This window comes from Oryctolagus cuniculus, chromosome X (assembly GCF_964237555.1).
Source record: "Oryctolagus cuniculus chromosome X, mOryCun1.1, whole genome shotgun sequence".
Lineage (NCBI taxonomy): Eukaryota > Metazoa > Chordata > Mammalia > Lagomorpha > Leporidae > Oryctolagus > Oryctolagus cuniculus.
Genome location: NC_091453.1, coordinates 26,487,861 through 26,753,364, shown reverse-complemented (window position 1 = coordinate 26,753,364; position 265,504 = coordinate 26,487,861). Strand labels below are relative to the sequence as shown.

The 265,504-nt window shown below is 44.2% G+C and overlaps 3 protein-coding genes, 2 long non-coding RNA genes and 3 pseudogenes across 21 annotated transcripts; 6 read left to right on the top strand and 2 right to left on the bottom strand.

The window, feature by feature from the left end:
* The first annotated feature begins 17,938 nt into the window (after positions 1 to 17,938).
* Positions 17,939 to 19,409, top strand: LOC138847747 (uncharacterized). Its single transcript, XR_011385705.1, has 2 exons — positions 17,939 to 18,228; positions 18,418 to 19,409. It is a non-coding gene; the product is annotated as an uncharacterized lncRNA (long non-coding RNA).
* A 3,953-nt stretch (positions 19,410 to 23,362) lies between these two features.
* Positions 23,363 to 24,013, top strand: LOC127484934 (m-AAA protease-interacting protein 1, mitochondrial pseudogene; annotated as a pseudogene).
* A 25,315-nt stretch (positions 24,014 to 49,328) lies between these two features.
* LOC108178726 (uncharacterized) lies at positions 49,329 to 153,869 on the bottom strand. Of its 2 annotated transcripts, none has more exons than XR_011385704.1 (5): positions 153,320 to 153,740; positions 149,694 to 149,761; positions 148,013 to 148,079; positions 70,443 to 70,531; positions 49,329 to 49,553 (listed from the first exon to the last, which is right to left on the bottom strand). It is a non-coding gene; the product is annotated as an uncharacterized lncRNA (long non-coding RNA). The 2 variants fall into 2 exon arrangements; XR_011385703.1 differs by lacking the exon at positions 49,329 to 49,553 and adding an exon at positions 66,778 to 68,495 and having other exon boundaries at positions 153,320 to 153,869.
* Positions 75,257 to 77,586, top strand: LOC100342833 (alanine--tRNA ligase, cytoplasmic pseudogene; annotated as a pseudogene).
* On the top strand, positions 88,183 to 88,560 carry LOC108178725 (small ribosomal subunit protein eS27-like pseudogene; annotated as a pseudogene).
* Positions 153,716 to 226,833, top strand: MED14 (mediator complex subunit 14). 6 transcript variants are annotated; one of them, XM_070067488.1, is made up of 32 exons: positions 154,129 to 154,480; positions 157,224 to 157,250; positions 159,448 to 159,553; positions 159,873 to 159,911; positions 163,718 to 163,891; positions 164,632 to 164,761; positions 165,218 to 165,346; positions 165,649 to 165,756; positions 166,303 to 166,435; positions 167,065 to 167,215; positions 167,974 to 168,085; positions 174,642 to 174,767; positions 177,001 to 177,079; positions 180,800 to 180,959; positions 184,693 to 184,887; positions 185,270 to 185,404; positions 188,710 to 188,786; positions 194,483 to 194,643; positions 194,730 to 194,876; positions 196,516 to 196,607; positions 197,255 to 197,407; positions 197,710 to 197,979; positions 202,310 to 202,450; positions 206,229 to 206,340; positions 210,142 to 210,273; positions 212,731 to 212,913; positions 214,301 to 214,536; positions 216,861 to 217,040; positions 217,139 to 217,246; positions 221,315 to 221,440; positions 221,834 to 222,026; positions 224,526 to 226,833. In XM_070067488.1, exons 1-32 carry the CDS (start codon positions 154,266 to 154,268, stop codon positions 224,597 to 224,599), a joined length of 4,404 nt encoding a protein of 1,467 aa, XP_069923589.1. In that variant the 5' UTR covers positions 154,129 to 154,265; the 3' UTR covers positions 224,600 to 226,833. The 6 variants fall into 6 exon arrangements, with proteins under 6 accessions (XP_069923590.1, XP_069923592.1, XP_069923594.1 ...); XM_070067489.1 differs by lacking the exon at positions 159,873 to 159,911 and having other exon boundaries at positions 153,716 to 154,480; XM_070067492.1 differs by lacking the exon at positions 197,710 to 197,979.
* A 1,958-nt stretch (positions 226,834 to 228,791) lies between these two features.
* On the top strand, positions 228,792 to 249,926 carry CXHXorf38 (chromosome X CXorf38 homolog). 11 transcript variants are annotated; one of them, XR_011385698.1, is made up of 9 exons: positions 228,792 to 229,066; positions 229,176 to 229,310; positions 237,344 to 237,463; positions 239,939 to 240,088; positions 240,378 to 240,557; positions 246,007 to 246,169; positions 246,595 to 246,654; positions 246,889 to 247,034; positions 248,371 to 249,926. XR_011385698.1 is itself a non-coding variant. In XM_051827689.2 (8 exons), exons 1-7 carry the CDS (start codon positions 228,851 to 228,853, stop codon positions 246,627 to 246,629), a joined length of 999 nt encoding a protein of 332 aa, XP_051683649.1. In that variant the 5' UTR covers positions 228,808 to 228,850; the 3' UTR covers positions 246,630 to 246,654; positions 246,889 to 249,926. The 11 variants fall into 11 exon arrangements, 5 of the variants coding, with proteins under 5 accessions (XP_051683649.1, XP_051683650.1, XP_051683652.1 ...); XR_007912145.2 differs by having other exon boundaries at positions 246,595 to 247,034; XR_011385702.1 differs by lacking the exon at positions 229,176 to 229,310 and having other exon boundaries at positions 228,808 to 229,066.
* Positions 249,927 to 252,896: 2,970 nt separating this feature from the next.
* On the bottom strand, positions 252,897 to 253,567 carry MPC1L (mitochondrial pyruvate carrier 1 like). The gene has a single exon (XM_002719832.5). It carries the CDS (start codon positions 253,466 to 253,468, stop codon positions 253,031 to 253,033), a length of 438 nt encoding a protein of 145 aa, XP_002719878.2. The 5' UTR covers positions 253,469 to 253,567; the 3' UTR covers positions 252,897 to 253,030.
* Positions 253,568 to 265,504: the final 11,937 nt, after the last annotated feature.

The following is a 265,504-nucleotide window of genomic DNA, read 5'->3' as shown; positions in this document are numbered from 1 at the left end:
GGAGACCCGGAAGAAGCTCCCGGATCTGGATCGGCCCAGCTCTGGCCATTGTGGCCAATTGGAGAGTGAACCAGCGGGTGGAAGATCTCTCTCTCTCTGCCTCTCCTTCTCTGTGTGTAATGCTGACTTTCAAATTAAAAAAAGAAAAAAAAAAAAAAAGAGCAAGAACTCCCAGACAAGGACTTCCCCCACCCTCAGCCCGTCCTCACGACAGCAAGCAGCCCTTGGAAATGCGTTGTAATTTCTGGTTGTGGCTGCCCCCACTCTCAGGGAAGATGTCGAATTTGCGTTTTCATTCTCCTTGGCGTCTGTAATAGTTCACAGAGAGAACACAAAGGCGGTCATGAAGAGTGGGGCGCTCTCTGGAGCAAGGCACACTGCTCTCTGACTCTAGGCTCTCACACTCATCAGTGATGCGATCTTAGACAACTTACGAAACCACTTCAGTCTTCGCCAAAATGTTGCCGGCAGAACAAAATGATCTAAATCCCAGTGCCAAGTTCAATGTTGGTTACATAGCAAGCCTTCCCTAAATGTTTTATTTTTCTGTTATTATTAATCCTATAACTGTTAAAGAAACTAAATTTACAATTAATATCTTCCTGAAAGCAAACTTTCAGCTCTAGATAATTTCACTGGCAAGTTCTACCAAATGTTTAAATAAATAATAGTAATTCTACACAATCTCTTCCAGAAAGTTGAACCCCCCCCCTTTTTTTAATGAGGGCCGTGGTACCAGGATACCACCACCAGATACAGACATTATAAGAAAATAAAATGAAAAAGATTAATATAGGGTAAGCAACCCTAACCCAAACATCTGAAATCCAAAATGTTTGAAAATCTAAAACTTTGAGCATCTATATGATACCACAAGTGTTAGATTCTACACCTGACCCTGTATAACGCATCACAGTCAAAACTCAGGTGCACTGGGGCTGGTGCTATGGCGTACGCTGCAGGTCAAGCCGCAGCCTGCAGTGCCGGTATCCCATACGGGTGCTGGCTGTTCCACTTCTAATCCAGCTCTCTGCTATGGCCTGGGAAAGCAGTAGAAGATGGCCCAAGTCCTTGGACCCCTGCACCCACGTGGGAGAGCCCGAAGAAGCTCCTGGCTCCTGGCTTTGGATCAGCTCAGCTCCAGCCATTGCAGCCATCTGGAGAGTGAACCAGCGGATGGAAGGCTTCTTTCTCTCCCTCTGCCTCTTCCTCTCAAATAAATAAAGAAATCTTAATTTAAAAAAAAAAAAAAAAAAAAAACTCAGGGGCACTCAAAATCATGCATAAAATTACCTTCAAGCTATGCATCTAAGGTGCATATGAAATATAAGTGAATTTTGTGTTTAGACTTGGGCTTCATCTGCAAGATATCTCAGTATATATGCACAAATATTCCAAGATCCAAAATACTTGTGGTCCCCAAGTGTGTCAGAAAAGGCATACTCAACATGGATCCCTTTTAACCACAGATAAACACAAGCATTAGGAAATCAATCCAGCAATATGTAACGATAATAATACCCTGTAAGCAAGTGGGCTTATCCCAGAAATTGATTCAATGTGTGAAGAGATCAGTGCAATCCATCATGTCAACCCACATGCTCATATCCAACCACATGATCGTTTCTAACAAGGCAGAAGAAGCATTTGGCAAAAATCAACATCTACTTGCAGAAAAAAAAAAGCTCTCAGCAAACTGAGCATAGAAAGACACTTTCTGTACTTAATAAAGAACATCTATTTAATGAAATCCGAGCTAACATCATTGCTAATGATGAAAGATGGAATACTTTCCATCTAATACTGGAAACAAGGCAAGGAAACACTCTCATCACTTCTATTCCATTTCATATGGACGTCCTAGCCAGTGCAGACAGGAAGGAAAAATAGAAAGTGTGCATATTGTCCTTATTCACAGACAACATAATTGTCCACGGAGAAAAATCCCAAGAAATCTACAAATAAATACTTATACATGTGAGTATGAATATATATATATATATATATTAGAACTCATAAGGAAGTTCAGCATAGCCTCAGGATACATAGTCAGCACACAATATTTCTGCACACAGAACCTCTTCAATTTATGCTGGGGTTTGTTCTAGTGAGCAGTCTCAGTTGAAAATATCACAGTTCAAAAATGCATTTAGTGGGGCTGGTGCTGTGGCGCAGCGGGTTAACGCCCTGGCCTGAAGCGCCGGCATCCCATATGGGCACTGGTTCGAGACCCGACTGCTCCACTTCCGATCCAGCTCTCTGCTATGGCCTGGCATAGCAGTAGAAGATGGCCCAAGTCCTTGGGCCCCTGCACCCACGTGGGTGACCTGGAAGAAGCTCCTGGTTCTTAGCTTCGGATTGGTGCAGCTGTTGCGGTCAGTTGGGGAGTGAACCCGCGGATGGAAGATCTCTCTCTCTGTCTCTCCTCTCTCTGTGTAACTCTGACTTTCAAATAAATAAATAAATCTTTTTAAAAAATGCACTTAGCACCCCCCCCCCCCCCCCCCCGCCCATGGATCAGCCTCACAATAGCCTGTGCAGCCTCATTTGCTTGCCCTGGGGACCGTGGAGCTGCTGCCCCCACATCGGGAGACAGGAACCTGCCAGTACCACTGGCCCAGGAAAATCTCAAAATTCACAACTGAAATACGCTTTCTACTGAACATGTCACGCTTTCACGCCATCCTAAAGTCAGAAATAGCTAAGTCGAACAACTGTATGTTGGAGACTGTCAGTATTAACAATTTGGCAATCCAATCGCGTAGGCACTAGCAAATTTGGACATCAACATTTTTAAAAATGGCATTTCTATAGCTCCAAGCAATGAAACATCTAGGTATACATGAAACCAAGTATAGGAAGATGAGGGAGATGCCATTTGGGAGGCCAGCATTGTGGTATAGCAGGTGAGGCGCCGCCTGTGAGGCGGGCACCCCATGTAGGCACAAGTTTGTGTCCTGGCTGCTCCATTTCCAATCCAGTTCCCTGCTGATGGCCTGAGAAAAGCAGCAGAAGATGGCCCAGGTGCTTGGGCCCCCTGCACTTACGTGGGAAACCCCGTAAATGCTCCTGGCTCCTGGCTTTGGGCCTGGCCCTGCTCTGGCCATTGCAGCTACTTGGGGAGTGAATCAGCAGACTAAAGAACTCTCTCTCTTTTTCCATTCCCTTCTCTCTGTAACTCTGTTAAATAGATAAATTTTAAAAATAATAAAAACAATGCCATTTGGGATGCCCACATCCCCTATTGGAGCACCTGAGGTCAAGTCCCGACTCCGCTCTCCACCCCAGCTTCCTGCTAATGTGGACCCTGAGAGGCAGCAGGTGATGGCTCAAGTAGTTGGGTCCCCGCAGAGGACACCCAGCTTGAGTTCCTGGCTCCTTGCTTTGTCCTCATGTTGCAGGTGAGACAGTGGCGGAGAAAGACGAACTCGGTTCTTTGCCTCATGTGAAAGAATGTCCACGCAGACAAGGTAGAGAAAAGCAAGATGTATTTAAGGCAGAAACCAACACTCTGGCTTCTCCTTACGTCGTATACACCTTTCGCCTTTTAGGTCAGAGGCTGGTGGAAGGGGGGTTTTAAGTACAATTTTGGGGAAAACTGGCAATAAACTAACCAGCAGTTAGAAGGCGGGCACACAACCCATCAAAAAGGCCAGATTTGTAATCTTGTTTGCCAAGTCCAGCTAGCTCCGGATAAAACAAAAGAGCCGTGGGCAGAGCTGGATAGGTAACTTCTTTCTATTCTCATGATAAAGCTCCAAACTCAGAGGGGCGGGCTGGGTGCTTTTGTCTTGCTAAAGGCAGCTTTAGGGGAGAAGCTGTGCACTCTCTTCTCCTGAGGAGAACATTTTGGGGAGACACAAGCATTTTGCACCTTCTCAAAGATTTTTCCCTTTCCTCATTTCCATCGGGACCCTGGCCTTGACCCAGGCTTGGCTGTTGCGGGCATTTGGATAATGAACCAGCTAATGGGAGGTCTTTTTTCAGTCTCTTTTGAATAAATTTAAAAAACACAGATAGTATTGATATGCTCGAAATGATAAAAAGCTGAAGGAAGAAGTCCAACACGTAATTAAATGGAGATACATACTGCTTTCATGAATTAGGGGACTCAACATAGACAAGTCGCCAGTTCCACTAAAACGGTCTCTAGATGTAACCCAATTCCTATCTAAATCCCAGCAGAACGATTTTTTAGCTATACATAAGCTGATTCTAAAATCTATATGGAAAGGAACCAGAATAGATTCGGAAATTCAGAAATAACTGAGAAGGGGGGATAAAGCTGGAGGAACCACACTATTGGACTTTAACCCACGACTTCTCGCCGGTGACATAGACAGGGAAACAGACACAGTGCGTACATCAAAGAAACAAAAAACAGAAAAGCCAGTTAATAGACCCCCACGAATGTAGACAACCGACCTTCGACCAAGGTACAAAAGCAAGTCCATGGAGGAAAGGCTGCCCTTCCAATATGATGCTAGGGTAAAAAAAAAAATACAAGCCAAACCTCACATCTCACATCAAAATTAATTCAAAAGGGAATATGAACTTAACTGTAAAACAAACTACAACACATTTACAAAAAAAAAAAAGGAGAAAATCGCCAGGACCAAGGGTTTAGGAAATAATTCTTAGACTTTGCAACAGAAACACAATCTATTAAATGACAAATTGACACACTGGACCTCACCAAAATTTTAAAAACTTCTTCTCCATCAAGGAGCTTGTTAGCAGGGTAAAAGGACCAGGAGAAAGGACCTGGGAGAAAACATTTGCAAGCCACATATCTGATAAAGCATTCATTTCTAGAATATATGAAGAATTCTCAAAAGTCAACAAGAAAAATAGAAAATGGACAAAAAAAAAACAGACTTTCACCAAAGAAGACATTTTAATGGCAAATAAGCACGTGAGGGAAATGCAAAAACAAAATTCCAATGAGATACTTCCACACACTTGTTAGAAGGGCTACAGTCAAAAAGAAAAACAAAAAAAAAAAAAGCAAACACAATATCAAATGCTGTCAAGCAAGAATACAGAGCAATTGGAATTCTCACACGCGCTACTGGTAAAAAATACAAACTGGTAGAGCCACTCTAGAAACCTGCGCAGTTTCTTACAAAGCTAATAACGCCACTTCCAGGTACTTACCCTGGAGCAAGAGAGATCAGCAAACTGAGATAAGCCAGATAACATGGAAGATCTGCTCTCCTGGGGCCCAAGGCTAAGAAGCCGCAGACTTTTTAAAGAGTTGCTTTAAAAAAAAAAAAAAAAAAAAAACATGTGACAGAGACAATACGTGACCCACAAGGCCTGAGATACTTACTCTTTGAATGAGTATGCCGGTGTCTGTCTAGAGACGTGAAAGTGTTCACCTGCAAACTGGACGTGAGTTTTTTGCTCCCTTTTTAGCTTTTGCCCCAAACTGAAAGCAACCCAAATGTTCTCTAATTGGTGAAGGGATTAACTGGGAGGGATATATCCATAATAAGGACTTCTACTCACCGATGAAAAGGAATTAACTCTCGCTTTGCATAACAACTTGGATGGATGTCACAGGACATTCCCCAAAATAAAAAACTTGTCAAGCCAGAAACACATCTATGGAGTTTGGGGGTGGCTGGGTTTGAGTACAAAGGGGTAGCCTGAGAGAGTTTTTGTGGTCCTGGAACTGTTCAATATTGTCTTTGCACGGGTGGTCACACAAGTAGGGGTACTTCAAAAAGTTTGTGGAAATGAATTTCAAAGGTAAACTTATTTAGGTGGCCTCCAAAAACAAAAACCGTGCCTACTCATATATGGTGTCAAATTCATCTACCAAAGAAAATCCATTTTGGTGTAAGACAATTTTTTAAAATATTTATTTATTTATTTGGGAGGCAGAGTTAGACAGAGAGAGGGAAAGACAGTGAGAGGGAGAGAGAGAGAGAGAGAGAGTCTTCCATATATTGGCTCACTCCCCAAGTGGCCAGCAATGGCTGAAACTGCGCCAATCTGAAGCCTGAAGCCAGGAGCCAGCAGCTTCTTCCGAGTCTTCCACTGGGGTGCAGGGGCCCAAGCACCTGAGTCATCTTCCACTGCTTTTCCAGGCACACTAGCAGAGAGCTGGATCAGGAATGGAGCAGCCGGGACTTGAACCGGCACCCACATGGAATGTTGGTGTTGCAGGCAGAGGCCTAATCTACTATGCCACAGCACCAGCTCCTGTGTGATTTTTAAAGTAAAATAATAACAAAGGATTTGAAGTAGCCAAATAATTGCCAAAGTACAGCTCATTTTTAAAGTGGCCCAAGAAAGACGATGAGATTTTAAAATGAACTAACAGTGGTAATAACAGCAAAACAAAGGCAAGAAAATCCGGGAGCCATTTCAGGGAAAGCTTGAGCTGTCACGTTGCCACCCATTACTGTGGAGATTATATTATAGAGTGTCACTTTCACCTGCACCAGGAGCTGCTGCAGCAGTTAAGTGGAGAATGTCACGGATCTGGGGGCAGATGGAAGATCACGTGACATGCCACTAATAGCCCTCTTCTGTAACATCAGTGCCTCTTGAATGGCATTACTCATTAAGCCATTTTGATCTTCATGGAGAATTCGGCACAAGTTAGATCAAAGGGATGTAAGTCACTCCCAGAGGGGACACACAATATTTTCCGTTTTCATAACCAATGCCTAAGAAGTGTCACTTCAGAACAATAAGAGGCTCAGCGTTGGTGGGCAGGTGCCATGCAGAGTTTCTCTTGGGTGAGCCCGTCCTGGGCCTCAGAAGCTCAGGTGCTTGTGTTCACGGAGCCCTGTGGCAATGAATGCTCTAATGTTACCTCCAGATGGTGGTGGCGGGGACAGCCACTCTAATCCCTCCCAGTCACGTCTGGTGAAGCAACAAGATAATGTTTGCCATTACCAGCTAAGGGCCTCTCTCTCCACCTACTCTCTCGGAGGATATCTGAGAAAGTTAACTGAAATGTTGTCGCTTCTAGAGGGGAGAACCAAGAAAAAGGAAGCACGGATCATACATCTCAGAGTTCACCACAGGAGGCAACTTCAAAAAGGTTGTGGAAATTGGGAATTAAAACTTAACTTTATTTTGGGGCAAAAAAGGGTGGGGGGTAAAATCCATGCAGGGGTGCTCAAAAGGATTGTAGAAGATGTATATTATGAAAAAAAAAAGAAAATGTATATTATGAAAAACCTCTGTATGGACTTCAAAAATGTTGCACCAATGTAAATTTATCTGGGAGGGCATTTGGTGCAGGGATGGAAACACCTCATGCGAAGCCAGCATCCTATACTGGAGCACCTGGGTTTAAGCCCCAGCTTCTGATTCCAGCTTCCTGCTTAATGCACACCCTGGGAGGCAGCCGGGATGGTGCAAGGGGTTGGGTCCTTGTCACTCACATGGGAGACTCAGGTCCCTTGCTTCAGCCTGACCCAGCCCTGGCCATTGTGGGCATCTGAAGAGTAAGCGAGCAGATGGAGTATCTCTTCCTTCAAGTAAATAAACAAATAATTATGTTTTTAAAAATAAACTTATTTTTTAATTCCATCTTGACACAAACCTTTTTTTTTTTTAAAGATTTATTTTACTTAAAAGGCAGAGAGAGAGAAAATTTTGCATCTACTAGTTCATTCCCCAAATGGCTACAATGACCTAGGCTGGGCCAGACTGAAACTAGGAGCCAGGAGCTTCCTCTAGGTCTCCCATGTGGGTACAAGGGCCCAAGAACTTGGGCCATCCTCTGCTGCTTTCCTAGGTGCATTAGCAGGGAGCTGGATTGGAAGTAGAGCAGCTGGGACTCTTACATCACAGAAGGTGGTGTGACCTGCTATTCTACAGTGCAGGCCCCAGCCATGAACATTTTGAAGTACCTTAGTAAACTATTTCCAACACGCTTAAATCACTACAAGTACCAAAAGAAGAAAATAAATGCATTTTTTGGGATCATCACCTCACCGCAAGGGAGGCTGGGAAATGTAGTCTCAACGTTCACAGGAAGAAGAGGTTTGGTGGACAGCCAGCTAGTCTTTGCCACAAATAAATTGGTGGTGATAGAGGATGAATTGGACAGAAACCAAACCATTTTTCCCAAAGGGGGTTCCAACATCTGTCTAGAATGACAGCTGTGAGGCAGAACCACTAGAGTTGGATCTCAGTCCTGCGTGGTACACCTTCCAGGCAGCAGATGCCAAGGCAACACTGGGAGATGAGAGGCTTATTGGTAGTTAATGCCTATGAAAGACAAAGGGGACAGAATGCAGGCTGGGCAGGGCCAGCTTCAGACTGCAAGAGATTTGACAAGGTCTCGGTCAATGCAATGGGAAACTCCGGAGTAGAGACTGCTCAGGAGAGGAGCGTCACGTCGGGCAGGAATGGCGAGCGCATAGGACACACTTGATGCTCGGTCGCTGTGTGCAGATACTGAGCAAGAGCATGGCCTGGGTTCAAAAGCTGAGACGGAGTGATGTCAGCAACATGGCAGAATAGGACCTCCCAGACTCTTCCCATAGGGGCAGCAATTCAAGAATATACGGGACCAGTTCTCTTTGTGAGAAATCCAGAAAGCAGGGAAGAGGCTCCTGCATCTCGGGTGAGTGGCAAAGCAAGCACACGGCAGGCAGGAGGGAAATCCACAGCAGCCTCTTGCTATATCCCTGCACAGCGCCACGTGAAGGTAAGAACACTGGCCCACTCCTGGCCTCACCCTGGAGAGGGAAAGCCAGGATCGGACTTTTTTTGGAGGGAAGGAGGTGGCTGCCTGAGGGCCTGGCTTCTGTCTTGCCTGTCTCTGAGCACTGACAGGACCAAGCAGGCCCTGCAGAGAACATCACCCCAGTACAGCAAAGGCTGGTAAAGCTTGTCGGTCTCTCCCTCGGGGGATGACAAGGGTGCTCCCTCGGGGAATGACAAGGGTACACAGTGTATATGTTATGGTTTTTCAGGGACTGTTGCTGGAGGGGACTGGTTTCTGTCTGGCCTGTCTTGGAACATTGACAGAACACAGCACATTCTAGATGCCTGGGAGCTACTGAGAACAGAAAACAGCAGTGGGGCATGCTGCTGCACCAGAGGGCCACCTAGGAGCTGAGAGTGAAAGGACAGACAGAGACAGTCCAGGCGAATGATTACCCACAGGGCTCAGGGGCAGGCCTACTTACAGCAGTCAAAATGAAGCCAAAAGCTGTCAGAAGAGACAAAGGAGGACATTATAGAATGATAAGAATATCAATTCACCAGGAAGATATAACAATCATAAATATATGTGCAGCCCATCACAAAGCACCTAAGGATACAAAGCAAATATTGATGTAACTCAAGGGGGAAGCTGAGAGCCAGGCAATAACAGCAGATGTCAATGTCCCACTTTCAATAATGGATAGAATATACAGACAGATCAATGAGGACAGAGAGGATCTGAAACACTATAGGCCAAGTGCACCTAACACACATAGACTGAGCATTCCACCCAACGGCACTGTAACACGCATCCCAGGTCACATGCTAGACCAACAAAACAAGTCTTTACAACTTTAAGAAGATTAAAATCATACCAAGTACCTTTTTTGACTGCAGGGGGCTAAAACTACAAGTCAATACCAGAAAGCAAACTGGAAAATTCACAAAGGTGTGGAAATTAAACAGCATATTCTTGAATAACCAGTGATGTCAAACCAGAAATCAAAAGGGAAATGAGGAAATATCTTGAGACAGGCAAAAATGAAAACACAAAAATACCCAAATTCATGGGATGCAGCAAAAGCACTTCTAGGAAGGAAGTTTCTAGTGACAAAGGCCTATCATAAATAAAAGAAAGGTCCCAAATAAACAACCTAACTCTATGCCTCAAGAAACTAGAAACAGAACAAACTAAGCCCAGAGATAGCAGAAGGAAGGAAATAATAAAGATTACAGCAGAAATAAACCAGAGAACAGAAAAAGCAATGGAGCTCTTCCTCTTGTTGTCCCAGGTGCTTTGGGAGCTGTGGGTTATTGGTGCAGACGTGGTCAAGTCCAAGAACCACACCACCCATGAGTCCCCAGAATGGCACAGAAATGACATCACGAAACCCCGGTCACAAAATATGACTTGCTTAAGGGGGTAAGACCCAATGCCAGAGGAACACGCCTTTTGCCAAAGAGGTACAAGAAGGGCCTAGAGAAGACGCTGGCCAACAATGCCATGGCTGCGAGTGCACCTGCTGAGGGTGTCAAGGCTCTTGTCAGACCCAAGCAAGTTAAGCCCAGGATGCAAAAGGGTGTCAGCTGCAAGCTCAATGGGGTCTTTGGCTGTCTCAGCCCAGGGCAAAAGCCAATGTTGAAATGAAGCCCCAGGCTCAGGCCCAGCCTACAGTCGCAGCTAAGGATCCCCAAGATGCCTGGGCTCCTAAAGGTGGCCAGGACCCTATGTAGGGCTCCATGCTGACGGCCTCTGCCAATATGAGGGCAGCAGGATGGCTGTGGTCCCTGGGCTGCCATCTGCAGGACACTGGTGTCTCCTGTGCTGTTTGTAGAAACCCGAGGCAGGGTCTCTTAAAAATGAAATGAAATGAAAAACAATAGGAAAAAAAAATCAACAAAACAGAGGGTTGGTTTTTTGAAACAAACAAAAAAATCAACAGAAATGACAACCCTTTAAACTAAGAAAAAAAAAATCAGAGACGACTCAAATAAATAAAATCAGAAAGGAGGAGGCATAAATAAAATAAAAAGGAATGTAGATACCTAGCAGAAATGGATCCATTCCAAGAGAAATATAACCTACCAACCAGATCGTGAAGAAATAGAAAATCTGAACAGACCCATAACTATTAAGGAGGCTGAATCAGTAGTGAAAACCTCCCAACAAAGAAAATCAGGAACAGATGGCTCCTCTGGGGGATTCTACCAAACACTAAAAGAAGAATTAACACTAAACTTTCCCCCAACATGGAAGAGTCAGGAGCACTTCCAAATTCATTTTATGAGGCAAATGCTACTCTGGCATCGAAGCCATGAAAAGAAGCTACAAGAAAAGAAAAGTAGGGCAGGCATTTGGCCTGGCAGTCAGGATGCCAGTTTAGATACCCACAGCCCATATCAGAGTGTCTAGGTTTGGAGTCCCAGGTCCACTCCCAATTCTACCCTCCTGTGAGTACACAGTCTGGGAGGTAGCAGGTGATTGCGCACAAGTGGTTGGGTCCCTGCCACCCATGTGGGAAACCTGGATGGAGTTACCTGTTCCCAACTTCAGCCTGGCCCAGCCCTGGCCATTGCAGGCATTTAGGGAGTAAGCCGGCAGATGGGAGCTCCCTCTGTTTATCTATCTGTATGTGTGTATATCAGTCTCTTAAACAAAAACTGTTTTCAAGAGAGAGAGAGAGAAAAAAAAAACACATTGAAGCAAAAATTCTCAAAAAATGTTAGCAAACCAAATTCAACAGCATATTAAAATGATCATACACCATGACCAAGTGGGATTTATCTGTGGGATGCAAGGATGGCTTGACATACACAAACCAGCGAATGTGATACACCGCATTAACACCACAAAGGACAACATCCCATGAACATTTTAATAGATGCAGAAAAGGACTTGACAACTTTAACACCCTTTCATGATAAGAAACACTCAAACTAGGACTAGAAGGAAATTGCTTCCACATAATAAAGGCTTTTTTGAAAAGCCCACAGCCCATACTCAACAGTAAAAAATGGAATGCTTTTGCTATAAGATCAGAAATAAAATTATCTCTGCAGATAACATGATCTTATATACAGAAAACCCTAAAGATTACGCAAACACACACCAAAAAAAACCTGTTAGAATTAGTAAACAAGTATAGTAACACTACAGGATATAAAATCATCATACAAAAATCAGTTGTGTTTCTACACGATAAGAGTGAACAATCCTAAAAAAAACTTAAGACAACTGTCAAATTGATAATATAGCAACAAAAAATTAAATACTTAGGAACAAACTTAACCAAGGAGGGAAAAGACTTGTACCTCTTAACCAGCACACCAAACACCCATTCCTGAAAGAAATTAAAGACACACACAAGAAAGGGGCAGGCATTTGGCATGGTAGTTAAGGTACCACTTAGCATGCCTGCATGTCGTATCAAGGTGCCTGGGTTTAAGTCCATGTTTTGCTTCAGACCAGCTTCCTGCTGATGTAAACTCTGGGTGTCAGCAGGTGATGGCTCAAATACTTGGGTCCCTGCTCTCCACATGGGAGACTCCTACTGAGTCGCAGGCTCCTGGCTTTGGCCTGGCTCAGCCCTGGTTGTTGTGGGCATTTAGAGAGTAAACCAGAGGATGGAAGAGCTCTCCCTCTCCCTCTCTCTCTCTGTGTATATGTGACTCTGCCTTTCAAATAAATGAAAATAATTTTTTAAATTTTAAATAATATTAAATAAAAGAATACACATGGAGAAAGGACAGTCATTTCAACAAGTGACATTGGGAAAATCGGATACCTACATATAAGATTAAATCTGCCATTTATCTTACATCATATACAAACATCAACACAAAAGACATTAATTCAGAAGGAGCAAAGGACTTGAATAGGCATTCCTCCAAAGAAGATGTACAAATAGCTTACAGCTATAATCAGGGAAATGCAAGTCAAAATCACAGTGACATACTACTTCACAGTGTCAGGATGTGCTGATGTGTTAACAACAGTGTACTGTACACTCAAAAATTTAAGAGTGTATGGGATGATGAGTTGTACTATGAGAATTAACTGTAAAACTTGTTTTTAAATAGTTCTTTATACTTTGTGTGTCTGTGTGGGTGCAAATTGCGGAAATCTTAGTATAGAGCTGGTCTTCTGTATATAAAGATAATTAAAAATGAATCTTAATGAAGAATGGGATGGGAGAGGGAATCGGAGGTGGGACGGGAATGCAGGGATAGGGGAAAAACACTATATTCCTAAAATTGTACCTATGAAATTTGTATTCATTAAATAAAAGCTTTCTTTCCTTTTTCTTTTTTTAATAAAAGCTTTCTTAGAAAAGAAAAAGGAGTGTGTGGGATGGACATTTGGCACAGCAGTTAGGTCTCTAGTTTTCAAAGTTTGATTATACATGTCTTGACTGGAGTTTCTTTGGGTTTATCTTGGTTGGGGTTCACTCAGCCTCTTGAATCCACAGTTTCTTTTGTGTGTGTATGTGTGTGTGAGTGCAAAATTTAGGACTTTTTTTCCAGCCATTATTTCTTTGAGTACTTCTTAGCTGTACCCTCTTTACCCTCTCTTTTTGGGACTTTAATGATACCAATGCTAGATCTTTAAAAATATAAATGTATTTTTATTGACATGATATTTGTACATATGATGGGGTACAATAATACTTATATACAATGTTTAATTATTAAATCAAAGTACCAGCCCCTCAGATATTCATCATTTCTATGTGTTGGGAAACTTGGGGCTCTTCTACAGTCATCTCAAAATACATCGCTGTAGCTCATAGTTAAAGAACACCCGAACGAATTCCTCCTATGGAACTTAACTTTGCTATCCCTTATTTAGCCTCTCTCTGCCCTCCATTTCCCTTCTCCACCCAGTCTCTGGTGACCACTATTTCACTCTCTTCTATGAGATGCATTTTTTCCAGCTTCCACAAATAATTGAGAACATAGGGTATCCATCCTTCTCTGCCTGGATTATTCCACTTAACATGGTATCCTCCAGTTCCAACCACATTAAACTAAATGACAGACTCTCATTCTTTTTTGTGGTTGAATAATATCCCATTGTATATGTATACTGCATTTTCTTTATCCATCATTCAGTGATGGACAGTTTGCTTAATTCTCTATCTTGTGAGTCATGCTACAATAAACATGGGAGTGAAGCTATTCTGTGATATAATGACTTCATTTCTTTTAGATATACACTCAGTAGTGGCATGGCAGGATCATATGCTAGTTCTACTTTCAGTTTTTTGAGGGATCAATAGTCTAGACTGCAGATGTTGATGGAAGTGGTGGTGCGACTTTCCAGTGGCTTCCAGAGGTGTCCATGGAGTTGAGTATGGACAATACTGTGGCCTCTGGCCATGGCGCTGCTGGTGGTGAAGGAAGCTGTCCTCAGGCCTTTGGAGATGAGCACCAGTTGTGATGGGGCTTGTGGTGCTGGCATCTTCCCAGGGCCCACAAAGTGAGCCTCATCAGTGGTCCTGGAGCTGCAAGACACAGGGGTGCCTTTCTTTAGGCTCTGGAAGATGCATGCCAGCCCCAGGGCTTCTTGGTGATGGTTGTGATACCGGAGCCACCTACTGACTCCTGGGGCAGGATGAACTCCAGTAGTCACTCTATTCTGAAGGTGATGCTGTGCTGTAGCAACTTGAGTTCTAGATATTGGGGGCGGGGCCTAATGTGGGCTCCTTCTCTGGTGCACAACAGTTATGCAACTCCCCAGCAGCTCCCCAAACTCTGTATCTTTTGCTAAAGTTCTACACATCCCTGGGGTTCTATTTTTTTTCCAGTCTTTCTTTTTTTGTTTCAGTTGGGTAATTTCTACTGTTCTGTCTTCCAGTTCACTGATTTCTTTCCTTTGTTTCTTCCATTTTGATATTGAGCCCTTTCGTTGAATTGTTTATTTGACCACTGTATTTTTCTAATTTAAATTTTCCATTTGACTCCCCTTTCAGATTTCCTTGTTGAGATTCTCTATTTCTCTTTTGCAAGCATATGTATAATTGCTTATTTGGTGATTTTTATGATGGCTGCTTTAAAATCATTGTCATATAATTTTACATATGTTTTCTGTGAGTGTTGGCATCCATGGGGTAACTTTTTTGATTCAGAATGAGATCATTCTTGTTTCTCGTATGATGACTGATTCTTTTTGATGGAAACTTTTGAGTGTTATTTTATAATCCTGTACCTAATTTAAACCTTCTGTTTTTGTTGGATTTTTTTCTTTTAAACGCTACTCCAGCAGGGGAGGGGACAGGATGTGCCCCCATTACTGCTAGGTCACCTGTAGAAGTCCCATCAGCCTTTGTTGACACTTCGAGGGACTCTTTATTACTTCTGGGTGGGTGGGAGAGGGTGGTCTCAATGCTGCTGAGCAATGGTAAAAATCCTGCCTCTCCACCGGCTTCCTCTGATACCACCAAAACACGAAGGCGCGGGATAGAGGTACAGGTTCCTCTTGTGGTTTCCTTATTAGCACCCAGCAAGGATGAAAGTGCTGGATCCATACTTGGTATCCTCTGATGCTGCCCCAGTGGGTGGTTCGGGGACCTTGTTATAGCCTGGCAAGGGTGGAATTCTGGGCTCCTCACTTGGTCCATGGTTTTTTTCTGTATTGTTCAGCTGGAATATAGCAGTTACTATCTAGAAGTTTTCTCTCTTCGTATATGCTGTTCCTTTCCTTGTCCTTTGGCTGGAAAGAGCAGGCTTTTCTTGTCTGCACCTGTTGGCATTTCTAGGTTCCAGCTTCTTCATGTACAAATCTGAGGTGTGCGAATAAAAAAGAGAACTTGGAGAACTCACCTCCACGTCACTCCTTTTGGGCACTGAGGCTTTGGGCAGGCCTTTCTTCTCTCCCCTTTCAAAGTCATCTTATGTTTGTTTCATATATAATACACAAAATTTTAAGTTGCACTTAGTGGGAGGAGTAAGGAAAAGTATGTCTACTCCATTGTCATGGACACAGAAATCACCAAGCTTTAGAAACGTGCTATTGGCAGTAGTAGTGGAGGGAGCATTTGGCACAGCAGTGAAGGTGCAAGCTGGGACAGCCGCATCCTACACTGGAATGCCTGGGCTTGAGTCAAGGCCCTGCTCCCAATTCCAGTCTCTTGCTAATGTGTACCCCGGGCAGCAACACGTGATGGGTCAAGTACTAGGTTACCTGTCACCCACACGGAGACCTGGATTGGGTTCTGGGCTCCTGGCTTCAGCCTGGCCCATTCTTGGTTGTTGTGGGTATTTGGGGGGAGTGAATCAGTGGATGAGAACTCTCTCTCTCTCTCTTTCTCCCTCCCTCCCTCCCTCCCTCTCCCTTTCAAATAAATTAGGAAAAATGAAATGAAATCATTACATACAGAAAGTACACATTTGTTAAGTATACAGGACAATGAATCTTACTAACAATATGCCTAGGTGACTACAGCTCAGATCAGGAGCTGAGTGCAACCAACACCCCTCAGAAGCCCCCTCCTGAGCCCCGAGCATGGGCCCCACCTGCAAAGTTAACCATCTCCCAACTGCAGGCAGCACAGATCAGTGTGGCCTGTCCTTGCGCCCTGAAGCATATCCACACTCTTGGGAGGTTAATGTCTTAAGATGTCATTGACCAACACACCTTACAAAGAATTCGTTTATCATAAGTTTATGTTTAATAATACATTCATTCATGGTAACATAGCAAAACACCTTAGGGTTTATAATAACCTTTCCCATGCTTTGTGTTACTTGATGCTTACAAGTCCCTGAGACTCAGAGAAGTGGAGTAGTTTACCCAAGGTCACCCAGCTAGTAGCAAGGAAGGGTGAGCAGGGCTGGAAGAAAGGGGCTCCATCTTGGGCCCTCTGTTCATGTATCAATTTTAGAGAAGGTTCTCATTGCTTCTGCTTTTGTCACGTGACCACCAAATGACTGTCAAGGAGTGGGGTAGGGCTCTGCGACTGCTGCGCCCTCTAGGCTCAGCTAGAGCCAGGAGGGGCTCTCCCGTGACGCAGAAGAAGGAATGAGAAACCCAGTGAGACAGACAAAACGTCAGTTAGCAGAGTCCTCACTGGGGACGAAACCAATTCCTCCTATTTCTCGATTTTTATGGAAATGCCAAAATCATCAACAGCTCCCTGTCTGTGTATCCACATTTGTGTGACTCATTTAAACCATTCAGACTCATATTTTTTAATATTTATGTTCATCTACTCAAAAGGCAGAGAGGGCGAGCGAGCAAGCGAGCATAAGAGCACAGACTTCCATCTGCTGGTTCACTCCCCAAATGCCAGCGATAGCCAGCATTCGGGCTGGGCCAGACGGAAGCCAGGAGCTTAGAACTCCCTCCAGGTCTCCCATGTGGGTGGCAGGGGCCGAAGTACTTGGGCCCAGGGTCTTTTGAGGCAGAAAATTCCTTCTGAAGAAAGGGGAAATCTGTTCTTAGATGGGCCCCATACTAACAGGCTAGCAAGACAGTCCTTCCCCGAAAGCGCTCAAGTTCAGGTTTCGCTCCAGGCACCTGCGGTAACCCTGGGCTCTGCCCTGGGCTCCAGTACCTTGGCCTGGAACAGCAGGGGTCCTGGGACTCTGTCACTAGGCCATCCAGGTCTCGGCAGGAAACAGATGGCGCCCTGGCGTTGGGTAACTTGAGGAGGGTTTAATAAAGAGACTGTTCACAAAGGCATATCAGGGTGCAGGGAACCGCAGGCCGGAAGGAGCTTTTGGTCCAGGGCTCACGCCTGCCGCCCTCCGCGAGGCAGCTGGGGGAAGCAACACCCTCTCTCCTCACACCCCGTGTGCTCCCGGCGGCCAAGGTGAACCTCAAGGAACAAGGCATAGCAGCTCTTTGATGGGGCCCCTCGAGGCCACGTCTTGGGGCGCAGAGTGGGGGCGGAAGCAGCTCAGGTGGAAAAGACCGTGCTGGGGTCCTGGGGGGAGGCTTGTGGCGACGGGCACTCCCCGGGGGCGAGGGAGGGTGCGGGGGTGTTGGGGCAGCCCCCTCCCTGAGTATTTCCAGCAGCCTACCTGCTTCTCTTCTGTCTGCATTTTGAGCTCTTGGATTTTCTCTCTGTTCATCCCCCAGTGTCAGTTAAACGCAGGAGGACGTCTGCTCTGGGCCCCTGGGTGGGGGGAGGGGGCAGCTTCCTGTATCCATCCTGTCAGCCCCAACATGCCCTGAGCAGCTAGCTGCCTCTGCAAGTGGGCTGCCAGACACCCCCGCCGCCGCGCCGCGCCGCCCCGCCCCCCAAGCCTGGTTCCCTTCCGGCATGGCTATCTGCCGAAGTCGGACGCACTTCCTCGGTGTCTGTGACTTGCCCTGGACCGTCTGCCGACCTGGAGTGCCCACCTGTGGACCCTTCATGCCTCTGGCTCGCTCAGTCTCCCTTTCTTCCTAGCCTGCGCCGTGAGATCTGCTGTAGGCAAATACTTCACTTCCTTTCGTAAAATGCAACCAGTTTCTAACGTAGTAAGCCACGCTGATCATTTATAAGAAGAAATCTAACAACACTGGATTCATTAGCTGCTTTACTGGAACTTTCTCTCCATGTAAGACAGCAGGAAAATGAAAGGGAGATTGGGGGGTTGGGGTGGATGAGGTTTTTTTTTTTTCTTTTGTTCTCTATATCCTTTTTTTTTTTTTTTTAAAGGGAAAGGTTTATCATTGGGTGTGGGAAGCCTGACGGGCTATATCCACTTTTACTAAAGTTCATCTATTACTCTTAACGTTTGTAAAAGTATTAAAAAGAATGGGAGTTCATCGTAACCAGTGAGTAAGGGGCAGAGTACCAGCGTCACCGTACAAATTGCAGACACCTATCACAAAAATTATGAGATAAGGGCAAGGTCGCTGAAGACGGACTTCAAATTTCTGCTGGAGGTAGCCCTTGCTTCGGTACAAATGGCCCCTGCACAGGCCCCTTGTTGCATGGCCCGAGTTAACTGCCATGCTGTGCTTCATTTACTCCCGAAATACTGTTCAGCTGGCATGCACCACCTGGCTGCTGGCGTGTCCTCACCACCTGCCGGGAGAGCCCGCTGGCACGCTGTCGCTTCTGTGTTGAATGGAATAATTGGTGTTGCAGACTAAACAGGCAGAGGAGTTGTTATTTACACTTAAGGGTCCTTTAAATATTTGTGAAGCACTAGGTCTTTCTTAACCAAACCTCAGAGACAGGTTGTTTGATTCTGCTGCTCTTCCACCTTCATTTTCTGTCCCACCCATGGGGGCGGTCGCTCTTGGGGACAGTGGGGGACACCATTATAAGCAACCATAGCCTATGCTATGCTAAGGGCTTCTACAGAAACTCGCTTCTTCCTTCTGCTCTTCTAGCCAATCCTCCTAGCCAATCACTTGCTGAAGCTCTGACTACCAGCCTGCCAAGCTGAGCTCTATGAGTGCTGGGTGAAACTTGAACTTGACGGGCTTCCTGAGCTATTAAGGTGCCAAAGGGATTTAACTGTTAACTAGGGATCTCCTCTGATTTGTGTGGAGACCAATAGCTCAATGGCACGGTGATGGCTGCTGATAAAGTTTTGAAAACAAGACCAGTAATGCCCCATTGGTGTCTTGCCCTGATGGACATTAAAATTCATGCTAAAGCTAGTGTAATAAAAAATATAGGACACTGGTACAAGAACAGACAAATCAATGGAATGGAATTGAGAGGAAAGAAATTGGTTTTATGGGGATATAATACAATGTATAATAAAGGTGGCATTTCAACTCAGTGATGGCTTATTTAATAAATGGTGCTAGAATAATGGCCTATCATGTGAAAAATATAAAGATAGACCTATAATTCATCCATGTTTAATTACAGATGGATTAAAGATGCAAATATAAAGCCAACACACACCAGAAATAAATTTAGGGAAATATATAATAGGTAGAAAGGACTTATTAAATAATAAGAAACTCAAAAGGCATAAAGGAAATAAAATAGATTTGATAAAATAGACAATTTCAGTGGTAGACGACACCATAAAAAGTCAAAGGACTGGGCCGGCGCTGTGGTGTAGTAGGTTAAACCTCCACTTGTGGTGCTGGCATCCCATATGGGTGCCGGTTCGAGTCCCAGCTGCTCCTCTTCCAATCCAGCTCTCTGCTATGGCCTGGGAAAGCAGTAGAAGATGGCCCAAGTCCTTGGGCCCCTGCACCCATATGAGAGACCAGGAAGAAGCTCCTGGCTCCTGGCTTCTGGTGGGTGCAGCTTCAGCCATTGCGGCCATTTGGGGAGTGAACCAATGGAAGGAAGACCATTCTCTCTGTCTCTCCCTCTCACTGCCTGTAACTCTACCTCTCAAATAAATAAATAAAATCTTTAAAATAAATAAATCTTTAAAAAAAGTCAAAGGGCAACTAATACGCTGTGAGAAAATAGTTGCAATTGAAGGCAGACTACAGGACTAACATCTATAATACTACGATTAATATAATATTAGCTGGAACTGTATGAAATTATTGATAATCAACTGTTTTTGAACCCCAAAATATCAATTTTGACATAAAACATAAGGCTCCTATATATTAATAAGAAAAAGACACACAACCCAAAAGAAAAGACGTTAAAGAGCATAAACTATCAACAATTTTTAGAAAATAAAATGCAAATAGCTGACACATAAATACATGATTATAAGTATATGAATATATATGTTAAATGAATAGGAAGCTGCTGGCTGTTTAAAAAACGAAAAATAACGAGTGTTGGCAAGGATGTGGAGAACTTGGGACTCTTGTGCACTGTTGGTGGGACCCTAACATGATGCGTCTGCTATGGAAAACATGTAAGTTGGTACCTAAAAAATGACAAATGATCCAGTAATTCCACTTCTGGGTATATACTCAAAAGAGCTGAAAGCAGGATCTCCCATGTTCAGTGTGGCATTATTTATAATAGCCCAAAGCGGAAGCAACCCATGTGTGTGTACTGACAGATGAATGGATTGTTAAAAAATAAAAAGGTATATACACAGGGAATACTATTCTGCCTTAAAGAGGAAATACCACATGGATGAACCTCAAGGACATTATGGGAAATGAAGTCCATCACACAATGGCAATTACTATACGACTCCATGTACATGAGGCACATAGAACAGTCAGATTCATACAGACAGTAGGCTGGTGGTTTCCAGAGGCTGGGGGCAGGGAGGAGTGGAGGAAGTGCTATGTAATGGGTATAAAGTTTCCGTTTTACAAGATGAAGAGAGTTCTAGAGCTTAATTGCAGAACAAGGTGAATATACCACTGACGAACTATGCACTTCCAAATGGCCAAGATGGTAAACTTAGTGTTTTGGATATTCTACAACAACTTAAAACATTTAAAAAGCATGCACCTACAAACAGCAACATAATATTCTTCACCCATCAGGTGACATCTGGAGCCAATTTTGACAGCGAGGTGGGGAAATGTGCACTTTCATTCTTGGTTGGAAGAATTGCTGTAGCATTTTTAAAACGTTACTTGGCAGGGGTAGGCGTTGGGGTGTAGTGGCTAAGGGACTGCTTGACAGGTCTGCAGTCCCTATCAGAGTGCCTGGGTTTCAGTCCGGGCTCTGCCTCCAATTCAGCTTCCTGCTAATTCACACCCTGGGAGGCAGCAGGTGATGGCTTAAGCACGTGGGTCCCTGCCACCCACATGGGAGGTCCACAATGAGTTCCAGGCTCCTGGCCCCAGCCTGGCCCAACCCTGCCTGTTGTTGCAGGTATTTGGGGGAGTGAACTAGTGGATGGAAGATCTCTCTGTATCTGTCTCTCTGCCTCTCAAATAAAATAAATAATTTTTAAAGAAAGTAATTGAAGGGGGATGGCACTGTGGCCTAGAGGGGAAGGCCTTAGCCTGCAGTGCTGGCATCCCATATGGGTGCAGTTTGAGTCCCAGCTGCTCCACTTCTGATCCAGCTCTCTGCTATGGCCTGGGAAAGCAGCAGATGTCCTTGGGCCCTTGCACCCCCATGAGAAACCCGGAAGAAGCTCCTGGTTCCTGGCTTTGGATAGGCGCAGCTCCAGCCATTGCGGCCATTTGGGGAGTGAGCCAGTGGATGGAAAACCTCTCTCTCACTGCCTCTGCCTCTCTGTAACTCTGCCTTTCAAATAAATAAATAAATCTTTTTTTAAAAAAAAAATAATTGGGGCTGACATTGTGGTACAGCAGGTTAAGCTGCTACTTGCGACACTGGCATCCCATTTGAGTGCCAGTTCAAGTCCTTGCTGCTCTGCTTCCAATACAGGTCCCTATTAAGGTGCCTGGGGAAGCAGCAACAGATGGCCCAAGTCCTCGGGCTCCTGCCACCCACATGGGAGACCTGGATGGAGTTGCTGGCTGCTGGCTTCAGCCTGGCCTAGCCCTGACCATTGCAACCATTTGAGGAGTGAACCAGAGGATGGATGATCTTTCTCCCTCCCTCCCTTCCTTGTCTTTCTCTCTCTCTCTCTTTCTCTCTCTCTCTCTCTCTCTGTCACAATGCCTTTCAAATAATCAAGGTTTTTCTTTTTTTAAAGAGAAAGTAATTTAGTGAGAGCTATTAAAAATCAAAGATGACACATACTCTTTGACACAATAATCTCATGTTTGGGCCTCTGGTTTAAGGAAATAAATGCACCAGGAGTGAGCGCTGTGGTACAGTGGGTTAAGTCAACACCTGGAACACCTATATCCCATATCCGAGTGACTGCGATTGATTTCTTTCTTTTTTTTCCTAAGATTTATTTATTTATTTGAAAGTCAGAGTTACAGAGAGGCAGAGAGAGAGAGAGGTCTTCCATCCACTGGTTTACTCCCCAGATGGCCACAATGGCGGGAGCTGCGCCGATCCGAAGCCAGGAGTTTCCTCCGGGTCTCCCACATGGGTGTAGGGGCCCAAGGACTTGGGCCATCTTCTACTGCTTTCCCAGGCCACAGCAGAGAGCTGGGTCAGAAGTGGAACAGCCGGGACTCGAGCTGGTGCCCATATGGGATGCCAGTGTGCTGCAGGTTTACGCGCTACGCCACAGCGCTGACCTCTCCGATCCCGTTTCTAATCCACTTCCCTACTAACATCCCTGGGAAGGCAGAAGTAGATGCCCCAAGTCCTTGGGCCCCTGCCAGCCACATGGGAGACCTGGATGGAGCTCCTGGCTCCTGGTTTCAGCCTGGACCAGTACTTGTCCTTAAGGCCGTTTGGGGAATGAACCAGAAGATGAAAGATCTGTCTCTCTGCCTTTCAAACAAATAAATAAATCTTTTTTAAAAAATGCCCTAGTACATAAGTATAGTTTTTTTTTTTTTTGGTCATAACTGGAAATAACCCCCCAAAGGGAAAATGGTTTAACCTTACATGGTTATTTAAAAGAATGAGTAATTTATATATAAATACATATTTATATATGTTAAATTTACATATAAAATAAAACATATTAAATATATATGTATATATAAATAAAATGATTGACCTGGAGAGATTGGTATGAGATTTTGTTAACGACAGTATACTTAGTATAATACACAAGTTGCACAGCAAAGCACATGGTATGATTCTACATGTATAAAAGCAAAGAAAAAATGTCTGTAATACTGTGATACTGTGATAGCTAATTTTATGTATCCACTTGGCTAGGCTGTGGTGGCAGCTTGCCCAAACACCAGTCCACAGATTGCTGTAAACTATTTTGAAGAGAGAGGTGAAAGGTTATAAAGATGGCGCTGGCCACCCTCTTGCTATCCTACTTGCTGGTCTCTTGGTCGCTGCCCGGCTTGGCCACCAGACCCCCGACTCCCTGTGCGCCGAGATGAGGTTGCCATTGGCCAGACTGTGCTGCTGCTGCCGCCACCAGCTCAGCAGGGCCCAGGGCCTTGGTGGCCTCCGCCCTGCACAACCAGGGCCTCTAGCAGCCTCTGCTCAGCTCCTCGGGACTCCCTGCAGCCCTCGCTTCTTCCCCTGCCCATGCAGAGCAAAGCTACAGCACCCAGCAGCAGCCACAGCCACACCAGACAACCGGGATGATCATTCTGGGGTTCTGCAACCCAATCAGGGGTTCCGATTAGAATTTCCCCTTCCCTTATCTGGGCCTGTTTTGACAAAGAGTTCAGCACATCAGACTTGTCTGTAGGCAGGGAAGCAGACTTTTGCTCATGAATTCAAGTTGCTGTCACAATGTAAATTTGATCTATTGGAAGAATTTGTGGCCAAAGAGGTGCTACCTACATGTATTGAAAGAAAAGGTTACTTGTCTACCTGATAACCATAAAAATGCCTGTGCTGCTGACAGAGACGAAACTGTATATGCACCAACAGGAGCCATCTCCATTTACTATGATTTAACTGCAAAGGCCATCTCGTTCAGCTGAGGAGCACCCGCGAGCAGCTTCGAGTCAGAGGTGTGTGTCCCAGCCCAGGTAAGAGCAGTGTGTGGGGCTGTTCAACACAACCACCGTGGTGCATTTTTTTGTGAATGAGAGTTGGCATGTCAAATGCACCCTCTAGAAAGAAAGTAGAGTGACAGTCTTAACGTTTGGTTTTGAAAGTTGATACTGTGGGTTGCTTTTGTGAACAGCCTGATGTTGGGATATTCTCAAAATAAGCAAGTCTTTATTAAACCGGCGTGGGGGAAGGAAAGAATTTTTAAGACATGCCTAACATTTAAACCAGCAGACTCTGAATAAAGCAGGTGACCTTCCAAAATGTGGGTGGGCCTCATGCAATCAGTTGAAGGCCTCAAGAATAATGGTTGAGGCTCCCTGTAGTGGGAGGAGTTTACCCAGTTTCTAGATTGCACCCTAGAAACTCTGCACCGGTTTCCAGCTGGTCTGGGCTTGCCACGTGGAATTTTGACTTAAGACCAAGGTCAACTCTGACCTAAATTCAGATTTCAGACTTTCCAGCCCCTACAATCTTTTGAGCCAAGTTCCTTAAAATAAACCACTTTGGTTCGAAACTCAGAGCATTCTAATCATGGAGAAGGCAAGGATGCCCCTCCCCGGCTCCTGCTTTTCAATGTCATAGTTAAGTCCTAGCTAATGCAGTAAGAAAGAAAATAGAAGGTATACATGTGAGGAAGGAAGAAATAAAACTGGCTTTGTTTACAGAGGACATGACCGTCTGTGTGGAAAATTCTAAAGAATCTATACAAAAACTCCTCAAATTACTGATCACAACAAGATAGGAGATACAAAGTTAATATATGAAAGCCAATTGCTTTCCTATATACCAATAACAAAGAAGTGGGATTTGAAGTTAAAAATACAATACCATGTATATTAACATGCCCTCAAATGAAACACTTTGGTATAAATCTAACAAGATATGTACCAGATACATATATGATGAGAGGTATCAAGGAAGAACTAAATAAATGGAGAGATGGTCCATGTTTATGGATAGGAAGACTCAATATTGTCAAGCTGTCAGTTCTTCTCCACTTGATCTATGTATTCAGTTCAATCCATTCAAAATCCCAGCAAGTTATTTTGTAGATACTGTAAACTAATTCCCAAGTTTATGTTCAGAAGCAAATGACCCAGAATAGCCAACAGAATACTGACAGAGAAAAACAAAGTTAGGGAACTGACACTATCCCACTTCAAGATTTACTATAAAGCTACGACAAGCATGGGGTATTGGTGAAAGAAGACACAAATAGATCAATGGAACAACAAGCCCAGAAATAGAGCCATGTAAATACAGCAAACTGATCCTTTGACAAAGGAGCAAAAGCACTATAATGGAGAAAAGATAGTCATTTCAACAAATGGTGCGGGAGCAACTGGACATCCACCTGTAAAAACATGAATCTAGACACAGACTGTAGACTCTTCACAAAAATTGACTCAAAATAGATCACAAACCTGCATGTGAAGTTATAGAATTCCTAGAAGATAACCCTAAAAGATCTAGATGACCTTGGGTTTGGTAATGACTTTAGATGCAACATAAAAGGGATGGTGCATGAAAGAAAGAATTGATAAGCCAGACTTCATGAATTAGGAATTTCTGCTCTGCAAAAGACACTGTCCACAGAATGAAAGACAGACCAAGGACTAGGAGAAAACACTTGCAAAAAAGCACGTCTTGGAGAAGGACCTGTATGTAAAATACACAAAGAATTCTTAAGGTTCAACAATAAGAAAGCAAAGAGCTAGATTTAAAACCAGGGGTAGGCATTTGACTTATTGATCGAGAGACCATCTAAGAAGTCTGCATCGTATATGGCAGTGCTTGGGATTTGATTCCCGAATCCGGCTCCCAACTCCAGCTTCCTGCTAATGTAGACCCTGGTAGGCAAGAAGTGATAGCTCAAGTAGCCAGATCCCTGACACCTATGTGGGAGATCTGGGTTGAGTTCCCAGCTCCTGGCTTTAGCCTAGCCTAGCCCTGGACATTGTAAGCATTTGGGAAGTGAACTAATGGGTGGAAACTCTGTCTCTTTGCCCCTTAAAGAAAGAAAGGGGTGGGGGAAGCCAAAGACCTTAACAGATATACAGGTGGCAAATGAGCATATGAAAAGATGTTCCACATCATATATCATCAGAAATTGCAAATTAAAACAACCATGAGATACTACTACATACCTATTACAATGGCCCAAATCCAGAAAATTAACAACATCGAATCCTGGTGGGGATGTGAAGCAACAGGAACCCTCTTCCATTGCTGGTTGGAATGCAAAATGGTACAGAGACTCAGAGAGGGAGGGAGGGAGGGAGGGAGAGAGAGAGAGAGAGAGAGAGAGGGAGGATGGTTTCTTACAAAACTAAATATACTCTTACCATACAATCCAGCTATCATACTCTTTGGTATATACCCAGAGGAGTTGAAAATGTATGCCCACATGAAAACTCATACATAGATCAGAATGGCAGTTTTATTCAGAATTGCCAAAGCTTGGAAGCAACCAAGATGTCCTTGGTACATCTGAATAGTGGACAATTACTCAGCAATAAAAAGAAATGAGCTATAAAGTCATGAAAAGATATGGAGGAACTTAAATGCATATTAGTAAGTGAAAGAAGTCCATCCAGAAAGGCTACATCCTATGTGATTCCAACTATATGATATCTTGGGAAAGGCAAAACTATGGAGAGAGTAAGAAGGTCAGGGGTTGCCAGGGGTTGGGGGATGGAGGGATAAATGGGCAGAGCACAGAGGACTTTTAGGGCGCTGAAACTACTTTGCAGGATACTGGGACCATGAATCCAGATGATTATACATTTATCTAAGCCCATGGGATATACAATACCAGGAATAGACTGTAATGTAAACAATAGCCTCTCTGAAATATTGCTGTGTCAGTGTAGGTTCATCAGTTGTAACACATGTACCTCTGTGGTGGCGGGTGTTGATGGAGAAGGTTGTGCATATGTGTGGGGGCAGAGGGCTTATGGGCAATCTGTGTTCCTTCTGCACGTTCTTGCTGTGAACCTAAAACTGCTCTTAAAAATAATCTATTAGAAAATCCATTTGTATCTGCTTCTCTCCTATTGGTTCTGTTTCTCAAGAGAACCCTAATCTTTGTGCATTTGTATGTTTTTGTATGAACATGAAGAATGGCATGCAAGAACAGTCAACCAAACACTGATGGTCGCAGGGTGAGATTAGAGTGCGGACCCATAGGTTTTTCAGAATGATCTGATCTTTAACCAGTTATACAACAAAAGAAGTCCCTGTGTAACTCATTGATGCGAAGTGAGAAAAGCAGCCATCCCAAGCCATGCTGATTATGATGCCACATCATGGAAGGCAACATTGAACCGGCTCCCAGGGCCTAGTTCTCATTTATTAACAAATGTTTATTAAGCACCTGCTGTTTGTCAAGGACCAAACAAGACTGGAAACAGGAAGGCCCACAAACCATGACCTGTGTTCTTGGAGAGTTCAGGAATGTGCAAGAATAGGTACAACTGACATGGCTGCACTTGTGGACTATGTTTGCAGTGCGTGTGTGTTAAATCAATTATACCTGCTGGGCTCTGACTGGGCTCTGAAACGTCATCCAGCATCCTGGTTGGTCCTGAGAAGCCAGCTGAGAACTGTGCCAACGTAAACACAGAAGCAGTTAGAGCAATCACAGCACTAATCATGTTTTGAAGGAAGTTAGCTGAGTTTCTCACTCCAAGTTAATCAAGCACAATTTTCTGACACCCAGACGGAGCACAGTTGGGGGTTAGATGAGTTTTCTATTTGAGGCTGTCTTTGGAATGCACTTCCTAACTGCAGACGCTGAAGAAGGAGAGTAGAACACCCTATAGAACGAGCCATCAAGGAAATCCCACGTGTGGAACCAGAGTTGAACCCTGCGGTGAGCGGCTGGGGGGGCTTGTTGGACCATTCAGGCCTGCGTTACTTACATCAGCTCCTAAGAGGCTATGTTATTTCCTGCTACGTGGTTATGCTTTCAAATCACCTGGGGTCTTTTAAAAATAAAACCTCCAGGCCCCTCCCCTGGAGATTCTGGTCCAGTAGGCCGGGGTGAGGCTAGAAATTTCTACTTCTGAAAAGCTGTGCAGGTGACTCTGACACATGCTCTTGGTTAAAAACCAGAAGGGAGCTTTGGGATCAGCCTGGGTTTGGGTTTTATCTCCTCTCTATCCTGCATGTGGTACAACAGGCAGCTTTCCCCAGGTGTAACAGGAAGTGAACAGTGACCTTGGAGGGCAGGGAAAGGTGAATGTCATTTGGAAAAGCCCTGGTGAAGGGTCCAGGAGGACTCCGGGAGTCCTCCCTTTAGCCACGGAGAATAATTTCCAAGGCCTTCTTCAGATGCCAGAAATCACAGCTAGAAACAAATCCCGTGTATACTATGTTTTTCCTATAAATCCATAGGATAAAGTTTAATTTAGATATTAGGTCCAGGAAGAGATTAACAATCATAATAAAGTAGAACAATTCTAACAATGTACTGTAATACGGTACGCCAATACAGCCTCTTTCTTGCTCTCTCCAAATATCTTATTGTACTTTCCATTTTTCACTTAAAGGAAACACTTTATAGCTTCTTTTTGGCATATCTGAATTGCCAGCATCACTACTTGTGCTTTGGGGCCATTAAGTAAAATAAGGGTAACCAGAACACAAACGCTGAGATGTCACGATGTTCAATCAACCTGATAACCAAGATGGCTAAGTGACCAATGTGTGGGTAGTGTATACAGTGTAGATACATTGCACAAGGGAGCAGTCACAGCCTGAGCAGGTGCATGGGAAATGCTCCATATGTGTTTGTTAGTTCCTTACTTCTACATCCTATCTCTTCCCCCCCCCCCTCTCCTCTTTTAGTTTCCATGAGAACCCATCTCTCAAATCTCTAACTGCTAGAAATGTCGTTGACCTTGGGCCCTACTTGCTGCCTCTGAAATCCACCACCACATTGAGGAAACAGCTTCCCTCTGATGTGCCCGCCCTTCCTGGTCCTCCTTACTTCACAACTCAGTTATCTGCCGTCTTGATCTTCTGAGTCATGAGCCTGGAGTCCGTCCCATCCCACCAGGCTGAGGATGGGCGTGGGCAGAGCACAGGCTGGGCTTGGCTGGATGTGGGCATGCTAGAGCTAGGGGCCTGGCCTGGGATGGGGAATGCGTCCTCTCTGCTGGGGGATCCACTGACGGAAGCGGAAGGGAGATGTTTTAGTAGGGAATGGGGTACAGAGTGGGGGGGGAGGGCAAGTCGGGAACGTGTGGTCTGCAGTGCTCTCAGGCAGGTCCAGGACCCAGAGCCGCAGCTTGGTCTGCTCGTGTGCACTAGGAAGACCAGCGGCCACTGGACATGACAGTAACGATGGCCCAAGATGAGTACGTAGAACAAGAAGTGAGGGGAGCACCAGCGTTCAATGTACAGGCACAGAAAGAAAAGGCTTCAGACAGTAAGAAGGGCTCCTGATACGTTAAGAAGAAAAGAAAGGAAGGAAATATTATCACAACTAAACTAACACCGAGTCCTCGCTGTGCCAGGCACCAGTGGAAATTCTTGAAATGTGATAATGAAGTCCTTCCAGAAATCCTCTGTGGAAACCTGGAAGAAACGCTCTTAGTGCTCCATCCATAGGCCCTAAGGCTCTACCACTTGGCCTGTCTCTACTGCCTTTATCTGATCTGCTTGAGGGCTGGGAAAGTCAAGGATTTGCCAGTCCCACAAGCAGCACCTCACCCAATGACCATGGTTTGTTGGGCGATAAATACCCCAGCTCCCTCACTCCTAATGCAGATGACTCTGAAGTTCAAGTTCTACACTGTTCCCCCCTCCCCCCGAGGTCTCCAATGGGATGAAGTTCCAGAGGTCCACACCTGTATCTTGCTGGATAACCCACCTTCTAATCCCTCCCTTTCATGGACTGATTTCCCAGTTTCCCTACTGGTGCTTTCCTATGCCTCTCAAATAAACTTCTTGCACGGAGGAATCCAAACTAAGATATAGATGAAAGACCATAGAAGACCTGAGAACGACTGCAAGACTATGAACATCTAAGTGTAAATGAGAAATCATCACCGGGTTGCCATGGTTATTAACTCTCCAAGTTTGAGAAGAATTTGTATATGAACTCACACTAAATCTTTTAACAGAGGCAAAAACACTTCCAAGATCATAAGCACAACTCAGATTTCTCACCTTTACTAGGTATCAAAACCTCCTTTCTGGGGCTGGCGCTGTGGCATAGTGGGAAAAGCCGCCACGTGCAGTGCAGGCATCCCATATGGGTGCCAGTTCGAGTCCTGGCTGCTCCATTTCTGATCTAGCTCTCTGCTATGGCCTGGGAAAGCAGGGGAAGATGGCCCAAGTCCTTGGGCCCCCTGCACCCATGTGGGAGACCCAGAAGAAGCTCCTGGCTCCTGGCTTTGGAACAGCGCAGCTCTGGCCGTTGCAACCAATTGGGGAGTGAACCAAATGTCTACTTAAAAAATACTATCTTTGGGAGAGGTGTTTGGCCTAGTGGTTAAGATGACCACGTCCCTTGGTGGAGTACCTGGCTTTGATCTCTGGCTCCTGACTCCGGCTTCTTGCCCATATAGACTCTAGGAGGCAGTGGTTGTGGCTCAAGTGGTTGGGTTCCTGCCGCCCATGTTGGAATCCTTTATTGTGATCCTGGCTCCTGGCTTCTGGCTCTTGCAGGCATTTGGAGAGTAAACCAGTGGTGGGGAGTTCTCATGCATGTTCTGTTTCTATTATGTTGTCTCTTTACCTTTCAAGAAATTTTTTTTTAAATTAGCTTAGTAATAATAATAACAAAAGCCCAACTTTGCTTTCCTAAATCCTCTGCCCTCAAACCTGAACACGTCTGTTACCTGATTTTAGAGGGATCCCAGCTCCTTCCATTTGCAAACCTGAGCTCACCAGAAAATTAGATTTTATAAATCACATTTTAAGGGAACATAATAGGCCGGCGCCACGGCTCAATAGGCTAATCCTCCGCCTGCGGCGCCGGCACACAGGGTTCTAGTCCCTGTCGTGGCGCCGGATTCTGTCCCGGTCGCTCCTCTTCCTGTCCAGCTCTCTGCTGTGGCCTGGGAGTGCAGTGGAGGATGGCGCAGGTGCTTGGGCCCTGCACCCCATGGGAGACCAGGAGAAGCACTTGATTCCTGGCTTTGGATCAGCGTGGTGCACCGGCCGCAGCGGCCATTGGAGGGTGAACCAAGAGTAAAGGAAAACCTTTCTCTCTCTCTCACTGTCCACTCTGCCTGTCAAAAAAAAAGGCGGGGGGGGGGGGGACATAATAAAGACAAAAGTATATTTTAGGGGCCAGCATTGTGGTGCAGTGGGTTAAGCTACTGCCTGCAATGCCAGCATCCCATATGAGTGCTACTTTGAGTCCTGGCTGTTCCGCTTCTCATCCAGCTCCGTGCTGACACACCTGGGAAAGCAGTGGAGGCTGGCCCAAGTCCTTGGGCCCCTGTCTCCCATTAGGAGACCAGGATGGAGTTCCAGGCTCCTGGCTTCAGCTTGGCTCAGCCCCTGCCATTGCAGCCAACTGGGGAGTGAACCAGTAGCTGAAAGATCTCTAACTCTGCCTTTCAAATAAATAAATACAACATATTTGAAATGGTCTCTCTCTCTCTGTATATACTCTCTCAATTTACTAAGCTGCTTTTCTAAACACTGGAGGATAGACATCCTAGCAATATGGTTTTTGTTGATTGTGTTAATCAAAATTTAATGAAACTCTTGCTGCGTTGCAATGTCACTAATCAGGAAAGTAATGTCAAATAAAAGACCAGGTACTGAATTGTAAAAATTGAGGTAATATAGCAGGAGGAAGAATGAAGATGGAGGGAATATTAGTGGAATGACTAATTGAAGCTTCGTTGGCCCTCCTCATCTCCACTGACTTGCTTAAAAGGACTTTTATGACTCACAAGTATGATTACGCTTCATCCAGGCTTGCATTTTGTCCACAGGAACCTGTAAGGGATGTTGTGAACTTCACTGAGCCAACAACTGCTCTTGAGAATAGACGAACCCTTGCATTTGCTCGTTGCCACCACCTGATAAGAGGAGAGTGTGCAGTGCAAGACACCCGGGAGGACTGTTTTTAAACATCTCTCAGGAAGCTGCCCCCTGCCGCCCCGCATCAAAATGTGGGTGCTCAGGGAAGAAGCCATTGGAAGTCGTGGAGTTTGTGAAAGCCCTCTGTGGGACTGATTCTTGCCTTAGTCTTGAGTCACGGCTGTGCCACACAGACGATATCACTTATTTGAGGCCAGCTGGTACTGGAAGTTTGAGCACTTACTTCAGTATTTCACTTCCACTCAATTCAACAAACTTCAGCACTTAGAGTCCTGCTTTTAGAAATAGTCCCCATAAACTCATTTCATAGCTAAATGGGAAAGGTCCTTTTCATGCCTTTGGGCTCACATATACCCCATATGCAGGAAAACAATGCGCTAAAACATGCAAGGAGAATGAGAAAGCAAGCACAAGGGCCAACATTTACTCCTTGCTGACTATGTGGCAAGCATTCGTCATGCGCATTAGCTCATTTTTGCCTTATAGCAACTCTACAGGGGAAGTCTCACTACTGTCCTAATTTTGGATGAGGAAATGGAAGCATAGAGAGTTAAAGAACTCACCCCAAGGCAAACCAGTAGGGTGGCAAAGCAGGACTGGAACCCAGCATCCTTGGTGGTAGTTTGTATTCAGCCATGACTGAGCCAGCAGGAATCAGTTGTTTATAATAACTAATGAGACCAAACCAAGGTTTGTTTCTGTTCTTGCCAAGTTCTTCTTTTGGAGCTAAAACCATGTATTACAATGGAAAATGTGCAAATGATACATTCTTAATTTAGTTCTATATTTGCATTAAAACAAAAGGTGTACATCACAGTGGAATCACCATCCTAATAGAAACCTATGAAAGGCACATGCTGTCTATGATCCCAAACTGAAAGACGAACCCTGATCAGATCATTACACATTATACACGTGTATTGAAATATCCCCCCCGAAAACATCCCACTGTACCTTGTAAACACAACTGCTATGTGTCAAAAATAAAAACAATATTTTAAAAAAATTGAAAATGAAAATTACGTACCCAAAGATTCTTAAGCTATTCCAACTCTATTTCCGATTCCAGCTTCCTGCTAATGTATACCTTGGATAGTGGGGGAGCTACTGGTGACACCTCAAATAGTTGGGTCCCTGCCACCCCTCAGAGAGCCCTGGCTTAAATTCTGGGCTCCTGGCTTTGACCTGGCCCAGCCCTGGCCATTGTGGGCATTTGGGGAGTGAACCAGATATAAGATCTGTCTCTCAGTCTTTCAAATGACAATTTTAATGAATGAAAAAAAAAAAAAAAGATCTTTTGTGTATGACGACTATTTCTAGGAGTTGTTTTCCCCCAGCTGTATTAAGGTATAACTGACAATTAAAATTTTTTATCTATGTAGGGTATATGATGTTATGTTTTGGTTTACGTATCCATTAGGAAGTGATGAACATATTCAAGCAAATTAGCATGGCCGTCACTGCCCAGCAGCGAGGCGGCATGGCAAGGTATGAGCGCACAGTTCCACCTTACAGGCTTGAGGTCTTCACCATCCCAAAGATTCTCTGAGCTCCCAGACCCTGCTGCAGTTCCTTCCCTTTATATTTAACTGAACCAGATGTAGTTTGCAACAAGGAGCCTACCTGTCCCTCCTCCTGCGTTGGCTGCGTCAGGCAGAAGACGGACCTGGGGTGAGGTCTGTGGGATGCAGTCATCCTGATGTTAGGTAGGAAGTCAGAAACGAGCTTATGTGTGTGTGACAAAGGCCTAAGGAGTTGACATCTAGGTCCAGCATCCTCATCTCAAAGTCATCCCGATAACCTTCCAGGTGCAGCCCAGTATCTGCACTTCAAACATCCTACCAATCTTCCAGGTGGGTCCTGCCCATCCTTCCTCTAACTGGGGCGACGCCAGTCAGGCTTCCCCCTGTCTGATAACTTCAGGGGGAAAACTCAGATAGGAATTTTTTGTATTTACATCCAAAAAGTCCTCTGTTCCAGGAGGAGCAGAGGTAGGGAGGCAAGACTGATCCCCTTAAAAACCCCTGGCCTCAACCGGACTGCACGATCAGCCCTCTGCCTCTCTGCTGAGCCGCCCGCCTGGCCTGGCCAGGTGTACTCTCTCCACTCAACCATGTAACCTCGCTCTCCCCCAGTCCGAGCGACTGGGCGCGCTCTCTCAGGTTCTGTCTGGAGAGGTGCCCATTCGTTCTTAGGGACGTCCCTGCCCTAATAAACCTTGCTGTGTTACTTTCCACTACTCTCTGTCTCACGCCTGAATTCTTTCCTGCGCGAAGGCAAGAACCCTAGCTTCTCCCGTAACACTGATGTGTAATTTTTTCTTTCCCCAAAGAAACCTTTTATTTAATGAGTACAAATTTCCTAATGAGTACAACTTTAGGAAGATAGTGATTCTTCCCATCATAACCGGTCTCCCACCCTCACTCCCACCCCATCTCTTCCTCCCTCTCTCCTTCCCAGTCCCATTCTCCATTAAGACTCATTTTCAATTAATTTTATGCACAAGAGATATGTACTTTTTTAAAAAAAATTTATTTGAAAGAGCTACACAGAGAAGAAGAGGCAGAGAGAGAGAGAGAGAGAGAGAGAGAGGTCGTCTGTCTGCTGGTTCACTCCCTAGATGGCTGCAATAGCCAGAGCTGTGTAGATCCAAAGCCAGGAGCTTCTTCCAGGTCTCCCAGAAGAGTGCTGGGGTCCAAGGACTTGGGCCATCTTCTACTGCTTTCCCAGACCATAGCAGAAAGCTGGATCAGAAGTGGAGCAGCTGGGACTCGAACCAGTGCCGGTATGGGATGCTGGCACTGCCGACTTTACCTGCTATGCCACAGCGCCAGCCCCAAGATATGCACTTCTCTTGTGAGCTACCTTTTGATGGCTTCTCAAGAGGTCAGTGGGAGCTTCCAGCAAACGGGCATCTGGGAATTTCAGAGCAGAGCCAACAACTCTGAAGAGTAAAGAGTTTCAGCCAGGGGCTCAAAAGTACATGTCTTCAGCCGAACTTATCTTTCAGTCCACACAACTCGCCTTTCGGCTGGGTGCCATCTGATGTCATACTCCAGTTGTTTCCCGAGTCCCTAGGGAGACCAACTTGGATAGCACGAGCGCAGCTCCTCCGCCTCTGACTCTCCACAGTGCCTGGCACACAGAGGATGAAGGAATCCTTCCCGCGCGCTTCTTTGCATCCCAGCGCAAGCGGTGGAGAGGCAGCCGGCACCGGTTTATCACCACACTGAAGAAAGAGGATGTGATGGTGCCGGGGAGCCTGTACTGCTCGCTGTGTGTCCATTCTCTGGGGGAATGGTGACATTTTCCTGAGACTGGGCTCTGCGGACACTCCCTCAGATCCCCTTCCACCCTCACATTGTCACACTGGCCAGAATATACCACTGGGTTAAAAAGCTGTTGTGGGCAGAGATGGATGGAACTGGGGGCCATTATGGTGAGTGAAATAAGCCAGGCACAGAAAGACAAATACCCAATGAACTTGAACTTTCTCGTATGTCGAAGCTAAGGGATGAGTGCAAGGGGAAGAGAATGTGTGGGTGTGTTGGGGGCAGGGGAAGATGGGGCTGTAGAGGGAGGTTGTGTAATAGGTAGCAAGACAGTGTGAGAGAGATGTGAGGGGTTCTAGTTCTCTACAGCACGGGGAGTGACCGCTGTCCACAATGACATGTTCCACACTGTATAAGGAACTGGGGAAGGCCAGCTGGCAGGCTCCAACCATGGAGAAGGGTAGGGATGCTGTTGCCTGATTTGACCAGCTTATGCTGTAGATATCTGCCGAAATATTATGTGGTAGCCCATAAGTGTGTACTGCAAGTATAACATGTTAACCAAATCCCTTGTAAAATAAAGAAAAACAGAGCTGTGGCGTAAGCATTAACTTCTGTATTGAGGATTCATTCAGAATTAGCGGTTATGGTCGGAAAGACACAGGAAAAGCACCTATCACCATTTATTCTCAGGATTAAAAACCTGGCACTTGTCATTTAAGAACACCGAAGAACTTGAATGGATGGACATTCTGGTGCGTAGGAACAGCTGGGCTTCCATCGCCATCTGCTATTAAGTTGGTTAGAAATCTGTGGTTCAGTTTCTCATGTTTCTTTCAATGTACATATTTATATACTCATGCAAGTTATATAATATAGTAGGCGTTCCATAAGCATATAGTGTTCCAACTATGTTTAATAAATAGGGTACTGTGAAGATTTAATTTCAACTCACTTCTTTCCTAGATTGAGAGCAAATGATACCTTTTCAACTTATTTCACTCCTCTGGCTCTTGTTTTCCATCTCTCTAACAAAGAGCTGAATGCTTATTCCTATGAGACAGTTTCATTTTTAGATCCAAGGGATTCTGTTAGCATAAGCTCTGAGTCACCTAGCTGGTAGCTGAAGTATCAGCTAATTGCAAATAGGTCTGGATTTCCATGCCATTTCCTACTGTATGGGATGTAATTTTACTCTGGCTTGCTAGTCTTATTGTGATGTTTCCCCAGCCCCCTCCTGAGCAATTACATTCCTTTGTAGGTGATGGCTTCCATAATAAAGCAATCCATCCATCATTCCAACAGAGACTCTGGATTTCTTTCATGATCAGCTGGTGAGTCAAGAACGCGATAGTGCACAGGGTGAACATAGTAAGAGCTGCTTGGGGAACTGTTGACCTGGTAGGGCCTCACACTAGCACAGCACCTCACGGCTCCCGTAGGCCATCTGATACCTAACTGCATCCTCAGAGAACACCACAATCCTTCAACCCCACCCCCCGCCCCCCTTGGCTGGGATATTCGCTTCCCCGCCCCGTCTTCAGCCATCAGCCTATCTCTTGCCATAGTGACATTCAAGCTCCTGAGCCCAATTCACAATTTTAAAAAACTGACCATTTTACATTATATACACACAAATTATAAACCGAACAGAAGCTTCACAAAACCATATTTACTCTCACCACTTGTGACACACGCTGATAATTTCTGCTTTGCTCTGATTAATAGAAGAGTCAACTGAGAGCCATTAAATCAACTTCAAAACTTACAAATGGGCCTTGAATCAGTCAAGACAGTTTTAGAAACTGCTACTCAGTTAGTCAAACAAATAAGCTAAATCTTTGTTTCTTCAACACGTTTGTGCTATTTCTTCTGGGATTTACTTCCATATTTCTATTCTATTTCTTAATTTTTTGTTTTGAGATCACCTATTGACTTCTTGTGGAAAAATGAGGATCTTCCTATTTCTGCATACCTTCTTCAAATACATGTATGTTTTCTCTACCCAGCTCCTAATGCGAGGTTTTGGTTGTCAACACTGTTTATGTGATTATGATTTTGTATACATCAGTCAAAGTCCCAGTAAAACAGATGGCAAACTCAAATTGTGTAATGTGAGAAGAGTTTAATAAAAGCGTAGGCAGGGTTTAGGGAAGCCACTAGGCTCACAGCTGGTAAAATTGTGGGAACTCCGTTACCACTCCTGGGCCCCAAAGAACCAGGAGACAGATTGCTGTGTACAGAGAGCTACCTGGCAGTAGCTGCAACCGTTGGTTAAGGCATGCAGCCAGCCTGAGACGACCTGATGGGACCAGAGCCAGGAAACCATACACCCCCAACCCATCCACCTCTCTCCCTTCCCATCTCCTGCTGGGACTCCCCAGGGGAGCAGGCCCACCTGGAAACCAGAAGGTGGGGGGACGGACCTGGTGGGGTCCACGTCCTGAGCACATAGCAGGTGGGAGCAGGGTAGCCAGCTCTGGGCGGCGAGGCGAACACAGCCAGCGCCTTATGTAATAGCAGTCACAGCTGAGTACACTTAGTGTTCTTTCCTTTCTTGAACAACTTTGATTTTCCTGGGAATAATTGGCTCTGTTTTCCTTTTTGGTTTCTTGTGTTTTAGTTTTTATTTTTACCAAAGTTATTCCGAGTCTGAAACACTCCAACAGCTCTACAAGGCTAATCATGAAAAAGAACGGTCCCCTGCGCCCTCCCCAAGGCAACCAGGTGCCTGTCGCCACTGGCTCTTTTTTTTTTTTTTTTTTTTTTTAAGATTTATTTATTTATTTGAAAGGCAGAGTTACACAGAGGTTTTCCATCCGCTGGTTCGCTCCCCAAGTGGCCACAACAGCCGGAGCTGCCTCAATCCGAAGCCAGGAGCCAGGAGCTTCTTCCGGGTCTCCCACGCGGGTGCAGGGGCCCAAGCACTTGGGCCATCTTCTACTGCTTTCCCAGGCCACAGCAGAGAGCTGGATCGGAAGAGGAGCAGGCGGGACTCGAACCGTGCTGTGCCCATATGGGATGCGGGCACTGCAGGTGGCGGCTTTACCCACTACGCCACAGCATCAGCCCCTCGCCACTGGTTCTTTTGGTATTTCCCTTTGCAGCACGAAACAACACGCCAACTGCGATAATTCTGGCTTTAGCCCAGGGTAGGCCCCAACTATGGATGTCGCAACATGGACAATGAAGAGCCTTGCTCTTTCATGAATTCCCCTTACTTGTTTACCACAAACAGCCGCACTTCCATTCCCTAAGCCTCTCGGTGTAATTGTATCGCGGTCTTGACTACAGCAGCTTTCAACCTTTGTATTATGATTATGTAAACATGATTCATGGCTAAGCTACGTGGTGCCCCATGATCACCCTTTCTTGCTTTTTATGCTTCTTCCTGGTGTTAAAAGGAAAATTCCTTAGACCATCTAAATTTAGTAGCACTTACTTGAGAGAAACAGAACCAGAACAACTCACAAATGGGGCAGCTTCTAGAACCAGAGCAGATTTGGGCACTTCCAACCAGCAACGGGCTCTAACAGTATTTACAGGAAAAACACACACACACACACACACACACACACACACACACAAGAAATAGAAAACAACTTAAATAGCTTCAGCTTAGTCAATTGACCAGCCAGTGGCTTACAGCTTACATAGTTATCCAGCGTGATCACTTAACTGGCTACAGGGCCTTCTGCAAGCAGCTGGTTTGGTCTGTTGGGCCCAGTGCAGGTGCCCAATCCAAACCCATGGCCTCCTTCAAAACATTAACACTGGAATTAATAGGTGTCTGATTTGCTCAGTTGTGTAGTTCCCTCGTATATACGCTAATTCGTCTCCCAAATCCTCTACCACGGCTCAGTTCTTTGAATATGTTCAGATCGCTCAAGCGATCTTGAATCTCTTCCTAGAGCCGGGCCTGTTCGTTGCTCCCTGCTGGTGCTCAGTGACTTCCCAGGAGACAGCTCGCATCTTGGGAGTTCCTGTTACCTCTCTTGGCCTCCTATTTCTTGGTTCCTATGTCTTTCTTTCAAAAAAGAAATTTTTTTTCTTAAATTTATTTGAGAGTGCGCGTGCGAGAGAGAGATCTTCCATCTGCTGGTTCACTCCCCAAGTGCCTGCAACAGCTGGGACTAGTCGAGGCTAAAGCCAGGAGCTTGGGACTCCATCTGGGTCGCCCAAGTGGATGGCAGGGACCCAAACAATTGGGCCATCTTCTGCTGCCTAAAGAGTGCTACAGGTTTCTCTTTCTTGATTCTAGCCCCTCCTCCTTTAAAAAAAAAAGATTGATTTGAAAAGCAGAGCAACAAAGAGAGAGAGAGAGAGAGAGTCTCCCATCCACTGATTTTTAGCCAATAGTTGTAACAGTGAATGTGAGGAGTCGGACTGGTTCACAGGCAGCCAGGCTGGTCCCGGCGGAAATTGAGGGTGCAAAATGCTTGCTTCCCCCAAAAGTTATCTTTAGCAAGGTCAAAAGTGCCTGCCCCACTCCTCGGGAGCTTCCGATTTCACCCTGAGAATAGTAGGGAGTGGAGAATCCATCCTTCTAAGCTCTCAGTTTACTGTAAAAACAAGGCACCTATCCCACCGCGTGGCAAATAAGATTACAGATCGGGTCTTTTGATGGGTTTTGTCCCTGCCTAGTAACTGAATGTCAAGCTGATGACTTTGAGCTTTTTTCTTCCCCAAAATTGTGTTTAAAAACCCCACTACCACCAGCCCCTCTGGGTTTTTTCCTCTCTTGGCCACTCTGTCAGGAGATCTCTGACTTAAATAAATCCTGCTTTTAAATACACCTTGCTTTTCTCTTTGCCTTGTCCACTGGAAATGCTGCTTCCACGTGACACAAAGAACCAAGGTAATCTTTTCTCTGCCGCCATTTCACCTGTCACACCTGGACTGGGGCAAGCTGAAGCCAGGAGCCAGGAACTCTATCCATCTCCCACGTGGGTGGCAGGGGCCCAAATACTCGGGCTGTCTTCCACTGCCTTCCCAGGGCATCAGCAGGGAGCTAAATGAGGATTGGAGCAGCCAGGACTCAGAACTAGCACTCTGATATGGGATGCCAAGGTCACAATTTGTGGCTTAACCTGCTGTGCCACAATGCCAACCCCCTCTCCCTTGTTTTGATTGGTGCAGCTCCAATAACTTCTGAGAATTGGGTGCATGGCGGGTAAGTTTTTCAAGACTGCATAACTAAAAATATTCTTTACCTATTCTCACATTAATTTATGGTTTTGCAGATACAGAATTGTTGCTTGGAATTCATATACCTTGGCATTTTGAAGGCATTGCTCTATTGTCTTCTAGATTTCAAGTGTTGCTGTTGAGAAGTCCAGACCCATTCTAACACATGATGCCACATAGCTATATTTTTTTTTCTGAAACAACAAGAAAAATTTATTCTGACGTAGAAAGAAGTTCAAAAGTAGGGATGTTTCAAGATTGGTTAATTCATCAAGAACCTAGGTTCTTTCTGTCTTTATACTGTTCCAATCCCAGCTTGCAGGTTTCCTATGCTGGCTTCCCTTGTGGTCACAAGATGGCTGCTATAGATCCAGGAATCACAACCAGACTCTACAACATGCAGAGGAATAAAATGGTCATTCTATCTTTTGTATCTTTTCAAGAGAGAGAAAACCTTTTCCAGAAATTCCTCACTGACTTTCCTGACCACATCTTTGGCCAAAGCTGACTCATAAACCTGCCTTTTTTTTTTTTTTTTAAAGATTTACTTATTTATTTGAAAAGCAGAGTTATAGAGGAGAGAGAGAGAGAGAGAGAGAGATCTCCCATCCGCTGGTTCACTCCCCAAATGGCCTCAGCAACTGAGGCTGGGCAAGGCCAAAGCCAGGAGCCAGGAGCTTCTTCCAGGTCTCCCACGTGGGTGCAGGGGTCCAAGCACTTGGGCCACCTTCTACTGCTTTCCCAGGCCATAGCAGAGAGCTGGATTGGAAGTGGAGCAGCTGGGACTCGAACCGGCACCCATATGGGATGCCGGCACTGCAGGTGGCAGCTTTACCTGCTACGCCACAGCGCCGGCCCCTCATCAGCCTGCCTTTAATCCAATCGCTGGCAAAAGAGAAGAGGGTCTCCCTGAATGGCATGGACAGTTATGGTAGAGGTAGGGCCCTTTTCTTGATGTATGGATCCCAGGACAAAATTAGGGTTCTGCCAGCAGGTAGGGGACGAGAGGGCTGCAGGGACAACTATCAGCCTCTGTGTCTGCATGGAATCTGGCACACGGTAAGCATTAAATAGATCTTAGCTATGTTGTTTTGAATTCTTAATAGCTATGTAAACACATTCAAGTCACAAACTTTCTAGGCCTCCAATTTCCCCATCTGTAAAATGGGGCCAGGGCTAGCTGACTTGTAAGTCTTTGGTGCCCAATAAATGATGGCTGTTACAGATATATAATTATTACCAGAGTATTTGGGCAGTGGGTTGAGGTCTCCGACAAATGTTCCTGAGGTTGGCCTCAACCAGGTATACGTAATTTTTTTCTGCATCTCATAGGATCTTTTATTTGTCCCCAGGGTGCTAAGATTTCCTGATTGGGTGCTTTGACACAGATGTTTTTCTCAGGCTCTGGGGAAAGGGCCACCCATTCAGCTGGAGTGAGAGGAGCAATAGTTGCTGAGGCTGGGCATTTGGGTTTAACCTTGCTCCCGACACCAGTACTGCCAGTAACCATGTGTGTTAGCTTTTCATTACTACAGCAAAATACCTAAGAAAACTAACTTTATAAGAAGAAAAGTTTTCGGTAGATCAGAGTTTTGGAGGTTCAAGTCCAAGATCAGGCAACCCCTTTGGTTTGACCTCTGCTGATGAGGGGGCACTGGTGGAACATGGAACTTTGGCCGGAAGGAGGACCATGGTGAGCCCAGGAAGTAGAGAGCGTGACTGGGCCTGACCCAGGCTTTTATAACGACCCTTTTTGGAGAACTATCTTTGGAGGGCAAGCCCTCAACGACCCAAGGATCTCCCAGTAGGCCCACCTCCCAAATACCATGATTGGATGAAGTTGCCCCTCTGTTGGTACCATAATCTTCCGGCTTTGGGCTTTAAACTCCTGCATGCGTTTGGGAGCCACATCTTGAACAAGCCAGAGCGCTGTGTGACTATCTCCTAGCTCTTAGCCCACCTTCTACACTCAGCTTCCTGGCATGGTGGCTGGGAGTTTCCAAAGCACACAGCGGTTTTGCTGGCTGTTCCTTGTTAGGCTCTACCCATAGAGGGCAACAGAGGGAAACTGGAAGGTTGGGGAAATGGGGCGGGACAAGCTCCTGCGGTGAGCCGCGGCTCCTCCTGCAGCAAGAGCTGGAGCCAATCCAAGCTCAGCACAGCCCACACCAGCGGGGCAGCACCCCTCCCAGCCTTTGGGGACCCCTTCTCCAGGCTTCTCAGATTCTGATCCTTCTCTCCTCTGGTTTGGTTTTTTTTTTTTTTTTTTTTTTTGTTATTGTTGTTGCCCCAGCCCTGGGAGCGACAGCTGCTTCCTGCAGTGCCTGACTGTTACCTAGTAAATACTTCTTTATATTAAATTCCTTCTGTTCAAGTCACTGCTCTGGTTTCTGTCTCCTGGCCACATCCTGAAAAATACACCTGCTTGCCATGAAACTTCTCGTGTTCCAGGCCCACTCACACCGGCATGATTGCCTCGGAATCCGGAGGCTCTCTGGAGTTTGACGACAGCGGCCAGCTTGCTCCTGGGTCTCCCTGACCCACTGCAGGATTCAGCTTGTTCTAGTCTGCCGGTCCGTGACTACTTACCCATCTGCTTTCCTGCTTCTAAAATTTTCTTGTTATTTTTTCTTCCAATCTCCTTGTCTCTATAAGGTTTTGATTTTTTTTAAGTCTAGTTTACTGTCATTATCATGAAATTTGATGGAAGGAACCCATTTAAAGAAAAAAAGAGTGAGAAACTTTAATTTTTAAAAGGTGACAACAGGAGCAGGTGTTGGGGTGCAGTGGGGTAAGTCACTGCTTGGGACTCTCACATGCTGTATCAGAATACTGGCTCAGGTCCCGTCTACTCGGTTTTCAATCCAACTTCCTGCTAACGCACCTGACAGGCCCCAGATAATACCTCAAGTACTTGGGTCCCTGCCGCCCATATAGGAGACCTGCATTGAGGTCTGGGCTCCTGACTTTGGCCTGACCCAGCCCGAGCTGTTGCAGGAACCTGGAGAGTGAATCTGAGAATGGAAGATCACTCTCTGTCTTTCTGTCTCTCTGCCTTTCAAACAGAATGAAAATCAAGGCTGTTACCGCGGCTCACTAGGCTAATCCTCTGCCTTGCGGCGCCGGCACACCGGGTTCTAGTCCCTGTCGGGGCGCCGGATTCTGTCCCAGTTGCCCCTCTTCCAGGCCAGCTCTCTGCTGTGGCCCGGGAGGGCAGTGGAGGATGGCCCAAGTGCTTGGGCCCTGCACCCCATGGGAGACCAGGAGAAGCACCTGGCTCCTGCCTTCGGATCAGCGTGGTGCACCGGCCGCAGCGCGCTGGCCGCGGCAGCCATTGGAGGGTGAACCAACGGCAAAGGAAGACCTTTCTCTCTGTCTCTCTCTCTCTCACTGTCCACTCTGCCTGTCCAAAAAATTAAAAAAAAAATAAAAAAGAAAAAAAAAGAAAATCAATCAGCACGAAATGCTTACAAGGGCAGGTGGGTGGCCTAGCGCTTTAAGTCACTGCTGAAGCCGCCTGCATCCCAGATCGGAATGCCGATTGAGTCCTGGCTGTTGTGCTTCCCATCCAGCTTCTTACTAAAACATCCTGGGAGGCAGCAGATGATGACCAAAGCACTTGGGCCCCTGCCACCCACATGGGGGACCCAGATGGAATTTCAGGCTCCTGGCTTCAGTCTGGCTCCTGTAGGCCTTTGGGGTGTGAACCAGCAGATGGATGCTCACTCTCTTCCTCTCTTTCTCTCTTGCTCTGTCTTTTAAGTATATGAAAATAAATGCATGAACATTAGACAATAAGGAAACCACTGTTCATCCAGTTATCTGGTCTGTTATAGAGAAAAAAATTAGACAACCAGATGGATAATTTCAATAATAGTAAGAATTACAGAATACAATTATAAGAAGAGTTAGAGAGACAGAGAGAAAGGTCTTCCTTTTCCATTGGTTCATCCCCCAAATGGCCGCCACAGCCGGCGCTGTGCCGATCTGAAGCCAGGAGCCAGGTGCTTCTCCTGGCCTGCCATGCAGGTGCAGGGCCCAAGCACTCGGGCCATCCTCCACTGCACTCTCGGGCCACAGCAGAGAGCTGGCCTGGAAGAGGGGCAACCGGGACAGAATCCGGCGCCCCGACTGGGACTAGAACCCGGGGTGCTGGCGCCACAGGCGGAGGATTAGCCTAGTGAGCCGCGGTGCCGGCCAACAGTTTTTTCTTTTTTAAATAGTTTATTTATTGTCATCTACTTGAAAGGCAGAGCAGTAGAGAGATCAAGAGAGAGAGAGGGAGAAAGAGGGAGAGAGATCCGTCCATCCAAATGCCCACAACAGCCAGGGCTGGGCCAGGCCAAAGTCAGGTGCCTGGAGCTTCATCTGGATCTCCCACATGAGTGGGAGGGGCCCAAGCACTTGAGTCATCCTCTCCTGCCTCCCAGGAGCATTAACAGGAAGCCGGATCGCAAGTGAACTAGCCGGGACTCAAACCTGGCACTCCAACATGGGAGGCGGGCATCCCAAGCAGTGACTCAACCTGTCCCATCACCACACTCACCCCAAAGCCTTGCGAATTGTTCTTTAACAATTTGGTTTAGTCCAGTTTGATGCAGAGAGTACAACTTCTTTGGAGGAATTCTGATCCATAAAATGCACGTTTGGCTCAGTGTCTGTGGGGAATGTTAGTTCTGTTTCCAATCTGGTGAAGGGAATTCCTCCCATCTCCCATCTTCCTTTTTTGGGCACCTTTTCGCTCTAATTTCTAGGATCTCCTTTGTCTTTTCTTGCAGTGGAACCCTGTGTTCTCTCTTGCCTGATTGGTATCTGTTTGGCTACATTATTTAATAAGTGAGAATTAGTAAAGAGATAAAGAACAAGATGGCACTAACATGTTTGCTGTTTGGGTTAGTCACAAGGTTTGCTTTTTCACTTGCAACAACCGAGGTGCAGCTGGAGGTCATTACATTCAGTGAAATAAACCAGGCACAGAAAGACAAATACTGCATGATCTCATTCAAATATGCAATCTGAAAAGTGGACCTCGTAGAAATTGAGGGTAGAATGGGGGTTAGCAGAGGCTGGGGAGAACGGTGGGGAGAGAGGGTTGGGGGAAGGTTGACTAATGGGCACTAAGTTATAATTAGATGGGAGTAAGGAGTTCTGGAGTTCTGTTGCATATTATGGTGACAATAGATAACGATCATGTATTTTTATACAAAGAAAAAAGCTAGAAGAAAGGATTTTGAATATTTTCACCATAACTAAATGATAAATGTTTGAGAAAATTGATACATATACATTGAATTTGGATATTAACTCAATGTATGCATTCCTGAAACATCACATAATACCCTGTAAATATGTAAAATTTTCATCTGTCAGCTAAAAATGTAAAAAAGTTTTGATTTTGGCTGAAATCAGAGAATATTTCCCTAAAATGTACAGAACATAATATGGGAGTCGGTGATTCCAGAGTTGACTAATTCAGTGTGGTCCCATAGAATCCCCGACACAGGGGTTTTTTCTCTGACCGTTTCCCTATCTCTGGTGTGTGGCGTTTTGTCTTCATGCTTGTGTCTCATCGTCACCAAAGGCTTCAGCACTCCAGGCAACACGTAGTCACAAAGCACACCGAGAGGAGGAGCAACAAGAGGAGGACCCTTTCCTGCCTTGTGTTCCTGTCTAAGGGTGGGAGAACTTCCCCGAGATGCCCCCAGCACACTTCCACTTGGAGTTCATTGGCCAAGTTTGGATCCCAGGCCTGTGCCTAAACTGATCAGCCAAGAGGAAGGAAATCACCCTGACTGTGGGAGTTGAGTTACAGGAGTATCTTCTCTGAGCGCAAGGCCATGGAAGATGGTTCTATAGGGAGAAACAGATAACCAACAGTGCCTGCTATACAGTAGGTCCCCCTCCACCCCATCCATGGAGGATACATTTCTTTTCTTTTCTTTCTTTCTTTTTTTTTGACAGGCAGAGTGGACAGTGAGAGAGAGAGAGAGACAGAGAGAAAGGTCTTCCTTTTGCCGTTGGTTCACCCTCCAATGGCTGCCGCGGCCAGCGCGCTGCAGCCGGTGCACTGCACTGATCCGATGGCAGGAGCCAGGTGCTTCTCCTGGTCTCCCATGGGGTGCAGGGCCCAAGCACTTGGGCCATCCTCCACTGCACTCCCTGGCCACAGCAGAGAGCTGGCCTGGAAGAGGGGCAACCGGGACAGAATCCGGCGCCCCGACCGGGACTAGAACCCGGTGTGCCGGCGCCGCAAGGCGGAGGATTAGCCTAGTGAGCCGCGGCGCCGGCTCGGAGGATACATTTCAAGACCCTTAATGGATGACTGAAACCATGAGTAGTACCAAACCTATATATACTATACTTTTTTCCTATACGTTCATACCTATGATAAACTTTTATTTATAAATTCAGCACAATAAAAGGTGAACAATAATAAGTAGAATAACTAGAACAATTACAGCAGTATACTATCATAAAAGTTAAGTGAAAAATCTCTCTCCCAGGGCCAGCGCTGTGGCGTAGTGGGTAAAGCCGCTGCCTGCAATGCCAGCATCCCATATGGGCGCCGGTTCGAGTCCCGGCTGCTCCACTTCCCATCCAGCTCCCCTGATAATGTGCCTGGGAACGCAGTGGAGGATGGTCCAAGTGCTTGGGCCCCTGGGCTCACATGGGAGACCTGGAAGATGCTCCTGGCTTCGGCCTGCCCCAGCCCCTGACATTGTGGCCATTTGGAGAGTGAACTAGAAGATGCAAGATATCTCTGTCTCTCCCTCTCTCTGTAACATTGCCTTTTAAATAAATGAATAAATAAATCTCTTTCAAAATGTCTTATTTGAGTGCATTCAGCCGTGTTGTGATGCTGTGAGATGATGCCATGCCTGCGTGATGAGAGACACAGTGATGGAGTGTTGGGATACTACAGAAGGACCGCTTGAGCGGAGCACTGGCTGCGCTGTAGGTCAGTCTTGTGTTTGAGACGGCTAACTAAGTGACGAACAGACAGGCAGTGTCGGCAGGCAGCGTGGAGACGCTGGACGCAGGGAGGACGTCTGTTTTTGGGGGGATGGGGGATGAGGAGGGACGGGGGGTGGGGGATGGCACATTTCAGGCTACTTGGAATAGCATGTGATCTAAAACTATGAGTTGTTTCTTCCTGGCATCTTCCACGTAATATTTTCAGAGCACAGTTGACCGTAGGTAACTGAAGCGGGTGATAAGGGAAACAACTACCTCTGCTACTTCTGAACCACGGCAAGCACAAAGAAGCAGCGGAAATGCTTAAAATAAGGTAAAAGTGGGAAGAATCCCTCAGCCGGTTTTCCGAATGCTTTCATAGAACAACTTCCAACTTTTGACATGGAAAGTCTTACGGGCAACTTTAAGTTTTGCTTTCAATTCATCTGCCTCCCTTACTTTTGGACAGCTGGCTACGAGGTCCTTGGACTCTAGCCAGTTTTGCAGTTTGGTTTACATTGTTCATCGTAAATACTGAACAGTGTGTGTCATGAGGGCTACACCTTGCCCGGACTTGATGAGGGGCGGTGCGTCACTGGGATCCCCAGGAGCTGCTCAGAACCCCCTCTTTCCTTACGCCCCGTTGTCCCCCCATTCTCTTCCTAGACCAGAGGACTTTGGGCCAGTGGGGAGGAAAAGCAGTATCCTTTCATCAGCCTGTGCTGACATTATCATCCAAATGCAGTAGATTTGCCTTCCAAAACTCACATCCCGCCTCTTCTCTCTGCCTCCCCGCATCCCCGCCTGGGCGTTCCCTTCCTGGAAGTGGAGGGGAGAATCAGTCTGCAGTCAGAATTCCTCACCGGGGTCCTCCTGTCATCATGTTAGCACCTGTGTGACCTCAGGCAGGGCAGGTTACTTTCCCCTTGCAAGTCTCTTTAAAAAAATAAAATTATTTGAGAGGTGTGTGCATGTGCACACGCAGACACACACACACACACACACACACACACACACACATGGAGACAGAGAGTTTCCATCTGCTAGCCCATTCCCCCAAATGCCCACAATGGGCTGAACTGAGCTGGGGCCAAACCAGGAGCTGGGCATGCAATCCAGGTCTCCCACGTGGCAGGAACCCAACTACTTGAGCTATCACGGCTGCCTCTCAGAGTGTGCGTCAGCAAGGTACTAGATCTGAATTTTCACAACTGCAAACACCATGTGAATGTCACAAGCCATTATTACGTATGGATGTATTATTTAGCTACACAATAAGACATTGAAATGGAAGCTTCCCAATGCTGTTTTGCACTAATACAAGAGATAAATTCCAAAGTGCATGTGGACACAGACTGATGGCTATGCTTTGAGTGCCCCACCAGAATCAGGCTGGGATCGCCATTGTGAGCTATTAAGAGAGCGGACACTTAATTTGACTATGGTCTTTGGAAGTGGGAATGTTTGAGAGGCAATTAAGGTTAAACAAGGCCATAAGGGCGGGGCCCTAATCCAACGGGACCGTGGCTTTTTAAGAAGAGAGACCTTGGCTAGGACACTCAGACCCTCTCACCATGTGACACCCTGCACTGCCTTGGGACACTGCAGAGAGTCCCCACCAGGAGGAAGGGCCTCTCCAGATGTGGCCGCCTGATCTTGAACTTCCCTGAACTGTGAGTTGAATAAATCTCTTTTCCTTATAGATTACCCAGTTCATAGTATGCAGTTACAGCAACAGAAAATGGACTAAGACACAGACTTTATTTTTTTTAAGATTTATTTATTTATTACACACAGAGAGAAGGAGAGGCAGAGAGAGAGAGAGGTCTTCCATCCACTGGTTCACTCCCCAAATGGCCTCAGTGGCTGGAGCTGGGCTGATCTGAAGCCAGGAGCCAGGAGCTTCCTCTGGGTCTCCCACATGGGTGCAGGGGTCCAAAGACTCAGATCATCTTCCACTGCTTTCCCAGGCCATAGCAGAGAGCTGGATCGGAAGTGGAACAGCCGGGTCTTGAACCGGTGCCCATATAGGATGCTGGCACTGCAGGCGGCAGCTTTACCCGCTGCGCCACAGCGCCGGCCCCAAGACACAGACTTTATAAAAGGCATTCTCAAATGCCCTCAAGAATTCTGATTCCAAAAGCACAGGGAGAGGGATGCAGGGGGAAGGGAGAGGAAATGAGGGTTTGGGAAGAAGACTTCAGAGAGGTCTCCGCAGTGCTTTCGGTACCCCTCCACCCCAGGTGGGGGGGGGGGTCAGCTGCCTTCTACCCTCAAACCTTGTGAGAGGGTACATCAAGAGGACCCTTCACAGGAGCTGCTATGCATTCTGTGCGGTGGGGAGCTAGGCTGGAGTCTGAGTTGAGACAGCTGGTGACAGTGGGGGAAAGGGACCACACCAGGATAGCCTAAACTTTTGCAAATGGGAGCCAAGGGAGCACCAGAGCCTGCCTGGAGCCTTCTTTGGTTAACCGTTCTGGAAATCCAGATCCACATCGCAGGGTGCACATCAGGTTCACAGCCTGATGCATTTTCACAAAGTGGACATTCCCCCACATTAATTAGCAGTATCTCAAAGGCCCCTGTATTCCCCGGTCAGTCCCCGCTACCCGTCCGGGTAACCAGTATCTTGACCTCTGATCGCACAGATTGGTTTTGTCTCTTTGTTCCGTATATGAATGGAAGCACACAGTGCGCTCCCTTGAGCGCCTGGCTTCATTTGCACAGCATCGTATTTATGAGAGCCATCCTTATTGTTGTATGTAATTGTGAATAGGTTATTCTCGCTGCTGAAGAACATTGCATTATGCGAATATTCCACCAGTTATTTATCCATTGTACCCTTAATAGATACTTGGGCTGTGCTATGGTTTGAACAAGTCCCCCCAAAGTTCATGTGCTGGAAACTTAATTCCCAATGCAAAGTGCTAGAAAATGGGGTCTAGGAAGCAGTGATTACGTGATGAGGGGTTTGCCTTCCTGAATGGATTAATATTGCTGTTGAGGGAGTAGGTGAGTTATCGCGAGAGGGGCTCATTATAAAAGTGAGTTCAGGCCCTCTCTTGCTATTTTGTGCTCTCTCGCCCTTCTACCTTCCACCATGGGATCATGCAGCATGAGGGTCCTTGTCCAGTACTGTGAGAAAGAAATTTGTTTCCTCTCTAAAAATTACCTAGCCTGCGGCCCTCTGTGAGAGCAGCCCCAAACAGGCCAGGACAAGGTAGTTCCCAATCGGTAGTTTCCAATGAATATTCACGGACATTCTTACACATGCCTTTTGGTAAACATGAATGTGGTTTTCTTATGAATATATTTAGGAGTGGCATTTCAGGGTCATAGAGGTGGTATTTATTAAAAAACAAAACAAAAACCTCTAGCAGAGTTCTAGGTCTTTCCCAAGAGAATTTTTTTGGAGAGAGTATGGGTTCAAGCCCCCACTCGCACCTCTCATTCTCTGCCCAAGAACCAGGGGACAAGCAGGGAGTGGTTGTTAGAGAAACATAAGAGCCGCAGTCAAAGGAATTGCACAAAGGCACCTCCCATGAGCCCCATGGAGGAAGCCACATGCCCAGGAACACGACCCGGCCGACAGAAGCGTTCTCATCTAGCACAGCATCAGTCCGGTCTTGACACCAGGGTGCAGGAGGGCAGCGGCTAGCCTTTGGGCTCTAGTTTTGGACACCTGCTTTGCCTCTAAATCCACGAATTGGCTGAGTGACCTTGGGAAGGTCATTCTTCCTCTGCAGGCCTCACTCTCCCCATCTTTCTGATGTGTGGCTCCTTTCCGTCCTGAACTTGGGTTTCCCTGTGTTCTAACCTCCCTGAGAACAGGAGCCACACAGCCTCTTTCTCCTGTACTCCTAGAGAATACTCCAGAGTCAACACTTACGAGCACAGTAGGCCACTGGACAACAGATGTCTTGTAATTTCATTTTCCAAAGAAAAACTGCTTTTATGAGTCCAGTGATGCATGTAACAAGGATTAAATTGGGGCATGAAAATTAACAACATGGTGTGCGTGTGCCTGTCCAAATACAGATGCTATACTGCATGCCACTTTATGGAAAAATTCATTTCCATTCCAGTCACACACAACTGATCTTCTCCAAAGGAACACAGCAAAGACCATGTGTGCATTATAAATTTATCGTCACCCTCTTATCAAAGGTCATTAGGTAACTAGAAAATCCCAACCTAGATGCACACCCTTCTGTTCATCCGAGAACTTGTTTTAGCATTTCGCTACTACCTTGTTCCTCATACTTAGCATTTAAAGGTTATATATAGAAAAAGAGACGACTCCAGACATTCTGCAGTCACCGTCTGGAACGGCATTATATTTCCACAGGATAGTCTCACTCAGGCAAAGAGAAAGCAGTTTTACTGGGGAAGGAATTATTCCACTGTGCAAGATTAGCCAAGCAACGAGAAATCACACTGTGTGCTCTTTTCACCGGAGTTCGTTAGGACCCTGTTCATGCTTGAAACGCGGGGCTGCGGAGGGAGAAAGGCTGTTTCCCAGGGACGCTTTCGGCAGGCAGGTGAGCCCCGATGTGATTTTGTTTCCCAGGAAATTCTTTCTGGAATTCCCCTGGACTTCCCTGACTTGCTTCACCCACCAGCAAGCTTGGTTCCTTGAATGCATTCCCTTTAGCCAAGAAAAACCGAACTTGCCTTCTCCCCACCCCCAAGGGCCTTAAAGGGAACTGACTACGCCAACTGGGTGTTGTTCCAAAAGTTTGCTGGCAGAGAATTCAGAACAGATTTTCTTCAGTTCCATATGAATGACTTTGGGCCCCCAGCTGGCCACCAGAGCCTTAACGATGGTCAAGAGACTAGTTATTGGGGAGAGTGGTATTCCCTATGATACCCACTCAAAGCAAGCTCGCTCTCTCTCACTCTCTCACTCTCTGTCTCTCTCTCTCTGTTTCTGTCTCTCTCTCTCTCTCTCTCTCTCTCTCTCTCTCGCCTACTCCACCTACTCCACTCTGCTTGTAACTTGTGGGAGTGAAGTGTGCAGGACAGGAAGAGGAGCTGGCAGGCACCCAGAAGGCTCAAAGTGGAGGCTGGGGTTTCCCAGCAGTGACAGGAAGGGGAAGGGGAACAGAGCAGGGATAGGCCCAGCCCTGAAGCAGGGGACCCAGCTGGGAGTGTTTACAGCTTCAGCTGCATTGTGGAGGAAAGTCCCAGAACAGAGGGGTGATTTTGCTCGTGAGACATTGGTGACTTGGGCGGTCACAATTAAGGGACTGTTCCAATCAATATACAAGTGATACCACTGAATCCTAACCTTTCTTTCTGCCTTAAAAAAAATTTCCATGGGCTATTTCAGATATATGGAAGGTATACAGAACAATAGGACACCCAGCTTCAGATACCAAACATCTCAGACGCAATTGGAGCCCTCTACAGACCAATTCTCAGTCTCGTTCTCTCCACCTCTGAGACAACAAGACATTTGGTGTTATTATTTTTATGTGGATTTTTATTCTTGTATTACATATAGATCACACATGTATATATATTATAAGTCTTATGTAAATTACATAGTATCATAAATCATTAGGGATATATATTTATGCAGATTTATAATATTTTGACACGTTAAAAAATTTTCTAGGGGCCAGTGCTGTGCCATAGAGGGTAAAGCCGCCACCTGCAGTGCCAGCATCCCATATGGGGGCAGGTTCAAGTCCTGGCTGCTCCACTTCTGACCCAGCTCTCTGCTATGGCCTGGGAAAGCAGGGGAAGATGGCCCAAGTGCTTGGGACCCTGCACCTGCATGGGAGACCCAGAGGAAGCTCCTGGCTCCTGGATTCAGCCTGGCACAGCCCTGGGTCATTGTGGCCACATGGGGAGTGAACCGGCGGATGGAAGATCTCTCTTCTTTTCTCTCTGTCTTTCCCTCTCTCTGTATAGCTCTGACTTTCAAATAAATAAATCCTTTTTTTTAAAAAAAGCATTCTAAATGGTAGTGCACTGCATGAGAATACTTCAAGAAGTCTGTGGAAACATGAAAATTAAAAGGTTTAAAACAAATTTGAAAGCTGTGCGTAGCTTTTTCATAATATACATGTCCCATGAACTCTTGGAGGACTGCTCATTTGTGTCTTTCTGCCATTTGCTTTTTTTTTTTTTAAGATTAATTAATTTATTTGAAAGGCAGAGTTACAGAGAGGCAGAAGCAGAGAGAGAGAGAGAGAGAGAGAGGTCTTCCATCCACTGGTTCACTTCCCAGATGTCTGCCATTTGCTTTTTCTCTCTGCCACTGGGTTTGAAAAATTGGCCCATGCTAGTCATGTTAACTGCTGTCTAGTACTCCCTTTCTGAACAGGTACTCCTTTCCAGCCAGCCAAACTCAGGGCCCGTCCAGGCAGGCCCTCACTCCTCTTTCCTGCCTCACGCAGGATGTTGGAGTCTTTCTTTTTTCAAAAAAAAATTTTTATTTATGTCTTTCCATTTCATCTTAAGGGCAGAGAAACAGAGAGACAAGACCGAGAGAGATCTTCTTCCCTCTACTGGCTCACTCCTCAAATGCCTGCACCAGCCAGGGACTCCATCCAGGTTCCCCACATGGGTGGCAAGGACTAAAGGTCCACGGAGCCGTCACCTGCTGCCCTGAGGCTGTGACACGTCAGCACGAAGCTGGCCCTCAGGAAGAACCAGGATTCCAACCAGGCAGATGCAGACACCCCAAGTGGGGACTTAGCCACCTCGTCAATGTCCCGCCCCAGATGTTGGATTCTTAATTCATAACACAAAGCATCCACACAGTCCAGGTGCCCCACCCAAGCCCTCCTTCCTGGGCCTCAGGGAAAGCTGCCATTTGAAATGGCCGGTTGCCTGATGAGTACGGGTTCAGAACATTATCCGGCCTTGAGAGAGAACCTGTCCTTGCTGTGGAATAAGGGATGACGAACTGCCTCCAGCCCTGGTGGCTGAGTGAGTCACAGCCCAGGAATCCCCTGCCTCTTCCCCCTGGAGGCAGTGCAGGTCACTCTGTCAAAACGCTCACCCTTTAAAAGGGGAAAGGAATCCTCAGAATGTCAAGTAACAGAATCACAAGATACACGAACTGGAAAAGGACCTTGTCCCTACCTCCTCCCCTGACACCCCAACACCAGCCAGGCCAACCATGTGCGACTTCAGGAGCGCAGGATCTTTGTAGAAGAGGCAGAGGGCGAAGACTTGAAAAGCAGCAGAGGCTGGGCATCACCTTAGTGGTTAATCACTGGTGTGCAGAGCCACCTCTCACTCAGCTCAGCTCAACCCAGCTCAGCTCGCCCGGGCAGGGGACCTCCCGGCACTAGGCTGTGTCCCAAGATTTCTGGCACTCAGTTTTCTGGCCTGTGTCAAGCATTCTTTGAGAATTGCCTGGCCAGTCAAGTGCCAGCACCTGCCCCATTGTTCTTAGCAGGGTCTCTGAAGTTGGAAAAGGGCTCCTTAGCATTCTAACAGACAGCTTTGACCAGTGATGCCCAAAACCAGACACAGCCTCTCTGCCCTCTGCTTCTTGAAGATTACATTAGAGTGAATGATGCTATGAGCAGCTTTAGGAAGGTCAGGGAGGGCTTCCTGGAAGAGGCGAGGCTTGGGCTGCTATGAGAAGCAGAAGTAGGTGTTAACACAGCGAAGAGGGCAAAAGGAGCTTTGCAGAAGCAACAACATACATGAAGGACAGGAAGATGGCCATGTGTCCAAAGCATGGCACACGGACTTGCCGTGGATAGGTACCCAGGCCTTGGCTTCCTCTGGTAGCAGGTCCTAAAGAACAGAGGCCATCAGTGTGGACTGAATGAGAGGCAGAGGAGCAGTCAAAACAGGGGCCCCAGGAAATGACCCATCTGCTTTGTGTTCCTTATTTCCGCTCTCTTTAGCCTTTTCTGCCTTTACAGTCCACCCCCTCTGCCCAGCGCATTAAAGCGCCTTTCTATTTTTGTAAACTGCATGCTGCCTGATTCATAGATTGCTATTAAAAGTCAATTAGAGCTTTAAAAGCTCAATTTGCTGAAATGTTGTTCTTTGACAGGTGCCTCCCAGGCAGGTAAAGCCAGAGCAAGCATCTGCCTTCTTTTGTTTACACGTGTGCCCTTGCACAAGTACTTGTACACCTGCTTCAAGCAAGATCCAACACCTAGGGGCCAGTGTCGTGGCCTAACGGGTTAAGCCTCCACCTGAGACGCCAGCATCCCATATGGGCAGCGGTTTGAGTCCCGGCTGCTCCACTTCCGATCCAGCTCCCTGTTAATGTGCCTGGGAAGCCAGTGGAGGATGGCCCAAGTATGTAGGCCCCTGCACCCACGTGGGAGACCCGGATGAAACTCCTGGCTTCAGACCAGCCCAGCTGCAGCCGTTGTGGCCATTTGGGGGAGTGAGCCAGTAGATGAAAGATTCTCTCTCTCTTTCTCCCTCTTTCTGTAATTCTGCTTTTCAAATCAATAAAAATAAATCTGTAAAAAACAACAGGTTAAGTACCTTGTGATTCCTTTCCCTCTCCCAGGACCATCCTCTGAGATTTCGTTCACCCCCTATGTTAGCCAGCTTCTCATTACTTTAACTAAAATCCTCACGAGACGTCTTTTGGGAAGGAAAAGGTTTATTTTGCCTTACAGTTTAACAGTTCAAAGTTCAGGATCAGTGGCCCCATTAGTCTGTTGCATGGTGGAGGCTCCCCATGGCAGAGCAGGTGCCAAGGCGCGAACCCCTTGGTGAGCCAGGAAGCAGAGAGAGAGAAGCTAAGCCGAGACAGAGCTTAAATAAGCAACTACATCAAGTGCACTATCTCCTGAGGGCAAGCTCCTAGTGACCTTGCACTTGGCCCACCTGTGAGACGCCATAATGAGACCAGGTCTCCACCATTAATCCACCGTCCCTTAACCCTTCAGAGTTGAAACATCTGCGCGAGTTTGAGGACTCAAGTTCTGCTCACCCTTAAATTAGCAGCGGTGCCTGTTGAGTCAGAAAAGCTTTGTAGCAGTGGTCAGAGCTTCTTTGGCCAGTGACCAACCACCCCGGCTTGCCCAGGAGTTTCCTCTTCTAGTTCTGAAAGCCCCGTGTCTTGGGAAATCCCTGAGACTCGGGCAAGGTAGGATGGTTGGTCATTCTGTATCCTGGCTCAGACCTGACATTAGCGCATAGTCCAACCACATTTCGCCACATGGAGCTGTCCGAGAGTTTATTACTGGGAAATCTGGGTTTGTTGGAAAGAACGTCCTTTGATTCGAATGTATGTGAACATCCGGGAAGCACTGCCTCAGAGTGCTTGTTCTCAAACGCCATGCCCAATGGAAGCACCTGGGGAGTTTTTAAACCTACTAATGCCCAGGGGGCGGGTGGGTTCCAGCGCTGTGGCATAGCGGGTAAAAGCCGCCGCCTGCAGTGCCGGCATCCCATATGGGATTGGCTGGTGGGCACCCGGCTGCTCCACTTCTGATACGGCTCTCTGCTGTGGCCTGGGAAAGCAGTAGAAGATGGTCCAAGTCCTTGGGCTCCTGCACCCACATGGGAGACCGGGAAGAAGCTCCTGGCTCCTGGCTTTGGAGAACAGAGCACGTTGAGGCCAGAAGGTGGGGTGTGCTTGGATGACTGTTCACATCTAGCAGTCTGCATTTCCTCCCCTTCTGCTAGTCCTCTTAAAAATGTTAAAAGACGATAAAGTCTAGTACAACACTGGGCCAAATCTTCTTCCCCGATTTGCTCTGATTTTTTTTTTAAAGATTTATTTATTTACTTGAAAGTCAGAGTTACACAGAGAGAGAGAGAGAGAGAGAGAGAGAGATCTTCCATCTGTTGGTTTACTCCCCAATTGGCCGCAATGGCCGAAGCTGTGCCCATCCGAAGCCAGGAGCCAGGAGCCAGGAGCCAGGAGCCAGGAGCTTCTTCCGGGTCTCCCATGCAGGTGCAGGGGCCCAAGGGCTTGGACCATCTTCCACTGCTCTCCCAGGCCACAGCAGAGAGCTGGATGGGAAATGGAGCTGCCGGGACATAAACCGGTGCCCATATGGGATGCCAGCACTGCAGGCAGCACAGGCCCCCGACAAGCTCGGATTTTATGGGGTGCTATACTGTCATGGTCTGCTGAGCCACACCCGGCCCCATTTCTTTTTGGTCACAATAGCGACTGTGCCCTGCCCAAGTCTCATTAGCTCTGTGAACTTCCCCCAGCTCCCTGTGCCTCTGCACTTCGATCCCATTCGTAATTGGTATCAAGCAGCCTAACACTCTATACATGTTGACTTTTACTGTTCTCTATTTTGTTTTTATTCTGCTCATCAGTGCCTCTGCTGTGACAGGGACAGAGGCCCAATCAGCCTGGCTTAAATGAAGAGCCAATGCATGGGCTCTTAGGACAGACAAGAGCAGGCACACTGACTTCGTCCAAGTAGGGTTGGATCCAGGTGTTCCTCTGATGTCATCAGAAAGACACGTTACAGCTCCTTCGCTCAAGGCCGATTTCCTCTGCGCAGGCTTCAATCCTGGGAAAGGCTCTCTGCACTTGGAAGTGCAAATGGCCACGCTAGGTGTGGTAGGTTGAGGATTTCATTTAATTCTCATAGCACTTTGAAATCCCCACCGGATAATTATATGTCACATTATGCCCGGGACCTCAATCAGCCACATTTGAAATGTCGTTGAAAATGCCAGCCACATGTTACAGAAACTCAGCCCCATGCAGAGGCAAAACACAACAGAGAACACAGGCAAGCCCTAGGAACACAAAAGATGGGAACTCAAGCCCTCACTTTGATCTTTTATGAATGCCGGATACCACGCCATGAAGGACTATTCCAAGTCCAGAAGCATCCCACTCACTGGTCAGACATCTACTCACCGCCTACTATGCAGCAGGCACCACGCTGGGGGCTCGGGTGGGGGAGACCTAATCCCCGTCTTCACCATCTCAGAGGGTAGCAGATGAGACGCATCTAACGAGCACACTGCAGTACGGCAAAAACTCCTGTGCAGCTGTGGGCTGAGCAGGTGCCCGGGGGCGCAATATTTAAGCACAACTGTGTTGAGTGTTTTCTAAAGGTGCCCTCCAGCTTCATGTGTCTGCTGTTATTTTTTTCCCCCTCTCTCTCCCTCTCTCTCCTATTATAACAGGAGCATTTAGCCCTGTGGGGATGTGGGTGGACTCCAGCTAAACCCACTTACAGATCACCTTAGGAGTTCTTTTTTTCTAACAGCAAAAGCAATTTCCAGGGCCACCGTATAAAATTACTTCTGTGTGTTCCAGAGGAAAATCACTTGGAATGAAAGAAGCCAAGGCTTGTGATTTGTAGGGAGAATGGAGAGTGAGTGCATTCGATGAGGGTGCTAAAAGGTCTCAGATTTTGGTCAAATGGCCAGAACGGGAAGGAGAAAGGCCTATTACATCAGAAAGTTCATTTGAATAGCCCATATCCAAAATGTAGAGCGCAAATAGATACCAAGAGAAGGAAAGTGCTTTCGTTTCTTTTGTTACTCAAGTGGAACCCAAATGAGCTAACCCTTAGGTATCTTTTTTTTTTTCCTAAAATTTATTTCTTTAAAATGCAGAGAGACACAGAGAAGAGAGAGAGAGAGAGAGGGAGAGAGATTGATCTTCCATCCACTGGTTCACTCCTTAAATAGCCACGATAGCAGGATCTGGGCCAGGCAGAAGCCAGGAGCCTGTAACTCCGTGCAGGTCTCCCACATGGGTGGCAGGGGCGCAAATACTCGGGCCATCTTTTGCTGCCTTCCCATGTGCATTAGCAGGGAGCTGCATTGGAAGCGGAGCCGCTGGGGCTCGTTCCAGCACTCTGACAAGGGATTGCCGTGTTGCAAGCGCTGGCTTAACCTGCTACGTCACAATGCCAGCCTCACCTTTGGTGTCTTAACGCAGCAAAATTAATGAGAATCACCTGGGGCCATTTTTAAACATCAGAGCTGCACGTTGAAATGCTTACATGTTACAATGATAGCATCGGGTTAAAGAAATACTGTTAAACTTTATTTCACCTGTTTCTTGTTACTTTTTAAAATGTGCCAGAAAATTGAAAATTACATATGAGCAGAGTTCAAAAAGTTCATGGACCATGAAATTAAAAGATAAGTTTGGGGCTGGGTTTGTGGGGCAGCGGGTTAAGCCACCGTTTGCAATGCTGGCATCCCAGTGAGTCTTGGCTGCTCCGCTTCTGATCCAGCTCCCTACTAATGCACCTGAGAAGGCAGTGGATAATGGCTCAAGTGCTTTGCTCTTCCTCATCTATCTCTTTATCTGTCAGTCCATCTATCTATCCATGAATCTACCAGCCTATCTACCCATTATCCATCTTCAGATGGGCTCTGGCATCTGAAATCTGTATTGTGTCTTACCTCTGTGCCTCTTATTAGCTCTGTGACTGGAGGCAAATTAGCTCAACTTCTCTGAGTTCCTCCATTCCTACACGATGCAGATGATGCTATTACCTGCCTACCAGTCATCAAATGGGGATTGAGTGAGTCAAGTCTGAGAAATGTGAGGATGGAAAATATACTGGCCCATGTTCAAAGGTCCGTAAATGGTGACCATGGCCATGCCCAGGGACAAGGCCACATACAAGAGATTAAGAAACATAGCCCTTTCCTGGGCTGATCTGCTGTGCCCAGGGTGGTGTTGGCTCTCTATTAAGTTAGAAACCAATATTTGACAAAGGATTGCCATCCAGAATATTTCATTTTCTCTTTTTTTATTCAATTGGAAGGTGGAGAGACAGAGAAATGAGAGACAGATAGATAGAGATCTTCCAACTGCTGGCTCACTCCCCCAAATGCCCACAACCACCAGGGCTGGGCCAGGCCAAAGCCAGGAGCCAGGAGCTTCATCTGGGTCTCCCATGTGGGTGGCAGAGACCCTAAGTATTGGAACCATCGCATGCTGCCTCCCAGGGTGCACAGCAGCAGGAAGCTGGAGTCAGAGGGAAGCCAGGATTCAGACGAAGGCCCTCCGATACAGGATGTAGGCATCCGACATGGCGTCTCACACACTGCGCCAAGTGCCCTTCCCTAGAATATATTTTTTAAACATCTCTCAAAACTCAACAGTAAGAGGACAAACACTCCACTTAGAAAATAGACAAAAGAAGAGACGCTTCACCGAAGAGGACATACAGACAGGAAAGAGGTGCAGGAGGAGAGGCTGAGTGTGATTAACCATTAGAGAAACACAACGGAACATCCCTGTGGACTAGTGCTACACGCGTGCTTGAAGGCCTACACATTGAAAATAGTGACCACACCAAGTGACAGTGAGAAGGCAGCCAAACCGCACCACTCACACATTGCTGGCAGGAATGGGGCAAATAGTCGGTGAGTTTCTTTTTTTTTTTTTTTTTAAAGATTTATTTTATTTATTTGAAAGATGGAGTTACAGAGAGAGGTAGAGACAGAGAGAGAGGTCTTCCATCCGCTGGTTCACTCCCCAGATGGCCACAATGGCTGGAGCTGGGCTGATCCAAAGCCAGGAGCCGGGAGCTTCCTCCAGGTCTCCCACGTGGGTACAGGGTACCAAGGACTTGGGCCATCCTCCACTGCTATCCCAGGCCATAGCAGAGAGCTGGATCAGAAGTGGAACAGCCAGGACTAGAACCGGCACCCATATGGGATGCCAGCACTTCAGGCCAAGACTTTAACCTGCTGCGCCACAGTGCCAGCCCCGAGTTTCTTTAAACATTAAACATATAGCTTCCATACAACCCTGCAATTGCACTCCTGAGCACTGATCCCAGAGAAATGAAAATTCACATCCACACGAAGACCTCGCCACAGATGTTCACTGCAGCTTTATGTGTAATCGTCTAAAACTAGAAGCAGCCCAGCTGTTCGTGACAGATGAATGGTTAAACACACCATGCGATTTCATCCTATGGAATTCCACAGCACCTAGTAGTCTTTTACTACTCAACAATAAAAAGCAATGACCTGTAAGATGCCCACAACACCCTGGATGAATCTCCAGAGAACTATACTGAGTGAAAAAAAAAAAAGAAATCCAGAGGGTCTGTGTGACTCCACTTTTTTGGAAATGACAACATTTTAGAAATGCATGGGGCTGGCACCGTGGCATAGCATCCCATATGGGCGCCAGTTCGAGTCCTGGCTGCTCTACTTCTGATCTAGCTCTCTGCTAAGGCCTGGAAAAGCAGTAGAAGATGGCCCAAATCCTTGAGCCCCTGCACCCACATGGAATACCCAGAAGATTCTCCTGGCTCCTGGCTTTGGATTGGTGCAGCTCCAGCCATTGTAGCCATCTGGAGAGTAAACCAGCAGATGGAAGACCTGTCTGTCTCTCTCTCTGCCACTCCCCCCCAACTCTGCTTTTCAAATAAATAAATAAATCTTTAAAAGAAAAAAAAAAGAAATGCATAAGTTAGTGGTTGCAGGGTGGAGCACAGGGGCAGGCAGGAGATGGGCATGGTTATAAAAGGCCACAGAGGGGGCTGGCGCTGTGGCACAGTGTGTTAACGCCCTGGCCTGAAGCACCAGCATCCCATGTGGGCGCTGGTTCTAATCCCGGCTGCTCCACTTCTGATCTAGCTCTGCTTTGGCCTGGGAAAGCAGTAGAAGATGGCCCCAAGTTAGGCCCCTGCACCCATGTGGGAGACCTGGAAGAAGCTCCTGGCTCCTGGCTGTTGCGGCCAATTGGGGAGTGAACCAGTGGATGGAAGACCTCTCTCTCTCTCTCTCTCTCTCTCTCTGTCTCTCCTCTCTCTGTGTAACTCTGTACAGTACCTCTGGATGCAGAGGCTGGACACCATCCATTCCTAGTCTCCTTCAGCCTCCCAGCCTCCTCCCCTTAGTTTCGAAATTTCTTGCCCTGTTTCTACGATTACAAATCAACATCTTACAAAATTGGCTCTCTGGTGCAGCCCACCGTACAGGGTCTCTGAACACAAGACAAAGATAAGTCATGTATCTCCCCCTACAGATAAGACCTTGATGTTCAGTCTTGTCTTGAGGGAACCTGGAACCTCAGACCCTGAGCAAAAAGTAACCACCACCTGCATGCAGCCCCCAGACCGACTGGAGCCCACGTTGCCATCATCAAAGTCCCCTAAGGGACACGATATCTCCCACCCATCAGAGGAGGGCCAGGAACACTGCAGACCAACCAAGAGCTTGGACATGAGCTGAAGGTGCCCGTGTCAGCCCCAGCTTCCGTCTGGAAGAGGCTTCACCCTCAGGGAGCCCGGGTATTAGGCAATAGCTCCCCTGCTCGCTGCTCTGGGCTCTGCAGTAGACACCTCCTTCCCCCACCACCCTGGTGGCAGTGACCGGCTTGCTGCTCACTGGGCCAGGGGTACAGTTTGAGGGCGTTCTGTAGCAACTCCTCCAGCCGCTTTGGGGGATGTTCTGTAACATTAACATTGAGGGAAACTGGGCAAATTGTACAAGGCTCTTTCTAGTATTTCTTACTACTATGTGTAAAACCCACAATTATCTCAATAAAAACATCTAGAAAAACATGGGGCGAGTGTTGTCGTGCAGCAGGTTGAGCTACTGCCCATGACATTGGTATCCTATGTCAGGGGGCCACAGAACACACCAAATACCAGAATAAGGGGAAGGGTTTATTGGTGGGGAAACCGGACAGACCGGAGGGAAGGGGCGAAGAAGGGAAAGAGGGAGGAGAGTGTAAGAGAAAGATTAAGAGAGAGAGAGAGAGAGACAGAGAGACAGAGAGAGAGAGAGAGAGAGCCACGTGTTCAGGAACAGGTGCTGTTAAACCTTTGGGGGGAAGGGGCCGGCGCCATGGCTTACTTGGTTAATCCTCCGCCTGCGGTGCCGGCATCCCATATGGGCACCGGTTCTAGTCCCGGTTGTTTCCCTTCCAGCCCAGCTCTCTGCGGTGTCCCAGGAAGGCAGTGGAGGATGGCCCAAGTGCTTGGGCCCTGCACCCGCATGGGAGACCAGGAGGAAGCACCTGGCTCCTGGCTTCAGATCAGTGTAGCTCCGGCCATGGTGGCCATTTGGGGGGTGAACCAATGGAAAGAAGACCTTTCTCTCTGTCTCTCTCTCACTAACTCTATCTGTCAAATAAATTTTGGGGCCAGCACTGTGGCGCTGCAAGTTAAAGCCCCAACCTGCAGCGCCGGCATCCCATATGGGCTCCGGTTCGAGTCGCGGTTGCTCCACTTCCAATCCAGATCCCTGCTAGTGTGCCTGGAAAAGCAGCAGATGATAGCCCAGGTCTTTGGGCCCCTGTATCCACGTGGAAAAACTGGAAGAAGCCCCTGGTTCCTGGCTTCAGATCAGCTCAACTGCAGCCATTGCGGCCATTTGGGGAGTGAACCAATGGATAGAAGACATCTCTCTCTCTCTCTCTCTGTCTCTATTTCACCCTGTAACTCTGTCTTTCAAATAAATAAAATATATTAAAAAAAAAAAAACCTTTCCGGGGGGAGGGTGGGCAGGAAAGTAGAATCAGTGAATCCCATTAGGGTGGGGGTGGAGCTGACACCGGTGGTTAGGCCATGTGGTCAGCTGGCTTCCAGCAATGGTTGCGGGGCTAGAGCCTAGGATGGTGTCGGGGTGTAGCTTGCACCCTAGATAAGACTGTGCCATTTTACTAACATCCTATATCAGAATGCTGGTTCAAGTCCCGGCTGCTCCACTTCTGATCCAGCTCCCTGCTAATGTGCCTGGGGAAGTAGCAAAGATGGCCCAAATCCTTGGGTCCCTACCATCCAGGTGAGAGACCTGGATGGCATTCCTGGCTCCTGGCTTTGCAGTCATTTAGGGAGTGAATTAGCAGATAGAAGATCCCTATCTCTCTCTGTAACTGCCTTTCAAATAAATAAACCTTTGCAAACATTTACAAATATATATCTCATGGCTGGCACTGCATCCCATGTGGGCACTGGTTTAAGTCCTGGCTGCTCCACTTCCGATGCATCTCCCTGCTAAGGTGCCTGGAAAAGCAGCAGAAAATGGTCCAAGTGCTTGGGCCCCTGCACCCACGTGGGAGACCTGGAAGAAGCTCCTGGCTCCTGGCTCCTGGCTCCGGTTTGGCCCAAGTCCCGGCCATTGAGGCCATCTGGGGAGTAAAACAGCAGATGGAAGATCTCTCTCTCGCTCTCTCTCTCTCTGTCTCTCCTCCTCTCTCTGTAATTCTCCTTTCAAATAAGCAAAAAATTAAATCTTAAAAAAATAAAAATATGTATTTCTCACAAAGCAAACGGCAAATCTGGAGGCTGTTACCCTGCTCTGCAAGAAACTGCAAAGTCCCATCCCCTACACACGATTCTGTTGTTTGTTCCTGTGCACATCCACTGTGGTGCTTCGTATTTGCAGTCGGTCTCCTGGACCACACTGAGCTGCTTCGAGATTTATTCCTTGTAGCCTTAGTGCCAGCCCCATGTCAGCCTCAATATGCTTCGACTGGATTAAATTATTCAGCTCTATGTACACCAGGGAGTTGGGCATAAAATAAATCTTCAATGCTTTTTTTTTTTTTTTTTTTGCCTTGAACTAGGTTGTCGAGCGGTGCCTGAAATGTCTTTTTGCTTTGTTTCTCAGGCGAGGCAGCATGCTGCTCACCAGGAGAACGGTAATGAGTGTGGAGGCATTTCCGTCGCATGTCGGTCCTCCCTGGAAGAAGCTATGAGTCATTAATTGACTGTCGATTTAATAGTTTTTCAGGGTTGGGGGGAGAAAACCAGCTAGTACATTTGATTTCAGAAATGTTACAAGCCCAGGTCACGGTGCCCCCTTTGACTCCAGGAATGATGGCAGTGAAAGGAAAGGGATGTGGCAGTCTGCAAAGCTGCCTTTTTGTCCCTGGAGACGCTGACTCGTTTCCGGAATTGAATACCGCATTGCAAAAAAAATGAAATTTCCCCAAACACGGGAGGTAACCAGCGGCGAAAGGGACATGTCAGAAACGAGTGAGTGACACGACGCGAATAAGACAAATCTGAAGTATTTTCTTAGCTAATAGTACCCGGTAAAAGCCGTGGCTGGGAGGATTGTGCGTTCCTGCTAGCTGATGCCGCTGACAGCACGCTGTTTGGACAGAATCCCCCGAGCTGCAGCGAGAAGCAGCACAGACAAAAACGTGGGGGAGGGGCGGCGACTCAGCCAGAGCCTGTAACTCCGGCAAATGGAAAGAGAAAATGGCTCTTTCTGTGCGCCTGCGTTCTCTCCCATTGTCTTTCCAGATCCAGGCCTCCTTAGGGACTTTGTTCAAATCTTCCAACGCCGTCCATGTTACTAGCTCGGACCCAAAGAAAATCGCCCCCTCCCATCAGATGATTTGCTAGTTGCTCCCAGAAAGGGCCTCTGGCCCCTTCCAAAAAAACTCACCTCCCGGGCCAGCCACACGTGCCTGACATTCCTCTTTGGCCAAAGGAATTCTCCTTTCCAGTGTTTGCTTTTAAATGCAAGTCATCGCGGAGTGGGGGTGCGACTTCCTGTCAGCTCAGTTTGTCAGAGATAACCCATGGATTCGTGCACGGAGAAATATAACACAAAATGAAAATTGTACGAACAAAGGACCGAAGGAGTTAAGGACTAGCTCAAAATACAACTGGCGTATTGCTTATTTCAAGCTGAAATCACTTGGCGGAGCGGCAGCTTCAGAAAGGGCCAGCCAGCCTGTCTCTTGCTACACGCAGCAAGCCACAAAGATGCTTCTGGCGAGTTGTCCTACACACACCAAGGCTGGAAAACTGCCTTGATCACCAGAGGCTGCTTCCCGGGTCTGCAGTGAACCCGAATTAACAGACTCCTTAGGAACCGCGTGACGGCGCGGCAGGTTAAGCTGGGGCTTGTGATGCCAGCAGCCCCTACCTGACTGCTGGTTCAAGGCCAGCTCCCTGCTAATGCACCAGATGATGGCCTTGGTGCTTGGGTCCCTGCCATCCGTGTGCGAGACCCGGATAGAGTTAATGGCTCCTGGCTTCAGCCATTTGGGGAGTGAACTAGCAAGTAGATCTCTCTCTCTGTCTCTGTCTCTCTCTCTCATCCCCCTTGCTTTTCAAATATATAAATAATTAATGTTTAAAAATCGCAACAAACTCCTTGAAGTAACCCTTATCTTCCCCTAGGTTATCCCCTGGCCCCGTACATCTCCGACTGATGCCCAGGAAGTACCCCAGCCCAGAGATCCATTTGTCCCTCCAGCTGTTCACAACTTTATCGTTCTTTGTCTAAAAACTATGAAAACATCACACTTTTGTCATTTCTGCAGACTGCACATTTTTTAGTTTTTATTTTTTTAAAGATTTATTTTTATTTCTTTGAAAGGCAGAGTGACAGAGAGAGAGAGAGAGCTTGATCTTCCACCCACTGATTTACTCCCCAGATGGCTGCAACGGCCAGTGCTGGACCAGGTCAAAGCTAGGAGCCTGGAACTCCATCCGGGTCTCCCACATGGATGGCAGGGACCCAAGCACTTGGGCCATCTTCCACGCTGCCTTCCCTAGCACATTGGCATGAAGCTGGATCAGAAGTGGAGCAGCTGGACTCGAACCTGTGCTGGGATATGGGATGCTGGCGGCGCGAGCGGTGGCTGCAATACCATGTCAAACCCAGACTTCACTCACTTACGAAGATCCCCATGTGTGTGTAACTTTAATAAAACTCTCCTGTGTTTCTCTTACTAATCAGCCTTGCATGAATTCGGCAATTGGGTTCCTTGGTCTAGCCAAAGAGCCCACTTGCAAACTGAGGGGGTGGGGTACTGGGATCTCTTGCTCCCCTCTGGGACTGCATAAGGGAAGGTGACCTTTACAGACTGGGAATAAAGAATAACTTCCTGTGGATCCGTGTTTTCTGGCATTTGCTGAACAAGGCTGACCAAGTGCAACAATTTTAAGGTGAAGTTCAATTCCGCACCTATTGCCTTTCAGGCACTGGACCAGGGACCCGAGATACAAAGACACAGTTCCTCAGAATAAAGTGCAGGGAATAAAATACACAAAAGACAAGCATAATTTAAATGCTAAGTGCTAGGCTAGTGTTATAGGCATAAGTCTCTCATTTTTTTATTCCAGGGTCTTGCCTCTGCGGAGACAAGAATTGCAAGCAGAGGCGTAAAGGCAGCGCACAAGTGAGAGCAGGATTTACTTCCCAGAGAGAGAGTGAATGCGTACTGACCCCAAGTGTGGGCCACCCGGCTCGGAGAGCTGCCTAGGAGGAGACAGCGTGGGACGGGCCAGAGAGAGCTCCGAAAGCAAGGGCCAGAAGCCAAAAGCAAAAATAGTACCCATGTTTTAGCACCCCCTTTTATGAGGTAGGGGGTGGTGCCCAACTTCAAACAGGGTGGAGTTTAGTGTGCGCAAGGCTTTCTAAAAGTTTCATGGCTCCATGTGGAGTTTAATTTCCACGTGGCCCTAATGATATCTCCTCTTTCTTGATCCCAGATGAGACAGGTGTACTATGCAAAAGCAGGTGTAATGGACAGACAGAAGGGGTGGAGTTACAACACAGGGCTGGCAGAAATTGATTCCAGTTCACCTATCCCTTCCTAATCTTGCTGGCAAGTTCCCCCATGTGTAAAATGGGACATCTAATAGGAACTGAGGCAGGTAGTCAGGGAAGGCTTCCTGTAGGAGATACTAGTAAGCTGAGTCCTGAAAGGTAAGTAGGCATGTCCGGGGGAAAATGGACAGAGAGGTCAGGTATCTAAGGGAGCAGGAACTGCATTAGCAAAGACATGGAAGTAGGGAGAAAATAAGCCTCACGCTATATTTGCGGTAGCCTTGGAGATGTGGTGGCTACTTAGTTCTCCCTTTAAGCCAACTTGCTACAAAGGATGCCTTTGGATGACAACTTCCGGAGACCTCACTTCCAGGATCCGTGATTGCAGGGCCTGCGCTGACATCGTGGGCTGAGCCGCTCTCTGCCTGCAGTGCCGGCATCCCACATGGGCAGCAGTCCGAGTCCCGGCTGCTCCTCTTCCCAGTTGGCTCCCCGCTATGGCCTGGGAAAGCAGTAGAAGATGGCCTGAGTCCTTGGGCCCCTGTACCCACGTGGGAGACCCAGAAGAAGCTCCTGGCTCCTGACTTTGGCCTGGCCCCGCCCCAGCCTTGCGGCCATTTGGGGAGTGAACCAGCGGATGGAATTCGCTCTCTCTGCCTTTCAAATATACACACACACACACACACATACATACATACATAGAGGATCCATGATTGCATTCCGAGCACACTTCTGGTGTCCTCTCTCAGCCAATGAACAAGCAGGAACACTAGAGCCGAGCCCTTTCTTTCTGCTGTGAATTTCCTCAACAAACCACGTTTCCCCTGGGGCACGTGGGCAGGCTGGCCAAGACATTCCTCAGGCCCCTCCTACCCAGGTCTTCTCCCTTCCTGCCTCCTCTCCTTTCATCACCACTTGAAGGCTCTGTCTGCCTTAGCCCGGCTTCCTCTGCCCTTTCTCCTTGGTGGTGTTTTCCTGGATGAATCCCTTCCCCAGCCACTTCTGTCCTGGCCTCTGCTTTTCGGAGGCCCTGAGCCGACACCATGATTAAGGAGCTGCCAGGAATCAGTGTTGCTGGAGGGTAAGTGGGAGAAAGGAGACACAGGAAGAGTGGTCCTTGTATAAATAAGGAGCTGAACAACAATAGGGTCATATTTGTACTTTATAAAGACCTTTGGGACTAGCATTGTGGGGCAGCAGGTAAAGCCACCATCTGCAACACTGGCATTCCACATGAGTTCCAGTTTGAGCCCCCGGTGCTCCACTTCTTTTTTTTTTTTTTTTTTTTTTTTTTTAATAGGCAGAGTTAGATGGTGAGAGAGACAGAGAGAAAGGTCTTCCTTCCGTTGGTTCACTCCCCAAATGGCCGTCACGGCTGGCACACTGCGCCAATCCGAAGCCAGGAGCCAGGTGCTTCTCCTGGTCTCCCGTGCAGGGCCCAAGCACCTGGGCCATCCTCCACTGCACTCCCTGGCCACAGCAGAGAGCTGGACTGGAAGAGGGGCAACCGGGACAGAATCCGGCGCCCCGACCGGGACTAGAACCCGGGGTGCCGGCGCCGCAAGGCGGAGGATTAGCCTAGTGAGTCGCGGCACCGGCCCTCCACTTCTGATCCAGCTCCTTGCTAATGCACCTGGGAAAGCAGCAGAAGATGGTCCAAGTACATGGGTCCCTGCCACCCATGTGGGAGACCCAGATGGAGTTCCTGGCTGCTGGCTTTGGCCTGGCTCAGCCCTGGCCATTGTGGTCATTTGGGGTGTGAACCAACAAAAGAAGACATCTCTTTAACTCTGCGTTTTAAATAAATGAATAAATCTTTAAAAAAAAAATCATGCTACAGTTTGAATGAATATGTCTCCAAAAATTTCATGTGTTAGAAACTTATAACAAATTTTTTAAAAATATTTATTTATTTATTTGAAAGGCAGAGTTAAAGAGATAAAGAGGTAGAGAGAGAGAGAGAGAGAGAGAGAGAGAGAGAGAAAGATCTTCCATCCATTGGTTCACTCCCCAGGTGGCCACAAGGCTGGAGCCGAGCTGATCTGAAGCCAGGAGCCAGGAGCTTCTTCCAGGTCTCCCACATGGGTGCAGGGTCCCAAGGACTTAGGCCATCTTCCACTGCTTTCCCAGGCCATAGCAGAGAGCTGGATCAGAAGTGGAGCAGCTGGGACTCGAACCGGCGGCCAATTGGGGAGTGAACCAGCAGATGGAAGACCTCTTTCTCTCTCTCTGCCTCTGCCTCTCTGTAACTCTGCCTTTCAAATAAATAAAAATCTTTTTAAAAAATAAAAAAAGAAATATGTGAGCAATAAAATGGCAGGGATTGGTGATTAATTGGTTGCAAAATATGAAGGAGAGGAAGTGAAAGACACTGAATTGCAAACATTATGTTAAAAGACAGGCTGCATTCCTCTGCCAGCCACGAAGGAACAACTTGTACCAGACTTACCTTCCCGAAGTCAGCCACTAGAAACCAGACAAAATACTTGAAGCAACTCCTTCCAGACACTGAATGCCAGCAGCAAGGAGCCGTGAGCTCTGAAAGAGAGCAGACAAAGGCAGAGAAACCTACTGAGTAGAGGAAATTTCCAGCCTGCGGTGGAAGACGGGAAATCCCAAGCAGAGCACAGGAGTCTTGCTGGGTGAGGAGACGGAGACTGGAGTTCAGGAAAGCATAGGTCTCTGGGATTGGAGGGGGAGACTCCCCAGAAAGAATGAGCTATGCAGGGAAAACGCTCCAGAAGTCCACAGGGAGTCCTGTTTGGCTGGCCAGAAAACAGCGCATACCCACAAGACGCACGATTCCACCAGGCTGGGCACAGAAGAACTCCCACAGAAGGAACAAGGACCAGGAAGCTCTTAGCTGCACGGGAGGTGTCTGAGTTAGGAGCACTTACAGTGCAGGAACACTTGAGATTCAGTAGCGCCCAGGAAGTTGAAGCCGTAGTAATAGGTCTAATAGCCCTAGTTGGAAGTCTATTCTAGACCTGCCCTAACGGAGCAGAAACACAAGCTTGGAGAGGCTCAGCCTGAGTTACAGGGAACTTAACTGCCTGTCAAAACAAAAGTCAGCACTCCTTTAAGAAGACAGTAACATTCAGGCCTCAACAACAGAACATAATGTTCCCCATCCAACCCAAATTGCTTAACTTGTTCAGATAGGTAAAAATGTGATGCACACGTGGAGAAAAGAACAGGCACTAGAAACAGACCCAGAGGTGAGAGAGAGGAGCGAATTAGCAGACAAGGACTGCAAATAGCTCTTTACTATTCTGATCACTATTATTATGAGAGAGAGAGAGAGAGAGAGAGAGAGAGAGAGAGAAGCTCTTTATCTGCTGGTCCCAAATGCCCACAATGACTGGGCTGGGCTGGGCCAAAGCCAGGAGCTGAACTCAATCACTGCGGTGCAGTGGGTTAAGCCACCACCTGCAATGCCAGCATCCCATATCAGAGTGCTACTTGAGTCCTGGCTGCTCCACTTTGAATCCAGCTTCCTGCTAATGCCCATGGGAAGGCAGCAGAAAATGACTCAAGTGCTTGGGCCCCTGCCACCCACATGGGACACCCAGATGGAGCTCCAGGTTCTGGCTTTGGTCTGGCCCAGCCCCAGTTATTGCAGCCATTTGGGGAGTAAACCAATGGATAGAAAATCAATCTCTCTCTCTCTCTCTCTCTCTCTCTGTAACTCCCTTTCAAGTCAATAAATAAATAAAGTCTGTGTAGAAGGAGGACCACGTGGTGAGGCAGGAAGTCCTTTTATAACCAGCTGTCTCATGAGAACTACTTTCTGAGGACACGCCCCATGACCATGGGCCTCCCACCGGGCCCACCTCCTCAACGCCAGAATTGGATTAAGCTTCCAAACCTATTTTAATTTTTTCTCTTAATTTTTAATTTTACTTGAAAGTCAGAGAGACAGAGGGGGAGATTCAGAAACAGACCAAGAGCCTCTGGTTCACTCCTCAAATGCTTGCAACAGACAGGGCTGGATCAGGCAGAAACCAGGGACCAGGAACTCCACCTAGGCATCCCATGTGGGTGGTAGGGACTCCCAGGGTGCATTAGCAGGGAGCTGCATAGGAAGGGGAGGAGCCAAGACTTGAAAGCAGGCACTCAAACATAGAAGACGGCCTAACTACTGTACCAGATGCCTGCTCTCCACTCTGTTTAATACCATTGAATTATGTCTTTGGGCACCAAACTTCATCTCCAGGACTTTGGGGGGCATTTGCCATTCAAACTCCTATCCTGACCATAGTAAATGACATCTTTAAAACAGGGAAAAAAAGTCGACCTAGAATTCTGTACGCAAAAGAAAAAAAAATGCAGCTAAAATGTGAAGGTGAAATAAAGTCTTTCCCTCACAAACAGCTGAGAGAATTAGTTGCCAGCAGACATGGAATACAGAAATGTTAAAGGAAATTCTTCATACTAAAGGAAAATAACACCAGATGGGAATTGAAATCAATATAAATGAATAAACAACACAGTCTTGGTAAATATGTGCTAAATGTAAAACACTTTTCCCTCATTGTTTTAATTTACTGAAAAAATATTGACTTTTAAAGCAAAAACAATGAAAGTGTATTGTGAGATGTAAACCTATGTAGAAGTGAAACATAAGCTAACAATAGCACAAAGTACAGAAGAAAGTCAGAGTCTATTTTATGACGCATGAAGTGGCACCCGATCATTTGCAGGTGCACTATGTTCTGTTACAGGAGCCTGTTGTACACCTGTAATAACCACCATAAAAGAGATCTACCTAGGAAGATGATAGTTGGAGATAAAATGGAATGCCAAAAAAATACTCAAAACCAGGCATGACAAGAGGAAGGAAGAAAGAAGAGAAAGATAGGGCTGGTGTGTGAAGCAGCAGGCTGTCATCACTTGCGATGCCAGTGTCCTACATCAGAGTGCTGGGTCCAGTCCTGGCTGCTCCGCTTCCAATCTTTCTTCCTGCTAATGCCGCTGGGAAAGGACACGAGAGAACCTGATGCACTTCCAGGCTCCTGGCTCTCGTCTGGCCCAGCCCCAGCTGCTTTTGCAGGCATTTGGGAGTGAACCAGCATAGGAAGAGCTCTCTCTCTTTCTCTCTCACTTTTGCTCTTTCAAATAAATAAATGAGAAAGAAAAAAAAGGACAACTAGGTGCCAGCGTTGTGGCGTAGTGGGTAAAACCACTGTCTGCAGTGCTGGCATCCCATATGGGCACCGGTTCCTGTCCTGACTGCTCCACTTCTGTTCCAGCTCCTTGCTGGTCCACCTGGGAAAGCAGTAGAAGGTGGTCCAAGTGCTTGGGCCCCTGCACCCGCATGGGAGACCCTGAGGAAGCTCCTGGCTCCTGGCTTTGGTCTGGCCCAGCCCCAGTCATTATGGCCATTTGGTGAGTGAACCAGTGCATGGAAGATCTCTCTCTCCCTCTGTAAATCTGACTTTCAAATAAATACATAAATCTTAAACAAAAAAAAGGACAAGTAGAAGAGAAGTAGCAAGATTGCATATTTAAATTCAACTATACTAATAATTAAGTTTCAATGATCTAAACATACCAACTGAAAGGAAGACATTCTCAGAGTAGATTAAAAGAAAGACCTATTTCTCTCCTAATTTTCAATAATGGCATTTAGTACAAATGCATAAATAAGTTGACAGCAAGAGGATGGAACTATATATAGCTAACATAATCACTAATCTTACAAAAATTGGAGTGGTCATATTATTATTACTATTATTATTATTATTAGAGTTTATCATTTTCCCAAGGATAAAGAAAAATATTTCATAATAGTGAATGGGTCAATTCATCAGGAACAATGATCAGTCATAATACGTATGTACCCAACAGCAGAGCTTTAAAATACACAAAACAAAAACTAACAGAATGAAAAGGAGAAATATACAAACCCATACTTATGGTTTTACATTTTAATATTCTCTCAGTAATTAAGAAAACAAATAGACAAATTCAGTAGGAATGGAGGAGACTCAAACATGGCAAAAACCAAAGTGATGAAATTGACTTTTATAGAAGATTCTGTTCAGGCACAGGAAAACAGTTTTTTCTTATAAACTGAGTGTGTGGCTTCACTAACCTAAAAGGATCAGAATCATGGTAAGAATGTTATATGACTACAGTGGAGTTAAATTTTTATAAGTAATCAAAATATCTGGAAAACATCCAAATACTTGTACATTTACAACATGATAAATCACTGATGAATCAAGAGGACATTAGAAAATATTTTTGATTTAATGAAAATCAAAACAATGTTTCCAATTTTTATAAGAGAAGAAAGGCCCTAAATCAATGATTTAAGAATCTACCTTAAGAAGCAATCAAAAGAAGAGCAAACTAAAAATAATGAAAGAAAGAATATAGAGACTAGAAAATAACAACATGTGACACAAAGATACAGAAAATAAAGTATCAGCATATTTTAAAATAAATTGTCAGTTTGGACAAACCTCTACCTAGATTAAGAAAAAAGAGAGAAGGCAAAAATCTCTTTTTTTTTAAGATTTATTTTATTTATTTGAAGGACAGAGTTACAGAAAGTAGTAGTAGTAGTAGTAGAGAGAGAGAGAGAGAGAGAGAGAGGTCTTCCATTCACTGGTTCACTCCCCAAATGGCTGCAATGGCCAGAACTGGGCCAGGAGCTTCTTCTGGGTCTCTCATGTGGGTGCAGGGGCCCAAGCACTTGGGCCATCCTCTGCTGCTTTCCCAGGCACACTAGCAGGGAGCTGGATCAAAAGTACAGCGGCCGGGACTTGAACCAGCGCTCATATGGGATGCCGGTACTGCAGGCCGGGGCTTTAAACTGCTGTGCCACAGCGCCAGCCTGGTGATAGCCCTTTTAACCTAGGAAGAGGTTAACTTTCTTTTAAATAAATATTTGTTTATTTATTTGAAAAGCAGAGTTACAGGACAGAAGGAGACAGACACCCACACATACACACACACACACACACACACACACACACAGAGTGAGAGAGAGAGACAGAGAGATGCTTCATTCGCTGATTCATTTACCAATGGCTGCAACAGCCAAAAGTCTGGAACGCCATCTGGTCTCCCACATGGATGGCAGGGGACCAAGGACTTGGACCATCTTCCTCTGCCTTCCCAAGTGCATTAGCAGGGAGCTGGATCGGAAGTGGAGCAGCAGGGACTCGAACCGGTGCTTATATGGGATGCTGGCATCTCAGGCATCAGCTTAACCCACTGCACCTCAATGCAGCCTCTAGGCTAACTTTCAAGATGAACTCAACCCTAAAAGCAAGTGAAAGCCAGCAGCAATTTATAGAATCCTTCAAGAGAGACAAACACACCTATACTTATCTGCCACTACCCCATTGGACGATCCCACTTTGCTCTTCGCCAGTGTGTAAGCGAACCAGTTCAAACCTAGCTTCCCGAACACCACTGACCCGTCTCCCCCTACAGCACAGCTAAGCAGAGCTGCCAATACCCAGAAATGCATCCGGGCTGCGGGCAAGCCCAATGCCCTAGATGATGTGGGCAAGGATATCTATGAGCACACCTTTGAAATGTTGAGCACTGTCTTTGGGGACACACGTCAAGGAATTGGCATGTAAGACAGCTTTGCAGGTTCTCACCCAATAGTTTGGCATTGCAATGGAAAGACTTGATGTTACTTACTTTGGTGGGCACGAAGTAGCAGGTTTAGAGCCAGATTTGGAGTACAAACAGATATGGCAGAATCTGGGGCGGGGTGACACCAAAATCTTCCCTGACAACATGAAAGCTAACTCCTGTGAGATGGGTGACATGAGCCCTCGTGTTCCCTACAGCGAGATCTATCAGGACATCTTGTCAACCAGGATGACCCCGAGGTGCTAGGGATCTGGAATCTTGTGTTCATCCACTATAGCGGGGAGAATGTTGGTGTTCTGAAACCCATTCCTAAGAAAAACATGGGCCTAGAGTGACTGGTGTCCGTGCTGCAGAATAAGATGTCCAAGTAGGACATTGACCCTTTTGTCTCTTACTTTGAAGCCACTCAGAAAGGCACAGGTACCCAGTCAGACATTAGGGAAGTTTATGTGGCGATACTGGTGGGATTGGCATGGCCTACCAAGTGCTGGCCGACCAGGCTCAGACCATCACCGAGGCCCCAGCTTACGGTGGTAGGCCCGATGACACAGGGAGGGGGTACGTGTTGAGATGGATTCGCCGTTGGGCTGTTCAATACTCCCATGAGAAACTCAATGCCAGCAGAGGTTACTTCAGTACTTTAGTGACAGTTGTCAGCCAGTGCCTGGGGGAGTCTTTCCCTGAGCTAAAGAAGGACCCAGCCATGGTGAAGGTCATTCATCATTAACGAAGAAGAAGTGCAGTTTCTCAAGTCTCTCAGCAGAGGGCGTCGCATCCTGGATAGGAAAATTTCAAAGCTGGGAGACGCTGTTTGGCTCCTCCATGACACCTGCAGGTTCCTGGTGCATCTCACTGGTCTGACTGCTGAAGAGAAGGCCCTGCAAGTACAAGTGGATGGCTTTGAAGAGGAGAGGAAATTGAAATCCCAGGGCAAGGGAGCTGGTGGGAAGGGCCTCATTATGCTGGACATTTGCACTGCTAAAGAGGACCTGGCAAAGGGCGCAGCAGCCACAGAGGAGTCCCTAGAGTTTAGCTGCCACGCAAACTGCAGCGGTAGCTGTGTGTTTGAGAGGCCCGTGGCTACGGGGCTGGGAGATGTTCCTGGATGAGGTAGCACAGGCCAGGAGTGTGAAGTGGTCCTGGACAAAACCTGTTGCTATGCCAAACAAGGAGGGCAGATCTACAGTGAAGGCCACCTGGTAAAGTCTGGTGACAGCAGCAAGGACAAAGCGGAGTTCACAGTGAAGAAAGCTCAGGTGTGAGGAGGGTTTGTGCTGCACCTAGGAACGAGCCACCGTAGCCTGAGAGTGGGGGCCCAGGGCCTGCTGTCTGTCAGTGAGCCCCAGTGGAGACCCGTCATGAGCAACCACACAGCCAAGGGAGCCACGTCCACCCGCAGATAGCTAAGGCAGGCTGAAAAGATGGCTAATGAGATGATCCTTGCCACTCAGCTGGTCTACAGCCACGACTGCCCTCTGGGTAGCTGCAAAAGCCATCCAGGGCCTGTGGGCTGTGTTGGGTGAGACCTGTGTCTGATCCTTTGTGAGTTGTCTCCACTGGGGTCCCAGGGTCCCAGCTCTTGGAGGACCCTCCTGGGCCTTTTGGCTTCCCTCACTTCTGCCGAGTTCTGTGGAGGGAATGCAGGTCATAAGAGAGCTTTTGTGATCGCCACCCAAGGCGCTATTGCCAAGGGTATCCAGAGGATTTGTGCTGTCACAGGTGCCAGAGTCCTGAAGGCTCTCAAGACAGAGGAGAGCTTGAAGAATTTCCTCTCCATCATGGAGGTCAACATGAAGGTCAAGATGGTGCCAAGCAAGGATGCGGAGAGGGAGATCGCTGACCTTGGTGAAGCTCTGGCCACTGCAATCACCCGGCCGCCCAGGCCACAGGCAAGAACACGGGCTTGCCAGCAGGAGGCGCTGCAGCTGGCTGCTTCTCTTGCCCAGCTCCGCCTGGGAGATGTGAAGAACTGACAGAAGGGGCAGCTTCCTCTGGGAAGCGTCTCCCTCTCACCTGTTGGCATCAGTCCAGCCCGGAGCCTGCCACAAGGACTTCTGACTTTCGGGATCTGGCAGACCACTTGTCCTCCTAACCCAGCGGTAACGGGAGCACACCTGGGAGCTATCCTGTGACACAGATATCTTTTTCATGCTCACATCCATACGGACAGTTCTCAGCCAACCCACAACTTTGGGGTCTGTGCATGGGAATTTTTGCTAGGACCATGTGCAACTAAAAAAGAGAGAGTTCGAGAGTTCACATGAAATGCATATTATGAAAAACCCATGCGTGCATTTCAAAATTCTGTGGCACTAAAATCAATTTCTATTTATTCAATAGAGAGAGAGAGTGCACCCCTATCTGTTCATTCACTCCCTAGGTGCCCACAAGAGCTAGGGCTGGGCCAGGCTGAAGCAGGGCTGCCACATGGGTGACAGGAACCCAGCTACTGGAGGCGTCACTGCTGCCTCCCAGGGTGCACATTAGCAGGAAGCTGGTGTCAGGAGTCAGAGCCAGGACTCGTGCAGACATCTTGGGCCTTGGCGACAGGAAGCAGACTAGCTGGTCTGTAGAAAGAGCTGGAATGAAGGCTTCAAGCAGAGATAGGGAACAGAAAGAAATCCATCTACATTACAGAGAGCTTTCTCTTCCTGGAAGCAGCCCTCCCCAGGACTAAACATGATGAATAAGTTAATTTTCGCATCTGTCACAAAAGTTAAAGAAGAAGTACTATGGAGAAAAGTAAAAGGCCAGCAGAGACAGGGGCACTGGGAGAAGGAGCCACAGAAAGGTCAAGGAAGCCTCATTAACAAGGTGAAAGGAGGCTTAAAGGAGGAGAGACAGAGGTCAGCACGCTACTTGGTCTTTTTCATCAGTTAACCTGCTGAGTCAGCATCCTTTGAGTGGGACTCAAACCACCAGACTGCGTTTGAAGTTTACCCTGCAAGCTCTGGCATGCTCTCCACCGTCAGGCTTTGCACATTTAACGAGCATGACAGATGATTTGGCAGATGGAAGGCTCTGGCCAAGTGAGGTAGCTTCCACCCAGAAATGCCCCTTGGGGTTTGGGACCAGTTACCTCCCTAACATGGCTACTGGAAACAAACTCTTTTGAAACGTAGCTATAAGCTTGCTCTGGGCTCTTGTCAAAACTGAACACCTGACTCATGGCGGCTTTGTGACTCCGCAGCCTGGCACTCCCATTTTGGGGCAGGTCCGTTCAACCTCAGTGACTAATAAGGTGGGATGAACCCATTAAGCTTTCCTTGTCGAAAGGAAATGCACTCAAGAAAGCAGCTCATCTGACCCAAGCAGCATCTTGACTTTTTTCATTTTTTTCAATTTATTTGAAAGGCAGACAGACAGGGAGTGAGGGGGAGAGACAGACAGACAGACAGACACACACACACAGAGATCTTCCATCTGCTGGCTCACTCCCCAAATGGTCACAACAAGCAGGGTTAGGCCAGGCTGAAGCCAGGAGTCTGGAATTCCATCCAGGTCTCCCATGTGGGTGCAGGGGCCTAAGCACTTGAGCCACCTCCCACTGCTTTCCCAGGCGCATTAGCAGGGAACTGAATGAGAAGCGGAGTAGTTGGGACATGAACCAGGCACTCCAGTACTGGATATAGGAGTCCATAGCAGCAGTTTAACCTGCTGTGCCATAACACATGCCCCAGCATCTCGACTTTAGGTGGAAAAGTGACAGCTATCCTTTGGGGAATAATTTTCTCCCACTATATTGCTTGAAGTAAAGCCACAAGTTCAAGGGGAACCTTGAGTCATGGACATGCCTCTAGCACACGTGGGGAACCTTTTTTTCTGCCAGCGGCCTTTTGGATATTTACAACACCATATGCAGGTCATACAAGATTACCACCTTACAAAATCAGCCTGCTGTAGATTTACTGAATTTCCAGTCCCGCCCACCGTTGCTCTGGTAGGGCCAGACCAAATGATTTTGCCAGCTTTATATGGCCCACGGACAGGATGGTCCCCACCCCTGCATGCCTGGGCCTGGTTCACTGATGACTCAACTAAACCAAAATCCAATGGAGTCCACTGAGTTGCTGCAGCTATTGAACCTCACCAACACTAAACATGGCTCTACTTAGTGGGCGGAACTTAAGGCTATTCTCATGGTTTTGATCAACACTTCCTTTGAAGAACCTTGCTGAGTTCTCCCTTTTTGACCATTGCCAATGACCTAGTTGTTTGGTTTGGCACATGGAAAGCTATAGACTGACTGATGAATGACATCTCTCTTTAGGGCCACATACTCCGGAAACACATGGTGGCTTTCGATCTAACCATCTGGGTCACGGAGGCAGATGCCCGTGGAGAGGCCCATTCGCTGCTAATCAAGCTTGCACAGTCCAGATTACCAACATGGCTGCCTGCATCAGACCTGGCAAGGCATTTACCCTCTGAGATTAGGCACGAAATAAAGGACTTTATGTTTTTGATGCAGAGGCCACTGCTGCAACCAGACTTGTGACTTCCTACCAAAAGTTAGCCCAAGGGGAGGGTGGTACAGCAGTTAAAGGTGCCACTTGGGAAGCCCACATGCCATATCGGAGTGCCTGGTTGGGAGTCCCAGCTCCACTTCTGATTCCAGCTTTCTGCTAATATGCACCTTGGGAGGCAGCAGGTGGCGGCTCAAGCGGTTTGGTCCCTGTGCCCAGCATGGGAGCCCCAGCTAGAGCTCCCAGATCCTGGCTTCAGCCTGGCCCAAACCTGGATGTTGTGGCCATTTGGGGAGTAAAGCAAACCAGTGGATGGGAGATCTCTGTCTATGTGTCTCTATCTGTGTGACTGCTTGTTTTTCTGCATTTCATATAAATAAAAAGAAAAAAGACAATAACCAATATATCTTTTTTAAAAAGGTTGACACAAGTGCCACATTGCACGGGGCATTGATTCTATCCACTCCAGGAATACTGAGCACACTGGCCCTATGGCCCCCTTTTGGGCCTATCCGTGGGATCTATTTGCTGTTAACAGTTTTAAAGGTTACTGTGTTACTGCTCCAGTCTGATCAGCTGAGTCCAAACAGATGAGTACTGTGACCCTTGAAGTCAATCCGTATCACGTGATGAGCTCCCCAGACCATTTGCAGGCTGGCTAGAATGCTCCTTCTATTGCAAAACACACACAGTGGGCTGATTGTCAGGGTGTTTGGTGATCTTCCATGCTCCCTACCACCCGCAGGCATCTGGCACTGTGGAGTGCAACCAGCCTGCTTCAAAACCACCTTCAAAGGATTTCTGACTCTACTTCCCTCACCTCCACCTGGTCTACACATCTTACTAGGTGCAGCTGGCCATGTCCCCAGAAAAGGATTATCGCTACTCAGTTAATTCCTGAGTGATGATTAGGATGATTAGGGTCTCTAGGCTTGCTGTTTCTTTCTTTACTTTCATGGCACCTTCAAGCCAGCCTGGCTGGTACATTCTCTGGGTGCCAACTCAGCCCAAAAGCGGCCTAGGGTATTGAAACTCAATTCTGCCTTGGTTACCTGGATTCTAAATGACCAATGTCTAGATCATAAGGACCATGGCGACCTGGCCGAGTACACAGTTCATTGAGTCTGCCTACACTGACCCAAATGGGCCAATGTGGAGAGACATTCTGGGTCTCCATAAGTTTTATAAGAATACCCTCTCCCTTCTTGCATCTGACCCTTGTGGACCAATGTTCGGGGTCTGAGTAATGGCTGACTGGGAAAAGGTGAAGTTATAGCTGCTGGAAATGGGCTGCACCAATTTTGTGGAGGTGGAGGGAGAGCAACAAGGCCAGCACAAACACTCATTGGTCCTTTTAGAACCACCTTTCTCATGAAGGAAAACTGCCCTATGTGGCTCTCCATCATAACTGTTTTGCCTGAGCACTTTCCATTCAACTGACTTCTAGGTCGACTGACTGATCTCTGCCACACGGGTCTGATCACAGTCTGATGGCTGTTGTCATTTATCTTGCTGAGAAACGTATCAGAAGCAGCAGAGGAGGGACCCAGCTAACAAACTTTCACCCCAAACACCTGTCGGCACCAACCCCGTTTCCATGGCCATCACTCAGTCATTCTATGAACTGGATACATGTCACCCAAGCTGGTGGTGCGCACAAGTAGAACAGGCTGGGCTGACCCCTCCCAGACAAGCTCTCCAAACTCCTCCTCCTCCTCCTCCTCCTCCTCCTCCTCCTCCAACAGCCATACAGAAGTGAGAATCCTATGGTACACCAGTGTTACTCCACCTAAAATACCGGAGAGGAGCTTCTTTGGGAAAGAAAACGTTTGTCAGAGGTTACGGTTGGAGGTTGCAGGATTGGGTGGCCCCATAGTCTGGCAATTGATAGAGGCTGGCCCTGGCAGAGTGGGTGCAGAGGAACCATCACACGGTGAGCCAAGAAGCAAAGACAGAGAACCTAGGCTGACCTTGAGCTGAAATAATCAAACCTCTCAGGAGAGCCACCCTCCGAGGGCACTCCACTCGTGAATCAAAGCCCTCGCACCAGCCCACCTCTCAGACGCCATCATTAGATGGAGTCTGTACCCACAATCAGTCATTGAGACATCAGGGTTTAAACATCTGCTTGGGTGTGGGGGTTTTGGGTTTTGGGGAGACAAGTCCTACTCAACCCCCAGCTTCCCAGAAGGCCACACTGGAGACACTTTTAGTCTGTTCCCCAACTCATGTAGGTCCTACTGGGAGCTGGGCCACGGGAAGCAACAAATGTCAAGCCTGGATTGACAAGCACCCTCGTCAAGTGGCATTGCTGGTAGATAGAATGACAGGTCATCCTTTCACGGAGGGACCCTTGATCTCTCACCTCTGCCATGTTTCTTGTTTGCTTTTACTCCACCGAAGCCAACACATGAGTGCGAGATTACCACTTGGGGGCCTGCGATGTGGTGCAGCGGGTAAAGCTGCCACCTGTGATGCCGGCATCCCATATGGGCACGGGTTCATGTCCAGGTTGCTCCACTCCCGATCCAGCTCCCTGCTAATGTGCCTGGGAAAGCAGCAGAAGAAAACAGACCAAGTCCTTGGGCCCCCGCACTTGCATGGGAGACCCGGAAGAAGCTCCAGCCATTGCAGCCATCTGGGGAGTGAATCAGCAGATGGAAGACCTCTCTCTCTCTGTGCCTCTGCCTCTCTCTGTAACTCTGCCTTTCAAATAAATAAATCTTTAAAAGAGGGATATCTGTCGTATTTTGTCCAGAATTCCCATGTATTTTAGTTGAAGGTTTTTAAAGATAACTGGCATGAAACAGAAATGCCCTCTGTGATACCCGTTTCCTCTTTTCTGCATAGCTCTTCTCTCACTCTCAACTTCTGCCAGTTCACAGTTTCTGCTCTGTTATGATCTGAGTTTGTTCTGACCTTTAGAGGTCCCCAAAATAATTCATGGTTTCTCTCTCTAGACATATGCTCACCTTCAACTTCCTTTGCTATCTGTTTCATATTTTGCAGTTCAGCTACCCAAGAGAGGTAATATGGTAAAACCAGTTTGGTAGTTCTCTCTCTTTCTTAGAGATTTATCTATCTATTTATTTATTTATTTATTTAAAAAGCAGAGTAAGAGAGAGAGAGAGAGAGACAGAGAGAGAGAGAGACAGAAAGAGAGAAAACTTCCATCCATTGCTTCACCCCCCAAATGGCCACAACAGCCAAAGGTGGGCCAGGCTGAAGCCAAGATTCGGGAATTCCATTCGATTCTCCCACCAGGTAGCACTTAGGCCATCTTTCACTGCTTTCCTAAGCCATCAGCAGGGAGCTAGGTTGGGAGCAGAGCTGCCAGGGCATGAACTGGCACTCTGATATGGGATGCTGGTGTTGCAAGTGGTGGCTTATGCTACTGACCCACAACACCGGCCCCAGGCAGTTTTCTTAACAATAGCTGAAGGTAGAGTAGGGCCCCTTAGAAGGAACTGTCAGTAGACACTGGATATATTTAGAGGTCGCTGTGGGTAGAGCAAATAATTGATGTATCAACCAACTTCTTTGGAACCTGCATCCTCTCTTTCTGGAGGGGTGGGAGCAAGAAAAAAATAGGTTGCTAATGGAAGGTAAAGAAAGAGAGAATATTGAGTACAAACTATTCCAGGGATATAATGTTTTTGCTTGTGACTCCCTTAAAAGTAAATTTAAAAAAAACTATTAATCTTTTCACACATTTGGAAGTTATCTAATTTTTTTTACTAGAAATTTAACCAATTACAAATTATGTGTATTGGTCATGGTGAAAGGTTTTGTTCTACAAAAAAAAAAAAAAAAAAAAAAAAAAGATTTCAAACACTGAAGAGCTTAAAGAATAAGGAAGCTTATTTTTTTTTTTTTTTCATATAATGGTTTCACGTTTCATCTCCAACATGTGGCTTTAAGATCATGCTACTAGTCACTATTCCGGCTAGCAGGGAGAAAGCACAGAATCCCAGGGCCAGGGATTCCAGAGCACGGTTTGTCTGGGGCTGTGAAACTCCAGCTCAGCTCGAGATGTCAGTCCCTGACTCACGCCTGTGGGTGGGGCGTCAGGAAGCTTGCAGACCGTAGTTGATTGCGTCCAACGCCAGCTCAACCCCCAACTTCCCCTTAAGCAAGGGAAGCTGAAGCTCACACGCCATTGAAGAAATCTGTGTCACATGACCATGGCTTTGCCGCACGGGAGTCTAGGAAATGTAGTTCCACGCTGAGCAGCCACGTCCTAGTTACGACTGGATCGTTATGGAGGAAGGAAAAATGGATTTTAGTAAGTGTGACTCCCCAAGGTCTGTAGATCTATAGACTAGAAGACAAGTTGTCTGCCTCTGTCTACCCAGCAGCCAATAGTGATGTGGGAATAGGATAACCATAATGAAAGTCCTTTTTGGAAAAAGGAAAATTTTGAAATGAATAGTCATTGATCCAGAAAGATTGTTAAGCCCATATTGCATGTAATGCAAAGACTCCCAGCTCTGGCTGTAGATTAAGTCACATGTCCAGAATATCTGAATGTCCCTGGTTCTGCGGATGGAGAGAATTCTCTTGTTCATTGTCTTTCTGAGGTCTTGGCTTTGCTCTCTGGATTTTCTTCCTTGTCCATAGTCTCCATGAACACATATGAAGAACAAGTTTGGGAAAAAACCATTTGGGGAGACGGGTGATGTTCACAACCTGGTTCTTGCTGTTGTTATCATCCTCTGTGCCATCTAGAGGGTTGGTAAAGCCGCATTAGTAAGGCTCCGCTATTGCCTCTGCGATTCCCCATGGTCCTGATGCTGACAGTGTCTCGATTCCTCCAGAAAAATGTGAACCCTCACTAATATAAAAGCTACGCCTTACTGCTCTGTACTTTTTTTTTTTTTCAAATACAGTATGTTTTTGCAAACATATGCCTAAGGAAGGTGTAATATTTTTAAAGGCATTTTCAGTAGGTGAGTGGTCTGCCTTCCAAGTTACTAGAGGTCACAACTCTACCGCTTTTCTCAGAATTCCCAGCCCTTCGGGCTCACTATTTCTTCACCACTTGCTGCCTGCCCATTAAGCAAATGCTGCAAAGTGTAGGTTTTTGTTCTAGCAGTGCCTCCCTTTCATGGTACCAATTCCTGTATTAATTAAGGAGGGTCTTGCTGGTTTCACAAAGAAGCCCTTTAAATTATAGAGACTTAAAAAACAAAGACATCTATTTCTGTCATATCACATGCTTTTTAAGAGAACATTTTTTTAAAGATTTATTTATCTGTTTGAAAGACAGAGTGACACACAGAGAGGAGAGAGAGAGAAAGAGATTTTCCAGACTCTGGTTCACTCCTCAAATGGCCACAACAGTCTGGTCTGCCAGGAGCTTGGAACTCCATCTAGGTCTTTGAGATGAGGTGGCAGGGCCCCAGGACTTGGGCCATCATCAGCTGCCTTCCTAGGTACATTAGCAGCATTGGAAGTGGAGTGACTGGGACTTGAACCGGTGCTCTGATATGGGGGACCACAGTTGCAAGCCATGGCTTAACCCGCTGAGCCACAACATAGGCCCCTGTGTTTTAGGTCTCTACCCAGTCAGAAAGGAATCAGGTTACGACAGATCTGCTGCCTTTAACGTGAGATTTCATTTCCACGCTAGCCAGTGGCAGAGGAGAAGGAAGGATCACCCAGGGTCAGAAATGGTCTCTTAAACAATAGACTTGTACTCGTTACTTGTGCTCAAATTCCGCTGATGAGCAATCATGCCTATGGTCACTTCTAGTTTCAAGAGAGACCAAGAAATTTAGCCAAATCTCAGTTACAATGATGGAGAGAATGGATTTTGGTGGGCAGCCAGCAATTTCCAACACAGGAACTAATTTCTTTTTCTTAAAAAGATTTATTTATTTGAAAGACAGAGTTACAGAGACACAGAGACAGAGAGAGAGAGAGAGAGAGAGAGAGAGGTCTTCCATCGGCTGGTTCACTTTCCAGATGGCTGCAATGGCCGGAGCTGCACTGATCCAAAGCCAGGAGCCAAGAGCTTCTTCCGGGTCTCCCACGTGGGTGCAGGGGCCCAAGGACTTGGGCCATCTTCTACTGCTTTCCCAGGCCATAGCAGAGAGCTGGATCGGAAGTGGAGCAGCCAGGACTCGAACCAGTGCCCTTATGTATGCCGGCACTGCAGACGGCGGCTTTACCTGCTATGCCACAGCGCCAGCCCCAGGAACTAATTTCTAACATGTTACTAAAATCAACATTTTAAAGTAAAATGTACACGATTTTATCAAGTGTATCCAATGGATACTAAGTTCAGTAGTAATTTAAAATCCACAATTGTCCATTTTTAAAGAATTTGAACAAGCCCTTCTTTTAACAGCTGGATATATCACATTATTCGTTTCTCTCCTAGAAGTGATAATTCCATTTCTCCTCCCCTCTGAATACTATGCTAATATAATATATTTAATGTTTTTAGGCTGGAAAATCTTATTAATCATCCTATCATATTTCTTTGGAACAAATATATATGTGTACATATATGTATATATATGCATGTTTAAAATTAAAATAAATGTCTAATTTTCTGAGACCAAAAGGCTGTACATGTTAAATAGTTATTCTTATAGATTAAATTATAATTATGATGATTAGAACTGTTCAATTGATCAAAACAACACAAATGTTATATGAATTTAAAAAATTAATTATTAAAACTTTATGTAAAACACATAACTTAATAAATTAAATGGACTTTTAAAAATAGTCCATGTATCCAAAAGTGACTAAAATGAGATATACTTAATATCAATTAGTTCTTATTTTTCATTTTTATAGAGGGAAGCATTGAAAAAATATTCATATCCATAAGTAAATAGCAATGCAAGGAGTACTGATATAGTAAAATTACTTAATTCTTTAAACTCCTTGTCTCAAGGAATGCAAGAGACAGACAACTTTGCTCAAGGTGTCGTCAAGTAGAAGGTGTAACATGAGACACTTTCTACGATGCTAGCACACTACAGGTGGTACTATCATGCTGTCCAACGTATTAGTCAGTTTCCCATTGTTAAAAGGGCTGGGTAACTTTAAGAAAAGAGGTTTTGAAGGCTCAAAGCCCAAACCGCATGGTGCCAGCTCTGGCAGAGACCTCATGGAGAATGGCATCATGGGAGGAACATGTAGAGGATGAAGAGATCACACGGTGATACAGGCGGCCCCACAGTGAGGAGAGAACAACATTGCTCTCCTAGAAAACAACTCACTCTTAGAGGACTACACGGGGGTCCCATGAGAACGACTTAGTCCTGAACCAGGGGGATACCCCTAGTGACCCAATCACCTCCCAGTGGACTCCACCTCTTAATAGCACCACGCTGGGGACCAAGATTCCAGTACATGAACCTCTGGGGGACAAACCACATAAACATCGTAGCAGTCAACCATAGGCGGCACCTTCATTCACACTGTCGTTTATAACACAATCACTGAAATTGTGAATGCTGCCTTGTGGAGTGAAACAGCACGACATCCCACTCAGAGAAGTTATTCCTGGAATGTGCATCGGGGCAGTGGTTAAGATGCCACTTGGGACACCCACATCCCATAGCCAAGTGCCTGGTTCCAATTCCAGCTACTCCACTTGTGACCTAAACCCCTGCTAATATGCACCCTGGGAGGCAGCAGGTGATGGCTCAAGAACTTGATTCCCTGCCATCCTCATGGGAGACCAGACCAAGTTCTGGCCTCCTGGCTTTGGACTGGCCCTGACCCAGCTGTTACAGGCATTTGGGGAGTGAACCAGTGGGTGGAAGATATTTCTCTCTCTCTACCATTCAAATAAAATGAAAGGAAATTTAAAAAAAATTAGAATTCTATTTTAAAAAGTATTCCCTTAATATAAAGGTGAAAAAGAAGTATACTTCAAGTTCAGGAAACATTTAAAAAATAGAATGTTTTCATTTTCTATGGAAAAGTTATAAAAGTTTATTAGGAGATTTTAAAGATCTAACTGAATTGAGGAAATATTACGCTCATGGATTAGAAGAATAATATTGTAAAGATGCCATTTCTGGTCGCTAGGGCAGTAGCCAGAGAAAGTCAGAGGTGCCAGGCTCACGGACTGCCAACATGCTCTTGGCTAGAGATTTACTCCATCCCTCCTTGCAGGAGGAAAAAAAGAAACATTAAAAAAAAAAAAAAAAAGGCTAGTTCAAAGTCCGAATTCTTATTTTATGGATGTAAAATGCTTGGGTTGCTACAAGATCACCATGGTTTTCAGCCATGCTCGGACACTGAGTTTTTGTGTAGGTGGTTCTACAGTTTTGTGCCAGCCTACAGTAGGAAAGGCCCGACTCACAGAAAGCTGTTCCTTTAGAAGCAAACAACACTAGTGCCCCACACAACTTCCTGGATTTGTGTTTTCTCACCGAAAGCCTTATCGTTAAGTTCAGTGATTAGAGTGAATCTACTAAGAGAATGTAATCTCATTTGATTTTATAAGGTATACAAGTTATCTCCTATTTCGATGTCAGTTTTTCAATAAAGTTTTGATTATGGGCAAAAATAAAATGTCATTTCTCCCCCAAGATGATCGAAAGATTTAATGCAAACACAATGAAAACCCCAAGAGACATTTTTGTGAAACTCGAAAAGCTGATTTTACAATTCATACGGGGCTGCAAATGGACAAGAATATTCAAGTTACTCCTGAAGACAAAAAGAAAACTCCAGAACTGCCCTAGCAGATAAGAAGCCAGTGTAACGGTACAGTGATTAATGCAGTATGGCAGTGGACTGGCAACGAAGCGGCCAGGGAACAGAATAGAAAGTCTAGAAGCAGGCTTGCACAACCACGGACATGATCTACAGCAGAGGCGGTGTTCCCGATCAGTGGAAACAGATGCATTTTTCAATAAATTGTCTGAGACAAGCAGATATCTCTGTGTAAAAGGAAAAAATATAACTTGGACTCCTATCTCATGGTACACACAAAAATCAATTCCAGGTAGACAAAAGACACTGCCAAACAAATGCATGCCTTTTTTATTTTTCTCTCTCTCAGGACAAACCAGGGTGGGAAATTTTTGGTTGGACAAGGCATTCAGATCTCTTCCCTTTCATTTATTTCAAAGATCGTGTATGCCAAAGACAGAGAGGGTTGCCTTGGTCACACACTGCTCCAGTCTCTGCATGATCTCGTTGGGTTCTGTGGCCTGTGGTTGAGGCTGGGGCAGCAGCCAGCAGAGAGGGAAAATGACCTCTGCTCTCAATGCCAGAGCAACCACACCTCCTTCTGTTTTCCCTATCCCAGCGTTAGTGAAACCACTGGTTCCACAAAGGCATGTCCAAGATGAGCAGTGTCAGAGAAAGCACTATCTATTATCTGATGAGCAAAACTATGTGGAGATAAGCAGACTGGGTAATTGGTTAACAAATTGCTTGGGATCAGGGCTGGCTTTCTCCACAGCCCGGATTCATTCCATAAATTCCAGCTTTCTCAAGCTCAGACACAGTGAAGGGGGCGGGTAAAGAATACATTCTTGTGGTCTAAATTCCTACACGGTTTGAACCTATGCTCTCAGTAGGTTGGGGTTGTGGTGCTGTATTCCTATTTGTCACTTTTCTCCCCACCTTTTATTTTTTAAAAAATTATTTGTTGGGGCTGGTGCCGTGGCTCACTTGGTTAATCCTCCGCCTGCGGCACCGGCATCCCATATGGGTGCCGGTTCTAGTCCCAGCAGCTCCTCTTCCAGTCCAGCTCTCTGCTGTGGCCCGGGAGGGCAGTGGAGGATGGCCCAAGTGCTTGGGCCCCTGTACCCGCATGGGAGACCAGGAGGAAGCACCTGGCTCCTGGCTTCGGATCGGCGCAGCGCGCCAGCCATAGTAGCCATTTAGGGGGTGAACCTCTGTCTCTCTCTCTCACTGTCTGTAACTCTCAAATAAATTTAAAAATTTTTTAAATTATTTATTTAGTTGAAGGCAGAGAGAAGGAGCAACAAAGAGAGATCTTCCATTCCGCTGGATCGCTTCCCAAATGGCTAGGAGCCAGGAGCTTCATCAGGGTCTCCCATGTGGGTGCAGGGGTCCAAGTATTTGGGCCATCTCTACTGCTTTCCCAGGGACGTCAGCAGGGAGCTGGATCATAAGTGGAGCAGCTGGGACTCGAACCAACCGGCGCTCCGATATGCAATGCCAGCGTCGCAAGCAGTGTCTGCATTTGCTGCACAACACCGGCCTGTCTACCTCTGAGTTGAAATGATGAACCTGTGAGGAAAGAGATGACCACTCCCCTGGACAGTCCCAGGTTCACAAGTGAGGGAGGCTTCACTGAGGACGGATCAGATTACAGCACACTTCCTCTACCTGTTTCTGCTCTTCCGAGGGGGTCGGAACCGACAGCAGCTACACAGTTCCTTCCTCAGACCCTTAGGTGGGACGGCTGCAAAGCTCTGGAATGGAGATTAGCTCCTCCCTGCAGCCCTCTTCCACTGCCTGGGTCAGTGGCCCAATCGTGCACCCCACAGGTGATGGTAGCAATTCCCTTGTGCCTGACTCACACTTGCCCCTTTTACTCCTTTAACCCTCCCAACACCTTTGTAACCAGTTGTCTGGATTAAAATCCCCTCTGCTTGAGATCTCTACTATAGCCCACATGCTTTTTTTTTTTTTTTTTTTTTTTTTTTTAAGATTTACATCAAAGACAGAGAGAAAGGGACAGACCCAGAGAGATCTTCCAAATGGATGCAAGAGTCAGGTTGGGGCCAGGCCGCAGCCAGGAGCCCAGAATGGTTGCATCCAGGTCTCCCATGTGGGTGGCAAAGGCCCAAGTACTTGGGCCATCTTCTGCGGCCTTCCCAGGCCATTAGCAGGGAGCTGGACTGGAAGCGGTGCAGATTCGCACTCTGATATGGGGAACTGGCACTGCAAGTGGTGGTTTAACCTGCTGTGCCACAACGCTGGCCCTTATTTTTAATATTTTCAATGAACGAGTCACGCTTTATAGTGCTTGACAATAACATCCATCACTAGCTTCCTTCTCCTTCCTGTTTCGCTTCTCCCTTCCCCCTACTGGTGTTTCCCAGGATCCTCTCCTAAGTAGACTACTGGCATCTAAAGTCTGGACTCGGGGTCTTCTTGGGTGCTGCACAGATGTTTGTTCACAGTTTCCCACCCCAGCGTCGGCCTGGAAGAGATCGATGCAAGTTTCCACTCGATTAGGTGCGTGGGGTGTGGAGTAGGGGGGCAGGGAAAGTTTGAGGATTTTAACGAAGCGTTGGCAAGGGAAGCTGTGCCCTGCGTAAACCCACCGCTGCCTCCTTCACCTCCTCACCTCCTTTGGATGCCCATTCTCTTCCTTTTCCATTCATTTAATTCCCAAATTGCACATTCATTTAATGACTCTGAAATGGTTTAGACCCCATGGAGAATGGAGTGCAATGATGGATGCAGGATGTGGTACATTATTCTGAACAATGAATTATAGTAATAAACAGTCATCAAATACTGAATAGGGAACACACAAAAATATTTAATTTTAAAAAGCAATCTGGTAATAAGTGCAAATAAAAAAAAGGCAGGGTCAAATTAAAATGCAAAGTAGCAGCTAGGCAAAAACTATGGGGCATGGAGAAGCCAGTAGGGGCCTTAAAGATAGATAGCATGGAATTCGATTCCAAATGCTTTTCTCTCATATGCATAATAATACATGCTATTCATATTCAAGAATTCTGCAAATGGTATATGAGGAGAACATATCAAATTTTAAATAATGATGGTTTCAAAAGTCAGTTGGACTTTTTTAAAAACACAAATTAAAGTGAACCACTGTTTTAGCATGACCTTTTAAATTTTAAAGATCTTTCTCCTCTTACTTGGAAACTCTGCTTTAAAATAAAAGAATAAGATTTACTAATTTATTTATTTGAAAGGCAAAGTATCAGACAAAGAAGGAGAGACAGAGAGAGCTTCCATCCACTGGTTCACTTCCCAAATGGCCTCAACAGCCAGGGTTGGGCCAGGCTGAAGCCAGGAGCCAGGAACTCCATCCTGGTCTCCCACATGGGTGGCAGGGGCCCAGGGACTTGGGCCATCCTCTGCTGCCTGCCCACAGATATTAGCAGGAAGCCAGATCACAAGCAGGGCAGCCAGCATTCAAACCTGCGCTCGGATAACCCACTGCACCACAATACCGGGCCTAGAAACTGCTTCTTCCCTCCTCAACTTCCCAACCCTCTCTGAATTCAAGCCCTACAGCTTTCAAAGGGCTGGCTCAAGTGCCCTCTTCTGCCAGAGATTCTTCACAGCATTTATTATTTCTTTTACTTGTTTTGGTACTGGTGATATCTACCATTTAATGAGCATTTATTATATGCTAAGTCCTGAATGAAAGCTTCCAGGAAAATTGTCTCACAAGAATCCTTAAAGTAGCTACTATCATCATCCCCTTTTACATAAAAGGAAAGGGAGGCTCTGAGAGACCGAGAAATTTGTCCAAGATCCTAGTAGCAGAGTTAGGACTCAAACCCAGATCTTTCTCAATCAGGGACCCATAATACTATAGTGTTCCTGCTCTACATCAAAGAACATTTTCAATTATGCTGTAACTGTGACATGTGGCACCCATCCACTGGGATCGTAAATTTCTTGTGATACAAATTCTTTTTTTAAAAAAAAGATTTGTTTTTATTTGTTTGAAAGGCAGAGTTACAGAGAGAGAGAGAGAGAGAGAGAGAATCTTCTAGCCATTTTTTCACTCCACAAATGGCTGCAATGGCCAGGCCTGAGCCAACTCAAAGCCAGGAGCCAGGAGTTTTTTCCTGGTCTCCCACATGGGTGCAGAGGCCCAGGCACTTGGACCATCTTATGCTGTTTTCCCAGGCACATTAGCAGGGAGCTGGATGGGAAGTAGACTAGCCAGGACTGGAACCAGTGCCCATATGGGATGCTGGCATTGCAGGCCGAGGCTCAACCTGGTGTGCCACAATGCCAACCCATGATAAAAATTCTGAAATACTCCTGCTGGGGATGGCATTATGATTATGTGCCACATTCCACATTGACAGATATTTTAAAGATAAACAATGAGACTCATTTTTTTCCATTTATGAATTTAGGAGTTGACAGTTATGTGAAAAACAATCCATAAGATAGGACTTGAAGGATATTTCCTTAATAAGATTACCCCAAAGTACAACATCTCATGTAATAGGGAGATAATGGAAGCTTTCATTCTAACGTCAGGACCAAGAAAAGGAGGCCCATTGTTTCCACTACTTTCAAACATTATGTGGGAGGTCATGGCCAATGCAATTAGACAAGAAAACTCAGATAGAGACATAACAATGGGAAAGGAAGCTGTAAATCTTATCTCTTTCACAGTTGATATTATTATGTCAGAAAATCCAAAAGATCATGTGGAAAAAGAACCACAAGCAATAAGAAAATTCATTTTAATGTAGAATATCAACCAGCATGCAGAAATCAAAAGCCTTTATATAAAATCCATGGTTAACATCATACTCATTGGTGAAAAGTGGAAAGCCTTTCCCCTAAGACAGGAAGAAGACGAGGATGCCCATACTCACCACTTCTATTCAAAATGGGAATGGAAGTAGTAGCCAGAGCAAACTCACTCAAACCCTCCCCCTCCCCCAAGAGGCATTTCTGTGAAACCTGAGAAGCTGATTTTACAATTCATACGGGGCTGCAAATGGACAAGAATATTCAAGTTACTCCCGAAGACAAAAAGAAAACTCCAGAACTGCCCTAGCAGATAAGAAGCCAGTGTAACGGTACAGTGATTAATGCAGTATGGCAGTGGACTGGCAACGAAGCGGCCAGGGAACAGAATAGAAAGTCTAGAAGCAGGCTTGCACAACCACGGACATGATCTACAGCAGAGGCGGTGTTCCCGATCAGTGGAAACAGATGCATTTTTCAATAAATTGTCTGCGACAAGCAGATATCTCTGTGTAAAAGGAAAAAATATAACTTGGACTCCTATCTCACGGTACACACAAAAATCAATTCCAAGTAGAAAAACAAGTACCTCATGTTTTTCCCTCATATGAAGCTAAAAAAAAAAAAAAAAAAAAAAAAAAAACAGTCGATTTGATTACTATTGAGAAGGGTTGAGGAGGAGGAGGAGGAGGGAGAGAGGGGGTTGGGTATAGCTAGACAGAAGGAAGAAGCTCCCCGTGCAGCACAGCGCAGTGAGGTGACCGCAGCTCACAATAATCTCACATATATTTTCTGCACGAATAGAAGAGAGGAGCTCAAAGACTCCAATCAGAAAGTGATGACAAGGAGAGGGGAATGTTAATTACCCAAATTCAATCAGTACATATTGTATACATTTATTAAAATGTCACCCTGTACCCCATGAATATGTATTATTATTGTTAATTAAACCTTTTTTAATGTTTAAGGAGACGAAATGCTAACTAACCCGATTTGATCTTCACACTGAATGCTGGTATTAACATACTGTACCCCATAAATATGTAAAAAATAGTAAGAAAACCAAGAACTCAATCAAAAAATGGGCAAAGGACTTGAACAGATATTTCTCAAAAGAAGACACAGAAATAGCCAACAAGTGTATCCAAAAAAGGGCTTGAAATCGCTAATAATCAGAGGAATGCGACTTAAAATCACGAGATAGTACCTCATGCCTGTTTAAGAGTTATTATCGAGCCGGCGCCGTGGCTCAATAGGCTAATCCTCCACCTTGTGGCGCCGGCACACCGGGTTCTAGTCCCGGTCGGGGCGCCGGATTCTGTCCCGGTTGCCCCTCTTCCAGGCCAGCTCTCTGCTATGGCCAGGGAGTGCAGTGGAGGATGGCCCAGGTGCTTGGGCCCTGCACCCCATGGGAGACCAGGAAAAGCACCTGGATCCTGGCTCCTGCCATCGGATCAGCGCGGTGCGCCGGCTGCAGCGGCGGCCATTGGAGGGTGAACCAACGGCAAAGGAAGACCTTTCTCTCTCACTGTCCACTCTGCCTGTCAAAAATAAAAAAAAAAAAAAAAAAGAGTTATTATCAAAAAGACAAGAGGTCCCAAGAAGTGGTCATTAAAGAAGGATGTACTGTTCTCTGAAGGGAGGAGACAACTTCCACTTTGATTATGGCCCTGTCTAAATACTGACGGAGTTTGTGAATCCAGAAGTCTTCCATAGCCTAGGCAGCTCATGTCAAGAGCATTGGGTGATCACAGACATCATACATAAGAGTGTTACTTGTTAGATTAACAACAGGAGTCACTGTGCACTTACTTCCCATGCAGGTCCTCTGTCCTCAAAGAGTTGTATTATGAGAGTTAACAGTAAAACTTGTTATACTTTGTTTTAGTGTATTAAATGGAGGACATTCTTAGGTCTCATAAGTTTTAGATAAGCTTGAGTGCCCAGCTCCCTTGCTTGTTTCCTTGGGTGCTTCTTCAGTTAATGATAAAACTTATTCTCGGCCAGCGCCGCGGCTCACTAGGCTAATCCTCCGCCTGTGGCGCCAGCACACCGGGTTCTAGTCCTGGTCGGGGCGCCGGATGCTGTCCCAGTTGCCCTTCTTCCAGGCCAGCTCTCTGCTATGGCCCGGGAGTGCAGTGGAGGATGGCCCAAGTGCTTGGGCCCTGCACCCCATGGGAGACCAGGAGAAGCACCTGGCTCCTGGCTTCTGGCTTCGGATCAGTGCGGTGCGCCAGCCACTGGAGGGTGAACCAACAGCAAAGAAGACCTTTCTCTCTCTCTCTCTCTCTCTCTCTCACTGTCCACTCTGCCTGTCAAAAAAAAAAAAAAAAAAACCTTATTCTCAAAGAAAAAATGTATATTATCACAAGAATTAAAAGAAAAATAAGAAAGGAAGTGGGAGGAATGGTGGGATTGAGGGAGGGAGGCAGGATGGGGTGGGAAGTGTCATTATGTTCTTAAAACTGTACGTATGAGCTACATGAAATTTGTTCCACTTATATGAATAAAATGGTTTAAAAAAAGGCAAGAGGTAACATGCGCTGGAGAAGGTGTGAAGGAAGGGGAACCCTCGTAAATGTTGGTGGAAATATAAATCAGAATCATCGTTATGGAAAATGGCATAGGGGTTCCTTAAAAATTAAAAATAGAACCACCACATTATTCAGTGATCCTACTCCTGGGTTTATACCAAAGGAAATTAAATCATATCAAAGAGACACCTGCACTCCTATGTTTATTGCTGCATTATTCACAACAGCCAAAGTGCAGAGCTGGCGCTGTGGCATAATGGGTTAAGCTGCCGCCTGCAATGCTGGCATCGCATGTGGACACCATTTCAATTCTCCACTTCTGATCCAGCTCCCTGCCAGACCCAGATGAAGCTCCTGGCTTTGGCCTGGCCCAGCCCTGGCTCCTGCAGCCATTTGGGGAGTGAACCAGTGAACAGAAGATCTCTCTCTCTCTCTCTAGTGGTTTCTCTGTCTCTGTCTCTCTGTCTCTCTCTTTCTCTCTCTAAGTCTGCCTTTCAAATAAGTAAAAAAAAAATTTTTTTTTAATCTTTTTAAAAAAGAATCAACCTAAGTGCCCATCAACAAATGAATGAATAAATGAAACGTGGTATATATACACAATGGAATACAATTCAGCTGCAAGAAAGTTAGGAAATCCTGTTACTTGTGTTGAGCTGATGAACCAGGAGAGCAAGAAAGACCAATACTGCATGATCTCTCTTATGTGCGGAACCTAAAGAAGTTGAACTCAAAGTAGAGAGTAGACTGGTGGGTGGGGAGTAGGGGGTGGGGGATGTTGGTGAAATGTTGCTCAAAGGACATAAAATTTGTTAGGAAGACTAATTTTAAGATATCTATTGTACACTTTGGTAACAATATTTTAACAATATAAGAAAATTGCCAGGAAAGTTGATTCTAAGCGTTCTTACCCCCCCAAAAAAAGATCTAAAGTATGTGAGGTAATACACATATTAATTAGCTCAATTTAGCTATTCTGCAATGCACATATTTCAAAATAAATATATACAGTTTTTGTCAAAAATAAAAAAAAAAGTAGGGGTAGGCATTGTCGCACAGCAGGGTAAGCCAGAACTTGAGAGGGCAACATCCCATATGAGACCGCTGGTTCAATTTCCAGCTCATTCCTTTTCTACCCAGCTTCCTGCTAATGTGGTGCTGGGAGGCAGCAGGTGATGGCTCAAGTGGTTGAGTCTCTGTTCACCCACGTGGAGACCCAAATGGAGGTCCTGGCTCCATGCTACAGCCTGGCCAAGCTCTGGCTCTTGTAGGCACTTGGGGAGTGAACGAACCAACAGATGGAAGATTTTTCCCTCTCTCTCTCCGCCTTTCAAATAAGCAAACTTAAATACCTAAATAAATAATTTTTAAAGATTTTATTTATTTATTTGAGAGAGTTAGAGAGAGAGAGAGAGAGAGATCCTCTATCCGCTGGTTCACTATGGGTTTATCACAATTGTGAAGGAAAGAAAAACTTCTAAAATAAGTGGCATTGAAGCAACTGAAAAGCCACCTGGGAAAAGATAAAATCTGATGTATTCCTTACACTGGGATAAATTTGCGCTAGATCAAAATTCTTAATGTGAAACATGAAACTACATGAGTAAAAAGAGAAAATATGAGTGACTTTCCTTAAAGCTTCGGTGTGAGGAAACACCCCTAACTATGATTCAAACTCTAGAAGCAGTAACAGAAACACCGGAGCCAGCGCCGTGGCGCAGTGGGTGAAGCCGCTGCTTGTGGAACTGGCATCCCCCATCAGAGTGCCAGTTCCGGTCCTGGCTGCTCCACTCTGATCCAGCTGGAAGTAAAGCGGCAGATGAAAGATCTCGCTCTCTTTCTGTGACTCTGCCTTTCAAATCAACAAGTCTTTAGAAAATCCGAAAAATGACAGGTAAGTATGGTCCCATAAAAACGAAAAAAGTTTTGCATGATAGAAAGTCTCAAAAGAAAAGTGAAAAGACAAATGAGAAAGTGAGAAAAATATTTGCAACTTGTAATCAAGGAGTAATATAATAAGCTTCTTTAAATTGAGAAGGAAAGACCAGTAATCCAATAGAAAGATCAGCAAGACACAGGTACAGACAATTCACAGAAAAAGAAATGAAAAGGGCCGTTAAACATATGACAAGATGTTGGACCTCACTTTTAGTCAGAGAAATGGAAATTTAAGCTACATTTCTCAATTAGAAGCCTGGCAAAAGTCTGGAGCTGGCCTTGTGGCACAGCAGATAAAGCTGCTGCCTATGATGCTGGCATCCCATGTAAGTGCCAGTTCAAGTCCCGGCTGCTCCACTTCCCATCCAGCTGCCTGCTAATGCGCCTGAGAAAGTAGTAGCAGATGGCCTAAGTCCCTGGGTCCCTGCACCCACGTGGGAGATTCTGATTAAGCTCCTGGATCCTGCCTTTGGCCTGGCCCAGCCTCTGTCATTGTAGCCATTTGGAGAGTGAACCAGTGGATGGAAGATCTCTTTCTCTCTGTCTGTCTGTCTGTCTCTCTCTCTCTCTCTGTAACTCTGCCTTTCAAATAAATAAATCGTTAAAACAAAACAAAAAGATTGGCAAAAACTCAAAAGTTTAGCATCTGCTGTTGGCTGGCTGATCTCCCAGGGCAATAGCCCATGTTGGGGGTTTAGCATTGGTCTCTCCTGCCGGAAGGCTGGAAATTCAGTAATGACAGTAGGTAGATGAGCTATGGGGAAAGAGAATGTAGGCTGTTGGGCCCACAGAAAGTCTCCATCACTGCACCGCCAGCCCTCTGTTCACAGGCACTTGGGTGGCCAAGGAAACAGCACGGCTGGCATCCACAGATGCAGCCACGTGGATGATCTTTGGTGGGTGTTAATGCGAAACACGGAAGTCCACACTCTCTGCGCCCTCTGCTATAGGCTCATCCACACGTTGCTTCCCTAGAGCAGTGTATGGATCGTCAGCAACATTCTCCTAACCTGATGTTTACATTCTCTTCCTCAAGGTTCCTAGTGAGGGACAAAGAGCTCATTCTAGCTACTTTAAGCAGACGGGGATTGGATGTGACTCAGCCAGAAGTAATGTAGCCAGGAAAAATATACAACCATTCCATGGGAAAATTCCAACTGAAACACCAGCGACATTGCAACTGGAGTTAAGCGAGACGGCTCATAGGATCTGCCCGACCAGTTGTCACTACTTCTTTCCCAGGATGAATAAGGAGCATACTTAAGTATATGAACCCCTCCAAACTTTCTAACGTCAATGATCACAGTTACCGACTACCCCTCTAAAATCATACTGCTTTAAATATGATATCCAATGCCAGCATTGTGCCTGGCACTTAACGAACACTTGTTGAATGACTGAATACAGATCCTTGAAGAGAAACAACTTCTTGGAAAAACTTGCCTGGAAACCTCTCCACTGAAATACAGAGGATGGTGATAGAGGTGGGGCCAATTCCTAGGGAGCTGTAAGTCTCCTCCTAGACCCAGTGAGACAGTGCAGTACTATTAGCAGGGTAACCCTGAATCTAACTGAGATCACCAAGGGACTCATTCACAGATTCCGGTACTGTTGACATACATCTTTGAGTGCTCTCCATGTCTCAGGGTAAGGAGGAACTCTAGTGCAGGTAAAAGTTGTGAGTTCTGGCCTTTAGACATAAGGCAGTGTTGTAGAATATCATGTTTCCTTGTGGCTGTCTCCCCAAAGCAGACCTGGAGACAAAGACTTGGAGCAACATAATTTACTAATTTACGTAGGAAGTGAACCAGGAAGCACAAGGAAAGAGCATGGAAGGGAGAGTGTGCAGGCTCAGTTCACAAACCTGGGTCAGTTTAGGCTACATGTTATGCTAACAAGGCTCCCGGTGTGGAGAGCTTACTATTCAAATGAAGCAAAGGATGGCTTTTGGATACTTTTTGACCCATCTGTGCCAGCTTTGCTATTGCAGTCCAGGGTGGCTGGTGATTGCCTGGCTCCCTGGAATGTGGCTGAGAACCTGAAAGACAACTTTGGAGAATGTCAAGTGCATTTAGGGTCTTGAAATAGAAATGAATCACAATAAAGACGTTTGAGCTGCGCAGGGAATTAGCCAATGACATTCTTAGCTTACAGTGTTATTAATAGTGAATGTATTTTATGGAGTGTAATAGTCAGGGTAGGCTGATTACAAGGAGTGAGGTAACATTTGGTGGCCTAATACAACATAAGCTGGTCACAGTCACCCAGGTCCCCAGGCGGTCAGAGGCTTCAACCTCTTGTGTCGGCATTGTCTGCACCACGAAGTCCTTCATTCCCTCAGCAGAGGAAGAGAGAGAGGACAACCACATCAGGGCGGCTCACTGCCTCAGCCCGGAAGTGACCCCTTCCCTCGCCGCACATGGGCCGGAACTAATCGAATGGTCTGCCTCGTTACCAAGGAGCTGTGTAACGCAGGGGAGAATATGGAATATCTGGAGATTACTGGTGCATAAGATTGCTTTTTTTATTAGCTATCTATAGCTGTTCATAGAAATTATGTATTATAAAAAAAACCAGGAGATTTCATTTTTTTTGCATCAAAATAAACTTCTCTTTCAATTTCATTTTCCAGGAACGTTTTGAAATTCTCTTACAGATAGAGAAACTCACTGTGACATTTGGTGCCATGATATCTAATCTGCCAAATTGGTTTTCTCAGAGGTGATTAATAATTTGAAGACAGAATCCACAGAATGAGAGAAGTGACAGTAATATTGCTCACTGCAAGGTCTCATGCAGAGTGAACATTAAGCTACCAGATATCTAGAATATTACCCAGAAAAGCAACGTTTTGTTGTTAGCTGGGTTCCGTGTGTAGGCTGCTTATTAGGAAGTGCCCTTGGGACCAACACCTAATGAAGCAAGCGGGGGTGGGCGGAGAGAGGTTGGACAATGACGCAGGCCTGACAACAGCCTTGGCCAACTCCAAGGGGGGAGCTGCAAAGCTAAATCGTCTCCCTGTGAACGGAGGTGGCCAGGCCTTCATGTCGCTGCATCTATTAGTCACTGCACACGGGAAGGGTGTGACCTCAGTAGCTATTTATAAACTATAAGATGCCTTCAGAAGGTTTGTGGGAAATGCATATTCTGAAAAAACTATGCATGGCTATCAAAAAGGTTTTGTGTCAAAATAAACTCACTTTGAATTTAAAAACATTTATTTATTTGAAAGGCAGAGAGAGTGAGCTCCCATTCACTGGTTCACTCCCCAGTAGCCAGGGCTGAGCCAGTCCGAAGCCAGGAACTGGAAATTCAGTCCAGGTCTCCCATGTGAGTAGCAGGGATGCCACTACTCGGGCCACTCAGCTGCTACATCCCAGGTGTGCACTGGCAGGAAGCTGCAATGGGAAGTGGAGCTGGGACTCAGGTCTAGGCGCTCCAACACGGGATGCGGACTTTCCATGTGGTATCTTAACCTCTATACAAAAGCACCTTTCCTAAACTTATCTCTTAATTACATCTTTCCGCAACCTTTTGAAGTACCCTCATGTACACATCTACTCCTGGCAGCTGGGACAACAGGTCTTTCAGTGACGTGAGATGTAAACAGCACATCACAGTCCCACCACACATGACAAAATCCGTCTTTTAACTCTAGACTAGTCATCCTCTACAAATAGAACCACGGTTGCTGGCACTCTCTTAAGCATAAGCATGATCTTACTTGTAGGAGTATTTACTATTGCTTGATTTCTGACTTTTTTTTTTTTAAGTTGGTAATTCAAAGTTTCCTACAACCCAAAGGCTATCCACCACTTGTAACTTTCTAATATGTTAAAAAGATGACGTGGGGCGGGCATTGTGGCAGAGCAAATTGAGCCACTGCTTGAAATGCTAGCATCCCATATTGAAGTGCCAATGTGAGTTATGGCTACTCCGCTTCAGATCCTGCTTCTTGCCAACGCATCTGAGAAAGCAATGCATGAGAGACCAAGAGCTTGAGTTCTTGCTGCCCATGTGGGAGACCCGGATGGAGTTCCTGGCTCTGGGCTTCAGCCTGGCCAGTCCTGGTTGTTGCAGGCATTTAAGGAATAAACCAGTAGATGGAGGAGCTTTCTCTCTCTTTGTCACTCCATCTTTCTGTGTGACTCTTCCTTTTGAATAAATAGGTAAATAAATATAAATAAGTAAACCTTTAACATAAAAGATATGAAGTTTGAAATATTTATTTTGGCAAATGAAAAACAATATATAGTAGTGCTTGTAATTGCGTGTTCTAAGAGAGCCTAATCAGAGACAGTGATGTGGGTGTTAAGAGGCCCTCAGCCCCAAGATTGATTTACATGAGCTGATTTATCTACGTCAGAAAAGACTTTGAAGAATGTCATTGGTCGATTGGGCTCAGACACAGACCAAGATACCCGAAGGAGAATTGTGAGACAAACATTTAAGACGTGACTGTGAATTCCCGATGAAGGCAACCATCCAGAAGAAGTTTAGTATACATGGAGAGGGCAGTTGGTACAGGTACGGTGTGGTGGCTGCTGCTTGGAGTCCTCCATGCCCAGGTACCGCAATGTACTATGGAGAGAAAGATCGTTCATAGTGTGATGCCAAGGGAGTTGACTACGTTGGAGAAGAAGGCATCTCTGGTATGGCCTTCCTCTAAAAGCCCCTACCACATTCCTTCTAGCGATGCCATATCTTTGCAAGGTTGAGCTTTTGGCAATTGCTGTGAGCCAAGCAAACGGCAGTATGACCAATCAGCATGGACAGGACAAGCGTGTGGTGCTAACCAAACAGATTCCAAGACTTGAGAAACTATGACGTCCCACAGGTACACACATCCCGTCGGCAGCCAACTATGGTTTCATAAGAAGGAAATTAAAATACTGCTTTTTTTCTTTCAATTCATATGTATTTTTTTTCCAAGGGATCGGTATGCTATCAGGACATGAATATCTATTGAGCTGTTTGGATTCAACTACTTAATAAACAGAGCTGTTAGGTATTTATTTTGGCAAAGGGGCCCACGAGAGACTAAGGGTTCCACGAACAGAGAACATTTGGGAAGTTCAAGTTTGTGACGTGCCAACTGGTTTCTCTAACTCATGCGAGGTCATGAGCAGGCAGGAGCGCAGGTCCCCAGGGTGTGAGCTCGGTCTAGGACTGACATTGCTCAGGGAAGAGCTGGGCCACCTTTACGAGGATCCAATGAGACTGAAGGAGCGCTCTGAATTGCTCTAGCTTTCCGTGGGACACCGGCAAGAGTTATAAAGTCCAAAACGAAGCCTAAAACTACCAGACAAGCTCCCTATGGAGATGAGGGTAGGGGGAGCCCCCACTGGGATCCTGGAATATGAAAACAGGATTTGCCCTTGCTATCTAGTCTCCCTGACTACAAACATGCCGGTGCTTCCATGGGAAGATGTAGCAGCCTTTGGCTGATCTTCCTTAAGTGCAGTGATCATAAGCAGAATAAAATCCTTCTTTTTCTTCAGAATGAAAAGACAACCTTTCGAAGGTATCAGAAAGTCAAGATTTCATGGAGGATTTTTAAAAGAGTCTCCAGAATACTTACTTTTGCACATCTCAAACTAGATAGAAAATATAAGTGCAGAGTAAGATTTTGACTTTTGTCCTGCATTAAATAAGCTACAAGTCAACAGAAATGCGAATATGTGTCTGAGTTGGGGAAAACATTTTAACATAATTATCTGTTTTCTAACCCACTTCCCTTTTCAGTACGAATCTGGGTTCCGGAGTTTCAGGAGCGGTTGGAGGGCATAAGTAAGAATGTACTTGAACAAGTTTCTTTGATTTCCCAAAAAAAAAAAAAAGGGTCAAAGGCAATACAATGGATAGTCTTTTCAAGAAATGGTTGCAGCCAACTGGGGAGTTAACCAGTGAATGGAGGACCTTTCTCTCTCTCTCTCTCTCTCTCTGTGCCTCTGCCTCTCTGGAACTCTGACTTTCAAATAAATAAATAGATCTTTAAAAAAAGAAATGGGGCAGCAACAACTACACATCCACACGCCAAAACATTGAATCTAGACACAGATCTTACATTCTCCACAAAATTAACTCAAAATGGCTCACAAACCTAAATGTAAAATGCAAAACTATAAACTCTGGGAAGATAACACAGGAGAAAATCTAGATGACCTTGGGTTTGACCATGACTTTTCAGAAAGGACACTGAAGGTATGATCCATGAAAGAAAGCATTGCTAAGCTGGACTTCATTAAAATTTAACATTTTTGCTCTGCAAAAGACACTGTTGAGGGAATGAAAGGAAAACATTTGTGAAAGACGTATCTGGTAATGGACTGTTATCCAAAATATACAAAGAATTCTTCAAGCTCAACAACAACAATAAAAAAGGGTCAGCGCTGTGGCATAGCGGGTAAAGTCACCGCCTGCAGCACCAGCATCCCATATGGGCGCTGGTTCAAGTCCCAGCTGCTCCACTTCCGATCCTGCTCTTTGCTATGGCCTGGGAAAGCAGTAGAAGATGGCCCAAGTCCTTGGGCCCCTGCACCTGTGTGGGAGACCAGGAAGAAGCTCCTGGCTCCTGGTTTCAGATTAGCCCAGCTCCGGCCACTGAGGCCATTTGGGGAGTGAACCAGTGGATGGAAGACTTCTCTCTCTCTGCCTCTGCCTCTCTGTAACTCTGTCTTTTAAATAAATAATTTAATCTTAAAAAAAATCTCAACAATAAGAAAATGGATAACCCAGATAAGAGAGGGTCAAAGACCTCATAACAGATGACAAACAAGACATTGACCTCAGCAAACGCAGATGAGAACCTGGAGCAACAGGAACTCGCATTCACTGCTGGCGGGAATGCAGAAACAGTTGCTTTGGGAGACAGTTTGGTGATTTCCTATCCAACAGCCACAAACATGTGGTATCTGTCTTTCTGGGCCTGGATTATTTCACTTAACATGATGTCCTCTAGTTCCGTCCACGGGTAGGATGGCAGGCAGAGATAAGATAATGGGCACCAAAATACAATTAGATGACCTCTCTGTAACTCTACCTTTCAAGTAAATAACTAAATAAATACATCTTAAAAAAAAAAAAAAAACCTGGAGCTGTGCTCTGCACGAAAGGGGGTGGGGTTTTGGTGGCGCACGTGGGGCTACAGCACAGATGCTGCAATCCTCAGCTCCTGTTCGCTAGCTTCCTCTCTGCTCACATCAGTACAACAAGCCCATGAAGTCATCCAAGTCTCCAGCTCCTCTTATCTTGCTGCTTTGCCCTTCTTAGCACACAATTTCATCCCACAGTTTGCTCCCTGGTTGTCACACGACCACTGCAATTCCAGCCATCATGTTTGCATTCCAGGCTGGAGGAATAAGCAGCGAGAACAGAAAAAGAGCAGGACACTTGCCAGGTGAGTCAACCCCTTTTAAAAAGAGCTTTCCCAGAATCTCCACCCAAAGCTTCTGCTTACGTTTTTTTCTTACTCAGAACATAGTCACACAGCTTCCTGTATCTGCAAAAGAAGGTCTCAACAAATCAAAGTTCTGGGTAGTTACAAACTTGCAAATACAAGTGCTTACTTATCTTTTCATTTAGACCCTGGTACTTTTTAACTTTACTGTTTCTTTTCACCACCCAATTACCTAAAACAATCATCATCTTACACTTAAAATGCATACTTGTTAAAATTTTGTGTTTAAAGATTTAAAAAATTTTTTATTTGAGGGGCTGGTCCTGTGGCATAGCAGATAAAGCTGACGCCTATGACACTGGCATCCCATAAGGCCGCTGGTTTGAGTCCCTGCTGCTCCACTTCCGATCCAGCTCCCTGCCAATGCACCTGGGAAAGCAGTAGAAGATGGCCTAAGTGCTTGGATCCCTGCACCTATGTGGGAGACCCAGAAGAAGCTCCTGGCTCTGGCTTTGGTCTGGCCCAGCCCTACTTGTTTGAGCCATGACTCAAACCTGTGCTCCAATACAGAATGTCGGCATGGCAAGCAGTGGCTTAACCTGCAGAACCACAACACTGGCCCCAATGCTTGTTAAAATTCTGACCAAGGAGGGATAGTCCAGAAGAAGTATTGAAGAGGAAGACTGAATTAATACTAGGGCAAGCAGAAGGAAATCTCATATAAGTGGCCTCTGCTTTTGTGGCTGCCAACACTCACGGGTATAAAAACGTGTCTCCTCTCCATGTTACAAGTATTAAAGACACACCTTGTTAGCTTAATCTCAAGCACTTGCTTAAAGTGGTGAGCAATGATAGTAGGAGTTACCATTTATTGAATAATTCATTTGTACTTGGTATTGTGCTAAGCACTTTGCATAGTATTGAATATATTCTTAACAACTAATGAAGTGATACTATCCGTCTTATTTTATAAGTGAGGAAATTAAGGTACAGAGTGATTAGCTACCTTGACTGAGACACATGAATAGTGAATGGTAACACTAGAAATTGAACTCCAACCTGGCTCTCTCTGAAGCTTCTGCGGTTTACTATCAGCTTCCTCTCCCACGGAACCATACAGGGGTGGGGAGCATGGGGCCCATGGGCGCATAAGTCCTGCAAAATCATCTGCTCTGGCCCTGCCATGGCAACCGCAGGCAGGACTCGAAATTCAGTAAATCTATCGCAGGTTACTTTTGAAGTTGATAATTTTGTATGGTCCATGAATTATGTTAAAAATATGCAAATGAGCCTTGGCAGAAATAAGGTTCCCCACCCAATTACTGGTGAGTAAGGAATCTTGGGGTATCCTTTCTTCATCCCCCAGGACGTGTTCAGGGGACCTTCCAGTATATACTCAGGTTGAGTTGAAAGGACTTGCAAAGCAATTCACCAAGAGGAGAGAGCACTGGGCTGGGGGCCCCTGACTAACGTCCTGCTTTGACACAGCCTTGACACTGTCTGTCCGAGGTGCTGGTGAGCTCTCCCAGCTAAGCAGCTGGTGCACTCGAGTATCTCTGCCATAGGATTGTTGTACTCCTCGCAGTCATGGAACTATATGGGCAGAGTGCCGTCCCTGAAACTTACATACTGCGATGAGTGCCCGCGTTGGCAGGTGCAGAGTCAGGGCCTGTCTTGGGTCAGATTCCCTAGAAGCCAAACCCAAGAGTAGGGATCAGTGTCCAGGAGTTGTTGAGCCGGTGAATTCAGGGACAGCCTATGAGGAAGGAAATGGAGCCGGACCTGGACGTGGAAAGGCCTAATACCCCCAGCAAGAGTGCAGCCCCAGTCTCAGAACCACAAGAGGGAGGACTCCGGCGTACAAACTTCACTACTGAGGTGCCCTCCTGGGGGCCAAAGAAGTTGGCTTTTTGTGCCTCTCATCATCAGTCACTGGTTGTGAGCCAGCAGGGTTGTGGGGACCAGCTGAGGTGGCCTCAGCCAGTTGCGGGGGGCAGTTCTCCAGAGAATGAGGCAGCGGTGGACACTTACAGAAGCCGGGAGTGGGCAAAGATCTGGGTGGAATGCCGATGGTAACTACTATAAGGTCCCAATAGGGAAGAATGTCACCCTCCCATTACCGTCATTTGAAGAGAGTTGACTTACAGACTTTGCAAAGGGGTGCAGGTGAGGGGTGCAGGGCTGATCGGTAGCCCAAGGTTGTAGCTAGTAGAGCTGAAGTGACAAGAGGAGAGAGTAGCTGCCAGAACTTATAGGGGAAAAGCCATGTAGGGGTGACTGCCTTGAGGGGAGCTCTGACTTTCGGACAAGGGACATGACCAACCAGTGGCAACCACCAAGAGAGAAAGCCAAGAGAATACAGACCCTAACTTCACTCCCAGCCTGTTCTCCAGGTGTTAGGTTTCAGCCTCTAGGTAACAGAGCCCAAGACAGAACCACACGTGGAAGACATTGACTGGGGCACATTTCCGAGAAGGATTAAAGGGAAACAGAGCAAGCAGCAGCTCAGATGGGGGAGCAGACATGACTCCTGTGGGAGGAGAGAAGAAGGAAGTGGGGTGGGGGCAGGGGCAGGGGTGGGTAGGGCAAGCTCAAGATGGCCACACCACTATGAAGAAGTCTTGGCTAGGCCCATGGAGGACCCCGGAGCAAAGACTGCCTGCTAGAGAGGACCCAAGGCAGGCAGGAGTGGCCCAGCTGTGGTCCCCATCGTGTTCAGTGAGAGGGAAGAGCCTGGGGCGAGTGTGGCCTAGGGAAGAATGCTGCCCTCGGATCCTGAAGGGGTGGCAGCGGGAGGCTGGCAGCCAATGACACTTCTCCCAGAACATTCTCCATTGAAGGGAGGTCTGGGTAGTGCCCGCCCACGGCTGCCACACTCCGATCTTCCGCCAGGGAATCCCCATTGGCTGAACCTAACACGAAGCCAGACAGCAGGGGAGGCTGTGGATGCGATTCACACAAAGCAGCCTCCTGAGGCGGAGAGCAGGGTGGAGGCGTGGGCACAAGTCCTAAAATCTGACAAGTTCTAAAATGATCACATTCAGTCCTTCAAAACTGCCTCAGGAATGACACCTAGGAGCTGCCTACTGAATTCATTTCCATTTTGGAATCATTCTCAAGATTGAGCAATGTATATTATAGCTGTATCTGTAAACATGCAGTGTCCTGGGGCCGGTGCTGTGCCATACGCATCCCATATGGGTGCTGCTTTGAGTCACGGCTGCTCCACTTCTGCTCTACCCTCTGCTGCTTTCCCAGGTAATTAGCAGGAAGCTGGATGGGAAGCAGAGCAGCCAGCCCTCCTGGGATCAGAGCTCTGGCATGGGATGCATCACAGGCAGTGGCTTAGCTCGCTGCACCACAACGCGGTGGCCCCAAGTACCCCACACTCACACAGGGCTAGGATTAGTGCTTATTCCCATTAGCCTGACTGAAAAAAAAAAAACTCACAATTCACCTGACAATTATATTCAGAAGGGTCTTGCCTCATTAATGATGAACAATTAGTCCTAAATGGACTAAACATGGATGTGGTGGCTTTTTTGATGTTAACTTGGCCAGGATACAGGCCCCAGTTATCCAGTGCAACACTAACGCGAGTGTTGCTGCAAAGGGATGCTGTTGATATAATTAAAGCTTCTATGGGGAAGGCACTGTGGCACGGAGGGTTAAGCCTCTGTCTGTGACACCAGCATCCCTTACGGGTGCAGGTTCGAGTCCTGGCTGCTCCAGTGCCCATCCAGCTCCCTGCCAAGGGCCTGGGAAAGCAGCAGAGGATGGCCCAAGTGCTTGGGCCCCTGCCACCCACGTGGCAGATCAGGATGGAGTTCCGGGCTCCTGGATCTTGTCTGGCCCAGCCAGGCTCAAGTGCACTCCTGCGCATGCGCTCTCCCTCTCTCTCTCCCTCCCTTTGCTCCCTCCCTCCCTCCTTCTCTCTCTGTACCTCTGCCTTTCAAATAAATAAATGAAATATTAAGAGAAAAAAAAAAAAAAGGCAGGGCTGAGGCTTCCTTGAGAGAGAGAAGAAATGCCAGCTATGAATACAAGCTGCGGTCCACACCTGTATATTTTCACACTGCTTGTGACCTTGCCTTCCAGACTGAATGCCCTGTAGAACAAAGAGAAGGGTAACAGCATGCTTCCCCTCAGGAACAACGCAAGGCAATAATGGAAATACATCTTTAAAGCACTGAAAGGAAAAAAAAAACCTACCTAAAATTCTATACCCACCAAAAAACAAAATAACGGGTTTTGAGACACATACATAGTGAAATAATTCATTGCTAGAAGACAAGTTAAAGGAAATCCTTTAGGCAGAAGGAAAATGGTACCAAAGGAGAGAAGGTTATACACGAAGGAAGCAAGAGCAGTGCAAGCGGCTATCTATGAGTAAACATCTTGGTCCACACGGACTGCTATAACAAAATGCCATCCACCATAAACTAGGTCACTCAGAAACAACAGAAATTTGTGCCTCGCAGTTCCGGAAGCTGAGAAATCCAAGATCAACGCTCTGGCAGATCTGGTGTCTGGTGAGGGCCTGCTTCTTTGAAGACTGTTATCTCCTCCCTGCAGCCTCACCTAGCAGAAGGAATCAGAGATCTCCAGGGCCTCTTTCACTAGGGCACTAATTCCTTTCATGAAGGCACTGCCCTTATGACCCAATGACCCCCCAAAGGCCCCACTGCCCAAAATCATCAACTGGAGGGTTAAGATTTCAACATACGAATTTTACGAGGAAACAAACATTCAGACCATGGTAGTAAATCACTAATACTTTTTCTTGTTCTTTAACCATCTTTAAATTCATTTGACTATATAAGCAGATTAGCATAGCTAATCATTATGAATTTTATAATATACGTAAAAGTAAAATGCATGACAACAATAGCACAAAAGCAAGGGGGGAAAGAAATGGAAATATTCTATTGGGAGGTTTTTAAACTATCCATGAAATGGTCTAACATTACTAGAATGTTGACAGTGAACAAATTAAAGACATATAAACATAAAAGCAATTACTAAAAATAACAATTACAACGAATATGGCAAAAAAAGGAGATAAAATGCAATCATAAAAGGCGCTCCATTTTTTTCTGGCTTTGGTCATTGGTAGCGCTTTCAGCTTGGTTTCTGTGTCACTTTGACCTTCATCTTTTAATTCCGTTTGGAGTACTTCTTTACTTTCTGAGAGTACATGGTTCTCTCTGCCCTGGTCCTAAAATGAGTCATCTCTCTAAGAATTCCTGGTTCCTTTTCGTGGAGAACAGTATTTAGAAATAAGATATGAGTGTTCTTATTGCTATTGGGTATAATTGCTCCTAGGCCTTCTGGGTAGACAGAGCTAGGTAATTCAAGGGTACTTCAAAATCTCTGTGGAAAATGGAATTAAAAACTAAAATATATTTTGGTACAATGTTGAAATCCATGCATAATTTTTTGCAGTATGCATTTTAAGAACAAAATGCCTTGTATGAATGTATTTCAACATTTTTCACACTAAAATAAATTTAACATTTAATCTCATTTTCCACAAAGTTTTTGAAGTACCCTCGTATTCAGCTCCACATAAGTTCACACTAATGTCTCAGACTCTGACATGACAGGGCTCATAGTGTCTTCCTTTCTTGTTTATCTGTAACTCTCCCTCTGATAGTAGGAAATCTGGATGCGCCATCAACCATCCACTTACACGTTTGTTTCACCCAAGTATATATGTAAAGTGACTTGAAAAGTTAAGTCCATACAAAATCCTATATGCAGCTTTATTCTTAATAACTAGCAATAGGGAGCAATAAAGATGTCCTTCATCAGAGGAATGGTAAATCAGCTGTGGTACATCCAAACAATGGAATCCTATGTAGGGATGGAAAGGAATGTACTATTGATTTATTCCTCAACATGGATGAAGCGTAAGTGCATGGTAAGTCAAAGAAGCCAGAGAAGAAAGGCTACATATTGTATGACTCCATTCACGTGATATTCTGAAAAAGGCGAAGCTTTAGGGCCAAAAAACAAATTGTGGTTACCAGGGAATGGGGAGATAGGAACTGTTGGTTACAAATTGGTATGTACTTCAAAGGGCAAAGGAAATGTTGTGTATGGTACTGAGGTGATGGATAGATGATGATAAACATGAACTACATAGAACCCATAGAATATCCTATTTCAAAGAGTAAGCTTTAATGCACACAGATACCCTAGTTGGTAAATGTGCTTCTCTCGGGGTTCTGGGTTAAGAGATGTACTTTAGGGATGGGTGTTTGGCACAGTGGTTAAGCTGCTACTTGGGATACCTGCACTCCACATTCAAGTGCTTGGGTTTGAGTCCAGGCTCCACTTTTGATTTCAGCTTCCTGCTAATGAGCACCCTGGGAGGCAGCAGGTGATGGCTCAAGTAGTTGAATCCCTGCCACCTATGTGGGAAAACCAGACTGAATTCTCAGACCCTGGCTTCAGCCTGAAACAGCACGGGCTGTTGTGAGCACTGGGATATGAACCAGACAATTGTAGACCTCTGTCTGTCTCTCATCCCATACTTCCTCTCCTCCCATAAATAAAATGTTAAATTAGAAAATAAAAACGGGGTGCCGGATTCTTTCCCGGTTGCCCCTCTTCCAGGCCAGCTCTCTGCTGTGGCCCGGGAAGGCAGTGGAGGATGGCCCAAGTCCTTGGGCCCTGCACCCCATGGGAGACCAGGAGAAGCACTTGGCTCCTGCCTTCGGATCAGCGCGGTGCGCTGGCCGCAGCGCACCGGCCGTGGCGGCCATTGGAGGAAGACCTTTCTCTCTGTCTCTCTCTCTCACTGTCCACTCTGCCTGTCAAAAAAAACAAATTAGAAAATAAAATCCCAACTTTCTTTCAAAAAGAAATTTTCTTTAAATATAAACAGAAAGGCTCAGTAACGTCAAATATAAAAGGATATAAAAGGTACCATATTAATACTAATCAAAAGAAAGCTTGAGCAGCTAGATGAATGTCAAAGTAGATTTCAGAGCAGAGAGCACTACCACGGATAATGATGGTCATTTTGTACAGCAAAAGGGTCAATTCATTGGAAAGACACAATACAAAACGTTTATACACCTAAAATCAGAGAGTCAAAAGCTACAGCAAAATCTGAGAACTACAAGAAGAAATAGACAAATCCACAACTATAATTGATTTCAATTCCCCTCTCTAAATAATCAATAGAGTGTGTAGACAGAAAATCAGTAAAACCATAGAAGACTTGGACAACACAATCAACCATTTTCACCTAATTGACCATTATAGAACGTCCCATCCAACAACAGCAGGATACACATTTTTCTCAATTGTATACAGAAATTTACCAAAATAGACCATATTATAAGCCACAACATGAATCTCAAAGAACTGGCATTGTGGCATAGCTGGTTAAATCACTGCCTGCAATGCCGGCCTCCCGTATGGGTGCCAGTTTGAGTGCTGGCTGCTCCACTCTTGATCCAGCACCCTGCTAATGCAGCTGGGAAAGCAGCAGAGAGTGACCCAAGTGCCTGGGTCCCTGAATTCACATAGGAGACCTGGAGGAAATTCCTGGCTTCAGCCTGGCCCAGCCCTGGCCATTGTGGCCATTAGAGGAGTGAACCAACAGATGGAAGTTCTCTCTCTCTCTCTCTCTAACTCTAATAAAAATTTTTTTTGAAAATCTCAAAAAATTTAAAAGGATCCATGTCATATAGACTATGTTCTCTAAGCATAATGAAATTAAACATATCTGAAAAGTCTACAAACATTTGAAAGCTAACTTACACATATCTACATAACCCATGAACAAAAGAAAAAATCAAAAGGAAAATTCAAAAATGTTTTGAACTTAGAGAGCAATAAAATTGATTAGGGGTGGGTGTTCAGCACAGCAGTTAAGATGGGCTTGGGATACCCATATCCCTTAACAGAGAGCCTGGGGTGTGGGTCCCAGCTCCTCTCCTGATTCCGGCTTCCCGCCAGTGCCCTGGCAGGCCGCAGGTGATAGTTCAATTAGGTGAGTCTCTACCACCCATGTGGAAGATCGGGATGGAGTTCCTGGCTCCTGGCCTCAACCTGACCCAGCCCTGGCTGTTGCAGGATTTACAGAGTGACCCAGTGGATGAGGGAGATCGCTGTCTATGTCTGTCTGTCTCTGTCTCTGTTTCTTTGCCTTTCAAACAAAAAGACTGATTTACCTTTAGTCAAACTGATCAGGAATAAAACACAAATTACAATAATAGGGACGAGAGATGTAATATTTCTATAGAATCTACAAATAGTAAAAGGCTAATAAAATACTATGAACAACTTAATGAAAAACAATTTGACAATTTTTTTTATTCAAATTCCTTGAAAAACACAATCTACCAGCATTCACTGAAGAAACAGATGAAGTTTGAAAAGTCCTACTGTCATGGGATGATGAAAGTGATATCAGTTCTCATCTCACATCAAAGAAGAATTTCCACCAGGACAGGGAGAGTGAGCAAAGGAAGATTTACTGTAGTGAGAAGCCTCCCGCCCCAGCAGTCAGGAGGAGGGGATCCCAGGGAGGAGTCGCCCTGGAGAGCCTGCTGGTAGTGGCTTCTTTTATGCACAAAAGTGGCTTCCTATATTTAGCCAATCAGGGAGAAGCAGAATAACAGCTAACAACCAATCAGAGGGCTGGAATAGCAATCAATCAGAGGCAAAGACAAAACCCAATGAGAGGACTGGAATTTCTAATCCTGGCTAGCTTACTCCCATGATAAAACTAAAAACCCATCAGAGGGCTGGGGCTGGTAATCCTGTCAGGCCTGTTTTCCTGATAAAATTAAGTGTTCTTAAAGGCAGCCTCTGGGAGAAGCCAAGCACTTTGTCCACTCTTAAAGGGACTCTGCCCCTTTTCTCATTTTGACAGGAACCTGACCTAACTGCCTATTAGCTTAACTCTTCCCACTATATTAAAAAAATAGCATTTTCTGTTTAAAATCTCCCTACAAAGAAAATGCCAGCCCTAGATGGCTTCAATGGTGAATTCTACAAAATAGTTAAGGAAGAAATAATACCAATTCTTCACAAACTCTTAGAGAAAACCAAAAAGGAAGGAATACCTACCAGTTCACTCTATGAGGCTAGCATTACTTTGATACCACAATCTGACAAAGACATTACAAGAAAAGAAAATTACTGATTAATATCCCTAATGAACCTAGATGCAAAGGTTCTAAACAACATTTTAGCAAAGTGAATCCATTATGTGTTATGCATTATGATGAAATGGGGCCTGGTCCCAGGAATGAAAGTTTGAATCAATATACAAAATTCACTTTTATTTTTATATTCTGGCAATAAACCATCAGAAGTTAAAATTTAAAAATACCATGTAGAGTAGCATAAAAAATAAAATCTTACCAATAAATTTAACAAAGCATGTGAAAGATATATACACTAAAAACTACAAAGCATTGTTGACAGAAATTAAATAAGACCTAAAAAGTGGAGGGAAATAGTGTATTCATGGGTCATAAATCTTGATATTATCAACATACCAATTCTCCCCAAATTGATCTAAATTTTAAATGCAATTCCAATTGTAAAAAACACCAGCAAGATTTTTGGTAGACACTGGCAAAATGATTCTAAATTTCATACAGAAGTGCAGAGGACCTAGAATAGCCAAAATCACTTTGGAAAAGGAACAAAATTGGAAGATTAAAACCACTTGACTTCAAAACCCTATTATAAAGCTACAGTTATCAAGACCATGTGGGACTGATGTCAAAATAGATAATTAGATCAATGCAACCAGCTGGAGTACAGAAACAAACCTACACATACATGGACAACCAGCTTTTTTTTTTTCTTTTTACAAAGCTGCATAACAATTAAGTGGAGAAATAATACTCTTTCAACAAATTGCGCTGGAAAGACTATTCATATGCCAAAAAAAAAAGTGTACTTGGATTCATACCTCACACCATATACAAAAATGGCCTCAAAATAGCTCTAGGACCTAAGTAGCAAAACTAGAACTTCCCAAAGAAAACAAGAGAAATTGTACAGCTTTAAGTTGGGCAAAAATTTTCCTAGAAAGGGCGCCAAAAGCCAAATCCATCAAAGAAAACACATTATTAAGTTGGATTTCATCCAAGTTTAAAAGGTCTCTCTCTGAAAGATACTGGCCAGAGTATAAGAAGACAAGCTATATATGGGAAGCAAATATTTGTAAATCTTATATCTGATAAAGGGCTTGTATTCAGAATATATTTTAAAACCTCATAACTCAATAATAAGAAAGCAAACAGCCAATAAAGTGAACAAAAGATTTTTTCAGATACTTCACTAAAGAAGAGATATGAATGGCAAGTAAACACAGGAAAACACGTTCAACATTACTGGTGATTTGGGAAATGTAAACTAATGCTACAATGAAATACCATCACGCACCATTTAAAAGAGCTCAGCTCAAGGAGACTGAGCACACGAAAGTTGGTGCTCAGATGATTGGAATGTAAAATTGCAACCACTTTGGAAGAAAGTGACCAAAAAAAAAAAAAAAACAGTTGGAAAGGGACAAGGAAACTTGTTCATTATTATTGATTATGGTGATCGTTTAGCGGGTATGCATACACAAATGTTATATACGTATGTATACACTTCTGTATGTGTGTATATATATATATAAATTATCAAATAGTATACTTGATTTTTTTAAAGATTTATTTATTTGAAAGGCAGGAGAGAGTTAGAGAAAAATCTTCTATCTGCTGGTTCATTCCTCAAATGGCCACAATAGCTGCAGCTGAGCTGACTCATAGCCAGGAGCCAGGAGCCAGGAGCTTCTTCTGGGTCTCCCATGTGGTGTAGAGGCCCAAGCACCTAGGCCATCTCCCACTGCTTTCCCAGGCACAATAGTAGGGAGCTGGATTGAAAGTGCAGCAGCTGGGATTTGAAGCAGCTTCCACACGGGATGCAACACTGCAGGCAGCGCCTTTATCAGCTATGCCACAATGCCAGCTCTTCTACCTTTTTTTTTTTTTTTTGAAAAAAACTTATATAGTAACTATTTTTGTAACAATCATACTTCAATAATTCACATACTATACAATTCACCCACTTAAAGCATACAGTTGAATGGCTTTTAGTATATTAACAAAGTTCTGTAACCACCATCACAATAAATTTTGGAACATTTTATCATAGCAAAAAGAAACTTTGTACAAATTAGCAGTCTCTCCTCATTTCACCCTAAACCCACAAGCCCTAGGCAACCACTAATGTATTTTCTGTCTCTAGATAATTCTGGACATTTCATATAAATGGAATCAATATAGTATGAAATCTATGACTAGCTTCTTAACATGTTTACAAGGTTCATCCATGTATCATGTATGTATCAATATTTGTAGCATGTATCAATACTTTATGTCTTTTTTAATGCAAAATAATTGTCCATTGTAGATATGCCATGGTTGCCAATTCAGTGGAGAAAGAGTAGATTATTCAACAAATAGCAATAGCAGAATTGGACATTTATATGCAAAAATGTCATTCTGGATCTTAGCCTCATACTTTATCCAAAAATAACTCAAAACAGATTTGATATCTAAATGAAAAATGTAAAACTGTAAACCTTGTAGAAAGAAACAGGAGAAATTAGTCATCATTGGTGGTTAGGCAAAAACTTCTTTCTTCGACATGACATTAAAAGTACAATCCATTAAAAAAAAAAAAAAAAGGACTTGAATCCAGGGTATATAAAGAAACTTCAATAAGAACACACACTTCCCAGTTTTAAAGATGGGCAGAAATTACTGCCCAGTTTTAAAGACGGGCAGAGATTGGGTGTTTGGCATAGCACTGAAGTCATCAGTTAGCACTCCTGTGTTCCACATCAGAGTGTCTGAGGTCAAGTTCTGGCTCCAGCACTCAATTCTACCTTCCTGCTAGTACTGACCCTAGCAGTACTGACAGCAGTGAGACTCAAGTCGTTGGGTCTTGCCACCCATGTGGGAGATCTGGATTGAATTCCTGGCTCCAGGCTTTGGCCCGGTCCAATCCCAGCCATTGTGGGTATTTGGGGGAGTGAACCAGAAGATGCAAATGCTTGCTTTCTTGCTCTCCCTCTGTCTCTGAAATTTAAAAAGTATATATTAAAAATGGAGAAAATCTTAAAAGTTCAACCCAGCAATCACACTCCTGCATATCTATGCCAGGGAAGTGAAAATTTTTATGTCTACATAAACCTCAATACAAATGATCGCAGCAACTTTATTTACAGTGTCCAAAACCCTGGAAAAACCATAATGGCCCCCAATAGTTGAAAGTTAAATATGCCATGGCACTTCATATCCTGGAATATCTACTCAACAATAAAAAGCAACGGACTATTGATGCATACAACAATGTGGATGGCATGCTGAGTGAAAAAGGCCAATCTCAAAATGTCTCCTACCAAGTGATTCCATTTATGTAATATTGTCAAAGAGACAAAGATATAGTATAAGCAGATTACTGGTTTCCAGGGGTTAGGGATGCTTGGGGGAGGTGTATGCCTGTGACTATAAAGTGGTAGTACAAAGGAGACAATTTTGATGATAAAATAGTTCCATATCTTGCTTGCAGAATTGGTTACACAAAGCTACACGAGTGACAATTTGGTATAGAACTACACGCACACATCATGCTATGGTAATTCCTGGCTTTGATATTATTCTGTAATTATGTAGGGTATAACTATTGGGGAAAACTCTGTGAAGGGTACCTGGGACTTCTCTGCACTGTCTTTGCAACTTGCTGTGAATTTGCAATTATTTCATCAGAAATAGGGTTTTTAAAATGGCAAAAGGCTTGAAGAGACATTTCACCAAAGAGGATTACAGATGGCAAAAAGCACATGAAAACATGTTCAACATCATCAGCCATGAGGGAAATGCAAATTAACATCACAATGAGATACCACTACACATCTATTAGAATGGTTAAAATAAAAATGATCAGCAATGCCAACAATACGCTGTTGGTTGGAATACCAACTGGTACAGATACTCTGAAAAATATTTTGGCAAGTTTTTTATAAAGTTAAATATACACTTACCATATGGATCAGCAATCCCCATTGCAGCATATACCCTAGAGAAGTGAAAACTTAGTTATCTAAAAGCTCTAAACATGAATGTTCACAACAGCTTTATTCATAAATAACAAAAACTGGAAACAAATGTCTCTGACCTGGTGAATGAATGGATAAGCAAACAGTGGCACATCCATACATGGAACTCTACTTAACAATAAAATGGAAAGGAACACTGATACATGCAACATGGATGGATCTCAAAGGCACGGTGGCACAGAAGGTTAAGCTGCTGCTTGGGATGCCTCCATCCCCTATCAGCGTGCCTGGGTTCAAGTCCTGCTTCCTGCTAACATCTGGCATCTGGGGAGTGAGCGAGTGAATGGAAGCTGTCTCTCTCTGTGGCTCTGCTTCAAAAGTAAACTCAGGCCAGCACCGCGGCTCACTAGGCTAGTCCTCTGCCTGCGGTGCTGGTACCCCGGGTTCTAGTCCCGGTTGGGGTGCCAGATTCTGTCCTGGTTACTCCTCTTCCAGTCCAGATCTCTGCTATAGCCTGGGAAGGCAGTGGAGGATGGCCCAAGTGCTTGGGCCCTGCACCTGCATGGGAGACCAGGAGAAGCACCTGGCTCCTGGCTCCGGATCGGCGCAGCGTGCCGGCTGTAGCAGCCATTTGGGGGGTGAACCAACGGAAGGAAGACCTTTCTCTCTGTTTCTTTCCCTCACTGTCTAACTCTGCCTGTCGAAAAAAAAAAAAAAGTAAACTCAAAGACATACTGCTTGAAAGTCTTAAAAGGTTACATACTGTATGATTCCATTTAAATGGCATTTTCTCTGTTTTTAAGATTTATTTATTTGAAAAGCAGTTACAGAGAGAGAGAGAGAGAGAGAAAGGAAGGAGGGAGGGAGAAAGGGAGGGAAGGAGGGAGGGAGGGAGGAAGAGACAGAGAGGTCCTCCATCTACTAGTTCACTCCCCAGATGGCCATCACGGCCAGGACTGGACCAGACTGAAGCCAGGATCCAGGAACTCCATCCGGGTCTCCCATGTGGGTGGCAGTGGCACAAGCAATTGGGCCATTTTTTGCTACTTTCCCAGGTGCATTAGCAGGGAGTTGGATCAGAAGTGGAGCAGCTGGGACTCAAACCAGCACTCTGGTACAGGCTGCCAGTATCGCAGGCAGTGGCTAACCTGTTGCGCCACAATGTTGTCCTCTTATATGACATTTTCTAAAAGGCAAAACTACAGTGACAGATAACAGATCAATGGTTTCTAGGGGTTACAGGGAGAGAACATAGCTCTAAAGCAAATGTCAGCAAATTTGCTCTGCAGAGAGCCAGATAGGATTATAGGCTTTGTAGGCCACATATGGTCTCTGTTGTACACACTTTCTCTTTATGTATTGTTTTTGTTCTTTTTACAACTCCTTAAAAATGAAAACAAAACAAAACAAAACCACTCTTAGTTTTCGGTGCCTAACAAGACAGGCCATGGACCAGATTTGACTCAGGTGGAGTTTGCCAGCTCTTGCTGCAATGACTTAGTTCAAAAGAGTTGGGGAGTGGGAGTATGTGATGACATTGTTTTGTTTTCTGACTGTGGTGTGCTTACAGGAACCGAGAAATGAGCTAAAATTCACAGAAGTGCATGCACACAAAAATGCCAATAATAATGTATGTTCATCAGAAAAACAAAACAGTGTCCTATCAGATAAGTTCATCTGTCATGAGAAAATACAAAGATTAAGAAATCTTTTTAACTGATATGGCTTTTGAGGCCAGCACTGTGGCACTGCAGATTAAGCTGTGGCCTGCGACACCAGCATCCCAGATCAGAGCACCAGTTTGATTCCCAGCTGCTCCAATCCCAATCCAGCTCCCTGCTCCTGCACCTAGGAAAGCAGCAGAAAATGGCCTGACTGCTTGGGCCCCTGCCACCCATGTGGGACACTCAGATGAAGCTCCTGGCTCCTGGCTCTAACCTGGCCCAGATCCAGCTGTTGTGGCCATTTGGGGAGTGAACCAGCTGATGGAAGGTCTCTGTCTCTTTCTCTCTCTGTCTCTCCCTATCTTTGTCACTCTGCCTTTCAAGTAAATAGATATTTTAAATAAATGATATAGCTTCTATTTGATTTATAAAAGTGTTTACTGTAGCAATTCCTTTGATTCAAATGGCAGCACTGTGTGAATGAGATAATGAGTTCAGTCGTAATTTAGGTTATGACTTTGACAACTGTTTTGTTGAGGAGAGGAAAGGCACGTGTTACTGATTCTGTGTTACAAGGAGATAAATGTATTTATTACTTACAATAGAGTCAGTTGATTAGCTGAGCAATGCACATTGGAGCTCAAAGCAGTATGTGTTTCAGCCTTTAAATAGCAATTCAATCTGTATTGCTTTCAAGTAAGTTATCTTTGTAAGCATCAGAAATTACAACTTGTATTATAGAGAATGCACCCTTTGTTAAGTTTTCCAAACTAGAGAAGAGAAGCTGCCATTTAGCTCAGCGCTCTGGATGAGAGGGTCTCTGTGCCGCAGCAGCCCCACTCTCCCCCAGGCCTGGCAGAGGGCACGCTCAGTATACTGCATAAAAAAAATCAAGGTGGGGTGGGCATTTTGGTGCAATGGGTTAACCTGTTCCTGGGCCCCTCACATCCCATATTGGAGTGCCTAGTTCGAGTCCTGGCTATTCATGCTTCTCTCTCTCTCTCTCTCTCTCTCTCTTTTAAGATTTATTTATTTACTTGAAAGATTTACACACAGAGAGAAGGAGAGACACAGAGAGAGAGAGAGAGAGAGAGAGAGAGAGAGAGAGAGGTCTTCCATCTGCTGGTTCACTCCCCAGATGGCCACAACGGTCAGAGCTGTGACAATCCGAAGCCAGGAGCCAGGAGCTTCCTCTAGGTCTCCCACACGGGTGCAGGGGCCCAAGGAATTGAACCGTCTTCTGCTGCTTTCCCAGGCCATAGCAGAGAGCTGGACTGGAAGTGGAGCAGCCAGCACTTGAACCAGCGCCCATATGGGATGCCGGCACCGCAGGGGGTGGCTTTGCCCACTATGCCACAGCACCGGCCCCAACTCCATGCTTCTAACTAGCTTCCTGCTAATGCATCCTGGGAGACAGCAGGTGATGGCTCAGGTACTTTGGTTGCTGCCACCCATGTGGCAGACCCAGATGGGGTCCCTGGCTCCTGGCTTCAGCTTGGCCCAGCCTTAGCTATTGTGGGCATTTGGGGAATGAACCAGAAGATGGACAATTTCTCTCTCTCTCCCCCTCCCTTGCTTGCTTCTTTCCTTTCCTTTTCTCCCTCTCCCTGTTACTCTGCTTTCAAATAAAGAAATCTTAAACAAAAAGGAATTGCTTGATGGTGTTAGTCAGGCAATCACCCATTAACTTTAAGTTGAATTTTCAAGTTATTTGGACATCATCACTCCATAATATTTTTAATTTACTTGAGTAAAGTCTCTAATTAATCATCTCATAATCTTTTTAAATATTTATTTATTTGCCTAAAAGGCAAAGTTATGGAGAGGGAGGGAGGGAGGGAAGAAGGGAGAGAGAGAGAGAGAGAGAGAGAGAGAGAGAGAGAGACATCTTCCATCTGCTGGCTCACTCTCCAGATGGCTGCAATAGCCAGAGCTGGGCCAATCTGAAGCCAGGAGCCAGGAGCTTCCTCCAGGACTCTCATGTGGGTGCAGGGGCCCAAGCACTTGGGCCATCTTCCACTGCTTTCCCAGGCCATAGCAGAGAGCTGGATCAGAAGTGGAGCAGCCAGGATTCGAACTGGCACCCATATGGGATGCTGGCACCACAGGTGACAGCTTTATCCACTAAGCCAGAGCACCAGCCCCAATCTTCTCATAATTTTAAAGCATAAACAACTATTGTGGTGGTTTTTAATTGGAATATACTAGGCAATCAGAAAAATATTTAAAACTAGATTGATTTAAAAATTAATATTTGCTTTCTAATGTATGTATATTTAAAATATTTTGCAATGTGTGTGTTTCCCTCTATATCTTCCCTAAATTAAAGATAATGCCTAGGGGCCAATGATGTCATATAGCGGGTAAAGCTGAGTCCTGCAGTGCCGACATCCCCTATGGGCACTGGTTTGAGTCCCAGCTGCTCCACTCTGATCCAGCTCTCTGCTATGGCCTGGGAAAGCAGCATAAGATGGTCCAAGTCCCTGGGCCCCTCCACCCACATGGGAGACCTGGAAGAAGCTCTTGGCTCCTGGCTTCAGATTGGCCTAGCTCCAGCTGTTGTGGCCATCTGGGGAGGGAACCAGCAGATGGAAGACCCTCCCCCCGCCTCTCTGTATCTCTGTCTTCCAAATAAATAAATAAATCTTAAGAAAAAGAAAAATAAGTGTACCCCCTACCTTTTATTGTGGAGGTTCAGTATTTAAGACATGCTTTTGGTTAATCTTTGCTTATTATTTTTTATTTTTAACTTTTCAAAAATTATTCTCAGCTAATGAACTGGACTTACATTCCCACATTTGGACAGTATTAAATTATATAGTGTACTAGGGATTTATTTTTAAGTTTCAAAATGCATGATTTTAAGTATTTAGGGATTTAAAGACAAAAGCCACAAAGTTAGTTATTTGTGGAGAAATTTAAGATGTTCCATGATGGCTGAAATAAGTCTTGGGATAAGAATAGTGTGTGTGGAGGAGGATTTGAAATATCCAAAGACCAACATTTTTCTTTTAAAAACGGAAATGCCCCATTTTAGTCACTGAAAATTCTAATCATACAGCATGCCAGATTTTAAAATATTTATTTTTAAGATTGACTATATATATTTACCTTCTTATAAATCATCTTATGGTGCAATCAAAGGCACAGTTATTTGGCTTATAATATCCAAACTCTCACTCACTGTGGAACCTAAAAAAGTCCATCTCATAGACATTGAGAATAGCGTGGTGGTTCCCAGGGGCTGAGAGCTGAGGGGAGAGAGGGCTGGGGAAGGCTTGTTCATGGGTACTGATAGTGAGACAGGAGAGAGGAGCTCCGCAGAATGGCTCTAATGATAACATACTGTATACACTCACATCTACCTATATGCTTCATGATGTTAAATATACACACATATATTAAAGTCAGAAGAAATAATTGTTAATGCTTTTGCCAGAAGGACATGATAAATGTTTGAGGAAATAGATGTGTTTACCCTCACCTGAACATCACACAATGTATACATATATAAAAACATCACATGGCATACCATGAATATGTACAATTTTTATGTATTGGTTAAAATTCCACCAAGAACCTCCAGATTACTTCTACTGTTTTCCAATGTGTTAGACTATATTAACTTTTATAAAAAAAACTTTATTTCTTTACTTAGTATATACTAAGCTGATCTTCTGTATATAAAGATAATTAAAAATGAATCTTAATGAAGAATGGAATGGGAGAGGGAAAGGATGGTTCGCGGGTGGGAGGGTGGTTATGGGGGGATAAACCATTATAAACCAAAAGTTGTACTTTTGAAATTTATATTTATTAAATAAAAGTTTAAAAAAAGATTCATTTATTTTGAAAGTCAGAGTTACAGAGAGAGAGAGAGAGATCAATCTTGTATCCACTGGTTCACTCCCTAGATGACCACAATGGCCGGGGCTGGGATGAAGCCAGGAGCCAAAACCAGGAGCTTTGTTCACATCTCCCTCATGGGTAGCTGCTTTCCCAGACCATCAGCAGGGAGCTGGATGAGCAGCCGGGACGGGAGCAGGACCCCATATGGGATGCTGGTGCTGCAGGTGGTGGTTTACCAGCTGCGCCACAAAGCCGGCCCCATTAACTTTTTGAGTAACATTGGTACTTAGGCATGAGGCTTTACTTAGTTGTTAGCTGATGGCAGTTGTGAGCAAAATCCACTTTCAAATTCGTCCTTTTTGAGCAGAAGAAATCTGCTATATTAACAGGTCTCATTATCTCACCTTGATTAAAAACAACAACAACAACAACAACAACAACTACAGGCATCTTTATTTGAAGGATTCAAATCACTTCTGTTGCAACTCCGATGCATCAGCTCACTAACCCCCTGTCTTCCCTACCCATTGCTGCCAGTGTGCAGTATGGTTCCAGGCTTCTTAACATAACTTAATTTTCCAAACTTTTGAAAAAGAAATTAGCAAGTTGAAGTAGCAGAAATGAAGCGGGTCACTTTTCATGTTTACTTTTTGTCCATTCCCAATTAGTTTTGCCATCTGGTTCTCAGATGTGATCCAACAAAAGGAATTATCACATATTCTCTCTCACTCTCTCTCTCTCTCTCCCTCTCTCTCTCTCTCTCTCACACACACACACACCCGTTGTACTCCCAGAAATCGACACGCTTCACTTTTTGTCCTTTGGTTTTCCGTTTTCGTGTTCAACTTACTCCCTTTCTTTCAAAGTAAGGCCTGTCTGTATGACAAAACTAAGGAAATTATACCCCTCAAAGACAAAATAGGAGCAAGTGGGGGCAAACCAGTTACAACAGCTGCGGTAGTGGCATATGCAAAAAGAAGCTGAGGGGAGCAACAGGACCCCCGCACAGACCTCGGAACAACCGGAAGAATCCGCAGGTGTTTACCAAAAGCGCAGAGAACCAAAGTAAGCACGGAGCCTAAAGCTATGGGGTTTACTACTGGAAAGACAATGCACTGCAATAAGGGCTAAGAGGGCCAAACCAGTGTGCGTCATAGAAGTGCACAGGACTAAGTAGCCAAAGCACCCTTCGAGGATAGAGAGCCACACCAAGGAGATCGCTTGACTGATCTAAATTGAACAGGACAGTGACAACAGACAGGAAAGAACAGGCTCAGAAAAGTAGGGATGGGGAAGAGCCCAGACATCTCTGGTATTAAGCCACTTTAAAATAAAAAGATTTATTTATTTATTTGAAAGGCAAGAGTTACAGAGAGGCAGAGGCAGAGAGAGAGAGAGAGAGAGAGAGAGTCTTCCATCCGCTGGTTCACTCCCCAGATGGGTGCAATGGCCGGAGCTGAGCCAATCTGAAGCCAGGAGCCAGGAGCTTCTTTCAGGTTTCCCACGTGGGTGCAGGGGACCAAAGACTTGGGTCATTTCCCACTTCTTTCCCAGGCACATTAGCAGGGAGCTGGATCAGAAATGCAGCTGCGGGGACTAGAGCCAGTGCCAATATGGGATGCTGGTGCTGCAGGCAGCGGCTTTACCTGCTATGCCTCAGTGCCAGCTCTTGCCCCCACCACCTTTTTTTAAACACTTCACAAAAACAACAGCAACGAGGTTTAGCCATAAAGTTATAAAATCCATATCTCCCTTCCAATAGTTCAAGAAAATGAAATGCATTTGAAAATGAACAATAAAATAGAATAAAGGACAAAACCCACATGATCATCTCAATAGATACAGAAAAAGCATTTGATATCCATAACATAAACTCTCAACAAACTTATAATAGAAGGGAACTTCAACTTGATAAAGATAGTTACAAAAAAGCTCCAGTGAACATCATACTTCATAGTGAAAACCTAGATGTTTCTTCCTCAACACTGAAAACAAGGGAGGCAAAGATGACCACTCCCGCCATTTCTATTAAATATTGTAGTGGAGATTCTAGTCAGTGCAATCAGGCAAAAACAGATACATAAAATGCATCTAGATTATAAAGAAGAAAATCTGTCTTTATTTGCAGAAGACATGATCCTGTATGCAGAGAGTCCTAAGGAATTCACACACACACACACACACACACACACAGCTTTTAAAACTAATAAAGAACTTCAACAGTATCACAGGACACAAAGTCAGTGCTATGGCTTGCGTATCGGTCTGAGTGTCCTCCAAAGGGCCGTGGGTTAAAAGGCGCGGTCCCCACAATCTTCTGTTAATGGCACTAAGAAGGCATAAGCAATGCATTTACGATGTTCCGAGCCTTTGCGATGGAATCACGTTTCTAAGGAGAGCCAGAGACTCATGAATTCCCTCTTCCCATATGCGCTCTGCGCCGCCTCAGCCCGCTGCCAGCAAGAACACCATCCCCAGATGTCTAAACAACGGGACCGCCCAACTGCGCACTATTAGCCCAAATCAACCCCCTTTCTTCAGAAGCAGCTTGTCTTGGGTATTTTGTTACAGCTACAAAAAAGCCGATATAGAAAACTGGTACCAAGTAGTGGGATTATTACTGTACCTAAAACTATGGAGCAGTTTTGGAATTGGTTAATGGGCAGATACTGAAAGAGCTTGGAAGACCAGGCTAGAAAGGCCTAGAATGCTCTAAGTGGAGCATTATGGGGGATTCTGGCGAAGGCTCAGAAGAGAAGCAAACAAGGAAAGTGCTGGAACAGCTTAGAGATCAGCTAAGCAGCTGTGACCAGGGCATGCTGATGAGATTCCAAGTGGAAGCAAGGATTCCGCCGGGAATCAGACGGAAGCCATCCTAGCTCTGCTGTGGCAAAGCAGCTGGCCCTCCTGCGTCCTTGCGCTGAGACTGCGGGAGGCCGAGCTCCCAGGCGACGTGCCGCCTCATTTGGCAGAGGAGTTTTCAAGGCCACAAAGCACTCAGGCCGCAGCATGGATATTACCGGCTGCTTTTAGTCAGTTTTCCAGTGAGAATCAGGGGCAGGAAGAAGGAGCAGGGCTGAAATATTTGGAGAATGTGCAGCCTGGCCAGAGGAGTGAAGGAAAAGATGTCCTGGCCAGAGTGCCCTTGAGAAGCCACTTGCCAAAGAGGTGAGTCAGCGCAGGTAAAAAGGAGCCTTGTGCTATTAAGACAACGAGAGGAAGACCCTAAAGGTATCTCAGAGATCCTTGAGGCCACCCCTCCCATCACAGACCCTAAAGAGGCCTGGAAGTGCAAGTTCATTTCAGATTTTTTCCAGGGCAGGATCCTTTCAAGAAAGAGTCCTGAGGTACCCTGCTCACCCAGGGTGAGCTGGACATTCAGGTCTGCACGCAAAGTGCTCTGTGGTTTTTTCTTTAAACGTTTATTTTGTTTATCTGAAAGTCAGAGTTACAGAGAGAAAGGGAGGGAGGGAGGGAGAGAGAGAGAGAGAGAGCGCTTCCATCTGCTGATTCACTCCCCAGATGGCTGTAATGACCAGGGCTGGGCCAGGCCAAAGCCAGGAGCTTCATCCAGGTCTCCCACGTGGGTGGCAGGAGCCCAAACACTTGGACCGTCTTCCGCTGCTGTTCCCAGGCCCATGAGCAGGGAGATGCATTGGATATGGAGCAGCCGGGACTTTCTCTCTCTCTCTCCTCTCTCTGTGTAATGCTTTCAAATAAATAAATAAATCTTTTTAAAAAACTTAAAAATTTAAAAGAAACAGGAGAAAATGTAAGGCTCTTGGTTAGGAAAAGATTTTTAGCTATAACTTCAAAAATATCAGCCATAAATAAAGAAGCTAATAAATCTAACAGCAAGGGCTGGTGTTGTGGTGCAGCAGGTTAAGCCACCGCTTGCCACATCAGTATCCCATATCAGAGTGCCAGTTTCAGTCCTACCTACTCTGTTTCTGATCCAGCTTCCTACTAATGTGCCTGGAAGAGCAGTGGAGAACGGCCTAAATAGTTGGGCCCCTGCCACCCACTTGGGAAACCCGGATGGAGTTCCAGGCTCCTGGCTTTGGCTTGGCTCAGAACTCACTGTTGCGGCCGTTTGGGGAGTGAACCAGCAGATGACAGACCTCTCTCTCTTTCTGTTTCTTCCTCTCTCTGTTGCTCTGCCTTTTAAATAAATAATAAATAAATCTTTTAAAAAATCCAGTATCACTAAAATTTAAACTTTTGAACTTCAAGGACACTACTAAAAAGAAAAAAGCCAGAAACTTGGAGAAAATACTTGCAAATGACATATCTGGAGAGAGGACTTGTATATTCAGAATATACAAAGAGCTCTTACACCTTGATAATAAGAAAACAAACCAATTTGATAAATGCACAAAAGCTTGGACTTGTTCCCTATACCTACACAGGATGACTGTATTCTAATAAAATAGGACCCAGAGTCTCACAACATAATGCCCAAAATATTGGGGATATAATCCAACATGATTTATCGTACCCAAAACATGACAATCACAACAGATATGAACATTAAATGACTCAGATGTTAGACTTCTCTGACAAGGACCTTAAAAGATTAATCAAAAAATTCTTCCATGAGCAATTATGAACATTCTTGAAACAAACAAAAGAAATCTTCAGCAAAGAAACAGAAATTATTTAAAAACAAAAACAAAGGGGCTCGCATTATGGCGCAGCAGGTTAAGCTACCTGATTCGAATGCCCGCTCAAGTCCTCACTGCTCCACTTCAGATCCAGCTCCCTGTCAATGCACCTGCGAAAGCAGCGGAAGATGGCTGAAATATTTGGGCCCCTGTATCCATGTGGGTGACCCAGAAGAAGCTCCTGGATCTGGTTTTGGCCTGGCCCACTCCTGGCTAATATGGCCATCTGGGGAGTCAACCAGCAGATGGAAGACCTCTCTGTCTCTCCCTCTCTCTGTGACTCTGCCTTTCAAATAAATAAATCTTTTTTTTTTTTTTAAAGAGAGATGGATGGCAAATAAATACACATAGAGACGTTTAAGATCATCAGCCATTGGGGAAATGCAAGTTTAAACCACAAGGAGATATCACTATGAAGTTTTCAGAATAGCAAAATAAAACTGAAGAATGATGCCTGATACTGGTGAGAGGATGCAGAAAAGCTGGCTCTCTCATACACTGCTGGTGGGACCCAAAAGTGGTGCGGCCACTCTGGAAAATAGTTTGGCAGCTTATTAGTTTCTTATGGCTTCTCCAACAAATGACCACAGAATTGTTGGCTGAGAAACCAGAAACTTCTTCTCTCACAGTTCCAGAGGCTAGAAGTCCAAAGTCAAGGTGTGTCCGCAGGGCCACTCTCCCTCTGAAGACTCGTAGGGAGGAGCGTCTTACCTCCACCTCCCTCTGGAGGCTCTGAGCAACTCCCTTGTTCTGTGGCGTAGAGCTAGCACCACCGCCACCATTCCAATGACTGCCCCTGTGGGCTCATGGCCTCTTCCTTCTCTGGATTTCAGTATCCAGATGCCCTCTCCTTTCTTTCATAAAGACCCTAGCCATTGGATTTAGCTTCCACCCTAATCTTGTGTGACCTCATTTTAAGTTAACTACATCTACACAAGACCCTGTTTCTAAATAAGGTCACATTCATAGGTTAGGACTTGGACATATTTTGAAGGGATACAATTCAAACCATTACAGGAGACTTCTTGTAAAGCTAACATGCACTTGCCACATGACTCAGCATCACACTTTTGGGCATTGTCTTAACTTTCTATTGCTGTCTGAAAAATTACCACAAACTTAACAGCTTAAAACATCATTTACAGGGTGGACATCGCCCAGTGCAGTGGGTTAAGCTGCCATTCAGGACCCTCCATCCTGTACTGGAGCTCTGATTTGATTCCTGGCTACTCTGCTTCAATCCAACTCCCTGCTAATGCTCCTGGGAAGCAGTAGATGACAGTTCACATACTTGAGTTCCTGTCACCCATGTGGGAGACTCAGATGGAGTTCTGGGCCCTAGCTTTCACCTGGCCCAGCCCTGGCTGTTGTGGGCTGCTCCACTTCCAATCCAGCTCCCTGCTAAAGGCCTGGGAAAGCAATGGAAGATGGCCCAAGTGCTTGGGCCCCTGCACCCATGTGGGAGACCTGGAAAAAGCTCCTGGCTCCCGGTTTCAGATCAGCCCAGCTCCAGCCATTGCAGCCATTTGGGGAGTAAATCAAATGGAAGACCTCTTTGTGTATTTCTATCTCTGTCTATAACTCTGCATCTCAAATAAATAAATCTTTTTTTTTTAAAAAAGGAAGGAAAACATCATTTATTAGCTTACAGTTCTATAGCTCAGCAGTCCAGGCAGGCACACATGGGTTCTCTACTTAGGATTAGAAAGGCTGAAATCACAGTGCTGTTTATTCTGGGCTCTTATTTACAAGCTATGGGGAAGAATCCACTTCCAGGCTCGTTCAGGTTCTCGGCAGAATTTAGTTCCATGCAGCTGTTGGTCTGAGGTCCCTGTTTCCTTGCTGGCTGTCACAGAGGTCACTCTCAGCTCCTAGAGGCCACGGTTCGATCCTTACACACAGCCACACTCATCTTGAAGCCAGCAATAGGAAGTCAAATCTTTCTTGTGCTTTCAATCTCTGACTTTCCTTTTCTGCCACCAGTCAGAGAAAACTCTGCTTATGATTGAATTAGTCCCACCTGGCCATTCTCCCTATCGTAAGGTCATCTGCACCACACGAGGTGACAAAATCACAGGACTGATAGCATATTCACAGGCTCTATCATCTTCATCTTTGGAGAAGAGACATTTTGGGGGCCATTAAAAAATTCTGCCTCTGGGGTCAGCGTTGTGGGGTAGTGGGTGAAGCTGCCACCTGTGACACTGGCATCCCATGTGTGCACCAGTTCACGTCCCTGCTGTTCCACTTCCAATCCAGCTCCCTGCTAATGGCTTGGAAAAAGCAGCAGAAGATGGCCCAAGTGCTTGAGCCCCTGCCACCCACATGGGAGACCTGGATGAAACCCCTGGTCTAGCCCTGGCCTGTCTCTCCCTCTCTCTCTGTTAACTGTCTTTCAAACAAATAAATAAATATTTTTTAAAATTCTGTCTCAGTACTAAATAAATACAAATAGTATATATCAATTAAAAAGAAAAAAGAAAACAAAATTACTGATAGCCAGAACGAAATTGGGACTATCACTAGAGATCCTACATTCAGAGGATAAGAAGAGTATATTATAATCAACTTCATGCAAATAAATTCTAAAAATTCTTACATAAAAAAATCCCGCCCTCTGGCCCCAAATGATTTATTTCTCTCCTAAAAGAAAACTACATTCACCCTCTACCAAATTTCCCAAGGGCCTCATCCCAGTACTGCTTCAACTCATATGAAAACCTCATAGCTCAAAAGTCCAAAATCTCAGCACCAAATCATTTAGATCAGGGCTGGGTGAGACTCTTGGCACAATTCTTTTCCATCTGTGGACGTATGAAACTAAAGAGACAAGTTATCTATCTCCAACACGTAATAATGGAATAGGCACAGGATAAGAACTATAGCCATTCCAGTTCAAAGAGGAGAAAAATGAAGGGTGACAAGCAGTCACAGATCAGCTTTAAAATCTACAGTTAAGGGGGCCAACATTGTGGTGCAGTGGGTTAAGCCGTCACTTGCGACATTCTGATAGCATCTCCTTTCAGAATGCCAGTTGGAGTCCTGGCTGCTCCACTTCTGATCTAGCTCCCTGCTAATGCACTTGGAAGAGCAGCAGAAGATGGCCCTAGTGCTTGGGCCCCTTCCGTCCATGTGGGAGACTGGGATGGAGCTCCTGGCTCCTGGCTTCGGACTGGCCCAGCCCTGGCTGCTGTGGGCATCTGGGATGTGAACCAGCAGATGGAAAATGTCTTGTCTTTCTCTCTCCCTCTCTGTCAGTATAGTCAGTATACCTTTCAAATAATATATATATATTCAAATAATTCAAATATATATTCAAACAATTCAAATACATATTCAAACAATTCAAATACATATTCAAATTTTATATATATAAATATATATTTAAAAATTTATATATATATAAGTATATATATATAAAACTAGCTAAGAAACTCCCTCGGGTTTTATAACTTGGAAATGATCCTAAGTGGCTCTCTGTTCTGCCCTCTAATCTCCTGGTTCTGCTCTCTGGGCTATCAGTTCCTCCCTCTGACTCCCTCTGAGTCCTCCTTTCACATGAAAGTTACAATGTGTTTATAGCTGAGTGGTTTTATCAACCTTCTTCCTTCCAGAAAAATCCTAGGGATTAGACAGTATCCTTTCACTTCAAACTGTTACTTTCAGTCCAAGCTGGCAGAATTTCTGCTGATAGAAATTTCTCAGGAACGTTGCAGGCTCTGAGCGACGGTCCTGGAAATTCACTCTATTCAACAAAAGCCATGTTCACAGATCTGGTTGAGCTCACCCCTTCTTTGTCTTTGGGCCCTGCTGAGACAGCTAAGGGACACCCTTAGACTTCTAGGAAGCTAGTTTGAATAAGATGATCTCTGAGGCACATCCTCAACTTTTTTTTGAAAGCAGTGTCCCAATTTTTAGCATCTTCAGCAAGCTGGATATGCTGTTACCCAACTCCTTTATGTTTCAAATTTTCCTCCCCAACTTGTCTCTCTCTCCTCGCATTTTATTATAATTGGCAAGAAGACTACACCTTCAACATTTTGCATGGAAGCCAGTTTAGCTAAATATCCAAGTTTATTGCTTTCACATTCTACCTTCCCCATGACAGCAGGACACAATTTTGCTAAGCTCTCTGCCAAAACGTCACGAGGATTTCCCTTGCTCCAGTTTCCACTAACATATACCTCACTTCTTCCTGAGCCCTCACCAGCAGTGTTCCCAACAGCCGTATTTCTGTTCACGTGCTCTTCAAGGCAATTTAGCCTTTCTGTATGATGTCCTACAAAATTCCCTTCCAATTTGGCTTCAAAGACCTAGTCCCCATTTTTAAGTGTGTGTTAAAGCAGGATCCTTTCGCTTCAAATTCTGTCACTCTCAGTCTAAGCTGGCAGTATTTCTGTGTATAGAAATTTCTCAAGAACCTTGAGAAAGTAGTACCCTACTTTCATATTTGTTTTCTTCTTGCACAACCAACTACCACAAGCTTAACGTATCCTAGCCTGGGTTCTGTGTTTTGGCATTTCTCTTATCTGGCTTTCTCTTTCTGAGGGTTATTTTGTCTGTACCTCATCTAAACCTTCTATGCCCCATTATGTAGTTTTTTTCATAGAGTCTCTCAAGTCTCCCCTCCTTTGTACCCTGCACCCAGTTTTGCAGTAGGAGGCAGATGGTGGAAAATCTACTGGGATTTAGTTGATGTCTCTGCTTACAGGTAATTGGAACATCATCATATTCTCCCTTAACAAGTACTGCTGAAGGCCTGGGTCACGTGTTGCTTTATTGGTGAGCTTTATTGGAAGGGAGGGAAGTAGAGAGAGTTAAAATGAGGCAGTAGGGCCATTGTCCTCCAAACTCACAAGGCTAGTTCTTCACAGTGGTATAGATTACCAACTCTGAAGGTACTTTCTACATATTCTAGGACTGGGCAGATACATGTTAGTGACCCAGATTTTTTACTGTCAGAAAAAGAGTTACAAATATGGAAAGGGAGATGACTAGAATGAACCTGTGGTGTTAGATTGGCATTTGAGCTGTCAATATGAACTCATGGTGCCATATCTATATGTACATATGGATTTAAAGAGAGAAATGTAGAAATAAAAATTCATTTTCTTTTTTTATTTTTTATTTATTTTTATTTTTTTATTTTTTGACAGGCAGAGTGGACAGTGAGAGAGAGAGACAGAGAGAGAAAGGTCTTCCTTTGCCATTGGTTCACCCTCCAATGGCCGCCGCGGTCGGCGTGCTGCGCTGATCCGATGGCAGGAGCCAGGTGCTTTTTCCTGGTCTCCCATGGGGTGCAGGGCCCAAGCACCTGGGCCATCCTCCACTGCACTCCCTGGCCACAGCAGAGAGCTGGCCTGGAAGAGGGGCAACCGGGACAGAATCTGGCGCCCCGACCGGGACTAGAACCCAGTGTGCCGGCGCCGCAAGGCGGAGGATTAGCCTAGTGAGCCGCGGCGCCGGCCCAATAAAGTAATTTTAAAAAAGAAATGAGGCCGGTTGCCCCTCTTCCAGGCCAGCTCTCTGCTGTGGCCAGGGAGTGCAGTGGAGGATGGCCCAGGTGCTTGGGCCCTGCACCCCATGGGAGACCAGAAAAAAGCACCTGGCTCCTGCCATCGGATCAGCGCGGTGCGCCGGCCGCAGCGCGCCGGCTGTGGCGGCCATTGGAGGGTGAACCAACGGCAAAGGAAGACCTTTCTCTCTCTGTCTCTCTCACTGTCCACTCTGCCTGTCAAAAAAAATTACTTTATTTATTTGAAAGGCAGAGTGACAGAGAGGTCTTCCATCCATTGGTTCACTCCCCAAATGGCTACATAGGCTAGGGCTGGGCCAATCTGAAGCCAGGGACCCAGAACTCCATCCAGGTCTCCCACATGGGTGGTAGGGACGTAAGCACCTGGGCCATCCTCTGCTAGGCACATCAGCAGGGAGCTGAATTGGAAGCGGAGCAGCCAGGACTTGAACTGGCACTTATATGGGATGCCTGTGCCACGGGTGGTGGCTTTGCTTGCTGTGCCACCATGCCCCCGGCCCCTCAACACACTTTCAAGAAGGAGAGAGTTAAAGGAGGTGGCCTGAAATTCATTCAGTCCTTTTGCAAGGGAGATAGCCCTGGTGGAAAGAAAATAATGTATATTTATAGTGATTACTGATGTATTAGTATTGATTTCCACTACCTTAATTTATGCCTTCTGTTTCCCATTCTTCCCTCCCTCCCAATTTCATGCTTATGGACTGACTGCATTTTATCCCTGTCCTCAGCTTGCAAGTCAGATAATCCATGTGCACGCTTATCATTGTTTCTTCTACATTTTTAAAATACTTGGTTTGAAGTCTGAAGTAAATCTATAGCTTTACTGTCCTTCTGACGAATGCATGGGCCTTAAAATCCTCTCCTTCTAATCTTACATGTTATTGCGAGTATTTTAACTCTGCCTTGTTTTTAATACACCCAAATGAATCATTACTGTTGTTGTTTTCATGGTTAATGCCTTTTTGGATTTATCTGCGTGTTGGCCAACTTCTTTCCCACTTGTTTACCAGTTTATTTGCTCAACATTGCTTCTTGCATCCTCCACAGTCCTTCAGGATTCCAAATATTTCCTTTTAAAGTGAAGCCTCCAGAGGTCCTCGGGGTGACAGTCTGGGAGTGATAAGCTGCTTCAGTCAGTGTCTGAAAATGTCTTTATTTGGCCCTTTTTTGAATACAAAATTTAGTCCCCTGGTGTGGCAGCTATGAAAATATGCCACTCAGATCTCTTGCTACAGGAAGCACAATTGACAGATGGCCTCAGCTGCTGCTCTCTGAATCTCCCACCGCGTTAGCATGGAGACCACACTTCACGCAGGCTGCTCTCAGGCAGTGACTACACCTGGCAGAGATAATAAGGCGGGGCCCATTCCTGCAAGGCATTTGGCCCCTTCAACAGGCTGCTTCGACTTGAGGACAGCCCATCGGCCTGGCTGAATCTTAGACCCTCACTGCAGTCTTAGCATCTGCCTATGCAACCCTCCTTTCCCAGGTGTGAGACCTGCAGTGTGTTCGGAAGGCTCTTCCATCTCCTGGGGCTCCCTTCCCTTTTCCCTCCTAATCATTTGCCCCATCAGCCCTTGCACATCCAATTCCATCTTGGTTTCTGCTTCTCAGAGAACCTGGACTAACACACATGGTTCGTAAATTCCATACATATAAAGTGTATACAGTAATAGAAGTCGCAATCCCACTCTTGTCCACACCTATTGATTCCACCTCCACCATATCCAGATAGGTGCACTATTTTTTATAGATTCATTTTTTGTGTACCCTTTGAGTTTGTTATGGAGATATAATATGAATGCATCATCTCATTTTCCTCTTTCTTATACAAAAAAGCAGTGAACTATAAACATCACTCTGTGACTTGTGTATTTTAGCTTCCAGGTCTGTTAAACTTGTTGAAATATTGTTCATATGTCACTGTATGTCACAGCATCCTGGAAAATTTCCCTGAACTCTATTTTACAGTATATTTCTTCTCTTTGTAGCTGTTTCTAATGTGCTTTTTAATGCATCCACTGAACTGCTTTTTAGTGATTATATTTTTATTACTTTTATATTTTTTGATTGTCATAACTGTACATATTTATGGAATACAATGTAATGGTTTGGTTCATGCATATATTAAATGATCAAACTGGGTAATTAGCATATGTGTAACTTTAAAAATGTTATAATTTCTTTATGGTGAGCACACTGAAAATCCGCTCTTCCAGCTATACTATCACCTCTTCCCAGGTTAGAAGGGCTATTACCAGGGCCAGTGCTGTGGTGGAACTGGTTAAAGCCCCAACCTGCAGCACCAGCATCCCATATGGGCTCCAGTTTGAGTCCCAGTTGCTCCACTTCTGATCCAGCTCCCTGATCATGTGCCTGGGAAAGCAGCAGAGGATGGCTCAAATCCTTGGACCCTTGTACCCATGTGGGAGACCCAGAAGAAACTCCTGGCTTCAGATCAGCTCAGCTCTGGCCATAGTGGCCATTTGGAGAGTAAACCAGCGGATGGAAGACCTCTCTCTGTAACTCATTCAAATAAATAAAATAATTTTTTAAAGGCTACTGCCAAAAAGACAAAGAGAAAACCTGGCAAAGATGTGGAGAAAGGGGAACCTGTCATACATTGTTTGTCAGAATATAAATTAATATAGCCATTATGGAAGAGTATGGCAAGCCCTCAAAAGTTGAAAACAGAACTACTGTACAATCCAGCAATCGCACTATGAGGGTACTTTAAGGAGTTTGTAGGAAAGTGGAATTAAAAGATGTTCATCTGGGTGCAAGAAAACTTGAAATCCATATTTTTTTATTTGCATTTTCCATGAACTTTTTGACGACCTCCTGTGTACCCAAAGGAAATGAAATCACTATGTCAAGGAGAGGCTTGCACTCCCAGGCCTGTGCTTTTTTAAAACTATGGTTACTTTTTCATAATTTATGATTTTTCCAAATTGTTGTGTCCTTTTGTTAGCATTTCAATCCGTCTTTCAGATGGCTAATTGTCTAAAATATACTGGTTTTATATTCTCTTTCAAATTTTGTCCAATTATTTTTGGTTTTGATACAGCGAAACGAGGCAGGGAGTTAGGGGTCTGTGAGCTCAAATTTTTTTTTTTTAAGTTTTAAGCTTTTTATTCAGTGAGAGGAATACACAGGAGAGTGAGGGCTTTATTTAGGGGAGAAAGAGAGGTCTAGAAGCTAAGTTGGGTCCATGCCAAGCAGAGAGCAGGCCAGGAGCCACGTGGAACATGCATGCAGGCAGGAAAGCAGAGAGCCACCATGTGCCTGTGGGGGCAACAAGGGCAACAAGGGCAACAAGGGAAGGGCCCACCATGTTCCAGGCCTTTTATTTACTGCCCAAGAGGGAGTGGTTACATAGTCTGATAGGCAGGTGGGTGTACAGGTGGGGTCAGGTAGGGGCATGAGATCACACAGGGAGCATGGTCTTCCAGCTCACAAACCTAATCAAGTTTATCCTATCTGCCTGCCCATGTTATTGCCCTCTCAGAGACTCCAGACCTTATTCTTAAGGGATGATGAAGGATGTAGAATTATCATATATTCTACAGCTGCTTCCTGTTTATGAGGGGCATAGCACAGTCCTGGGTCTGGAAGTCTCTACCTATGTCATCTAACAAATTCACTTTATGAGCTGGAGTAGTCTCAGTCACCACCAGGGGCTGTGTCCCCTGCACAGTCAGTTATTCTCAGAATTTGCTGAGTTCTGAAACATATAAGTTTGTCAATCAGCATAAGCAAAACTGGAACAAAGCCAACTGCGAATGGGGTGCTCCTTCAGATGAAAAGAACGTATCTCACCATCTCCCAGATAGTGGATAGCGATAAGCTACTCTTATGTAGATTATAAAATTGTTTAGCTTGAGTGTAGAGAATGATTCTAGAAGAACCTGTTAAGTTTTTTGTCAATAACAGTTCCCAGAGAGAATCAAAAGAGGCAGGTACAGCATGTCTGCCTTAAGGTGCAGCAGTCTTGATGTGATGAAAGCAAAAGCTTAATTATCTTTTTTTGCCTTTGAAGAGGTGCTTAAGGTCTCGATTGGCTTACAGGAATAATCAGGTATGTCTTTTGAGTTCACCTGTGGAGACTTAGGGGGTGGAAGTTAAATTCTAATTTTACTGAGGTAGTCGTGCTCAGTAGTACCTGCTAAGGTCCCTTCCATTTAAGCTGCAACTAATCTGAAGAGGATCCTATGAATAGCTTGTTCAGGAATTCCTAACATTGGAACTTTTGTTAAAAGCTCTTTCATTCTTTGGAACACCTTTTGTAGTTGTCCTGTCCAGCACAGTGTGTCTGTTGTCAGGGCCTTTTAAAGCTCATACAAAAGCTTGGAATTCAAATCCTGGAATCCATATTCTGCAGAATCCTGTCATTCCCACAAACATCCTTAGCTGCTTTTTAGTCTGTGGTGACTATATATATACACACAGAATAGCTTCCTTTCTGTTGACTGAAAGAGCACACTTTCCTGGGGTTAGAACATATCTCAGGTAATCTACCTCTTGTTTGGAAACCTGAGCTTCTGTTTGGGAAATTCTGTACCCTTACTTTCCAGATTCTGGGTTTAGTGGGATGCAGAAGAAATTCTCCCTTAGGCAAAGGGTTAGCACACAAAAACATGCATTTAAACAACTGTCTCACTATAGTCCTGAGGCCTTGAACCATTCTGTACTCTCCATTTGACCTTGTGTTAAAACATACGAGACAGGAATATATCACAGGGAGACATGCATCCAAGAGTCCAGGTTTGAGACACTTAGTTAACTTTAAAGAAGCACCTAAGAATACAGGCAATGGAGTTTGACACTTAGACATTACTAGAACTTATGATACATAATAATATAACACACTAGAAGAAAGTAAATCTTTGAGAACAAGTTTTACCATTAATTCTTATACTGCAATTCTTTGAGGACAGAGGTCTTGCATGGGAAGTTACTACACAGTGACTCCTGTTGTTAATTTAACAACTAACACTCTTTTATGTATGACATCAGTGATCACCCGAGGCTCTTGACATGAGCTGCCTAGGCTATGGAAGCCTTTTGAATCCACAAACTTGTCAGTATTTGGACAAGGCCATAGGCAAAGTGGAAGTTCTCTCCTCCCCTCGGAGAAAGGTACATCCTTCTTTGAGGACTACCTTTTTTTGTATTTTAAATTTTTATTCACCCTCATACGGTTGCACATATAAAGTGTTGCACAGATGAAACCATTTCTGAAACTTGGTCACTCCTTTGAGCCTGGCTCAGATTATAGGTTTTTAGAGGAAAAAATAGTGGAACAATTTTAATTCTCTAAGGTTAGACTTGATCTGGAGACAGCCAAAAGCCACATTGAGTCTGGTGAAATAAGGTACATAATATCTTGAACATAATTTTTACTGAAATAAACATATAAAAGGATTGGCCTATTTTACTGTTAGAATAAGTATGGATAGCCTCACAACACGTTATATGGTTACTGGCTTTGTCTGGAGCACAAAAATAAGAATATGATTCTATGACAACAGAGGAGAAATGGGTATAGCTAGGGGAAGACTCCAGAATACTCAGCTTCTTTCGAGGCTAGGTAAATAAGGTTTCCCTCTACCTGCTATGATTTCTGAATGGCAAGCAGCTTGTGTATCATGTGTGGGTTGGTAGCCTTGCCTGACTTCAAACAAAGGATCCAGCTGTTGGGAAGCAAGAAAATCGTGCTGGATTACACAGACAACCAAAACTAATACAAACACACACAGGCTTCCTGGAATGTAAATTCTTTTTGAGGTTAGAGATCTCCTTTTACAGAATTTATATAACACATTACAAAAAATCAAAGTTCTTGACTTTCCAGTATTAAACAACTAAATGTGCAAAAGAATCACCATTAAATAGGACATTAAAAGCTGTACACTGTCTATGAAACAACATGGGCACAGATTTTCAAAGCTGTGAAAATGCAATAAAGAGCACAACACATTTTGGTCACTTGATTAAATGACATTAAATAGTTTTAAGTTTCAACTACTAAACAGCATTTTGAGGGATGAAAACACAGATACTATATTGTCATACTTGAATGCTTTTCTTTAAAAACACAATTCCAGTGCTTATATAGATTACCAAACAGCCTTAAAGGAAGAAGTGACATCTTTTCTCCAGTACTTAAGATACTCAATACAGAACTGAAAAGCAGTCTAACAGAAACAAAGGCAAGGTCTTCACAGCTGTATGCTTTCAGCAGCCAAAGCTGGATATACACTGTAACATTACTATACAACTGGGACAAAACATATGCAATATCACAATACTAAGCAAAAAATGCTTTTCACCCAAAGAAATAAAACAGGTTACAAAATGTGGAGAACTCAGCAGGCATTATAAGCAACATTGTAAATCGTCATTTTGAAGCCATTGCAACTATTTAAAACATCGAAAACAAATATAAAAATGAACCTTTTAGTATCTGCTTGATGTGACTTTGTCTTTAAATATTTGTTAAAACTTGATGTTACACACTCAAAGTACATATTATATAGCTAAGATGATGACCACTTCTTTCCACTGGAGTCTCACCCAGGGAGGTCCTCCATGTAGGAGTGTCCTGGCTTTCCATGCCTGAAATGCTCCCGTGGGCTTTTCAGCCAGCCCAGAACGCCTTTAGGGGTGACTCTGAGGTCACTGAGCGTTACTTACGAGCTGGAATTTCTGCCAGCTGTGCATTGTAACTTTACCCTCTCACCTGTCAGTTTGATCTGCCCACCTTCCCATGATGTGCCTGTATCTCACCCGGGACCAGGAAGGAGGAGATGCCATGATGGCCACATAAAAGTTAAATTCCACAGCGAGGCGCCATGAAAATCTCAAAGGGCCTTATGCATGCTAACCCTTCAGCCCCCACATCATAAAAAGACACTGATAACATGGGACGCACCCTCCTTTTCTCTTGAGCATGCTTGGGGAATCTTCTTGGGCCTTCTTTCCTTCTCTCTCCTCACAAGCCTATTCATAACAGGCGTCTCAGTGGGTGGGGTGGCCCACACTCACGTTCGTTGTCTCTCCCCATTTTAAATCCTGCTCTCACTCATGCACTGTATCATGCCTCTGCTTTGAATTCTTATCTCTGGGAGTAAGAACCTGGAATAAAGATTATGATACCTAGGTCTGTAACAGTTTGGGGGCCTCCAAACCTTCCACTATGTCTGCTGATTTCTGCTTGTGGTGGGTTGTTTCTTAGTGAGGTTTTGAAACGTTTCATTGTTAAGTTGAACAGTGGCAGGGTGTTGATTGTTCTATGTGAAGTCAATGCAACTGGGGCTTTTTGCATTTCCTTTTGCCAGGTGTATCAATTAGAGTCCAGTCTGCAGACAGAAACCACACCAGTAATTTGGATATAATTGCTACCAACAATTATTAACTAGTTAAAGGGGATCGCTAAAAGTACAAAAGAAAGCTCTACAGAACAGAGAAATAGCATTGAAGGAGCAGCTTTAGAGTTGAGGGAAAGGATCCAAGGCAGAGAAGAAACCTGAGCACTGCTCCTTCTCCTCGCCCAGGCAGAGAGAGTGCTTGCTGCCCAGGGATGGTGGCAAAGTCCTCTGAGGTACCACAGGTCACAGCTGGTATACAACTGGCAGGCCGAGGCTGCAGATCAAGCAGCTGCTCACCAGGATGTTAGTGAGCAGGGAGCTGCCTGTTTGGATGCCAAGGAAGCTCACTGGAGAGTGCATGCTGCCGGGTCTCCTGAGCACTGCTTGCAAAGGATTCTGGGGAAGACTGCTGAATGATGGGTGCCACGCAGTCTCCTTCACACCACTGGCTGTTGTACCCCAGAGCCAGGAAAAGAAAATACGATGGGCCTGAAGGAGAGGCTCCTGCTCAGCTATGCTTGCACTGTTCCTCCAGCACCCTCACCTGACAAAGCGTGACATTGCGCTATCTGGCAAGAGAAATGTTTACAAGGTCCGGTATCACAAAGCACGGGGAATTTGCAGTTTTGCAACAAGAACTAGATCACAGTTCTCAAGGAAGTATCGCTGAACCAGAGCCCATTTTTCATGTTGCTTTTACAATTTTAAAAAATTTATTTGAAAGACAGAGAAAGAGAGATTAATTTTCCATTTGCTGGTTCACTCTCCCAAAAGCCCAGAACAGCCAGGGCTGTGCCAGGCTGAAGCAAGGAGCCCAGAACTCCACCCTGTTCTCTCACGTGGATAGCAGGGACCTACGTGTGTGAGTCATCATCTGCGGCCTCCCAGGACACATCTTAGCAGGAAGCTGGATCCAAAGTAGAGCCAGGACTTGAACACAGGCTCTCTGATATGGGAAGCAGGCATCCCAAGCAGGGTCCTAACTCCTGCACCAAATGTTTGCCCCTTAATTTTATAGCTTGAGCTTATTAAACCACATGGGTAGTATACATTTGGACTTCAACCTCAGAAGAAGCATCTCTTTGACATTTTGATGTCTGATTTTTCAGGCGAGACTCCTTTTCCTCGACATTTCCAATATAAAAGAGAAGGCCCCACTCCTTTGTGGTACTGTTCTACAGCCATAACAATCTTTATTCAAAAATAGTTATGTTTTCATACTAAAAGAGCTATGTTACAGATAAATTCACAAACCTATCTAGAACATCTCATTGCTAACCATATCAAAGTCATTACATGGAACAAAAACCCACAGGCAGAATAACCATCTCTCAAACATAAACACAAAACCAAGAACAACCATTAAAGGAAGTTAGCAAACTCCAAAAATGGAAATAGTTACTATAGCAAACTGAAGATTTTGAAATTAAGTATAATATCTCCAAGGGAGATAATATAGGAAAGCACATGAGGGTAAAGATAAAACTAGAGCTTTTAGAAATGGAATTAAATTAAATATGTGACCAGAGCTTTACCCATGTCTTTGAAATCTGAATTCCAAGGGAAGAGGAGGAGACAAGTTATAGGTGAATAAGATGCTGTTCCCACCTTCATGTACTCATTTGCAGCCCGTGGGTATGGAGAAAGCAGTATGGCATAGTTTGGAGAACAGATTTGGGCCTCAGATAGAGCTGGGGTTGATAGCGCTTGTTAGCTGGGTGCTGTTATGCAAACTGCTCAGTCTTCCTAGGCTCTGGTTTCAACAACCACAGAATGGGGACTCTAAGACCTACCTCCCTGGGTAGTTGTGAAGATTGAGATATTCTCTGTGAAACAAGATGTTGTTACTTTAGACAGAAATAATTTGCCTTGGGAGCTGACTGGTAACTTCCATTTGGTGAGAGTAGGGAAAACTTCAGGGAAGAGGTAATATATGATCTAGGACGTGGGAAACATGCTTAATATGCAGAGATGGGGAAAGAGATCCATTCCAGCTGAGTTAAGAGCATGTGGAAATGCATGGAAGTAGGAAATTAAGTGGGTCACAATGTACAGTAGACTAAAAGTAGTATTAGTAGATAAAACTTGAATGATGGCTTCGATTTGTATTTTGTAAAATAAATGAGATTTTGAACTCCCCACAAACTACTTTGATTTCCTCCTTAATTTTGCTACCCTGAATAGAGTGTTTCATATGTTTTTGTAATCTAATCTGAGGTCTGTTCATGTTTGCTTTCATGCTCACCTGGTCTCCATTATAGAAGCTACAAAGAGAGAGAGAGAGAGAGAGAGAGAGAGAGAGAGAAGAAAAAAGCCTTGACTTCCCAGCTTTCTTTGCAGTCAGTAGCAGCCATGCTTTAGTTTCTGGCTAATGAACTACATGCAGAAATCTGTTGGAACATTTCTGGGAAAGTTTTGCCTTATAATGAAAGGACAAATATCCTGTGACCATTTCTTATTCTTTACTTCATGCTATGTCTGGAGTTGCAGCAACCATCTTGTGGCTACAAAACTGTTAAATAAGATTTTGTCCAAGGTCAAGATTTGGACTGAGCACCTGCACAGACCAGATCAGTATGGAGTTTAATCAGAGCAGCTTAGCGTTGATTGGTTGCATAAGGCCCTGCAGCCAATGAACTAATCAGGCTATAAACAAGTAACTCATTAAACTGCAACTAGGTAACTGATTGATGAGACTGTAGCCATTTAAGCTGTTTGCTAAGTCTCACCTCTGTTTTTCTATAAATGCTGTCTGATCACTTTGTTGATTCTCAGAACTTGCTCTGATTCTGGGAGCTGCCCAATTCGCAAATCTTTGTTTTGCTCAAATAAACTCTACCAAATTTAATTGGTCTAAGGAATTTTCCATTTAACAAAGTTACAGAGCAGAAGATTCTGATACAGTTGAGACACTGAACTATTCCCCAGCAGCCACAAATCTCCAGACACCTTGTTAAGCAAGACAAAATGAACCCCTATCCACTGTTAGCCAGATTTCCTGTCCTGGTGGCCACAAGCATTCCTAACTAATACAATGGGAGATACCTGAACTTTGACACTTTTTGAGACATAAAACAGAACTCATTTTTACTCAGACAGGGTTTCATTTATTCTGTTTTTCTCATGTCAGAACCCACAGTCCTAATGATTTTGAAACATAATCTAGTATTTGGCTGACGTCAGCTTAGCACTGGGAGAGTCTGTAAATGGGCTGTGACAACCACATACCAGAGACAGATGGGCTAATATTCAGTGCCATGACTCATCAATAGAGGTTTCTGTGTGGTCTCTTGAATCTATTGATTATTTTGCTCTGTCTGGAAGCATGTTCTGTCGTCAAAGAGAAAAGGCTTTGACATTACATAATGACCCTACAACGTCATAGTAATTGGATGCAACATCCATAAAGAGCAAATAACTGACTGAAAAGGGAATTCAACATGACAGAGCTGTTACTTTGCTGCCAGCTATAAAGCAACATAGTCTAAGTTTTCTGCAGTGAAAAAAATTTTATACCATGATTCCAGGAGATGATGAATGATTAACCCAATATCAAATTTCAGGGTACAGATTCATTCACATGTATTTTTTATATCTTGGTGGCCTTCACAGTTGAATAGCTTAGATTCAATATAGTCTAAGTTCCAATGGAGGAAATACATTTCCAGTTGTTTTGTTTGGCAAAAAAATAAAACTTTGAAAAATTAAGACAACATATGTAAACAAAATTACTGAAGAACTGAATTCATAATATTTGGCAATCTTTGAATCCTTAGTTTAATGAATATTTCTTTAAGATTTATTTGAAAGGCAGAGATAGAAGGAAAGAGAGAGAGAGAGAGAGAATGTTTGATCTTCCATTCACTGGTTCACTCCCCAAACGGCCACCATGGGCTGAAGCCAGGAGCCAGGCACTTCCTCTGGTTCAAGTTTCAGCTCCCTGCTAATGCACCTGAGAAAGCAGCAGAGGATGGCCCAAGTCCTTGGGCCCCTGCACCCACATAATAGATCTGGATTAAGTTCCTGGCTCCCAGCTTCCACCCTAGCTCAGGGCACTGTGGGCACTCAGGGAACACTCTCTCTCTCTCTCAAATAAATAAAAGAACAACAACAATAATAAAGAAAACCACAAAAATCTCTACAGCCTTCAGATCTTGGCTGCAGATTCTTTCCCATCTTCACAATTGTGACAGACTTATATAGCAGAGGCAGGAAGTATATGCACTAAGAACATCCTCAGCTGTGTCTTCAAAGTTTTCCCACAAATGTTGGTTCAAAAGTTAGTCAAGGAAGCAGGTGCTTGCCCCAGCCAGGAAGACATCTGTGTCCCACATCAGAGTGGATTCCCAGCTCTGGCACCTGTCTCCAGCTTCCTGCTAATGCAGACCCTGGGAAGCAGTGGTGATGGTTTAAGTAATTTGGTTCCTACTACCCATGTGGGAGACCTGTTTTAAATTTATGGCTCCTGGCTTTAGCCCGGTCCCAGCTCTAGCTGTTGCACAAATCTGGGGAGTGAACCAGATAATAGGCGCTCACCCTGTCTCTCTGCTTCTCAAATAAAAGTACATATAAAAGTAGTTTAAAGGATAAATAAAAGTCAATGTATTTCTGTCTTGGTAATATGACTGAACACTTTTGGCTGATGCGTTGTTAATCAGCACTAGCAAAATAGAAGACAGTGGAATCTTCTCTTGGGGGATAGCACAATTAATTTATAAGGACACAAAATTACATTGGGAGTAAGAACACATAAACAGTAAAGACATCAAGAAACTCCCAATATATTTTGATTTTATCTGTTAAGAGTATACTGAGGTTGTCCCTGATTGACAATATTTTTTTTATTGAGGAAAAATTCACAGAAAATTAACTAAAGTATAGAATTCAGTGGCATTTAGTATATTAACAATGTTGTGAATGGTGTAAAATTTTTTTAAGTCTACAGTTTTTCCTAATACATTATTTTCCTTTTGAAGACCTCTTAGATATTCTGCATACTAGACCCTTATAAGATACGTGGTTTACATTTTCTTATATCCTATAAGCTGTTTTCTTTCACTTTGCAGTGTCCTTTGGTGTACAAAAGTTCCTAGTTTTAATGTCTGATTTATGGGGCTGGCACTGTGGCATAGCAGGTAAAGCCGCCACCTGCAGTGCCAGCATTCCATATGGGTGCTGGTTTTGAGCCCCAGCTGCTCCACTTCTGATCCAGCACTCTGCCATGGCCTGGGAAAGCAGTAGAAGATGGTCCAAGTCCTTGGGCCCCTGTACCTACACGGGAGACCCAGAGGAAGCTCCTGACTCCTGGCTTCGGATTGGCACAGCTTCAGCTGTTGCGGACAATTGGGGAGTAAACCAGTGGATAGAAGACTCTCTCTCTCTGCCTCTCCTTCTCTCTGTGTAACTCTGACTTTCAAATAAATAAATAAATCTTTTTTTAGAAAAAGTCTGATTTTTCTTTTACTGCTAAACTTTTGGTGTCATATCTAAGAATCTGTTCCCAAATCCAAGACGCTCTTGTATTTTCTTTGAAAACTGTGGGAAAGGCCTAATTTCTTTTAAATGTGGATATCCAATTGGCTATCACATTTCTCTCCTCATCAAATGGTCTTGGCACCCTAGTCAATTGGCCATAGAATATGGGATCATTTCTGGACTCCAGGTTCTGTGTCATTGATCTATATTTGTATGTTACTGTTTGCCTGTTCAGTGACATTTCAAAATGAGTTTCTCATTAACGTCTGTTTTGTTTGTCACATGTAGCCACTGAAGTCTCTGTTGAGTTTGCTTACTAGTCAGTTTTGACAGTGTTTTCTGAAACACCTAGAAGCAAAAACAGGAGGAAGAGGAGGAGGTGGAAAAAGAAAAAAATCACCTCTCCATCTTTGCAGGTTGGCTGTTTGGGGTACTCCTTCAGTGCTTGGCCAGACCATTGACAACTCTGCCTTAACTTTCACATCCTACTTGTGTGGCGCCTGAAGGCGAGTCAGTGGTGAAAGCTTTGGGTCTTTTCAGGTCGTTTCTGAACATGTATCTAGCTCTGCACATGAATGTGGCTGAGGTACACACAGGAGCTTTAAAAGCCCCCTTTCCCCCTCACATCTCCTTTGCCAATCTCATCCTTCCCAGGATTGTTGGTCTATTTGCTGTCCTGTTATTCCTTGCCCTAGACTGTGATAGCCAATACTTGTGCCTTTGAATATTTTTGGCAAAAGCTGCTCAGAAAACTACCTGAGTCCTGGGAACACTCTGAATTGAGTGAAACAAAGGTGAGCCTGTGCCAGTCCTTTAAGGAGCTGCTGGACAAGCTGGAACCCATGACCCACAAGTGATTGAGAATATGGTCCCCGCTGCTCTGCTTGGCACCAGCAACTGCGCCAGGCGTGCGGATGGCTGTCCTCGCCACAGGTGGGGGGGGGGGGGTGTGGGGGGGTGGGGAACTGTTGGTGGCGCTCTCTTACCTTAGAGCAGCAGCTTGTCCTCACTAGGCCTTCCCCTGATTGCTGTGGTTGCCTAGATTCCAGAGCCCTGCAGAAGTTGATTGTGACAGGTTTAGGCATTAGTTGCTTTTGTGGAGGGACAGAGTACCTGATGCTGCAATTTTAGCTGATGTCATCTTTAATATACTTTAGTTTGAATGTGTTTGGACATAAATATGTGGCTATGTAAAGTCAATAAAATGAAAAGCTCTGACTTTAATTTTAAAAGCCTTAGTATATTAAATGTGCATTAGTTGAAGTTCCAGTTTTAATAATTTCCTTAAGAAACAAATCATATCCATTTTCTTGTATACACATTTGTATTTTATGTAATTATTATATATGTACACTTTTGAAATTTTTATTTATTTGAGAGACAGTGAGTGAGGCAGAGAGGCAGAGAGAGAGAACAGGGCAGGGGGTGGGGTCCTATCTGCTGGCCCACTCTCCAAATGCCTGCAATGGCCAGGGCTGGAGCCAGAAGGCAGGACTGCCAGCCAGGTCTTGTATGTGAATGGCAGGAATCCAGCTCCTGGCCATTACTGCTGCTTTCTAGAGTTTGCACTGGGCAGGGAGCTGAAGTCAGGAGTTACAGCAAGGAACTGAACCCAGGTACTCCGACATGGGAAGACAGACTTCTACCCTATGAGTCTACCCTAATGATCTCCAGCCACGCCTTTGTTTTTTCCCACTGGCCCTCGTTGCCTTCACCTGATGGTGGCAGCCAGGCAACAGGGGCAAGGTGACTACAACCTTTGGCTTCTGAAACCACTTGGTTTCAGTAGTTGGGAAGGGAAGAAAGCTGACCATGAGGACAATAATCAATTGGAGACATTCAAGAACCCTTAGAGGGTTCCTAGGGTGGCCTGCTGGGGCAGTGTTAGAGAACATCATGGCTGCCGAAGGTTTTGCCACTGTGCCCAGTCCCCATGAACTCTCGCCCACCTGAAATGGAAGAAGGCCTGGGTGGTGGTGAAGGGAGAAACAGTGGCTACTGACAGAATCAGTGGACTTTGTGCTGGATTGGAAGAGGAGCAGCCGGGACTAGAACCCATGTGAGCACCGGTTCTAGTCCCGGCTGCTCCTCTTCCAATCCAGCTCTCTGCTGTGGCCTGAGAAAGCAGTAGAAGATGGCCCAATTCATTGGGCCCCTGCACCCGTATGGGAGACCAGGAAGAAGTACCTGGCTCCTGGCTCCTGGGTTCGGATTGGCACAGCTCAAGCCGTTGCGGCCATTTGGGGAGTGAACCAATGGAAGGAAGACCTTTCTTTCTGTTTCTCCCTCTTACTGTCTGTAACTCTACCTCCCAAATAAATAAATAAAAATCTTAAAAATAAAAAAGTTCCATGGAAATATTATCAAGCCCAGAAACCAAAATGGTTAAAACCTTTGACACTTTCATCTTTGAAGTTTTAAGTATTTCTTTAAAAAAATTTATTTATTTATTTGAAAGGCAGAGTGATGAAGAAAGTTGATTGGTTATTAGGTGAATAAATAAATATGAGACTTAGAGCTTTGAAATGATAATAATGTGAAGATAATAATGTGAAGATAATCACTTATTGTTTTAAACTCTTTGCAAATGTTAACTCATTTATTCTTCACAATCATTCTGAGATGAATACTATCATAGTTGAAGAAAATGAGGCCCAGAGAACTTACTGAAGAGAGTTGATAGCGCCCAGTAGAGCTAGAATTTCAATCTAAACAGTCTGATTTCAGAGGCTGTGCTATGGGGGAAAACAAAAAGAGATGATTAATATTGTGGTTAAAAACAATGTTTTTTTTTTCTTTCCTTTGTCAAACCATTTCGTTTTGTTCCTAGGCAGAAAGAAAATGGTATTTCCCAGCTCTCTGGTCTTTAAATAGGCAGTGTGACTAATCTGGCTAATGGAATATTGGCAGATATAAAAAAATCTCAGAGTGCTGGCTTTCCAAGTGGAAGGAGCTTGGATCTCTGAGTTACTACTACAGAGAATAGCCCCATCCCCAGTCAGATATAGCTTTAGGAATTCTGTGGGCAACAGAAATAAAAACTCTTACTGTCTTAAGTCACTGAGATGTTAGAGTTTGTTATGGTAAGCTGGTGGATATTATACTAACAGAAATATATTAAATATTTTTAAATCATGAAATATTTCAAAAATTGCTAACATGCATATCTGTATTCCCAGATTTCAAAGATATTAATATTGTTGCATTTTCTTTAGGTATTTCTTCAAGAAATTTATAATAACTAATAACCAACAAAGCATCACCTTGTCCTTGACCCCACCCTAGAAGGAACTACCGTCCTGAAAGCTGTGGATCTCAACCTCAGTTGCATTTTTACTTTTACTATAATAAATTTAAAATGGATAGAAATGTAGCAGAATGTTGCTTTTTTCAATTTGTATTGCGATGTATATGTGTTGGCACTTATAGCTCTAATTAATTTGAATAGTTATGTAGAAATACAGTAATTTGCTTATCCATTCTCCTACTTGGGAGACACTTAAGATTGTTCTTATTTTTTTTGCTTCTACAAGCAATGCTGCAATGAACTTCCTTGTACATGCTGAATATAACACAGTCAGGAAGGCCTCTCTGAGGATTTTCTCATTTCAGCTGAGCCCTGAAGAAGAAGCCAGCCAAGGGAAGAGCCAGGAAACAAGTATTTCAAGTACCTAGAAACAGTGGACAAATCACAGGGTGGGAAGGAATGGCACGGACTAGACCCAGAGAGCTACCGTGTAAGTGAGGGAAAGAGTGGGAGGAGATGGAGTAGATGAAGAAGCAGGCAAGGGCTACAGTGCTCAAGTCTGTAGAGGCCACAGTGAAATGTCTGGGTTTATTCTAAATGCCACGCTGTTCAAGTGTTTTCATTTTTTCCAGGTTGGAGAAACCATGCCCACAACATTGCCAGTTCCTTCCCTCAGTGTCACTATGAACGTCTCTTCTGTTGAATGAATGCAGTCACTGCTTTTGTTCTCCATTTTGGAGGAACAAGATCTTACAAAAAGTTTCAGTTCCTTTCCTGCTCTTTTTGGGTCTGAGGGACAGCTGTATACTTAAAAATGAAACCAGATGTATCACGTTTTTCCATCAAAGGGACTTAAAAGGAAATACCCATTTATTCTCCATATTTTGTAATCAATTTGTTGCTTCTTTTGACAAAATCAGATTGACTTCATAAATGATCTAAAGCATTTGGGTTGGGGCCAGTGTTGTGGTACAGGGGGTCAAGCTGCTGATTAGGACACCCACATCCAATGTCAGAGTGCTGGTTCCAGTCCTGCCTACTCTGCTCTCATTCCAGCTTCCTGCTAAAGCACTTGGAAAAGCAGCAGATGATGGACCCAAGGACTGGGGTCCCTGTGACCCACTAGAAAACCTCGATGGAGTTCTGGGCTCCTGGCTTCAGCCTGACCCAGCCCCTACTGTTGAGGGTATTTGGTGAGTGAACTAGCAGATGGAAGATCTCTATCCTTCTCTCTACCCCTCTGTCACTCTGCTTTTCGAATAAATAAATGTTCTTAAAAACTTCAATAAGACAAGTCAAGGCAATTGCTAAAAATTCTGATTCTAGTTAACCTAAAAAAAATTGTTCCCGGAGCGGGGCGGGGCGCATGAGGGGGGTGGCCGCCTTTGGAGGTGGCATATAATAAATAAGAATAAAAAAAAATTGTTCCCTGTGCAAGTTAAAAACCACAATAAGATATAACCTCGCACCTGTTAGAATATCTATTTATCAAAAAGACAAAACAAGAGTTGAGTGTGTGGAGAAAAGGGAACCATTGCACATGTTTGGTGAGAATGCAAATTAGTACAGCCATTTTGGAAAGCAGTATAGAGGTTCTTCAAAAAATTAAAAGTAGAATTATTGCATGATCCAGTAATTCCATTTCTAGGTATAGATACAATGGAACTGAGATCGTGTTGGCAAGAAATTCCCATGTGTATCCCAGCATTATTCACAACAGCTAAGATATAGTAGTAACCTAAGAGCTCATCAACAGATGAATGGATTAAGAAAGGTGGCATACAAATATATACACAATGGACTACTATTCAGCCTTATGAAAGATGGAAATTCTATCATTTGAGACAATATGGATGAATCTGAAGGACACTATTTTAAGTAAAATGAGCCAGGCACAGAAAGAGAAGTACCACATGATCCCACTTACACGTGGAATGTAGAGAAGTTGAACTTGGGGTCAGAGTTGTGGCATAACAGGTTAAGCCACACTAATTTGAGTGCCTGCTGCTCTGCTTTGGATCCAGCACCCTGTTAATAACCTGGGAAGGCAGTAGAGGATGGCCCAAGTGTTTGGGCCCCTGTACCCAGATGTGAGACCAGGATGAAGCTCCTGGGTTCCGGCTTTGGCCTGGCCCAGCATCAGCCATTGCAGCCATCTGCGGGAGTGAACCAGTGGATGGAAGATCGATCTCTGTCTCCCTGTCTTTCTGTAACTGACTTTCAAAATAAATAAATAAATCTTTAAAAGAAAAAAAAAAACAAAGAAATAAGGATGGGAGATAATGAATTATTAGCCTGATTTGCACATTTCACAACGCAGACATGTGCTGAAATATCATTTGTACCCTGTAAATAACTGTATATACAATTATCAATGATCATTTACAAATTTCAAAAAAATTCCTTTCTGCTCCCTGAGGTAGCTGACATAGGAATTAATGACAGTCTGCCTCCCAGCAGCATCCCTGCAGGAGGTATACATAAACCCAATGATGGTATTATGTGTAAATGTGCTTTAGGATCACAAAGGAGGGGAAAATGTTTAGACCCTGGAGGTCACACCTTCGGAACACCGGTGAAAAGCTTTAAAAAACAAGTCATTCTAACTGGCCAAAGGGAGTATCCTAGCCTTAAGGGAACAGCCGGAGCACCTCTACCACCTGCGAGGGACGAAACTGGGAAAAACAGGCTGGGAACATCGGCTGCACACTGGAAGCACCCAGGAACCAAGCCCAGACTTCTCCCCAGATCAACTGTCTCAAGCTATGCGCAGTGGGACTCACAGGCCTATCCGTTATGAAATCGCCTGAGGGCTTAAGAAGTGCAAGGCTAAGTTAAGGATCAGCGTTTTAAAAGAGGAGCAAAATACCAAACGTGGTTTGTGTGTTTTGGTTTTTTTTTTTTTTTTTTTGGAGGGGGAGGGAACTAACTGGAGGCAGGCAGAGAAAGCCCTCAAAGGACAGGGCGGCTACTCTAAGAGCAGAGACAAAAACTGAGTGCAAGTCTGCAGGCGAGGATTTAAGGGCTGTTTCTGTGTTGTACTGACCGGATTTGGGGGATGGTAACGGACTCAGCAAACACCCAGCTCAATCGAAAGTTCAGTTATTCTGCCGGCAGCTCAGTCCCTACGCCCAATCATATTTTCTCTCCCATTTTCCCACAGCTTAAAAAAAAAAAAATAAAAAAGGGACGGGAACGTCCTCCCACGCAAAACGCCTAGGCCGTCTATGGGAGGAGCAAAGTCTTGAGAAATCCCAAGCGCCCGGTCCCGACGATTTCTCCACGATTCCAGAAGCGTAACTCACGAACACCCAGGCAAGGCCCCCTCCATGGGGGTAAAGTGCCCCACTTAGAGAGCGCTGATCCATTCCTTAAGGCAACTTGTGACCTTTACAACGCCTGGGGCTGCTGCGGCGGCGACAGCCCGGGCGGGGCCACGAGTGACGTTTACGGTGACGAGACCGGCTGAGTCCTCATCCCGCTTCCGGCAGCGCGCGAAGCTCTCTTCCGCCTTTTCACCCACGCACCGGCTCCGCCCCACTCCCACGCGCCTCACCGGCTCCCGCCGGGTCCCGCACACGCTACGGCGCGAGACTGCCGGGAGACCGGCTCAGGTTGCTCTCGGCAGGCTTCCTGCGGGTTGCCCTTCCGCCCCGCCCTTCGACTTCCGGTCTCGGCCGTCAACATGGACGCCACGGCTGCCAGGCATAGCTGCCTCTGAGCAGTCGCGGAGGCGCAGCTTCCCGGCTGCCGCCGCCCTGCTTCCCCGCCCTCCTTGCCTCCCCCGCCCCTCGCTTCTCTCCCTGGGGCCAGCAGCTCGTCGCTACATGGGGGCGGGCCTCTGCGGGCGGAGCACGGCTTCCTGTTCAGAGGCTTCCCGGCGGTAGGCGGCGGCTGCTCTGCCCGCGCCCGCCTAGGCGCGGTGACCGAGTGCCCGGGAGGCTCCAGGGCCACATCTTGCGCCGCTGCGCCGAGCCGATCCCTGTGCCGCCATGGCCCCAGTACAGCTGGAGAACCATCAGCTGGTCCCGCCTGGAGGCGGCGGCGGCGGCGGCGGCGGCCCGGCTTCAGCCCCAGCACCTCCTCCCCCTGGAGCCGCCGTGGCGGCTGCCGCTGCGGCTGCGGCTAGCCCTGGCTATCGACTGAGCACTCTCATCGAATTTCTGCTCCACCGGGCCTACTCAGAGCTCATGGTGTTAACGGACCTGTAAGTGCCGCGAAACCCCTGCTTGCTTCCCAGCCCTCTCTTCCCGCCCAACTGATTGAGAGAGGTTTGCGCCTCCCTCTCGCCAAAGGGCTACCGTGTGTCTCCCCGGCGCTGCTTAGTGTAGAATTTCTGAACTCGAGGGGTTCGTTCAGTGGAGGTGGCTGAAAAGCTTTGTATTGCGGGGGGGGGGGAGTCTTTCTGCAGATCAGGCAACGGAGACTCGTTAATTTTGCGTGTTGTTAACACTTAGACTGAAAATTGTCTTTGGGATTTTTGTCCGAGTTGGAAGCTTTTTAAGCCTAAAGCACAAGATTAGAGTTCAGGGTTTAAGCAATTAAAAAAAAAAAATCCCAAAGACAGGCAGTCTGTTTTACAGCCTCTTGACAATACGTTTCAAATGTAGACTGTAATTGCTTGTAAGTTTGAACGCAGGAGGTTGTATATGAAATAACATTTTGGGTTCCAAATAACTTTTTTTTTTCTGGAAGGTTTTGAGTGTTGGAAGTCCTCATGAGTTTAGTGTGTGTACAATATTTTTTGTAGCCAATCTGCTGTTACTTCTTGGAAAATGAAGGGAATTTGTAAATCACCTAGTTACCTATGAAGTGCCTTGGGGCATGATTAGGGTGGTAATCCCTCCAGAATAGGATCAGAATATACTAATGATTTTCAATGTACGAAGAAAAGGCACTGTAAAATTTGGGGGCTCTGTTTTGCATCTTATAACCCAGGTTCAGAATTTTTAATCTAGATGACTTTTTATCTCATCTATTCTAAGATTACAGATAAGGGGGTTTTACTGAAATACATAAGTATGTAGATACTAGACTGTACAGTGTACAGTAATTGGTTACTAGAGGCTTAACATATTTGCAGATGCCTAAAAGAATTAAAATAGGTTCCATTTCTGTAAAACGTTCACACTGAGTTTTGATGTACTGTACTTTATTGCATGGGACAGAAGGAGGTAAAGAAACATACCGCTCTGGCTAGTGAGAAGTGTAAATAGTTGTCATTGTTGAAATGATTTTGGTGATACACATCTCTGTATGGCTAATTGTTGGGCTTGTAAAAACCTAAGAGTGTCCATGAGCTGGTTCCAGGCGCGTGAAGGTCACTTGCCCTGGATATAGCTGTGTGAAAAGCATGTTGAGAACTGCTGCAGTTAGTGGTTGTGTAATTAGTTTTTCCATGCAAGATTTGTAGAAATTCCTTGAATTATATCGTGTTCTTTTCTCTTCTTTAGGACTTGCTTATGAAGGGAGAAACGTCTGTTTTATTGTCATGGAAAAAGTATTATAATTCCATGTCCTTTCTATGATTGTGATTCCTATATATAACATAGGGATATATAACACACTTCACATACTTTTAAAATGTTAATGGAAAATTAGAAGAGAAGTTGATTTTGGTGCAAGAAATTTTGAAATCTATACAGTGACTGCTTTTATTTGCCATTTCCTAATAGGGCCTTAATTTCTGCTACATTCCTCTGGTCTGCTGACCCTTCCACCCCCTACCTAGTTCTTTTATCACTGTGATCATAACTTCAGCTTCCATGCCACCATCTTCCTTAAGAAGAGCAAGAGCTCATTTTGATAGTTTCCCCGTTGGTATCTTGAACCTCTGGAAGTGGTAGTGGTTTTAGTTTTTCTGTCTCTGCAGCACATGGGTTGGAGAAGAGGATCCAAGCAGCTGAGCATATATTCTTTAAGAAGTGATGGGGGAGAGGCATGAATGAGAGTTGTTCAGGCCATCTAAATTTAGACCATGGAATAGAAGTTAACAGAATGTGGCGATTTAAGAGATAGATCAGACCTTTCTAAGCATCAGTGGGTGAAGAGTGTTAGCATTAGTGTTAAGGAACAAATTGACACTGGTTGCTGGCTATCAATACTGGAGAACTAGCAAAAAGAAAATAAAACCTTCCTGGAGCTGTTTAAAAGTAATGCAGGGGTGGGTGTTCAGCTTAGCAGTTAAAAGATGCTCACTTCCCACATCGTAGTGCCTGGGTTCAATTCCCAACTCCAGCTTCCTGCCAGTGCAGAGCCTAGGAGGCAGCAGTGATGGCTCAAGTAATTGGGTTCCTGCCTCCCACATGGGAGACCTGGATTGAGTTTCCTAGCTCCCAGCTTTCAGCCCTGGCCATTGCAAGCATTTAGGGAGTGAACCAGCAGATGGAAGCTGTATCCTTGTCTGTCAAATAATAAGTTAAAATTTAAAAATAATGCGTCTTTCCTTGTTAACCACCATGCAAATCATAATTGCTGTAAAAACCCTTGAGTGACACTGGCCCTTTTGTGTGATTAGCTTCCAGTTTTGCCCACCGTAACAAAATGTAGAAGGTTTGTTGCTTGGAAACAAGGTATTCATTGGATAAGGGGGAGGCTGGCAACATAGTACTCCTTTTAAGACCAAAAGGATGTGATACACTGTGATACACAGTATAATGTGATACTCTGTGTTACAGTGTGTTGATGTGAGACTTGGGCTTTTTAAATGTTTGTGGTTCATGCAATACCTTTTGAAGCAATTTTGAATCGAGAGAAATGTTCTTTTGTTGATTTTCCCCTTACAGCCGTTTTGCTGGAAACTCATAAAGTAGGTAGCATCCTGTAGTAGGCATTTACTCAGCTTTTCTGAAACACTAAGGTATTTAAGAGAGGCAAAGTGAAGACCATTATCACATTTTGATGAAAGCATGCATATATTTAATCAATTTATTGTTTTTTTTTCTTCTTAGATTGCCAAGGAAATCTGATGTGGAGAGGTATGAAAAAGCCTTAAATCTGTCTTTATTGGTCTATCTTTGAGTGTTAGTGTGTGAGTATGGGTAGTGTGGGCTAGTTTTTTTTTTTTTTTTTAAATGCTGTGTGTTCAGGGAGCAGTGGGAAATGCAGTTAATTCGTTCTTGACAATACTGTGGTGTGAGACCAATTCTAGACCTTCTATTCAGTAAACTTTTGTTGAGTGACTAACTACGTCAAACTGAGAAGGATAGGAAAATATATGAAGTCCATAGTGGAAGAAGCTGAGGAGCAGGCTGGCTTTCAAAAGTTGGTCACTAATTTACCATCTATTATAATAATGCTAACAAATATTTTTAGAGGGTTGGCATTTGCCTACTGCTGTTGCTGTTTTACAGTTGGGGAAATTTTGGTTCAGTTGGAGTTTGAGGCGTAAGACTTAACTAATCTCTGGTATGATTCTGTAGGCCAAAGGAACAAATTAAAATAAGGTTTCAAAGAAATCATGTGAGGGGGATTTAAATTAATAACTACTACAGGCTACTTGACTGTTGTTGACACTACTTAGTGCCCTTGATTTTTTTTTTTTAATACCAAGTCACTAGGAAGGCTTTTAGTATTATTAGTGGCTACATTCCAACCAACCCTGAGTGACCTTTTTGATAGAAGTAGTCATAAGTCAAGAAAGTTAGAGATGGAAGATGTCATTGAACTATGCTTGTGTTATGATATGGCTGGTCAGTTTTAAAGAGAGGAAGCATAACTTGTTTTATGTCCACTTTGGGTTAGGAAGGGAAACTGGGCTTCTGGGAAAACCAACTCACGTTCCCTTTCACTTGAGCCAGCATGGTGTCAGGAAACCATGTTACAGTAGTTTCCAGAGGGATGTCTCATTTCTAGTAGAGGAGTGCGTTGGCAAAACCAAATAGATAACACATAGGTCTGTTTGCTTTGGGAGAGGAGCAGAGACCTTGCATCCTTTGTTAACCATTGCTGAGTTAGAGTACTAAGATTCTTAGCTCGGAGGTGACTGCTAGATGTTAATATTCATTTTAGCATTTCTGGTGTGTCTCAGTCTTGCCCGTGATACACTTTTTTATCTCTTATGACTCTTCAGGGATATTGGCACAGTCATATTTTGCCCCTAATCCTTCTCTTTATAGTGCCCCTTGTCACATTGCTGGCTGTTGTTTAAGGAAGCACTTCAGGTTGTTTGTGGGCTACTTACACTCTCAATAGGAATTAGACTGTAGCCGTCAGTCAGGATTGTACTTCAGCAAGAACTTTTATTTTGCTGCATTGTATTCTGGTGGTATTGGCGAGATAGAGTTGTGGGTTGGATCAATAGGTCACTGAACAGCTGTACTGAGATTAATAGGTCATAGTCCATGTAGAGGGAAGTGGGTGTCCTGTCATCAGTCCTGGCCTGGTGAATATTTTTTTCAGTGACTTAAGGTAAGCCATGAGTTGTATGATTATCAGTTTTTTAGCTGCTATGAAGTTGAGAAGTCCAGCTGAAACACTGGTTGACAGCCTAAAGCTTTAATAAAGCTTTTAAGACTTTATGAGGAAAGGATAAAAATACTGGTGAGTATTAGGAAAAAAGGCATAGTAGTGGGAATAGCACAAAAATAGAAATGGACAGAATTTCTATCTTTGATTTGTAGAGCTTCAACATGCTATCTTTAACTTGGATAAGCTAGAGTATCCAGGTTTGTCATCAAAATTAGTCATCTGGTAAAGGAGTGCATAGTTCTTTAATTTTTAAAATCACACTCTTATAAGACGGAAACGGGCCACTGCTTTTGTGAAAAGACTGAAGTTTCAAGCTTTGGTAAAGATCTGTATTAATTCCCTTCTCTTACCAAAAGTGCTAGTAATGACAAGTTTCAGTTAGGAAATTAATAATTCATAACTCCCTGATTTGGTCCCTTCTGTGACCCAGTTAACATCTATTTATCCATGCATTCAGTATATTTTAGTAAACTACTTTTATTGCAATATAAAATTAATTTTAAAATGATTCATTGCCAGAATATTCAGTTGGATTTATTACTCTGAGGTAAAAAATAAAACGTGCAGATGGTATGCAGAATGGGACAATAATTCATATTTAGATAACTTTTAACAAAGGTTAATTTCTTTTTAAGCTCAGATGAAATAGATTGTGGAAGACTCCTTCTGTTATGCTGCTTCATTAACAGTTGTTTTATTTTATAGGAAAATAGAAATAGTGCAGTTTGCTAGCCGGACACGTCAACTCTTTGTTCGCTTATTAGCTTTAGTAAAATGGGCTGATAATGCTGGCAAAGTGGAGAAATGTGCGGTGAGTAAAACTTTTAATTCTACTTTGTATAAAATAGCTTTTTGATTGTTATAATAGATATGTTTTCTGATTATGGCTTTAACTTACGTATGAGTTGTTATGAGTGATGTTACTTTTGTGAGTAATCCTATTTCTAGATGATAATGTATAATACATTTCTAGTGAAACTTAGTATTTGTGGATGGATGCCTGTTGAGAAAGACATTCGAAGATGTTGTACCACAAGGAAACTTGAAATATGAGTCTGGAACTAAAGGGGGGGGGATGGTTAGCTTACATTTATAGGGTTTCTTAGAATTTGCATGGTTCTCTCCTTTAGTTTTGCTTATCGATGCCTGAAAATCCTGTGAATGGCAGAGTGAGTATTTTCTTCCTGTTCTACAGATAAGGAAAGATAAGGTTCCTAGAAAATAGTTGGCTTCTTCAAGGTTACAGAGCTTATCTGATCTATATGTTTGTTTTTTCATCTACTCATTCTCCAAGTCTGTTGTGCACAGGATACATGGTATAGCAGACGGAAACTTGAATAGGAGATCGGCACTGTAAACTTGTAGTTTTTTGACATTGAATCACTCTTTTGCATTCAAAGAAGTGACATGCAGTGAAGTGTACCAAAGATGGTAAATTGAGCGAAAGGGGCCAGCACTGTGGCATAGCAGGTAAAGTTGCTGCATGTGGTGCCAGCATCTCATATGGGTACCAGTTTGAGTCCCAGCTGCTCCACTTCTGATCCAGCTCCCTGCTAACACACCTGGGAAGGCAGCAGAGGTTGACCCAAGTGCTTGGGCCTCTGCACCCATGTGGAAGACCCTGGGGAAGCTCCTGGCTCCAGCCATTGCAGCCGTTTTGGGAGTGAACCAGCAGATGGAGGATCTCTTCTCTCTCTGGCTCTCTAATTCTTTCAAATAAAAACAAATGTTAAAAAAGAAAAACTAGCAAAAGTTTTTTCTTTTAATGATTTATTTATTTGAAAGGCAGAGTAACAGAAAGAGGGGAGATCTTCCATCTGCCGAGTCACTCCCCAGTGGCCACATCAGCCAGGGCTGGGCCAGGCTGAAGCTAGGATCCAGAAATTCCATCTGCTTCTCCCATGGCACTTGGACCATCTGCCCCTGCCTTCCGGGTACATTAGCAGGGAGCTGGATCCAAAGAAGAGCCAGGACGGGAACCAGCATTCCGATATGGAAAGCCAATGCTGCAAGCAGTGGTTTAACCAGCTGTGCCACAATGCTAGCTACCCCCAAAAACCTTGACTCTATGTTCAAGAAGTATTAAGGAGGAAAAATATCAGTAGGATTCTTGTCTATTAAGCTCATAACTTGGGGAGGGTGGTGTGTTAATAAATGAGGCACATAATTACTCCTGTTTATTTCAGTCACTTTTTTTTTCCTTTAAGTTTATTTACTTGAGAGGGAGAAAGAGTTCTTCCGTCTGCTGGTCCACTCCCCAAATGCCTGCAGCAGCCAGGGCTGAGCCAGATTGAAATCAGAAGCCTGGAACTCCATCCAGGTCTCATGTGGGTGGCAGGGGTGCACATTAACAGGAAGCTAAATTGGAAGCCGAGGTGAGACTTGATTCTAGGTGCTCTGATATGGGATGTGAGCTTAACCAGCTGTGTCACCATGCCTGCCCCTTTTTGGGATCCATATTTCAGAGAGTAGAGTAATTATCACAAGAATGAATAGATAAAAATTTTTTAAAAATCCAAAGGAGATTATTATTAGCTGAATAGCTGATTTGTGACTATTTTAAAAAAGAAAGAATGTGAGGAGGGTGTCATGGCATAGCAGGCTAAATTACTTCTTGGAATGCCTGCATCTCCCATCTGAGTGCTGCTTCGAGTTTCAGCTCCTCTGCTTCCAGTTCAACTTCCTGCTAATGCACCTGGGAATGTAGTGGATGCTGGCCCAAGTACTCAAGTGCTTGGGCTCCTGCCACTCACATGGGATACCGAATGGAGTTCTAGGCTGTTGGCTTTGGCCTGGCTCAGCCTTGACTGTTGTGGGCATTTGGGTTGGTGAACTAGCTGATGGAAGATCTACCCCCGCCCCAGTCCCTTTGCCTTTCAAATAAATAAGTAAAAAATTTTTTTAAAGGAACATGGTGATGATAACCTACTTGGACTCGCTAATAGGTTACTCAAAACTAAAGTTTTATTTTCATTAACTAGATATCTAAGTCAAAGGAATGTAGCTGAAGCTAGTATATTTTGAGTTTAGCAAGGTAGTTTAGAGAGATTTTGTATTAATGAGCTATGTTTAAGGTAGAGCAGTGTGAGCTGGGTAAGTTGTGACATCCCAATATGGTCAAGGTCTTCCGGGTACTCTGAATTTGGTACTTGACTTTGGTCTAGTAACATTTTTACAGTGGCTGAATGGAGGGAGATTTGAGCTAGCCTAAATCTGAGTAAAAACCATTTCAGAATTTGAGAGTATGTTAGCAATGTTATGACTGCTAATAAGAAGTCAACATTAATGATACTGATAAGTCCATTGTACTAGTCATGGCAGTTTGCATTCTTTACTGGACTATGCTGTATATTGGCTTTAAGAGTGAGAAGAAACTTTGGTTTTGGTTCTAGCTTCTCTGATTATTGGATGTCTTAATTTGGGCAAGTGTGCTAACTTAAGCCTCAATTTCCTTAACTCTAAGGTGATAATAATTACCTGGTTCTACTTCTAGTTATGAAAAGCAGATAAAATGAATGTGGAAAATACTAAGAAATTGTAGAGCATTGATAAGTGTATGATGTGATGTTAATTCTAGGTACCATGTTTTATGTTGGTCACTGACAGCCTGTTTGAAGGACATGAGAGAAGAGATTTAAATACTCTTCTAGGATAGAATTAAAAGATAAATGTTTCAAGGAAGGAGTTTTTAGCTTGTGAGCTCTACTAGTTCAGACATCCTTATGAAATGCATTGGGTAGAAAACTAATGGAAAGTATTTTTGTATCTGGCATGAAATTAGGCTATGTCTCATAATGGGCAATGTTTATTGAGTGTTTCTTATATTCTAAAGGTCTTGTATGCATTAACTTTTAATCCTCAGAACAACTTTATGAGGTTGGGAATCATTCTCTCCATTTTCTAGTTGAGGCAGAGAGAGGTTAAGTAACTTGCCCAAAGTTACAGAGAGTGGTAAGTTGCAGAGTTAAAATTGTGACCAAGGGAGACTGGTATTTGCTGGTTAGGATGCTCTTGTCCCATATTGCAATACTTGGGTTTAATACCAGCTTTGGTTCCTGACTCCAGCTTCTGGCTGATGCAGATCAGGGGAGTCAGCAGTGATGGCTCAAGTAGTTGGGCTTCTACTACGCATGTGGGAGACCTGGATTGAGTTCCTGGCTTTGGCCACCTGGCTAATACAGGTATTTGTGGAGTGAACCAATGGATGGGACCTCTCTGTGTCTGCCTTTGAAATTTAAAAATAAATAAATAGAGACCAAAGCAATTTAGGTTCAGGAGTCTGTGCCTTTATTTAATTTTAAGGTTTATTTATTGATTTGAAAGTCAGAGTCAGAGAGGGAGAGACAGAGAGGTCTTCATCTGCCAGTTCATTCCCCAAATGGCTGCAATGGCCAGGGCTGGACCAGCTGGAAACTGGGAGCCAGGAGCTTCTTCTGGGTCTCCCATGTGGGTGGCAGGGGCCCAAAGGCTTGGGCCATCTTTTGCTGCTTTCCCAGGCATGTTAGGGAGCTGGATCGGAAGTGGAACAGCCTGGACTGGAACTGGTGCCCATATGGGATGCCGGCACTGCAGGTGGCAGCTTAACTTGCCACACCACAGAGCCGGCCCCCAAGGCTGTGCCTTTAACTACTTCATTATCAACCACCTCCAGAAATCTAGAGTAAAAAGAGTAAAAAGCATTTTATTCTGTTTGCTTTTTGTAACTTTTTATATGTGTGCTATTCAGGATAGAAAATGAATTGGAAAACCTTTTACCTAAAATAATAGAAAATTACTGTTTTTAATGTCAAATACAAATGTATTAAATATTTTCTTTCTGCAAATTACTGGGAAAGTTTTTGAAGAAATATTTTAAAATATAGAAAACTTAACATTAATTTTCCTCAAGGATTTTTTTGGAATGAATAAATGGTAATTAATGTAAAAAGCAGATAGTTTTCAAGGAAACCTAATACATTTACCCTTTGCTTTAAAGATGATCTCAAGCTTTTTAGACCAGCAAGCCATCCTGTTTGTGGACACTGCTGATCGCCTGGCCTCATTAGCTAGAGATGCTTTGGTACATGCCCGCCTGCCCAGTTTTGCCATCCCTTATGCCATTGATGTACTCACTACCGGGTCTTACCCACGGTTGCCAACGTGCATTAGAGTAAGTGCTTTGTCTCAGTGTTCCTAAAAGCTGAAAGCTTTGGCATTGGGTTCTACTGTATAAAACAGACCAGTAAAAAACATTTGTAAGAAAAATAGTCCTTGTAGTTCACTTCTTTCTCTACAACTAAGATTGTGGTTTTTTTGAGATACACGGGAGCCAGAATGTGAGTAGATATGAAAATGGGTGAATCTTTGTGTTTTTTTTTTTTTTTTTTGGTCAGGTGAACTGTTGTGCACATATAACTTAGCCCATAATGTCCCATTGTCCTGTATATAGGACACCTAAAAAAACTTAAATTGAGCAATACATATGCCACTTATGGTAACTTTGAATACATGTTAGGCAGAATTGAAAACCTGGTACTTAATAGGTTAACATCTATTTCAGATGTGAAAATACTGCATGCTAGTTGCTTTTCAGAAGTATTTTTAAAAATTGTGGTTGTGGTAGCTTACTGACTTGGTGCTTTTGTATTTTATACTTTTAAGTGGTGGAAGTCAGTGACATTAAGTTGGTTTCAGAAGTGGAGCATGAAGATTATGTTGTAATATGGTCTTAGGTGACTCGTGAAAGCATTGGCACTGTAATGAATGGTAGTAATGATCACTGTTGTGGAATGTGGACTGTAGAAATGAATGAGATTCTCTTGGGTGAAATAAAACATTATATAAAAACACACACGATTTAAAGAATGCCTCTTTGAATGTTATTTGTAAATCACTTACATTTTTTTGTAGGATAAAATTATTCCTCCAGACCCAATCACCAAAATTGAGAAACAAGCCACACTGCATCAGCTGAATCAGATTCTTAGGCATCGGCTTGTAACCACAGATCTTCCTCCTCAGTTAGCCAATCTTACAGTTGGTATGTACTTGACGTTTATTTTTTTAAGAGTTGGCGTGGTAGAATATTTTCTTAAACAGCTTTTTGGACTTTATTCAAAGGAATGCCATTGTGAAGCTTGGCCCACAATTTTGGTAGTGGTGGCATCTGTGATTGTGGACTGTATCGTTGCTCTTTAGTATCTACACAGTGCTGATATTTAAAGCTGAGTGAAATCGGCTGGGACTGGAGAAGAGCTGAGGTCCCAGAGTTGAGCCTCCTGAAAATTTTGTTCGTATATATTGGAGGAGTTGCTTTTGGTTTTTTGGTGACCTGGAAGCTGCCCACGGCTTATGCAGGAACCACTGAATTGTTTGCCTGTTTACAAAAGAAGCTTCAACCTATTAAAAATTTCTTATAAACAAGACTGAAAGTCCTAGGTTAGCAGGAAGTTGCTTGTTTTCTGTCAGAATACACCACTTCTTTTTCTTCTAAAAGCAAATGGCCGGGTGAAGTTTCGAGTTGAAGGAGAGTTTGAAGCGACCTTGACTGTGATGGGAGATGACCCTGATGTTCCATGGCGTCTTCTCAAGCTAGAAATTCTGGTTGAGGATAAGGAAACAGGAGGTAAATTATAAATGATGATTTAAATCATAAGTATTATTTTAAATTTTTTTTTATATAATGAAAATAATCCTGCAGAATAATAAATGTGTATAACAGTTTATCCTGTAATGTGAAGGAGATTTTATGACAGTCCTAATTATTTACTGATGGTAGAAGTTTCAGTGTTTCTCACAGTATAATTTTCTCCAGATTTCATGGATAATTTCATTTAAAAATTAATTTAGATATTTTCTTAGTTGGTACTGTGACATGTACTGTACACCTTTCTGATTAACGACCTTCTTTTTCCCTGCCAATGGAAGATGGACGGGCTTTGGTCCATAGTATGCAAATCAACTTTATCCATCAGCTGGTGCAGTCTAGGCTCTTTGCTGATGAGAAACCTCTTCAGGACATGTACAACTGCCTACGTATCCTTCTGAAATTTGAGAAAAGCATATGTAAGGATTTTGTGTATCCCCCCCCCCCCCCGATTTTCCATTTGTCCTTAATCATGAACTATAGCACTCTACCTCCCCCAACACCACCACTTTTTTTGGATAGAAATATGGCTGGGTAACCGGCCAGTGTGAAGAATAGTGATACATCTATAACAAGTCAAATTCAAAGTTTTAATGTTGATCTTACAAGTAAAAATAGAAAATGATTAGTTAAAAATAGTACTATTTGGGAAAAAAGTACTATTTGGTTAGTCCATAGTCTCTATAATATGATGAATTAAAGGGTAACCTGCACTTTGTGGATTATTGATATTGATTCATTATTAACGATGAGCCTTTTTTCTAAAATTATGCCAAGTTATAACACTTTTTTAGGATGAGTCATTGGGAAAACATGATTCTGGAGATTTTCTTTATGGCCAGCTTTTTGGGAACACAGCCTTTATAAATGAAGTTTGCCTGTACTTGATGGGTTGTTGGAATAATATATTAGATTTGCTTAACCTGATCTATCAGATTCTTTCTGCTTATCACTTCAGTTAGAAGTGTTACATTCCCAGACTCTAATGTTAATCCGAGAGCGGTGGGGAGACCTTGTGCAGGTGGAAAGGTACCATGCTGGAAAGTGCCTCTCTCTCTCAGTTTGGAAGTAAGTAATATTGATTCTATTATGTTCATGCTATGACTCTAAATACTTTCTCTCTTTTTCTCTCATATATCTGATGTAATACATACCAGAACTAAGTGGGACAAACATAACGTACACCTCTCTTAGAACATGGCATGCTTTGAATACAAGTACATTTATCTGTTTGTTCCAAGATTCTTAGAAAATTTGAGAGATTAGTTTACTCTGGGCTCATACCAAATTGCCAAAAGACCATTAGGTTAGAGTGTTGGGTATCATTTTTTTAAACACTTTTCACAGTTGTCTATTTTGAATCATCCTCTTAATAATCCTCAATTCCTCTGCTAGAAGTTTGCTTCATTCCCATTTTCTGTAAAGGAGTCAGGTGAAGAGGTACCACTTAGGCCACAAGTTTTATTTTGGGGTTCTTTAGTGTGTGGATGTATTTTATTTTTAAATTGTATATGTGTTTTTTTAGTGCAATGAGTCAGATATTGTATTGGGTTACAAAATAGCTGTTTTCCTAATATTAACTTAATCCTTCCGTAAACATTGAGGGCCTGTCATGTTCCATGCTCTGAGTAAGCTACACAATAGGTTATTTTACTCCAAAAGTAATTACTTGTTAATATTTCTTTTTTTCTCTTTAGTCAGCAAGTTCTTGGGAGAAAAACAGGGATAGCATCTGTTCACAAAGTTACAATTAAAATTGATGAGAATGATGTCTCCAAGCCTTTACAGATTTTTCATGATCCACCTTTGCCGGGATCTGATTCCAAATTAGCAGAAAGAGCCATGAAGGTAAAAGATTTCAATACATTTTAATATTTGTTTGATTAAATGAATATAATATTCATTTGTATTTTTAGCACAGATTCTTTAAAATACCTAATTGTTCCTAAAACTTTTTATGAGATTTAAGTGAATATTTTATTTATTTGAAAGGCAGAGTTAGAGAGAGGGAGAGTCAGAAAGAGAGAGAGATCTTCCACCCGCTGGTTCACTCTCCAAATAGTTGCAACGATAGAGCTGGGCCAGACCACAGCCAGGAGTCAGGAGCTACTTCCAGGTCTCCCACATCCGAGCAGGGGCCCAAGCACTTGGACCATCTTCTGCTACTCTTCCAGGCTCTTAGCAGGGAGCTGGATCAGAAGTGGAACAGCTGGGACTTACACCTGTACCAATATGGGCAGTTTTACCCGCTATGCCATAATGCTGACCCCTAAGTGGATATTAACATTTGAAACTTTTATATAATTTTAAGGTGCTCTCTTAAATTTTATATTTTAGATTAGATTACCACTTTACTTTTAAGGTCTTGAATTTGAGCACTGTGGTAACTGACATACATTGTCTTGATCTCTACTCATCAAAATGTTAACTATAGTTTTTAAGCTACCAATGCCATGTAAGTTAATTTTTAACTATAAATTTGCTTTCTCATTCTAGTTAATATTTAAGCAGCATAATTCTAAAAAGAAATACCTTGAAGTGCAATAACCTCTCAGGCTTTTAAAGAGTTTGAAGTTGCACATGATTCTTCTGTCTTGTTTATGCAGATTGACCACTTATCAATAGAAAAACTCCTGATCGACAGTGTCCACGCAAGAGCTCATCAGAAGCTCCAGGAACTGAAGGCCATTCTTAGAGGCTTCAATGCCAATGAAAACTGTACGTTTTTCCAAACTGATCTTTCTGTTTTTGTTTTGTTTAAACTGGTATCCATATTTCTTTTTATGAAAGGTCTTCATAAGTTTTTTTTCTCCAATATACTATTCTTGTTGTGGAGAGTGCATTTTAACTTGTAGTCTACCAAACTTCTCTTAATTTTCCCTTATTTTCTTATTTAGCTTGATCTCATTTTTGAAATGGAAGATATTTGAAAATTTTAGTGTGAATCATTATGGATTTGTGGATTTTTTTGGATTGCCTTCTGTTTTTTAATTAACATTTAATTTGGGAGACAGTTCCCATCTGCTGGTTCACACCCCAGATGTTGACAACAGCTGGAGCTGGGTGGAGGCTGAAACTGGGAGCTGCGAGTGCAATCCAGGTCTCCCGTGTGAGTGGCAGGAACCCAGTTACTTGAGCCATCACTGCTGCCTCCCAGGCTCTGCATCAGCAGTAAATTGGAGTCAGGAGCTAAAGCCAGGAGCCAAACTCAGGCACTCTGATGTGAGATGGGGCGTCTTAAGCTAGGGTCTTAACTGCTAGACTAAATACTCCTGAATCATTTCTTTTAATTTTTCTTCTAGTGATAGATGGTGTTGCAAATGTTTATTGTATTTATATACATATGCATTGTATAATATGCCTCTTTGAACAAAGCAAAATTTCTCGCTTGTCTTCTATAAAAATTCTTTTGGATTGTTAATATATTAATAGGATTCAAAGTAAGAAATGCAGATATAAACACATAGTGAAAAGTCTTCCATTTAATTACCTAGTGAGTATACTGAGAGCTTTGGGGGATACTTAGTCACTTAGAAAATAAACCCTTTCATTCTATGGCATATAATTTGCCAACATTATAATGAATATATTTATTATCCCTACCCCAGTTGATTTTGGTCTTGATTACCTTGTACACAGAGTGCACAGTCTTTAGTTCAGGTGGTGTAGCCTTTTCAGGTAGGAAGTCATAACAGTGCTAGTAGCAAAGACATTGCCTGTATCATCACTGAACCCAGCGCAATCCAATACACTTGACGAAAGCAACTCCTTAGACATGTACTAGTTACCCTGGATTAAAACTACTTTGACAAAGCAGATAGAAACACTGCCTGAAGAAATGAATGTCCGAAAAATAAGTTTGTTTCTAGAATATTCACTCAAAATAAGTTCTGGTATTCTAGTACATAGTTGGGTTACTGTATATTTCTTTCTTTTTTTTTTTTTTGGTAAGATTGTTTATTATTTGAAAGGCAGAATTACAGAGAGACAGAGGCAGACAGAGAGGTCTTCCATCTGCTGGTTCATTCCCCAATTGGCTGCAATGGTCGGAGCTGGGCTGATCCGAAGCCAGGAGCCAGGAGCTGCTTCTAGCAGCCATCTTGTGTCTCCCACACAAGTGCAGGGGCCCAGAGACTTGGGCCATCTTCTGCTTTCCCAGGCCATAGCACAGAACTGGATTGGAAGTGGAACAGCCGGGACTCGAAGCAGTGCGCATATGGGATGCTGGCACTGCAGGTGGTGGCTTTACCCACTATGCCACAGCGCCAGCCTGGGTTACTGAATATTTCAAAATAGTTGGAAGAGAGGCTTTTGAATGTTCTCATCACAAAGAAATTATAAATATTTAAGGTGATGGATATGCTAATTCCATGATTGGATCATTGCCTAATGTATTTATTTACATGTATTGAAACATGAATCCTATAACATGTGTAATTAAGTGGCAATCAAAAGAAAAAGGACACATAATCATTCAAGGAAAGTGAAAAACAGAGCTAAAAAGGGGGATCTAAGACAAGCCAAGGTGTTAGATTATGTTTTTAGTCTGATTTAGAAGAAAGGCAGCTTAATTTAACAAAAATGTTAATATGAGACTTAAAAAGTAAATAAAAAGTATGCTAGAAATCTGGTGAGTGTATTGGTTTAATCTGTATTGAGGGGGCTTGTTCACTATCCTCATTAGGACTTGACATTAGATTTGTCCATGTTTAACAATTAAATTATAGGGGCTGGTACAGTAGGTTCATCCTCCGCTCATGGCGCTGGTATCCCATAGGGGAGCTGGTTCTAGTCCAGGCTGCTCCTCTTCCAATCCAGCTCTCTGCTAAGGACTGGGAAAGCAGTAGAAGATGGTTCAAGTCCTTGGGCCCCTGCACTTGCATGGGAGACCCAGGGGAAGCTCTGGGCTTTGGATCGGCTCCGTTCCAACCATTGTGGCCTTTTGGGGAGTGAACCAGCAGCTGGAAGACCTTTATCTCTGTCTCTCCCTCTGTCTGTAACTCTACCTCTCAAATACATAAATAAAATCTTTAAAAAATGAATCTTAACTTTAAACTTCAATGGAAACCCCCTCCATTTTAATCTCTTGAGCAAAAATGTTAAATATAGACCTAAAAATGATGACTGGAAAAGAAAATTGAAACTCATTTGGGTTAGAAAGGACACTAAACATCCCTTCCTTTGTTCCTTAACAGCTTTACTGAGATATAATTTACATATGTCTAACTCATTCAGTGGGTTGCATATGGTAAAAATTCCCATAATCTGACTTCAGGGCATTTCAATAATCCCTGAAAGAAACCCCGTATGTGTTATCTGTCACTGACTATTCTCCCCTCTCCCCAGCTCCTGGAAATCAATCACTTTTTGTGTCTGTAGATTTACCTGTTCAGACATTTCATACATACAATGAAGCATATGTGTGACCTTTTGTATATTGAATTTCAAAGTAATGTTTTTGAAGTTGCTCCATGTCATACCAGGTTTCAGTGTTTCATTTTTATTGTCAGTTAATCCATTGTATGGATAGACTTATGTTTTATCTGTTCATCATTGGTGGACCTTGTGATTTCTATTTTTTTTTGTCTGGTGAATAATGCCACTGTGAACATTCATGTCCAAGGTTTTATGTGGACATATGTTTTCATTTCTGTTGTCTGCATATTCGTATCTGGGACTGTAATGGCTGGGTCATATGGTGACTCTAATTTTTTGACATATTTGACACCGTTTTACAATCCTACCAGCAGTGTATGAGAATTCATTTTCTTCATAGCCTCACCAGCTGTCTTTGTAGGTGAGAGGTGCTATCTCAGTGTGGTTTTGAGTTGCATGTCCCTAATAGTTGTTAAGCATCTTCTCATGTATCTTCACTGGGGAAACGTTATTCAGTTCCTTTGCCCTTCTTATAATTGTTATTTATTTTTTTATTGTTGAGCTTGTAAGACTTCTCTGTGTATTTTGAACATAAGCCCCTTTTCATATATAATGATTTGTAAGAATTTTCTCCAAATATCTGGGTGGTTTTTCACTTTATGGTATAGTTTGTAGTACAGATTTTTTTTTTTCATTTTAATGGTGTTGTTTAATTTTTCTTTTCTTGCTTGTACATTTGGTGTCAATACCTAGGAATCCATTTTCCAAAGTCATGAAGATATATCCTGTGTTTCCTTCTAGGAATTTTATATTTAGCTCTTAAGTTTAGAGCTTTGATTCTTATTGAGTTAATGTTAGTGTTTTATACAAGGTAGGATCCAGTTGCATTCTTTTCTCTGAGGATATGAAGTTGTCAGATTGCCATTTGTTGAAATCTGCTTTTCCTTGTTTAATCATCTTGTTACCTTTGTTGGAGCTCCCTCTTTGTTCTTCAAGAAGACTTTAAGGATTTTACAATCTTAATTTTAAAAGTTTTTCTTATTTCTAGTTTTTCAAAATAGTAAAAGTCTAAAATTTTATTTGTTGGGATTCCAGAAAATACAGCTTTATATTCTTTTGATAGGCTCTGGCTTACTTTAGTATCTTTTGTAAACAAGACTTAGTAAGTTTAAAAAGTCAGTATGCTTGCCAAGGTCTATTTAAATTACCTAGAAAATAGACTGTAAGCATGTGTTTACACAGGAATTGTTGTGTATACTGTTCATCGTAGTTCTGGAGATTCCCTGTTAGCATTTTTTAGAGCTGTCACTGCATGGGTAGCCAGAAGATCTCAGTCCACTTGTGCACTCTTGACCAAGTCATTTCCGCTCTCTAGGCCCCATTCTATGATTTGAAGCTACTTAGTCCACGCTCTTCTTAGCTCCCTACTGGGAGTATGTAACAGCAGTGGTTTTCAAGCTCTAGGTGTTTTTAGAGTCCTGGGTGTTAATGTGCCTTGGGACTGTGATTTGCAGGCAAAAGAGGAGTTTGCATGTGGGGTGAGTCCCCCTAGTCCTGCTTTAATTAGGTCAGTTTTGGAAATGAGGACTGCTAGAGGAAAGGGTCTGCTTGCCCTTCATTGTAAGGCATAGCCTAGCTCTTGGTTTTTAAATTCCTAGTGATGAGTTTATACTTTCCACCTAATCTTGCTTGCTCCCTTTCCTTATGGGAAAGCCCGTTTTAGTAAGCTCCTTTATGGGACATGGACTGTAGGCTGTTCTTAGAATCCCTTCACTGCAGGCACCCTTAATCAGTGGCTTTTCTTCCAATTCTTGACTAGAATAGCCCGAGGAAATGATTAATTCAGAGGGTGGAGCATTGAGAGGGGGATAGGGGAATGCAGACTGGCATTTGGGATAGCCCTGGTGACAATGTGTAGTTTCACGGGATGAAAGGGGCTGGGGGAGAGGAAGCAGAATTTTGGAGAGAAGTTCAGAAAAGGCACTGAAGGTAACTGGAGCTATGTCCCAGTCTGCAGTGTTGCCTGACTCTTGGTAGCCAGGGTACGTTCCCTTGCATTGTACTCTACCTGTCAGTGCTGAAATCAGGGTGTCACCATCAGTTTGGAAGCTGTGAGTTACGCACAGCCATTCTCAGTTAGGTTTGGTTGCTTCTCTTCAGTCTTTACATATTATATTATTGTCTGTTGGTCTTGTCCTCAGTAAACGATAGGGGAGAAATATAAGAAGAGATATATAGTTACTTTATCTTCCTACTGCAGGGAGAAGGTAGTGGGCAGGCCTTGCATCTTCTTGCACTGTCTTTAATTCCTACATCTTTATTTTCCCATTCTGGTTACTTAAAACCTGTTGCCCTTTAATACGGGGAGCTTCATGTATTTTGTTTTTTGTAAAGAAAAATGTGGACATTGGTATTCATAAAGTACGTTCATAGCCATACATCACAGTATTTTCTATGTTTTGGACTGTGTTTTCTATCCGTTTCTGTGATAGTCTGTCCTTTCAAGACTACTCCATTGTGATCATTGGATTGAAATTAGAATTGTTATCCCAATTCCCAGAACTAGTTTATATACTCCATTGCTACACTTGAAATGGTTTTACTCTAAAGAATATGTTATAATATGTTGCATTAGGCATTATAATATAGAATGTTTTTAAAATTAACAATCCTGCTTTAAATCTGTAATCACTTTTTATTATTTACTGTATTTTCATGGCAAGTTCAACAAAGCGTACTGTTTTGACCTAATTTGCCACATTGTTCCAAATGATAAAATACTATGAAAGGAATTCTTGAGTTGCTTGTGACCCCCTTTTTTTCCAGGTGAAAGTTCTGCTGGACCTGCATGCTAAACATTTGAATGTAAATATGTATTAGATAACTTAATGTGTCTCCTGCAGTCTTACTTAATTTTTTGATAATTTGTATAGACAGTACAAATGGTAACTATCCCTTTGAATTGTAAATTCATAACAAGTTTTGATTTGTTTCTTTGATTCATAAAGGAATACACATAAGTGCATTAATTGAACACTGTGCTTTTTAAAGTACCCCCACGATCTTGTCATTTCTTCCTCTTAATAACCTGTGGTGAGAAGGGGAAGAGGTTTTTATCCTTGCTTGACAAAGTTGCCTGGTGAAAGGCCTGCATCGCCACTCTCCTCCCTGCCTGCCTTTCTTCTGTACTGTAGCTGTAGAGGAACTTGGTACAAGAATATCGAGTATCGGTGGATTCCTTTTACAACCCTTCAATCTGGTCTACACTCAGTGTGCTTTCAGTGCTTTTCTCATTTACTGGATTTTGTTTTCCCAACCTGTGAGATTAAGGGCAAAGTTATTTGGGCCTGGTGGAAATACTGTGAAGCGCTAGATCAAGGGTATAGTTAGCTTTCGGGATTTGTGTTTAGCTTATTGCCTATATTCTTACTCTGTCTATGACTTGGAGATGAAGTGTGTAAATGACTTAATTGTTTTCCCTATCCAGAACACCTGGATTCTGATTGCTAGAAAACACTCTTCAGATAACATTTATTATTATTTTACCGGCAGTTTTCTTCTTGATATATTTCAAGTAAGGCCAAAAAGAGGATTCTTAAAAATTAACTTTTTACCAACAACTCAGTGAAAGTAAAACTAGAACTCAGCTCACTGATAAGGGTGACTTTACTAGCTACTTTAACCCTTTTTAAAGAATGTTGGATTTTTTGGGGGGCCTATAATATTTGAGATGGATGTGTTTGTTTGAATATGATACAATAGTATCATCCTAGATTTTGCAGTCATGTTTTTCTTCTTGCATTTAGAATCTCTCCATAGCTGGTTTGTTTTTACTGAGAAATACATTTTTGGGAAAGCATTCAGAAAGAAAAATAATTTTTAATTCTTAACTGTTCAGCTTCCATAGAATCGGCACTTCCAGCACTTGTTGTTCCCATCTTGGAGCCTTGTGGTAATTCGGAGTGTCTACACATTTTTGTAGATTTGCATTCTGGAATGTTCCAATTGATGCTTTATGGACTTGGTAAGTTAATAAATGGTATAGTGACAGTATTAGAAAAACATACTTTTAACAAAAGCATTTTTGCCATTAGGTGTTGGAAGGGGTGATATACACAGTATTTGAAGTAGGTGTGGAAGGAATAAATGGCTGATACGTGTTCCTTGGGGCCTTGTTTTAACTCTACTTTGGATTTTCTTGTATTTGAAGATCAGCTTCCCAATATAAAGTGCATTTGTGCTGCTTGTCTTATATAAAAGTACTGTTGATGGCTGGTGTTTTTAAATTATTGATTCAGTAGCTCAGTTTCTATTTTATCACTATTGGATGGGTAACAGGAAAATCACCACAAGGGTTTCTACTGTCATTTATGGCTGAAGAACATAATTATGACAGTATAAATATCTAAGATGACTTAGTGTACCCAGTCTTAGAGGATAGGATTTTTTTTTTCTGGCTTGTATATTGTAGAAATTAAAGATTGATTTCTAGCTCATTCTGTTACTGAGTTGGTATTCTGAGTTGATGAAATATTAGGAACTTAGTGTTTTTGCAGTATTGCTGGAACAGTACTCTTGAATATATTAGTACAATTCCCATTTGAAGTTAATATTAAGCAAGATAGATTGATGAAAATAAGGATTTTCTGGCTGTATTGTGTGGCTATGAAGGTAGTTTTTAAAAATTTATTTATTTAAAAGGCAATGTGATAGAGATATTTTCCATCTACTGGTTCACTCCCCAAATGTCCTAAACAGCCAGGGCTGGGCCAGGAGCCAGGAATTTCATCTGGGTCTTCCACATAGGTGGCAGAAACTCCAGTATTTGGGCTACCATCTGCTGCTTTCCTAGGAGCATTATCAGGAAGCTGGATCAGAAGTGGAGGAACCAGCACTTGAACTGACACTCCAGTATGGGATGTGGGTGGCCTGAGTAGCAGCTTAACTCACTGCATCACAATGCCAACTCCTAAAGATTTTTGTACAAGCTGGTCATGAACAACTGGACTCATTACATCACATTTATGATGGCTAAATGACAGATGACATACTTATGAAATCTTTTAACTATGATCCAAACCAACAAGGCAATTGTTTATTCTTTAAACTGTTTGCTTTAACTGTTTTTCCTGTTTATTGACAGTGCATACCCAAAAATGACCTAAACACAAAAATAAGAGAAACAGCAGTATACACACACACACATATATTCATTCATTCTTTTGGGGGTATAAGGCAGCTCAGATTCCAGTAAACAAATACAGTAGACTAGATGGCTTACCCAACAGTATTTTTTTTTTCACAGTTTACAGAGCATAAAAATTCATGATCATGGTGCCATCATGGTTGGTTTCTAGAGGCAACTCTGCTTGGCTTTTAGAAAGCTGCCTTCTTGCTGTATCTTCACTGGGAGAAAGAATGCGTGAGTTCTCTGGGATCCTTTCTTAGAGGCACTAACCTCTTCATGAGAGCCTCACCCTCATGACCTGCTCTAACCCTTATTACCTCCCCAAGGCCCCTTCACCAAATACCATCACATTAATTGGGAGAGCACGCTGACACAATTCATTCCCAGAGAAGTGTTCTTTTAAATTTTTTCTTTTCTGATCTTTAAATTTTTTATACTTTTCTCATTACTTGAAATCATTTTTTATCTTCTCCTTTTGCTCAGTATTCTATTTACTGGCCTTTATTAGTGTCATTAAAAGTTCTGAGTTGCCATTTAGCAAGCTGACTTCAGCCAACAGCTTTTATAATTTTTAAGATTCTGAATAGAGTGTACTCTGAGGTTTAAATACTTACAGTGTCTGGGAAAGTAGCAGAGGATGACCAAAGTGCTTGCACCCCTGCCATCCATGTGGGAGACCCAGCCCATTTTGGGGAGTGAACCAGTAGATGGAAGATCTCTGTCTCTCTCTCTTATCCTGTCTCTCAGTAACTTTGTCTTTCAAATAAACAAATAAATCTTTTAAAAAATACTAATTACTGAACTACAGGTCTGGAGACATAAACTCTAAAGAATTAATGTATTTGTTAGTTGTTCCTGCCAGTGTACACTTGGTATTAATTGTCAGTCTCCCTAAATGTTAAAGAGGGAAATTAAAGTAGGTAGATTTGTAGCTATTGATGCATTTAGTCTGGTTTTCTCTAAAACTAAAACAATTTTCTGCCTAAAGTAATAAGTTTCATTTAAGTTTTGGGTTACCTAGATAAAGACTTTGTCATGTAAGCAATCAATGAAGTGCTTTATTCTGTAGACCAGGCCACCCTGGATGACATGGAGAAGTCTGTGAATGATGATATGAAAAGGATCATTCCTTGGATTCAGCAACTTAAGTAAGCTTATTTATTTAACTAAGGCTAAAATGGAAGCTTATTTTGACAAGATGTATTGTCTTCCTCATCATTACTCTTGATTAGTCACTGTCCTTAAGGTTTGTGACATGAAACTGGAACACCTTTTGGTACCTTAGAATCTCAGTTCTCTTGGAAGATGTCCAGGATGCTAGGCAGAGCCTGGTGTCAAATTTCCCTCTAGAGCAAATATAGATATGAAGGACATGACATTCAACTCACATTCTTTGCCGTATTTTTCTCCTGTGAATTTTATTGTGGCAAGTGTTCTCTGTAATGTTCTTATCCAGGATGATATCTGTGGTATGAATCTGCTGGCTGACACTTCCAGAATAGTCGTCTCTGCTTCTCTAGTACCATCATTCAGTTTGTCTTAAAAATCCATTGAATGCTTTGTGCTGTTAAACCAAATAAAATTAAATATGGGGCTAGAGATAATTCTGTGGGGTTTCATTACCACCCTATTGTACCAAGGCACCATAAATAAATTGCAGATATCAAAACCAGAACTGACAAATGGAAAATAGGGGTCACGGGGAGGCTGGAAGACAAAAGAAAGGCTGATCAGTGGGATCTTTGGTTTTTGTAATCTTCTACCCTCGCCTATGTTGGTTTTGTAAATATTTAATGAATTCATTATAATCAAGTAATTTTTCATTAATAAGGCATGATTTTTAATTTCAGTAGATGGATAATAATATATGAGCCTTTTGGGGGGTAGCTGTTTAGTATATCTGTTTGTTGGTCAATAGATTATAGTCAGTCTCACTAACAATTTTTAGTGTTTTGGCATTTTGTGTATTTTGGCTAAGTAAGCAAGGCTTAAATATCTAACATTCTTAATTAATATACCGCATAACTTAAGGTTGTTAGTGCCAGAAATAAAATCTAAAACCAGAGAGCTAAGCCCCAAAAGCCTTTAACAATTATGTATCTGTAGTTTAACTGACATTATTTATTTCTGAGAAATGTCACCTGAGATTTACTTAAAATAATCTCAAATGATCTCATTAGTGACCAGTATATCACTAATCTATCATGAACCATTTTTTGGGTGGGCAAGATGTTTTATTGAGGTGCAATTTTATTGAGGTATAACTTTATACCATATAATCCACACATTCAATGATTTGTACAATTCAGTAATTTCTAGGAAATTTGCTGATTTTTACAACCATCACCACAATCCAGTTGTAGGAAATTTAAAATACTTCTATCATCCCCCAAAAGACTCATTTATAGTAAATTCTTAATTCCCAGCCCCAGTCAACTATGAATATACCTTCTGTTTCTATAAATTGGCCTTTTCTGGACATTTCACATTTGTAAGTCATAACATAGATGCTCCTTTGTGCCTGTTCTCTCACTTAGCATGCTGTTTTCAAGATTTTACCATGTTATAGCAATGTATGAAGATTTCTATTTCTCTGTGTCCTTGCCATCACTTGTTACTATCATTGAATATAGATATTCTGGTGGGAAAAGATCTCATTGTGATTTTAATTTCATTTCCCTAAGGACTAATGCAGTTGATCATAAGTTCATATTTTTTTATCATGTTCAATAAAAGCGAATTCTAGAAAAAGTAGTGAAAAATCATATAAAGACTATAAACTCCCTTTTTTTTATTATAGTCAACAGACAAAATTTATACTTTAAAAAAAAAAAAGATGTATTTGTTTGAAAGGCAGAGCAGCAGAGAGGGCAAGATGGAGAAAGATCTTCTGCTGATACACTCCCCAAATAGCTGCAAGCCAGGAGCCCAGAACTCCATCTGAGTCTCCCACGTGGGTGGCGGGAGTCCAAGTAATTGGGCCATCTTCTGCAGCCTTCCCATGTGCATTAGCTGGGAGCTGGATTGAAAGTAGAACAGCTGGGACTTGAACCTGTGCTCCAGTATGAGATGCCAGCATCCTAGGTGGTGGCTTAACCCACTGTGCCACAATGCCAGCCCCAAATTTATACCTTAATAAATATAGTCAGAACAAACACACCGTAGGAAAAAAAGAAAACTATAGAAAGTGTTAGGAGTGAAATAGCAATTAACACTTTAGAAAAAGACCACCTTTATATATTGCTATTTAAAACTTTTAATGTGACAAATGAGCTCCTTTCTTGCTTGTTGTAGTTTATATAGGTCATATTGATGGTAATGATAATCATATGAGATAATGTTTATCTTAACTGTTTCTGTGTTTTTCTTTTAGTAACATAGACAGTTAAGATGACATTCTTACAAAGGTCTGTTGATGGAAATGGAAGTAGAGATTTGAAAACATTTCAGCAAGTTCAGGATGGTCATTTGTAACTTTTCAGCAAGTTCAGGCTGGTCATTTGTAACTCTTATCCAAAGTGAAGCAAGTGATAACAATGTTTTCAAAGTTTATCTGTACTTAATCAGTAGCCACTTCCAGCAATTGATCCTGTAACATTGTTATATTTGTCTTTGGAGAAAAGTTGTTTCCAGATTTTATATACTTTCCAGTAGCAGTGGGCAAAACTACCCTTAAAGTGTTACATATTATAACATGGTTTTATTGCATCTGAATAGTGTAGTTTTTACCACATGCAGTTCACTGCACAAACAGTGCAACACCCTGACTGGCCTGTACTCTGTTCAGCCAGGTAAGTTTGATGATCATGAGCTTGGATGTTGTGGCATTGTTACGTTGGTGTGAAAAATTCTTTTGTGGAATTATCTCACTGTGCAGCAGTGAGAAATTGTGCCAGTCATTTTGTCCTTTTTTTATGTATTTAATTGTATGATATCCTAACCTCAAGGATAGACAACGAAATAAAAGGAAAGAGAAAACTCTAGTAAAAGCATCAGATTGGGGGCTGGCATTGTGGCACAGTGGGTTAAGCCACCACTCATGACCCTGACATTCCATATCAGAACACAGGTTCAAGTCTTGGCTGCTCCGTTTCTGATCCAGCTCCCTGCTAATGTGCCTGGGAAAGCAGAGAATGATGGCCTAAGTACTTGGGCCCTGCCACCTGTGTCGGAGACCAGGCTGGAGTTGCAGATTCTTGGCTTCGGCCTGGTCCCAGCCCTGGTTGCTGGTGGGGCATTTGGGGAGTGAACCAGTGGATGGAGATCTGGCTCTTTCTCTGTCTCACCCTCTCTTTCCAGTGCTCCACCTTTCAAACAAATCTTTTTAAAAAGTATCTAAATAAAATACGGTGACATATTTGAAAAGGAGGAGAGAAAGAAACTAATTAATACTGGCATCTACTGTGTATACTGTGCTTTTTACACATATGCAATATAAAAACTGGTTTACATTTCCAGTGATACTGTAAAAGTGAAATATTTTTATACCTATTTGCTCTATTTTGTTTTATGAACACTTCAGGCATTTTATGCAGGATGTTGAGAACAGTTTGTATTATCTTTAGACCATAGGAAATCTGTCATTCCCTGTAATAATACAGTGTCTGGCCTTATAGATAATTTTGCTTTAGAACTAATAAAAATCATTTCATATTCCATTTTAAATTTGTTAAACTAGAACTAAGAATTAATAGTCCCATACAAAACTGTGGAGAAGTGATTCATCAGTGTGATCATGTGTCCTTGTAGTTTAGTTAAATTTCAATTAATTTTTTTTATTGTCTTCAGTCTATTTATAAAAAACCAGTAGCACAAGTTAATCAGAAAAGTATGATTTCATGATGTGGATTTTTCTCTTTTCAATTAAGATTTTGGCTTGGACAACAGCGTTGCAAACAATCGATAAAGCATCTGCCTACAATAAGCAGTGAAACATTGCAACTTTCCAATTACTCAACTCATCCTATTGGAAACCTATCTAAGAATAAGCTATTCATTAAACTTACCCGTCTTCCACAATACTACATTGTAAGTATGCAATTGAATGATTGAGAGGGATCAAGTTCAGTAATTCTATTAGTGTATTGAATGATTTGTTTAATTTGCAAATGAACTTTATTGAATATTTGACTTTTATATCATGATTCCCAACCCAGGAGGTAGGAATGGTAGAGGGAGATAAGTCATGTCCCATTTGGGGAATATGTTTCTCACCCTAGGATTTCTCCTATATTTGAGGCCTTTCTCAAATTGGAAAAGTTTGAGAACAACCTTTGGAGATGTTTTGATATCAGATAAACTTGTTTGGTTTCAACCGAATATTATGTGGAATTAACTAGCTAAAGCAGTTTTATTTTCAATATCCTTCATTGATTGAAGGCATATTCCTCTTTCTTGACTGAATGTACCTTTCAGTGTACAATAAGATCCTTTCTTATTTCTTTTTCACTCTCTAGGTGTTTTCCAGTTAGTTTCTTTGAGATCTTTGAATTAGTTAAAATTTCAAGTATTAACTTATCTAAAATCTCCATATACACCAAATAGGTACTTTTGGCTAAGAGTCTTAAGATGTTTGAAATTCAAGGTTATTGGTTGGAGGTAATGAGAGTGAATATTTTAAGGAGGTGTACTTTATAAAGATATGATCTTAAAAAGGTCCCTGTGCAGGCTGATATATCTTAAGTTGGGTTACTTATATAGACTGAGTCTTTCACTTGGTGTAAACTTTACTTTTTTTCTGAATTTTAAAATGCCAGCTATGAAGCTAGAAAAAGGGCTATTGTACAGTTCTTAGTGAGCTGCGTGATGTCTGTGTGAAATAATGCATAATACATGCATAATAACCAAACTTATGACCATACATAGAACTCTTATACAAGCCACAAAGTAAGAATTGAAGTGGTCATATCTTTTCATTTTCTGACCTTATTTAGCATCAGCAAGTAGCCAAGCTTTTGTGTCAATGACTAGTGATTTATTGTAAAGCAGTAATTTGTTTTCACATGATTTAGATCAAAAGTGAATGTAGGAGACGGGCATTTGGCCTAAGAGTTAAGATGCTGCTTGGGATACTGCATCATATATTGAAGTGCCTGGGTTTGATGCCTGGTGCTATGTGGTAATGTGCACCTTGGGAAGCAGCAGGTGATGGCTCAAGTGGTTGGGTCCCTGTCAATTGAGGTCTTTGCTCCTGGCTTCAGCCCAGCCCTAGCTCCAATTGTTGTAGTCATTTGGGAAGTAAACCAGTGGATGGTAGTACACCCTGTCTCTCTATCTCTGATAAATGAATGAATGAAAGAACTTGGGGTGTAGGTCCTTCCCCATCATCCACTTTTATCTCTTAAGAATGATAAAATCCAAGGCCGGCGCCGCAGCTCACTAGGCTAATCCTCCGCCTAGCGGCGCCAGCACACCGGGTTCTAGTCCCGGTTGGGGCACCGGATTCTGTCCCGGTTGCCCCTCTTCCAGGCCAGCTCTCTGCTGTGGCCCGGGAGTGCAGTGGAGGATGGCCCAAGTCCTTGGGCCCTGCACCCCATGGGAGACCAGGATAAGTACCTGGCTCCTGCCATCAGATCAGCGCGGTGCGCTGGACGCAGCGCGCCAGCCGCGGCGGCCATTGGAGGGTGAACCAACGGCAAAGGAAGACCTTTCTCTCTGTCTCTCTCTCTCACTGTCCACTCTGCCTGTCAAAAAAAAGATAAAATCAGGGCCGGCACTGTGGGGTAGTGGGTAAAGCCGCCACCTGCAGTGCCAGCATCCCACATGGGCACCGGTTCTAGTCCTGGCTACTCCACTTCCGATCCAGCTCTCTGGGAAAGCAGTGGAAGATGGCCTAAGTCCTTGGGCCCCTGCACCCACGTTGGAGACCCGGAAGAAGCTCCTGGCTCCTGGCTTTGGATCAGCACAGCTCCGGCTGTTGCGGCCAATTGTGGAGTGAACCAGCCCAATAGGAGACCCCTCCCTCCCTCTCTCTCTCTCTCTCTCTCTCTGCTTCTCCTTCTCTGTAACTCTTTCAATTAAATAAGTTTTTTAAAAAAATGATCAAATCATAAAAGTAGAAAGAATACCATAGATATTAAAAAGAAGAGAGGAGAGCATACTGTAGTTGATCTCTCTTTAGATGTTATTTTCTGCCACTTTATTTCTTTTGGTCGACTTTATTGAGATACGTTTACATACAATAAAGATTCAGACCTTTAAGTGTGTGACTTTTGATAAATACATACAATTGTGTAAACCTCCATTTCATTTGGGACATAGAACAGATTCACCTTACCTCATGCTGCCCCCTTTTTAACCAGCCTGTCATCCAACTAGTAACCTGTGACCTTCCTTCTCTGTAATCTTGCTAGTTTCCTTCAGCATAATGCCCTTGATGTTCATTCAGTTTTAGTGTGTACAATAGTTCCTTCCTTTTATTGTAGAGCAGTATTACATGCTTTGAATGTTGCAGTTTGTTTACTCAGTCACCCTCGAAGGACATCTAGGCTGCTTACAGTTTGGGGTGGATGTTACTTAAGCTGCTGTAAACATACACATGTAGGTTGTGTGTGAGCATTCATTTATTTTAGAGAAGTCACCAGGAGTGGCACTGTTGGGTTACGTGGTCAGTGTGTGCTGATGAGACACTCTTGCATCCCCACAAGCAGTGTGTGAGAGTTCTAGGTGCTCCTTATCCTCACCAGCAATTAGCATTGTAACGTTCTGGAACTCCTGCCATCCTGACAGGTGTGTAGCGGCATCTTAGCGCAGTCATAATGGTGCTTGTGTGGAGTGTCTTTTATGTGCTTATTCGCACATTCTTTGGTGAAGTGGCCATTTTGCTTCTTCCATTTCCTGAGCCACACCAGCAATGTGCTTTCCTTTAGAGAGTGGGTGGGGAAGAGGAGAGAAGAAAAGGGAAGGTGAGACAGGAAAGAGTATGTTTTGGCCAAGAGCCTTTTGCAATGGCATTTATTTCTGTCACTAAGGAATTTAGAGAACATTTCTTAAATTTTCACTACACTTTGAAACTAGTAAACAGGTTTGGTGGATAAGAGCAGGGTCTCTGGAGCCAGAGTGTTGGAATCAAAGTGTGTGTACATCACTTCTAGGCTTGGTGACCTTGGGCAAATAACTCACTGTTGATGCCTCAGTTTCCTCATCAGAAAAATAAAGGTAATATCTCCCTTGCTAAGTTATTAGGAACAAATGTGTTCACATCTATAAACTACATGGGATAGTACTTGGCAAATAGTAAGCTCTATATTGGGTGGTGTTAAGTGTCAGGGATGTTTATCCTCTCTATGACTGACCTTTTCAGTTGAAAAAAATGGGAGTTGTTTTTGCATGTTTGCAAGCATGACAGATAGTTGTCATTTTCCTTAGCCATAATTATGTAATTTTCAGGATGTTTTAGAGGTTAAGGTAGAAAGCAGGACAATTTTTAAAATAGACACTATTCTAGAAAATATAGCAGACCAGTTGAATATAGGCATAAACTCTTTTTTCCAATTTATAAGCTGAGTTAGGAATATCAAGAATGTAAGTGCCCCATTTTCTATTGTTTATGGCTATATTTACTTTTACTGTTTAGTCTGAACTGTTTTTTAGAAAACAAATTATATATTTGGGAATGCTTTTTATTTTTAATATCATGATCGATTTGTCCTTGTTTTTTAAATAAAGACATGCACATTAGATTTATAATTTAAAGTCCTTTTTGATAGAAGAAACTATCCAGCACTTTATTTCTCTGAGTTTCTGGTTTGGGCCTTTTTAGGTTGTGGAGATGCTAGAGGTTCCCAATAAACCCACACAACTTTTGTACAAGTACTACTTCATGTCTGTGAATGCTGCAGATCGTGAGGACAGCCCCGTCATGGCCCTGCTGCTGCAGCAGTTCAAGGAAAATGTCCAGGACTTTGTTTTTCATACAAAAACTGGGAAACAGACCAGAACCGGAACCAAACGCAAGGTATGATTGCATACAAAAATGAGCACAGAATTTGTGTATAACATTGTTGTGTTCTTTACTCACTTTTAACATGGGAAACAATTAGGTAAGGTTTTAAAGAGATGGGCAGCTGATACATGTACAATAGTTGTGTACATTTTTTGAAAATATTTCTCTTTTAATTTTAAGTTGTGTATCATTTCCTTGTGGGAACTTGTTAAACACAGAATATTTACTGCTGAATTACCAGTGTTTAGGTCAGCAATTGTTCATTATATGTCAGTATTTGCTTGGTAAACATTTGTTGAAAGAGTAGAATAACATTTGTTTTGATTAACCTTGAGCTTTATTGTGGTGTTTAACTGTACTTTTAACTCACTTTTCTTGTTTACTTAAATTCTAGTTGTCTGATGATCCATGTCCAGTAGAATCCAAGAAAACCAAGCGATCAGGAGAAATGTGTGCCTTCAATAAAGTTCTAGCTCATTTTGTCGCTATGTGTGATACAAATATGCCATTTGTAGGACTTCGGTTAGAGGTAATTTTTGAAACAATTCTAGAAAGAGTAATTTTTAAAAATGTATCCCAAAGTTACATGGATTCCATTAGGTGAACAAAAATGAGTGTGATTCTGTTCATTTTGGGAGGAAAGGGGTTGCTGTCATAGCATCTCATAATAGCCATGTAAAACATGACTAAATTATTTCATCCCTCTGAGTCCAGATTCTGGGCTTACCATTGTTTATGGACATGGACAGTAAATTCTCAGTTTAGAAAAAAATAGCAGTACTGATTAAGCTTATAGGAGGTGATTAGATAGGCTGATCTTTTTTCTGAGTTGGTAAAGCCACATATATTATTTAAGCACTAGTAATTTGCTCTCCTTTCTAAGAAGCATGTCAAAGAATATTAAATTAAATGGTTGCTTTTGGTATATGGACGATGCAAAGGATTTACACAGAATTAGTATCTTTGATGAATATCTAGTATGATCTCCTGACATGAGAGTAAAGGGAGATAACAGAAACTTTTATATATGTATATATATATATATGTGTATATATATATATATATATAAAACTATATATAGTTACATTGGAATGCCAGTTCAAGTCCCAGCTACTCTGCTTCTGATCAAGCTCCCTGCTAATGTGCCTGGGAAAGCAGCAGAGGATGGCCCAAATGCTTGGCCCTCTGCCACCCATGTGGGAGACCCAGATGGAGTTCTAGGCTCCTGGCTTTAGCCTGGCCCAGGCCTGCCCATTGTGGTATGAACCAGTGGATGGAAGAGATCTCTCTCTCCTTCCCTCTCTCTGTCATTCTGCCTTTCAAATAAATAAGTAAATCTTAAATAAAATCCCAGTTACTTCCCTTTATTTTGAAGTTTTCCTTTTTGTATGAACTCCCTCCTTTATAAAATACTATGAATGAAGAAGGGGCCTGCAAATGTGGAAGTGGAGTTTTTCAGTTGGGCTGATGATAATTGCTTTGGGATGGTTTGATGAAAATAGCTTTCATGTCTTTGAACAGGAACCAGCAAGCTTTTTCTGTAAAGGCCAGATGGTAAATAATTTAGACTTTGTGGATCATATGGTCTCTGTTATGGCTATTTAAATCTACTGTAGTAATGTGAGCCAGCCATAATTGATATTTAAGCAAATGATAATGGCTATGTTTCAAATAAAACTTTATTTTCAAGAAGTGGCAGTGGGCTGGATTTGGCCCGTGAGCTGCTGTTGCCAGTAGAAGGCTTTGGAATCTGCAAGTGGAGGATAAGGTATGAAGTTGCGAAGAGCAGCAGTAGCCCTGAGAGAAACCCAGCCCAGAAATAGGCACCTAAAATAGGAACTCATGTCCTTGATGACCCAGCTCCTAGAACTAGGAGCCTGATCAATGTTCTCTTGTCTGGATATTGACCATAGCTCCTAAACAGTACAGGAAGCATCCGTGATTACTATTTACTTACCTGTGCTCTTAGGCTCTTTTTTTTTTTTTTTTTTTTTTTAAATTAATTTATTTGAAAGAGCAACACAGTGAGGGATAGACAGAGAGTTTCTGTCTGCAGGTTAGCTCCCCAGACGGCCACAATGGTGAGGCTGGGCCAGGCTGAAGCTAGGAGCCAGAACTCCATCTGGATCTTTCACATGGGTGCACTTCAGCCATCTTCTGCTGCTTTCCCAGGAATGGAAGTGGAGCAGCCGGGACTGGAATTGGTGCTCATGGGATGCCTGCATCACAGTGGTTCAACCTGATGTACCACAATGCTGGTCCCCTTAGGCTCTTTTGTCATGCCATTTGGATTGATTCTTGAATGTCATTTAGTTGTTACCTTTGCAGTGGGAAGGCAGGATACACATGATGTTGGAGCATTGTGATGTTTATGTCTTCTCTTCCCAACCCACAGGCCAGAATTAAAAAAAAAAAAAAAACAGTGTACTTTTGTGGGCCACACAAACCAATACCATTGGCATGTCTTCTCTGTCGTTCTCTGTATTCCTATACCTGTTGTACACTTAGGTCATGTAAGAACAGTCTATAGTTATCTGTTAAACTCATTCTTAAAAATTTAGCTGATTTTTCTTTCTGTGAAGTTCTAGCTAGTTAAAAAACGAAAGCAGTGTTTCTGGTTTAGGTAAGTTATACTGAGATGTGATAAATTAATCTTACCAGAGACGTTTGTGTTTCTGATAGAATAGTGGCTACCTTTTTGAGCTATCTCATGCTTTAGTTCCTTTTAAATCTGAATCCCTACTGCCTAATTGATCAGTAGTTATTTTTCTAAACCTCTGCCCTAGCCCCAAAGAGCAGCACTAAGTCAGTGCTTAGAGCTGCCTTAGATCCTTTCTGGAACAAAGTTTGTATAAATAAATAGTTTGGGGGCCGGTGCTGTGGCACAGTAGGTTAAGCCTCTGCCTGTGGCACCGGCATCCCATATGAGCACCGGTTCTAGTCCTGGCTGCTCTTCCTCCAATCCAACTCTCTGCTGTGGCCTGGGAAAGCAGTGGAAGAAGGCCCAAGCACTTGGGCCCCGCATTCGCATGGTAGACCTGGAAGTAGCTCCTGGCTTCTGGCTTCAGATCGGCTCAGCTCCAGCCATTGCAGCCATTTGGGGAGTGAACCCTCTGTAACTTTACCTATCAAATAAATTAAAATCTTTTAAAAAGTAATTTGACATAGAAGCCCTGGGAATACCTGCCAGAGGCAAACATTTCATTGGTGGATCAGGTGACTTTCTGGCATACCTTAATAACTTCCATGGAAAAGGTTTCAGGCCCTATTGCTGCATTAATCTTTTTAACTTGCTTTCTGAATCCTTTCAATTGGGAAAGATATCTCATTGGGAAAATGCATAAGTTGAAAATCTTTTCTTGAGTTTCACATAGTAAATGATTTTAAAAATGTGGTTCAGAAAAGTTATTCACTAAATATTTTTTATGATTAGAAATAAGACATGACTGTGGTTTAAACTTTGTTTTGAACAAACACAATAGAATTATACAAGGAAAAGGTCTTAATTTTTGTTGCCTCATTTGGAACCACCAGACTTGACTCTGAATCACTTGGCTCACTGCAAAATTAGATTAGTCTACAGAATTTCAAAGATTTGCCACCTGTGGAGGTATGCGTGTGTTTTAACTGGAGGCTCTGAGGCAGCTTTTAGTTTCATTGGACTTAATATGTAGGCAATTCAGTGATGGGGCTAATGCTCGTGCCTGATATGTGATAACTTTGTGAAAAGACTGGCCCTAGAATAAATGCAGTGAGAACAGGCAGTGTTACTTAGAAAAGGTAGTTTCTTTGTAAAATTGGTGGTCTGATCCAATTGTGCTTTTCTCTTTCCAGTTGTCCAATCTCGAGATTCCACATCAAGGTGTACAAGTGGAAGGTGATGGTTTCAGCCATGCAATTCGCTTATTAAAGTAAGTCCCTGTCATGTGTCTTACTTGGTGCTATACCTTGTAGTCACATTGCCAGAGCTGTTCCCCTCGTTCCTTGAGACAGTATAAAATAGAGTTCTTAGTCTGTGTATGTCACAGACTTCTGCATAGAATTACTAGGAATGTGGGAAGATTCCCTTGAACCTATGGAGTGGCAATCTGGCACCACTTGATGTTTTAGGATGTCTTTCCTCTGTATTTCTTTTGTTTATACATCAGATACTTACTGAATATGACTGTTTATCAGGCTTAAATTCTCATGGGTTCTTTAGGATGCTATGTGTTCTTATAGCCATAGATGTGGGCTAGTTTTGAAGTCAGGATGGGTATCTGAAAAATACCAGTGGTACTTGAACTGAAGGGGAGATGAGAATTGACCATAGGAAATGGAATTGAGGTGGGGACAAGAGATTCTAACCAGAAGGAATAACTGCTTATATGAAGACTTGGAGGCAAGAGAGAGCTCCATGTTCTGGAGCTCAAAGGAGTTAGTTTAGTCTGACAGGAGGTGAGGGAGCCAGAAGAGCAGGAAGGGTAAGGTCTCATAGGACTTTTATCATAATGGCACTAAGAAACCATCAGATAATTTTAGGCAGGTTAGTGAGGTGCTTTGGAAAGCTCAACCTGATAGCAGTGTGGAAAATAAATTGCTGAGGACAGACTGAAGTAGAAAAACCAGTAGCTGAAAATGAATCTTGATGTGAATGGAATGGGAGAGGGAGCGGGAGATGGGAGGGGTGCGAGTGGGAGGGAAATTATGGGGCGGGGGGAGCCATTGTAATCCATAAACTGTACTTTGGAAATTTATATTTACTAAATAAAAAAAAAAAACCCAGTAGCTAAAAGGGCTTACACCGGGGTTGTTAGTAGTTTGGATTGTGGCAGGTTCCATAAGAATTTAGGAGATGAAACATTCAGAGATTGGTGATTAGATTGAAGTTGGACCAGAGAAGGGGGGAGAGGTGGCAGAGATGCTTCTTAGCTTTATCTTGGGCAGATAATGGAATGGGGTGGTGCTTTCGGAGAGAAACACTGCGGGTATGAGTTTGAAAGGACTTTGCTAAGTGTGAAGTGCTTTCACACCTTTTGAGTAGGCAGGAATGTGTCTTGGGCTAGGCTTGCTCAGATAACAGGTCTAACAGGTCTGGGCAGGAGAAGTCAAGTCATCACCATGGTGCTAATAATTGAGTTGGTGTAGATAACTAAGAGAGTATAGACAAGCAAATGGGCAGAGGACAAGTAGCCAGAGATTGTTTAAAAGTAAAGTGAATGTTTTGCATGAGCTTTGTAAAGTGTTTCAGTGTGGACTTGGCAAAGCTAAAGTACTATCTAAGAGATACACTGTTTGGGTCCAAAATACAGGTTTTTGGCAGAGAGGAGGAGATACATTTCATTGTTTCTTTTTCATTGTTCTTGGCAACTGCAGATAAGCCAGTGATTTTTTCACTTTTTTTTTTTTTTTTTTTTTTGGTAAGATTTATTTATTTGACAATCAGAGTTACAGAGGAAGAAGGAGAGACAGATAGAGATCCTCCCTCTGCTGGTTCACTCCCCAGATGGCCACATTGCCTGGGGGAGCCACGAGCTTCTTCCAGGTCTCCCATGTGGGTGGCATGGGCCAAGTACTTGAGCCACCCTCCACTGCTTTCCCAGGCCCTTAGCAAGGAGCTGGATTGGAAGTGGAGCAGCCAGGACTTGAACTGGCACCCATATGGGATGCTGGCATCTCAGGTGGAGACTTTACTTGCTGTGTCACAGTGCCAGCCTCTAAGCCAATGATGTTAACATTTGTGTTCTATTTGCTTAGATATATTTTCATGGATTGCCAGATTTGTAAAATATCTTGTTCTTAGCACTTTTACAAGAGGAATTTCAGAATGCTCTTTCTTTTTGAACTCAAGAACTTATGAGACCTGCCTAGGAAGAAAGCATTTGGTATATTTTAGCTTCCTTTTGCAATAATTTTAAAGGAAGTCTTCACTCTAGTACTGGCTTTTGTTTTCTTTATTTAAAATTTAAAGGAAAATGGTTAGAAATGAATAAATTAAAGATACATTTTTGTATAGTAAATGCTGTTCGTTGTTGGGGTAGGGTATAGAAAGGAAAAAGGGAAAACTAATGTCTCAACATGATTTTATTAAATTAAAATCCTGTATCCATATCTGATTAGTATGTAATTGCTGTAATGCATTTCATCTTGAGAAGCTCTTAGGTTTTTAGTCCTAGATATTTTAACATTAAATAGGAATGTGAGTTCATACCTGAAAGCTTTAAAATTGGGCACCTTTTTTTTTTAAGTTCTATTCTTGTTCAACTTAATCTCTTTGATGTACTCAGAAATCATATCAGATGTACTACAGTAAACTTCTTCGATTGCAGGGCCAGCGCTGTGGCCTAGCAGGTAAAGCTGCCACCTGCAGTGCTGGCATCACAAATGGGTGCCGGTTGAGTCCCGGCTGTTCCACTTCTGATCCAGCTCCCTGTTAATGGCCTGGGAAAGCAGTGGACGATGGCCCCAGTCCTAACGCCCCTGCACCCGTGTGGCTGGAAGAAACTCCTGGCTCCTGGCTTCAGATGGGCCCAGCTCTGGCCGTTGCGGCCATCTGGGGGAGTGAATCAGCAGGTGAAAGATTGATCTCTCTCTCCCTGTAACTCTGCCTTTCAAATAAATCAATAAATTTTATTTTTTAAAAAAAGCTTCTTTGATTACCATGGTTCATGGAGTGCTTGCCTTGTGCAGATTAAAAAGAGCCTTGATCGTATGGCACAAATGAAGCTTGAGACACAAATTTCAAGACCAGCATCTTCATTACCTGTTTTTGAACTCTTGTCCCGAACTCACATTACAGTCATGGGCAATGGTCCTGTCTGGTGACCACACCTACAAGGGTTTTCTCAGCACCCGTAGTGTTTCTTTGCTTTCTGTAGCATTATGCTGATAATGCCCAGGCACAGCTTTTTGCGAGTTGGGAGAGTCAGCTTGTCCTGCATACGCGTGTTCAGCCTTTATGAAACAGTCTTCAGTTTCCTGTACTTGTTTTACTAGCATTCGAGTGACCTTCCTACTTTTGCACTACAGAGCCAGAATGCAGTTAATGATGCTTGTAGAACCCCTGAGAACAAAGCTGACGCAGAACTGCCCTAGAAGACTGTAGCCTACTTCCTCCTCAGTTTGTCCAGTCCTCAGAAGAACAGGAAAACAATCAGTCAGGAGTAGCTTTTTCGATCAGAAAACATTTTGAATTAAAAGTTTCTAGATAAGGTTAATCTGTTGTCTAGGAAATATTTTCCTCAGTTCTGAATTGTTGGCTAATACAATATCTTCCTTTTGGGGAGCCTGGTTGCTTTGCCTTTTTCCTCACATCATCATGCCGCAGGGATTAAAGTAGTAGTTGTAGTTTATTTTTTCAGTTAAAAATAAGTAAATATTTTGCAGTCTTCTTGAAAGGAGAGCTAGTTGTATCTCCATCACAGATTAAGGACGTGACATAAAACTCATCTTGAGGATCCTACTGTCCCTGAGAGCATAAATCGAAAGAAACACATTTACCTTGGTTCTCACCTGAAAATGTGCTGGCTCCTGTGTTTCCATTTTCTTACCAGATGGATTTCATGAAAAACCTATTTTATATGAAAAGAAAATAGTATATTACATTTATATTTTCAAATTCAAGATTTAAAGGTCTGTGGGATCATTGGGGTTGGCAATCACTTAGGACACTTGCATCCATAGCAGAGGTCCTGATTCAAATCCGAGCTGCTCTGCTCACCATCCAGCTTCCTGCTAATGAGCACCCTGAAAGGCAGCGGGTGATGACTCAGGTACGTGGGTCACTGCCACTCCTGTGGGAAACCTGTGTGAAGTTCTGGACTCTGATTTTGGCCTGACTCACCCTGGCTGTCACAGACATTTGAGGAGTGAACCAGTAGATGAGAGCTAGCACTATTCTCTCTCTTGAATAAAAAAATAATAAACATGTAAAAACATTTAAAAAAATCTGTGTGAATTGACTGCTTTATAACTCCTATGGGAAGGGTTATGTTGTAAGATATAAGAGCAAGAAAGTCCTCAGTGTATCTCTCAAGTTGAAGAACATATATGCAATATACACAATTTTTATGATTACCCAAAATACAGTTTGAAAGAATCTTTCTAGTAGTGATAAAAATTATGTAGTATGAAAGATTAACTTTTGAAAAACTTTAAGAGCCATACATTGAAAAGGAGCTATGATGGAAATTGTAATGAGAACGTTTCTATACTACATAAATTCTATTTTTATATAATCTGTATAGGTTCTCCATCCCCCCCTTTCAGATTTCTTTCTTTCTTTATTTATTTTTACTATACACAGTCTTGGTTATTTATTCTAAGGTCATTACTTTTCTACTCCTCGGTGGTTTTGGCCCCTAGGGAAAATCTGGCAGTGTCTGGAGATATTTTTCATTCTGGGAGGTGCTACTGGAATCTAGTAGGTAGAGACCAAGGCTACATAGAACTGCTCCCTGCCACAAAGAATTATCCAGCCTCAAACGTCAGTACTGCCAGGAATGAGAAATTCCCGCTCTAGGTGTTATGTTCCTTCTTTTTTAGTATTTAAAGCATACATTTATAAAATTTTAACTGATACATAAAAACTGCAATATTTATGGAATACTATGTGATGTGTTGATCTAGTTGCTTAGGTTTATTGCCTTTCTATAATCATCATACTACATTGGAGAATTTACCACCTTCTCTGAGTTAAGGAATAATGTGTAATTAAACAACGTATTATCTCATGTCATCCTTCACTGAAATTAACAGCTGAAATACATTATTACCTTGTAATTTTTTGAGAAATGATATCGTTCATAAAGCTGTGGAAGGAAGATGCAGAAGTAGGTATTTTAAGCCACCAAAGGTATACGTAATTCCTCTTGTATGGGATACACAAAGGGACCTCAAAAAAGTTTATGGAAAATCCATATTGTGAAAAAAACTGCATAAATTTCAGATTTTTTTAGACCAAGAGAAACTTCTAATTCCATTTTCCCATAAGCCTTTTTTGTTTTAAAAAGAATTATTTCTTTATTTGAAAGGCAGAGTTGGGGGAGAAAGAGAGTGTGTGAACCATCTGCTGGTTCACTCCCCAAATGGCCGCAATGGCCGAGACTGAGCCAGGCCAAAGCCAGGGACCAGGAGCTTCTTCCAGGTTTCCCAAATTGGGGGGGGGGGGCAAACACTTGTGCCATCCTCCACTGCTTTCCCAGATACATTGGCAGGAAGCTGCATTAGAAGTAGAGCCCCAAGTTCAAAGCCCCTATCCTTTGTACTATATCATCTCATCTTCAAAGAGTGATTTTAGAGTATTTTGTTCACATTAGCTTTTCCTTAAGAGTTTTCTGGGTAGATTTTGTAGAAAACTACTAGTCTTGATTTCCATCCTGTAAAAGCGTGGTCTTTTTAAATAATAAAAGTGTGGATAAAGACAATTACCCCTGTGTGAAAGGGAGAGTACTAATCTGTTGCTGTGAAAGGAAATGGGTAAGTAGTATTAACTGTGACTTTGTACTTTGCAGAAGGTATCTAGAAGGAGAATTAGAGGCTCTAATGTCATACCCTGCCTGGCAGTGTGAACACTGTGCTGTGTCTTTTCTGTGGAAAATGCAATTAATATACTCTCCTTTATCTCCAGAATCCCTCCCTGTAAAGGTGTTAATGAAGAAACCCAAAAAGCTCTAGACCGCTCTCTTCTTGATTGTACTTTCCGATTACAAGGTAGAAATAATCGCACATGGGTGGCAGAGTTAGTGTTTGCAAATTGTCCACTTAATGGCACTTCCACCAGGGAGCAAGGTGAGATGTTTCACACACTTTGTCTTCACATATTTCTGGCTGTTTAAAGTATTGACTTCTAGTAATTTTCCCTTATAATCCTGTAGGACCATCCCGGCATGTTTATCTGACATATGAAAATCTGTTGTCTGAACCTGTTGGAGGTAGAAAAGTGGTTGAGATGTTCCTTAATGACTGGAATAGCATTGCGCGACTCTATGAGTGTGTGTTGGAATTTGCACGGTCTCTACCAGGTACATGTAATAATCTTTTTAAATTTCAAAAAAAGAAAAATCCCTTCCCTCCGTTTTAACTGAGAAATTAAAATATACATTGTATTTAAAAGAAAAGTATGTCTAATGAAGATTAAGTGGCCAATTTTTAAAAAAAAGGTTTTAGATATTTTATTTATTTGAGAGGCAGAGTTACAGAGAGGGAGAGACAGAGAGAAAGGTCTTCCATCTGCTGGTTCATTCTCCAAATGGCCACAGCGGCCAGACCTGGTCTGATCCAAAGTCAGGATCTTCCTCCAGGTCTCCCAAGTGGGTGCAGGACCCCAAGCACTTGGGCCATCTTTTACTGCTTTCCCAGGCCATAGCAGAGAGCTGGATCAGAAGGGGAGCAGCCAGGACACAAACCAGTGCCCTTACTGGGATGCTGGCACTGCAGTGCTGCACTTTTAAAATTTTTTAAAGATTTATTTATTTATTTGAAATCAGAGAGATATCTTCCATCCCACTGGTTCACTCCCCAAATAGCCACAGTGGCCAGCCCTGGACCAGGCTGAAGCCAGGAGCCAGGAGCTTCTTCTGGGTCTCCCATGTGGGTGCAGCAGTCTAAGCTGTTGGGCCATCCGCTGCTGCTTTCCCAGGTGCATTAGCAGCAAGCTGGATCAGAAGTGGAGCAGTTGGGACTTGGGTGTCTCTCCAATATGGGATGTGTGTGGCAGCTTAATCTGCTGTGCCACAGTGCTGGCCCCTGAGTGGCCATTTTATATCAGACTTCACTTTCCTTCCCCTGGAAACAACCACTCTTTAAGTTTTGTTTCCAGAAAATTTTACACACAGATAAACCATGTTCTACCTACATACTATACACACATATACATATATGTGTGTTTGTTTGTGCACATGTGCACCATACAATATTGTAAGCAATTTGTGTTGATTTATTTAATCTTTTTTTTTTTATTTTTTTTTTATTTTTGACAGGCAGAGTGGACAGTGAGAGAGAGAGACAGAGAGAGAAAGGTCTTCCTTTGCCGTTGGTTCACCCTCCAATGGCCGCCGCTGCAGCCGGCGCACCGCGCTGATCCGATGGCAGAAGCCAGGATCCAGGTGCTTTTCCTGGTCTCCCATGGGGTGCAGGGCCCAAGCACTTGGGCCATCCTCCACTGCACTCCCTGGCCATAGCAGAGAGCTGGCCTGGAAGAGGGGCAACCGGGACAGAATCCGGCGCCCCGACCGGGACTAGAACCCGGTGTGCCGGTGCCGCAAGGTGGAGGATTAGCCTATTGAGCCACGGCGCCGGCCTGATTTATTTAATCTTCATAGTCACCCAATGACATAGGGATCGTTCCCTATTTTATAAATGAAGAAAGTATGTCACAGAGACTGAACTTAGCTGAAGGTCACATAGCTGGAGAGTGGCAGAGCTGGTGTTATAGCCCCCTGACTATTATGCTTGACTATTTCAGTCTGTCTCCTTCTCTTCTGCCCCCTTGTAGAAATGGAAGCAGACTCTGCTATTGGCTAGATTTTTCTTGTAAGGACTATGATAATTAGAGATCTTTATATTCAGGCAAACAGTATTGCCAAAATGCCTCCATTTTCAAATTTATATTTTCAAATTTTGCATGTTTATTAATCTCCTTTTTGTTTCCTTTCTGTTTAGACATACCTGCTCATCTAAATATTTTCTCGGAAGTTCGTGTTTATAATTATCGAAAACTCATCTTGTGTTATGGGACCACCAAAGGGAGCTCAGTAAGTCTGTGAATTAAAGCTCTGGAGTTTCTCATAACTTTTTTTAGAAATTGAGAACTCAAAAAAACGAAAACTTCCTTGAAATAAGTAAGGACTCAATCAAAAATAAGGAATAAAATGATAAATTTTAAGTGCTTTGTTTACAAATATAGTATGCTATAATGCTTAACTCTTTAAAGGTGAAAATAAAAATAACACCCTCTTTGATAGGGCATATGATCTTGAGAATTTTGGACAAGGTGTTGTGCTTTGGATATTTGTTTTTTTCTTCACTGTTTCCAAATCTGTTTGGCAATATGATTACTGTAAGAAAGATTATGAAACTTAATGAAGAATGGGATAGGAGAGGAAGTAGAAGGTGGGATGGTTTGGGGGTGGGAGGACAGGTATGGGGGGAAGAACAGCTATAATCCAAAAGTTATACTTATGGAATTTATATTTATTAAATGAAAGCTTTCTATAAAAAAGAGGGCTAATACACATGCTTAGGGAATGTACTAGGCCCATATTAACAGCACATCTGAAGTTTAAGTCAAGTCTTGTTTTCAAAAAATATCTCAATTAGGTCACTGATACTTTGCCTTTTAACATTTTTTCTATGACTTGAATATGTTACTTTCTCAGTTTCTGTAATTTCTTTTATTTAGATTAGTATCCAATGGAATTCTATCCATCAGAAGTTTCATATTTCATTGGGAACTGTTGGCCCAAACTCAGGTTGCAGTAATTGTCACAATACCATTCTCCATCAGCTTCAAGAAATGTTCAACAAAACACCAAATGTGGTTCAGTTATTACAGGTAATTACATTTATTTTCTGTCTAAAAATAAGACTTAGTGTTTCAGGCGAAACTCCTCAGAAAAATCATGTGTACTTAATCATCTTTAATGACAAAGGTGAATACCTTTCTGTTTTATGTCTTGAAAGCTACTTTTTTTTCTTAGATTTTCTTAGATAAAGTGGTTACAGTGATGTACTTTTATGTTCTTTTCAAGGAAAAGTTTATGGAAGGATATTGTTTGATTTTTTTATACATTGACAAGTCTGAGATTTTAACAGTTGTACAAAAACTGGCTGTTCTCACTGTGTATTTCCTTATAGGTACTATTTGATACTCAGGCTCCATTAAATGCCATCAACAAACTCCCCACTGTGCCAATGTTAGGCTTGACGCAGAGAACCAACACTGCCTACCAATGCTTCTCCATTCTGCCACAGTCTTCCACCCACATTAGGCTGGCCTTCAGGAACATGTATTGCATTGACATATACTGCCGGAGTCGAGGTGTTGTGGCAATACGGGATGGTGCTTATAGTCTTTTTGATAACAGCAAGTTAGTTGAAGGTTTTTATCCTGCACCAGGACTAAAGGTAACAGATTTTAGTGTTACAGCATGAGTTAACATAAAAAGGATCTCTAAATAAAACAGTTCCTTTGATGGGGAAATAATGGGGAAAAGCAACCAATTCCTATTTAAATTTAATACGAGGGGGGCTTCAAATAGTTGATAGAAAACACATGCTATCTTTTAATTCCATTTTTACCATGGAGTTTTTGAAGCCACCTTGTAAGAAGCAATGTTTATTCATTGACTGCAGCTTCATTCTGAGAGAGCTGGAAGTTCTGATAAAGTGCTACCCATGTGTACACGATGATAAAAAGTCCTTTATTTCCTTAGCTTGCAGAGGATGAGTGAGGCGAAAGTTATGAAGAGAGAGTCATGTTCGCTGTTTGCAATTCTAAGGAACTTTAAAAGTAGTCTTTATCATTGATTATCAAAAAGGTTTGGTCATCAGTTCAACTCTGATAATTTTATAAAATGTATGGTCCTGGGCCACAGCCCCTGGAGGTCCTGGTGACATGTGATAGTTCACGTGTACATGTTTATAGTTTCCAATCAAACTGTTCCTAGAGGCTTATTATGAAAAATAGTCTCCTGCGACCCGTTCTTGTCATTTTCCTGCTCCTTAGACACACTTGTTCTCCGTTTCTGTGTAGCTGATTCTCTTGGTATTTATATCCATATCTCTAAATAGCATGCTTACACCACTGTTAGTACTGCATCTGATTCTCAGAATGGAAATGACAATTTAATTTTTTAAAGGTTTATTTAATTTATTTATTTATTTGAAAGGTAGAGTAGCAGGGAGAGACAGAGAGATCATCCATCTGCTGGTTTACTCCCCAGAAGGCTGCAACAGCAAGGGTTGGGCTGGAACCAGGAGCCAGGAACTTCCATCTGGGTCTTTCGTATGAGTGGCAAGAGACTCACATACTAGGGCCATCTTCCATTGCTTTCCCAGGCAGGTTAGCAGGGAGCTGGGTCAGAAGCAGAGCAGTCAGACTCAAATTGGTAATCTGATATGGGAGCAGGCGGCAGCTTAACCTGCTGTGCCACAACACCACTGGCCCCAACTATGTATTATTTTTCAGTTTTTTTTTTTTTTAAAGTCTGCCTTCTTCCATCCAGGTTGCCCCTAGTACATAAATATATTCTTCTTTCCTCCTATCTTGGTAATATGATTAGATAGCAATTTTGGTTATAGTTTTTCAGTGTTTGCATTACTATGAATATGTCAACACCATTCCACCTAGCTTACTAAAATTTTATTTATTTAAATTATTTATTTTATTATTTTATTTGAAAGACAAAGAGAGATCTCCCATCTGCTGGTCCACTCCCGAAACACCCACAACAGCCAGGGCTGGACCAGGCTGAAGCCAGGAACCTGGAACTCCATCTAGGTCTCCCACCTAGGTGGCAGGGACCCAAGCATTTGAGCTGTCACCTGCTGCCTCCCAGAATGCACATTACTCCATCAGAAGTGGAGGAGTGCCGGCGCCACGGCTCACTAGGTTAATCCTCCACCTTGCGGCGCCGGCACACCAGGTTCTAGTCCCAGTTGGGGCGCCGGATTCTGTCCCGGTTGCCCCTCTTCCAGGCCAGCTCTCTGCTGTGGCCCGGGAAGGCAGTGGAGGATGGCCTAAGTGCTTGGGCCCTGCACCCCATGGGAGACCAGGAGAAGCACCTGGCTCCTGGCTTCTGATCAGCGCGGTGCGCCGGCCGCAGCGCGCCAGCCACGGGGGCCATTGGAGGGTGAACCAACAGCAAAAGGAAGACTTTTCTCTCTGTCTGTCTCTCTCACTATCCACTCTGCCTGTAAAAAAAAAAAAAAACAAAAAAAAACAAAAAAAAACAATGAAGCAATGTTTTCAAAATTTTTACACTATTTTAACCTCCCACAGACCTTCTCCATGGGAGAAGGCATTCTATTGTAGAAGGTATTCCGACAAAACAATGAAGTAAACCAAGAAAAAGATATGAGTCCCAAGCTACAAGGTACAGGTCAGGCACCACAAGAGAGAAGTGAAGGAACCTCGCCGCAATCTTGAGCCAACACTGTGAAAAAGGCCTGGGGCGCTAGCAATCCAGAATGAAGCAGGTTGGAGGACTGGGGAAGAGATTTCTACAAGATGAAGCCGATAAGTTATCTGGTCTCTTTGTATGTACTTAGAGAAGAATTACATAACTGAGGGAGAGGTTAAGGGTTAGTTAGTGAAATACAGAGAAAGCTAAGTTTTTTTTTTTTTTTTTTTTTTAAAAAAAAACACAACTGATACTTTCCAGGAAAAGAAGGGGCAGATGTTTGGTGCAGCACTAAATTGCAGCTTAGGATACCCACATGCCATATCGGAGTGCCTAGTTCGAGCCCTGCTCCTCCACTCCTTTCTTTTTTTCTTTTCTTTTTTTTTTTTTTTTGACAGGCAGAGTGGGCAGTGAGAGAAACAGAGAGAAAGGTGTTCCCTTTCCATTGGTTCACCTCCCAAATGGCAGCCACGGGCCGGTGCGCTGCTTCATTGTCTTCTAGCTTCCATTGTGACATTTAATGCTGTTCTACTTCTTGGATCTTAAGTGATTTGAGCTGTTTCAATGTGAATGCTTTTACATCCTTTTGCTCTGGGAAATTTTCTTATGTTATATCCTGATTGTTTGCTTTGTCTTTTCTGTTAGGTCTTTCTGGCGCCCCTGCTGTTTTGATGTTTTAAATCCTGACCTTGTCCTTTGCTTTTCTTATTTCTTTTGTTTTTTGACTGTTATTTTTTTCTATGTCCCTTTGTTTCTGGGAGATTTCTTCTGTTTTTCTAATCCTTCTGTTTTTCATTTTTACCAATATTTTTTTCTTAATTTCCAAAAGCTCTTTTTTTTTTATTATTTATGAGTGTTCATTTTACACCATCCTTTTATGACATTCTATTATGGCTATATTGTCTCCCCTTTCCTTTCTTCTTGGATAATCTCCATTTTTTCCACTGTGCTTTACAGGATGAGGAGTTGATCTCTTTCATATTTGTGTCTTTCCTGAAATATTAAGTGATTGTCAATTCTGCTTTTATTTAAAGATAAAACTTACTGACTGTGGTCTTCATTGCAGGATGATCTACTTGGGCCAGTTTTTTGGGTAACTCCTGATGTCAGTAGCTTTAGGTCTTCCATTGGGATGGTGTGAGTACCAAGAAAGGGTACTACGTTTCCTACATAAGGTAGGAATGCATCTGCCTCCCAATTTTGGGGAAGTCAAATGAAAGAAGAAAACTGTTTTCAACGTCTAGCATCTAAGACTTAATCCTCATTTTTCATATGATGTTCCTTCTCTGTTGGTCTTGTACTCCTCCAGGATGGAGGAGAAGCTCCTCCAGGGTAGTAGAAATTCCTGAGTTCAGTGTGAGTGGCAAAGCCGGGAGGGCTTCAATGTCCTATGAAGAGATTTTCACCCTGTCCTGTTTTTAGTCTCACGTTCATCCCCAGTTCCAGGCGTATCTGGTGCTGCCAGTTCCAAAGTCTCTTGAAGCTCTGGATGGAAATAGCTTTGTTTCTTGGCTTTCCCCACAGCTTGCTTAGAATACAGCTTTCTTGCATCAGATGGTTTGGTTTCCACTCATCCATCTGCTTTGCCGCCTCCAGAATGTGTTTCTATTTTCTCTCTTATTTTCCTTTTTGTCTTTGTGACTTACCGCTTTAATTTTCTTTTCAGTGGTTTTAGTGAGGTATTGGGAAAGGGTGAGGTTTGTGTTGTGTTATGAAACCATCTTTAATTAAAAATCAGATGATGTGCTTTGAATAGGTCTTTACTGATTCTGATAAACTAATTATAGGTATTTTTGAAGACCGGGAAGGTGGGGAGTATTAAAGGACCTGTGCCTGAGACGTAAGCTTGGTGGCCTTGCTCAATTTTCTGATGAAGTATTCTGTAAAACAAGGCTGCCCCGTTCTTGATGGTTCGAGATTAAATCATGTAGTGTAAAAATGAGAAAGTTGCTTAGGCTTCTTTCGCAGTGTTCTTGTCATTTTCTAGCTTAAAAGTTGAGAACTCGCTAAATGGAAGATTTCCCAAGGCATTGAAATTATGTGGCCATTTCAATTGTTCCCCCATTTCTGGGTCAGAAATTAATAAGAAAATATTTTGACCTGGTGTTAAATGTTGCCAGGGTGCCCTTCTTTTTTCAGTTTTTCACTTGTGTAATACTTCTTAGTTGATATGATTTTTTACTTAGATGTTGTTTTTTGTTAACCATTGTCCTCAATTACCGTATTCCTTCAAAACATGCACTGTCTCTCCTAGGTTGTCCTAATGATAATTTTCAGAGATGGACATAATATGTTTGTTAAGTAATCTGAATTTCACTTGTTTATGTCCATAGACGTTCCTGAATATGTTTGTTGACAGCAACCAGGATGCTCGGAGAAGATCTGTAAATGAGGATGATAACCCCCCTTCTCCTATAGGTGGAGATATGATGGATTCTTTAATATCACAACTCCAGCCACCACCCCAGCAACAGGTAATGTTGAGTTGAAATTCCAAACAGTGTAACATTTCTGTAACTTTACAAGTTCTACAGGTGTCAGAGCTTCTTTGTTAAAAGGCTAGGATGTCTGTGGTAGGCCCAGGATTCTCAGGAAATTCTCAATTATGAAGAAACAGCAACAGAGGGAGACAGGGCTTCCAGTGAAGGGAAGTGAATAGTGCTAGAGTTAGCGTGAATCTCAGACACTCAGATCACCTGTGTACTGAAGATGATGTTGAATGATTCCAAGGATGGAAACATCAGCTGTGGGATCTGAGATCTTGGGGGAGAGTGTCCTCACCACTCCCTGAAAGACCTGTGTTATTAGAGTAGAGCACAGTGAACCAGATGTCTGATGATTGTTAGGGACTCCTCCAGAGAACAGGTGTACACATTTCAAGCATTTGGATAAGCCCATTACAGAACCTTAGGAGCTTCCGGTTTTGTCGTCCACTCATCTTTGTGTTTCTGAGAGTTGAGCGGGCCCCCAGGCCAGCCTATGTTTCCTCACTCACACTTCTGAAATAGCAGGTGACCAGTGATCCTTCACCCCTTCACCAGGACTGTGTGCTGTCCTATCCTGGAAAATACTCGTTGTGTGTCTGGCCTGAAGTCTTCCACGGCCCTGGTTTTGGTTGCATGTGAACATGTAACCTTAGGTAAGGGCTCTTTGGCGCATCCTTTGGATTTCGTTTACAAAACAGCTCACTGCTTCTCCTTGAGAAGCTTTCGCAAAGTAGCACTGCATGAAACCAACATTGTGCAGATTATCCACTTGGCTTGTTTTAGTGCCTGGCTTCTGGTCTGGCTACTTAGTAACTGGGACTTTCCAGTGCTAACCTCTTGGATATAAAGTACCAGACTTTTACCAGAAGGAAGGTTTTCTGGAAGGTGTGTTGTCCTGACAGCTCATCCCTGGGTTTCTGGCCTTCTCACTATTTGTTTCCCTTTCTGACCTTCATGAAGATGTAGGGAAGCTCAGTCAAATCCCATGTTCCTCTGTGGAGTTAGGCTCTGTGGCTCTTCAATGATGTCCAAACGTTGACTGGAATGAAATCCTCTCCCTCTGAGGAAGCTGGGCCACCATGGGGGAGAAGTGCTTTGACCCAGCAGGGGCCACAGCATCATTTTTCTTGCGGAAGCCCCCTTTCTTGCATTGTAGGTTTCACTTGTACCTGATGTGGAACAGGGGCTGAGCCACATCTAAGAAGTCTGTGTACCAGCAGTATTTCATACTTAAACGTGAGATTGTTAATAGGAAAATAGTTCAGGCTAAGGCAGAAGAAAGATTAGAAGTGGGTAGATCGAGAAAACAGTAAGATACTCTGGAAAAGTTAGAATGATCTGTCACTTTGTGAAAATTTTAGGAATTTTCTGCTTTTTCTTAATGTCTCATTCAACCTTGTTTTTAAATTAAATTTGACATTTAATGCTAGTCAGAATTCTTTTAAAAGACTTTTATCAGCTGTGGCTAAATGTCATTAATCAGTGGCTTCAACATGAGGTACTCTTGAGGATTGAGCATTTTTTATTTAACAATTTCAATTATATTTCTTTTTACTGCATATCTGTGCTACACTCTTATTTGCAAGCTGTTGGTTTCTGTGATAAGATAGTTGTGTAGAAAAAATATTCATTAAGGGATTCATGTACATTTTACTTGATGTTAGCAGGTAGTCTTACTTTTTATATAAAATGAATAGTTTGAATTAATAAGCTAGTCCGTGAGATAGGGAAGGAAGAAAATATAATAGCTTAGGAAGATCACAGGTTTAATTATAAGGTAGCTCTTTACTTAGTATAGAGTTAGTCTTCTGTGTACCAAGTTAATTGAAAATGAATCTTAATGGAGAATGGGACTGGGAATGGGAGAGGGAGGAGGAGGAGAAGTGGGAGGATGAGTATGGTGGGAAGAATAACTATATTCCTGAGGTTATACTTATGAGATTTGTATTCCCTAAAAAATAAATTTAAAAAATTATAAATGTCCAAAAAGAAAGGTGCATTCTACATTGTTGGATAAAACAATATACTTAAATATCTGATTTTATAGTTTGTGAGTTAAAGAACTTGAATTTTATACTTTCTTTAAAATAGTATAAGAAGAGTCAATAAGGAGGAAAAAACCCAGTTTTGAAAATGGGTTCAAGATTTAAAGTATTTTACAAAAGAGGATGTCCAAATAGCCAGTAAGCACAGAAAAGATGTTCTGACATTTCTCATCACAAAAATATACAAATAAAACCACAATGAAATTGCACCAAGTATTTGCCAAAATGATTTTGAGCAAAGTTGGTAATTTTTGCCAACATTTGGTGTTCGGAACAACTGAAACTCTCATTTACTGTGACAAAGTGATACACTTACTTTGCAGTAATGTTGAGCAGTATTCCAGCTGAACATTATGCATGCCTGTGAGTGAGTTAACAGTTCTACCCTTAGGCATGTATGCAACACAAATGCATTAAAAACCCAAGAATGTTCTTAGCAGCATTATTGTTCCAAAAAGTTGTAAACAACTCAAACATAAATTGGGATATAAACATTGAATGGAATGCCTTTTAAAAAAAAAGATTTTATTTATTTATGTGAGAGGTAGAGTTACAGACAGAGAGAGACAGAGGGAAATGTCTTCCATCTGCTGGTTCACTCCTCAAATAGTCACAACAGACAGAGCTGGGCCAATTCGAAGCCAGGAGCCAGGAGCTTCTTCTGGGTCTCCCATGCAGGTGCAGGGGCCCAAGCACTTGGGCCATCATCCACTGCTTTCCCAGGCCATCAGCGGAGAGCTGGATCAGAAGAGGAGTAGCCAGGACACGAACCAGCGCCCATATGGGATGCCGGCGCTGCAGGCTGACCACCGGCCCCACGATGGAATACCTTACAGAAATGAAGAAACAAACTGCTGCTACATGCAACACCCTTGGTGAATTTTGCCAAGACATTGTTAAGCAAGAGAAACCAGAAACCATAAAATGTATATTCAGTATTTGTATGAAATGCAAAAATAGCGAAAACTAAGCTTGTATGATAGAAGTGGGAGAATAGTGCTTATCTTTGGAACGGTGGTAAAGATGTGGAAGGTACAAAAGAGCCTCTGGGCTGCTGGTAATGTTAGTTTTTCAGTATCTCAATCTCCATGGTAACTACATTTACAAAAAATTCATCAAACTGGACATTTAAAATTTCTGCACTTTATGTGAGTCATGCTTCAGTTTTTAAAAATACAGACAAAGTAGATTGTCCTTGGTTTTTCATTACTAGAGATGGAGGTAAACGTAGTAGAGGTCAGGCTGAACTATCTATGCTGTTTTGTTCACTTGAAACTCCACCAAATGCAAGATGCACCATATTTTATGAACTGCTAAGAAAGAGAAAACAGTGCCAGTTAAACTAACATGCCATGAATAGAAAGGTGCACCCTGATTGCAGAGATGTTAAAATGTGGGGAAATAAAAGTCTTAGAACCAGTGAAATAGTGGATAAGTGATACAGATAAGTCAGTGATATGGTAGATCAAATGAGCACGAAACACCTTGAGGGACAGAAGCAGTGATGTTACAGTCAGAAACAAGGATGATGCCATTTTTGTTACATTTTGAAAGTCAGAGTTTTTGAAGACTTGTGTTATCGATATGTATTTTACACATTTTCTTAACTCACATTTCCTATTTGGTAACCAGTGTTAACACTGTAGCCTTAATTAGGTAAAGCCACACTTTTATACCACTGATGGTTGTCCAAATTTAATATTTCATTTTCTTCTTTTCAGCCATTTCCAAAACAGCCAGGAACATCAGGCGCTTACCCTCTTACTTCACCCCCTACATCTTACCACAGCACAGTCAATCAGTCTCCCTCCATGATGCACACACAGTCTCCAGGTAAGATACTGCTTATTCTCTTGTCATGTACAGCTTTCAAATCCAACACACATGCACATTGGAAACCACCATATATCCAGCCTCAGGCTTCAGGGAGAATTTCATTTTTAGTCTGTGACTAGTTACTTGCTATTCCTGCATTATGGCAGAGTTGTGTGAAATTTGTGTTTATGGCTCAGGAGCACTTCAAAAGGTGTGAATTAAATGGCAGTCTTGTCACCCACAGCCCAACTCGTGGTACAACTCCAAGGGGTGCTAATCCAAGAAACCTGTGTTAAGAGGTTGACAGCCTAAGACGTGAGGGCCAGAGCCTGTCTACTGTCTGTCTTTGTAAATAAAGTCCCACTGGAACTCAGGCACATCTGTGTATGTGGTGTCTCTGGCTGCCTTCCTGCTATGCCAACCCTTTTAGGGGGAAAAAAAAATTGCCACGCTCGGGTGTTGGCCCACTCGCAACTGTCAGAATTGGGCAGTGCATTGCCTGCTTGTTCAGTCAATATGGCTTTGTTGGCAGCCCCATGAAGTACACTGTAAAAATGCTTAAGAATGCTACATTTTTACTTTTAACGTGAGTGAACAACAGTATTTCCAGAGCAAAATGATCATTGTTGAAAAAAAGAAGCTTAGCCTAAAAGATGTATGTAAAATAATTTTAAAATGCATATTGTAGTAAACATCTTTAATTTAATATAAATAATCAGTCTATTCAGTTAAAAGCATTAAGTACTTTTATACCAATCATAAGCATTTGTACTTAGCCAACAACAGGACAAATATGAAGCTACATAAAACTCTGGTTTTTAAGTGATGAGCCAAACAAATACATTTGCTTTTAAATGTTCACAGAATTTGCAGTGCCCACTGCTTTCATTTGTAGAATAAGGAAACGTGTATGTGTATTAGAAATTTGTATTGACTAGCAGAGCCTGTTAATCTACAGATGGGAAATGTAGAGACATCACTTGTTAACCAGCTACTTACATTGTGTAGTATAAAACCTTTTGTTCAGTGATGTTATGAGAATTGAATGAAATAACTCCCATAAAATGTTTAGTCTGGGGCTTGGTACATGACAGATCCCTCTCTGACCAGCCCCTATTCTGCTTTGTTGCCCAGATGGGGCTGCTTGACATCCAGAGCTGCCCAGATGCTCACATCCTGGCAGATGCACCTGCACCGTATGTCTCATGCTTAAGCCACTCATTTGCTCTTCCAATTACTACTGTAGTAGCATGACTTAAAAAAAAAATAGATCTTCATTTTTAGAAATCTTTAAATCCTCCCCCTTCCCTTTTTGGGGCTTGGGAGGGAGAGTGTGCTTCCTCTTTTTAGGTTTTTGTATTAACAGTCTACGTCTGTAGTGCCAAGTGTGATGAGTATCATTACAAGGGGTCATTCAGGCTTCTGAAAGAGCATTCCATAAAGGGGTTGATCATTTCTTCTCTGGAAATCTCTTGCCTGCTGCCCTCTTCCTAGCACTGGTTAAGCTGGGATTTGAAGGCTGGGTTGCAATTAGGCATGCAGGGGCATGGACGAGGGAGGGATTCCCGAGTGTGCAGAGCCCGAGGTTTCAGGAGCTGGTAGACTCCCCAGTGGTGGGAACATGGAGAGACAAGGCTCTTAGAGACGGCGCCCTTTGTTGTGTGGGTATGGAAAGCCACTGTTGGATTTTACTAGGGGCCAGTGAGAGTTAAGTTAGCATAACTCTGAGGGTCAGAAGTGATGGAGGGGCAGATTTTACAGGGAAGAGGGGGAGTTCTCTTGAACCCATGGCTTTGTAAGTTCCCATAGACTTGTAGTTCAAGATGTCCAGGCATGTGGCTGTACTGAAGCCCGTGTCTTCTCAGAGATGATTGGACCACAAATGAAGACTCGGAAATTGTTGGCATTTTAGGGTCTGGAAGGCTGACTGGGTGGGTGAGCTCTGCCTCTAGGGTTGCCAGTGTGTGGTCAGTGGTGAGGAACCTCTAAGGTAGAAGTAGACAAGCAGGACAAAGGCATCATGGAACCTCAGAGGAGTGTTTCTAGGATAGAAGTTGAGATTGTTTTTGCATAGTAGGAAAGGAAAGAATTATTTTGAAATAATTATAGTGGTAGAAGGTATATAATGCTTACTATGTGCCAAGCCCTATCCTAAGCTCTTTAATCATTTGATCTTCACGACAAACCCGTGGTGTAGGTCATGTTATTAGCCCCATTTTATGGAGGAGTGGACAAGTCAAGTCACTTGTTCAGATCATGTAGCTGATAATTAACTTAAAGGTTAATCAAGTGGATGACCTTCTTAATTGAATGTGAGACATTAGTTATTATAGAAGATAAAAATATGAAATTATCTTACACAGTTGTAGAGAATGTTAAACTTGCTGATAATGAAAGTAGTTATGGTAATGTAGCAAGTGCTTTAATGTTGCATTTTTCCTACAGTTTTGGTAGTCATGATCACCCCTTTTATAATCCTGAATTAAAACAATTCTTATGGCTTTAAATACCATCTTTAAGATCATGTCTTTCAGGCTTTTATATCACTCAACTAGACCTCTCCCTCTGAACTCCGATCCTGTATTTTCTGCTCTAAATTCAGCCTACGTAATCTCTGGTAGCTACCTGAAACTCAGCATGGCTAGAACTAAACTCCTGATCCTCTCACCCTCAGTGGTGGTCTTCCCCCACTCCACACACACTCAGTTAATGGTAACCCCCTCCTTCCTGCTGACCGGAGCTTTTAGATTCATGAGGGACTCCTCCTCCTTCACTGTAACATTCAGTCACTTAGCAAAAACTGGCTCCTGTGTCTTCAGAATTTACCCCAAATCCAGCCACTTCTCACTACTCCAACCTTCTGTCCAAGCTGCTGGTCCTCCCTCACCTGGATTGTTGCAGTCGCCTCTGTTTCCGGTGTCCCTGCTCTTCGCCTTGCCCATGCTCCCATGCTCTGATTTTCCCACAGCAGTAGAGTTCTAGAGTGATCCTTATAGGTTGGAAGTTAGCTCATGACTCCTGCTTGAAATGCTGCACTGGCTTCCCACTCATTCAAGGTAAACCCCAAGTCCTTAAAGTGACCCCCAAGTCCTCCTGTGATCTGAGACCCACTGCTGTTCCCTGAACCTCTCTGACCTCTTCTCCTGCTCCCTGTCTTGCTCACTCTGTTCCAGCCAAACTGCCTCCCCTCTGTTCTTGGTAACTGCTTTTTCCATCGGTGGGGCCTTTGCAGTAGCTCTTCTGTTTGCCTTGAATATCTTATCCTCTAGATATCCTTGTGCCTTATCCTTCACTTTCTTCATGTCTTTCAGCTTACACGTCCTCTTCTTAGAGAGATCTTCCATTGCTTTATATATAAAGAAGGACACCCACTTCCCCAGCACCACCAGATTGCCCGCTTACTTTGCTCTAGTTTTTTCCATTACATGACAGGTACTTGTCATTCTCATTCTACTAAAATATAAACTCTCTGAGGGCAACAATTTTTATCTCCCTTGTTAACCACTGCATCCCCAGTGCCTACAACAGTGTTTAGCATGAAGCTACATTCATGCCTACTTGTTGAATGACCGAGTGAATAAAGAAAAAAGCACCCCTAATTTTTAAAAAGCCAATCAATATAAGAGCTAGAACTCTGGGCCCGTGGATTTGAGCTCTCTCTTTTCAATAATGAAATCTTTTTACTTTTTCTTTGTGCTATTTACGGGAGCTTTACTAACTGTTTCTTTAGCCTGTAGGGAGATTTTTAGCCTGGGGGTCTTTTGGACAGGACATAGTATGTGTCCTGCAAGATCATCTGTAATTATTTTCCTTTATTAGGAAATCTGCATGCTGCCAGCTCCCCCAGTGGGGCTTTGAGAGCCCCATCACCCGCGTCATTTGTTGCAACTCCTCCCCCATCCTCGCATGGAATCTCTATAGGACCAGGGGCCAGTTTTGCTAGTCCACATGGTGAGTCCATACATGGAAGTTGCTATAGTTTTAAGAGCTTGATGTGAAAGTAATTTTTTGTTTAATAAATGTTCTTATTGCAAAATTAGCACTGGTTTATTATTGAGGAAATAGCAAAAGTATTGCTGGAACAAAAAGAAATGTTTTCTAAGCCTGCCACCCAGAGGTAATGATGACCAGTTAGTCTCCCTCTGCTTTGGACTCTGGCTCCATCTGCTGTCTGTCCCTTGCCCTTCCTGTCTCTCACTCTGCTTGCTTGCCCTCTTGCATCTCTGTTGCTCTCGCTTGCTCTCTACCCATCTTCTTGTTAACCGCCTCAGACACCTCCTCATAGGGGTATCCTACCATATGAATTGTTTTGAAACTTGAAATTTTAACTTTTTCTCGTGAAAATTCTATTTTGAATTGGAAGAAGTAGTAGTCAGTGAAATATTTCCTTTTTATTCTACCAACCACATCCTCTTCCCAGAGGCATTTCAAGATTATTAATTCCTTATTTTTATTTATTATTTATTTGATAGCTACAGTTACAGACAGTGAGAGGGAGAGACAGAGAGGGCTTCCATCTGCTGGTTTACTCCCCAAATGGCAGCAATGGCTAGAGGTGGGCCGATCCAAAGCCAGAAGCCAGGAGCTTCTTCCATGTCTCCCATACAGGTGCAGGGGCCCAAATGGTTGGGCTGTCTTCCACTGCTTTCCCAGGCCATAGCAGAGAGCTGGATCGGAAAAAGAGCAGCTGGGACTAGAACTGGTGCCCATATGGGATGCCCACTACACCACAGCACTGGCCCCAACTCCTTGTTCTTGCAGCATTGTCTCATACATACAGAAGCTATACGTGTTTTCCCTTTTACACATATGGCAGCATACTGTACATTGTGTTCAGTGCCGTTTTTCACTTAACATATCATGAATACTATGCCATTTCACAGCGTAGAGAGTTTCCTCTGTTTTTAAGCTGTGTAGCACCTGTGATTTTGATTTTTACTATTAATATTGTTGGGAACATTTGTCAGTAAAATACTCTACATCATCATCCTAAATAGCTTGGACTACTCCCTTGTCTGTATTATACGTTTACAATGTTTCCATTTTTTCACAATTAAAAATGGTGCTGTCTCTACTCACATCCATGATTATTTCCTTAGGTAAGTTCCTAGAAGTGGAATTGCTGTCTCAAAGGGTTTGAGAAAGTCTAAAGCTTTCGAAACATATTGCAAATTGCTCACCCGAAAGGCTGTACCAATTTCCTATAGCATCATACGAGAATGTCTGTTGTCCTGCATCATTGTCAACACAGGGTATTATGACTTTTAAAAATCTTAGCCATTTTGATAGGTGGAAAATGGTATTGTTTAATGTGTGTTTCTTTGATTATTAGTGAAGTTGAACCTGTTTTTTATGTTCATTGGTCTTTGGTGTATCTTATTTTATGCCTGCCATTTTTATGCTTTGCCAATGTTCTTGTGATGTTTTTTTCTTACTGATTTGTAAGATTTCTTTTTATAAATAAAGACCACTTGCTCTCTGATACATTTGGTAGAAGTATTTCCTCAGTTTGTTGCTTGTTACAAAGGAATAGAAATAATATGTTGAAGGTATCTGAAAGATGAAATTTGAATATTTTAAGTTGTTTAAGGAAATCACTGCTTTCTTTTTTTTTTTTTAAGATTTATATATTTATTTTGGAAAAGTTAGAGAGAAAGAGATCTTCCATCCATCCTTTGGTTCACCCTACAGATGGCCACAATGGCCAGCACTGGGCCAGGCTGAAGTCAGGAGCCTGGAACTTCATCTGAGTCTCCCACATGGGTGGCAGGAGCCCAAACACTTGTGGGCCATTTTTCACTGCTTTTCCCAGGCCATTAGCAGGGAGCTGTATCAGAAATGGAACAGCTGGTATGCAAACTGGCACCCAAATAGGATGCTAGCTTCCTAGGCAGTGGTGGCTTTACCTGCTTCGCCACAACACAACCCCAGAAATCCCTGCTTTGAAAACTTGATTTTTGGTTCATTTCATAGTGTAGTTTTTCCTAAATAAAGAAGATGGATGGAAAATTTCCCTCTCCCCTTCCTTCTCTGAATAAAATGAAAGTGTACTTTGTTAGGGTTTAAAAAGTATATTTCTGTCCTTAAAGGAGCCTTGAGATTTTTTCTTCAAGCATATAGTTGCATAAATCAGATTAACATGTATTACATATGTGGAAGCTTGTGTGAAGGTAAATTTTATCATTTTTCAGTCTCTTTACTTTTCTAATTCTTGAATCACATTAGAAAGTACATAAACAACACAACGTAAAGATTCAGGCTTGACGTGTTAAGAAGTATTAGGCTTCAGTGAAATGCCTTACTGAAAGAAAAAATGAAATTATCACCATGTAAGGTTTTGAATGCTGTCAGATAACTTTCAGTTATTAAAATACAGGTTTTGAGAACCATTTGTTTACTTTTTTACAGGAACTCTTGACCCTAGTTCCCCTTACACAATGGTGTCACCAAGTGGCCGAGCAGGGAACTGGCCAGGGTCTCCTCAAGTGTCTGGCCCCTCACCAGCAACACGCATGCCAGGAATGTCACCTGCCAACCCGTCGCTACATTCTCCAGTTCCAGACGCTTCTCATTCCCCTCGGGCTGGAACAAGTGAGTAGCGTTAGCATTTTTATATTATTTTTTTTAACTTGTATTTAATGAATATAAATTTCCAAAGTACAGCTTATGGATTACAATGGCTTTTTCCCCCCCATAACTTCCCTCCCACCCGCAACCCTCCCATCTCCCACTCCCTCTCCCATCCCATTCACATCAAGATTCATTTTCAATTCTCTTTATTATATTCTTTTATTAATATAACCAACAAATGATCTATTTTATTCCATCGTAACATTTGAACATCATGACCTACTTGTTGAATGGGGACACCTTAATAACTTAAATTTTTATCTGCCGGCACCGCTGTAGCTCAATAGGCTAATCCTCTGCCTGCGGCGCCGGCACACCAGGTTCTAGTCCCGGTCGGGGCACCGGATTCTGTCCCGGTTGCTCCTCTTCCAGTCCAGCTCTCTGCTATGGCCCTGGAGTGCAGTGGAAGATGGCCCAAGTGCTTGGGCCCTGCACCCGCATGGGAGACCAGGAGAAGCACCTGGCTCCTGTCTTCGGAGCGCACCGGCCGCGGTGGCCATTGGAGGGTGAACCAACGGCAAAGGAAGACCTTTCTCTCTGTCTCTCTCTCTCACTGTCCACTCTGCCTGTCCAAAAAAAAAAAAAAATTATTTATTTGGTAAGTCAATTAACAATCGTTAACTTGAAAAGTTTGGCAAAGTATAAGGCAGACAGGTATCTCCTCCCAGAAGTCTTGTGAAATTAGTCCCAATAGGTCTGTCATGATTGCTAGCTTCTGGTCTCCATATTGGGCCTTAAAAGATACATTTCATTAGCTGACAGAATTAACATACAAGAGAAGACCTGTACAAATACATTGTTTCAATGGCTTAAACCAATAATCATATACTCATATTGGCTCCTAATTCTGTGGGTTTATAGACTCTGCTGGGCTTCTGTGTGTGATCAGCTACTAGGTTGGCTAGGGACTGGCTGTTCTCAGATGGCCTCAGCTGGCATGGTCTCTCTGCACTGTGTCATCTCATACTTGATCATGGGCTTGGTCTCAAAATGGCTGAGCAGAGTCCTAAGAGAATAAGTAGACAGAAACCTAGGTTTACAACTAGCCCAGTGTCACCTCCTCTGCTTTTTCTTGGCCAAAAGCAAGTTGTAAGGCCAGATTCCAGATGGAAACACTGATCCCACTTCCTGAAGGATTTGCAGCAAAGTCGCATTCTAAGAGGCCTGGATATGGGAGGGTGAATAACTGTGGCTCTTCTTGCTAACAAGACAATATTTTGTACCACAAGGAGTAACTGAAGTAGTTGAGACTGATTTCGAATATCAAACATTTGTAATGGAAGCAAAACAGGAAACAATGACATAGCATGTGCTTGTCACTAAAATGACACGTTTTCCTTCCCAAAAGGTTCCCAAACAATGCCAACGAACATGCCTCCGCCTCGTAAACTACCTCAGCGCTCCTGGGCGGCATCCATACCCACCATCCTCACGCACAGTGCCTTGAACATTTTACTGCTGCCCTCTCCGACACCAGGCCTTGTGCCCGGCCTGGCAGGTAGTTACCTTTGTTCTCCACTTGAGAGGTTCCTTGGATCGGTCATCATGAGACGACACCTTCAAAGAATTATTCAACAAGAAACGGTATGGGTACCTAGTGACTTTCTACGTGGTGATTGTCAAAAGCAGGATGCTAAGTTGTCCTGCAGAGTAAGATCTGAATTCAAGTGACATTCCCTTACTTCCCTGAGTCAGCTTGTCAGTACCATGCTTTTCACCTACCCCAGCATGTAAAGTGGACTCCACTATTCTTTTCTGTTCTTATGTGAATGTGTTTTTGTATTGTATAGTTTGTTGTACTGTGGCCTCTATCCATGTTGGGTGGCTAATATGGACCTGGAGATAGGTCACCACAGTGTATAAGACCAGTGCCCCCAGGATCTGGCCTTTTGGGCTGTTTGAGTCTCTATGAAAATAAAATTATTTATGATCATAAAGATGAAAGTTGCTTTTTTAAAACATTAACAAGTTATTTAAAATCTTTATAGAAAGGCTTGTGACCTATCCTGTGGAAGCCTTAGCGAGTAATTCATAGTCAGCAGCACTGGGTTTATAGCCAGGCTTACGACCTAGTATGTGCTTGGGTAAATTTCTTCACCTTTCTGATAACAGGAAGCAGTGATGTCTACCTGCCTGATGACAGGTGTTGGAATTTGAGTCATTTTTGTAAAATTCTTAGTATAATGTCTTGACATTCAATATGTCAGTTGTTATTAACTGTATTATATATATTACTATATATATAAAACTCTCTCTATATATGAGGTAGTCAAAATGGTGAATGCTTAAAATATCCACTCCATGTTTGCCACAAAGTCATTTTGCAACTTTTATTTTCAGACTTGAAAAGTAGCAAAAGATTTAAGATGGATAAATTTCCATTCAGAGTGCTAATCATCACACTTGTGATTTAGCCTCTGCTCTACCCCTCACAATCTGTATAAGCTTTCAGCTCTTTGAACCTCATTTTGCTCATCTGCATAATTGATATATTAGGCTTGAACAGGGATCGGTGGGCTGTAGGCCCTGGGGCCAAGTCCTGCCCACCACCTGTTTTCGTAAGTGAAGTTTTGAAATGCAGCCGCACCCATTTTTTTTTTATTTTTATTTTTTTATCTTTGACAGGCAGAGTGGACAGTGAGAGAGAGACAGAGAGAAAGGTCTTCCTTTTGCCATTGGTTCACCCTCTAATGGCCACCGCGGCCAGCGCATCGCGCTGATCCGAAGCCAGGAGCCAGGTGCTTCTCCTGGTCTTCCATGCAGGTGCAGGGCCCAAGCACTTGGGCCATCTTCCACTGCACTCCCTGGCCACAGCAGAGAGCTGGCCTGGAAGAGGGGCAACCGGGACAGAATCCGGTGCCCCGACCAGGGACCAGGACTAGAACCCCGTGTGCGGGCGCCTTGCGGCGGAGGATTCACCTATTGAGCTTTGGTGCCGGCCACACCCATTTTTTATGGCTTGTTTACAGCTGCTTTTAACTATAATGGCATCATTGAATAGTTGTGATGGAGACCATTTAGCCCTTTAAGCCTTTCACTATCCAAGGACCTATTATAGAAAAAGTTTGTCAACCTGTGGGATAGAATACAGACCCAGTCCAGATTTAATCTTTTGTAATTGTACTCTTTATATTCTTTTTTCTAATGTGCCATTAAAAAAATGACAGATGTATCACGTAAGAAAAGTACTCAGAATAGTCTAATGAACTTTTCTGTGCTCTCATCACCCAACAGTTAACTCATACCAATGTTATTTCATCTCTAGCTCATCCACTAGGTTGTTTTACAGCATATCCAAACATGATTTCACCTGCGAAAAGTTTGGGTTTGTCTTTAAAATGTATTGACTTTTAAAATAAATAACCTGTAACAGTCTCATACCTAAAACTACACTTTCTTTATCATCAGATATCTGGTTGATGTCCAGATTTCCCAAGTTGTCTCATATTTTACAGTATAAATCAGAACCCAAACACATTTTTAAACTTCTTAAACTGGAGGCTTCCCTTCCTTTTCTCTTTTTTTAACTCCTTACAAAATTTGTTGCAAAAGCCAAGTCAAGTTTCTCAGTCTATGTTTCGCTGATCAGTTCTCTTTGGAATCATCGAACATATTCTTCTGCCCCTGTGTTTTCATCACCTTGGTCAGTCCTCTGGATCAAAATACTGAAAATCAGGCTCAAGGTTCTTGTTGTTTTGCAAGAACACCTGACAGGAGTGTTAGGTTCTTCCATCAAGAGGCATGTAGTGGCTGGTCGCTTCTCTTGGCCATTCTGCTTCGCAGTGTTGATGCTTTGTTTTGGTGTTGGTATCAGCTTAGTTGTTTTCCTTTTGAAACAATTCTCTCGGTAACATGTTAATTTTCTCTTTGCCTTACATGTTAATTTGATGCATTCTCCTTGTTTGCAGCTGCAGCTGATAAATTCTAATGAACCTGGAGTGATCATGTTTAAGACTGATGCACTGAAATGTAGAGTAGCTCTTAGTCCCAAAACCAACCAAACCCTTCAGCTGAAAGTGACACCTGAAAATGCGGGCCAGTGGAAACCTGATGAACTTCAGGTTTTGGAGAAATTCTTTGAAACAAGGGTATGTGTTTAGTAATAGTAACATGTGACTTTAAAGCACATGAGGAAATGGAAGCATCGTGGTAGGATGGAGAGTAACTTGCTTTTTTATCCCTGTAGGTTGCTGGACCACCATTTAAAGCCAATACACTAATAGCCTTCACCAAGCTGTTAGGAGCTCCTACACACATCCTCAGGGACTGTGTGCATATCATGAAGCTAGAGCTGGTAAGCACATACTTTTCTAGCAAGGCTTGTTTGAGGACATTAAAGTCGATGGGGGCAGTATTTATTGGTTTTCACTCATTTATGTACTTTTATTTTTCTTAAATTCTTAATTTTATTTATCTTTGAATAGGTAACACAATTCTGTTATATCTTTTACATTTAGATCAAGATGATAAGACAGAAATTTCCCATCCATCTCTGTCCAACCAGTTACCAGTATCTTGCCTCTCCTCCCCAGAGATGATCCATTATAAAAGTCAACATGTTTCGCCGGCGCCGCGGCTCAGTAGGCTGATCCTCCGCCTTGCGGCGCTGGCACACCGGGTTCTAGTCCCGGTCGGGGCACCGGATTCTGTCCCGGTTGCCCCTCTTCCAGGCCAGCTCTCTGCTATGGCCCGGGAGTGCAGTGGAGGATGGCCCAAGTGCTTGGGCCCTGCACCCGCATGGGAGACCAGGAAAAGCACCTGGCTCCTGCCTTCGGATCAGTGCGATGCGCCGGCCGTGGCGGCTATTGGAGGGTGAACCAACGGCAAAAGGAAGACCTTTCTCTCTCTCTCTCACTGTCCACTCTGCCTGTCAAAAAAAAAAAAAAAAAAAAAAAAAAAAAAGTCAACATGTTTGTCCCATCACTTTTTTTTTTTTTTTTTTTTTTAAGATTTATTTGTAAGATAGAGCCATAGAGAGAGGGAGAGCAGAGAACTTCCATCTGCTGATGCACTCTCTAAATGGCCAGAAGCCAGGAACTCCATCCTGGTCTTTCACACATGGGGATCCAAGTACTTGGGCTATTATCTCCTGCCTTTGAAGGTGCATTAGAAGGAAAATGGGTTGGAATCTGGAGCAGCAGGCATTCCACTGTGGGATGCAGGTATCTGAAATAGCAGCTTAACTCTCTGCACCCCAAAACTTCCTGTTTGGTACTTTTTACATTTTTATTATAAAATAATTTATGTATATATAGAAACTTTTATAACAATTTTTTTTTGAAATCCGTCTCCCTATTTTTTTGTCTTAGCCCTTTTGTTCCCTGAATAGTTGCTAAAACTAAAGTGCTAAGTCACAGCAGATGCTGCACGGGCAACAGCCACCCAGATGGATCAGAAGCAGGGCAGCCGGGACTCCAACCGGTGTCCAGTACGGGATGCCAACAGTTCTGGTGGCAGCGTAACCTGCTGCGCTACTACGTCAGCCCTTTCATATCTTTTTCAGACACACAATCCAACCCAAAATAGCATTTAAAAAGCTATTTTCCTACCTTCAGATTTGTTAGTATTTGTGGGGATGTGATTTCCAGGATAGTGAGCTTGCCATACTGCTTGAAACTGAAGAACACCTTGCTTTATTCACTGAGCAAATCCTGGAGATCTTTTCTGTGTCATACAGAGATTATCTTAGCCCAAACAGGCTGAGTATTTCATTCTGTGAATGCGTTAAAATGGCTAGGTTACACTCTGATGGTTATTTCCAATATTTCGCCATTAGAAACAGTGTTACAGTAAAGAGCCCCCCCCCCTTTTTTTTTGACAGGCAGAGTTAAGACAGTGAGAGAGAGGGAGAGACAGAAGAGCCTTTTGATGGCTATGCCGATGTATCTTAGGATAAATTTCTGGAATGAATTGTTGTGGTAAAGGATATGTGTACCTGTACTTTGGGTAGATATTGCCAAATTGTTCCTCACAGAGGTTACGCTGGTTTCTATTCCCACCAGCAATTTTGGAGCATACTTTTGCTCATCGCTCGTCAACAACAGTTTTATCAATCTTTAGCTTTTGGGTCTTTCTCTTACTTATTTGTAGGAACTCTGTGTATATTAGGGAAGTGAGCTCCTTGGGATATTAGTTGTAAATATATGTTCCTCATTTGTCACTTGTATTTTCACTGTACTTTTTTTTTTTTTTTTTTTTTTGACAGGCAGAGTGGACAGTGAGAGAGAGAGACAGAGAGAAAGGTCTTCCTTTTGCCGTTGGTTCACCCTCCAATGGCCGCCGCGGCCAGCGCGATGCGGCCGGCGCACCGCGCTGATCCAATGGCAGGAGCCAGGAGCCAGGTGCTTTTCCTGGTCTCCCATGGGGTGCAGGGCCCAAGCACCTGGGCCATCCTCCACTGCACTCCCTGGCCACAGCAGAGGGCTGGCCTGGAAGAGGGGCAACCGGGACAGAATCCGGTGCCCCAACCGGGACTAGAACCCGGTGTGCCGGCGCCGCAAGGCGGAGGATTAGCCTAGTGAGCCGCGGCGCCGGCCCCACTGTACTTTTGGTTATTTTAGCTATGCAAAATTTTCCTTTTAATAAATAATGATATTTATCAACATTGGTGTTTAAGATTTTCTGGTTTTGTATCATCATTAGGAAGACTCTTCCTAATCCCCGATTTTGAAAAAAAAAATCCTGTAGTTTTTTCTTCCTTTTTTTTTTTTTTTAAGATTTATTTATTTATTTGAAAGGCAGAGTTACAGAGAGAGTGAGATCTTTCATGTGCTGGTTCATTCCCCAAATGGCCACAACGGCCAGAGGTGGACCCATCCAAAGCCAGGAGGATCTTCTTCCAGGTCTCCTACATGGGTTCAGGGGCCCAAGCACTTGAACTGTCTTCCACTACTTTCCCAGGTGCATTGTCAGGGAGCTGGATCAGAAGTGGAGCACCTGGGACTCAAACTGACACCCATATGGGATGCAGGGGCCATAGGCAACAGTTTTACCCACTATGTCACAGCACTGGCCTCTGTAGTTTCTTCAAATACTATCACCCTTTTTTTTTTTTAATGATTTATTTATTTGTTTTGTAAAAATTTATTTATTTGGAAGGCAGAGTTACACAGAGATAGAAGGAGAGGTAGAGAGAGAGAGGTCTTCCATCTGCTGGTTCACTCCCCAGTTGGCCACAACGGCTGGAGCCGTGCCAATCCAAAGCTAGGAGCCAGGATCCTCTTCCAGATCTCTCAGTGGGTGCAGGGGCCCAAGGGTTTGGGCCATCTTCTCCTGCTTTCCCAGGCCACAGCAGAGAGCTGGATCAGAAGTGGAGCAGCTTGGGTCTCAAACCGGCACCCATATGGGATGCCAGCACCGCAGGCAGCAGCTTTTACCTGCTATGCCACAGCGTCAGCCCCTCATTTATTTTTAATTACCTGGATTTTTGGTCCATTTAAGATTTGTCTTGGTGTGACATGACAGGGATGGTTCCAACTTTTTCAGGTGTCCATTTATTGAAAAAATGTCTTTTCTGGGGAGATGTTGAATTCTTTCCGTGACAGTATACAATTAAAGTAGTCATTCCATTATAATATTTTTAGTGTTGATTTGAATAATTCCAAATGACCCCACTCCTTTTTTTGGTTGGTGTTTTACTGTTAACATTGAGACAGCTGTGTTGTTTTACTAGTAGTCTCAACCTTTGGCTTATGATAGGCCATGGGAAACATTATTTTTTGTTGAAAAGAGATCTATTTGAGGTTATAAAGGAATACATATTCATGTGGCTGAAAAACACCAATAGATATAATTACAAATCATTAGTACAGCTTGACTAGTTTAGGGAAGGAGTTGGCAGCATGACTGGAAGGTCTAGGTTAACACCAGTTCAGGGCTTAGAATGGCAAGTGCTGGTCTCTAGTTGCTGAGTGGTGGGAGAACAGCATGTGTCACTGAAGGACACTGAACTGTTGCGAGCTTGTTCAGACCCATAGGACCTGTGAGTGACAGTGGCATAAGGATGGGCTGGGAGAGGCTGCCACTGGAAGGGACCATTAAGGGAGTACAGGAAAACTAATGAAGCCCTGAGCTTGGTGGCTCTGTGAAAACAGAGAACAGGTGTCAGAGACATTGCAAAAGCTGAATCTGTTGGCTTGGGAATTAATGAAGTAGGAGGGAAGGAAAGTGAACATGTCTCCTAAAGTCAGAGTTGACTTTTTAGTAATTTCATGTATGGATTTCTTGTGACAACCTACAAGTTACCAATTTTATATTCTGTTAATACTTGGGTATAAAATGGAATTCTAACTTTTCAGACTCTTGATAAGATTTTAAGTTTTCATATGATTTTTACCATGATTTTTTTTCCCCAAAAAAACAGTTCCCTGACCAGGCAACGCAGCTTAAGTGGAACGTTCAGTTTTGCCTGACCATCCCTCCCAGTGCACCCCCAATTGCACCTCCTGGGACGCCCGCTGTGGTGCTGAAATCCAAAATGCTTTTTTTTGTAAGTATCACCCGGCATCTGTGTGTGTGTGTGTGTGTGTGTGTTTGTGTGCTTCTGAGGAAGAAGCCGTGTGAGGATAATAGAGCAACTTCTGGGTTAACTGCACCCATTCAGGCCCAGATTCCTTAACTGTTAATTTAGACTTCTCGGGATCCTGGTTCCTTTAGCAATAACTGGAATTTATTGAACCAGGTAATAGTGTGACATAGTTGCATCTTAATTATAATATCCAGTTGTTTGACACTTTTCTTGCCGTATTTAATTTTCTTTTGCTTGCCCTATATATCTTAATCTGAAGGTATAGTGAATGATAGTACCTTTTGATACATTTAGAGAATTATTTTGTTTTCTTACTTTGTTTTTATTCTCTTTGTGTGTGTTGTGTGTCTATAGCTTCAACTAACACAGAAAACATCGGTCCCTCCCCAAGAACCTGTTAGTATTATAGTTCCCATCATTTATGACATGGCTTCAGGCACAACCCAGCAGGCAGATATTCCCAGACAGCAGAACTCTTCTGTTGCTGCTCCCATGATGGTCAGCAACATTCTGAAGAGGTTTGCAGAGATGAACCCACCACGACAAGGTACATGACCAGTAGACGATGTCTTATTGCATATGTGTTATTAAAGTTCTTTTGAGAGACACCCCCTTCGCTCCTCTCCTCCTTCCTTAACCCACTCCACCCCCAGCCCTAGTGATAGAGCTGTGCTTGCTGTGGCCCTCCTAATGTCTGCCTGTCGCTGTCTTCCTTTCTCACTGGCTCTTCATTTTTGTCCATTTCTCTGCTGCCTGGAATTTATTTTTGTTAGTGCTTTACTGTTGGGACTGACCCAGTTGCTAATGCCAGAAGCTTGTATTTATAGCACACATTGCTACAAAGCCCTAGGTTAGGATGGTAGAATTTTCCATGGCTGTGAATTTCTGCCGTACCATCAATACCTGCCACCACTCTGTACGTCACAAAGTTGAAATGCATGTTGGTTTCTCATATTTCATGGTTCAATCATGAATAGAATAATATCATTAAAAATTCTGTATCTTCTAAATGTTTTGTGAAGAATAAAAACTGATACAAATGGCATCACTGCTTTTTGGGCTTCTTATATAAGTGTCAGGTGGGTGCAAGTGAACCTTTCACCAAGTGCACAATGAAGCTCTCAAACAGAACATTTCCGAGGAAACCAGAATGTTTCTAGAAAGATAATGATAAACAAGGTCCCTTCAGTACTGGAGTAGCCTACGCTTAACATGTAACTCCTGGCAGTGCTAAATTTGGGATTCTAAAACATCAAGCTCGGCAAAGAGAACCTTTCTTCTATTTTACTCATTTCTGATATCAAGGAATTTGAAATTAAAATTTGCTTATTTCTAATATTAAGGAAGTCCTCTATATCTTTCTGTTTAAAATAATTTAAAAAATAGCATTTTATTTTTAAATGAGGGAAAGTTGTTCTCTGAAACATTTTCAGGTACTACAGTATCAGAGTTTTACTAGAAATGATATTTTTAGCTGTTTTCCCATATGGCACCTAAGCAAGTTGTCACTTTAGTTTATAAGGTTACACTGGGCAGTAGAGAAGAATATGCTTCTTTTGTTGTAATATTTCTTCTACTTCTTACAGTTTTCTGCGTTCATCCTTTGACTTCTCTCTTCTTACAGCTAAAAAATAGATCCTCAGGAATCCAAGTTTAAAGCTATCAGAATTGTCAAAGTAGCCGTCCAGTAGGACTTTGATAATGGACACCATTCCTTCACATGCAGATGGTCATCATGATCTTATAGATGTTTTTATGTGTGATGTCTTGTGGAACTTAAAATTAATAGACCAATGTTTTGATTCTGTTGAGATCAAGCAAGTTTTTCTACCTATCAATAATGATAATGTTTTTTTAAAAGGAAAACAAATCACTTCTCCTTTTATTTGAGAAATTGGTGAGATTTTTGGGAAGTTGTTTTGTTTTGTTTTGTTTTTCCATCCCCCCCCTCCCTTGAGCTGGGCAAACCTTTGGATTTCCTTTTCTTTCTGTACCTGAATTTCCTGGTGGTTGGAGAGAAGGTTGGCAGTAACGTTCACAGGGTCACTGCACATTCTGCCCTTTGCCAGAAGGCCATGGTTCACAAGAGGTCTTCAGTTCCCACTTTCAGCTACTGTAGGGTTAGACCATGTTCTAGTGGAAGGGATCGGCTTTTGGTTTAAAGTATTTGTAATATTTACAAAAAGTGAGAATATTTGTTTCCTTTAAGCAAAGAGGAAATTGACATGATGGATCATCTGTGGCCCCCTCCCCAACTAATCATGTTTTTGGATAATTGGTGCACCGTACTCCCTCTCCTCCTCCCATAAGCATCATGCCCTTCCCCCCTCCATGAAGTGCTTTTTAAAGAAACCACTTTTTTTTTTTTATTCCTTGATTTTAATGTTGAGCCCCAGAAGTTGACCATTTCCTTAAAATTCTTTGGAAAGAACTCCAATAGATGTCATAGGCCTGCAGTGTTCAGTATAACTGCTATTAGCCAGAGGGGGCTACCTAATTAAAGTTGAATAGAATTTTAAATTCAATTTCTTGGTCACACTGGTGGCATTACAAGTGTTTGATATACAACAGTTCCATCATCACAGGAAGTTTTATTGAATAACGCTGTCATGGACATTTTTATCTAGCTTTTAATGCAATATTGGAAGGATACCACCAACATTGTAACTAAATCATAAATATACACTAGATTTTTTATTAGATCCAAAATACATAGGCAGTCAGTCCTGTAGCCATAAAGCCCAACTTTAAAGGCTTATCCAATGCCAAAGTATTTCTATAGAACTCGAGGCATATATTGTCTTAAATTCAAACCTAAGTGGGACTTACCCAAAAATTCCTTCTGAGGAAAAAACAAAACTGAAACCAAATATAATCTTATAAAACCACAGCTTAATCTTCTGTAATATAGGCAGCTAAAATTTAGTGTTTTATTTTGACCTTTAAAGTTCTTACTAATCTCCGATTTAATTCCCTCTTCCCCCACCAGTGTGTTAACATCTTTCCTGTATTGCGAATAGCTAATGACCATTTTTCTCTGTTGCAGGTGAATGCACAATATTTGCAGCTGTTCGTGATTTAATGGCTAATCTTACACTGCCCCCTGGTGGGCGTCCATAGACACTATTGTTTTTAAACCAGGAAGGCTGACAGATGAGACAAAACAACACACACACAAATCTGAATTCAGCCTTCAGTTTAAAAAGAAAAAGGACTTTTTTTTTTTTTTTTGACTTTAAGAGCTAAATATTCTAAACTGGCAAAAATTTTCAGGGTGCACTTCTTTCATCAAAAAGACCATCAATCTTTTGTATAATGAACTTGTATAGTGTGTTCAAATGGGACACAATTTCAAACTAGGTATTACGTCAGTGTCCGCTTGCCAGTAATAGATTTAATATTCTGTTTTATACTATAAAGTTATGAAAATGCCAAACTTGTTTATTTAATTGTTTTCTTATGTTTTGGGTGTAATAGTCCTTTTTTTGGTTTTTGTTTTGTTTTTTAAGGCAGGTCTGTCATTTTTGAATACTGTAAAACTGTGATAAACTTTATATTGAAGCTGTATTTTAATATGACCGCTTTGAATCCTTACATGAAAATGTTTTGGGAGTTGTTATAAACACATCCCAAAAAAGCAATATTTAATAAAACTAGGTTAAAAACAAAAAGTGACACTCACTTGTGTGTGTATACAAGCTCTATAGCCTTTTAGGGCCTCTGTTCCTTTTAACCTAGTGGGGCCAGTAATTTTATTTCTAATAATACATGTCTGAAATTTGACCAAAAACATCTTTGTTTTAAGGTTAATTTATTCAAACGTTCCTAATTTGATTGGTGGTTAACATTTAGTACCTCACTTTTCTTTCAGTATAGGATTATGGATTAATAAAAAAAAGAACCTAGTCTTTAATAAGAGACAGTAAGTGGTTCATACTGGTCAAGGATCCCAGATAATGCAATCATTCTCATCTGTTGAGGATATGAGAACTTTTTTGCTGGGCAAATTCAGTTTACAGGATACTTCTGCATGTAGCATTAATTAGGAAACAAAGAACTTTAATGCTCTACCCTTGCATGAAGTGTCTGTGATGTTTCTTTATCTTACTTAACTTCTTGCCTTCCTCACCCAAGTTGGGGTTGTGCTAAACAATTTCCGTTTAATTCATTGTCAACAAAATAATAGAATTTTTTGCTTGGAAGAAAACAGGTCCAGTTCTTGGAGTTTTAAGAATCAAGATCCAGGGCCGGTCCAGGGTCAAATGAAGTTTCTGGTACCGACACATCTCAGCAAGGTTTCTTTTGGAGCACTGTGCTGTCTGTCCCCGTCAGTCGGGGACTTTTTAAGCTTCAAAGAACATGATCTGAAGTGAAGGTCTTCCGGTGACTTGATGCTGTTGGAAAAGTTTTCAAAATAATTATACCGTGCTGAATTATCTGGTCTCTGTAATAATAGTTCTCCATTAAATTTTGGATGCTTTGTCTAATTCCACTTTAACATGATTTAATTGAGCTTCTATAACTATCCACTACCAAATTCTAGTTTCAAGCATCTCACTACAACTATATCATATCTGTTCGCTTGGTTCTCCATTCAATTCTGGTCAGAGTTGAGGCCTTCTTTGCCTTTCTTCTGTGTCTTATTTCTGCTTTCATCTGCTGCTTCTCACCCAACTCTGCACTATTTAGGAGCAGGTGACTAAACTTTTATCCTTCCTTTATGCTGCCTTTTTTATCCTTCTGTTTGCAGTTCTCCTTACAACGGTAATCACATCAGTTTGGCAATCTAAGATGTCTTTATCAAGGGTCAGCCCCTTTTTATTTGGAGCTGAATCCTTTCTTTCATGTAGAAATCTACATGTATATACAAGAAATGTATTTTTATCTGCAGGATAATATTGTTTCAAATAATTTTATTAATAGAGTTAACTTTTCGGGTATTTTCCCTTTTGAGTGTGATTTTGAAATGTTAATTGCAGTTTTGTACATGCTGCATTCAGTGGACACTTTTTCCTGAGTATGACTCTCCTCGGAATGCATTGTGCAACTCCAAACTGAGATAGGAATTATTGAACACAGTTTGCTTTCAATGCTTATTATAAACTCCTGAAATTGAATTTTATATCATGCTTGGTACTTGGAATTAAAGCTTGAAAACATTTAGCGTTTGAGTCCTAAGTTTCATCACAAACCATGTCTTTTGCCTCTTTTGTTACTCAGGTTCAATCAAAGGGACTGGATACCCATAGTGATTTTTTTTCCCTTGTAGATGGTTTGGGACTTGACTTTAAGATGTTTTCAATGTGATTTTAGTATTTACAATGATGAATAAAATTTGTACAAGTTTCAGAGAACTACCAACTCTCTCTAGTTAATTTTGGTGAATTAGTTCTGGATTGTAGTCTGGTTTTAGTATTAGTGTAACCTTGAAAGAAAAAAATGGGCCTGATTTGCCACCTCCTTTTCATCATCCACTGAAATGCCATTTCAGCATGTATAGAAAGACGTTTAGAATTAGTAAGGAGGAAAGTAAATTTCAACAGAACACAGCACGTTATTAATAATAGGAGCTGAACTTCACATTTGCAAATTAACTCTGAGTGAGCTAAGTGTAAGGGTAAACTAAAGCACACATGATTTTGAATTTAAATAGCACTAATAACTTTACTGTGTTGCGAAGCCTTAGTAACCTGTTGAGCCACAGAAAACCAAGTCCTTCTGCGGACTGTGGTTAATTTAACTTCAAGAAGCGTAACTTTGCTATTCGGATTCCTTATCCAATGTCAACATAAAAAGTCATGCCCTTCTTTCATGCCCCCCCCCCCAAAGAAATACCTGTTAAATTTTACTTTTATTATTTGTCATCCAAGTGTTGTTGATATAAAACCACTTTACAGAGATTTTTGAGGGAACTTACATTCAAGAGACAGGAAGGAAAAATGTTAGTGTAGATTTCAGTATTTGTTTTGGAATTGACTTTTGCCTTGGCTTGATGGGAATGGACAATATGTCTACGGGTATGATCTGAATTTACTTAGGACGGAATCAGTACTCATGTAAAGTTAGCAGAGAGCATCCAGCACTGTCCTGCCCAGCCCTAGGAGCACCGTGGTCGCACAACTTCCGATCGATTGCCCCTACTTCCAAATGGCCAGTGGTTTCTTAAAATACATGTCAAGGATATGATTAATGAAAGGGCATATTTAGGTCAATACAAAATTTATTTTTTACCAAGAGCTTACTGTGTGCCAGGCACTGCTCTATGAGTTATTTCAATGTGTATTTAATCCTGACAACCACCCTATGAGGTATCAATGTCCTCCTTTTAACAGAAGATAAACAGAGGCCCAGAGAAAATAACTTGCTTAAAATCAAGTTAAGACTGCTTAAGGTGGAACCACTAAGAAGGGGCAGTTTCTGTCCAGAGCCAGTGCTAAACACAGTGCCATCAGGGGGAAGGCTTCAATGTGTTGGCTTAAAAAAAAAAAAAAAATGTTTAGTTGAGAGAGCTCCCATCTGCTGCTTCTCTAAATGCCTGCAGTTGCCAAGGCCGACCTCGAGGTCTCCCATGTGGGTGGTAGGAACCCAGTTACTTGAGCCATCACCCCTGCCTCCAAGGGTCTGCACTGGCCAGAAGCTGGAGGCCAGAGCCAGTGCCCAGCATTGAAACCAGCTACTCCGATGTGGGGCATAGGCATCTTACCCAGTAAAGCCCTGCCCCAAGGTCACCTTCAGAGCCTTTGGACTACACACAAGTTCGACATGTTTTCCAGGCTCCAAAACCTCAAGCTGACTTGGCTGCTTGGCACTTGGGAGTTCACAATCCACTGCTTTCTGACCTCTGGCTCTTCTTATTTGGAACTTACACAGCCTTGTGCAAGCGGCAGTAATAACCATACCACTAAGGGTCCTAAAGCAGTTAACTTTCCAGAATTGCGTGACGCAAGGAACATGTAATGAAAGAAACGTGCCTTCAGCACTTTCTACATCTCTACAATAACAGAGGGAGTCTAAATGGGGATTGGTGGAGTCTCCGTTTGGGGGGCAGAGGGCTTACGGGTTTCAAGTAGCGGCTCCCTTGGAATACTTAACTCAGGACCTTGATTATGAGACTGACGCGCTGCCTACTGCGCTAAAGCGGCACTTAGCTCAGAATACTTAAAACGTTAGCCGTTAGCTCCGTGGCGCAGGCCTGCCGTGCCCCGGAAGTCAAAACGCCCCGCCCCTGGAGTCTGACGCAAAGCGCTGCGCCGTAGCCACTCCTGCTCCGTGACGGCGGTTTCTGGGCGGATCTGCGCCTGCGCCTCAGACGGTTCCCAGGCTCCCGCGCCTGCGCACTGCCGTCCACCCCGCCCCAGGCCCGTGGGGGCCATGGTGCCGTCCGAGCTGGCCGCGCGCCTCAACTGTGCCGAGTACAAGAACTGGGTGAAGGCTGGCCACTGCCTGCTGCTGCTGCGCAGCTGCCTGCAGGGTTTCGTCGGCCAGGAAGTGCTCTCCTTCCATCGCGGCCTCCTCGCCGCAGCCCCTAGCCTGGGCCCTCGCGCCACTTGCCGCGGCGGCTCCCGGTGCACCCCGCGCGCCCGCCAGGTGAGTACCTGGCCTGGGTCCCTGGCCACCCCTCCCGACCTCATCCCCCTACCGTATCCCGTTCCCTCCGCGGGGCGGGGCCCAGATTCCCATGTGCCACCCCCTGTAGTTTCAGCCTCAGTGTCAGGTGTGCTCAGAGTGGAAACGGGAGATTTTGAAACATCACGTCAACCGGAATGGAGACGTGCATTGGGGAAACTGCCGGCCAGGCCGCTGGCCCGTCGACGCCTGGGAGGTGGCCAAGGTAAGCACCTGTTGCTGGGGCAGAAGGAGGAGGCAGCGGATCACCTGGCACCTGGACCTCGTAAACAGATGGAGGGAGGGAGGGAGGAAGACAGGGAGACGGAGATGGGCTATAAAGAGACTTACTAGTTTTTATATTAATTTTTTAAAAATTAAAAAGAGACCGCTAGGCCCATCTCAGATCTTGCCAGTGTGACTCAGTAGCTCAGCTATAGGGATTTTTTTTTTCCTTTTTGATGTTTGCCAGAAGCCTGGTAGGGAGTGGAGAGGGGGCAGTCCGAAGTGGCTTCCTACCACAAAATAACTTTTGGAGTCGATCTACATGCTAGTTAACAGCAGGCAGAGGTCAGCACCTGGGAAGTGAGGCAAGGGACCCGAGCCCCATCTCAGCTGCTACAGCGGGTCACTGAGCCAGCCTCTGTTCCCTAACTTCAACACTGATGGCGCTGGACTGCACCCGTGGCCCCCAGCCTTGGACCAGTAAGCCCACCACTCCTCCACCTTGTTCCCCATTTCATTGTGTGTATTTCATTGCCACCACAGAGTGGCCAACTTCTACTTTCACGCCAAAAGGAGAAAGAAGCCGAGTTGTGTCCCTCACCGTGCCCGCCCCTCACCTGTGCCCCCTGCTGCTTTCACTCCTTCAGAATTCCCGCAAACCCCGCCCCCGGCCCACCTGCTTCTGCTATGCTTTCCCCCTCTTTGTGGCTGGTCCCCTGCAGACCTCCTAGTGCAGCCCGTGTAGCTGTGTTACCGCAGCAACGCCACCCTGTCAGTTTCTTGACTCCCTGTTCTACAGGCTCCCTCTTGCGTGCTCACATCCTGGACCTTTTGCACACAGGAAGTTGCAGTGTCTGGCGTCTTGCTCGCCTCTGGCACACTGCACTTGGCCATCCGCACCCAGACCCCTTGTTCCTGTACAGCTTACACCTCTTTGAGGTTTCCACTCCTTTCTCCACGGCCAGCCTAGTCTCCACTGTCCATCTTTAGAGTCAATCCCATGCAGCTGCCTTAGCCTGTTTTTCTGCTTTCTGTGACCTGGCCTGGCCCAGCTCCAGCCCTGGCAACACCATCATCGACCTCTGCCAGGGGAACGTTGTCACAAGAGAGCTGGCTGCTTTCACTTTCATTCTTGATCACAGCAGTCGGCCACCTATCTGCACAGGCTCCTCCTGCTCCTGGAACTGTTTCTACCTTTCCTTGCCAAGCCCCCATGCCCACCCTCCCCCTCCCCCCCCCCCCCCCCCCCCCGCCCCGTCACTCCTGCTACCATTGCTCGTGCTTCCTGGAATTGACAGATGCCCCCAAACACGTACTTCTTCATTGGTTGGCCAGACCTGCCAACCTGCCTCTGTGGGCTCCATGGTCTCTCTTCTGCTACAGAGGAGGAGGGCGAGGAGGGCGAGGAGGGGCGTGGTTTGGGCCTGGCTGTTAAGACAGCCACTTCCCACAGTGCGGTCCTGGCTTCAATTCCAACCTCTGCTTCCTAATGCAGACCCTGGGAGGCAGCACTGATGGCTTCAGCAGTGCTGACACCTGGATTGAACCAGCAGATGGGAAGTCTGTCTCTCCAGTAAATGAAATGGCCAACTTTGTTTTACAAAGGGCGCGGCTGTGCACTTGCTGTTTCCCGCTCCCACTCGCCCAGGGACTTTGTGTCTCCAGTTGGCCCCTCCCACTTATTCCTGTCATCAGCAGTTGGCTTTAGTACAGTCTCATTTACTTAAGATTTTAAAAGACAAAGAGGAAACAGTTACTGTATGAGCCAGCCACTCCCCTCCCAGGTATATATACAAGAGAAACAAGGACTCACTGTAGCGAAAAGGTGGAAACAACACAAATGTCTACCAGCTAATGCACAGATGAACAAAATGTGATACATCTCTACACAACAGAACGTTATTTTACCAGAAAAGGAAGGAAGTGCCAGTGCATGTTACAGCATGGATGAATCGTGAAAATACCATGCCAAGGGGCCAGCACTGTGGCGTGGGTAAAGCCGCCGCCTGCAGTGCTGGCATCCCATATGGATGCCAGTTCGAGACCTGGCTGTTCCACTTCCTATCCAGCTCTCTGCTATGGCCTGGGAAAGCAGAAGATGGCCCAAGGCCTTGGGCCCCTGCACCTGCATGGGAGACCTGAAGGAAGCTCCTGGCTCCTGATCGGCGCAGTTGCGGCCGACTGGGGAATGAACCAGTGGATGGAAGACCTTTCTGTCTGCCTCTCCTTCTCTCTCTGTGTAACTCTGACTTTCAGATAAATAAATACATCTTAAAAATAAAAAAAAGCACCGTGCCACGTGAAAGAAGCCAGCCACAGATCATAGGATTTGATTCATATGGAATGTCCAGAATAGGCACACCTATAGAGACGGAAAGAGATTAGTGACTTCCATGGCTTAGGGGGTAAGGAGGTGATAGGTGAGTTTCTTTCTGGGGTCATGAAAATGCTCTAAAATGGACTATGGTGATGGTTGCACAACTTTGAAATTACTAAGACCCACTGAATTGGGTCAGTTGTATATGAATTATATATATTTCAATAAAGCTATTTCTTTTACGATTTCATGTATTTGAGAGGTAGAGCTACTGACAGAGAGACAGAGAGAAAGGTCTTCTATCCTTTGCTTCTATCCTTGGTTCACTCCCCAAATGGCCACAATGGCTGGAGCTGGGCTGATCCGAAGCCACAAGCCAGGAGCTTCTTCTGGGTCTCCCATGCAGGTGCAGAGGCCCAAGCATTTGAGCCATCTTCCACTACTTTCCCAGGCCATTAGCAGGAAGCTGAATTGAAAGAGGAGTAGCCAGGACACGAACTGGTGCCCATCTGGGATGCCAGTACCACAGACGGAGGCCCCAGTAAAGCTATTTTTAAAAATCACTTGAATAAATACTTAGAAAATAGATGTTTTATATGAAAAAAGACCATTGATCTGTTTCTATTTCTCTGCAGACCTCCCATACACATACCCAGTGGAGCTCAAAAACCAGATGTGGCCGGCGCTGCGGCTCACTAGGCTAATCCTCCGCCTTGCGGCGCCGCCATACCGGGTTTTAGTCCCGGTTGAGGCGCCGGATTCTGTCCCGGTTGCCCCTCTTCCAGGCCAGCTCTCTGCTGTGGCCAGGGAGTGCAGTGGAGGATGGCCCAAGTACTTGGGCCTTGCACCCCATGGGAGACCAGGGTAAGTACCTGGCTCCTGCCATTGGATCAGCGCAGTGCGCTGGCCGCAGCGCGCTGGCTGCAGCGGCCATTGGAGGGTGAACCAACGGCAAAAGGAAGACCTTTCTCTCTGTCTCTCTCTTTCACTGTCCACTCTGCTTGTCAAAAAATAAAAAAATAAATAAAAAAATTAAAAAACAGATGTGGGATGGGCATTGTGGAGCAGCAGGTTAAGCTGCTGCTTGGAACACTGGCATCCCATATCAGAGTAGCTGGCTTACAGTCCCACTTCCACTTCCAGTCCAGCTCCCTGCTGATGATCCTGGCAAGGCAGCAGAAGGTGGCCCAAGTGCTTGGGCCCCTGCCACCCACATGGGAGACCCAGATGGAGTTTCTGGCTCCTGGATTTGGCCTGGCCCAGTAGGGGCTGATATGTAAAAAGATTTATTTATTTGAAAGGTAGAGTGACAGGGAGAAAGAGATAGCTGGATTGATATAGATATTTTCTGTTTGCTAGTTCAGTTCCCAAATGCCTGCAATAGCTGGAGCTGGGCCAGGCCAAATCCAGGAACTCCTTCTGGGTCTCCCACATGGATGGCAAGGACTCAAGTACTTGAACTATCATCTGTTGCTTCCCAGACGAATTGGAAGAGAGCAAGATTGGAAGCAAAGTAGCTGGGCTTAAACCTGCCCTCTGGTATGGGATGTGGGCAGCCCAAGCAGTGGCTTAACCCACTGCACCACAACACCTGTCACTTCGTTTTTACTTTTTAAATTTTATTTTCATTTTATTTGAGAGGCAGAGAGACCTTCCATCCACTGGTTCACTCCCCAAGTGCCCACAACAGCCAGGACTGGGCCAGGCCAAAGCCAGGAGTCAGGAATTCAATTCAGGTCTCTCACATGGGTGACAGGGACCCAAGTACTCCAGCTATCATCTGTTGCCTGCCAAGATTTGATTAGGAGGAAGCTGGATCAGAAGCAGAGGATTCTGGTCTGGTAGTGGGCTCTCCAGTATGGGATGCAGGCATCCCAGGCAGCATCTTAGCTGCCGCACAGAACACCTGCCCTTGATGCCTGTTCTCTTCACCTCCCACTTACTCTGCAATCCATTCCACCCTGCCTTTGGCCCCTGCCACCGTACTACGTCTGTGGTCTTCAATTCTCGAGCCTCACCTTTCTAGCACTGCTGAGCGCTCTTCTTGTTGAACCACTCTTGGCTTCTGCCTACCTCCCTGGCCCCTCCTCCTCGGCCTTCCTCAGGACTCAAGGATGAGCCCCTTCTGCCTCCGTCTTCTCTGGCGACAACACCCAGACCTGTGGCGTTAAGTACACCAGGACTTCAAAAAGTTGAAATGAAATTAAAAGGCAAGTTTATTTTTGTGCAAAAAAAAATCTTGAAATTATATGCAGAGTCTTCAAAAAGGATTGTGTAAAATATGTACTATGAAAAAAATTATGCATGGATTTTAAAAATTTTTAACACCAAAGTAATCTTTTAATCCCCACCCTCTTTTAAGATTTATTTATTTGAAAGGCAGAGTTACAGAGAGAGAAGGAGAGATACAGATCTTCCATCAGCTAGTTCACTCCCCAAATGGCTGCAGCGGCTGGAGCTGGGCCAAGCTGGAGCTCCATCCAGGTTTCCCACATGGGTGCAGGGGCCCAAGCACTTGGGCAGTCCTCTGCTGCTTTCCCAGGAGCATTAGCAGGGAGCTGGCTCGGAAGTGGAGCCTGCTGTGCCACAGCACTGGCACCACTCCATGAACTTTTTGAAGTCCCCTTCTGTTGCCTTTATACTGGTGGCTCCCCACATTTGACACCCTTAAGCCTGCCTGCTCTTCTGAGCTCCAGCTGCACACGTCCAACTGCCTAGCTGACCCCTCCACCTGGCCACCTGCCAGGCACTTTGGTATTTAGTTCAGAAGTGGGACTTTTCCTCTTGGCCCCGCCCTATGCCCATTCCCCCCCCCCGGCAGCCTCCTGGAATCGGTATTGTTTCCTTCTTTGCCTCTCACTGCCGCTCGTTTGTTTCTGCTGACTGTTTTCTCCACCTTCCTGTCCGTCTCCACATCTCAGCTCTCACCGTCTCCTGTCTGGCCCTTGACTGCAGCCCTCCCCCCCCCCCCCCCCCCCCGTGGCGGCCTGTGCTGCTCTGTGCACCTGTGCTCTGTTCTCCACTAGGCGGGATGTGCCACCTGCAGGTGGCACTTCCGTCCTCTCAGTCCCTTGCCTAAAACCCCTGGATGCCACCCAGCTGCAGCTCCCTGCTGCTTTCCAGAGCCAGTAAGGTGCAGGACAATGTGGACTCTGTTTATTTCTCCTGCTGTATCTCCTGCTCAAGCAAGGGTCCACAGAGGGCGGAAGGAGGTGACAGTGCCCATTCCTCACCCTGTGCATAGGCCTTATGGAGCATGGGCACACACCGTACAATCTTCAGAAACTGCTTTTGTGGCCAGGAGGCATCAAAGCTCCCCCCCACCCCCGTTGGCTTTTAATGATGAAGAAGGAGAATAATTGCTAAAGTACAACCTTCATGTGCAAGAGAGCAGTTTATATTGGTAAGAAAATGCCAGGCAGGACTTAGCATGGAGAAGAAAGATCATGCCTGGTTTGGAGGCATCCGAGGCCCCTCTAAATTGGTGTTTTCTTCTCAGCAACAGCTGACATAAGCAAAGGTTCTTTTCTTCACTCTCATTGGATTAGTTTGCCTGTGGCAAGTTAGCGTCATTGTAAACCTTTGGGCATACATTAAAGGCTTCTTAAAAATTAGTTTTTTATTTATTTGAAATACACACCCACACACTGAGAGCATCTTTCGTCTGCTGGTTTACTCCCCAAATGCCCACAACAACCTGGGCTGGGCCAAGATGAAACCAGGAGCCTGGAATTCCATCTGGGTCTCCCATGTAGATGGCAGGGACCCAAGTCCCTGAGCTGTCACCTGCTGCTTTCCAGAGTGTGCAATAGCAGAAAGCTAGATCAGAAGCAGAGCTGGGACTTAACCCAAGGGACTCCCATATGGGATGCTGGTGGTCGAAGTGGCATTGTAACTGCTGCGCCCAACCTCTGCCCCGTGATAGGCTCAGTCAGAGGGTTGGTGTGGCAGTGTGGCAGTGATAATTAAGACCTGTGCATGTCTTCAGCAAGTTCATGGAAAAATGCATATTATGAAAAAAAATGCATGGATTGAAAAAAAAAAAGTTTTGAACTAAAATAAACTTATCTTTCAATTCCATTTTTCCATGAACTTAATGAAGTCCCTGCATCCCAGGATAGTGATGCTGTTGTACCTTCTGCTAGGGACTGTGCCGTGTGTACAGAATTCTTCCTGTGTGAATGTGGGCCTGATGCTTCTTGGGGCACGTGAGCTCCTCTCAGCAGCATTTTTGGATTACCCTCCAGAGCACGCTGTAGAAGGCGCTGTAGTTGCTTGCCTGCTGAAATGTGTGTGTGTTTTCAATGGAACAAGTCTCTAGAGTTCTCACTGGGAGCAGTTGTCACATCTCATCTGCTCTTGTGCCTTGAGGTTCTGAATGTACATTTGGAAATATCTCAGGAGAGGATATGCCCCAGCCTCGCTATCACACCGGCTTTGGGATCTGGGCCATCAAATCGAACCGAAGGCAAGATGGCGCTAGAAGGCCCTTCTGCTACCTCTGGTATCTCAAGTCCTGAGGTTCCATTGGTACCTCAGAAAGTTGTAGGGGAATGGAATTATAAGTTTATTTTGGTGCAAAAAAAAAATTTTAAAACCCTTACATAGCTTTTTCATCATATACGTTCTCCCCAAGCTTTTTAAAAACCCCTTGTGGGTCCTGCTCCCCACGGTAATCGCCAGCGTTCAGACCAGTGTGCTACCGTGTGCCAGGCACTGTGCTAGTGCACTCACCCGCTTAATTCTCACAGCATTCTTCAAGGTGCATGAGGACTATCCCCCCCCCATGCCCCCCACGTACTGATGAGGAATCTTAGGCTAAGTAAGTAGCCCCAAGTCACATGGCTGGCAGGTGGCCAAGCTGGCATTTGAACCCAGGTCTGTCACCCTCCTTAATACTACCACACTGAACTTCCTCAAGTCGTTTAGAAGTGTCCATGTTGAAGTACCTAATTGCACTGTACTAGTTCTAAAACTTTAGCAACTCAACCCCTGAAATTTCATGAAGGGGAAGAAAAAAGGTGCCGTCCGCCCATGCTCTCTGCTTCTCCCCAGGAACACAGACAGGTGTGTCTCAATGCAGAGGGATGGCGCGGCCGCTCGCTTATCACCTGCAGCCGAGGCTCAGCTGTGATTGACGTGAGGCCATCTCCCTATTTGCACTGTGGACCCAGGCGGCTCCCTCCTGGACCTCAGTGTGTGAGGGAATTTCAGTCATCATGTGGTGTTGCAGTTGATTTCTCAACAATGTTGCAGTGGATGCGTTTCTGAGAGGAGCAGCGTGGTGGGGGCAAGAGGCGCGGAGTCACCACACAGACCCTGGGAGTCGGGTGAAAGCAGGCTTGAGGCGAGCAGCCCACAGACTCGTTTATTACAGTTGGAACCACATCTTATATAGCCAAGACCAGCCAATCTGGTCAAGGGGCAGTCTATGCCCCAACCCATCACAGCCTGTTGCCAGGCAGTTTCCAAAGCCATCCCATCACAGCCTGTTGCCAGGCAGTTTCAAATCCATCCAGTCACAGCCTGTTGCCAGGCAGGCTCCATTGCCAGGTGGGTTTCAAAGCCATTCCTGAGTAACTGACGCTCGCTTGCCAGTGGCCACCTTGACATGGCCTTCTCATTCCACCACAATGTGGGAAATAGAGAAGATTTCTCCCCTCCAGTTCCTGGAGTTGGGGCGACTGAGGTGTCCCCTGTACCATCCTGTCCTACAGGCCTTCATGCCCCGAGGACTGGCAGACAAGAGAGCACCTGAGGAATGTGATGCGGTCGCTCTTTTAAGCCTCATCAACTCCTGCGATCACTTTGTGGTTGACCGAAAGAAAGTCACGGAGGTAAGAGTTGTCAGGTTCAAAGCCACACCCCGAGTCAGTTGGATTGGTATCGTGATGGTGTACCCTGTGAGGCTGAGCCAGCCATGCAGGCATAGTGCCCAGGAGTGCCCCAGAACAGTAGGGTGCCCAGAAAGTTAGACTGCGGTTCCAAGTTGGTATCGCTAAGCAGGCTGGCAGGGCTTGTGTATCACGTGCGCCTTCCATGATGGCCAAGATCCCCAGGGCAGGTGCAGTCAGGAGACTGAGCCTTCAGTTGTCCTTAATGAAAGTTTCATGACAACTTGTTACCATGCTCTTCTCCACTAAAGTAGATGAACCTCGACTTGCTCTTCTCTATCCTGACACAAACAGAAGCAGAGTCATTCCCCAGATTACAAAAAGACAGCACTGCATCATTCTGTCTTGGATGCCAACATTTGAAATCTGCCCTTCTGAGTCTCATTGAGTGAGCAGTTGCAAGACCAAACTACATAGAACTAAAGAATACATAAACATTAATGGGGGGCTGGCGCTGTGGCGCAGTGGGTTAACGCCCTGGCCTGAAGCGCCTGCATCCCATATGGGTGCCGGTTCTAGTCCTGGCTGCTCCACTTCTGATCCAGCTCTCTGCTATGGCCTGGGAAAGCAGTAGAAGATGGCCCACATCCTTGGGCCCCTGCACCCATGTGGGAGACCTGCAAGAAGCTCCTGTCTCCTGGCTTTGGATCCGCGCAGCTCCGGCCGTTGCGGCCAATTGGGGAGGGAACCATCGGATGAAAGACCTCTTTCTCTCTGCCTCTCCTCTTTCTCTGTAACTCTGACTTATAAATAAATAAATCTTTAAAAAAGAAAACATTAACGGATAACAAATAGATCACTGTGCTTGTCAGATTTCCTCAGAGAGATTTAGCTGTTCTCTGGTTGACTGGAGAACAACTTTTGCACATTTATTACTCTGAGGGTCATTGGATTATTTATAAAATATGGAGAAAATGCACTTATACTTGGCTAGCATGGAAGCAGCTGAAAGAATTGAGGATACTTGATGACGTCACTATCACAGTAGTCGACCCCTTAGATATCTTTCAGACAAAAAATGTGGAAGACTTTATGTGAATTATATATTAATTTTATGATGAGATGGCTCCATTTTTCTTAACATTTAGACAAATTTTGATTTTCACCATGGTTTCGTCAGAAAACTCCTTGACCTGACTTCTTGACTCTCTAGTAATATTTAAAAGGTGTTTGCATTGTCTACATCAGCCTGCAGGCATACCCAAGTCCAGTACTCTTGCTCTGTGACAGGGTGTTTTAAGTTAAAAGATTGAAGGGATTGTTAATCTCTAGCTGGTGACAAAATTTCAAGGGCTGAGGATGGTTGGAGGGATGTTTGTATTTCCTACCCTGATTAATTTATTACCCAAGTGGTAGATAGATGAACATCCCCCCAAACCTTGAGAGCACCTACAAGTCATGTCAAGAACTTCTGGATTGCTTGGATATTGGCTTAGGATATTGACTTAGGAAGGGGGAAAGGCCAAAGCACCCTTGCCCAGTTTGTTTTGTTCCTGGAGTCCTTATGGCCAAAATCCGTGTTAGGGTCATTTTTATTTGTCCTACCTGATTTTTTAAAAAGTTTCTAAGTAGTTGTCAAACATCGGAATTTCTAGCTTCTCTTAAAAAACCAGAAGATCTGGCAACACTGGGTTCATGTAGCTGCCATGGCAACGAGCCACAAGTTGGACAGAGACTGTCCCTCTGGGTAGTGTATCCACTCTCCTGTCTGGCCCAGTGTCATCTAACCTTCCTCCTGTTGTGCATGGCCAGCTTCACTCAGCTGATCTGTCTGATCCTTGAAGGCCTTTCAGTTTGTTACCCAAGGAGGACTTACTTCTTGGCCTATGCACTCTGGACAGGATGAAATTAAATATGGATCTGACTTGAGACCTGGACTATTCCCCACCCCAATAGAAATATATGCCCTATTAAACACATGATCCCAGGAAAATTCTAGCTCTTCTTATGTGTGGAGCACACTAGTTGATTCTGTAACTAATAAAGTCTTCCTTCAATTTTTCTGTGGAACCACAAGATCTCAGTTATCACAGTTTGCCTTTTTTTCTTTTTTAAGATTTATTCATTTATTTGAAAGTCAGAGTTACACAGAGGAGAGGCAGAGAGAGAAAGAGGTCTTCCATCCACTGTTTTACTCCCTAATTGGCCACAACGGCCAGAGCTGGGCTGATCCGAAGCCAGGAGCCAAGAGCTTTTTCTGGGTCTCCCACACAGGTGCAGGGGCCCAAGGACTTGGGCCATCTTCTACTGCTTTCCCAGGCCATAGCAGAGAGCTGGATTGGAAGAGGAGCAGCCGGGACTAGAACCAGCACCCATATGGGATGCCAGCACTGTAGGCAGCGGCTTTACCCACTACACCACAGAGCCAGCCCCCCATTGTTTGCCTTTGTAGCCTTGTGTCTCTTTATCTTTCTGTAGGTGATTAAGTGTCGTAACGAAATCATGCACTCTTCAGAGATGAAAGTGTCTTCCACGTGGCTTCGAGATTTTCAGGTGAAGATCCAAAATTTTCTGAGTGAATTCAAGAACATCCCGGAGATTGTGGCGGCGCACTCCAGACTAGAACAGGTAAAAATCGCAGTTAACAGCTTAGGCTTACAGAACTGAGCAAAACGACAACTGCGGTCTCCCACGTAGGATTTGAGGTGTATTAGCCTTGAGCTGAATTTTCGACTGTAAGCAGAAGACAGAGTGCTGATCTGAAATCTGGAGTTCCGCTGGACTGAGAAACTGCTGCAGTCCCTGTGTGTTATGAAAGTGGATGCAGTCGATAATGTCGAACCGGAAGTTGTTTGAGTAATCCCATGGAGTCTCCTTTTTTTAAACCAGTTCATGTGTTTGTGTGGTCATCCCACAGCTGTTGACATCCGACTGGGCTGTCTACGTTCCCGTGGAAGATCAACCAGATGGGTGTGAGTGTGACACGCAAACTTACCTGAGTGCCAACCAAGTAAATGAAATCGAGATGGAACTGCTAAAAGAAAAACTTCAAGAGCTGTACCTTCAAGCAGAAGAACAAGATGTGTCACCCGAAGAGGTAAATGAAAAGCATCGCGACCTCTGTGTGAGCGAACAAAGTCAGGTGCGCAGGAGGGGCTGACAGACGGTCCAGCCAGTTGTTTCCGGAAGCGGATATTCTTTTGGCACAGATGACTAGTACCTTTTTACAAATATTCTCAGGGAACCAGCAAGCATTCGAGAGCCCAGTCTGCCGCAGAGTGGAATGACTTGTCTGGGCCAGCAGCAGAACTCTGAGAACTACGTCCTGAGAGTTCTCTGCTGGCCAGGGAGGATTGCCAGGAAAGGTGTTGTTGGGCTGGACCTCGCAGAATCAAGGTTGGGGCAAATTGGCAAGGGAAGAAGGGCATTCTTGGCAGGCAGAAGAGCCCTTGTGAGGGCTTCCAAAAATAGTTGCGGCCTGGGCAATGACCAGCTGAGCAAAGGAGATGGCTTCAGCCAGCAGGGTTGCAAAGTCAGGTGAAGCCATGTTTTGAAAGGTTTTCCTCTGCCGTGCCAAGGGTTTTGAGCCTTATTCCAAAAAAGCAGTAGGGAGCCAACAGGTGTTTTTAAGTCCTAGTGATAAGGTGAGAGCTGGCTTTTAGCAAGTCAACTCTTGTACCCAGTTAAATGTTGAACAAGTGGCCAGAAACTAGCCACAAGGTGACGAGTGAGGGTGAAAGGAAGAGGACAGAAACTAGAGGTTGTGGTGTGAGCTGGATTCTGGAGGCCTAGCTTGGGCAGAGCTGGTGGATCTTCGTGGCTAGGTGGCTGACTTGGGGATAGCATGGGGCTGGAAAAGTCGGGGCGGGGTTGTTAAAGGGTCACCAGGGTTTCTAGCTTATGACCTGAAGGCTGGTGACAGTCTCAGATCTGACTAGGAGTGCAGGAGGCATGAATCCCCTTTTTGGTGAGCAAGGTATAAAAGAAACAAACATTAGTAAAATTGTATTGTAGTAAGGCTTAGAAATGTCCCAACACAGACTGGATTAGCAGTCTAGCTCACAGGAAGTTGGGGACAAATCATTCACCTCTGCATGCCTTCTGGTCTTAGGAAGGTAGTCGTGGAGGTTAGCGTGTGAAACACAATGGGAGTCATTCATTCGTTACGCCCTGCTTGTCACTGGTGAATGTGCCTGTATCAGCCGTTCTCACAGCGATCCAGATGCTTTATTTAGCTAGGTGAGCTCTTTCCCAGAAAGGACTGGATCCCACTGCTGTCTGTGTGCCCACCATGGCGCACCAAAGGTATCGAAAAATGATCAACTAGAATTTTAGATCTTCTCTTTAAAAAGATTGATTGTATTCATTTGAAAGGCAGAATGAGAAACAGTGAAAGAGAAAGAGATCTTTCACCCACTAATGCACTCCTCAGATGGCAGCAACAGCTAGGGCTGGGCCAGCAGAAGGCGGGAGCCCGGAAGTCCACCTGAATCTCCCATGTGGGTGCGGAGGTCCAAGCACTTGGGCCATCCTCCGCTGCTTTCCCAGGTGCACCAGCAGGGAGCTGGATTGGAAGCAGAGGAGCCAGAACTTGAAGCAGCACCCATATGGGACGTGGAAGTTGGAAGCAGGGCTTAACCTGCTACACTGGACACAGGCTCCAGATCATCTTTTATAAATCCATGAGTTTCACCTGGCTTTCTTTTAAAATGCTATTAAACCAGTCCTTGGGGCCGGTGCTGTGGCATAGCAGGTTATGCTACTCCCTGCAGTGCCAGCATCCTGTATGGGTGCCGGTTCGAGACCCAGCTGCTCCACTTCCGATCCAGCTCTCTGCTATGGCCTGGGAAAGCGGTAGAGGATGGCCCAAGTCCTTAGGCCCCGAAAGAGGCTCCTGGCTCCTGGCTTCGGATCAGCGCAGCTCCAGCCATTGAGGCCAGTTGAGGAGTGAACCAGCAGATGGAAGACCTCTCTCTCTTTCTCTCTCTGCCTCTCTCTCTCTGCCTCTCCTTCTCTCTCTGTGTAACTTTGCCTTTCAAATAATAAATAAATAAGTATAAAAAAAACAGTCCTAGTTTTCTTCCTGCTGATGCTTTCAGAAGCAGAGTACAGCAAGAGAAGCCAAGTGGAGGACCAGACCCATTGCCCCTGGGCCATCAGCCGTTCTGTCTTGAGGGAGCTGCAGGCCTTCTCCTTACGTACCTGGCAGAGTGAGATTGCTCAGTGTCTCTGGCCTAGAGCAATAGGCTGGCATGTAGCAGAGTGACTCGGAATAAATTAAACATTTATTAAATGGATGTAGGAAGGAAGGAAGGTACCAGACGCGATGCTAAGTGCTCTTAGTAAATTATTTCTACTCCTCATGGATGGTGTTGGCGTCATCATCCTTAATTCACATTCATAGTCGTGACCTTGGAGAGGTCAAGCCATCTCGCCCAAAGGCACACAGCTGGCTGCGGGACAAAGCCAGGCTGCAGTGTCCAAGTCTGCGTGGTCATGTCCTGTCGTTTTTCTGGTTGCACTTTCAGGTTTTCTGTCTCGACTTCCTCTTTTCCCTTTATGTATAAACGTGTACAAGCCTTCCCCGTTCTGAATAATTTTTCAAAAGCCACCTTTTGACTCTGCCTCTCATGTAAGCTAAAATAATCTCCCCAGCCACAAACACGTCTTAAGCACATTTCAAGTGCAAATGCACTTATTGCTTCCTGCAAAGGGGAAAACTGAGGTTCCAGGAAATGTCAGTTAGGAGGCACTCCTATTGGAGGTGGGGGTGGGGGGGTTGGGGGGTGGAGATCGAGAGAGAGAGAGACAGAGAGAGAGAGAGAGAGAGAGACGGGATTCGGAATGGAGGTGAGAACTAGAGCAGGCAGCAGAGGAAGGGCAGAAATTTCTACAGAAAACTTGAACAAAGGCGAAAACACTGAGAGTGAGGCTCCGTGGGGAGGGTCAGGGTGGAGTAACACGAGGGTCACAGATCCCCGTCATAAGGAGGCGGGCCCCACTGAGGGCCAGCAGCCAGCCAGGGCCATGTGTGCAGTGCGGTTCAAGTCCCGGCTGCTCCACCTCCCATCCGGCTCCCTGCTAATGGCCTGGGAAAGCAGCAGAGAATGGCCCAAGTGCTTGGGTCCCTGTACCCACATGGCAGACCCAGATGGAGCTCCTGGCTTCAGCCTGGCCCGGCTCCAGCTTTTGTAGCCACTTGGGGAGTGAATCAGCAGATGGAAGATCTCTCTCTCTCTCTAACTCTGCTTTTCAAATAATAAAAAAAAAAAAACAAATCTTTAAAAAAAAAAAAAAAACCACCATGCAGTGTCCCCAGCTATTAATGCATGCTGCAAATAATGTCAGTGGTGTCAACTTCCTCTCATGGACTTTTGGTGCCCAGATTTACAAGTTCAAGCCTAGGCATCTTGCAGGAACCGTGGGCTGGTTTCTGGCCGTGTATACATAGCCTAGGGTACTTACTCTTTCATCTGAAGGTCGCCGGTCATCTTCAGTCCCCCCAGCCCTGGGTCCCTGCCTGCTCCCTAATCATCGTGGCTGCAGCCTTAGCTGGACTACACCTCCGTTCCCTCCCTGGCAGCCGGCACCGGCATGCGGCTGGTGGCTTCACTTAGGTCGCAATAACCCGAGAGTTTGCCCAGGTTCTGCCCTGCTTCTACTGCATCAGAACCAGTTCTGAACATGTGCTAACGTGTCACAGCTGCTCTGCCAATGTGGCAGGCACCTCACTTTTCTTCATTAGACTCAAAAAATCTTGACATCGCATGGAATTGCAAGTCCCCCAGTTAAAAATCCTTCAGCCCACCCAAAAATATAACTACTTCTCATCTCTGTAATAAACAGTACCAATGAGGGCTTCCTCTCAGCACAATGAAAACACATACATCCAGCGTTCCATTCTGTGAGTACGTAGGGTAGCTTAAATGTTGACAAGTACATTGCTGGTAGGACTTTAAATGGATACCACCTCTGCAGATGGTAGTTTTGGCAAAGTCTATTAAAAATCAAAATGAGGTGGGCATTTGGGCACAGCAATTGAAGCCACCACTTAGGATGGCTGCCTATTGGAGTGCCTGGTTTGAGTCCCGGATACTCTGCTTCTGATTGAGCTTCCTGCTAATGCACCTGGGAAGGTGACAAATAATGGCCCAAGTGCTTGTGTCCCTGCCAGCCATGTGAGAGATCCTGATGGAGTTCCCGGCTCCTAGCTTCGGCCTGATCCAGCTCTCACTGTTACATGGAGAGTTTGAACCACCAGATGGAGGACCTCTATGTGTTGTTCTACTTTTCAGACAAATAGATAAGCCTAGAATAATTGAACCAAATTAAAAATGGATTTCATTTCTAAAACCGAGGCCTACAAATCAGCTTCTCACTGAGGCAAAGTGACACACACCAGGTTAGTTACTGCAACATGATTTGTCTGAACACAAGTTCCAAACTATGGTAAAACATGAGAGAGACATCCATCCTTGCAATGCTGTTCAGCCATTTGCAAAAGGTAACAAGACTACTCTGTAATCTCATATGGGAGAGACTGGCTCAAAACCAGTGTCTAGTAGACTTGTCTTTGTGTTTTTAAAGATGTGCTGACATGAATGCCTAGAACAGTTCTGGAAGAGATAAGAAGCATCACCTGTAGGAAGAGGAACTAATGACCAGGGAAGGATTTGGAAGAGACTCGACTTTTTACCTTGTGCCCTTTCCTTGATTGTGAATTTGCTATTAAATATCCAGAGTCTTAAGCAGACTTACATATATAACAAACCTTTGTATGTGTGTTTCCCAGTGATATACGAGTCCAAAGTTTAAAATGAAAGGGCTTCATTCTATTTCTGTACGCACACAAGTGAGTGTGTGTGTGCAACGAAGCCATTTTACACAAACGCAAGAAGTTTTTGGCAAAACACATATGAGGATACAAGCCAACACCTCTAGGCGTTCCCCAAACCAGCTATCCTAGGTCAGGTTTTTGAGTGGGGGATGCTTTGTTTTAAAGGCTTGCTTTGCGGCCAGTGCCGTGGCTCACTCGGCTAATCCTCCACCTGTGGCGCCAGCACCCTGGGTTCTAGTCCCGGTCGGGGCGCCGGATTCTGTCCTGGTTGCTCCTTTTCCAGGCCAGCTCTCTGCTGTGGCCCGGGAGGGCAGTGGAGGATGGCCCAAGTGCTTGGGCCCTGCACCCCATGGGAGACCAGGAGAAGCACCTGGCTCCTGGCTTCAGATGGGCACAGTGCACCGGCTGTGGCGGCCATTTGGGGGGGTGAACCAATGGAAGGAAGACCTTTCTCTCTGTCTCTCTCTTTCACTGTCTAACTCTGCCTGTCAAAAAAAAAAAAAAAAAAAAAAAAAAGGCTTGCTTTAGTTTTCTTTGTTTGTGTTTTGAAGCTTAGCCTGTCTGGCCAAATGCGTGTAGCCAAGATTTCTGTCGCTTGGTGGATACTTATTCAGAATCCAGGCTTGAAGCGTGTTAAAGTTTTCATTTGGATCACAAGGGTCTGTTACAACATGATCTCAGCTGTCCATTGTTCGGTTCCCTCTTGCAGATCTCACATCGACTGGAAGGGATGAGGGAATTTCTGAGAAACAACGAGGATCTTAGAAATGGCCTTACAGAAGACATGCGGAAGCTAGACAGCCTCTGTCTGCAGCACCCACAGCCAGACCCAGAGGAGCCTGGGAGAGAGACGCCTGCGGGGACGGCCGAAGGTGGGTGAACTCAGGACAGAAGAGCCTCTTCCCTCTGGCTGGCGGTGCTCTCGTGGGAGGCTGCAGTGCACACACAGCTGTCTAACGCGAAGGTCCCCCACGTGATGCTGAGCTTTGTGCTCTGATTCCTGGTTCTCACAGCTGTGTGGCAATTCCACGCCAGCCGTCTGGCAGCTTTGCTTAGCCAGTGACACCCGAAGTCACGGTCGAGTGTCAGTCACCCTGATGCCATAACCAACACGCGTTCCCACCCTAAAGCGATAGCAGTAATGCCCGCCCCGCCCCCCCTCCCCCCCACCCCGGCATGGGTAGCACCGCCTGCGTTCCCATGCGGCGGAAAGCTTGCTAAAGTCAGCAACCAGTCTTCACTGTTTCCTCTTCTTTCCCGCAGAGGAAGAAAATGAAAACATTCTCTTTCATTTTAGGTTGCCCTTCGACGAAAGTCAGGCGCGTTCTGTGAAAGTCAGCGTGGCTTCCGTCTCAGAGTACGCTACCCAGACAAAAAGGGACTTTTGTTGCTGTTTTTTTTTTTTTCCCCCATGGACTTTCCTTTGACTCTTTGGGAGTATTTTTTATTTTTAATATGTATATGCAGAACCTTGGGGTTGTGTAATCTAGACCAATCAAAAATACTAGATACTCTTGTGCCAAAAGTTGTTACCATTCAGGGATCTGTGGCTACTTAGAAAGTGACATTCTTTTCTGGTCCCAAACTCCAGCTGCTTAGCCTAGCAAAGGCTGTATTTGGCCAGGCCTGTCCAGGGGCTCCCACAGAGCCCTGTGTCCTGCCCCCGCTGCTGCCTGAAGTCTCCCCCCGGGCTGTGCTGTCCACGCTGAGCTCAACATCCACGCTTTTTGGACGAAGGTGAGAAGGACGGTGGGCTGAAAGGTCATGTGCTAGCCCCGCCCCTTTAGTACAGAACTGCTACTACCAGGTTGGAGTAGCTGGGGGCAGCCTGGGCCAGCAAGGGGGAGGGCTGTCGGGGCAAAGCTGCTCGGCTGGCAGCTCGTGGGTGACACACTTCTGCCGAGTGAGCTCCTCATCCTGTGCCTTCACACATCCCCAGGGCAGAGCACAGGGCCTGGCCCTGGCCCACGCCGCCCATGGACATGGGTTTGACGGTGGTGGGGTCACCTGCCGGCTCAGGAGTGCCCCTAGGCCTGGATGTTAGTTACACTCCGAAGCCTGCTCCCTCCCTGGGAAATGTAAGAATCCAACTTCAGAATTCTCATGGAACTTCAGAGACATCGTTTTCTGTCAACAAACGTATTCATACTTCTTCTGTTCCTTTTACCCAAAAAAGCCATCCGCTCCTGCCTGGGGCCTGTGTGTTTCCTGAACCATGCGTGGCCTCCGAGGCAGGCCTCCCTTTGACCTCCCCCTGCATCTGCTTCTTTCCAAAGCCAAAGAAACGTCCCTGCACCCTTCAGGGCCACAACCGCCATGTTTCCTGCTGCCTCCCACACCGAGTGCAGATGGGTGTACTCCTTCGCCTACTCGGCTGCCCACTAAGGATATAACCTGTAGCAGGCAGGGGGATGTGCCACACCTGTTTTTACGTTACAGTGCATTTGGGGGCAGATGTTTGGTGCGGAGGTTGATGTGCCCCTTGGGACACCTGCATCCCATACCTGTGTTCAAGTCCTGGCCCTGCTCTGCGTCCCAGCTCCCTGCTAATGCGCACCCTGGGAGGCAGCAGGCAGAGGCTCAAGTGTTTGGGCCCCTGCCACCCACGTGACAGACCTGGATGGAGCTCCTGGCTTTGGCCTGGCCCAGCCCTGGCTCTTGCAGGCGTCTCAAGAGTGAACTGGTGGGTGGAAGACCTCTCTGTCTCTTTCTCTCTGCCTTTCAGAAAAATGAGATATATTTAATATAACCATAAAACCCAGATGAATGCAACTGTGATTGTAACTTCCGGCTTTAATCTTCCCAGTATCACTTGGCCTTTAGTCGTGTGTCTCTGCTTGTCATGGAGATCCTTGAGAAGACTTGAGTAGGAAACAAGAAGAATTTTCGTTCATCTTGTAGCTCTCTCAAACTATGAAATATTTCCTAGCTTCTAGATATGAGATACAAAACTTTGAGTCAGCTGGAATCTTGATTAACTAATTTAAGACATGCTTTCTAACTTCGGGAACTTTGGGTTATGAACTCTGCCACTTTATACCTGTATCTAGTTAGCTTTTCCTTATCTACACAGCAAGCCTTTGTCACATGTCAGCCACGTGCCAGACACTCGCGTTGCTGCCAATACAAGGATTTGGAAGGTGTGGATGATGTGTGTCAAGATCATCCTGCGGAATCGGTCTGCTCTGGTCATTAAAGACACTTTGCAGAAAACCCTGTACTGGCAGCATTGAATGACATTGAAACAGAGAAAGGAAGACGTGCCCAACCAAGAGGGCTCCGCGAGCGAGCGGGCCCATTGCCGAGAGGGGCTGCTTGAAGCAGCCTCCTCCGCGACTGTTAGAACGAAGGAGGGGCGCTGCCTGCGGCACTGTGGAAGAGCGAGCGCCATGATTTGTGAAACCGGAAGCCAGTGTTTGATGATGCTGGGCGGCGACGCTGCTGTTCGTATTTTATGACAGCTGTGGCCCGGAAACTTGTGTGCTTTTCCCAAGCTTACTGTGTTGCCTCTGTAAAAGGAACTGGGGGCAGAAGGGCTCTTCTATTTTGTTTATTCCCATGTTGATTTTTTTTTCCAGTATGCACTCAGACATTTTGAAAGTTTTTAATGAAAATTTTTAATTTCAAATAATAAACAGATGTGAATTATAGAAATTGAAAGTGCCAGGTATCTGTGTCACATTGCCTGGATCGCACTGGGGCCTGCGCTCTGTAACTCCACCTCCAGGGGTCCTGGCAAAGCGGAAGCGGCAGGTGACAGGGCCCAGTCCGGGAGCTCCTTTGCACGCGGAGCTGCCTTTGTTTCATCATGGTGTGCCTTGTCTTCATCCCGCAACGCGATCTTGCCCCTGATCTCTCCCTAGGCCACACTCTGGCTCACAGCGCTGAAGGAGTTAGAGAACAATGGTTTTAGCCTTTGAGTTGCACGGATAAAACAGTGCTTTGGATTTGGCCTGTTCTTTACCAGGCAGCTCAGAGAACCTGAGCAGGCAGATGTCACCTATTAAACTGGAGGCAAAACACTTGAATTCTGGGAAATGAGTAGTGTGGGGACAAGGGCGGCAAAAGCTTCTGGAACGCTAGCTCTGCGAATTCAGAAAATGCTGTAGACGGTTTAAATTAAATTACCAACGTCAGAAAGGATTCTGTTTGAGAGTTTGGGGAGATTACGGAGTGATTGGTACCCGAATGATTTGCAAGGTTCATTTTTATTAAAGTGTTAATTACTTACAGGGCTTTAAACATGAATATCCTAGGCAAGAAAGAGTTAGCTCTCCTGCTTGAGTGGGCATATTGTGAATTAGATGGGCTAAGTGGAGCTTTGCGTTAGGGTGGAGAAGTTGCAATCTTTCGAATATTTCCCCTGATCGTTTTGACTTTTAAATTGTAAAAGTAGAATGAGAGGAAATTATCAGAGGAGATTACCTCCTTTTCCCCTTACCAGGTTAATTAGAAACCTACCTGCTCCAAAATGTCTTCAACAGACGGTGGCCGCTTATTAAAATACACTCAAATTACAAAATACATTTTGCAAGATAAGCCTGAAATATATTAATTTCTACTCATGTAATAGTGAAGTAAAAAATGTCCCTTAATGTTTTAATAAAAATCTTAATATGATTCATTTCATAACTTGAAGAACTGCTTTTTATTACTACATTGTAATCTGAATTATCTAAAATATTAAGAGCTATTGTTTTCTTCCAGAGACTTCTCCAACCCCTGCTCTATGAAATGTGGAGAGTGCTTCAAAAAGTTCATGGAAGGTGAAATGAAAAGATAAGTTTATTATTGGTGCAAAAATATTTTTGAAATCCATCCACGTGAGGGATCTTCAGAAAGCTCATGAAGAATGTGTATTATGAAAAAACTGCATGGATTTCAAAAATGTTTTGCACCAAAATAAAGTTTTAATTCCATTTTGCCATGAACTTTTTGAGGTATCCTTGTATGCACATTAGCAGTGACCACTCGACTGTAAACTGAGCACTTTGTCTCGTCTTTTGGGGAAAGTAGGCAATGACCTTAGTGCTTTAGTACTTTCTACCAAGTATGAGGAAAGCACTAGAATTCTTGGCTCAGAACCACGTGTGATAACCAGCCTCCAAGATGACCCTTAATGGCCCCTGCCTCCTGGTGTCTCCACCCCGTCTTGTCTTCCCACAGTGTACCAGGGTTAGTCTGTGAAAAAATAGCAGAAATCGGGGCCGCTGCCGTGGCTCACTTGGTTAATCCTCTGCCTGCAGCACCAGCATCCCATATGGGTGCTGGGTTCTAGTCCTGGTTGCCCCTCTTCCATTCCAGCTCCCTGCTGTGGCCCGGGAGTGCAGTGGAGGATGGCCCAAGTGCTTGGGCCCTGTACCCGCATGGGAGACCAGGAGGAAGCACCTGGCTCCTGGCTTCGGATCAGCGCGGTGCGCCGGCCGCAGCAGCCATTGGGGGGTGAACCAACGGAAAAGGAAGACCTTTCTCTCTGTCTTTCTCTCTCACTGTCTATAACTCTACCTGTCAAATAAAAAAAAAATAAAATAGCAGAAATGATGGTCATGTCACCTCCAACATTAAGCTATAAAAGACCAGGACTGGTGCGAGTGTTTGGCCCAGTGATCAAGATGCTATTTGGGATGCCTGCATCCCATGGCACACTGGATGGGACTGAGTGCGCAGCTCTGCTTCCCATCCAGCTTCCTGCAAAAGCACACCCTGGGAGGCGGCGGATGATAACTCAAGTACATGAGGCCCCTGCCACCGCATGGAGTTTGGATTCCTGGCTTCAGCTTGGCCCAGCCCTGGCTGTTGGGGACATTTGGGAAGTGAACCAGCAGATGGAAGATCTCTCCTTGTCTCTGCCTTTCAAATAAATAAGTAAGTGACCAGGACTTGCACACTGGGCTCTCTCTTGGAACACTGCTCTGGGAGAAGCCGCGTGCTGTCATGAGCCGCCCTGTGATGGAGGCCCACAAGCCTCCTGCAGACAGCTGTATTGAATGAGGTTGGAGGTGGATCTTCGGGACCCCGTCAAGTCTGAGCCTGCGGTTCCAGCTGATGGGTGAGAGTCCAGGAGCCCGGAGGCGCCCAGGTAAGTCACCGCCGCATTCCAGACCCTCAGAAAGCGGGAGAAAACATGCATTGTTTGAAGCTCAGCTTGGGGGATGATCTGTTACACAGCAGTGGTTGACTAACACAACTCTCCCGTCCCGGGCTTGCTTTCACTGCCCTGCTTGCAGAATGTGGAGCTGAGGCTGCCTGGAAAGAGGACTTCTGTTTGGATGCCTCGCAGGGTAAAGGACGGCCTTCCAGAGCTCTGCTACCCTAACGTTGTGCCAGTCTCATCTTCAGAGCCTTCCCCATAGTTGCATTCAGTTCGTTTGCATTTGAAAAGCTTTAACCGAAGCAGACTCCAAGCCCTTGTAAATACATCAGAGTCCCCCCACCACCACCCCACTCACTCTGCAACTTCCTGCAGTCTCCGGAGGCCAGGGCAGGGGGACACGTCGGCTCAAACCCTAGAGGCCAGCCTCTGCTCCAGAGCGAACGGCCTCACCCCCCAGCTCAGCATTTCTCTCTCCCCTCTTCTCAAGTGCCCCAGTTTAAGAGGATTCCCAGGGGAACACCCCAGGCCCCTGCTATTGACCACTGACCCTCGCCTGCTGCCACCCCTAGTCTGCATCCAGCACAGGGTGATAGGTCAACCAGTTGTACACACAGCCATTTCCCTTTAGGGAGGTGGAAAACAATTCCAAGTTGTCATTTTTACTCTTCTATTTACATAGAGCCCAAGGGTGACAGCACCCAACCATTCTCATCTGCCATCTCCATGGCAGATTCTTTAACTGCTCTGGGTCATCACAAGATTCTAGGTTCCCTAAAGAGTTTAAACTGGGGGCCAGGGTTTTTCCCAGTGGTTAAAACAGCCACATGCCATACTGCAGCGCCTGGGTTGGAGTCCCCTCACCCCTCCCCATTCCAGTCTCCTGCTGCTGTGCGTGTGCCCTAGGAAGAAGCAGATGATAGCTCGAGTACTTGGGTCCCTGCTACCCATGTGTCCAGCTCCTCGCGTCAGCCTGGCCCAGCGCCAGTTGTTGTGGGCAGTTGGGAAGTGAACCACTGAATGGGTGACCTCTTTATCTCTTTGCCTTTCAAATAATTAAAAAAAATTTTTTTTAAGTCTAAGCTGTATTTCACTGCATTTAGACCTACTTGCAAACATTTCCCAGAGCATATATAGATAGCCCTGAGGCCTTTTTTGGTGTAGCTTTGTAACCATAACTAGTTTTAAAAGCCACCTATGATACTAAGCGCCCTTACTTGCTCTGGACACCCAAAACAAGGGGGGGGGGGTGATGTTGCCAAAAAAGCTTCAACAGAAAAGTGGTGACTTGGTAGATAACGTGATGGACTTTTTGTTTACACCAAGTCTTCCTCTCCCATATAAACGAACCCTCAAGTTGCAAAGTCTGCAGAGAAGCCTAGCCAACCTACCCTCACCCTCAAAAAACCATTTTATTCCGTTTATGAAATAAACACTTAACAGCTGGAAAACATTTTCATTAATCAAGCTGCAGGTTTTAATCCGATTTACACTGCGAATCCAAACCAAAGTCCTCATTGATCTTTCTTCGGGAGGACTAACAGCCCAGCGCTTGCAGGCTGTAAAAATTTGATCAGGCCCTCGCAACCATTCAGAACCTCATTTCGAGGACCTGGAACTGGGGCTAGCAGCCCTCCCCACCCTAGCAGGAGATGGGGGGAGGGTCGCAGGCGTCCGCGGCGGCGGCAGGTGCAGGGTCGCAGGCGTCCGCGGCAGGTGCAGGTGCGCTGGCCTCCGCGGCGGCGGCAGGTGTAGAGCCGCCACCATAGTAGTAGGCTAGGTAGCGGCTCGCCTGAATGCTCTGCATCATCACGTTGGTGCCGTGACACGCCATCAGCAGCAGGTTCCGAGGCCGTACACGGTAGGCGAAGCGCATGAAGACCAGAGAGTAGCAGATGAGCGCTGTGGTCATGCGGCCGCTGATGATGTCCGGCGGCGCCTTCATGTCTTTAAGGGCAGCCAGCGGAATGCCCCAGTTGGCCACAGGACCCCAGAAGTGCGTGCTGGTAATGTAGTCCTGGAACTCCTTGGTCTTCACGTAGTCTCTCGTCCTCTGCCATAGTGACACCAGCCTCGCCATAACCTCCAGGTTCACGCCAACGGCTGAAGAGCCGGCCCACAGTGACGTGGAACTCCTCGCGCCTTCATGTGATTGTTGCGAAGAGCCTCGAACAGCACGTGCCTCGGTCCCGAGCGCGGAATACGGCCTTGCCCTCTGGCCTGTGCGAGCTGCCGTAAAGTGCATCAGCCGGCATGTGCCAGGGTGGGGGCGTGGCCTCACTTCCACGCCTTTACGTGACTCCGTAAAGCGTGCAGAGCGTGCGTGTCTCTCTCTGGCAGAGGTGGAGTCCAGGTGTCGCTGTTCTTTTAAAGATTTATTTATTTATTTGAAAATCAGTTAGAGAAGGAGAAGCAGAGAGAGAGAGAGAGGTCTTCCTTCCACTGGTTGACTCCCCAATTGGCCGCACCCGGCCAGAGCTGCACCATTCCAAAGCCATGAGCCAGGAGCTTCCTTTGGGTCTCCCGTGTGGGTGCAGGGGCCCAAGGACTTGGGCCATCTTCTACTGCTTTCCCAGGCCATAGCAGAGAGCTGGATGGGAATTGGGGCAGCCCAGTCTCAAACCAGCGCCCATATCGGATGCCGGCACTGCAGGCAGCTCTGAAACAGATATTAATGCAGAATTCCTCCACTAGGTACAGTTTCAGTCCAACATGCTTGGGTATTACTTCCAGACATCGTGATGTTTCACCCCGAAATATTTAAGCATCTGTCCCTTAACAAGGACATTCTCCCATTCCACTGTGATACAATAATCCACTCAGATAATTAGCATTTAATTTAGTATAGCACTGTTATATGCAGTGCATATTTAAATTTTATAGCTTTATGGATGTTTCTTTTTTTATTATTTCTTGTTGGAGAGGAGATCCAGGATCCAAGGTTCATTTAGTTAACTTCTTCACCTTTAATCTAGAAGAATTTGCCTTTTTTTTTTTTTTTTTTTGCTTTTCATAGCATCGACAGTCCAAACTGGTCATTTTTCAGAAGGTCCTCAATTTGGATTTGTCTGACCTGCTTTCTCATAATCAGATTTAGATTACCCATTTTTGGGAAGACAGGTACATGGGTGATGTTGCATTCTTAGCGTGTCACAATGGACGGCACTTTGTCTGCCATTGCTGATACTATGATCACTTGGTTAAGCAGTTGTCTGCCAGGCTTCTCCATTGTAAAGGTTCTTTTCCCCTCGGTTATCAACCAGTAATCCACGGGAAACCACCTTGAGAGTGCATGCATTTTTTTTTTTTTTTGACAGGCAGAGTGGACAGTGAGAGAGAGAGACAGAGAGAAAGGTCCTCCTTTGCTGTTGGTTCACCCTCCAATGGCCGCCGCGGCTGGCACGCTGTGGCCGGCGCACCGCGCTTATCTGATGGCAGGAGCCAGGTACTTATCCTGGTCTCCCATGGGGTGCAGGGTCCAAGCACTTGGGCCATCCTCCACTGCACTCCCTGGCCACAGCAGAGAGCTGGCCTGGAAGAGGGGCAACCAGGACAGAATCCGGCGCCCCGACCGGGACTAGAACCTGGTGTGCCGGCGCCACAAGGCGGAGGATTAGCCTAGTGAGCCGCGGCGCCAGCCGCATATTGTGCTTTCCAACAATGTTTCACCTCATGGTTTTAATATTCATTGATGAAAATGATTTTTTAAATTATTTATTTGAGAGGTAGACGGAGAGCTCCCTCTGCAGATTCACTCCCCAAATGCTTGGCCTGGCTACTCCTGGGCCAGATTGAGGCTGGGAGCGGGAAGTTCAGTCCGAGTCTCCCACGTGGCTGGCAAGGACCAAACTACTTGAGCCATCACCTGCTGCCTCTCAGGACGGGCGCTGGTGGAGCTGGAGCTGGCAGCAGAGCCGGGCGTGAGACCCAGCGCTGTGCTATGGATGCAGGAAGCAGCAGCCCAGGTGGCGTTTTCTCTGCTGGGACAAACACCTGCCCCAGGGAAATTTCTTTAATGACGAAACTGGAGATTATTTCCCCAGTCTGTGCTACTTTTCCCAGTACAACTAGCAATGGTTGACCACGTGTAAGTGATTTCCCTGGTGGATGCCTCTGTATGAGGTTTTGGCCTGGTGGATACTTCTTGATTGCTGCGGTGGCAATGTACCCAAGGACCTGGGCCGTCTTCCACTGCTTTCCCAGGCCATAGCAGAGAGCTGGATTGGAAGTAGAGCAGCCGGGACTCGAATTGGTGCCCATATGGGTTGCCGGCACTGCAGGCGGCAGCTTTACCCGCTACACCACATTGCTGGCACCAGGAACTATGTTTTAATGAATGAAAATGAACAGCTAAAGGTTTATCATAATTTTAAATGGAATTTCTTTACCATTACGATTATTGGAAGTGGTATTTCTACTCTTTTCTGCACAAACATAAAGCTATCAGGGTATACTGGGGGACTCAACCAAGAGACACTAACAAGAACATGGCTGGCAAGTTCATTATCATGCTTCAAAGGAAAATGATGGGAGAAGACAAGCAGGTACAGCGATAGATGCAAAGTTGCCTTTTCCTGGTCCTGAAATACAGGGATAGCTTGCCGCAGTGTTGATAATGCGCCACTGCGTGCGTTCTAACCAGGGGTCTTGGGAGATCCTGCTTGATGTGAAGCTCCCTGGTCCTATGCTGCTCTTCAGGGAGTCCCAATGCAGCGGACCGTAGAAATCACAGCTCTTTATTTTAATTGAGTGTTTTCAGCTTTTTACTTGGAAATAATTAGAAACTCACAGAGACGTTAGAATAGTCTAAAACAGGAATAACAAAGCAAGAAATGTCAAAAAAAAAAAAAACCCTTTGTATACTTCACTTAGATTTTCCGACTGTTAACATTTTGCCACATTTGCTTGGTTTTTCTCTCTACCCATAAGGGTATTTCTTAACAATTTCAGTATCTTATTCCCTAAGCCGAGAGACATTCGTGGGCTTTGTTCTGCATTACCACCGCATACCCATCAACATCAAGACATTCAACATTGCTACCATACTGTGATCTGTATTCCACATCGAAGCTTTGCCGATTATTCCAATAACGTCTCGGAAAACAATTTTGTTTTTCTAGTCCAAGATCCAAAGCGGGATCATACATGGCATTTAAACACAGTGCCTCTGTAGTCTCCCTTACTCTAGAACACTTCGGTCTGTCTGGGGCGTTCCTCAACCTGGACATTTCAGAAGAGTTGCAGCCTGACAGAACATCCCGTGGTTTGGATTCGATCGGTGTTTTCTGGTTACTGCGGCTACAGTCAGAATGTGCGTGTGTGTCTCCCCAGAATCTACGCAATGGAACTTAACCCCCAAGGTGATCTAAGAAGAAGCGGGCCTTTGCAAAGTGCTATAGGTCTGGAGGGTTTGGCTTTGTGAATGAGATTGGTGCCTTCATGAAAGAGGTTGAAGGGAGCTCTCTAATTCCATTCTCCACCTTTCCATCCCTCTGGCCACGTGAGGACACACCAAGGAGGCGCCGCCTTGGCAGCAGCGGGTCCTCAGCTGACACCCAGAGATGCTCGTGCCTGGATCTTGGTCTTCCAGCCTCCAGAACTGTGAGGGAAAAAATTGTTGCTTCTAAATTGCCCAGTCTAAGATTTTTTTTTTTTTTTTGACAGGCAGAGTTAGACAGTGGGAGAGAGAGACAGAGAGAAAGATCTTCCTTCTGTTGGTTCACTCCCCTAATGGCCGCTATGGCCGGAACTGCGCTGATCCGAAGCCAGGAGCCAGGTGCCTCTTCCTGGTCTCCCATGCAGGTGCAGGGACCCAAGCACTTGGGCCATCCTCCACTGAACTCCCGGGCCACAGCAGAGAGCTGGACTGGAAGAGGAGCAGCCGAGACTAGAACCCAGCGCCCATATGGGATGCCGGCATCACAGGCGGAGGATTAACCAAGTGAGCCATGGCGGTGGCCCCTCTTTTTTTTTTTTAAGATTTATTTATTTATTTGAAAGTCAGAGTTACATAGAGAGAGGAGAGGCAGAGAGAGAGAGAAAGGTCTTCCATCCAGTGGTTCACTCCCCAGATGGCCACAATGGCTGGAGTTGCGCTGATCCGAAGCCAGGAGCCAGGAACTTCTTTCGGGTCTCCCATGTGGGTGCAGGGGCCCAAGGACTTGGGCCATCCTCCACTGCTTTCCCAGGCCATAGCAGAGAGCTGGATCCGTAGTGGAGCAACCGGGACTCAAACCTGTGTCCATATGGGATGCCGGCACTGCAGGTGGTGGCTTTACCTGCTACCCCACAGTGCCGGCCCCAAGATATTTTGTTACAGCTGCTGCAGCGCACTTGGACAGCTGGCCACCTTCTGGAAGTTCATTTGGGGCAGGAGCAGCACAGTAGTCACATTGCATCCTCAGTATGTCACCTTGAGGGCACGTGGTGTGTGGTTCTCATTCTTCGCCATGGTAAGGCCGTGTTTGCCAGGTTTCTCCACTGTAAAGCCAGTATCTTCCTCTTTGTAACGAATAAATAATTTATGGGGAGATACTTTGAGACTATGTGATTATCTGCTTCCTCATCAAATATTGAACCCACTGGTTTTTAATCATCCATTGATGATTCTTGCCTGAATCAAATATTACTGGAGTGATCTCAGCATTTTACTTTTTAAATGAGTGTTTTTGTGTTGTGGGTTAAAACAATAAAACGCAGAAATGGATTCCATTAAATTTGGCCTGGAATGCTGGCCAGCATTTATGAAAACATATAACTGTTTGTGAATTATGACTGTGAAAACGGGCCATTTAGGATTTGAGTATTTCAGGAAATGTTCGTGTGTGTGTGTGTGTGTGTGTGTGTGTGTGGCTATATCCTGTGCTGATTTCCTTGGAATATTTGCTCTTAAATCCTACCAAAGGGAATAAATAGCATTGTGCCTCAAGAGAAGCAGGATGAATAAAACAATAGGCGGATATATTGGCTGCGCTATTTTCAGACAACGGCTGAAAGTAATTGGAGAGCCATCTGTGGCCCTGATTCTACTCTTGTTGCCTCCGTTGCGCGAATCCAGTGGCTGGAGCCTGGGTGGTTAGGCTACACTTTCCGGCAGCCAAGAGCAGGGGAGGGTTAGAAGCCCTCTCCACTTCTGTCTTGCAAGTGCCGTTAGCAGCAGGCGGCCCTTATTTCTAGGTGGCAGATTCTGGGGTGCTGTACTTGCCACCCTGCACTGTCCCAGGAGACAGGTTAGTGGCCATACAAACGCCAAGTCTTCGCACCGGAAGAAAAACTTTTTAATTTTACCAAGAGGGTCATCCACTATTTTCAATCTTAGGAAAATGTAGACAAACGCAGGATTTGACTTGTGTGCACTTTTTATTTTGAAAATATTTCCCGCTCACAAAGCACTTGCCAGAACAGTGGGAGCTGGGGAGCCCTCATGGAGTTCAGTGTTGGGTCTCTGGGAGGGAAGCAGAGCCGCACAGTGTGGAAGGAGTCGCAGCGGGGCAGGGGCAAGCAGGAGACCCCGGGGCCCTGAGGGGAGGCTCCGGGAGTCACTGGGGGTCAGTGAGCGCCACAGGGAGGAAGCTGCGTGCGGCAGCTCCCAGCTGCCTCTCCTCTGTGGAGCAGACTCCAGCTGGACAGAGAGTGGAGGAGGGGAGCCGGATGTATGTCTATGTGCACGTGTGTCCTACAGTTTGAATATCATTTGCTTTCCAGACTCATGCAAGACTTTAAACTCTGAAGTTGTGAGTTGCATGGGCATTGTGGTGTGGTGGGTTAAGCCGCTGCTTGGGGGTTTGAGTCCAGACTACTCTGCTTCCAAACCAGCTTCTTACTAATGCCCCTGGGAGGCAGCAGTACTTGGCCTCTGCTACCCATGTAGGAGACCCAGATGGAGTTCTAGGCTCCTGGCTTTGACCTGTCCTAGCCCCAGCTACTGCAGGCATTTGGGCAGAGAAGCAGTGGATGGAAGAGCGCGCGCTTCCTTTCTCTCTCTCTCATAAATTAATAAACAAAAGAAAAATGTTAGAGGCCGGTGTTGTGGCGCAGTGGGTTAAACCACTGATTATGATGCTGGCATCCCGTATCATCAGAGTTCTGGTTCCAGCCTCGGCTGCTCTACTTCCGATCCACTTTCCTGCTGAGGCACTTGGGAAGGCAGGGGAAGATGGCCCAAGTTCTTGAAGAACTTGGGCCCCTGCCACCCAAATGGGAGACCATAATGGAGTCCCTGGCTCCTGGCTTTGCCCTGGCCCAGCCCTGGCTGTTTTAACCCTTTGGGGAAGGAACCAGTCAATGGAAGATACCTCTCCCTCCCTATCCCTTGGTCCCTCTGTCTCTGTTGCTGTCTCTGGCTCCCTCTCCCTCTCCCTCTCCCTCTCCCTCTCCCTCTCCCTCTCCCTCTCCCTCTCCCTCTCCCTCTCCCTCTCCTCTCCCTCTCCCTCCCTCCATCTCTTCCTCTATTGCTTTGCCTTTCAAATAAATAAGCAACGCAATAAATCTTTGAAAAAATAAAGTCATAAGTTAATGGTACTAAGAGTGTGGGAATCCAGTATGGTGCTAGAGGTGGGGTCTAGTGGGAGGTCCTTAGGTTGAGGGTTGGTTATAAACACCTGTGATATGGGCCAGTGTTGTGGTGTGGCAGGTAAAGCCACTGCTGGCGATGCCAGCATCCCATATGGACGCTGGTTCTAGTCCAGCTATTCTACTTCCGATCCAGCTCCCTGCTTATGGCCTGGGAAAGCAGTGGCAAATAACCCAAGTGCTTGGGCCCCTGCAGCCACCTGGGAGACCCAGATGAGACTCCCAGCTCCTGGCTTCAGCCTGGCATAGTCCTGGCCCAGCCCTGGCCATTGTGGCCATTTGGAGAGTGATCCCTCTCTGTAATTCTGCCTTTCAAGTAAATTAATTAATTTAAAAATTTTGTTAGATTCATCGTGATTACATTAAATGTGTTAATAACCTGGGAAGAAGGGCCATTTTTATGACATAGTAATGGGATGACTTGTAGCCCCCAAAAAGATACATGGAAGTTCCGACCCTGGTACCTTAGAGTGTGGCCTTACTTGGGACTAGGGCTACTAGAGCTGTGATTAGTTCAGTTGAGGCCCCCCTAGAGTAGGGTGGGCCCTTAATCTAATGATGGTCATTTTTATAAAGTGTGTGGCCTCACAGCTGTGACAAAGAAATACTGCCCTAGCTAATTCCTTAAAATGTGTGTGTGTGTGTGTGTGTGTGTAAGAGAGAAAGAGAGAATTCTCTCGAGACTCCTGCCTTATAAATATTTATGTATTTTCCCATCCAAAAAGATGTGAAGTCTTTGCATTCATCAAATCTATTTTTGTGTGTCTCAGGAGTGTTTCACAGTTGCAAGTTTGGTGTACTGCTTCGGCTGCTGCTTAGGGTGCCTCCATCCTGTGTGAGAAGGCCTGGGTTCAAGTTCCAGCTCCCTCCCAGCCCCACCTGCCACAGGCATGCTGGGAGTGAACCAGTGGACAGGAGCTCTTGCTGGCTGTCCTTCTGTCCCACTGCCTCTCAGATAAGCAAAGTCAGACATTTCAAGAGTTGAGTTGAAAGTTGTCTGCTGTATGCAGCATTCTTAAAGGGCCACCAGGCTAGATAGAATATTCTTGGCTTGCACCATGTTCCGTTGGCCTTCCTGAAACTGCTGCTCCATTCTTGGAATACTTTGCAAAAGCCTGATGCCAGGCACACTCGCTCATTCCTATGTGCAATCTGACCTTTGGCCTGGAAGCCCTGAGAACTTTTGCCATCTAAAATTTTATTAAGCTATGTCGTGGAGTCGATCCGAGTCGGGTTGAGCACATACCAGCCCCTTTCAGCATGTAGATTTCGGGTTTTCTCTTCTTTCCGGGAAGTTTTCTTAGAGTTTGACAAATCCTCTCTCTTCCATTGTTGTTTTTCTTCATGGACTCCAATTGTATATATGTTGGAGTTTCCTTGCATATATTCCATTTCAACCACTTCTTCTCTGACCTGTTTTACTTATTTATCTGCTTTTCATTTTCTTGTTCTCTCCCGATCTTTATTCAGTATCCTGTAGTACATTTTCATCTGAATCTCTTCTCCCATGGGTGGCTTGTAATATGTTCATTTCTGAGACAGTTGTCTTTTGACTACAGTTTCTTTCCCGAGTTCACTCAACTCACATGCATTTCTTCCTGTTTCTTGGTCTATTTCTAAGGCTTGACATTTCTGATTTAAGGATTCTTTATATTTAAAACATTTGAGTGTGTTTCAGTTTGGATTTTTGTCCTAGAGTTTTCTTTCTGGCTTTTGTAGGGAGAATTCTTTTCAGCTAATTCTTCTCAAAATAGCTATGCAAATGTCAGTTTATCTCCCTACATTTTGTGGACAGTTTTTAGCTCAATACATCGAACCCTCTTCTTCCTCTCAAAGAAGACATCGTGTTGGTGCCGGACAAGGCAGAGAGAGGTGGAGGGACAAGGCAGACCCCCCACCCCACCCCAGGCAGTCCTCGGAGGGTAGGAAAGGACCAGTTTGCAATTTCTAATCTCCAGTGGACCAGTAATTTTCTAGAACACAACAGAAATTACTCCAAGAAGGAGACTGTTAAAAAATGACCTAGAAGGGCTGGCGCTGTGGCTAAGACTCTGCCTGCAGTGCCAGCATCTCATTTGGGCACTGGTTTGAGTCCTGGCTACTCCACTTCTGCTCCGGCTCTCTGCTATGGCTTGGAAAAGCAGTGGAAGATGGCCCAGGTCCTTGGGCCCCTGCACCCACGTGGGAGACTTGGAAGAAGCTCCTGGCTCCTGGCCCCTGGCTTCATATTGGCCCAGCTCTGGTCATTGTGGCCATTAGGGAGTGACCAGTGGATGGAAGACCTTTCTCTCTCTCTGTCTCTCCGTCTCTGTCTGTAACTCTGCCTCTCAAATAAATAAATAAAATCTTCAAAAGAAATGACTTAGAAATGTAAGCCCAATTGTTTTGTTATATTTAAAGAATAAAATTGCATTTTAAATAATCAGAACAAACACAAGAAAAACAATTCTAGTCTTGGAAAGTGTAGATAGGCAATTAAGAGATAATGACTATTCCTAACTTTGTCATTCCCACAAATATGACTCACTAAAAAGTTATGAGTCAAAGCAATTCCCGCATATTTAATGCCTACATACACACTTTGAACAAAAACCTCTGTGTATCAGTAAACATTTTTTTAAAGATTTATATAATTGAAAGAGTTACAGTGGCGGGGGGTAGGGATCATCAATCCTCTGGTTCACTCTTCAAATAGCTGCAATGGCTGGAGCTGTGCCAATCTGAAGCCAGGAGCCAGGAGCTTTTTCTGGGTCTCCCACGCAGGTGCAGGGGCCCAAAGACTTGGGCCATCTTCTACTGCTTTCCCAGGCCATAGCAGAGAGCTGAATCGGAAGTGGCACAGCCGGGACTCGAACTTGCGCCCACGTGGGATGCCAGCACTGTAGGCTGCGGCTTTACCCACTATGCTGCAGTGCTGGCCCCATAAGTAAAGTTTTTAATGTGATAAATAAGCTTGGTTTCTTATTAATATATCTGATTTAGGTTGAGTTGTTGACAAGCCTACATGCAGGAAATGATGGATAGCTAATTTCTTCGTTTTGTCTTAACTTTTATGAGAAACTAGACTCTCAGAGGTATGTTGATAGGAGTAGAAGGCAATATTTCAAAGTAACTGGCCAAACTCAGGATATTCATTTTTTAAAGTTTATTTGAAAGGTAGAGTGAGAGAGAGAGGGAGAGAACATCCATCACTCCACAAATGTCTGCAACAGCCTGGCTGGGTCAGGCAAAGCTGAGTCTGGAGTGCTCTCCGGGTCTCCCATGGGGGTGGCAGGGACCCAAGCACTTGAGCCATCATCGGTTGTCTCTCAGGGTGTGCATTAGCAGGAAGCTGGATGGGAAGAGGAGCTGAGACTTGAATCCAGGCACTCTGATGTGGCATACAGGTGGCGCCTTAACCGGCTGCATCACAACTCCTGCCCCAAGATATTCACTTTTAATTTTCATCCAAAATAAAAGCAAATAATGATTTATTCCCAGAATGTCTTCAAACTTTCATCTAGTTTCAATTTATGATTTAAAAGTTACAGTTAACTATAAATTCTGAATTTTAATACTTCTGGGTAACAGTTGATGTTATGGTTTGAATATGGCTCTAGCTCATATTAGAGCTTAATTGAATCCCCATTGTGAAGATTAAAAAGGTGGGAAACTAGGGGCTGGTGTTGTGACACAGTGGGTTAAGCTGCCACCTGCAGCACTGACATCCTGTACGAGCACTGGTTAGAGTCCTGGCCGTTCCACTTCTGATCCAGCTCCCTGCTAATGTGCCTGGAAAAGCAGCAGAGGATGGCCCGAGGACCTGGGCCCCTGCACCTGCATGGGAGACCTGGAATAAACTCCTGGCTTCTGGCTTCAGACTGGCCCAGTCCTGGCCACATTGAGGCCATTTGGGGAGTGAACTAGTCAATGTTAGATATCTCTAACTCTGCCTTTCAAATAAAATAAGTATTCAAAAAATCATCAATGGATGCTAAAATTAATGGATGAAAGTATGAAAAAAATGGAATATAAATAAATCTTAAAGTGTTTAATTATAAAGAAAAAAAGTTACTTTATAGGGGAGAAACTTGGCAGTTTAACCAAAGTTTATGTCACCAAAAATGAGATATTCCTATCCCCTACCTCGTGATAAGGATGCACTGGGATTGGCACACTGCCACTTCAGTGGTCTTTCCAGAAACATACAGCCTGAATTGAGGCATGAGCAAACATCAACCCCAGATCGAGGGACGTTAATTGTTTAAAAATTTTATTAATATCAAAGACAACATAATATTTGTCTTTTTGAGACTGGTTTATTTCACTAAGCCTAATGGCTTCCAGATGCCATTAGGTGCATCCATTTTTATTGCAAAAAGAAGGGGTTTCATTCATCCTTTTTTATGGCGGAATAGTACTTCACAGTATATATATACCGCATTTTCTTTATCCAGTCATTAGTTGATGGGCATCTGGGTTGATTCCATGTTTTAGCTGTTGTGAATGGAGCTGCAGTAAACATGGGGTACAGATAACTTTCACCCGCTGATTTCCTTTCCCTTGGGTAAATTCCCAGGAGTGGGGTGGCTGGGTCCTATGGGAGGTCTATATTCAGATTCCTGAGGCATCGCCATACTGTAGCCCACAGTGGCTGCACCTGTTTACATTCCCACAACTGGCCAACAATCTTCAAAACTGCCTGAGATCAAAGGGGACGACCGTAAGGAGCCCTGGCAACTAAATACAATGCGTGCTCCAGGATGAGCCTGCTCCAGTAGGACATTCATGGGACAAGCAGGGGACTGGCCAGTCAACCTCAGGGGCACAGTGCTGGTCCACGTAGAGCTCCTTGTCTCCACTTGGCTTCACTAGTGTAACTTAGTCATCACTCACAAACCTTAGAACGTGTTCTTCCCACTGAGAGCCAACTTCCACACACCCGGGGTGTTGCCATGATTCAGAGAGAGCAACAGATTCAGCTACGACACCTGTATGTCTACTGATGCATTTTCATTACGATGCTTCTTACTCATGCACTTCTCTGACCACTCTTTATTTTCCCATGAAAACGTGGTATATTCACTCATTCTGTCACAAAAAGGCTGGAAAGAATCTTCATCTAAATCCGGGCCAGAAGGCTTGATGCCACTGTGTGATTCGGAAGGCATGGTCACTGACCCCAGCGTGACTGGAAGCTTTGGATTGTCCATTAAAAAGTTGATAGCTTGTGTATTACATAGTAGAGATGAAAACAGATTCAAATTATCACTCGTTCAAAAAAAGACATAGCCAAATCAAATAAAGATTGAATCTGTATTATTCCTAATAGATGAGGCCATAGCCATATCTATCACATACAGAAAATCTGATATTTTATAATCCTGGAATATTCCCATCAGGTGTCAAGTGACTGGATTTCCTCTCTCAATGTCAGAACAGTCTGCCATGAGTCTGCTTCCCTGCCTCTCCACAGATCTCAGCACTGCGATTTATGTTCCCGAACAAATTAGACTTAATTTAAGAGCAAATCATCAGCAACAGGTGTAATAATCTTGGCAGAACA

Excerpts from the sequence above, each read along its gene's own strand:
- MED14 (XM_070067488.1), top strand. The coding sequence starts at position 154,266 with ATGGCCCCAGTACAGCTGGAGAACCATCAGCTGGTCCCGCCTGGAGGC. Across the intron at positions 174,768-177,000 it reads ATTGATGCTTTATGGACTTG|ACCAGGCCACCCTGGATGAC; the intron begins GTAAGTTAATAA and ends TTTATTCTGTAG. Across the intron at positions 222,027-224,525 it reads GATGAACCCACCACGACAAG|GTGAATGCACAATATTTGCA; the intron begins GTACATGACCAG and ends TCTCTGTTGCAG.
- CXHXorf38 (XM_051827689.2), top strand. The coding sequence starts at position 228,851 with ATGGTGCCGTCCGAGCTGGCCGCGCGCCTCAACTGTGCCGAGTACAAG. Across the intron at positions 229,311-237,343 it reads ACGCCTGGGAGGTGGCCAAG|GCCTTCATGCCCCGAGGACT; the intron begins GTAAGCACCTGT and ends CCTGTCCTACAG. Across the intron at positions 237,464-239,938 it reads ACCGAAAGAAAGTCACGGAG|GTGATTAAGTGTCGTAACGA; the intron begins GTAAGAGTTGTC and ends ATCTTTCTGTAG.
- MPC1L (XM_002719832.5), bottom strand. The coding sequence starts at position 253,468 with ATGGCGAGGCTGGTGTCACTATGGCAGAGGACGAGAGACTACGTGAAG.